Source organism: Pseudophryne corroboree, chromosome 7 (assembly GCF_028390025.1).
Source record: "Pseudophryne corroboree isolate aPseCor3 chromosome 7, aPseCor3.hap2, whole genome shotgun sequence".
Lineage (NCBI taxonomy): Eukaryota > Metazoa > Chordata > Amphibia > Anura > Myobatrachidae > Pseudophryne > Pseudophryne corroboree.
Window position 1 is genome coordinate 380,014,463 of NC_086450.1, and position 288,358 is coordinate 380,302,820.

Below are 288,358 nucleotides of genomic sequence, written 5' to 3' on the forward strand. Positions count from 1 at the left end.
CGAGAAAAAGATTTACCGGTAGGTAATTAAAATCCTATTTTCTCTTACGTCCTAGAGGATGCTGGGGTTTCATTTAGTACCATAGGGATGTACCAAAGCTACCAGTACGGGAGGAAGAGCGCTGAGGCTCCTACAGAACAGATTGACCAAACTTAAGGTCCTCAGAGGCCAAAGTTTCGAACTTGAAGAACTTAGCAAATGTGTTCGACCCAGACCAAGTAGCTGCTCGGCAAAGTTGTAAAGCCGAGACACCCCGGGCAGCTGCCCAGGAAGAACCCACCTTACAAGTAGAGTGGGCTTTAACAGATTTTGGACACGGCAAGTCTGCCGTAGAATAAGCATGCTGAATAGTAACCCTGATCCAGCGAGAAATCGTCTGCTTAGAAGCAGGACACCCAACCTTGTTGGGATCATAAAGGACAAACAGAGCGTCCGACTTTCTGTGACGAGAAGTTCACTTCACATAAATCTTCAAAGCCCTTACAACATCCAAGGACTTTGAGGTAATTGATGAGTCAGTAGCCACTGGCACCACAATAGGTTGGTTGATATTAAAAGCCGACACAACCTTTGGAAGAAATTGCCGACGCGTCCTGAGCTCAGCTCTATCTTCATGGAAAATCAAGTAGGAGCTTTTGCAGGACAATGCCCCCAATTCTGACACACGTCTAGCAGATGCCAATGCCAACAGTGTGACCGCCTTCCAAGTAAGAAACTTGACATCAACCTCCTGTAAAGGCTCAAACCAATCCGATTACAGGAACTGCAGCACCACATTAAGATCCCAAGGTGCCGTAGGAGGCACAAAGAGTGGTTGGATATGCAGAACTCCTTTTAAGAATGTCTGAACCTCAGTGAGAGCAGCCAATTGTTTCTGGAAGAAAATGGACAAGGCCGAAAACTGGACTTTTATGGAGCCCAAGCACAGGCCCACATCCACACCTGCATGCAGAAAGAGGAGAAACCGTCCTAGTTGAAACTCCATCGTAGGAAACTTCTTGGATTCACACCAAGACACATACTTTTTCCAAATCCGATGGTAATGTTTAGATGTAACTCCCTTCCAAGCCTGTATCAGGGTAGGAATGACCTTTTTCAGAATGCCCTTCTGAGCTAAGATCTGGCTTTCAACCTCCATGCTTTCAAATGTAGCTGCGGTAAGTGAATGGCCCCTGTTGAAGAAGGTCCTCGCGAAGAGGAAGAGGCCTCGGATCCTCCAGGAGTAAATCCAGAAGATCCGCGTACCAAGCCCTTCTTGGCCAGTCCGGAGCAATGAGGATCGCCTGAACTCTTGTTCTTTTTATTAGTTTAAGAATCCTTGGGATGAGCGGGAGTGGAGGGAACACACACACTGAGTGCAACACCCACGGAGTCACCAGTGCATCCACCGCCACTGCTTGCAGGTCTCTCGACCTGGAACAGTACCTCCGAAGCTTCTTGTTGAGGCGAGAGGCCATCATATCTACCTCAGGGACACCCCAACGGCTTGTCACCTCTGCGAACACCTCTGGGTGGAGGCCCCATTCTCCTGGATGGAGATCGTGTCTGCTGAGGAAGTCCGCTTCCCAGTTGTCCACTCCCAGAATGAAGATTGCTGACAGTGCCATTGCGTGCTTTTCTGCCCAGAGGATGATTCTTGTTACCTCTGACATTGCCGCTCTGCTCTTTGTTCCGCCCTGTCGGTTTATGTAGGACACTGCCGTTACATTGTCCGACTGAACCTGAATGGCCTGATCCTGTAGAAGATGTGCCACCTGCAGAAGGCCGTTGTACATGGCTCTTAGCTCCAGAATGTTTATCGGAAAGATGGATTCCAGACTTGACCACTTTCCTTGGAAGTTTTCCCCTTGGGTGACTGCACGCCAACCTCTGAGACTTGCATCTGTAGTTAGAAGGATCCAATGCTGAATCCCGAACCTTCGGCCCTCGAGAAGGTGAGAAGTTTGTAGCCACCAGAGGAGCGAAATTCTGGCTTTCGGCGACAGGCGAATCCTCTGGGGCATGTGAAGATGAGAGCCCGACCATTTGTCCAGGAGATCCAGTTGGAAGGACTGTGCATGAAATCTTCCGTACTGTAGAGCCTCGTAGGAGGCAACCATCTTCCCCAGAAGGCGAATGCACTGATGAACCGATACCCGGGCAGGTTTCAGGACCTCCTGAACCATTGATTGTATCACCAACGCTTTCTCCATTGGTAGAAACACCCCCTGCACTTCCGTGTCGAGGATCATCCCCAGAAAGGACAGACGCCTCGTCGGCTCCAAATGTGACTTTGGAAGGTTCAGGATCTGCCCATGATCCTGGAGTAGTTGAATGTAGAGAGCAATGTTCTGTAACAGCTTCTCCCTGGAAGATGCCTTTACCATCAGATCGTCCAGATATGGAATAAAACGAGTTTTATGGTAAGAACTTACCCTTGTTAAAACTCTTTCTGCGAGGTACACTGGGCTCCACAAGTCTAGACAATGGGGTGTAGAGTAGGATCTTGATCCAAGGCACCAACAGGCTCAAAGCTTTGACTGTTCCCAGAATGCACAGCGCCGCCTCCTATATCACCCCGCCTCCCAGCACAGGAGCTCAGTTTAGTTAACCAGCCCAATGCAGTAGCAGGAAAAGAGACGACAACGGTTAGTAGCCACATACACCACACTCTCACGACAAGAGAAATGTCAGCGGCTAATGCCATATCAACCCAAAGAAGCTAAGTGCGTCAGGGTGGGCCCCTTGTGGAGCCCAGTGTACCTCGCAGAAAGAGTTTTAACAAGGGTAAGTTCTTACCATAAAACTCATTTTCTGCTGCGGGGTACACTGGGCTCCACAAGTCTGGACAATGGGGATGTCCTAAAGCAGTTCCTTATGGGAGGGGACGCACTGTAGCGGGCACAAGAACCCGGCGTCCAAAGGAAGCATCCTGGGAAGCGGCAGTATCGAAGGCATAGAACCTTATGAACGTGTTCCCGAAGGACCACGTAGCCGCCTTGCACAATTGATCAAGGGTCGCACCACGTTGGGCCGCCCAAGAAGGTCCAACAGACCGAGTAGAATGGGCCGTAATATGAACAAGAGCTGACAGACCAGCCTTCACATAAGCATGCACAATCACCATTCTAATCCACCTGGCCAGGGTCTGCTTGTGAGCAGGCCAGCCTCGTTTGTTGCTTGAACTTCCGAATTACCCTGGGCAGGAGTGACACCGGAGGGAACACGTACGGCAGCCGATACCTCCACGGCACTGCCAGCGCATCCACGAATGCTGCTTGAGGATCCCTTGTCCTTGCTCCGAAGGCCGGAACCTTGTGATTGTGTTGAGATGCCATCAGATCCACATCTGGAAGACCCCAATTTTCCACGAGGAGTTGAAACACTTCTGGATGGAGGCCCCACTCGCCGGCATGCACGTCCTGATGACTGAGAAAGTCCGCTTCCCAATTCAGGACTCCCGGAATGAATATTGCCGATATTGCCGGTAGATGGCGTTCTGCCCAACGTAGAATCCGTGAGGCTTCCTTCATTGCCAAACGGCTTCGAGTGCCGCCTTGATGATTTACATAAGCCACTGTGGTGGCGTTGTCCGACTGTACTTGAACAGGACGGTTCTGAATCAAATGCTGGGATAGGTTCAACGCATTGAAGACCGCCCGCAATTCCAGAATGTTGATCGAGAGGAGAGATTCCTCCTTGGTCCACCGACCCTGCAAGGAGTGCTGCTCCAGCACCGCGCCCCAACCTCTTAGACTGGCATCTGTCGTCAACAGGACTCAGTTGGATATCCAGAAGGGACGGCCTCTGCGCAATTGTCGGTCCTGGAGCCACCAGAGCAGCAACAGACGGACCTCCGGAGTCAAAGAGATAATTTGAGACCTGATCCGGTGAGGCAGGCCGTCCCACTTGGCTAGAATCAGCTTCTGGAGGGGGCGAGAATGGAATTGAGCATACTTCACCATGTCAAATGCTGATACCATGAGGCCCAGCACCTGCATTGCCGAATGTATCGACACTTGCGGAAGAGAAAGGAAGCAAGGAATCCTGTCCTGAAGTTTCAGGACTTTCTCCTGAGACAAGAACAGGTTGTGAGTGTCCAACAGCGGTCCTAGATGCACCATGCTCTGAGCAGGGACCAGGGAGGATTTCTTCCAGTTGATGAGCCACCCGTGGGTTTGTAGAAACCGGACCGTCTTATCCAGATGACGCAGGAGAAGATCTGGGGAATTTGCCAGGATTAACAAGTCGTCCAGATACGTTAGTATCCTGACCCCTTGACGGCGGAGTACCACCGTCATCACCGCCATAACTTTTGTGAAGACTCTCGGAGCCGTTGTTAAACCAAAAGGTAACGCCCGAAACTGGTAATGGAGGTTGCCACTAGCGAACCTCAGGTATTGTTGATGTGACACTGCTATAGGAATATGCAGGTAAGCATCCTGTATGTCCAGGGAGACCATGTAGTCCCCAGGTTCCAAGGCCAGAACTATAGAGCGAAGGGTTTCCATACGGAACTTGGAAACCTTCACAAACTTGTTCAATGCCTTGAGGTTGAGAATGGGCCGGGAGGACCCATTCGGATTCGGGACTAGAAACAGCGGCGAATAGTACCTCCGGCCCCCTCGTCTGGCAAAATCGATGAGGGGGTCGGTTTTTGAAGGCTATGGCGTAACCTCGAGTGACGACTTCCCGTACCCAGGCATCTAAAGTGGTCTTCAACCATTCCTGGGTATACCCTAGAAGCCGGCCCCCCACCCTGGGATCCCCCAGGGGCAGGCCCGCCCCGTCATGCGGCAGGCTTATCGCTCTTGGCTGCTGGCTGACGGGCTGCCCAGGCTCTTTTGGACTTCGGCTTACCAGGTTTGGAAGTGCGGGCCTGCTTATGGTACGCCTGACCTTTTGCTTTACCTGAAGGACGAAAGGACGTGCCTTTGGCATTCGACACAGAAGGAGCTGTATTAGGCAGACAGGCAGTTTTGGCAGTAGCCAAGTCAGCCACTATCTTATTTAAGTCCTCCCCAAACAGAATATCCCCCTTGAAAGGGAGTACCTCCAGGGTTTTTCTAGAGTTCAGATCCACAGACCAGGATCTCAGCCACAATATCCGGCGAGCCAGGACTAACGTAGTAGAGGCCTTGGCTGCTAGGATACCGGCATCAGAAGCCGCCTCTTTAATATAGCGAGAAGCTGTGACAATATATCACAAGCATTGTCTAGCATGGACAGAGGAGATTTCAGCTTCTAACTCCAAGGCCCATGCTTCAATAGCCTCTGCCGCCCATGTAGCTGCAATAGTGGGCCTTTGTGCAGCACCCGTGAGGGTGTAAATTGCTTTTAGACAACCCTCAACACGTTTATCCGTAGGCTCTTTTAGAGACGTGACGGTAGTGACAGGTAGAGCTGAGGAAACCACCATCCTAGCCACATGTGAGTCTACTATAACTGGTTAGACTCTATTCCATATGGCCAATTGAAAAGGTTGAAAAGAAATTGTTCTAAAATTGAGACCTACCAGGATCAAGCCTATCAGCTGAAAGATTTGAAGCAAGTGGGTATGATACGGCCAAAATTGAGAAAGCTATGGAGGTAGTAGAGAAATTTGATAGGACTGCATTGCTGGCAGAAAAACCACAAAGGGAGCCCAATAAAGGAAGATTTGAATGGGCATTTATAACTGGCTACAATTCCCAGTACAAAACCCTTGAAAAATCAGTAAAACGGAACTGGAAAATCGTGAAAAAAGACCCGGTCCTAGGAGGTGCATTACCAGATCACCCCATATTTATTTACAAAAGGGCTCCCAATCTGAAAACCTCCCTGGTTAACAGTTATATACCGCCCAAGAAGAGAGAGGGTAGGATCATAACGCAGGGTTTTCACCGCTGCGGTATGTGCATCTGTTGCCGGGAGATACAAAGTGATGGGACCAAAAAAATTGAGTCAGTTTGATTTAATGGGAAGACTGTTAAAATTATAGATTTTATCACTTGCAACGTAAAAAATGTTGTTTATTTTATTGAGTGTAGGTGTCATTTGTTTTATATCGGTCGCACTACAAGACCGCTCAAAATCCGTCTAAGCGAACACTGCAGGAACATCAAAAAAAGCTTAGAGTCCCATGCTCTTTCAAACCACTTCAAAATCCATCACAATAGCTCTACAGGGGGGATTGTTAGATTTGGGGCTATTAAAGTGGTCAAATGTGGACCACGACAGCGGGACATTACTACACTTTTAGCTAAAAGCAAAATGCATTTTATCTATGAATTTAATACTTTACACCCTATGGGCCTGAACAATGATTTCGAATTTAAATGGTTCATGTGATTTTATTCCGGTATACTTATATGTTTTATTCTGTACTTTTTAGAATTTATGAGAATATTGCACAACCAACCATCTGAGGACTAGTGGACTTGGTTATTCATTTCCCTGTGTATACATATGTGCAAAGGTGCTATCTCTCATCCGCCAGCGGTGGTTCCGTGTATTCAGTTACCATGGAGATGAAGCGTTAGCCGGAGGCATACTTCCGGTGAGAATGAACCCGTGCGTCCAGTTGCTATGGGGACTCTAGCGAGGACGTCATCTCCGGAGGTAATGTACTGGCGCTTCTGGTTTCCATGGCGACGACTGCGCGGACATGCAGGTGGAAATGATGAGGACACACTTCCGGTTACTATGGAAACCCGGCAATGCGCCGGTGCTGGAGATTGGTAATTATGCAGAAACACCAGTTGTGATTGGTTTAAAGAACATTTAAATATCTGGATAGTGACTTTGGAAATGGTATACAGCCTTGAGAAAGACTCCGGAAAGGAGTTGAAACGCGTTGGCGGCACCCATCCGTGGACAGCACCCATCCGTGGACAGCATCCAGTGGGTATTTTGCAGTACGGAGATCAGAGACATTTCCAGCTTGCGGCCCAGGATGGCTTCTGGACTTTAAAAGAACTTGTCTGAGAGCTTTTTGTGGGTTCTCAGACACTCTGGTAATTGTTTCGCACTTTTCCCCTGTGGCTCCCACTCATGGGATTTTTTACCATTTTTACTATTTGACCATTGTCTTTGTTGTGTTGTTTGTGATTCATGTCCTAATTTTATGTGTGTATATGTTATTAAATTACTGTACAACACATGTGGTTTCCCTCTCTCCTCTATTTACATATGCTGTACTTATATGATACATGCTACGAGGAGGAGTTGTGATTTTTGGAGATTGGACACTTCACTTCAGATAAAGGGTTGTATACGTTTTTTTTATATATCACCATTTACGTATACCTAGACACCATGGGGGTCATTCCGAGTTGTTCGCTCGTTGCCGATTTTCGCTATACTGCGATTAGTCGCTTACTGCGCATGCGCAAGGTTCGCAGAGCACATGCGCTTAGTTATTTTACACAAAAGTTAGGTATTTTACTCACGGCATAACAAAGCTTTTTCATCGCTGTGCTGATCGTAGTGTGATTGACAGGAAGTGGGTGTTTCTGGGCGGAAACTGGCCGTTTTATGGGAGTGTGCGAAAAAACGCAGGCGTTCCGAGTTGCAAAACGCAGGAGTGGCTGGAGAAACGGGGGAGTGGTTGGGCAAACGCTGGGTGTGTGTCAAACCAGGAACGAAAAGGACTGAGCTGGTCGCAATGGCTGAGTAAGTCTGGAGCTACTCAGAAACTGCTAAGAAATTTCTATTCGCAATTCTGCTAATCTTTCGTTCGCAATTCTGCTAAGCTAAGATACACTCCCAGAGGGCGGCGGCTTAGCGTGTGCAATGCTGCTAAAAGCAGCTAGCGAGCGAACAACTCGGAATCACCCCCCATTTTCTATAAGTATTTGATTTAGGCGCCCGGTGGTACCCGTGTTCAAAATTTTTCCGTATTAGAATTTCCTTTGTGGTGTTTTGGAGAGACACCATTTCTGGTTACGGGAACCATAAGGCAGCCTTCTGCAGTATTTGCGCAACACGCGGAGTGTTTGGACATATTATTTATTGTGACCATTTTCATGTCGACCTTTTGACATGAAAATAGATGGTACATAACCGTTATGTAGGTTGTAAACAACAATGCAGGAGCGATGACAAAAGGTGTATGACTGGTTCTCTATAACGATGAGAGAACTATGTATTACAGTGGTGGAAACAGGTCACATGGAGTAATTGGGGCTGTATATGACAATGGAAGAGTAAAAGAAAGGGATGGTATGTAAGAGGTAGGTGGTATATAAAACTGGAGGCGTGATGGAAAAAATAAGATTTTAAACCTACCGGTAAATCTTTTTCTCGTAGTCCGTAGAGGATGCTGGGACTCCGTAAGGACCATGGGGATAGACGGGCTCTGCAGGAGACATGGGCACTTTAAGAAAGACTTTGACTCTGGGTGTGCACTGGCTCCTCCCTCTATGCCCCTCCTCCAGACCTCAGTTAGAGAAACTGTGCCCAGAGGAGATGGACAGTACGAGGAAAGGATTTTTGTTAATCCAAGGGCAAGATTCATACCAGCCACACCAATCACACCGTATAACTTGTGTTAAACTAACCAGTTAACAGTATGAAAAACCAAAACCGATGAAACTATAACATAACCCTTATTTAAGCAATAACTATATACAAGTCTTGCAGAAGTAGTCCGCACTTGGGATGGGCGCCCAGCATCCTCTACGGACTACGAGAAAAAGATTTACCGGTAGGTTTAAAATCTTATTTTCTCTAACGTCCTAGAGGATGCTGGGACTCCGTAAGGACCATGGGGATTATACCAAAGCTCCCAAACGGGCGGGAGAGTGCGGATGACTCTGCAGCACTGATTGAGCAAACAGGAGGTCCTCCTCAGCCAGGGTATCAAACTTATAAAACTTTGCAAAGGTGTTTGACCCCGACCAAGTAGCAGCTCGGCACAGCAATCACACCGTATAACTTGTGATAACATACCCAGTTAACAGTATGAACAACAACAGAGCATCAACAAACGGATGCCAACATAACATAACTCTTAATTAAGCAATAACCATATACAAGTATTGCAGAAGAAGTCCGCACTTGGGATGGGCGCCCAGCATCCACTACGCACTACGAGAAATAGATTTACCGGTGAGTAAAATCTTATTTTCTCTAACGTCCTAGTGGATGCTGGGGACTCCGTAAGGACCATGAGGATTATACCAAAGTAGCTGCTCGGCAAAGCTGTAATGCCGAGACCCCTCGGGCAGCCGCCCAAGACGAGCCCACCTTCCTAGTGGAATGGGCCTTAACCGATTTTGGTAACGGCAATCCTGCCGTAGAATGCGCTTGCTGGATCGTGTTACAGATCCAGCGAGCAATAGTCTGCTTTGAAGCAGGGCCGCCAACCTTGTTGGCTGCATACAGGACAAACAGTGCTTCTGTTTTACTGATCCTAGCCGTTCTGGCCACGTCAATTTTCAAAGCCCTGACCACATCAAGGGACTCGGAATCCTCCAAGTCACGAGTAGCCACAGGCACGACAATAGGTTGGTTCATATGAAAGGATGAGACCACCTTAGGTAGGAATTGAGGACGGGTCCGCAATTCCGCTCTATCCATATGGAAAACCAGATAGGGGCTTTTATGTGATAAAGCCGCCAATTCCGAAACTCGCCTAGCCGAAGCCAAGGCTAACAACATGACCACCTTCCAAGTGAGATATTTTAACTCCACCGTTTTGAGTGGTTCAAACCAATGTGACTTAAGGAAACGTAACACCACGTTAAGGTCCCAAGGCGCCACCGGAGGTACAAAAGGAGGCTGAATATGCAGTACTCCCTTTACAAAAGTCTGTACTTCAGGTAGAGAGGCCAATTCCTTTTGAAAGAAAATGGATAAGGCCGAAATCTGAACTTTTATGGAGCCTAATTTTAGGCCCAAATTCACTCCAGTTTGCAGGAAGTGAAGGAGATGACCCAGATGGAATTCCTCCGTAGGAGCATTCCTGGCCTCACACCAAGAAACATATTTTCTCCATATTCGGTGATAATGTTTTGATGTCACGTCCTTCCTAGCCTTTATTAGCGTAGGAATGACCTCATCCGGAACACCTTTTCCCGCTAGGATCCGGCGTTCAACCGCCATGCCGTCAAACGCAGCCGCGGTAAGTCTTGGAACAGACAGGGCCCCTGCTGCAGCAGGTCCTGTCTTAGTGTTGAGGCCACGGATCTTCTGTGATCAATTCCTGTAGATCCGGATACCAAGTCCTTGGATTGTTCTCACTCTTCTTTGTCTTATTATTCTCAACACCTTGGGTATAAGAGGAAGAGGAGGAAACACATAGACCGACCGAAACACCCATGGTGTCACCAGGGCGTCCTCAGCTATCGCCTGAGGATCTCTTGACCTGGCGCAATATCTTTTTAACTTTGTGTTGAGACTGGACGCCATCATGTCTATCTGGGGCAGTTCCCACCGACCTGCGAGAAGACTTCCTGATGAAGTCCCCACTCTCCCGGATGCAGGTCGTGTCTGCTGAGGAAGTCTGCTTCCCAGTTGTCCACTCCCGGAATGAACACTGCTGACAGTGCGCTTACATAATTTTCCGCCCAGCGAAGAATCCTGGTGGATTCCGCCATTGCTACCCTGCTCCTTGTGCCGCCTTGGCGGTTTACATGAGCTACTGCTGTGACATTGTCCGACTGAATCAGAACTGGTTTGTCGCGAAGTAATGCCTCCGCTTGACGTAGGGCGTTGCATATGGCCCTCAACTCCAGGATGTTGATGTGGAGACAAGTCTCTAGACTTGACCAAAGACCTTGGAAATTTCTTCCCTGTGTGACTGCTCCCCAACCTCGGAGACTTGCGTCTGTGGTCACCGGGATCCAGTCCTGAATGCCGAACCTGCGACCCTCTAGGAGGTGAGCACTCTGCAGCCACCACAGGAGAGACACCCTTGCTCTGGGGGGACAGGGTGATCCTCTGATGCATTTGTAGATGTGACCCGGACCACTTGTCCAGTAGGTCCCATTGGAAGGTCCTCGCATGGAACCTGCCAAAGGGAATGGGTTCGTACGATGCCACCATTTTCCCCAGGACTCGAGTGCAGTGATGCACTGACACCTGTTTTGGCTTCAATAGGTTTCTGACCAGAGTCATGAGTTCCTGAGCTTTTTCCATTGGAAGAAAAACCTTCTTCTGGTCTGTGTCCAGAATCAAGCCCAAGAAGGTCAGACGCGTCGTAGGAACCAACTGTGACTTCGGGATATTGAGAATCCAGCCGTGTTGCTGTAACACCTTCAAAGACAGAGAAACGCTGTCCAGTAACTTCTCCCGAGATCTCGCTTTTATGAGGAGATCGTCCAAGTATGGGATAATTGTGACCCCTCGCTTGCGCAGGAGCACCATCATTTCCGCCATTACCTTGGTGAAAATCCTCGGGCCGTTGAAAGCCCAAACGGCAACGTCTGAAATTGGTAATGACAATCTTGTACAGCAAATATCAGGAACGCCTGATGAGGAGGAAATATTGGAACATGAAGGTATGCATCCTTTATGTCCAGGGAAACCATAAAATCCCCCCCTTCCAGGCTGGCAATAACCGCCCTTAGCGATTCCATCTTGAATTTGAACCTTTTCAAGTATAGGTTCACGGATTTTAAATTCAAAATGGGTCTGACCGAACCGTCCGGTTTCGGAACCACAAACAGGGTTGAGTAATAACCCTTTCCTTGCTGCAGTAGAGGAACCTTGACCACTACCTGTTGAAGATACAATTTTTGTATTGCATTCAACACTAACTCCCTCTCTGAGGGAGCCGCAGGTAGAGCCGATTTGAGAAACCGGCGAGGAGGCACCTCTTCGAATTCCAGCTTGTATCCCTGAGAAACAATTTCTATTGCCCAGAGATCCACCTGTGAATGAACCCAGATGTGGCTGAAAAGTCGAAGACGTGCCCCCACTTGAGCGAACTCCCCCTGGGAAGCCCCAGCGTCATGCGGTGGATTTTGCAGAGGCAGGGGAGGACTTCTGTTCCTGGGAACTAGCTGTGTGCAGCTTTTTTCCTCTGCCCTTACCTCTGGCAAGAAAGGACGATCCTCGTACTCTTTTGCTTTTATTCGAACGAAAGGACTGCATTTGATAATGAGGCGCTTTCTTAGGCTGTGAGGGAACATAAGGCAAAAAATTCGATTTACCTGCCGTAGCTGTGGAGACGAGGTCCGAGAGGCCTTCTCCAAATAACTCCTCACCTTTGTAAGGCAAAGACTCCATATGCCTCTTTGAGTCGGCATCACCCGTCCACTGTCGGGTCCATAAGACTCGCCTAGCAGAAACAGACATAGCGTTTATTCTGGAACTTAGCAAACAAATGTCTCTTTGAGCATCCCTCATATATAACGCAGCATCTTTTATATGCCCTAGGGTCATTAAAATGGTATCCTTATCTAGGGTCTCAATTTCCGTAGATAAGGAGTCTGTCCATGCTGCGACAGCACTACAAACCCAGGCCGACGCCATTGCCGGTCTAAGAATTGTACCTGAATGTGTGTAAATGGACTTCATGGTAACCTCCTGTCTGCGATCAGCAGCATCCTTGAGGGTAGCCGTATCTTGGGATGGCAGCGCTATCTTCTTTGATAAACGTGTTAAAGCCTTGTCCACCTTAAGAGAAGACTCCCATCGTATCCTATCCGTTTGCGGGAAAGGATACACCATAAGAATCCTTTTGGGAATCTGTAGCCTCTTGTCTGGAGATTCCCAAGCCTTTTCGCACAGCTCGCTCAGCTCATACGAGGATGGAAAAGTGACCTCAGGCTTTTTCTCTTTATACATGTGAACCCTCTTGTCAGGGACAGGGGGTTCCTCTGTGATATGCAAAACATCTTTTATTGCAATAATCATATATCGAATGCCCTTAGCCACTTTTGGCTGTAATTTTGCCTCCTCATAGTCGACACTGGAGTCTGAATCCGTGTCGGTATCTGTGTCCATTATTTGGGACAATGTGCGCTTCTGAGACCCGGAAGGTCCCGGTCACACAGGGACAGGCATGGTCTGACTACCTGACTGTTCCCTAGCCTCAGCCTTGTCTAATCTCTTGTGTAATAAATTTACACTAGCACTCAAGACATTCCACATCTCCATCCAGTCCGGTGTCGGCGCTGCCGATGGAGATCTGACATTCATACACTACCCCTCCTCCTTAGGTGAGCCTTCCACCTCATACATGTCGACACATGCGTACCGACACACCCCACACACACAGGGAAGCTCTTATCTGAAGACAGTTCCCCACCAGGCCTTTTGGAGAGACAGAGAGAGAGTATGCCAGCACACACCCCAGCGCTATATAACCCAGGCAAAACACAGAATGTTTCCCCAGTAGCGCTGAAATAATACGTTTTTCGCCAATTATGTGCCCCCCCCCCCCCCCTCTTGAAAAACCCACTGTCACCTCAGTAAGCAGGGGAGAGTCCGGGGAGCTTCCTCTCAGCGCTGTGCTGTGGAGAAAAATGGCGCTGGTGAGTGCTGAGGGAGAAGCCCCGCCCCCTCGGCGGCGGGCTCCTGTCCCGCTCAAATTATTCAAAAACATGGCGGGGGCTCTTTATATACATGTACAGTGCCCAGCTGTACATGTATATATGTGTTTATGCCATAATAGAGGTTTATATTGCTGCCCAGGGCGCCCCCCCTGCGTCCTGCACCCTTACAGTGACCGGAGTGTGTGAGGTGTATGGGAGCAATGGCGCACAGTTGCAGTGCTGTGCGTTACCTCAGTGAAGATCACGAAGTCTTCTGCCGCCTTTGAAGCCTTCTTACTTCTCATTCTCACCCGGCTTCTATCTTCTGGCTCTGCGAGGAGGACGGCGGCGCGGCTCTTGGACGAACTCCAGGGTGAGACCTGTGTTCCGACTCCCTCTGGAGCTAATGGTGTCCAGTAGCCTAAGAAACAGGACCTTGAAACTCAGAGAAGTAGGGCTGTTTCTCTCTCCTCAGTCCCACGATGCAGGGAGTCTGTTGCCAGCAGTGCTCCCTGAAAATAAAAACCTAATTAAAATACTTTCTTAGCAGGAAACTCAGGAGAGCTCCCTGCAGTGCACCCATCTCCTCTGGGCACGGTATCAAACTGAGGTCTGGAGGAGGGGCATAGAGGGAGGAGCCAGTGCACACCCAGAGTCAAAGTCTTTCTTAAAGTGCCCATGTCTCCTGCGGAGCCCATCTAGCCCCATGGTCCTTACGGAGTCCCAGCATCCTCTAGGACGTTAGAGAAAAGTGGATGACCAGTTGTATAAAACAATGAAAGCTATACATAATTGTGGAGGAGTGGTGGAAATAGGTGGCATGGAGTAGTGGGGGGTGTGCATATAGAGCGAAGAAGAGGCAATATGTAACAATGTAGGGGTGTATATACTGAAGAGGAGGTGGTATGGAATGGTGAGGGTATATATAACAGTGGCAGAACGGTGGTATGACATTATGGAGGCTGTATAACAGGGATGGGGAACCTTCGGCCCTCCAGCTGTTGTTGAACTACACATACCAGCATGCCTTGCTACAGATTTGCTATTTGACCATGCTAAAACTGTTGCAGGGCATGCTGGGATGTGTAGTTCAACAACTGCTGGAGGACCGAAGGTTCCCCATCCCTGCTGTATACAGGGGTTCACTACGGCTGGCCGGGCTCCCGGCGACCAGCATCCCGGCGCCGGGAGCCCGACCGCCGGCTTACCGACAGCTTGGCGAGCGCAAATGAGCCCCTTGCGGGCTCGCTGCGCTCGCCACGCTACGGGCACGGTGGCGCGCCACACTATTTTATTCTCCCTCTATGGGGGTCGTGGACCCCCACGAGGGAAAATAAGTGTCGGTATGCCGGCTGTCGGGCTCCCGGCGCCGGTATACTGAGCGCCGGGAGCCCGACCGCCGGCAAACAGAAGACCACCCGTATACAGTGTAGCAATTAAGAAAGTTTGGAAGATAACATGAGGGTGATGTATATACACTGGATAAGTGGTTTGTATGTAACAATGAGGGGTTGCATATACAGTGGGGAAGTAGTGGTATGTAACAATGAGGGGGTTGCATATACAGAGGGGGTGTATATAATACAGTGGGTAAGTAGTGGTATGTAACACTGTGGAGCTGTATACACTATGACTATGCAGTGAAAAAGAGGTGGCATATATACAGTGAATAAGAAGTGGCATTGAATGTTGAGAGAGTACATAAAAGTGGCAGAAGGGTGGTATAAAATAATGGCGGCTGTATACAGTGTAAAAATGAAGGAAGATTGAAAGTAGTGGTATACTGTATATCAGGCTTTTTCAACCAGTGTGCCGTGCCGCGACCAGTTGCAAGGTGTGCCGCGGAGCCAGAGCAGGTTCCTGCACCTTCAGAGCGAACTGTTGGCCCGGGCTCTTCTTAGAGGATTAGTCATGCTCCGGCCATGACCTATGCCTTGAAAACGATGTGATATCATAGGTCACGGCCGCCGCGTCTCACCACCCAGCCAGCCCACCCGCCTGCATACACATCTTCCAGTTCCCACCTGCATACACAGCTTTCCCTGCCCACCCACATCCACACCTGCCCGACCGCTGCTCAGTATTTGCAGAACTCCACTATGAACAACCCCCGCCACTGAGGGACAGGGAGTAGGACAGCTGATAATACTTATTTTATTTCTCCTGTGGGGAACAATAGGCTTTCAAAAGGATTTATGTGGGGAGAATAAGAATTTATAGATTTATGTGGGGAACAATGTGAATAATTAATGTGGGGAGCAATAGGATTTATGTGGGGAGCAATGTAATTGTTTTTCTGTGTAGGCCAATGTACAGTATGTGTGGATTTTTTTTTTATTTTTTTTACTGTAAGGGCCAATGTGTGTGTTTTGTTTTTTTTCTGTGGGGAACTGATGGTGTGCCTTGGCAATTTTAAAATATTGTTCGGTGTGCCGCTAGTAAAAATAGGTTGAAAATCACTGCTTTATATAGTAGTGGATGGGAGTGTACATAACAGTGGAGGAGTGGTAAGAAAGCGTGTGTGTGTGTGTATTGCTGACGGCTGGCTGTATATACACAGTGGAGAGGGCGGTATGTAACGATGGGAGGGGGAGTGACTGTGACGGGGATGTAATGGGTACGGCAGTAAAGGAATGCGCGGTTACGGTAGTGTCTGTTACAGGAAAGGTTGGGGCCGCGGGTAAAGGCGAAGGGTATATATGCGCTACCGGCGGGTACGGGATGGTAACATGACAGGGGGAAGCACGGACAGGTGTGGACTAACTCACTGGCAGAGACACGCACTACCCCGCCCCTCCCACAGTGCCGAGACTGCTGACTGAGCCGCCAGGGCTACAGCCACACACTAACGGGATCGCGTAAGGGCAGAGACTGCGGGCTGAGGGGAGGAGCTAATGCCAGCGCTGTCAGAGGGGTGGGGGAGCACAGCGCAGTCACTCACGGTGCAGAAATGGTTGAGGCTAGATCCAAGTGGCCTAAGAGACCTTTTCCATCAGGGGGAGGAGCCACGACACAAAGGGGAGGAGCTACGCCAGCGGGACAGCTGCTCCAGTATCCACGCCACCAACTATTACCTTTAGTAATTAGATGGCGAGCGAAGCGGAGCGATCCACCGAGCCCGAAGCGTGGCGAGCGAAGCGAGCCCGCGAGGATACTTTTCGGGTACCCTGTTCGGTCGTAGCTCCTCCCCCTGGTGACGTGTCTCCTCCCCTAGGTACGTCAGAAGGTCCCTTCTCCCACTCCGATATAGAATCAACCGTGCAGAAATGTCTGCGGTCAGGCTGGGAGGAGCGGCCACCGAGGGCGGGGTCGGGGCGGGGGCGTGGCATGGGTGCCGCAGCCTCTCAGTGGGGGAGGTGGGAAGGGGGTCGAAGCTGTCAGTCAGGGGGGTGGGCGTGGCTCGGGTTTGCTCGGATTCCCGCGCATGCGTACATGTTTGTTTTGACTGAAAATGCCGTCGGTTTCGAAAACGGCGCTGAGCGGCTGCCCGCAGACCGAGAAGCCGACTCACTACACGTAAGTGACGGGCACGGGGCGGGAAGCGGAACCAGACACCGGCGCGCACCGCTGGGTTACAGTAGGTAGCGCGTTGCATGTGTCTGCAATAATCATCGCGTCGCCGAATCGCTCAGCAGGGTTTCCCGAGCCCCCGTGTGCTGGTCACACCCCTCCGGTGCAGGGGCTCCGGCCGCGCTCTTCGCCCGGCCGGCAGCTCGCCTCCTCCGTCCGCAGCTGTTTGCGGAGACGTTGCGCCTTTTGCGTAGCGCACAGTTACTTCTCCACCACTCATGTTACACGTCAGTATGTCGCAAGTCGCCTCTGAGAATAGCGCTGCGAGCTGCGCCTGCTCATTCCTGGACAGCTTCTCCCTTTAAATAAAACCCGTTCCCTCCTTCCAGATATCTGCAATATTCCCAGCAGCTGCAGTCCTCGGATCCTGCCCGTCCCCTCCGCAGCCCGAGACCCGGCCACCAGCCTCCTGCATCCCCCATCGCTTTCCAAGCCCATGGCTAAATTCCATCGGTTCAAGCGTCAGGGCTCCTGCAAGTCGTCATGGCCATAATATAGGCACTGTGATGCCCAGCAGCCCCTCTTCTGTAGCAGCTGGCATCATGTCCCCCCTGTGTGTACACTGTACATGTTACAACACATTGCAAGAAAATGCTGGCCCTGCTATTCTGTATATGTATGAATAATATATATATATATATATATATATATATATATAAAATTTACTTTCTAATGGATGAAGTGTTACAAAGTGCTAATAAACTCTTTACCCTTATCTGTACCAGCCCGTTGCCAGAAATTCACTCCCCTAGTTCTAGGTTTTGAAATATCTTGCCATATGGACTTACTACTGATGGTGGCAACATGTATATAGTATACTGTACATTGCTGTCTGCGATCTTCATTTTTATGTGGCATACAGTAGCTTGTCGACGTGCTGATGCATGTCACATGCATCATGTTCACACTGACGAAAAGCCGACATGGTGATAGCAGCTTTCAGCCTAATGCTGTGTCGACATTTTAACCATGTTGACATAACATTCCACATTCCCGGTGTCGGCTTTATGAGTGCGGGCAAACCTGGACTGCGCACCCCTTATTGCAGGCAGTCTGATTGTGTGTAGTAATCCATATGCCGAAGCCTACAGTTTGTCCTTTATTTTTTACATTTAAAATGTCATGGCAGGGGAGCTGTAATTGGTACCACTTTTGTTTGGACACTGTGGAGTTAATTTACTGAGCAGCAATTTTCAAAGCTGCTGCAGACACGGGGTTTAAAGGTGCAATAATATTAAATTCAAAACACCCAAAAACTGCATCCAAAATTGCTGAAGATGCAACAGCTTTAATAGGAGACACTTATATCCCGTCTTCTGACCTGTGTTCAGTAATCCAGGTTGGACCCAGGTTTTTGGTGGGGTATTAATACTCAGCCCTAATCCTTCGTTCAGCACATTAGCACTTTCTATATTGTACAAATTCATATATACTTTTTCAACACAGGTATCTTAAAGAATTTCGGACCGAGCAGTGCCCGCTGTTTCTGCAGCACAAATGTACTCAGCATAGACCTTTTACCTGTTTTCACTGGCATTTCTTAAATCAACGTCGTCGCAGACCCATCCGAAGACGAGATGGGACATTTAACTATAGCCCAGATGTTTATTGTACAAAATACGATGAAACCACAGGAATGTGTCCAGATGGAGATGAGTAAGTTTACTCTTTTTACTTGTTTTTCCCTCTTTAATTGCGTGTTGATCTTTCTTTTACTCCTTTTATTGCCAATTTCACTCATTGGGGTATATTTACTAAGGTATGAGTTTTTTTTAGTAGTGGAGATGTTGTCCATAGCAACCAATCAGATTACACTTAACATCTATCTGCTTCTAGAAGATAATAGCTAGAATATGGTTGCTATAAGCAACAGCTCCACTAAAAAAACCTCACACCTTAGTAAATATACCCCATTGTCTTGCTAAGTACCATTTGTGATAGCAAGTTTTATACTTCTAGCAGAATACTACAGGGTGGAGCTCAAAAGCTTCTAAAAGAAAGTGTGTTGCCATAGTAACCATTCAGATTCTATCTTTTGTGTTCTAGAATGCAATAGATCACAGGTTCTCAAACTCTGTATTCAAGACCCCACACGGTTCATGTTTTGCAGGTTACCTGTAGATTTTTTTTAAATGTGACAGCTGGGGATATACAGTGCAGCTGCTGGGTGATATAGAAAACATGAACCGTGTGGGGTCCTGAGGACTGAGGGGCAGATGTATTAACCTGGAGAAGGCATAAGGAAGTGATAAACCAGTGATATGTGCAAGGTGATAAAGGCCCCAGCCAATCAGCTCCAATATGTAAATTAACAGTTAGGATCTGATTGGCTGGGGCCTTTATCACCTTGCACATATCACTGCTTTATCACTTCCTTATGCCTTCTCCAGGTTAATACATCTGCCCCTGAGTTTGAGAACCACTGCAATAGATAAATGATAGCTAAAATCTGATTGGTGGCAATGGAGAATACCTCCACTTTAAATTTTTAGGATTGTTAGTAAATCTACCCCCAGGTGTTTAAACGATGACCCCTGTTCTTTGAAATCTATTTTCTCTTACGTCCTAGAGGATGCTGGGGACTCCGTAAGGACCATGGGGTATAGACGGGCTCCGCGGGAGATAGGGCACCTAAAAAGAACTTTGACTATGGGTGTGCACTGGCTCCTCCCTCTATGCCCCTCCTCCAGACCTCAGTTAGATCTTGTGCCCAGAGGAGAATGGGTGCACTGCAGAGAGCTCTCCAGAGTTTTCTGTGGAAAAAGAATTTTGTTAGGTTTTTTATTTTCAGGGAGTCCTGTTGGCAACAGGCTCCCTGCATCGTGGGACCGAGGAGAGAGAAGCAGAGCTGGCTTGTCAAGTTGGGCACTGCTTCTAAGGCTACTGGACACCATTAGCTCCAGAGGGAGTCGGAACACAGGTCTCACCTGGGGTTCGTCCCGGAGCCACGCCGCCGTCCTCCTCACAGATGCCGAAGATAGAAGCCGGGTGAGTATGAGAAGGCAGAAGACATCATAGGCGGCAGAAGACTTCAGATCTTCATGAGGTAAGGCACGCAGCGGACACGTCTTTTCAGTCAGGCCTGGGTCAGTTCGGACCTGAATCCCTTGGTGGTGGAAATAGTTTCCCAGGGTTACAAATTGGAATTCGAGGAGGTGCCTCCGCTCCGATTTTTCAAATCGGCCCTACCAGCTTCCACATTGGAAAGGGATGTAGTGTTAGCTGCAATTCAAACGCTGTGTATACAGCAAGTGATAATCAAGGTTCCCCTGCACCAGCAGGGAAGAGGTTACTACTCAACCCTATTTGTGGTCCCGAAACTGGACGGTTTGGTCAGACCTATTTTGAATCTGAAATCCATAAACCTGTACATAAAAAGATTCAAATTCAAAATGGAATCTCTCAGAGCGATAATAGCCAACATGGAGGAGGGGGAGTTTATGGTGTCTCCGGACATAAAGGATGCGTACCTTCCTGTCCCCATCTATGCCCCCCCCCCCCCCCCATCAGGAATACCTGAGATCCGCTGTACAGGATTGTCATTACCAATTTCAGACGTTGCCGTTTGGACTCTCCACGGCCCTGAGGATTTTCACCAAGTTAATGGCGGAAATGATGGTGGTCCTGCGCAAGCATGGAGTCACAATTATCCCATACTTGGACGACCTCCTGATAAAAGCGAGATCAAGGGAGAAATTGCTGAACAGTGTGGCGCTCTCTCTGAGAGTGCTCCAGCAACACGGTTGGATTCTAAATCTACCGAAGTCGCAGTTGATTCCGACAACTCGACTACCGTTCCTAGGTATGATACTGGATATGGAACAAATGAAGGTCTTCCTCCCAATAGAGAAAGCCCAAGACATACAGAACATGGTCAGAGACCTGCTAAAACCGAAAAGGGTGTCGGTTCACCAATGCACTCGAGTTCTGGGGAAAATGGTGGCGGCCTACGAGGCCATGCCCTTCGGCAGGTTCCATGCAAGGACTTTTCAATGGGACCTTCTGGACAAGTGGTCCGGGTCCCATCTGCACTTACATCGGAAAATAACTCTGTCCCCAGGGACCAGAGTGTCTCTCCTGTGGTGGTTGCAAAGTGCTCACCTCCTGGAGGGTCGCAGGTTCGGAATTCAGGATTGGATCCTGGTTACCACGGACGCGAGCCTCCGAGGATGGGGAGCGGTCACACAGGGAAAACATTTTCAGGGTCTTTGGTCAGACCAGGAGTCCTGTCTACACATCAGTGTGTTGGAACTCAGGGCCATTTACAACGGCCTTCGACAAGTGGAGAGTTTTCTTCGAAACCTACCGGTTCTGATTCAATCAGACAATGTCACAGCAGTGGCTCATTTGAACCGCCAAGGCGGGACAAAAAGCAGAGTCGCGATGGCGGAAGCCACAAGGATCCTTCGCTGGGCGGAAAATCATGTAAGCGCTCTGTCAGCTGTCTTCATTCCGGGAGTGGACAACTGGGAAGCAGACTTCCTCAGCAGACACAATCTCCATCCAGGAGAGTGGGGACTTCATCAAGAAGTCTTTGCAGAAGTATCACGTCTTTGGGGAGCTCCTCAAATAGACATGATGGTGTCACGCCTCAACAAAAAACTTCAGAGGTACTGCGCCAGGTCTCGGGACCCTCAGGCAATAGCAGTGGACGCTCTGGTAACACCGTGGGTGTTCAAATCGGTCTACGTGTTTCCTCCTCTTCCTCTCATCACAAAAGTGTTGAGGATCATAAGACGAAGAAGAGTACGAACGATACTCGTTGTCCCAGACTGGCCTCGAAGGGCCTGGTACTCAGATCTACAAGAGATGCTCACAGGAGATCCCTGGCCTCTTCTTCTGAGGGAAGACCTGTTGCAGCAGGGGCCCTGTGTATTTCAAGACTTACCACGGTTACGTTTGACGGCATGGCGGTTGAACGCCGAATCCTAGCGAAAAAGGGGATTCCGGAAGAGGTCATCCCTACGTTAATAAAGGCTAGGAAGGAGGTGACGATAAAACATTATCACCGTATCTGGCGAAAGTATGTGTCTTGGTGTGAGACCAAGAATGCACCTACGGAAGATTTTCATCTGGGTCGTCTTCTCCACTTCCTACAGACAGGAGTGGATATGGGCCTGAAATTAGGCTCTGTTAAGGTACAGATTTCGGCCCTCTCGATTTTCTTTCAGAAGGAATTGGCTTCTCTTCCAGAAGTCCAGACGTTTGTAAAGGGAGTGCTGCACATCCAGCCCCCTTTTGTGCCTCCAGTGGCACCATGGGACCTGACCGTGGTGTTGCAGTTCCTAAAATCACATTGGTTTGAACCGCTTAACAAGGTTGAGTTGAAATTTCTTACCTGGAAGGTGGTCATGTTGTTGGCCTTAGCATCAGCAAGGCGAGTGTCAGAATTGGCGGCTTTGTCACACAAGAGCCCCTACTTGATTTTTCATGTGGACCGAGCTGAATTGAGGACACGTCCGCAATTTTTGCATAAAGTGGTTTCTTCGTTCCATATGAATCAATCTATTGTGGTGCCTGTGGCTACAAGTGACCTGGAGGATTCCAGATCCCTGGACGTAGTCAGGGCCTTAAAAATTTATGTAGCCAGGACGGCTAGAATTAGGAAAACAGAGGCTCTGTTTATCCTGTATGCGGCCAATAAGATTGGCGCTCCTGCTTCGAAGCAGATTATTGCTCGCTGGATCTGTAATACGATTCAGCAGGCTCACTCTACGGCTGGATTGCCGGTACCAAATTCGGTTTAGGCCCATTTCACTAGGAAGGTGGGCTCTTCTTGGGCGGCTGCCCGAGGCGTCTCGGCTTTACAACTTTGCCGAGCGGCGACTTGGTCGGGGTCAAACACTTTTGCTAAATTCTACAAGTTTGATACCCTGGCTGATGAGAACCTAGCGTTTGCTCAGTCGGTGCTGCAGAGTCATACGCACTCTCCCGCCCGATTGGATGCTTTGCTATAAACCCCATGGTCCTTACGGAGTCCCCAGCATCCTCTAGGACGTAAGAGAAAATAAGATTTTAAACCTACCGGTAAATCTATTTCTCCTAGTCCGTAGAGGATGCTGGGCGCCCGTCCCAGTGCGGAAACTCTGCAAGACTTGTATATAGTTGTTGCTTACATAAGGGTTATGTTACAGTTCACATCGGTCTTGGACCGTTACTGCAGTTTGTTCATACTGTTAACTGGTTATGTATGTTCCAGGTTACATGGTATGATTGGTGTGGGCTGGTATGAATCTTGCCCTTGGATTGCTAAATCCTGCCTTGTATTGTCCATCTCCTCTGGGCACAGTTCTCTAACTGAGGTCTGGAGGAGGGGCATAGAGGGAGGAGCCAGTGCACACCCATAGTCAAAGTTCTTTTTAGGTGCCCTATCTCCTGCGGAGCCCGTCTATACCCCATGGTCCTTACGGAGTCCCCAGCATCCTCTACGGACTAGGAGAAATAGATTTACCGGTAGGTTTAAAATCTTATTTTAAAGTAGCTTGTTGAAAACATGAAACCGTGAATGATGTGTACTATTACTTTAAATATATATTGGCATGAGACTGAGTAGCGAATATGCATCATTTAGGTTTACCAATTGTCCTAGTCAAAATGTATGCAAATTAAATCAAGGTAACAGCCTTAATTGTGATTGTAATTTTTGTTTTTTTGTTTGTTTTGCAACTGCAACTTTTTATGTAGCATTTTTTTTACCTGTAAATATGAAGTGTTTATCCCAACAAATTTTGTCTCAACATTTTTTACTTTTACCCTCCTTTGCGTTTTCAAAAAGGCTAGCTATCAATTCTGTTAGGAGCCAGTTTGCGAAAGCGAGTTTGTTTCATGACTTTCGCATACATCATGGCAATACACGCACCCCAGAAATGTGAGATTTAATTAAAGGCGACAATTTGCGGTACCCATAGTGAGGTTACATGACTAGTTTACAAAAAGCAAACTATAAAAAAGTACATACAAAAGTAGGGAAACCACCATGGACCACAGAAAAATGACAACCGAGAAAGCCGGACTTTATAGAAGACTGTTAGTGGCCATAAGAAAAGTACTGGAGCTTCTTAAAAAAGTGTGAAATAGCAGTTTTTGCACTTTTTATAGATTGTGGAAGAAGAATAGTAAGCGTTTTTCATTGAACTGAAGTCTTTCCAGCATTTTGGGATAAATGTCTTAATACTGGTTTGAATACCGTTTTGTAAAAGGTTGGAATAAAAACTTCTCATCTGCAAGTTCAAATACCTCTTTCCCATCAATACAGCACCTCCATATACCTGTCCAACATCATTTAACTGATTGAGCGTTTTACTGAAATTCACCTGAAAAACTCGCATCTTTATTGGCCAAATTGTGCTATTTAAACCTTTCCAAGTGCATGATTATTCATTGGGAGGAGTGTATCAGAGGTTCTGCACTGTGGGGGTGATTCAGACCTGATCGTAGCTGTGCTAAATTTAGCACAGCTACGATCTTCCACACTGGCATGTGGGGGGACGCCCAGCACGGGGCTAGTCCGCCCAGCATGTCGGGCCCGGCCCCACCGCACAAGTACAAAAGCATCGCACAGCGGCGATGCTTTTGTACTTGAAGAGTAGCTCCCAGCCAACGCCGCTCCTGCCTGCTGGTCGGGAGTTACTCGTCGTTGTGATGGTTGCAGCAGCTGTGAGTGACGTCACGCAGCCACTGCGGCCCGCACAGTCCGGCCACGCCTGCGTTGACCGTACTGCGTCTTCAAAATGACGGCCAAACGCCGCCGTGCCGCCCCCAACCGCCCAGCGACCGCCTCTGCCCGTCAATCAGGCAGAGTGGATCGCTGGGCTACAACAGCCATCGGCTGTCTGGCATGCGCCGGCGCTTTGCACTTCTGACCTGATCGCTACGATGAACGGCAGCGTGCGATCAGGTCAGAATGACCCCCTGTGTCCCAACATTTTTACCTTAAATATTTTCCCTACCTTTTCACCTCAGGAATTGCACACGAAAAAAAACAAAACTTGAATTTCCGCAAAAAAACAATGCAAGCTTGGAAATGAATTGGGAAATGGAATTTGCGGTGCGTGTTTGCTGTGAAAATACAGTCATTCGCAGTCCCCAACTCGCTCCTAATTGAATTGGACCCTAATAATCAAATTGCAGTCTTATATAGGCTCACATGATACTGTCAGCAAATGAGCCCCCGGTTTTGTATAGATTGCTTTCAGCCCCTGGACAGCTTTACAGTGAAGGAATTGCTAAACTTGGGTCGTTATCGCAGAGTGTAGATTACAATTCTTACGTAGACATTTCCATGGTGACCATGCGCTTAGAGTATATGGCTTTGTAAAATAAATCTTGATAAGTGTTTTGTGTCTGCAATTAAATGAATTGCCACTTGAGTTTTGTGTTGTTGTGCCACAATTAAAGAGAGAAAACATGCGAACATTGTAATCAGGGTCTAAAATTAGGATGTATTTGTTTAACTTTGTAACGGGAAGGAAATACAGAGATTATTTTAGATTTTGACTGTCAGTTATTTTTGGTATAAGCCTAAAAATATTTTGATGTTACAACATTGGGTGGACTATAGTGGTTTACACTTGGTAGCATTCCAGAATGACGCTTTGCCCAAATGTTGGTGTGTGCTACAGTGTTTCTCTGTTCACATGAAAAGATTATTTAATTGGGATGCACTCCTCACATACAGCACGGCTTATGTCTAATGACTTGTGTGATTGCTTGTCATTTTATATACAGAATGGTCTTGGCGGGAGACTGTAATTTTGGGTAACCATAACTGTTTCAGCTAATGAGCATCCTGTAGGGTTTGTTTACATTTGTGTGTTGACTGTGGTGTGTTCGCCATGGACAGACTGCTTGCAAAGGGCAGCTGTCGTATTGATCATCTGTCGCTAATGCCTGTTCACATCTTAATCCATGTAAAAGTCCAACATGTATAAACTGTTGAATGCACAGTAACTAACAGTATAAGCTCTAAAATTAGCAATGTACTGAGTACTGTTATTTGACTTACGTGGCGTGCCTGTAGTGAGCAATGACCAGGGTAACATTGCTATGTATGGTTTGGTAAAAGCCGGCTTTATATTAGTCCCCCCTATGTTTTCTATGTCCTGTCCGGGGCAACACTGCAGTCAAGTAACTAGGTTTTTTATGTTTTGTTTTTCCTTCAAGAAACCTTTTTTTGCTTAAATTAAAGTGAGAGGTTCTTTATCAATCCTGAACATGGTAGTGTATGCTTCAGTAATTGCCTGTTCAAAAATGTGAGTTATCCCTAACAAGTTCCTAAAATATCTTTTAGCAGGTTATTTATACTCTACATGCATCAACTGGCCTGTTTATAATGGGGCACTTCTAAAATGTTTTTCAGTTGGCTTCTGCGTCCTAGATTGGTTCATAGCTTTGGCATGAATTACTGATTTTACCATTTGTGTAAAACGTTCTCAATGAGAGATCACTGCTTTGTTTCCAGTTAAAGGAAATGTACACGCCCACTGTGCACACCCCCTCTTCAGCCATGCTTGTTACGTGTTTGAAAATAAAGTCTTGAGTTACTGTAGGTAGGAAGTGATGCAAGCACACGCCTCCAGTTCACTAAGGCAGCAAAGCCTTCTATGAGCCTGTGTTCTGCCACTTGCCTGCAGGACTGTTTGATATCTACATATGCATCCTCATACATACAGCCTCAATACGCCTAGCATGAGTGAGATGCCAGTTCCTGTGCAACTTTGCTGACGTTGGACGCCTTTTTTTTTTTTTCCCGATACTGGGTATTGTCGCAACCCAATGTGACTGGGAAGCACGAGGAGACTGTGCTGAGTCTGTATACGGAACAGAACTTGTAACACTTTGTATACAGATTCAGAGACTGGGTTACACGGGATCCGGTCTCTAGGTCGACAGTATCTAGGTCGACACTATCTAGGTCGACCTCTATTGGTCAACAGGGTTTCTAAGTCGACACGTTCTAGGTCGACATGTCAAAAGGTCGACATGATTTTTTCACAATTTTTTTTCTTTTTTGGACCTTTTCATACTTAACGATCCACGTGGACTACGATTGGAACAGTAATCTGCCCGAAGCATGGCGAGCAAAGCGGTGCACTAATTGGGGTTCCCGGTCACTCTACGAAGAAAACGACACAAAAAAATATATATAAAAAAACTCATGTCGACCTTTTGAGCTGTCGACCTAGAGACTGTCGACCAATAGTGGTCGACCTAGACACTGTTGACCTAGTTACTATCTACCTTCCATACCACACCCGGGTCACACACAGATATACAAGTGTCTATGACTAAGACACATTTCTAGCAAAAAAGACGTCCAAGAGGGTCTGTTTGGCTTGACTGCAACAATGATGTATGAGGACACATCTGTATATAAAAAAAGAATTCTCTCAGTGGCACAGGATGTTTTGTTACTATAACTTTGTATCGATAGATATGGTTATATCTATATTAATATGTGTATATGTAATTGTGGTAACAGCAGAAGTCACAGAATAGGGGAAAAGCACTCCCAGTCACAAGTAGAGAATGAATTGGGAAATATTTGGGCTGTGTGGGATGCTGAGACCGACTGTGAGTTCCAGGCGGCCAGAATCCTGACACATCCCAAAGGTAAGTAGGGGGGTTAGGCTGCGGTGGTTGGGGTTATTAGGGTTAAACTGTGGGGGTGCAGAAGGTTAGGGTTAGGCTACGGAAGGTCAAGGTTAGGCTGCGGGAGCTATGGGGTAGGTGCAGGGGTAGGATTTGGGGAGAGGGTAGGGTAAAAATTATTTACCACAATCTGTCGGGATTCTATTCGCCGGATCCTGCTGTCTGTCTTCTGACTGTCAGGATCCCTACTGACGGGATTTTGTACCCAACCCGGCTGTGCTTGTTGCCAGTTTTAATTAAACCAAAAGGTGTAATAGTGCAATAACGTAACAAATCAGTGATGCAGTTTATTAATACAATGAGAATTTTACAGAATGTAATATAAACACATGGGGGGAATTCATTGTGGGCGACCTCTCGTTCGCACCCCTCTTCACTTAAGAGAGCTCACTACCCTATGGGGTAGCAAACACTTTTGAACGAGATCTTGCCGCCGTAAAGTGTGGTGGGAGTCGCGCTAATTCGGTCTGGCAAATCGGTTCGCCCCAAATTGAATTCCCCCTATAAACTCAACCAAATGTATAAAAATAGATGCACATAATAAATACTTTGAAAACTTATTGGCAACCAAGCAGAATTTAATTGCTTGAACATACTAAGGTTTCCATAGAATCAAAGAAGTAAACTGGTAACAAAATCATTGATGGATTTGATTTAAGTCCCATTCGTCAATGGAATCACATTCAGAGTGTGTTAATACACACCATATGTCCAAGTTGTAAATGTGGATGTCTGACAGTAGTTTTTGGGCGATAGATGGAAAGTGCCGCTAACAACAGAGTCTGTGCATCTTGTTTTAAATGAAGAAAATCCGCTTGATTTGTGGTGCTGGAGTGTATTCTGCCGGATAATGGAGCAGATGGGGATCCGGTTGATAAATCTACAGTAAAAAGATAGACCGTCAATAGGTCGACCCCAAATGGTCGACAGGTAAAAGGTAGATAGTTCATAAGGTCAACAGGTTCAAAAGGGCGACTGTTTCAAAAGGTTGTCATGACAATGGTCGACAAGGTTTAAAAAAATAAAATAAGTTTCAACTTTTTCATTATTTATCATCCATGTGGACTACGATTGGGAATAGTAACCTGTGCTGAGCGAATCGAGGCACCTTGTCCAAGGCATTGCGAGCGTACACCTTCCACTAATTTTGCTAAAATATGGGGAAACATAAACAAATGACACTCAAAAAGCAAAAAAAAAACAAAAAAAAAAAAACCTTGTGTCAACCTCTTTAAAACCCACTCGAGCAGATGTATGTGCAGTCACTCACAACGATGGCCCTCATTCCGAGTTGATCGCTCGCTAGCTGCTTTTAGCAGCATTGCACACGCTAGGCCGCCGCCCTCTGGGAGTGTATCTTAGCAGACGTGCGAACGAAAGAGTAGCAGAACTGCTACTAAAAAATGTCATGCCGTTTCTGAGCAGCTCCAGACCTACTCCTATCTTGCAGTCACTTCAGTCAGTTTAGTTCCTGCTTTGACGTCACAAACACGCCCTGCGTTCGGCCAGCCACTCCCCCGTTTCCCCAGCCACTCCTGCGTTTTTTAGCACACTCCCAGGAAAACGCTGAGTTGCCGCCCAGAAACACCCACTTCCTGTCAATCATACTACTAAGACTTGGGCGACTGAAAAACGTTGCTCGAGCTGGGGTAAATCTGCAAAGTTTTGTGTGAAAGTACTTAGCGCGTGTGCGCTGCATACCATGCGCATGCGCACAATTGCCGTTTTTTCACTTGATCGCTGCGCTGTGAAAAACGGCAGCGAGCGATCAACTCGGAATGAGGGCCAATGTGTGGTATTACTGGGGAGTCCATTAACATTCACCTTTTCCAGATCTGTTGGACTGTGCTGCAGCTCTGTTGTCTGTTGTATGAAGTGTAACTCCATTTTGCTTTAGTCACACATGCTTAGATTCAGGGCACTTGGACAGTCCTTCAGAGTGGTCAGGATCCATTTGTGGAACCTGTACAGCAATAAGGAGAAGCTCCATATACTGACCATTGCCAAAAACAGTGGGAACGTTACATTGGTTTCATATATACAAACACAGTAGTAAAACAGGGGTCTGTTTACTAAGCCGTGGAGAGAGATAAAGTACCAGCCAATCAGCTCCTAACTGCCATGTTACAAGCTGTGTTTGAAAAAAGAGACAGGAGCTGATTGGCTGCTAGTTTCAGTCTCCACCTTTATCACTTTTTAAGGATGATTACGTTTGGGCCTAGGTCTCTGATTTTTGAGATGTGCCATATCTCGTCAGGGCATTGATCGTTAGATGTGGAGGAGGCAATAGTTTATTGAGTTGTAACGATATGGCCGTTTAACACTAAACAGTGCATGTTGACATCAAGGCTGATAAATTATTATAGTTTGGTGCCTTTAGTGGCGCTTTTAATACATAGCCTTGAGGTTGTCTAGAAGGTTTGATTGCATCACATTCGAAGGACATTTAGTAATTTGCTAAAAATACTTACATTGTCCCAAAGTTTCAGAACATTTCTCCCTTTGCCATTATTTTTCTTGTAGGTTTCTTTACATGTCCCGAATGCATCTAAAAGCCTGTTGTGTCTTCCTATGTATTTATGTATCTATGTATTTTTGTTAAATTAGCAATACTAAAGATGCTTGTGAAACGTTCCTAATGTGTATAGTACGTTGGCTCCATTTGCACAGATACTCATGCAATAAATGCGACAGATTTCCCTATGGGTGGCCTGTCCAGATGTTAACGATAGTCTATTGAGACGCTGCATGAACTGCTGTCACGGAGTTTCACTGCTGCTTATGAGCTTCCCCTGTATTGTCTCATAATATTTCCGGATTCGTTTTCTTTTTCGCCTTTGTTTACATTAGACAAATTCCTTTGTTGTAGTAATGCTGGCAATGCTGCGTTCTATTGGTTGTGCTTCGGTCACATGGTTCTAATCTAGCGCTGTAATAAACTGCCCGCTAGCTCCCAGGCTGTTCTGTCTGCCTTATGTGATTGCTCTAAGCATTTTATTACATAATAACCATCCTGATTGTTTACAGGATACTTAAGGTCCATACACACTTAACGATATAATGACCGACGTCGCTCATTTCCCCCCTCCTTGAGCGACGTCGCTCATTATATCGTTAAGTGTGTATGCCGCCAGCGACGACCAATGCGCGGCCCCGCTGGTCGGCAACTATCGTTGCTGTCGGTAGGGCATGCATGAAGGATGTGGACTGTCGTCCACGACCTTCATGCAGGGCTGGTGGGAGCGTGACGTCACTGAGTGATATGAGCGGTCATATCGCTCAGTGCGTACAGGCGGCCGCCGACCCGGGAGGGGGAGACGTTAGACGATGTCGCGCACAGAGCGACATCGTCTAATGTGTATGGGCCTTAAGATCTGAAGATGCTGCATAAACAATATTTGAGTGCAGTTTTGTGTGTCTGACTGTAGTAGTGTTACAGCTGCACTTTACTGTACTGGCATGAGTGAGTGCCTTGTATTATGAGGTATGAATTACCCCACTTGTTTTTCCCAATGGACTAATTTAAATTCATACTTGGAATTGTCACTGCATGAAGATACTGTGCGGCATATTTACTTTTGAAGTTAATGAAACTAGACTGTAGTGTAAATGGACTGTATAGTAATGCACACGCTCTTGGCACTGTATTGTCTCTTCCAGCTTTCAGTTTCAACATTACATCTTTGGCTTACAATGGCCCCAAGAGTCATTTCAATTGAATTCAATGGATTGCAAGCTGTGTGTTTCTTTTTATGACATTGTGCAAAAAAAGTCATTTTTTTTTTCTTTTCGGCGCGTCTCTAATTCTGGCATATTTTACAGTTTAAAAACAGATTTATAGTCATATGTCCGTTGTATTATGCTATTTGTTTTGAGTCGCTGGCTTTGGTACAGAAATATGTTTACTTCATAAAACCAATGAGGATAAGTTGGCAGTGTATTATGGTATTTGAATAACATGTTGTACTCTCTTAATCATCATCTTTTATTTGTAAAATGGCTAAACCGTACAAAATAGCACATTTAAAACAGTAAGTACATACAGATCGAGTATCCCTTATCCAAAATGCTTGGGGCCAGAATTGTTTTGGATTTCTAATTTTGGACTATTTACATATAAATTTACATAAAGAGGTATCTTGGGGATGGGAACCTAGTCTAAACACAAAATTCTTATATATACACCTTATACACTTAGGGGGGTATCCAATTAACCATCTGCAACGACCGCGGGTAATTGTACAACCGGGTTCTGTCTTATTATCTCCGATGTGGCACACTCCTCCCCCAATGTCGGCACTTATCGCGGTTTATACTTCGGGTGTCTCGAGCACCTGAAGCTTAATCCGCGATAAGCGGGCTGCTGGAGCTGCGATAAGACATGGGATCGGGGACTTAGCCCTGATTCCATGTGTTTTCGTGCGATTGCTGGTCCGTTTTCGACCTGTAATAGGATATCGCAATAATTACCATCGGTCATTAATTGCCATAGGCTGTTTTTATCAGCTGAAAACTGATCTGGGCTTATTAGATACCCCCATAACCTGAAGGTAATTTTCTACAATAATTAAAATTGACCATCAGAAAGAAAAGATGTCACTATCTCAGTCAGCATTCAGAAAGCTTGCAATTTCTGATTTTTGGGTAAGAACACTCAACTTTAGATTGTAGGCTCGCAAGAGCAGGGACTTCTTTCCTCGTGTTCCTTTCCTTTTCTTACTTGCACTATCTTATACTCCATACTCCCTTTGATGGCACCTGACCCCGGGTTTTCTATACCTGTCCTATATTATCTTGAACTGTAAGTGCTGTTTTCTTGTTTGTTCATTTGATTATGTACTGTGTAATGGGCGCTGTGGATCCCTTGTGGCGCCATATAAAGAAAGGATAATAACAATAACCTGTATAACGTTGATGAAGGAGGGGCAGACTTGATAGAGCTGATAAAGTGCAGTGTGAGCTTAATCTAGAGCATAGTTTCCCAAACTGATCTATTACAGTCCAGGTTTTAAGGCTATTCATGCTTGAGTCCACATTTTGTAATCAACTTGACTAAGTCACCTGTGCTCATGCATGGATATCCTTAAAACCTGGACGGTAATGGTTGAGTTTGGGAAAATGTGGTCTAGAGGGACATAGTGTCACTCAAAGTTAAGAGAGCTTATTCTGCCAACGTTTGGAAGTAGCAGCAGTAAGAAGCTGAGGGCAGAGGTGAGGATGACTCTAGGGCAGTGTCACTTGGGTATTTGGGAAGATGGAAAGTTGTCACAAATCGGGGAGACCATAGGGGGCTAGTGACACTAGGAGGGGGAAGAAGTTGACCTGCATTTTGGGCATGTTGACATGTAATAGTGTTTAGTCTAGCAACCTGCTCCTAATGAGTGAGGAAGGCGTATTTTAATTTTGATGAGCCAAATATTAGACGTTACGTATTGCTTACAACTACTGTAGCAATGCATCTTGTGTAACATTTTGCCATTAAACATTTAAAATATGCTTTCCTCACTGATTAGGTGCAGGGTGCTGGAATAAACAATAGTTTCTGTAGCATTTACACAACAAGGTAGAGATGGCAGAGATACAGTGGATGCGCAGAATTATAGACAAGTAGTGAGTTCAGGGTATGAGAGGTAGTTTTGGTGGTAGTAGAGGTTGAAGTAGAAAAGTGGTTCTCAGGACCCCAAACAGCTCACGTTTTCACCCAGCAGCTGCACAGGTGTATTCATTACTCACTGACCCTTTGTAAAAGATCCACATACAGAGCTAATTGTTTCACTTGTGATTCTGTGAGTAGACCTGAAAAACATGCACTGTTTGGGGTTCTGAGGACTGAGTTTGAAAACCTGTGAAGTAGAATGTTGGTTTACTGCGAGAAAAGCAGAGTGCAGATGAGGAACATGTGTTGGAAGAAAGAGGTATGAATGAGTGTTCAGGAAGCTTAGAAGTTGATTTAAGAGAGGAAAGTTCTGCAAAAGCAATGGAAGCAAAGGGAATAAAGGAGAAGAGTGGTATTATTGTATCAAAAGTGGTAGTGGTTCAGTGACAATGAGGCGTTAAGGCCTCTATACATTAACAATCAATTTCTGTAATCCCCAGAGGCGGATTGGACATAGGGTCGGCAGGGAAGATTCCCGGTGGGTCGACGCACCTGTGGGGCCTGTTTTGTTTGAGGACATGTGGTCCTTTTTATAGACATAATGAATAATGCCGCTTTCAGATCGCAAATGCCGGATCCCACCCGGTAAGAGAAACGTGTCCTTACCGGGTGGGATCCGGCATTTGCTCTGCTTTGGTGGCTTTCCGACCCGGCAATATACCGGGTCGGTTGCCATAGCAGCAGCAGCAGGAGTGGGGGTGGAGGTGGCGCTCGGAGATAAGCTCGTCTCCTGCGCACCGCCTCTCCTTATGCTGTGAATGGGAGCCGTGTCGCATCGAAACGGCTCCCATTGACACTGTGCCTGACCCGGTATTCAACCCGGTAATAACCCTTCATTTTTACTGGGTTGAATTACCGGGTCAGGCGACCCGCTAATTCGCCGAAAGTGCTTTCACATCGCACACTGACCCGTTTCGACACGGCAATATGCCGTGCCGATACTGGGTTATTTGTGCGATGTGAAAGGGGTATAAGATGCAAAATAATTTGCATATATGAAAATTACTTTGCCACTTAGCCTGTGATTGCAGATGATCTAGTGCACAGGTTCTCAAACTCGGTCCTCAGGACCCCACACAATGCATGTTTTGCAGATCTCCTCACAGAATTACAAGTAAAATAATTAGCTCCACCTGTGGGCCTTTTAAAATGTGTCAGTGAGTAATTAATACACCTGTGCACCTGCTGGGTTACCTGCAAAACATGTACTGTGTGGGGTCCTGAGGACCGAGTTTGAGAACCTGTGATCTAGTGCAGTGGTTCTCAAACTCGATCCTCAGGACCCCACATGATTCTTCAACTTAAACATGAGTAAATTGTTGATCAGTGTCAGCTGCATCGGGAAAGCACGGGGTGAAGTACGATTCCTGAGTGTTGCTCACAAATGATTGGTGCAGTAGCTGCAGAGAGAAATAACTTAGAGAATGTTTATTGAGCATTAGATAGAGGAATTCATATTTAAAGATTGAAGGGAAAGTGAAAATGGAGAGACTGGTTGAAGAGGAGAGATGTGCAGATAAGCATTAGGTGGAGGAGTGTGGGGGGGATCTGAGATAAGGGGGAAGAGAGGAGTGTGAAGACCTTTGTCCTACGACCTACGCAATAAGAGTGAGGATGTATGTGGGATTTGGGGAGAGGTTGCATGACTGTAAAGCTGCCCATACACCAAAAGATTTCTCTTCCAATCTGGCTGGTTGGAACGAAAAATCTGGTAATGGATGGGAGCAAATGATAGTTGACCATTTGAAATGATCAACTGTCATTTGATCCCATCCATTACCAGGTTTCCGTTCCATCCAGCCAGATTTGAAGATAAATCTTTAGGTGTATGGGCACCTTTAGTTAATATTTGCATTTTAAGTAGGTGTTACATATAAATATCTGTACCAGTGGTTCTTGACCTCAACCCTCAAGTTTTCCCAATAGGTCATGTTTTGAGGATAATTACTGACCTAGAAAAATAGTGTAACTCACCTGTGCATGGCTAAAGAAACTCACAAAGCATGACCTGTTGGTGGTACTTGGGCTCTGGAGTTGAGAACCTCTGATCTTGATCATTGTAAACCATACTTGCCTACCTGACCCTCTCCATGAGGGAGAAAATGTTCTGTTCCTGGTAATGTATGATTGCCATCACCTGTGGTGAGCTAGGTAATTGATAAGAAAGGTGTTTCACCACAGGTGATGGCAATCATACATTACCAGGAAAGTCCAGGAACAGAGCATTTTCTCCCTCATGGAGCGGGTCAGGTACGCAAGTATGTGCTAATGACAAAGCATGTCAACGATGATGATACAAAGCTCAGGTAAAGGATCTGCACATTATAAAAAGAAGAGCAGGAAATTAATTATATACTGTATAACATAAAACACAGGTTTTCAAACTCGGTCCTCAGGACACCACACTATGCATGTTTTGCAGGTCTCCACACAGAGGGGGACATGTACTAAGCAGTGATAAAAGTGGAGAAGTGAGCCAGTGGAGAAGTTGCCCATGGCAACCAATCAGCTGCTTTGTATACTTTTATAGTAAGCAAATAATAGATGTTATGTCAGTGCTGATTGGTTGCCATGGGCAACTTCTCCACTGGCTCACTAAGCAAATTATAGATGTTATGTCAGTGCTGATTGGTTGCCATGGGCAACTTCTCCACTGGCTCACTTCTCCACTTTTATCACTGCTTAGTACATGTTCCCCTATATCCATACTTGCCTACCTGACCCTCTCCATGAGGGAGAAAATACTCTGTTACTGGACTTTCCTGGTAATGTATGATTGCCATTACCTGTGGAGAAACACCTTTCTTATCAATTAACTAGCTCACCGCAGGTGATGGCAATCATACATTACCAGAAAAGTCCAGGAACAGAGCATTTTCTCCCTCATGGAGAGGGTCAGGTAGGCAAGTATGTTGTAAACTGAGGGGGTAACTCCGAGTTGATCGCAGCAGGAACTTTGGGGGTAATTCCAAGTTGATCGCAGCAGGAAATTTTTTAGCAGTTGGGCAAAACCATGTGCACTGCAGAGGAGGCAGATATAACACGTGCAGAGAGAGTTAGATTTGGGTGGGGTGTGTTCAATCTGCAATCTAAATTGCAGTGTAAAAATAAAGCAGCCAGTATTTACCCTGCACAGAAACAAAATATCCCACCCAAATCTAACTCTCTCTGCACATGTTATATCTGCCTGCCCTGCAGTGCACATGGTTTTGCCCAACTGCTAACAAAGTTCCTGCTGCGATCAACTCAGAATTACCCCCTGAATTGTATGCCATCAAGAAACATCTGCCTCTGTGTCATCAGCCTGTCTGTCTGGACAAGGTTACTTCCTGTTGCATCTTTCAAAATAGTTCAGTCTTGTACAAGTTGAGTAAATGTATGAAGCAGTGATAAAAGTGGAGTGGTTGCCATGGGCAACTTATCAGCTGCTCTGTATAATTTTATAACATGCAACTTATAAATGTTACTTCAATGCTGATTGGTTGCCATGAGCAACTTCTCCACTGGCTCACTTCTCCAGTCTTTTCACTGCTTCATACATTTACCCCTATGGGGTATATGCAATTGCGGTCGAATTCCTGAAAATGTCGAAAAACGGGACATTTTCGCCCAAAAGACAATGCAATTCAGTACTTTTCGTCAAAAAAACGGACTTTCCAAATTCGACATTTCTGCAATGGTACAAATGCGGCAATTCGACAAAAGTATATTCAATTGAAGATTGTAAATACGACAACAGTGCTTTTAGACAGTAAATTCGGGGAAAGGGGTCCCATGTGTAAACATGGGACCCCTTTCAGTCCGCCTGGTCCGGGTGTTCGTTTTTTTATTTTGACAAGTACGTGGATTATAAAAAAAGTAAATTCGTCATTTTCAATCCGCCACACTTTGCTGGCGGAATCTAATAAAGAATTTTAAAAACATGTTTTTTTTGTGTGTTTTTTTTTTATTGGTAATAGCATATCTATTTATATTAGAAGGGATTAGGTACTTGGTTTGTCTATTTTGGAGGCACAAGTATTATTTATATATTTTTAAAAATAAAAATTGCGTGGGGTCCCCCCTCCTAAGTATAACCAGCCTCGAGCTCTTCGAGCCGGTCCTGGTTCTAAAAATCCGGGGTAAAAACTGACAGGGGATCCCCCGTATTTTTAAAACTAGCACCGGGCTCTGCGCCTGGTGCTGGTGCAAAAAATACGGGGGACAAAAAGCGTAGGGGTCCCCCGTATTTTTTACACCAGCATCGGGCTCCACTAGCTGGGTAGATAATGCCACAGCCGGGGGACACTTCTATACTAGTCCCTGCGGCCGTGGCATTAAATTTGCAACTAGTCACCCCTGGCCGGGGTACCCTGGAGGAGTGGGGACCCCTTCAATCAAGGGGTCCCCCCCCCCCCAGCCACCCAAGGGCCAGGGGTGAAGCCCGTGGCTGTCGTCCCCCCCCCCCCCCCCCCCCCCCATCCAAGGGCTGCGGATGGGGGGCTGATAGCCTTTTGAAAAATGAAAGAATATTGTTTTTTCCAGCAGTACTACAAGTCCCAGCAAGCCTCCCCCGCAAGCTGGTACTTGGAGAACCACAAGTACCAGCATGCGTGAGAAAAACGGGCCCGCTGGTACCTGTAGTTCTACTGGAAAAAAAATACCCAAATAAAAACAGGACACGCACACCGTGAGAGTAAAACTTTATTTCACACCTGCCGACACACACATACTTACCTATGTTGACACTCCGACACTGGCCACGACCCCCTCGTCAGTGAAGAATCCGGGGTACCTGCAAAAAAAATTATACTCACCAAAAAGCAGAGTCCGGATCTTTTTTTATAATCCACGTACTTGTCAAAATAAAAAAACGAACACCCGGACCAGGCGGACTGAAAGGGGTCCCATGTTTACACATGGGACCCCTTTCCCCGAATGCAGAGACCCCCCCGTGACTCCTGTCACAGAAAGGTCCCTTCAGCCAATCAGGAAGCGCCACTTCGTGGCACTCTCCTGATTGGCTTTGCGCGTCTGAGCTGGCAGACAGCGCATTGCACAGCTCCCTCCATTAGTTTCAATGGTGGGAACTTTGCGGTCAGCGGTGGGGTTACCAGCGGTCAGCCGCTGACCGTGGGTGACCTCACCGCTGACCGCAAAGTTCCCACCATTGAAAGTAATGGAGGGGGCTGTGCAATGCGCCTCTGAGCTCAGACGCGCAGAGCCAATCAGGTGAGTGCCACGAAGTGGCGCTTCCTGATTGGCTGAAGGGACCTTTCTGTGACAGGAGTCACGGGGGGTCTCTGCATTCCGCCTGGTTTGTGTTAATGCGGTTTGTTTTTTTGCCAAGTACGTGGATTATAATAAAAGACCAGGACACTGGATCAGGTGAGTATAATTTTATTCACAGGTACCCCGGTTCGTCGGCGACATTGGAGACGTGGCAGTCGGCGGGTCAACATAGGTGAGTATGTATGTGTCGGCATGTATGAAATAAACTTTTACTTTCACGGTGTGTGTCTCCTGTTTTTATTTGGGTATTTTTTTTCCAGTAGAACTACAGGTACCAGCGGGCCCGTTTTTCCACCCGCATGCTGGTACTTGTGGTTCTCCAAGTACCAGCTTGCGGGGGAGGCTTGCTGGGACTTGTAGGTCTTCTGGAAAAACAATATTCTTTCATTTTACTCAAGGCTATCAGCCCCCCATCCGCAGCCCTTGGATGGGGGGGACAGCCTCGGGCTTCACACCTGGCCCTTGGGTGGCTGGGGGGTGGGACCCCTTGATTGAAGGGGTCCCCACTCCTCCAGGGTACCCCGGCCAGGGGTGACTAGTTGGGTATTTAATGCCACGGCCGCAGGGCGCTGTATAAAAGTGACCCCCGGCTGTGGCATGATCTGTCCAGCTAGTGGAGCCCGGTGCTGGTTTTAAAAATACGGGGGATCCCCTGTCAGTTTTCCCCCCGAATTTTTAGAACCAGGACCGGCTTGAAGAGCCCGAGGCTGGTTATGCTTAGGAGGGGGGACCCAACGCAATTTTTTTTCGGGTTTTTACCCGTTTTTCTCTATCGTCCTAGTGGATGCTGGGGTTCCTGAAAGGACCATGGGGAATAGCGGCTCCGCAGGAGACAGGGCACAAAAGTAAAGCTTTCCGATCAGGTGGTGTGCACTGGCTCCTCCCCCTATGACCCTCCTCCAAGCCAGTTAGATTTTTGTGCCCGGCCGAGAAGGGTGCAATCTAGGTGGCTTTCCTAAAGAGCTGCTTAGAGAAAGTTTAGCTTAGGTTTTTTATTTTACAGTGAGTCCTGCTGGCAACAGGATCACTGCAACGAGGGACTTAGGGGAGAAGAAGTGAACTCACCTGCGTGCAGGATGGATTGGCTTCTTGGCTACTGGACATCAGCTCCAGAGGGACGATCACAGGTACAGCCTGGATGGTCACCGGAGCCTCGCCGCCGGCCCCCTTGCAGATGCTGAAACATGAAGAGGTCCAGAATCGGCGGCAGAAGACTCCTCAGTCTTCTAAAGGTAGCGCACAGCACTGCAGCTGTGCGCCATTTTCCTCTCAGCACACTTCACACGGCAGTCACTGAGGGTGCAGGGCGCTGGGAGGGGAGCGCCCTGGGAGGCAAATGAAAACCTATTTGGCTAAAAAATACCTCACATATAGCCTCCGGGGGCTATATGGAGATATTTAACCCCTGCCAGAATACACTAAAGAGCGGGAGACGAGCCCGCCGGAAAAGGGGCGGGGCCTATCTCCTCAGCACACAGCGCCATTTTCCTTACACAGCTCCGCTGGTCAGGACGGCTCCCAGGTCTCTCCCCTGCACTGCACTACAGAAACAGGGTAAAACAAGAGAGGGGGGGCAAAATAGTGGCAAAAATTATATTATAAAAGCAGCTATACAGGGAGCACTTATTATAAGGCTATCCCTGTCATATATAGCGCTTTTGGTGTGTGCTGGCAAACTCTCCCTCTGTCTCCCCAAAGGGCTAGTGGGGTCCTGTCTTCGTTAAGAGCATTCCCTGTGTGTCTGCTGTGTGTCGGTACGTGTGTGTCGACATGTATGAGGACGATATTGGTGTGGAGGCGGAGCAATTGCCAAATATGGGGATGTCACCTCCTAGGGGGTCGACACCAGAATGGATGCCTTTATTTATGGAATTACGGGATAGTGTCAACACGATAAAGCAGTCGTTTGACGACATGAGACGGCCGGACAATCAGTTAGTGCCTGTCCAGGCGCCTCAAACACCGTCAGGGGCTGTAAAACGCCCTTTGCCTCAGTCGGTCGACACAGACCCAGACACAGGCACTGATTCCAGTGGCGACGGTGAAGAATCAACCGTATTTTCCAGTAGGGCCACACGTTATATGATTTTGGCAATGAAGGAGGCGTTACATTTAGCTGATACTACAGGTACCACTAAACAGGGTATTATGTGGGGTGTGAAAAAACTACCTATAGTTTTTCCTGAATCAGAAGAACTAAATGATGTATGTGATGAAGCGTGGGTTGCCCCCGATAAAAAGATGCTAATTTCAAAGAAGTTATTAGCTTTATACCCTTTCCCGTCTGAGGTTAGGGCGCGCTGGGAAACACCTCCTAGGGTGGACAAGGCGCTCACACGCTTATCTAAACAAGTGGCGTTACCCTCTCCTGAGACGGCCGCACTTAAAGATCCAGCAGATAGGAGGATGGAAAATATCCAAAAAAGTATATACACACATACAGGTGTTATACTACGACCAGCTATAGCGACAGCCTGGATGTGCAGTGCTGGAGTAGCTTGGTCAGAGTCCCTGATTGAAAATATTGATACCCTGGATAGGGACAATGTTTTACTGTCTTTAGAGCAAATAAAGGATGCATTTCTTTATATGCGTGATGCACAGAGGGATATCTGCACACTGGCATCACGGGTAAGTGCTATGTCCATTTCGGCCAGAAGAAGTTTATGGACGCGACAGTGGTCAGGCGATGCGGACTCAAAACGGCATATGGAAGTTTTGCCGTATAAAGGGGAGGAGTTATTTGGAGTCGGTCTATCAGATTTGGTGGCCACGGCTACAGCCGGGAAATCCACCTTTTTACCTCAAGCTACTCCCCAACAGAAAAAGACACCGACTTTTCAACCGCAGCCCTTTCGTTCCTGTAAAAACAAGAGAGCAAAGGGATATTCATATCTGCCACGAGGCAGAGGAAGGGGGAAGAGACACCAACAGGCAGCTCCTTCCCAGGAACAGAAGCCCTCCCCCGCTTCTACAAAAGCCTCAGCATGACGCTGGGGCTTCTCAAGCGGACTCGGGGGCGGTGGTCTCAAGAATTTCAGCGCGCAGTGGGCTCACTCGCAGGTAGATCCCTGGATCCTGCAGATAATATCTCAGGGGTACAGGTTGGAACTAGAGACAGATCCGCCTCGCCGTTTCCTGAAGTCTGCTTTACCAACGTCCCCCTCCGAAAGGGAGACGGTTTTGGAAGCCATTCACAAGCTGTACTCTCAGCAGGTGATAGTCAAGGTACCTCTTCTACAACAGGGAAAGGGGTATTATTCCACTCTATTTGTGGTACCGAAGCCGGACGGCTCGGTAAGACCTATTCTAAATCTGAAGTCCTTGAACCTGTACATAAAGAAGTTCAAGTTCAAAATGGAGTCACTCAGAGCAGTGATAGCGAACCTGGAAGAAGGGGACTTTATGGTGTCCTTGGACATAAAGGATGCGTACCTCCACGTTCCAATTTACCCCTCACACCAGGGGTACCTCAGGTTCGTTGTACAAAACTGTCACTATCAGTTTCAGACGCTGCCGTTCGGATTGTCCACGGCACCTCGGGTCTTTACAAAGGTAATGGCCGAGATGATGATTCTTCTTCGAAGAAAAGGCGTATTAATTATCCCATACTTGGACGATCTCCTAATAAGGGCAAGGTCCAGAGAACAGCTAGAGAGGGGATTAGCACTATCTCAAGAAGTGCTAAAACAGCACGGGTGGATTCTGAATATTCCAAAATCCCAGTTAATGCCGACAACTCATCTGCTGTTCCTAGGGATGATTCTGGACACGGTTCAGAAAAAGGTTTTTCTCCCAGAGGAAAAAGCCAAGGAGTTATCCGAGCTTGTCAGGAACCTCCTAAAACCAGGAAAGGTGTCTGTACATCAATGCACAAGAGTCCTGGGAAAAATGGTGGCTTCTTACGAAGCAATTCCATTCGGCAGATTCCATGCACAAATTTTCCAGAGGGATCTGTTGGACAAATGGTCAGGGTCGCATCTTCAGATGCACCAGCGGATAACCCTGTCTCCAAGGACAAGGGTATCTCTTCTGTGGTGGTTGCAGAGTGCTCATCTATTGGAGGGCCGCAGATTCGGCATACAGGATTGGATCCTGGTGACCACGGACGCCAGCCTGAGAGGCTGGGGAGCAGTCACACAAGGAAGAAACTTCCAGGGAGTGTGGACGAGCCTGGAAACGTCTCTTCACATAAACATTCTGGAACTAAGAGCAATCTACAATGCTCTAAGCCAGGCAGAACCTCTGCTTCAAGGAAAACCGGTGTTGATCCAGTCGGACAACATCACGGCAGTCGCCCATGTAAACAGACAGGGCGGCACAAGAAGCAGGAGTGCAATGGCAGAAGCTGCAAGGATTCTTCGCTGGGCAGAGAATCATGTGATAGCACTGTCAGCAGTGTTCATCCCGGGAGTGGACAACTGGGAAGCAGACTTCCTCAGCAGACACGACCTTCACCCGGGAGAGTGGGGACTTCATCCGGAAGTCTTCCACATGCTGGTAACCCGTTGGGAAAGACCAATGGTGGACATGATGGCGTCTCGCCTCAACAAAAAACTGGACAGGTATTGCGCCAGGTCAAGAGATCCGCAGGCAATAGCTGTGGACGCGCTGGTAACGCCTTGGGTGTACCAGTCGGTGTATGTGTTTCCTCCTCTGCCTCTCATACCAAAAGTATTGAGAATTATACGGCAAAGAGGCGTTAGAACGATACTAGTGGTTCCGGATTGGCCAAGAAGGACTTGGTACCCGGAACTTCAAGAGATGATCACGGAAGATCCGTGGCCTCTACCTCTAAGGAGGGACTTGCTTCAGCAGGGTCCCTGTCTGTTTCAAGACTTACCGCGGCTGCGTTTGACGGCATGGCGGTTGAACGCCGGATCCTAAAGGAAAAAGGCATGCCGGAAGAAGTCATTCCTACTTTGATTAAAGCAAGGAAGGAAGTAACCGTGCAACACTATCACCGCATTTGGCGAAGATATGTTGCGTGGTGCGAGGATCGGAGTGTTCCGACGGAGGAATTTCAACTGGGTCGATTCCTACATTTCCTGCAATAAGGATTGTCTATGGGTCTCAAATTGGGATCTATTAAGGTTCAAATTTCGGCCCTGTCGATTTTCTTTCAAAAAGAATTGGCTTCAGTTCCTGAAGTCCAGACTTTTGTTAAGGGAGTGCTGCATATACAGCCTCCTGTGGTGCCTCCAGTGGCACCGTGGGATCTCAATGTGGTTTTGGAATTTCTAAAATCTCATTGGTTTGAACCACTAAAAAAGGTGGATTTAAAATATCTCACATGGAAAGTGACCATGTTACTAGCCCTGGCTTCGGCCAGGAGAGTGTCAGAACTGGCAGCTTTATCTTACAAAAGCCCATATCTGATTTTCCATTCGGACAGGGCAGAACTGCGGACTCGTCCGCATTTTCTCCCTAAAGTGGTGTCAGCATTTCATCTGAACCAGCCTATTGTAGTGCCTGCGGCTACAAGTGACTTGGAGGACTCCAAGTTACTGGACGTTGTCAGAGCATTAAAAATATATATTGCAAGGACAGCTGGAGTCAGAAAATCTGACTCGTTGTTTATATTGTATGCACCCAACAAGATGGGTGCTCCTGCGTCTAAGCAGACGATTGCTCGTTGGATCTGTAGCACAATCCAACTTGCACATTCTGTGGCAGGTCTGCCACAGCCTAAATCTGTAAAGGCCCACTCCACAAGGAAGGTGGGCTCATCTTGGGCGGCTGCCCGAGGGGTCTCGGCATTACAACTTTGCCGAGCAGCTACGTGGTCAGGGGAGAACACGTTTGTAAAATTTTACAAATTTGATACTCTGGCTAAGGAGGACCTGGAGTTCTCTCATTCGGTGCTGCAGAGTCATCCGCACTCTCCCGCCCGTTTGGGAGCTTTGGTATAATCCCCATGGTCCTTTCAGGAACCCCAGCATCCACTAGGACGATAGAGAAAATAAGAATTTACTTACCGATAATTCTATTTCTCGGAGTCCGTAGTGGATGCTGGGCGCCCATCCCAAGTGCGGATTATCTGCAATAATTGTACATAGTTATTGTTAACTAATTCGGGTTATTGTTTAGGAAGCCATCTTTCAGAGGCTCCTCTGTTATCATACTGTTAACTGGGTTTGATCACAAGTTGTACGGTGTGATTGGTGTGGCTGGTATGAGTCTTACCCGGGATTCAAAATTCCTCCCTTATTGTGTACGCTCGTCCGGGCACAGTACCTAACTGGCTTGGAGGAGGGTCATAGGGGGAGGAGCCAGTGCACACCACCTGATCGGAAAGCTTTACTTTTGTGCCCTGTCTCCTGCGGAGCCGCTATTCCCCATGGTCCTTTCAGGAACCCCAGCATCCACTACGGACTCCGAGAAATAGAATTATCGGTAAGTAAATTCTTATTTTTAAACATTTTTAAAAATCTAATCAAAATCCGTCAAATCGGCCGTTTTTCGACAGTGGGACTATCGAATCCGTTTTTTATTGAATATGTTGAATTCCGGCACCCACTTGCCGGAATTCGACGGTTGAATTGTGTCGAATTAAAAAACGGGCGAAAAATTACCGCGATTCGCCGGCAATTGCATATACCCCTATATGTCAAATGCATGCAAAAACGCAGTGCAGTATATGTGTTTTTGTTGTGTTTTAGCTTCCTTTAAAAAGTAATTGCAAATACAATTGTTTACATAATCGCTAATGTGGTTTTTCCTGGCATTTGGGAAGTTAGTGGGGGGACCCTCCATTGACCTTGGTACAGTTATTTTTCTCTAAGCCTATTTAATCAGGGAAATAAAAAAAAAACAACAACCCTCATTGCTCCCGAACACATGGGGGGGAAAAAAAGAGATTCCGTTGTCAGATCATTTTACAAGCATAATACTAGTGTTATGAGTACGTTGGTAGACACGTGTTTTAGCACCTTGAATCATGAGGCTTTTGCCTTGATAGCCCACAACATTTTCTTGACACTCCAGGAATAAATAATATTCCTGTTTGCTGTAAGTATAGTTCCATCTGGTTTAATTACTAACCTAAGTAGGCCATTCTGTAGTTGTTAATTTTAGCCTTTTGCATTTTCATAAAGCACACAAAAATAGACCGAAGATTGCAAAGCTCATCCAATTGGCTTATCGTATTGTCTGATGCTATGGAGACACAAACAGCGATCTGTAATAAGCTATTGCCAAAGCCTCTAGGAAGCATTCACCTTTATTTTTACTTTCACAGGCTGCTAAGTTATAGGAAGATGCTTGGCGGCCTGCCATCCGCCGGCTGTTCTCTGTTGCTATGACAGCATTGATGTGCTGAGAATGAAATGCCGCGCTGGCTACACACTCACCTGTTTAAAGCCCATGCATTATGCAAACCACTTACACTTCGTCTATCTGCATAATGTTGTGTTTTGTTTTTTTTGTCTTTTTAATGTTTTTAATAAAGCATCTCCGAGAGCCCAGAGGTTCCTGGAAGTGGTTCCCCCCTATAATACAAGCAGTGGAATTAAACATTACATAAAGAAGTGGGTGAACGGGTGCTTCAGGAATTAAGGACAATTGTTAAGCACTTAGCAAGTATTTGAGGGAGACTATGGGGTGTATTCAATAAGTGTCGGAAGCTGCCGTCTTGTCGGAAAGATGTCAGCTTCCGACAGATTTAGGTGGGAAGGGGTTCCAACCTATTCAATGCTGGGCCACGTGGGTTGTCGGATTAGCCGCGGATCCACGTGTTCCACAGCCAAATCCGACAGGTTTTGGCCCCGGTTCCGACAATGTCAATCCGACTTTTTTAAAATTCGGATTGACATTGTCGGAGACGGGGGAGCGGGTACACCTCATGACGGCCACTGGAGCAGGGACAAGTGAGTAGTGGAGCGGCCGGGTGAGGAAACAGCAGCAGCACAACGTGACGGGGGACCGGTGCAGGGACGGGTGAGTAGAGGATCCGCCCGCCGGACGTCTTGCCTCCCTGCCAGAGAGGAAACAGCAGCAGCATGGCATGTGACGGGGACCGGAGCAGGGATGGGTGAGTAGAGGACTCCTGCCTCTCCAGCGTCTGCCTCCCCAGCCTCTAGTTGTGACAGTTGTCGGTGGCGGCCAAATCCGAGAGTCGATGCATACATGCATGGTGTCGATGCCCATATACCACAGCAGGGACAGAGTTGTCCCTGGCTGTGACAGATGCTGGCTCCGGACTGCGCTGGGGATCTTACGTGAGCAACGAGATCCTGCACATGCGCAGAGGAGCCGGCCGGGAAGGAGACACAGCGCACCAGCACTTAGCTGATGCGCAGTGCGCTCAGAGGGACATTGCCGGAGGGGGGAGCGCGTTGGCAGACAAGATGTTAGTACATCTTGTCGATGTCCCTTCCTGATTCGCCTTGGTAATGATTCCTGCCGCTATAATATATTTACCCCTGAGAGTCAAGCTAATTGCGATGTGTTTTGTCTCTCCCCGGCTGGCGCAGTGTGCATGTGTGAGATCTTGCTGTTCTCATAAGATCTCACATGGAGCGTTTTGTCTGTGCTGCTGCTGCTCACTTACTGCTGTAGTGTATGGACAACGACACCCGCAGCTGTCGAAATCGATAGCTGCAGGTGTCAGAATGCTCAGTGCATCTGACCATTCATACATTGGCCACGCATATCTGCGTGCTGTCTTTTAGATAGCAATGCGATATGGATATTCTGCATGCACTGCCAGTGTAATACATGGGGGAGAAGCACATAAAGCGCGCTGATACCACTCCCCCCCCCCCCCCCCCCCCTTTTTTTTTTTTTAAAGCATACATCTCATAACTTATAGGACAGCTAAGAAAAAATCATTGGAGGAATTAAATTCTCTTCATGAGGGTGTAGCTCTCTTTAGTACATGGAGCCGTTCAATTAACTGCATTGAGCGTGGGAGATGCACCTTACTGCAAGTAATGCGTAGTGAACTGCATCTCCCAGGCTTTGGGGGTCATTCCGACCCAATCGCTCGCTGCAGTTTATTGCAGCGCAGCAATCGGGTCGGAACTGCGCCGGCGCCGCAGTGCATGCCAGGTGACCGAAGGCCCTTGTTGCCTAGCGATCGATAGGCGTGGCCAGACCGTTGGGGGGGGGGGGGGGGGGGGGGGCAGGCCGCAGCGGCTGCGTGACGTCACACGCAGCCGCTGCGACCCGGGCAGCAAAGAGGTTCTCCCGGCCAGCTGCAGGAGCTGCGCTGGCCGGGAGTTACTCCTCAAATGCAAAAGCATCGCCACTGTGCGATGCTTTTGCATTTCTGTGGAGGGGACCGGCACTGACATGTCTGAGTGCCTGATCGTAGCTGTGCTAAGTTTAGCACAGCTACAATCAACTCGGAATGACCCCCTAAGTGTGGTCCACGATGGAATTACAGTATGCGGAAACACAAGACTAGCCCCAAGGCACTACTTAGCACGGATTTCTGCTCACACCCTCAGGAGGGTGCCAACAGAATTCTGCTAGTCGATGACTTACAGCGCAGGCTATTGAATAACTCTAGGCAATTAACCCCAGGCTCTCACTGGGGGGAGATGTGTCAAACCTTTGAGAGAGAGGTGGAGAAAATGCCCAGAGCAAACAAATCTGTCATTTTAGAGACTGAACTATATAAATGATAGCTAGATGGTGATTCGTTTCTATGGACAACTTCTCCACTTTATCACTTTCTAAAAAGGTTTGACACATCTCTCCCTGATAAACATAAAAATTGCTTTGTTTATTATCATGCATTTACTGCTTTATTCTCTTATTGTCTTCATAAGGGCCAATTCAGTTATGGCGTGTGCCACCTGCTGGACGTCTAAAGAAATGGGTGTTTATGGGAGCTATTAAATTGATTCGCCGATAGGCGCCCATTAGCTGCGTCTGTCCAATTTTTCTCGCAGCCTCAGGAGGTGCAATAAAAAAATGTTTAAGAAGTCCGTAGCCCAAACCAGTACTTTGGCTGTCTCTGTCACTGTCAGGCACCTTAACTGGTAATGAGCATCTGATTGGAGCAACATTTGAATAGCTCCGATGGACGCCCATTGCTATAGACGCCCATCAGGGGGCGCAGGAAACAATTGAATTGGCCCCATTATTTAATAAGCATTTTTGGACTTTTCATAGTTGGAGAAGCCCCTTTCAGCGTTTACAAAGCACTTTTCAAACGTCTGAGGTCTAGAGCAATTGGTGCTTGTCCTGGCAAGGGATTATTGCCATTCTGTTCCAAACTGATAGAAAACTTCAAGTGGATTACGGCAGAGTAGAGATCTGGTGATCTCTATGCATGCTGTATGTATTGTGGTCCTGACAGCTATACAGGAGAATGATGCAGACATTTTCTTATGTTCCTGTCAGTGCTACTACAGGTTGAGTATCCCATATCCAAATATTCTGAAATACGGAATTATTTGAGTGAGATAGCGAAACCTTTGTGTTCTGATGGCTCAGTGTACTCAAACTACGTTTAATACACAAAGTTATTAAAAATATTGTATTAAATAACCTTCAGGCTGTGTGTATAAGGTGTATATAAAACATAAATTAATTATGTGCTTAGACTTGGGTCCCATCGCCATGATATCTCATTATGGTATGCAATTATTCCAAAATACTTCTGGTCCCAAGCATTTTGGATATGGGATACTCAACGTGTATTTAATTGCTGTAGATCAGTAGCTATACCCTGTCCTGTGTCGCTGACGTCTTTTCTCTGCTATTTCCATGTATATTAATTTTGCAGAAAAGTCACTGCTTGTTTGCATATTTAGCTGTGGGGGGTGGGGTGGGATTTGAGTACTTTCCACAGTATGAGTACTTTCCACAGTGCTTCACAGCTGATGCGGGAGCGAGCATCAGCGCTCATGGCCAGGCCATACACACTGGCTGAGTTTGAGCTCAAGGTAGCTCAAAATGCCAAAAGTGAGCTACTTTGAGCTCAAAATCGGCCAGTGTATATGGGCCTTAACACTTAACATTGCCCCAGCAGAGGCTTCCTTGTATTCTTTACATGGATTGGAATACAATGTGGTGCGAGGTTTGCCGACACTGTACTAGTGCTAGTTAAGGCATTGTAAATTGGCACTATAACTTGGTAAAGCATCATGTTTAAAATGTTTGTGCCAACCCGATTACAATGTTTTTTAACTAACAGTACCATGTTGGCATACCATGCTCTGCATTGTGCTATCGTCAATGACATTGCCCACATTGTTAATGTCGAGCAATTGACCACGTTCCCCCTTTACATGTTGACCAAGGTATGCCATAACCGATCTATGTGGAAGCGGGTGTTCTGTATCTTGTGCTAAACCCATTGGACCTGCTCAGAGGGCTGCCATGTAAATAGACTTGTCTGTATGACACTCTACTTTTTTACCGAACCCTTTATAATTAACTGATGCTCCCAAACAGTAGCGTACACCATATAAAAGCCTTGCACGTCTCTGTAAGTGTGCGTTACAATGAGCCTGACTATCCTGGTGTACTACATACAGTTATAACTCTGTTGTGTTAATTATTAGCAATCTGATGTTGCAATATTTATTTATATCTCTCTTGTGCAAAGCTCAGACAAATGTAGCATTTGCAATCTATAGGGGTGGAAAATAGTATAAATTAAGTGATTTTACATTTTTTTTTTAATCATATAATGTAAATGTGTTTTTGCAAGTTTTTGTGTTATAATTATTATTATTATTATTATTCAACACTTAGGTCTCTTATTTTATCTTCATTTCCATCCAGTTGTCCATACTTGCATAGGACAACAGGCGACACAGAAAGAAAGTATCATCTACGTTATTACAAGACCGGTACTTGTATTCATGAAACAGATGCCCGAGGGCATTGTGTGAAGAATGGACCCCATTGTGCCTTTGCCCATGGTCCACATGACCTTAGACCTCCTGTCTATGATATAAGGTAAGCAAGTTCTCTGTGTCTGATCTATCACAGCCAGGCTATATATGGCAAAAAAACTTTTCTAGCTTTAGTCTATATTTTAGGAATTACAAATAGATTGATCTGTAAGAGCTATATTTATGCTTAATTCATGTCCTAAAACAAATGAATTTAGCTGTGTTTAAGTCTGACATGGAAAGAACCACTTATTATTTTTTATTATTATTATTACATTTTTTCTAATAAGTGGAGTGTTTCTCTTAAAACACAGGGCAAAACCATAGTAAGGGTGGCAAACTGCAGCAGTCATGGAATTAATGCTTATTTATTTTGCAAATGTAGCAATGTATACCAAAGTATATTGATAACCGCAGGACAGACTGCCAAACATGTCCACCACAAGCACTGCACCAAACCTGTATTCGTGACATGGTGTTATCACCGTACACCACGACAAGTTGGCTGTGAATTTCAGCTGCTGATGTACCCTTTAGACGCAGAAATCTAATCACACTACGCACCTTAATGTTTGACCATGTTTCCGCCATCCCCGCCATCTTACAGACAGCTGATGTCGGGACAGTATGACTGATGGGAGGCGCAGTCTAATGGCTGTGAGGGGGAATCGGTAGTCTACCTGCTTTTGCCTGCCGGGGAATTAGAATAAAATAGAGAACATTACACACACAAGAGGTCTTGTTACCTTACTTACTGAACCACCCTCATGTATTTGGTCTGTTCAAGCTGTATTGACTGCAGGATACCATAACTAATGATCTGTAAAGTATGGCACCTGGAGCTGTGGATCAGAGAGGGTGTGTATGACGCAGTCCAGGTGTACAGGAGTCTGATTCTGAGTTGGACACAAAGTGGCTGCGTTTTCATGCGGCCACAGCAGCCTGATTTACTACTACTGTTAATGCGAAATTCCATGCGACTTCAAGTGAGAAGCCGCTCTGCCCATTGTTCTTCCAACAGCTGCAACTGTCATCATTTATCGTTTGTATTAGCACTTGCATCAGACCCATGCTAGGTGCAAGAGATCCCTTTTACGCATGAGTCAGATTAGCGCCTAAATCTAGCTGCACGCCCACGACACTCACATGACGGTCCTACAAGACAGAACAGTTCCGTGCAGTCACGTTGTCGCTGGCCAATTACCAAAATGCCCATTTCAGGCAAAGTGAGATTCAGTAAAGATTCATCTGATTCAGGATTGGAAGGAGATTTGTGTGCTAAATCTCTCTATTTGCATCCGTGCAAGGAGATCTATCCCACCCAGAATCAGCCCCAGTGTGAGCGTGAGCATGCTTTCAGTGCCATTCTTAGTATTGACAGCCATTCTATCTCCTCTTGCGTCAGCTGTCATTAAATATAAAGAGAACGCAAAATGCTGGGAGCTGTGAGGCTTCTGATGTATGTCTTGGAAGAGGATCTGCTTTATACCTGTTAGGGGGAATTCAGTTGTTTTGGGCATCTAATAATCCCATCTAAACTGGACTTTGTAGATGCTAAAACAACTGTTACTGTTCATTTGTAGTATGGGCGTACATGTATGTTGCGACCAAATAGGGTTAGCCACGTAAACTGCTAAACCCTTCTGAAGTCCTGCTTTGGGCATCCAGAACTCCCATTCTGCTGACTTAGCACACATTTCTCCTCGCACCCCAGGAGGATGGGATCAGAAATGTCATCCCCGCAGCAACGGGCGTCTAAGCAGAGCAACAATTGAATTGCTACATTTTGCGTCCCCTAGTGGTAGCCATGAGGTAAAACAATTGAATTCCCACATTTTGTCTGAAGTACTATGCTTTGGTTTATTTGTATAGGGAAATCCAAGCACAGGAAGCCTTACAAAATGGGCAACTTGGGAGTGGTGAAGGGATTCCTGACCTGCAGCCAGGAGTCTTAGCTAGCCAGGCCATGATAGAGAAGATCCTAGGAGAGGATCCTAGATGGCAAGGTAAGCCTGCAAAAACCATTGGCATTTCAGTGTGAACCAGAAGGCGGTATGTATTTGGCTCTACAGTGGTTGTATATGCTCATTTCATATTGTGATCTGCAGCATTACATATACACACCTCTGTTTCTCATTAGTGCTGTTCACCACGTAAAGTCACAATAATGCATGCACTTTTGTTTCATATATAGCAGTGGTTCCCAAACTTTCTTGAATCACGGTGCCCTATAGTATTACCATTTTTTTAATGGCACCCTGGGCCAATAGTTTCTTATTGAGAAATTCAGAAATGAAGAAAATTACCTGTCAACCATAGTCTGTTTTGTTGGGGTGGACAGGGTTGGGCTTCTGTTTGTCCACATGTTTTATGTAGGCAATACCAGTGATAGTGGCTGCCCATCACATAGACCATAAATAATTTAATTTGTTCCTGGACCACCCTATGGCACCCCTGCAATCTTGTATGTCAGGAGCTCCCCACTCTGTGCCCCGTGGCAAGTTTGTGGGCACCCATATTTGAAAGAGGGAGTCTGCTTTTACAAATGATTTGGCCCACTTCTGGCTAATGTCTGGTGATCACCTGTGACCACCAGACCATATTACCCAGTGCTATGTAAAATAGACGTTTTCAAAGTACGGGTGGGAGGCCGCTATGTTTAAATAATTGTTATCCATAGATGCAGGAAGGTTGCATTGTGCTCTGTCTCCCCCATATTGGACTGCACCCACATGGAGGCAAAAGCAAACTGAGAACCTCCGCACAAGATCTACTCCTAAATTCAATGCAATCCGCATATAATACTGTGCAAAGAGTTTTATTAAGGAGAATGCTTATAAGTAGATGTCCAACTATCTAAATTTATTAGAATACGATTATTACAAATGGTAGCTCCTGTACATTTGTTTAAGGTGGGACTAAACACCTTTTCTCTTACGTCCTAGAGGATGCTGGGGACTCCGTAAGGACCATGGGGTATAGACGGGCTCCGCAGGAGACATGGGCACCTAAAAGAACTTTTCCTATGGGTGTGCACTGGCTCCTCCCTCTATGCCCCTCCTCCAGACCTCAGTTAGATCCTGTGCCCAGAGGAGAAGGGTACACTGCAGAGAGCTCTCCTGAGTTTTCTGTGGAAAAAGAATTTTGTTAGGTTTTTTATTTTCAGGGAGTCCTGTTGGCAACAGGCTCCCTGCATCGTGGGACTGAGGGGAGAGAAGCAGACCTACTTAAATGCTAGGCTCTGCTTCTTAGGCTACTGGACACCATTAGCTCCAGAGGGAGTCGGAACACAGGTCTCACCCTGGGGTTCGTCCCGGAGCCGCGCCGCCGTCCTCCTCACAGATGCCGGAAGATAGAAGCCGGGTGAGTATGAGAAACAAGAAGACATCTCAGGCGGCAGAAGACTTCAGATCTTCATGAGGTAAGGCGCGCAGCGGTAAGCTACGCGCCATTGCTCCCATACACAACACACAGACAGCACTGATGGGTGCAGGGCGCGGGGGGGCGCCCTGGGCAGCATTAAACCTCGTTTTTGGGCAATAAGGTGCTATTAGGCAGCGGAGGCAGTAAATAGATGATCCCCCGCCATTTTTGTGAAAATTGAAGAGGGACCAACGCCCGCCGCTGGGTGGGCGGAGCTTGATCCCTCAGCACTAGCCAGCGCCATTTTCTCCACAGAGCTGCATGAGAAACGCTGGCTCCCCGGACTCTCCCCTGCTGAACGCTTCAGAGGTTGGAAAAAAGAAAGGGGGGGCACATTGGCGCGCAGAGAGTGGGAAATTGTGTGTGTGTGTATGTATGTATGTATATATATATATATATATATATATATATAAATATATAAAAGCGCTATCTGGTTTTTCCAGTGTCATTTGGGCGCTGGGTGTGTGCTGGCAACTCTCTCTCTCTGTCTCTCCTAAGGGCCTGGTTGGGGGTTTGTCCCCTTATAGGTATATCCCTGTGTGTGTGTGGGGGGTCGGTACGTGCGTGTCGACATGTCTGAAGCGGAAGGCTTCTCCAAGGAGGAGGTAGAGAAGATGAGTGGTGTGTCCCCGTCGGTAGTGCCGACTCAGGAATGGATGGACATGTGGCATATGTTGAATGCAAGTGTGACATCTTTACATAAGAGGCTAGATAAGGCTGAATTCGGGGAGGCGTCAGGGGGTCAATCCTCGGATTGGACCGACTCACAGGGCCCGTCGGGGTCCCAAAAGCGTCCCTTGGCAAAAATTGTGGACACAACTACTGACACGGACTCTGATTCCAGTGTCGACTATGATGAAGCTAAATTGCACCCTAAGGTGACAAAGAGCATTCAGTGTAGGATTATAGCAATAAGAGATGTGTTGCATATTGCTGATGAACCCTCTGTCCTGACACAAGGGTACACATGTTTAAGGGAAAGAAACAGATAATAAACTTTCTCTATCGTCCTAGTGGATGCTGGGGTTCCTGAAAGGACCATGGGGAATAGCGGCTCCGCAGGAGACAGGGCACAAAAGTAAAGCTTTCCGATCAGGTGGTGTGCACTCGCTCCTCCCCCTATGACCCTCCTCCAAGCCAGTTAGATTTTTGTGCCCGGCCGAGAAGGGTGCAATCTAGGTGGCTCTCCTAAAGAGCTGCTTAGAGAAAGTTTAGCTTAGGTTTTTTATTTTACAGTGAGTCCTGCTGGCAACAGGATCACTGCAACGAGGGACTTAGGGGAGAAGAAGTGAACTCACCTGCGTGCAGGATGGATTGGCTTCTTGGCTACTGGACATCAGCTCCAGAGGGACGATCACAGGTACAGCCTGGATGGTCACCGGAGCCTCGCCGCCGGCCCCCTTGCAGATGCTGAAACATGAAGAGGTCCAGAATCGGCGGCAGAAGACTCCTCAGTCTTCTAAAGGTAGCGCACAGCACTGCAGCTGTGCGCCATTTTCCTCTCAGCACACTTCACACGGCAGTCACTGAGGGTGCAGGGCGCTGGGAGGGGAGCGCCCTGGGAGGCAAATGAAAACCTATTTGGCTAAAAAAATACCTCACATATAGCCTCCGGGGGCTATATGGAGATATTTAACCCCTGCCAGAATACACTAAAGAGCGGGAGACGAGCCCGCCGGAAAAGGGGCGGGGCCTATCTCCTCAGCACACAGCGCCATTTTCCTTACACAGCTCCGCTGGTCAGGACGGCTCCCAGGTCTCTCCCCTGCACTGCACTACAGAAACAGGGTAAAACAAGAGAGGGGGGGCAAAATAGTGGCAAAAATTATATTATAAAAGCAGCTATACAGGGAGCACTTATTATAAGGCTATCCCTGTCATATATAGCGCTTTTGGTGTGTGCTGGCAAACTCTCCCTCTGTCTCCCCAAAGGGCTAGTGGGGTCCTGTCTTCGTTAAGAGCATTCCCTGTGTGTCTGCTGTGTGTCGGTACGTGTGTGTCGACATGTATGAGGACGATATTGGTGTGGAGGCGGAGCAATTGCCAAATATGGGGATGTCACCTCCTAGGGGGTCGACACCAGAATGGATGCCTTTATTTATGGAATTACGGGATAGTGTCAACACGCTAAAGCAGTCGTTTGACGACATGAGACGGCCGGACAATCAGTTAGTGCCTGTCCAGGCGCCTCAAACACCGTCAGGGGCTGTAAAACGCCCTTTGCCTCAGTCGGTCGACACAGACCCAGACACAGGCACTGATTCCAGTGGCGACGGTGACGAATCAACCGTATTTTCCAGTAGGGCCACACGTTATATGATTTTGGCAATGAAGGAGGCGTTACATTTAGCTGATACTACAGGTACCACTAAACAGGGTATTATGTGGGGTGTGAAAAAACTACCTATAGTTTTTCCTGAATCAGAAGAACTAAATGATGTATGTGATGAAGCGTGGGTTGCCCCCGATAAAAAGATGCTAATTTCAAAGAAGTTATTAGCTTTATACCCTTTCCCGTCAGAGATGGAAAATATCCAAAAAAGTATATACACACATACAGGTGTTATACTACGACCAGCTATAGCGACAGCCTGGATGTGCAGTGCTGGAGTAGCTTGGTCAGAGTCCCTGATTGAAAATATTGATACCCTGGATAGGGACAATGTTTTACTGTCTTTAGAGCAAATAAAGGATGCATTTCTTTATATGCGTGATGCACAGAGGGATATCTGCACACTGGCATCACGGGTAAGTGCTATGTCCATTTCGGCCAGAAGAAGTTTATGGACGCGACAGTGGTCAGGCGATGCGGACTCAAAACGGCATATGGAAGTTTTGCCGTATAAAGGGGAGGAGTTATTTGGAGTCGGTCTATCAGATTTGGTGGCCACAGAAAAAGACACCGACTTTTCAACCGCAGCCCTTTCGTTCCTTTAAAAACAAGAGAGCAAAGGGATATTCATATCTGCCACGAGGCAGAGGAAGGGGGAAGAGACACCAACAGGCAGCTCCTTCCCAGGAACAGAAGCCCTCCCCCGCTTCTACAAAAGCCTCAGCATGACGCTGGGGCTTCTCAAGCGGACTCGGGGGCGGTCGTCTCAAGAATTTCAGCGCGCAGTGGGCTCACTCGCAGGTAGATCCCTGGATCCTGCAGATAATATCTCAGGGGTACAGGTTGGAACTAGAGACAGATCCGCCTCGCCGTTTCCTGAAGTCTGCTTTACCAACGTCCCCCTCCGAAAGGGAGACGGTTTTGGAAGCCATTCACAAGCTGTACTCTCAGCAGGTGATAGTCAAGGTACCTCTTCTACAACAGGGAAAGGGGTATTATTCCACTCTATTTGTGGTACCGAAGCCGGACGGCTCGGTAAGACCTATTCTAAATCTGAAGTCCTTGAACCTGTACATAAAGAAGTTCAAGTTCAAAATGGAGTCACTCAGAGCAGTGATAGCGAACCTGGAAGAAGGGGACTTTATGGTGTCCTTGGACATCAAGGATGCGTACCTCCACGTTCCAATTTACCCCTCACACCAGGGGTACCTCAGGTTCGTTGTACAAAACTGTCACTATCCGTTTCAGACGCTGCCGTTCGGATTGTCCACGGCACCTCGGGTCTTTACAAAGGTAATGGCCGAGATGATGATTCTTCTTCGAAGAAAAGGCGTATTAATTATCCCATACTTGGACGATCTCCTAATAAGGGCAAGGTCCAGAGAACAGCTAGAGAGGGGATTAGCACTGTCTCAAGAAGTGCTAAAACAGCACGGCTGGATTCTGAATATTCCAAAATCCCAGTTAATGCCGACAACTCGTCTGCTGTTCCTAGGGATGATTCTGGACACGGTTCAGAAAAAGGTTTTTCTCCCGGAGGAAAAAGCCAAGGAGTTATCCGAGCTTGTCAGGAACCTCCTAAAACCAGGAAAGGTGTCTGTACATCAATGCACAAGAGTCCTGGGAAAAATGGTGGCTTCTTACGAAGCAATTCCATTCGGCAGATTCCATGCACGAATTTTCCAGAGGGATCTGTTGGACAAATGGTCAGGGTCGCATCTTCAGATGCACCAGCGGATAACCCTGTCTCCAAGGACAAGGGTATCTCTTCTGTGGTGGTTGCAGAGTGCTCATCTATTGGAGGGCCGCAGATTCGGCATACAGGATTGGATCCTGGTGACCACGGACGCCAGCCTGAGAGGCTGGGGAGCAGTCACACAAGGAAGAAACTTCCAGGGAGTGTGGACGAGCCTGGAAACGTCTCTTCACATAAACATTCTGGAACTAAGAGCAATCTACAATGCTCTAAGCCAGGCAGAACCTCTGCTTCAAGGAAAACCGGTGTTGATCCAGTCGGACAACATCACGGCAGTCGCCCATGTAAACAGACAGGGCGGCACAAGAAGCAGGAGTGCAATGGCAGAAGCTGCAAGGATTCTTCGCTGGGCAGAGAATCATGTGATAGCACTGTCAGCAGTGTTCATCCCGGGAGTGGACAACTGGGAAGCAGACTTCCTCAGCAGACACGACCTTCACCCGGGAGAGTGGGGACTTCATCCGGAAGTCTTCCACATGCTGGTAACCCGTTGGGAAAGACCAATGGTGGACATGATGGCGTCTCGCCTCAACAAAAAACTGGACAGGTATTGCGCCAGGTCAAGAGATCCGCAGGCAATAGCTGTGGACGCGCTGGTAACGCCTTGGGTGTACCAGTCGGTGTATGTGTTTCCTCCTCTGCCTCTCATACCAAAAGTATTGAGAATTATACGGCAAAGAGGCGTAAGAACGATAGTAGTGGTTCCGGATTGGCCAAGAAGGACTTGGTACCCGGAACTTCAAGAGATGATCACGGAAGATCCGTGGCCTCTACCTCTAAGGAGGGACTTGCTTCAGCAGGGTCCCTGTCTGTTTCAAGACTTACCGCGGCTGCGTTTGACGGCATGGCGGTTGAACGCCGGATCCTAAAGGAAAAAGGCATGCCGGAAGAAGTCATTCCTACTTTGATTAAAGCAAGGAAGGAAGTAACCGTGCAACACTATCACCGCATTTGGCGAAGATATGTTGCGTGGTGCGAGGATCGGAGTGCTCCGACGGAGGAATTTCAACTGGGTCGATTCCTACATTTCCTGCAATCGGGATTGTCTATGGGTCTCAAATTGGGATCTATTAAGGTTCAAATTTCGGCCCTGTCGATTTTCTTTCAAAAAGAATTGGCTTCAGTTCCTGAAGTCCAGACTTTTGTTAAGGGAGTGCTGCATATACAGCCTCCTGTGGTGCCTCCAGTGGCACCGTGGGATCTCAATGTGGTTTTGGAATTTCTAAAATCTCATTGGTTTGAACCACTAAAAAAGGTGGATTTAAAATATCTCACATGGAAAGTGACCATGTTACTAGCCCTGGCTTCGGCCAGGAGAGTGTCAGAACTGGCAGCTTTATCTTACAAAAGCCCATATCTGATTTTCCATTCGGACAGGGCAGAACTGCGGACTCGTCCGCATTTTCTCCCTAAGGTGGTGTCAGCATTTCATCTGAACCAGCCTATTGTAGTGCCTGCGGCTACAAGTGACTTGGAGGACTCCAAGTTACTGGACGTTGTCAGAGCATTAAAAATATATATTGCAAGGACAGCTGGAGTCAGAAAATCTGACTCGTTGTTTATATTGTATGCACCCAACAAGACGGGTGCTCCTGCGTCTAAGCAGACGATTGCTCGTTGGATCTGTAGCACAATCCAACTTGCACATTCTGTGGCAGGCCTGCCACAGCCTAAATCTGTAAAGGCCCACTCCACAAGGAAGGTGGGCTCATCTTGGGCGGCTGCCCGAGGGGTCTCGGCATTACAACTTTGCCGAGCAGCTACGTGGTCAGGGGAGAACACGTTTGTAAAATTTTACAAATTTGATACTCTGGCTAAGGAGGACCTGGAGTTCTCTCATTCGGTGCTGCAGAGTCATCCGCACTCTCCCGCCCGTTTGGGAGCTTTGGTATAATCCCCATGGTCCTTTCAGGAACCCCAGCATCCACTAGGACGATAGAGAAAATAAGAATTTACTTACCGATAATTCTATTTCTCGGAGTCCGTAGTGGATGCTGGGCGCCCATCCCAAGTGCGGATTATCTGCAATAATTGTACATAGTTATTGTTAACTAATTCGGGTTATTGTTTAGGAAGCCATCTTTCAGAGGCTCCTCTGTTATCATACTGTTAACTGGGTTTGATCACAAGTTGTACGGTGTGATTGGTGTGGCTGGTATGAGTCTTACCCGGGATTCAAAATTCCTCCCTTATTGTGTACGCTCGTCCGGGCACGGTACCTAACTGGCTTGGAGGAGGGTCATAGGGGGAGGAGCCAGTGCACACCACCTGATCGGAAAGCTTTACTTTTGTGCCCTGTCTCCTGCGGAGCCGCTATTCCCCATGGTCCTTTCAGGAACCCCAGCATCCACTACGGACTCCGAGAAATAGAATTATCGGTAAGTAAATTCTTATTTTCCCCCATCTCATGAACTTAATGAGTTTTTTTTAAAAAGCTTGGGAGACTCCGGATAAGAGACTGCAGATTCCCAAAAAAATTAATATGGCATACCCCTTCCCTACACAGGACAGGGTACGTTGGGAATCCTCTCCCACTGTGGACAAGGCTTTAACGTGCCTGTCAAAGAAAGTGGCGCTACCGTCTCCAGACACAGCGGCCCTCAAGGATCCTGCGGATCGCAGGCAAGAGACTACTTTAAAGTCTATTTATTCACATACTGGAGCTTTGCTAAGACCGACAATTGCGTCGGCATGGGTATGTAGCGCAATTTCAACCTGGACAGATAACCTGTCGGCTGACCTGGATACCATGGATAGAGATACTGTTTTGTTAATTCTAGCCCATATCAAAGACGCAGTCTTGTATATGAGAGACGCTCAAAGGGACATTGGATTACTGGCTTCCAGAGCCAGTGCCATGGCTATTTCAGCGAGAAGATCCTTATGGACCCGCCAGTGGACGGGTGATGCGGATTTGAAAAAGCATATGGAGGTTCTACCCTATAGGGGAGACGTGTTGTTTGGGGATGGGCTGGCGGACCTGGTTTCCACAGCTACCGCAGGTAAATCTAACTTTTTACCGTTTATTCCCCAACAGCAGAAGAAAACTCCAACATATCAGATGCAGTCCTTTCGGTCACAAAAGTCCAGAAGAGGTCGGGGATCCTCCTTCCTTGCCAGAGGTAAGGGTAGAGGGAAAAGAACACCTGCTTCGGCTGTTGCCCAGGAACAGAAGTCCTCCCCGGCTTCTACAAAACCCACTGCATGATGCTGGCGCTCCCCTGCGGGAGTCCGCACCGGTGGGGGCTCGTCTTCGACTCTTCAGCCAGGTCTGGGTCAGCTCAGACCTGAATCCTTGGGCGTTGGAAATAGTTTCCCAAAGCTACAAACTGGAATTCGAAGAGGTGCCCGCACGCCGATTTTTCAAGTCGGCCTTACCAGCTTCTACCCCAGACAGGGATGTAGTGTTAGCTGCAATTTAAACGCTGTGTCAACAGCAAATAATTATCAGGGTTCCCTTGAACGAACAGGGAAGAGGGTACTATTCAACCCTCTTTGTGGTCCCGAAACCGGATGGTTCGGTCAGACCTATTTTGAATCTAAAATCCCTAAACCTGTACATGAAAAAATTCAAATTCAAGATGGAATCGCTCAGGGCGATAATTGCCAGCATGGAGGAGGGGGAGTTTATGGTGTCACTGGACATAAAGGATGCTTACCTTCATGTCCCCATATATCCTTCCCATCAGGAGTACCTGAGATTCGCTGTACAGGATTGTCATTACCAATTTCAGACGTTGTCGTTTGGGCTTTCCACGGCCCAAAGGATTTTCACCAAGATAATGGCGGAAATGATGATGGTCCTGCGCAAGCATGGAGTCACAATTATCCCATACTTGGACGATCTCCTGATAAAGGCGAGATCAAGAGAGCAATTGCTGAGCAATGTGACACTCTCTCTGAGAGTGCTCCAGCAACACGGTTGGATTCTAAATCTACCGAAGTCACAGTTGATTCTGACAACTCGACTAACGTTCCTAGGTATGATACTGGATACGGAACAAAAGAAGGTTTCTCTATCGTCCTAAGTGGATGCTGGGGTTCCTGAAAGGACCATGGGGAATAGCGGCTCCGCAGGAGACAGGGCACAAAAAAGTAAAGCTTTACTAGGTCAGGTGGTGTGCACTGGCTCCTCCCCCTATGACCCTCCTCCAGACTCCAGTTAGATTTTGTGCCCGAACGAGAAGGGTGCAATCTAGGTGGCTCTCCTAAAGAGCTGCTTAGAGAAAGTTTAGTTTAGGTTTTTTTTCTTTACAGTGAGTCCTGCTGGCAACAGGATCACTGCAACGTGGGACTTAGGGGGAAAGTAGTAAACTCACCTGCATGCAGAGTGGATTTGCTGCTTGGCTACTGGACACCATTAGCTCCAGAGGGATCGAACACAGGCCCAGCCGTGGAGTCCGGTCCCGGAGCCGCGCCGCCGACCCCCTTGCAGATGCTGAAGCGTGAAGAGGTCCGGAAACCGGCGGCTGAAGACTCCTCAGTCTTCATAAGGTAGCGCACAGCACTGCAGCTGTGCGCCATTTTCCTCTCAGCACACTTCACTGGGCAGTCACTGAGGGTGCAGAGCGCTGGGGGGGGGCGCTCTGAGAGGCAAATATAAACCTTATACAAGGCTAAAAATACCTCACATATAGCCCATAGGGGCTATATGGAGATATTTAACCCCTGCCTGACTGGAAAAATAGCGGGAGAAGAACCCGCCGAAAAAGGGGCGGGGCCTATCTCCTCAGCACACGGCGCCATTTTCTGTCACAGCTCCGCTGGTCAGAACGGCTCCCAGGTCTCTCCCCTGCACTGCACTACAGAAACAGGGTAAAACAGAGAGGGGGGGCACATTAATGGCTATATATATATATATTAAAGCAGCTATAAGGGAGCACTTAATATAAGGATATCCCTTGTATATATAGCGCTTTGTGGTGTGTGCTGGCAGACTCTCCCTCTGTCTCCCCAAAAGGGCTAGTGGGTCCTGTCTTCATTAGAGCATTCCCTGTGAGTTTGCGGTGTGTGTCGGTACGTGGTGTCGACATGTATGAGGACGATATTGGTGTGGAGGCGGAGCAATTGCCAAATATGCAGATGTCACCCCCCAGGGGGTCGACACCAGAATGGATGCCTTTATTTGTGGAATTACGTGATGGTTTATCTTCCCTTAAACAGTCAGTTGAGGACATGAGGCGGCCGGACAATCAATTAATGCCTGTCCAGGCGCCTCAAACACCGTCAGGGGCTGTAAAACGCCCTTTGCCTCAGTCGGTCGACACAGACCCAGACACGGGCACTGATTCCAGTGACGACGGTAGAAATTCAAACGTATTTTCCAGTAGGGCCACACGTTATATGATTTTGGCAATGAAGGAGACGTTACATTTAGCTGATACTACAGATACCGTAAAACAGGGTATTATGTATGGTGTGAAAAAACTACAAACAGTTTTTCCTGAATCAGAAGAATTAAATGACGTGTGTGATGAAGCGTGGGTTGCTCCTGATAAAAAGTTGATAATTTCAAAAAAGTTATTGGCATTATACCCTTTCCCGCCAGAGGTTAGGGCGCGCTGGGAAACACCCCCTAAGGTGGACAAGGCGCTCACACGCTTATCCAAACAAGTGGCGTTACCCTCTCCTGAGACGGCCGCACTTAAGGATCCATCAGATAGAAAGATGGAAGTTATTCAAAAGAATATATACACACATGCAGGTGTTATACTACGACCAGCTATAGCAACTGCCTGGATGTGCAGTGCTGGAGTAGTTTGGTCAGAATCCCTGATTGAAAATATTGATACCCTAGATAGGGACAATGTTTTACTGTCGTTAGAACAAATAAAGGATGCATTTATCTATATGCGTGATGCACAGAGGGATATTTGCACACTGGCATCTCGGGTGAGTGCTATGTCCATTTCAGCCAGAAGAGCCTTATGGACACGACAGTGGACAGGCGATGCGGATTCAAAACGTCACATGGAGGTTTTGCCGTATAAAGGGGAGGAGTTATTTGGAGTTGGTCTATCAGACTTGGTGGCCACGGCTACTGCCGGGAAATCCACTTTTTTACCTCAAGTCACTCCCCAACAGAGAAAGGCACCGACCTTTCAACCGCAGCCTTTTCGCTCCTACAAAAATAAGAGAGCAAAGGGCTTGTCGTACCTGCCACGAGGCAGAGGAAGAGGGAAGAGACACCAACAGGCAGCTCCTTCCCAGGAACAGAAGCCCTCCCCGGCTCCTGCAAAAACCTCAGCATGACGCTGGGGCCTCTCAAGCGGACTCGGGGACAGTGGGGGGCCGTCTCAAAAATTACAGCGCGCAGTGGGCTCACTCGCAGGTAGACCCCTGGATCCTGCAGATAATATCTCAGGGGTACAGGTTGGAATTAGAGACGGATCCTCCTCATCGTTTCCTGAAGTCTGCCTTACCAACCGTCTCTTCCGAAAGGGAGAGGGTGTTGGAAGCCATTCACAAGCTGTACGCTCAGCAGGTGATAGTCAAAGTACCCCTATTACAACAAGGAAAGGGGTATTATTCCACTCTATTTGTGGTACCGAAGCCGGATGGCTCGGTAAGGCCTATTCTAAATCTGAAGTCCTTGAACCTCTACATAAAAAAGTTCAAGTTCAAGATGGAGTCACTCAGAGCAGTGATAGCGAACCTGGAAGAAGGGGACTTTATGGTATCCTTGGACATCAAGGATGCGTATCTACACGTTCCGATTTACCCCGCACACCAGGGGTACCTCAGGTTCATTGTTCAAAACTGTCACTATCAGTTTCAGACGCTGCCGTTCGGATTGTCCACGGCGCCTCGGGTCTTTACCAAGGTAATGGCCGAGATGATGATTCTTCTTCGAAGAAAAGGCGTATTAGTTATCCCATACTTGGACGATCTCCTAATAAGGGCAAGGTCCAGAGAACAGCTGGAGACAGCTTTAGCACTATCTCAAGAGGTGCTAAGACAACACGGGTGGATTCTGAATATTCCAAAATCCCATTTAATCCCGACAACTCGTCTGCTGTTCCTAGGAATGATTCTGGACACGGTTCAGAAAAAGGTTTTCCTTCCAGAGGAAAAAGCCAAGGAGTTATCCGATCTGGTCAGGAACCTCCTAAAACCAGGAAAAGTGTCAGTACATCAATGCACAAGAGTCCTGGGAAAAATGGTGGCTTCTTACGAAGCAATTCCATTCGGCAGATTCCATGCAAGAATATTCCAAAGGGATCTGTTGGACAAATGGTCAGGGTCGCATCTGCAGATGCACCTGCGAATAACCCTGTCACCAAAGACAAGGGTGTCACTTCTGTGGTGGTTGCAGAAGGCTCACCTATTAGAAGGCCGCAGATTCGGCATTCAGGATTGGATCCTGGTGACCACGGACGCCAGCCTGAGAGGCTGGGGAGCAGTCACACAAGGAAGAAACTTCCAGGGAGTATGGACGAGTCTGGAAAAGTCTCTTCACATAAACATTCTGGAACTAAGAGCAATCTACAATGCTCTAAGCCAGGCGGAACTTCTCCTGCAAGGAAAGCCGGTGTTGATTCAGTCGGACAACATCACGGCGGTCGCCCATGTAAACAGGCAGGGCGGCACAAGAAGCAGGAGTGCAATGGCAGAAGCTGCCAAGATTCTTCGCTGGGCGGAGAATCACGTGATAGCACTGTCAGCAGTGTTCATCCCGGGCGTGGACAACTGGGAAGCAGACTTCCTCAGCAGACACGATCTTCATCCGGGAGAGTGGGGTCTACATCCAGAAGTCTTCAACATGTTAATAGACCGTTGGGAAAGACCAATTGTAGACATGATGGCGTCTCGCCTCAACAAGAAACTGGACAAATATTGCGCCAGGTCAAGAGATCCACAGGCAATAGCTGTGGACGCACTGGTAACTCCTTGGGTGTACCAGTCAGTGTATGTGTTTCCTCCTCTGCCGCTCATACCAAAGGTATTGAAGATCATACGGCAAAGAAGAGTAAGAACAATACTAGTGGTTCCGGATTGGCCGAGAAGGACTTGGTATCCGGAACTTCAAGAGATGCTCACGGACGAACCGTGGCCTCTACCTCTGAGAAGGGACCTGCTACAGCAGGGTCCCTGTCTTTTTCAAGACTTACCGCGGCTGCGTTTGACGGCATGGCGGTTGAACGCCAGATCCTAAAAGGGAAAGGCATTCCAGAAGAAGTCATTCCTACCTTGATTAAGGCACGGAAGGAAGTCACCGTGAAACATTATCACCGCATTTGGCGAAAATATGTAGCGTGGTGCGAGGATCGGAGGGTTCCGACGGAGGAATTCCAACTGGGTCGTTTCCTACATTTCCTGCAATCAGGATTATCTATGGGTCTCAAATTGGGATCCATTAAGGTTCAAATTTCGGCCCTGTCAATATTCTTCCAAAAAGAATTGGCCTCTGTCCCTGAGGTCCAGACTTTTGTCAAGGGAGTACTGCATATACAGCCTCCTGTGGTGCCTCCGGTGGCACCGTGGGATCTAAATGTAGTTTTAGATTTCCTCAAATCCCATTGGTTTGAACCATTGAAAAAGGTGGATTTGAAATATCTCACATTGAAAGTGACTATGTTACTAGCCCTGGCCTCTGCCAGGAGAGTATCTGAATTGGCGGCTTTATCTTATAAAAGTCCTTATCTAATCTTCCATTCGGATAGGGCAGAACTGCGGACTCGTCCGCATTTTCTCCCTAAAGTGGTATCAGCATTTCATCTGAACCAACCTATTGTGGTGCCTGCGGCCACTAGCGACTTGGAGGACTCCAAGTTGTTGGACGTTGTCAGAGCCTTAAAAATATACATTGCAAGGACGGCTGGAGTCAGAAAATCTGACTCGCTGTTTATATTGTATGCACCCAACAAGTTGGGCGCACCTGCTTCTAAGCAGTCGATTGCTCGTTGGATTTGTAACACAATTCAACTTGCACATTCTGTGGCAGGCCTGCCACAGCCTAAAACTGTAAAAGCCCACTCCACAAGGAAGGTGGGCTCATCTTGGGCGGCTGCCCGAGGGGTCTCGGCATTACAACTCTGCCGAGCAGCTACGTGGTCGGGGGAGAACACGTTTGTAAAATTTTACAAATTTGATACCCTGGCAAAGGAGGACCTGGAGTTCTCTCATTCGGTGCTGCAGAGTCATCCGCACTCTCCCGCCCGTTTGGGAGCTTTGGTATAATCCCCATGGTCCTTTCAGGAACCCCAGCATCCACTTAGGACGATAGAGAAAATAAGAATTTACTTACCGATAATTCTATTTCTCGGAGTCCGTAGTGGATGCTGGGCGCCCATCCCAAGTGCGGATTATCTGCAATACTTGTACATAGTTATTGTTAACTAATTCGGGTTATTGTTAAGGAGCCATCTTTAAGAGGCCCTTTCTGTTGTCATACTGTTAACTGGGTTTAGATCACAAGTTGTACGGTGTGATTGGTGTGGCTGGTATGAGTCTTACCCGGGATTCAAAATGCCTCCCTTATTGTGTATGCTCGTCCGGGCACAGTACCTAACTGGAGTCTGGAGGAGGGTCATAGGGGGAGGAGCCAGTGCACACCACCTGACCTAGTAAAGCTTTACTTTTTTGTGCCCTGTCTCCTGCGGAGCCGCTATTCCCCATGGTCCTTTCAGGAACCCCAGCATCCACTACGGACTCCGAGAAATAGAATTATCGGTAAGTAAATTCTTATTTTTTCTCCCGTTGGAAAAAGCCCAGGACATCCAGACCATGGTCAGAGACCTGCTAAAGCCAAAAAGAGTGTCAGTTCATCAATGCACTCGTGTTCTGGGGAAAATGGTGGCAGCCTACGAGGCCATCCCCTTCGGCAGGTTCCATGCAAGGACGTTTCAATGGGACCTTCTGGACAAATGGTCCGGGTCCCATCTACATTTACATCGGAAAATAACACTGTCCCCCGGGACCATGGTGTCTCTTCTATGGTGGCTGCAAAGTGCTCACCTTCTGGAAGGTCGCAGGTTCGGAATTCAGGACTGGATCCTGGTAACCACGAACGCGAGCCTCCGAGGATGGGGAGCAGTCACCCAAGGAAGAAATTTTCAGGGACTGTGGTCAGACCAGGAGTCCTGTCTACACATCAAAGTGTTGGAGCTAAGAGCCATATACAATGGCCTTCGACAAGCGGAGAGTCTTCTTCGCAACCTACCGGTTCTGATTCAATCAGACAATGTTACAGCAGTGGCTCATGTGAACCGCCAAGGCGGGACAAGAAGCAGAGCCGCGATGGCGGAAGCAACCAGGATTCTTCGCTGGGCGGAAAATCACGTAAGCGCTCTGTCAGCTGTCTTCATTCCGGGAGTGGACAACTGGGAAGCAGACTTCCTCAGCAGACACGATCTCCATCCAGGAGAGTGGGGACTTCATCAAGAAGTCTTTGCAGTGATAACGGGTCTTTGGGGAGTTCCTCAAATAGACATGATGGCGTCACGCCTCAACAAGAAGCTTCGGAGGTATTGTGCCAGGTACCGGGACCCTCAGACAGTAGCAGTAGACGCCCTGGTAACTCCATGGGTGTTCCAATCGGTCTACGTGTTTCCTACTCTTCCTCTCATCACAAAGGTGTTGAGGATCATACGGCGAAAAAGAGTACAGACAATACTCATTGTTCCAGACTGGCCTCGAAGGACCTGGTACTCAGATCTTCAGGAGATGCTCACAGGAGATCCCTGGCCTCTTCCTCTAAGGGAGGACCTGTTGCAGCAGGGTCCTTACGTGTTCCAAGACTTACCACGGTTACGTTTGACGGCATGGCGGTTGAACGCCGGATCCTAGCTGAGAAGGGGATTCCGGAGGAGGTCATCCCTACTCTAATAAAGGCTAGAAAGGAGGTGACGGTTAAACATTATCAACGTATCTGGCGAAAATATGTGTCTTGGTGTGAAACCAAGAACGCCCCTACCGAAGATTTTCATTTGGGTCGTTTTCTCCACTTCCTACAGACAGGAGTGGATATGGGCCTGAAATTAGGCTCTGTTAAGGTACAGATTTCGGCCCTCTCAATATTTTTTCAGAAGGAATTGGCTTCTCTTCCAGAAGTCCAGACTTTTGTAAAGGGAGTGCTACACATCCAGCCTCCTTTTATGCCTCTAGTGGCACCATGGGACCTGAACGTGGTGTTGCAGTTCCTAAAATCACACTGGTTTGAACCACTTAACAAGGTTGAGTTGAAATTTCTTACCTGGAAGGTGGTCATGTTGTTGGCCTTAGCATCTGCAAGGCGAGTGTCAGAATTGGCGGCCTTGTCTCACAAGAGCCCCTACTTGATTTTTCATGTTGATAGAGCGGAATTGAGGACACGCCCTCAATTTTTGCCTAAGGTGGTTTCTTCATTCCATTTGAACCAACCCATTGTGGTGCCTGTGGCTACGAGTGACTTGGAGGATTCCAGGTCCCTGGATGTAGTCAGGGCCTTGAGGATTTATGTAGCCAGGACGGCTAGAATTAGGAAAACAGAGGCTCTGTTTGTCCTGTATGCTGCCAACAAGATTGGCGCGCCTGCTTCGAAGTAGACTATTGCTCGCTGGATCTGTAACGCGATTCAGCAGGCTCATTCTACGGCTAGATTGCCGTTACCGCATTCGGTTAAGGCCCATTCCACTAGGAAGGTGGGCTCTTCTTTGGTGGCTGCCCGGGGCGTCTCGGCATTACAGCTTTGCCGAGCAGCAACTTGGTCGGGGTCAAACACTTTTGCTAAATTCTACAAGTTTGATACCCTGGCTGATGAGGACCTAGCATTTGCTCAGTCTGTGCTGCAGAGTCATACGCACTCTCCCACCCGATTTGGGAGCTTTGGTATAAACCCCATGGTCCTTACGGAGTCCCCAGCATCCTCTAGGACGTAAGAGAAAATAAGATTTTAAACCTTCCGGTAAATCTATTTCTCCTAGTCTGTAGAGGATGCTGGGCGCCCGTCCCCAGTGCGGAAACTCTGCAAGACTTGTATATAGTTGTTGTTTACATAAGGGTTATGTTACAGTTGGAATCGGTCTTGGACCGCTACTGTTGATTGTTCATACTGTTAACTGGTTATGTATGTTCCGGGTTACATGGTATGATTGGTGTGGGCTGGTAGAAATTTTGCCCTTGGATTTATAAAATCCTGCCCTCGTATTGTCCATCTCCTCTGGGCACAGTTCTCTAACTGAGGTCTGGAGGAGGGACATAGAGGGAGGAGCCAGTGCACACCCATAGGAAAAGTTCTTTTAGGTGCCCATGTCTCCTGCGGAGCCCAACTATACCCCAGCGGAGTCCCCAGCATCCTCTACGGACTAGGAGAAATAGATTTACCGGTAGGTTTAAAATCTTATTCTTGACGTTTTAGAATAAGTAAAAGAAAAAATAATAGTATTTCAGCAGCAGGTTACATTGGTTTCCACAGGGAAACATTGGGGTGTAGAGTGGAACTTGAACCAGAGGCACCAACAGACTAAAGCTTTAGGCTGTCCCAGGATGCATTGGGGCCTCCTCTATAACCCCGCCTCCAGGCACTGTAAGCTCAGTTTCAGTTGGTGTCTGCAGCAGTAGGTCACTTAACAGGTGAGCTTGACTGGGCAGCCCTGAAAAAGCTTTTTCTGACAGAAAATGTCTTAAAAAATGGGCTGTCAGCGCGGTATGTCATGGTGGCACTTCAGCGCTGCAGCTCCATCACCTCCCAAGCGGCGTCGCATACTCCCGCCGCTTGTTCCTGGGTACTTGTGGCGGAGACGCTCCGGCTTTAGGCACTCGGTCGCAGTCGCTCTCCTGGTTCGCGTGGCTGATACGGGGAGGAGTTAAGAGGGTCCCCCAGGCGTGACCCACCATTAAATAGCATTCCGTCTGTGACATAGGGAGACGAGTCGCGGCACTAGCGTGGACACGTTCACCGAGCAGGGATCCCACTAGACCACCAGGGCAATAGAGCACAGGTCGGGTGTACTAACGCCCCATTTAATAAGGCTCGCTAGTACCTGGTGTGGAAGTCCAGCATAGGGGAGCTGGCGCTTGATCTATAGCCTCTCCCCAGCCCAGGGCGACCTCTTCTGCAGATTTTCCACCCCTGGAGCTGCCTCACACTCTCCCTTGGGTGTGGTTCATTAGTTTGACATGCATTAGGTCGACATACATTGGATCGACCACTTAAGGTTGACGTGGTCATTAGGTTGACATGGATAAAGGTCGGCATTAGTTTTTTGACTGTTTTTGGTGTTGTTTCCTTTGAAAAGTGACGTGGAACCCCAATTAGTGCACCGCGTCCCCTCCCATGGTTCTCTTCGCTCGCCATGCTTCGGTCAAGATTACCGTTCCCAATTCTAGTCCACGTGGGTCGTTAAGTATGAAAAAGGTCCAAAAATGAAAGAAATTGTTAAAAACTCATGTTGACCTTTTTGCATGTCGACCTAATGCATTTTGACCTTCAGTGGTCGACCCAATGTATGTCGACCTAATGCTTCTGGGCCTAAGGTTATCCTGATGAAGGGGCTACGTGCCCTGAAACGTTGATGCTGTAACCTGCAGTTTTTGCACTAAAAGTTTGTTTTGCACAAGTCAAGTCTGTGAGTGCCGCCTTTTATATCTGAGAGATATATATATATATCTGTACATATACTAGTCCAGTGCAGTTTATTGTCATAATAATTATTTATTAATTACCAGTTATTTATATAGTGCACACATATTCTGCAGCGCTTTACAGAGAGACTATTTGGCCATTCACATCAGTCCCTGCCCCAATGGAGCTTACACTCTATATTCCCTACCACATGTACACGCACACACATTCACACTAGGGTTAATTTCTTTTTTGTTGGGATCCAATTAACCTACCAGTATATTTTTAGATTGTGGGAGGAAACCGGAGTACCCGGAGGAAACCCACGCAAGTGCGGGGAGAATATACAAACTCCACACAGAGCCATGGTGGGAATCAAACCCATGACCTTAGTGCTGTGAGGCAGTAATGCTAACCATTACACCATCCGTAATTGTCTGCATTGCCTGTGACTGTGTGTGCCTGTATCTGCTGCGTGGTTTCACTTTCAGTGTTTCCCAGATATATCTATCACTATATTCTGTACCCTAAGGGACTAGGTGAGTCAGGGTTTTATATATATATATATATATATATATATATATATATATATATATATATATATATATATATATATATATATATATATATATATATATATTCTACTGTGTACTACATAATACCGGATTTATTCGCTCACATACTAACGGATTTATTTGCAGGTATTGTACTCTGTCTGGCTTTATAGTACTAATTTGTGCTGTTGTTGCATTTGTGTACAATGTCTAACAAGAAGGGAAGGAAGTCTGTGGATGCTCCTGCATCATGCAGAGTATGTGCCAAAGATTTACCGGAGGGGGAAGCTGTGTATGATGGTCTGTGTACTATGTATCCTACAACTCCCAGTCAGTCCGCAGCTACTGTAACCAATCAGAAGCCACCCTGGGCTGTGTTCACAAACCTACTTACTACTCTGTTGGGATGCCTTACGCCCTCTATGGGTCCACCTGTGCCATTACAGCCACAAATTGTCCCTATGGTCAATCCGCCTTGGGTGGAAAATTTGTCTAACCAGTTGCAGCAATTAAAGCATTCCTTGGTCAGACAAAATCTACTCTAGGTCACTCTAGTGTCTCTGGATCATCTAAGCGCGCTGTTTCTGCTCCACAATCCACAAATCTCTCAGATGTTTCATCTGAAGAGGAGCGGAGCATACTGTCCTGTCAGAAACTGAACCAGGTGTTTCTGATGAAGATTCTCCATTGTAAACTGATGTCCCTGCCCTAGTGGTATCTATTAAGCAAATCCTAGAAATCACTGATGATGAGGATTCCACTACTGTGGCTAAGAAAACAGATATGTTTAAACGGAAGAAGGTGGTTAAATATCTGTTACTCAATTCTGACCATTTGGTGGACATCAGGCAGGAGCCCTGGTCTAATCCAGGGAAGAAATTCCCTATGTCTAAATGGGCCTTTGCTCGCTATCCTGTCCCTGCTGAGTTATGTAGAAAGTGGAAAAAATCACCGCCAGTGTATTCTCATGTCACTTGCCAAGTGGTGTCGTCCACTCTGCTTGTCATCACTGTCGCTTCACTGAAGGAACTGACAGATAAGTGTGTGGTGGGATGCCTGAAATCTATTTACTCGCTTACAGGTGCTGTACAGTGAACCACTATTGCGGCCTTTTGGGCTGCAAAAGGATTTGAAGCATGCGTTCAGGCATTAGAGGAAGAGCTGCCCGAGGATATATCTGACAATGCCAGATATCTCACATTACCGCCGCCGCCTATTACATTCAGGAGGCGTTCTCTGAGGTGGGTTTGTTTGCAACCAAGACTGCTCTGGTTTGCCGTATTCTGTGGTTGAGGTCATGGAAGGTTGACCTAGACTCCAAAATGACCTTGGAGATACTCCCCTTTAAGGGGGACATTTTGTTTGGGGAGGATAAAATTGTCTCTGATTTGGCTGCTGTTAAGACTGCCTTTGTCCCAAATACTAATCCTTCTGCACAGAAGGCTAAAGGTACCACTTTTTGTTCCTTTTGGCCTCAAAAGAAAGCAAAAGGTCAGACATACCCGAGACAATCTTGTGCTCCCGAAACGGCTAAGCCCAAGGCAAAGCAGTCCTGGGCGGCCCGTCAGCCTGCTTTTAAACAAGACAAGCCTGCTGCATGATGGAGCAGGCCTCCCACTGGGGGACCCCAGGGTGGGAGGCCAACTTCTGCGATTCACCCAGGTCTGGTTAATGACCACTTCAGACGTATGGGTGCGAGAAGTTGTCTCTCACGGGTACGCAGTCTCCTTCAAGAGACGTCCCCCTTGCCAGTTTTGGACCACTGTTATCCCTTCGGATCCGTTAAAGTTGCAAGCTTTGCAAAAGGTTGTGAGTTCTCTCCTGAATACAGGAGTGGTAGTGCCAGTTCTTCTGGCTCAGAGAGGTAGAGGTTACTACTCAACCCTGTTTCTAGTTCAGAAACCTAATGGGTCTTTCCGGCCTATACTCAACCTCAAATCACTAAACAAGTTTGTGAAAGTGTCCAAGTTCCGTATGGAAACGCTGTGCTCCATTATTCTGGCTAAGAAACCCGGAGACTATGTGGTATCCCTGCATATACTTATTGCCATGTCGCATCAGCAGTATCTGCGGTTTGCTATTGGCAACCTCCACTATCAGTTCCAGGCTCTGCCATTTGGACTGGCTACGACTCCTCGGATCTTCACCAAGGTCATGGCCGTGATGACGGCCCATCTCCGTCACCAGGGAGTCAGGATCCTGCCGTATTTGGACGACTTGCTTATTCTGGTAAACTCCCACAATGTCCTCCTCAAGCATCTACAACTGACGGTAAGCTTCCTACAAGCCTACGGGTGGCTCATCAATTGGAAGAAATTCTCACTGGTCCCAGCTCAGGGCATGGTACACCTGGGGGCACTCCTGGACACACAGTCAATGACTGTTTCTGTCTCCAGAAAAAGTTCTGCGACTTCAGGACAGGATCAGATGCTTCTTTTGTCGCCCCAGAGTGTCGATACACTCGGCGATACAAGTACTTGGCCTGATGGTGTCGGCATTCGACGTGGTACGCTCAATTTCATTCTTGCCCTCTGCAGAGGTTAATTCTTTCCAAATGGGACAGCCTACTTCATCGGATCAGATCTCGCATGATCAGTTTGACTCCGGAGGTTCGTCTGTCGCTGACCTGGTGGCTACAGGACCAGCAATTAAGCAGGGGCCATCCCTTCTGGATCCCCGACTGGGTCAACGGACGCCAGTCTCTGAGGGGATGGGGTGCGGTGTTTGAGTAACACTCTAAACAGGGTCGCTGGACCAAGGAGGAGTCTTTCCTCCCAACAAAACTTTCTGGAGTTGCGGGCGGTGTTCAATGCATTGACTCTCGCCCTGCCTCTGGTACAGAACAAGCCGGTTCAAGTATGGTCAGACAACGTCACTATGGTGGCATACATAAACCATCAAGGCGGCACTCGAAGCCACATGGCCATGATGGGAGTGTCAAAAATCCTTTGTTGGGCAGAACGCCATCTGCCAGCAATATCGGCAGTGTTCATTCCGGGCATCCTAAACTGGGAAGCGGACTTCCTCAGTCGCCATGACGCGCACGCCAGAGAGTGGAGTCTTCAGCTAGAAGTCTTTCAACTCCTAGTGGTCAAGTGGGGCCTCCAAATGTAGACCTAATGGCGTTCCGACACAATCACAAGGTTTCGGTCTTCGGATCAAGGACCAGGGATCCTCAAGCAGCGTTCGTGGATGCACTGGCAATTCCATGTAACTTTCGGCTGCCCTACGTGTTCCCTCCAGTGTCATTCCTGCCCAGGGTCCTGCAGAATTTCAAACGAGGAGGATTTCTTCTAGTCGCTTCAGTGTTGCCCAGATGCATTGGTTGTCAGACCTGCAGGGTCTATCGACAAAGCGTCTCTCTTCTACTTCCTCAGCGCCCAGACCTCCTCGTACAGGGCCCTTGTCTTTATCCAGACCTGGTCAGGCTGGCTTTGATGGCGTGGCTCTTGAGGCATCCCTCCTGAGGGCCAAAGGATTCTCTGAGGCGGTCATCCAAACTGTTAAAAGCCCGCAAACCGTCATCTACTCGGATTCATTACAGTGTCTGGAATTCATACTTCACCTGGTGTGCTGATTAGAGTTATGATGCATACAGATTCCGAACTTCCAGAATTCTGGCTTTTCTGCAAAGAGGCCTGGATTTAGGCCATCGCCTGGCCTTCCTCAAGGTTCACATATCTGCCGTGTCTGTATGGTTTCAGAGAAAAAATGCGTCTATACCTGATCATACTTTCCATCAGGGTGTCTTACGGATTCAGCCTCCCTGTGTCCCTCCTGTAGCTCTATGGAATCTGTCTGTCTGTTGTCCTGAATGCCCTGCAAGCGTCTCCATTTGAACCTTTTGAGACAGTGGAACTTAAATGGCTTATGGCCAAGGTCTTGTTTTTACTGGCTATTGCCTCTGCAAGAAGGGTGTCGGACTTAGGCGCATTGTCCTGTCGTCCACCCTTTCTAATAATTCTATGTGACCGGGCAGTTCTTAGAACTCTCACAGGTTATTTACCTAAGGTGGTGTCATCTTTTCACCTTAACCAAGAGATTGGGGTTCCGGACTTTATCTCTTCTGATTTGTCCTAAAAAAAACGGTCTTTGGATGTGGTACGGGCTCTCCGTATATGTGGAGAGGACTGCCTCTATCAGGAGGGCAGATTCCGTTTTTGTTTGGTTTTCACAAACGTGGCTGGTATGTGAACAAGCAAATCTTGTCCAGATGCATTAGAATGGTGATTGCACAAGCTTATGCGCTGGCTGGTCTCCCAGCTCCTGCTGCTGCTATTAATGCCCATTCTACTCGGTCTGTTGGACCTTCTTGGGCGGCCCGTCGTGGCGCGTCCGCAGAACAATTGTGCAAGGCGGCTACGTGGTTCTCTCTGAACACGTTCATTAGGTTCTATGCCTTTGATACTTCCGCCTCCCAGGCTGCTTCCTTTGGATGCTGGATTCTCATACCCGCTAAGGCGCGTCCCCTCCCTTGAGGAACTTCTTTAGGACATCCCTGATGTTTCCCTATGGAAACCAATGTAACCTGCTGCAGAAAAGGAGAGTTATGGTAGACTTACCGTTGTTAACTCTTTCTGCGAGGTATATTGGGTTCCACAGGGCACCCACCCTGACACACCTAGCTTCTATGGTTTTGTATGGCATTAGCCGCTGGTCCCTTCTCCTTTTGTGAGAATGCGGTTCTATGTTACTAACATCTACCCTCTCTCTTACTTGCTCCTGCATTGGACTGGTTAACGGAACTGAGCTTACACTGCCTGGAGGCGGGGTTATAGAGGAGGCTCCAATGCATCCTGGGACAGTCTAAAGCTTTAGCCTGTTGGTGCTTCTGGATGAAGATCCACTCTGCACCTCAATGTTTCACTGTGGAACCCAATGTACCTCGCAGAAAGAGCGTTAACAATGGTAAGTCTACCGTAACTCTCCTTTTTCTGAAACTAAAAAGTCTTCTGAAACTCCCTCCTCCCCTCCCCCCCCCCCCCCCCAAAAAAAAAAAAAAAAAACAATGTTAAAATTTGTGTGGTTATTGCGTAAAAAAAAAAAATACAATAAAATCAAGTGATATTGATGTTGGAATATGACGAGCGCTAACATCAGAGAATGGCAGCAAAGGGGTAAGTGAAACGAAGGTAACGATCAGCACAGGTATTTATCAACACAGGCAATTCTGCAACAACAGTTTGATTTTAAGAAGTTGCGTGAGCTGTGATGAGAAGAACCAAGCCATTGCTGTATGCAGGGGAGAAGGTGCATGAGGGAACAGCTGGAAGTGGAACTTTATACTGCCTGTGCTGCTTTCTTGTATATGCATAGTGCAGCAGCAGCAGAGGAGGGCTGCTTACAGTATGTGATGCAAATGGTTCTTCTTCGCACTGCAGGTCCCTTTAACAATGGAAAGCTCAAACCAATCCTCAATTTAAGAAGTGTTGTTTCATTTATGAAGACATGTTTCAACAAACCTTTCCTTTATGTCTGTGCAAAAAAATGGAAACATTGTAAATGACTAGCTTAGAGTTTATAGTACGCCATTCCTCTTTCATGAAGCTGACATTTTAGTGGATGCTGGCCAGGGTTTTACTCTGCCACCTGGTGGATTAACACTGTATAACTTTTTTTATTCAGTGGGAGCTGCACTACTCCTACCTCACTATAGTGTCTTTATGAGCTGAATCTCTAGTAAAACTGGGCTAGTGTCTGAAGTAAATTACAAGTACTTCTGACCACAAGTTCTCCTATCATTCTTTAACCATGTTGATGAGTTGAAAAAACACTCTCCAGCAATGACTTTATTTATTTTTTAAACATCCAGTTTGTGCAAGTTGCTTAAATGAAGTAATGATTGTGTTATTTATTTCCTCCCCCAGATACAAATTTTGTACTAGCCAGCTACAAAACCGAGCAGTGCACTAAACCACCCAGACTTTGTCGCCAGGGATATGCCTGCCCACATTACCATAATAGCAGAGACCGGAGGCGCAATCCGAGGAAATTCAAATACAGGTGCTCAGATTATTACAGAGCATAGTGCTATATTTGCGTGCCTGGTGTCTATTTTGTTACAGATGTTTTGTGGGGCATGTGATAGTCCGGATCAAAGGAGATGGCGATATGTTGGGGAACCTGCAAATTACAGCATGTTAAAAATCCCAGACTCTCCTATTCCGATCATTTTCGAGTCTGAATCTTTGAATCAAGGATTACCAACATGTTGGATATTGCTTATGACCAGTGGCAGCTGCAGCGCCGACTACCTAGTGCAGCGGGGGAGCCGCTAAACACATATAAACATACATGTGATGATGTATGTAATAATATGTGCTGGCAGTGTATCGGTGTATCCAGATCGGCAGCGGTGTTGTATACCACAGCCGCCATGCAGAACCCGGGACTCAGCATTAGGCTTCCCTCTCCAGACTCTCATTGGCTAGTTTCACAGGAGTCTGAGGGCGGGTTTAGGAGAGTGAAGCCTAATGCAGAGTCCTGGGTTCTGCACAGCGGCTGTGGTATACAGTGCCGCTGCTTATCCAAATACAATGCCTGCACATATATCACACACATCTTCACATGTATGTTTATATGTGCTTAACTCCCCACCCACCTACCCTGCCCTAGGTAGTTGCGCCATTGATGGTATGAAACTATTCTTACACCATCGATGGTTCCTGACAGACAAGTATCTCTGCAGTGCAATATTTGGTGACAAAAAAAAAAAAAGTGACTGCTGCTTCCATTGCTGATGGGAAACGATCTGTATCTCCGCTATCGATGGAAAGCCATCTGCAATTGGTGGGCAACTGTCAATGTATCCTTGCTATCGATGGTCGATGGCCATCCCTATCCCCATTTTATTGTATTTGTATGGGGCCATGTCACGCGACCTATTATCTGGAATGTTTGAGATTTCATCTTATATGGATAAGGGGTTTTTGTTTAAACTTTACCCTTGTATGGTACCACAGTGCACACGTAGAAAAGGGGCTTACATGGTAGACAAAATAAATGCAGGTGTGAAAACAAAGGGAAGGGAGGGCCCTGCTCGTTAGCGCTTACCATCTAGTGGGAAAAAGGCATAGCTGAAACAAGAAGAAAGAGTGTGACTGGTTATGAAGATGTAATCTGACAATAGTATTAGTACATTAACATTCCTTATAACGTAACCTTACCCTTTGGATGCTGACAATGGCACTTCTGAAGGGGCAGTGTACCCTGAGGCAGTTTGGTTGTTTGTAAATTATTTTTGTGTGTTATCCTGTGTAATATTGCTGACCTATCTGATTCTGTTCTCAGATCCACACCATGCCCAAGTGTAAAACATGGAGATGAGTGGGGAGAGCCTTCAAAGTGTGACAGTGGGGACAGCTGCCAGTACTGCCATTCCCGCACTGAGCAACAGTTCCATCCAGAGGTGAGCTGCCTTCCCTTTGCCCTGTCACTGCCATCAGCTAATGTTATGGCTTTATCATCCCAAAACCTATACAATCGGTGGCTTGGATTTTGTCATATGTCACGATATAAACTTTTGTTAGTGTGCATTGCATATACTAATTTTCTCTGACGTCCTAGTGGATGCTGGGAACTCCGTAAGGACCATGGGGAATAGCGGCTCCGCAGGAGACTGGGCACAAAAGTAAAAGATTTAGGACTACCTGGTGTGCACTGGCTCCTCCCCCTATGACCCTCCTCCAAGCCTCAGTTAGATTTTTGTGCCCGGCCGAGAAGGGTGCACACTAGGGGCTCTCCTGAGCTTCTTAGTGAAAAGTTTAGTTTTAGGTTTTTTATTTTCAGTGAGACCTGCTGGCAACAGGCTCACTGCATCGAGGGACTAAGGGGAGAAGAAGCGAACTCACCTGCGTGCAGAGTGGATTGGGCTTCTTAGGCTACTGGACACCATTAGCTCCAGAGGGACCGAACACAGGCCCAGCCTCGGAGCTCGGTCCCGGAGCCGCGCCGCCGGCCCCCTTACAGAGTCAGAAGCAAGAAAAGGTCCGGAAAAATCGGCGGCAGAAGACATCAGTCTTCAACAAGGTAGCGCACAGCACTGCAGCTGTGCGCCATTGTTACTCAGGCACACTTCACACTCCGGTCACTGAGGGTGCAGGGCGCTAGGGGGGAGCGCCCTGAGCAGCAATGTAAAACACCTTGGCTGGCATAAATACACCACATATAACCCCCAGGGCTATATGGGTGTATTTTAACCCCTGCCAGAACTCACCTAAAAAGCGGGAGAAAAGGCCGCCTAGAAGGGGGCGGAGCCTATCTCCTCAGCACACGGGCGCCATTTTCCATCACAGCTCCGCTGGAAGGACGTCTCCCTGACTCTCCCCTGCAGTCCTGCACTACAGAAAAGGGTAAAAAAGAGAGGGGGGCACTAAATTGGCGCAGTAGTTTATACTAACAGCAGCTATAAAGGGAAAAACACTTTTTATAGTGGTATTCCTGTATGTGTGTATGTATATATATATATATATATATATATATATATATATATAGCGCTCTGGTGTGTGCTGGCATACTCTCCCTCTGTCTCCCCAAAGGGCTAGTGGGGTCCTGTCCTCTATCAGAGCATTCCCTGTGTGTGTGCGGTGTGTCGGTACGATTGTGTCGACATGTTTGAGGAGGAAAATGAGATGGAGGCGGAGCAATTGCCTATTATACAGTTGTCACCCCCTGGGGAGTCGACACCTGAGTGGATGAGCTTGTGGAAGGAATTGCGTGACAGTGTCAGCTCCTTACGACAGACCGTTGACGACATGAGACAGCCGGCTACTCAGCTTGTGCCTGTCCAGGGGTCTCAAACGCCATCAGGGGCTTTAAAACGCCCGTTACCTCAAATGGCAGACACAGACACGGATACTGACTCCAGTGTCGATGATGAGGAGACAAACGTGACTTCCACTAGGGCCACACGTTACATGATTGAAGCAATGAAAAATGTATTGCATATATCTGATAATACAAGTACCACTAAGAAGGGTATTATGTTTGGTGAGAAAAAACTGCCTGTAGTTTTTCCTGTATCCGAGGAATTAAATGAAGTGTGTGATGAGGCGTGGGTTTCCCCCGATAAAAAACTGATAATTCCTAAAAGGTTATTGGCATCGTACCCTTTCCCGCCAGAGGATAGGGCACGTTGGGAAACACCCCCTAGGGTGGATAAAGCGCTCACACGCTTGTCTAAACAGGTAGCACTACCCTCTCCTGACAATCGCCTCAGCCTGGATGTGCAGTGCGGGCCTGGCGTGGTCGGATTCCCTGACTGAAAATATTGATACCCTAGATAGGGACAGTATATTATTGACTATAGAGCATTTGAAGGATGCATTTATATATATATATGCGTGATGCACAGAGGGATATTTGCCGACTGGCATCAAGAGTTAGCGCGCTGTCCATTTCTGCAAGAAGAGGTTTATGGACGCGGCAGTGGTCAGGTGATGCGGATTCTAAAAGGCACATGGAAGTATTGCCTTATAAGGGGGAGGAGTTATTTGGGGTAGGTCTATCAGACCTGGTAGCCACGGCAACGGCTGGAAAATCCACATTTTTACCCTAGGTAGCTTCTCAACCTAAGAAGACGCCATATTATCAGGCGCAGTCCTTTCGGCCCCATAAGGGCAAGCGGGCAAAAGGCGCCTCATTTCTGCCCCGTGGCAGAGGGAGAGGAAAAAGGCTGCAACAAACAGCCAGTTCCCAGGAACAAAAGCCCTCTCCCGCCTCCGCAAAGTCCTCAGCATGACGCTGGGGCTTTACAAGCGGACTCAGGCACGGTGGGGGCCCGTCTCCAGAAGTTCAGTGCGCAGTGGGCCCACTCGCAAGTGGACCCCTGGATCCTTCAGGTGGTGTCCCAGGGGTACAAATTGGAATTCGAGACGTCTCCCCCTCGCCGTTTTCTAAAGTCTGCTTTACCGACGTCTCCCTCAGACAGGGAAGCAGTATTGGAAGCCATTCACAAGCTGTATTCCCAGCAGGTGATAATCAAGGTACCCCTCCTACAACAGGGAAAGGGGTACTATTCCACGCTATTTGTGGTACCGAAGCCGGACGGCTCGGTGAGACCAATTTTAAACCTAAAATCCTTGAACACTTACATACAAAGGTTCAAATTCAAGATGGAGTCACTCAGAGCAGTGATTGCAAACCTGGAAGAAGGGGACTATATGGTGTCTCTGGACATCAAAGATGCTTACCTACATGTCCCAATTTACCCTTCTCACCAAGGGTACCTCAGGTTTGTGGTACAGAACTGTCACTATCAGTTTCAGACGCTGCCGTTTGGATTGTCCACGGCACCCCGGGTCTTTACCAAGGTAATGGCCGAAATGATGATACTCCTTCGAAGGAAGGGAGTTTTAGTTATCCCTTACTTGGACGATCTCCTGATAAGGGCAAGATCCAGGGAACAGTTGGAAGTCGGAGTAGCACTATCTCAGATAGTGCTGCGCCAGCACGGTTGGATTCTCAATATTCCAAAATCGCAGCTGATCCCGACGACACGACTTCTATTCCTAGGGATGATCCTGGACACAGTCCAGAAAAAGGTGTTTCTCCCGGAGGAGAAAGCCAGGGAGTTATCCGAACTAGTCAGAAATCTCCTAAAACCAGGCCAAGTCTCAGTGCATCAATGCACAAGGGTCCTGGGAAAGATGGTGGCTTCTTACGAAGCAATCCCATTCGGCAGATTCCACGCAAGAACCTTCCAGTGGGATCTGCTAGACAAATGGTCCGGGTCGCATCTTCAGATGCATCAGCGGATAATCTTGGCACCAAGGACAAGGGTGTCTCTCCTGTGGTGGTTGCAGAGTGCTCATCTTCTAGAGGGCCGCAGATTCTGCATTCAGGACTGGGTCCTGGTGACAACGGGTGCCAGCCTGAGAGGCTGGGGAGCAGTCACACAGGGAAAAAATTTCCAGGGCTTGTGGTCAAGCCTGGAGACATCACTTCACATAAATATCCTGGAGCTAAGGGCCATCTACAATGCTCTAAGCCTAGCAAGACCTCTGCTTCAAGGTCAGCCGGTGCTGATCCAGTCGGACAACATCACGGCAGTCGCCCACGTAAACAGACAGGGCGGCACAAGAAGCAGGAGGGCAATGACAGAAGTTGCAAGGATTCTTCGCTGGGCGGAAAATCATGTGATAGCACTGTCAGCAGTGTTCATTCCGGGAGTGGACAACTGGGAAGCAGACTTCCTCAGCAGACACGACCTCCACCCGGGGGAGTGGGGACTTCACCCAGAAGTCTTCCACATGATTGTGAACCGTTGGGAAAAACCAAAGGTGGACATGATGGCGTCCCGCCTCAACAAAAAACTAGACAGATATTGCGCCAGGTCAAGGGACCCTCAGGCAATAGCTGTGGACGCTCTGGTAACACCGTGGGTGTACCAGTCAGTATATGTGTTCCCTCCTCTGCCTCTCATACCCAAGGTACTGGGAATCATAAGAAGGAGAGGAGTAAGGACTATTCTCGTGGCTCCGAATTGGCCAAGAAGGACTAGGTACCCGGAACTTCAAGAGATGCTCACGGAGGACCCGTGGCCTCTACCGCTAAGAAAGGACCTGCTCCAGCAGGGACCCTGTCTGTTCCAAGACTTACCGCGGCTGCGTTTGACGGCATGGCGGTTGAACGCCGGATCCTGAAGGAAAAAGGCATTCCGGATGAAGTCATCCCTACCCTGATCAAAGCCAGGAAGGATGTAACCGTACAACATTATCACCGTATTTGGCGTAAATATGTTGCGTGGTGCGAGGCAAGAAGGCCCCTACAGAGGAATTTCAACTGGGTCGTTTCCTGCATTTCCTGCAAACAGGACTGTCTATGGGCCTAAAATTAGGGTCCATTAAGGTTCAAATTTCGGCCCTGTCGATTTTCTTCCAGAAAGAACTGGCTTCAGTTCCTGAAGTTCAGACGTTTGTCAAGGGGGTACTGCATATACAGCCTCCTTTTGTGCCTCCAGTGGCACCTTGGGATCTCAATGTAGTTTTGGGGTTCCTAAAATCACATTGGTTTGAACCACTCTCCACTGTGGACTTAAAATATCTCACATGGAAAGTGGTAATGCTGTTAGCCCTGGCTTCAGCCAGGCGTGTCTCAGAATTGGCGGCTTTATCCTATAAAAGCCCTTACCTAATTTTTCATACGGACAGGGCAGAATTGAGGACTCGTCCTCAATTTCTCCCTAAGGTGGTTTCAGCGTTTCACTTGAACCAGCCTATTGTGGTACCTGCGGCTACTAGGGACTTGGAGGACTCCAAGTTGCTGGACGTAGTCAGGGCCCTGAAAATATATGTTTCCAGGACGGCTGGAGTCAGAAAATCTGACTCGCTGTTTATCCTGTATGCACCCAACAAGCTGGGTGCTCCTGCTTCTAAGCAGACTATTGCTCGTTGGATTTGTAGTACAATCCAGCTTGCACATTCTGTGGCAGGCCTGCCACAGCCAAAATCTGTAAAAGCCCATTCCACAAGGAAGGTGGGCTCATCTTGGGCGGCTGCCCGAGGGGTCTCGGCTTTACAACTTTGCCGAGCAGCTACTTGGTCAGGGGCAAACACGTTTGCTAAATTCTACAAATTTGATACCCTGGCTGAGGAGGACCTGGAGTTCTCTCATTCGGTGCTGCAGAGTCATCCGCACTCTCCCGCCCGTTTGGGAGCTTTGGTATAATCCCCATGGTCCTTACGGAGTTCCCAGCATCCACTAGGACGTCAGAGAAAATAAGAATTTACTTACCGATAATTCTATTTCTCGTAGTCCGTAGTGGATGCTGGGCGCCCATCCCAAGTGCGGATTGTCTGCAATACTTGTACATAGTTATTGTTACAAAAATCGGGTTATTATTGTTGTGAGCCATCTTTTCAGAGGCTCCTCTGTTATCATGCTGTTAACTGGGTTCAGATCACAGGTTGTACGGTGTGATTGGTGTGGCTGGTATGAGTCTTACCCGGGATTCAAAATCCTTCCTTATTGTGTACGCTCGTCCGGGCACAGTATCCTAACTGAGGCTTGGAGGAGGGTCATAGGGGGAGGAGCCAGTGCACACCAGGTAGTCCTAAAGCTTTTACTTTTGTGCCCAGTCTCCTGCGGAGCCGCTATTCCCCATGATCCTTACGGAGTTCCCAGCATCCACTACGGACTACGAGAAATAGAATTATCGGTAAGTAAATTCTTATTTTAATTTATATACTTTGTTCTATAGCCTTCCACACATGTATATCTACAGTTGTGCTGCAAAGATAGGGTCTTTGAATATCCTGTCTTCTGATTTTCTGAAATATATTTTGCTTGCAAATTAACCCTACCACATGCTATGTCTTTTTTTTTTTTTTCTTTCTGTATTCTCTATAGATTTACAAGTCTACAAAGTGTAATGATGTGAGACAAACTGGCTATTGTCCAAGAGGACCTTTTTGTGCTTTTGCACATGTTGAACGTAAGTAATAAAATTACACTATACATACACATTGGCAGGATGAATCCTTCATCAGTCCTTATATTCACATGTGTAAATCAGTGTTTCCCAACTCCAGTCCTCCAGCAGCCCTAACAGTGCATGTTTTATAGCTCTCCTCCGGGGTGGCTGTCGATATACCGACTGTCGGGATCCCGGCGCTCAGCATACCGACGCAGGTATACAGACAACTATTCTCTCTATTGGGGTGTCCACGACACCCCTGGAGGGAGAATAGAAAGCGTAGCGTGCCACCGTGTCCGCAGCGAGCCCGCAGGGGTCTCTTTTGCGCTCACCCCGCTGCCGGCATTCCGGCTGTCGGGATCCCGTCAGCCGGCCATTCGTAGTGCACCCCTCCTCAGTATCACCACTGAAACACATACTGTAGCACCACATGTGGATCTTTTAAAATGACAGCCAGTATTGAATGGTCTTATGCACCAACTAGAAGATCTGGCAAACATGCACTGTTAGGGGTCCATGAGGATGGAATTGGGAAACACTGGTGTAAATGAAGGATGAATAGGTTAATGTGTGTTCCTCCTTTTTTATATGGTTTCATAATGGCACTGGGTCTGTACAGTTTTAGGGGGACTCGGGGTGTTGGTCAGTGAAAAAGTAATGTATGGTAAAAATGTTTAGTCTCTCATCTTTCTAGCTATAACCAATACACATTCTGTGGCTGATGCAGGAGGTATATTGTAGTAGGTGTTGCTTATCATGTATAAATTGTAGATGCATGGAATGCAAATTCATGACTGTTAAGTGCACATATGTAGCATGTACAAATTTGAAGACATAACGGGTGTACAGGCATGTACACGCGCAAGACACACGTGTCTAACCAAGCAGTATAGTTTGCTGGTGGCCAGGGACTTTAAAACACTTGATAGTGATAATGTCGCTGGCACTAGTGAACAGACACTGATTGGCTGCTGCAGCCGCTCCCCTGACACTGATTGGTGCTTTCTTTGTTGTCCTAGTACAGAATTTGCTTTTGTGAGTTTTTTTCCTTCTGTTCCTGTGGGCATATGCCAGACAAAGAGCTGCTTCTGCTGTATTAGAGATGTTTTATTGGTACAAGATTGCAAATGTGTTTGCTGCACCTAAAGTGTATGGTTTACTGCATGGATGCAAGTGACACATAAGTGTCTGTGAAGTGTGTCTTGTGTAATGCAGAATCATATGCTGCTGTTGCAGACCGGAACACATTGAGACAATTATACAGGGATGGAAAGCAGCATTTTAGTACTATTTCATACCCTCATCAATTTCCTACCTAAATTGGTATTTTATTGTTTTATTTGGCTTTCAATGCTCTTTGGGCAGTTAAACACAGTATCTTGTAATCTTAGTACCAGTAGGGGATATATGTAATCTAGCACGTAAGAATTTGTATGTGATGCTGTTAAAAGTATGACCTTAGGAAGTGGTGATTGGAGTCTGGCAAAACTACAAAGAGGAGTTTTATGTTTGTAATCTCCAAAAGTAATCGGCGTTTAGTTGGATTTCTAAATATAATTGGATTTTTAGTAATCTTTTGTGATAACTAATGTAGGTGTTTTGTACATGAGCACTTTGTCCCTTTTTTCCATTCTCTTACCAAATAATGGAGTGGAGAGACAGAGTGATAATTAATAACTACAGAAGATTATGGTGGAGCAGGTAAGGGGAGGGTAAAGCATACCTATATGCGCAGCCCTTGTGTCTCCATAGCGACCAGCCGTCTCCTTTAGTCTCTCGTTGGAACACAAAACAGAGTCCGATGGGAAAACAGCTGGCTGATTTTAGCCTTAGCAACCTGAACTCAAATGTTCCTGGCGGTGGTCGTCTTTTTTTTTTTTGTGTGTGTGTATTTATGTTTGAACTGTGTATAAATGTTTCCACTGCATCTCATTATTGTTTATAACCAGACGTGGGAAGTTTATGCATATTTTGTTAGGAGGGTCATCTATTGGAGAACGTGGAACTGTCTGTTTTCAGGTCAAATCAAATTGATATACTGTAGGTGTAGTTCAGTTTGCATATGTCAGTTTTTTAATGTTTGCTTCTTTTTTGCATAATTTCCCACATTTGCTGATAACACTGTAAAGTTCTAAGGTTCTACAATGCTCTGTAAATGATTGCCTTTCCATTATGAGCGATGAGAGAATTGACCCTTGTAATTTGTTCTCTAGGGATTCCATGTGCCGAGGAGACCATGAATGTGATGATGCAGTCGGGTTGTCACTTAAAGCCAGCCCCCTCCCTCTATTCATCAGACAGCATAGGCCTTTCCTGCGACTGGAACACTAATATGAGTTGTACAAATAGCATCTTAAACCACAACGAACAAACCGCAAATGTAAGTATTACTGGAAATTGTCTTTATCATTGTTTGAGCGCTGTAGCTTTATATGAACAGAGTTGAGCATTTCTATGGTGTACTTGTGGCCATTTGCAGAATTACCGTATATACTCGAGTATAAGCCGACTTTTTCAGCACTTTTTTGTGTGCTGAAAAAGCCCCCTCTGCTTATACTCGAGTCAGTGCAGTGTGAAGGAGGGACACGGAGGGCACAGCGCACACCTTTCCTGTGTCCCTCATGCTTCTCCGGCGGCAGCGGCGGGTCTATTAAAGGAAGTACCCGTTCGTGAGCTCTGATTGGCTCACGAACCGGCACTTCAATTAACCGACCCGCCGAGGGAGACGCAGGAGGGACACAGGAGAGGCGCGCGCTGTGCCCTCCGTGTCCCTCCTTCACAAGACAGCGCGGTAGCGGCGGAAGGTAAATAACTGGCACTGGGGGAGCATATTTGGCACTGGGGGGGGGCGCATATCTGGCACAATGAGGGCATATCTGGCACTATGAGGGGGCATATCTGGCACTGAGGGGGCATATCTGGCACTGAGGGGGCATATCTGGCACTGAGGGGGAGCATATCTGGCACTATGAGGGGGCATATCTGGCACTGTGGGGGCATATCTGGCACTATGAGGGGGCATATCTGGCACTGTGGGGGCATATCTGGCACTGTGGGGGCATATCTGGCAGTGTGAGGGCATATCTGGCAGTATGAGGGCTGTGTACGGCTAGAGCTGCATTTCCCACCCTAGGCTTATACTCGAGTCAATAAGTTTTCCCAGGTTTTTGTGGTAAAATTAGGTGCCTCGGCTTATATTCGGATCGACTTATACTCGAGTATATACGGGGGTATGTATTTTGTATTCTGTAAGTTATTGTTAAGAAAAAAGAAATATTGGTGGCGTCTTCTCAGGTATACTGATGCCATTGCGCTGGTCTAAAACTTTGAAAAGTTGGGAGATAACTCCAGTCAAACAAAAAAATCCAACATTTCCTCTCAGCTAGTGAACTGCTGGTGTCCTATTCCCGGGAGCTTTTGCCGTTTAGCATATGATACACACTCAGGTTTTTTTTAGCAATGAACGGAGGGTGCTGAGGAAACAAGCGGCAGCATGCCATATTACACCCAGATGTCCTACTTGTTTTAAAAGCCGTATGTGAGCTTCTGTACATTCAACTTGTAGATACTGGTGTCTTTACACTTAAACAATAATATCTAGATGTAATTTAAACGTACATCTAAAGACTGTAGGCAGCGATATACAAGCATTTGTTTAAAGTTTCATGGACTTTTAAAAGCTACATTTGCAAGGTTTGTGAGTTCATCACAGATACTGATGAGTTATTGTTAAAGATAAATATGTACATAGAGCCTGCCTCGGGACGTAGTTAATATCCTGGCGCTCAGTATCCTGGCAGTCAGAATGCAGATAGTGGCATAACGATGGTCAGAATGCTTTTAGAGGTTTAGGGTTAGGCACTGGGGGGAAGGGGGTGTTAGGGTTAGTCTGCGGGGGGCAGGGTCAGTTAGGATTAGGCTGCGAGAAGGGTGGGTTAGGCTGCAGGAGGGGGGGGGTGGGGGGTTAGGGGTAGGAATCCCGGTAATTAGGGTTGGGGTTTAAATACACACCAGGATCAGTTGGGATTTTGAACGTCCGGATCCTGTGCACCAGGATATTGATACCAACCACCTGATTCAGAGATGGACACACTTAGCACAGCCGCTGTGTCTTTGTACGCAGTGTAAGCGCTGCCATCATCTGAGATCTTCTGCTGCGTTACTCAGGATGGCCGGTGTTTTAACGAAGCTGGGACCAGTGAAGCTGTATCCAAGTACGCCACCACTGGCCTTGGCACATACAGTAAGTGGGGACAACATGCCCACATTTGTTGAAATGCTGCCTGTGCCTGATCCTTTCCCGCCCCAAGGTGCCACAGCGCCTGTAAATCATGCTGCAGCATGGGGGGGCACCACAAGTGATGTCGCAGACGAAGATCTGCACATACACAATAAAGATTCTGTGCATGTCTATATCTCAAAACCATTGGGATTGCGTACATCTCTGAATCTGGCCCATTGTCACTGACATTGTATTAAGTAAGGGGGTGGTAATCAAATCATTCAGTTAATGGCTTGGTTAGAGTCACAGGACAACATTTACATTAAATTCAAGGCTGTTTTTAAGATACAGTTAATGTGAAAGTCGTATTTCATGTCTGGAAGTAAGTGGATGACCACTCTCTATTATATGTCTGTTTTAACGACTTCTACACTACCCACTGTGTATGGTTTATTGTAAGTTGTTCTAATGTGAAATTAGGTATTTCCATTTGTAAAATACATTTTATACAGGTTGCTGCCATGTTGGGATATCCTACCCGCTTTCTCTTTCATCCATCTGGGGGACGCTGCGCCGTTACTTGTGGGTCAGAGGTGTGTGGTTGTGGAGTTTGGCACAGAACTATTAAAACCTGACTCATCCCCCCTCTAACCCCTCCCATCTCCTTCCTGCCTAGCCAGCACTTCAGTTTTAGTTTTGTGCCTGTGGAGTACAGACACAGATTTTTTTTCACTAAAGATTTTAGTAAGGTATTTTATTATTTTATTGCTTGGAGTGCCTAGTCCCTAGTTATACAGGTGACAGATACCACTAGAGTGGGGTTAGCTAGGTGGTTCCCACTCTATTCTGCCACTGGAGGCCACCACACTTCGGTCACTGGGGCTTGATTCCTGTCTCTAAGAAGTCGGCAGTGAGGAGGTACAGGATAGACACAATCTGTCTCTGACAGTATTGGTCTATCCTTCCTATATCCTTCCTATATTTATATGTCTGTATTTTTATATTTAATTTATTGGTTGGCCACGCCGGCAGTGGTACACTCTTCTGCGCGGCATGGTCGTCAGGGAACCATTCCGTCTCTCTCTGCGTCCAGATCTTCTGCTTCAAGGTCCATGTCACCACCCAGATTTAAGTTGGCTGGCTTTGACGGCTTGGTCCTTGAATCTAACATTTTAAGGGCAAAAGGATTTTCTCGTCCTGTTGTACAAACGATGATTCAGGCTAGAAAGCCGGTGACTTCTGGAATTTACCACAGGGTGTGGCGTATTTACATTGCTTGCTGTGAAAAGCGTGGGTTAACACCGGATTTGTTTAGAGTTCCTCGTCTATTATCTTTCCTTCAGGAGGGTCTCAATAAGGGTCTGAGACTTTCTTCACTAAAGGGTCAAGTTTCTGCCTTGTCGGTTCTTTTTCAAAGGAGACTAGCTATCATTCCAGAAGTTCAGACATTCCTTCAGGGAGTCCTTCGGATTCAGCCACCGTTTGTTCCTCCGGTTCCTCCCTAGGATTTAAACTTAGTTCTTACGGCTCTTCAGAAATCTCCATTTGAACCCTTGGAATCTGTAGAATTGCGGTATCTAACGCTCAAAGTTGTCTTCCTATTGGCAATTGCCTCCGCCAGACGAGTATCTGAGTTGGCGGCTCTTTCTTGCAGACCACCCTTGTTGGTGTTTCATGATGACCGGGTGGTTCTGCGGACAAAGCCTTCCTTCCTTCCGAAGGTTGTGTCAGCGTTTCATCTAAATCGGGACATTGTCCTTCCAGAGTTTGCTCCTTCTCCTTCCTAGGGCCATGCGGATTTATTTATCTCGTACGGAATCTATCCGTCGTACGGATACGTTGTTGGTTTTAATTGATGCGCTCAAATGAGGTTGGTCGGCTTCCAAGAACACAGTGACTCGTTGGGTAACTTCAGCCATCAGACAGACATACATGTCTTCGGATGTTTCGGTTCCTGACTCAATTCGAGCTCATTCTACTGGAGCTGTTGGAGCTTCTTTGGCTGTTCGCGGTGGTGCATCTATTGAGCAGCTGTGCAGGGCGGCGACTTGGTCGTCTGTGCAAACGTTTACAAAGTTTTACCATTTTCATACTTTCGGTTTGGAGACTGCCTCTGTTGGGCGTCAAATTTTACGGACGGCTATACCGTCTACATCTCCCTCCTCTCATTAGCTTGCTTTGGGGAATCCCACAAGTAACTGCGCAGCGTCCCCCAGATCGATGAAAGAGAAATAGGGATTTTTGTTTACTTACCGTAAAATCTTTCTCTGATTCCATCTGGGGGACACTGTGATCCCTCCCGTATGTTTGTCCGGTTTAAACAGTGTTTTTTTTCTGTCTATCTCCTTTGGCTTGGCTAAATGTTAGCGAAGTGCTAGCTAGGCAGGAAGGAGATGGGAGGGGTTAGAGAGGGGAGGAGTCAGGTTTTGATAGTTCTGTGCCAAACTCCACAACCACACACCTCTAACCCACAAGTAACGGCGCAGCGTCCCCCAAATGTAATCAGAGAAAGAGATTTTACGGTAAGTAAACAAAAATCCCTATTTCCCCCCAGGGGAGTATTCGTGTGATTATCTAATGAATATAAATGTATATCTCATTACTGATCCGTTATATACCGTGTGTCCAGATGCTCATGTTGGTAGAAACAGTACGGTCTCAGCTAGGTTGGAGCACGATTTATAATTCCATTTATTCCAGAATTAGATGTTATGCGAAGTGATTTATGTTTGTTGAGTTAATGAAGATAGGCCGCTAGAATCTCCATTTCACATTTCTAAAATGTTTGCAAAGTTTTCCATGTAAACCTTTTTGTTGACACTTTTTGAGCATACCTGGGTTTAATGATTTCAATTAAATAAAATACATGGCCATGTATGGTGGTCTGTTCTTAAGATCAGCAAGTCTCAGTGTGTGTTTTATTGCATGATTATTATTCTTTTCCCAGCTTATTTTGTAAAAGAGAACCAGTTATATTTGGTTTTATTAGCAGCTCACATAGTATCTAGTCTATCATGTGCCATATTGGCTCATGAGAGCATTAAGAAGCTAGCATGCTGCATGCAAACACAGGGAATCGCTGTCTATATTCTGTTACCTTATGAGTGCTGCCTTCATCCAGTCCCTGTCTTGTGCGCACGGGCAAGGTTAAGGAGAATCTCAAGGCACAGCTCCCCTAAGCCTTGCCTGTGCTCAAGTTGAGATTTATGCCGCTATCCAATTGCCGTAGAAAATATACTGCACAGCAAAAACGTTTTTTAGCACTATAGTATTATCGGGCTATCCCAAGTACAGCCCGATTTTTACGGTTCGATAATTTACCTGTTTTTGTCCGATAACCCATGGAATCCGGGATAATTTTCCGGAATCATGTGTTATGGCGCAAAAATGAGGCTCAGAGTGCCTCTTATTGGGTATTCTGCTTCACGTGCCTGAGGCACCCAAAGCCTAATCCCTTATAAGTGCCGGCAGTCAGGGGCTAATTGGATAGCCCCAGGGAAATCCATTTAATTTACCGCAGTTAATTGGATATCCCCAACCGTCTTGTGGCAGCAAGTGTAATACGGGACCAGTCACTGCATTTAGGTATAACATGCTGGATTTTCTTTGTGTTCCTCCCCTAATTAAAGGCATCATTGTTTGTTGTACTTAATTTTCTTTTTACATCTTACCAAATGCTCTAAACACTTTGTAAACTATGTAAACATAATTGTATAATATACAAAATTAAGATTATACCTATAATTAGAAATCTCCAGCATTGTGTTGTAGAGTATAGGGATCTCTGACCGTCTTACAGGTTCTCATTACCAACTCTATTAGGTATAATCTAGCTCCATAAATGCATTCATAATATGATATTCTATTTCGCTATCATTTTCTAATCTGTAACTTGTAGGATGTTGGTAGTGTAAAGCAGTGGTTCCTAAACTATTTTGAATCACGGCGCCCTAGAGAATCAGATTTCTCTTTTCACGGCACCTCTGGGCCAAAAGTTTTTCTTATTGAGAAATGTAAATAGAAATACAAAATTGAAGTAAATTGTGTTTATACGTCATCCTTAGGTTCAGTTATGTGGTATACGTACACTGGTTTTGCCTATTACAGTGACCATAAATAATTTGAATTGGTCCTGGACTACCAGTCCGAGGCACCCCTGCAAGTGTCCTGAGACACCCCAGGGTGCCACAGCACACATTTTGAAACCAATGCCGTAGAGTATAAGTAGCTATACTTTCTTTCTCTGACGTCCTAAGTGGATGCTGGGGACTCCGTCAGGACCATGGGGAATAGCGGCTCCGCAGGAGACAGGGCACAAAAGTAAAAGCTTTAGGATCAGGTGGTGTGCACTGGCTCCTCCCCCTATGACCCTCCTCCAAGCCTCAGTTAGGTTTTTGTGCCCGGCCGAGAAGGGTGCAATCTAGGTGGCTCTCCTAAAGAGCTGCTTAGAGTAAAAGTTTTATTAGGTTTTTATTTTCAGTGAGTCCTGCTGGCAACAGGCTCACTGCAACGAGGGACTTAGGGGAGAAGAAGTGAACTCACCTGCGTGCAGGATGGATTGGCTTCTTAGGCTACTGGACACTAGCTCCATAGGGACGATCACAGGTACAGCCTGGATGGGTCACCGGAGCCGCGCCGCCGACCCCCTTGCAGATGCTGAAGAGAGAAGAGGTCCAGAAATCGGCGGCTGAAGACTTCTCAGTCTTCATGAGGTAGCGCACAGCACTGCAGCTGTGCGCCATTGCTCTCAGCACACTTCACACCAACGGTCACTGAGGGTGCAGGGCGCTGGGGGGGGCGCCCTGGGCAGCAATGAAAGTACCTATACTGGCTAAAAATACATCACATATAGCCTCTGGGGCTATATGGATGTATTTAACCCCTGCCAGGTTGTCAGAAAAACGGGAGAAGAAGCCCGCCGAAAAGGGGGCGGGGCCTATTCTCCTCAGCACACAGCGCCATTTTCCCTCACAGAACTGCTGGTGGGAAGGCTCCCAGGCTCTCCCCTGCACTGCACTACAGAAACAGGGTTAAAACAGAGAGGGGGGGCACTTATTTGGCGATATGCTTATATATTAAGATGCTATAAGGGAAAACACTTATATAAAGGTTGTCCCTGTATAATTATAGCGTTTTGGTGTGTGCTGGCAAACTCTCCCTCTGTCTCCCCAAAGGGCTAGTGGGGTCCTGTCCTCTATCAGAGCATTCCCTGTGTGTGTGCTGTGTGTCGGTACGTGTGTGTCGACATGTATGAGGACGATGTTGGTGAGGAGGCGGAGCAATTGCCTGTAATGGTGATGTCACTCTCTAGGGAGTCGACACCGGAATGGATGGCGTATTTAGGGAATTACGTGATAATGTCAACACGCTGCAAGGTCGGTTGACGACATGAGACGGCCGGCAAACAAATTAGTACCTGTCCAGGCGTCTCAAACACCGTCAGGGGCTTTAAAACGCCCATTTACCTCAGTCGGTCGACACAGACACGGACACTGACTCCAGTGTCGACGGTGAAGAAACAAACGTATTTTCCTTTAGGGCCACACGTTACATGTTAAGGGCAATGAAGGAGGTGTTACATATTTCTGATACTACAAGTACCACAAAAAAGGGTATTATGTGGGGTGTGAAAAAACTACCTGTAGTTTTTCCTGAATCAGATAAATTAAATGAAGTGTGTGATGATGCGTGGGTTTCCCCCGATAGAAAATTATTGGCGGTATACCCTTTCCCGCCAGAAGTTAGGGCGCGTTGGGAAACACCCCTTAGGGTGGATAAGACGCTCACACGCTTATCAAGTGGCGTTACCGTCTCCAGATACGGCCGCCCTCAAGGAGCCAACTGATAGGAGGCTGGAAAATATCCTAAAAAGTATATACACACATACTGGTGTTATACTGCGACCAGCGATCGCCTCAGCCTGGATGTGCAGCGCTGGGGTGGCTTGGTCGGATTCCCTGACTGAAAATATTGATACCCTTGACAGGGACAGTATTTTATTGACTATAGAGCATTTAAAGGATGCATTTCTATATATGCGAGATGCACAGAGGGATATTTGCACTCTGGCATCAAGAGTAAGTGCGATGTCCATATCTGCCAGAAGATGTTTATGGACACGACAGTGGTCAGGTGATGCAGATTCCAAACGGCACATGGAAGTATTGCCGTATAAAGGGGAGGAGTTATTTGGGGTCGGTCCATCGGACCTGGTGGCCACGGCAACAGCTGGAAAATCCACCTTTTTTACCCCAAGTCACATCTCAGCAGAAAAAGACACCGTCTTTTCAGCCTCAGTCCTTTCGTCCCCATAAGGGCAAGCGGGCAAAAGGCCAGTCATATCTGCCCAGGGATAGAGGAAAGGGAAGAAGACTGCAGCAGGCAGCCCATTCCCAGGAACAGAAGCCCTCCACCGCTTCTGCCAAGTCCTCCGCATGACGCTGGGGCCGTACAAGCGGACTCAGGTGCGGTGGGGGGTCGTCTCAAGAGTTTCAGCACGCAGTGGCCTCACTCGCAAGTGGACCCCTGGATCCTACAAGTAGTATCCCAGGGATACAGATTGGAAATTCGAGACGTCTCCCCCTCGCAGGTTCCTGAAGTCTGCTTTACCAACGTCTCCCTCCGACAGGGAGGCAGTATTGGAAACAATTCACAAGCTGTATTCCCAGCAGGTGATAATCAAAGTACCCCTCCTACAACAAGGAAAGGGGTATTATTCCACACTATATTGTGGTACTGAAGCCAGACGGCTCGGTGAGACCTATTCTAAATCTGAAATATTTGAACACTTACATACAAAGGTTCAAATCAAGATGGAGTCACTCAGAGCAGTGATAGCGAACCAGGAAGAAGGGGACTATATGGTGTCCCTGGACATCAGGGATGCTTACCTCCATGTCCCAATTTGCCCTTCTCACCAAGGGTACCTCAGGTTCGTGGTACAGAACTGTCACTATCAGTTTCAGACGCTGCCGTTTGGATTGTCCACGGCACCCCGGGTCTTTACCAAGGTAATGGCCGAAATGATGATTCTTCTTCAAAGAAAATGGACGATCTCCCGATAAGGGCAAGGTCCAGAGAACAGTTGGAGGTCGGAGTAGCACTATCTCAAGTAGTTCTACGACAGCACGGGTGGATTCTAAATATTCCAAAATCGCAGCTGTTTCCATTCGGCAGATTTCACGCAAGAACTTTTCAGTGGGATCTGCTGGAAAAATGGTCCGGATCGCATCTTCAGATGCATCAGCGGATAACCCTGTCTCCAAGGACAAGGGTGTTTCTTCTGCGGTGGCTGCAGAGTGCTCATCTACTAAAGGGCCGCAGATTCGGCATTCAGGACTGGGTCCTGGTAACCACGGATGCCAGCCTGAGAGGCTGGGGAGCAGTCACACAGGGAAAAATTTTCCAGGGAGTGTGATCAAGTCTGGAGACTTCTCTCCACATAAATATACTGGAGCTAAGGACAATTTACAATGCTCTAAGCTTAGCAAGACCTCTGCTTCAAGGTCAGCCGGTATTGATCCAGTGGGACAACATCACGGCAGTCGCCCACGTAAACAGACAGGGCGGCACAAGAAGCAGGAGGGCAATGGCAGAAACTGCAAGGATTCTTCGCTGGGCGGAAAATCATGTGATAGCACTGTCAGCAGTGTTCATTCCGGGAGTGGACAACTGGGAAGCAGACTTCCTCAGCAGGCACGACCTCCACCCGGGAGAGTGGGGACTTCATCGGGAAGTCTTCCACATGATTGTGAACCGTTGGGAAAGACCAAAGGTGGACATGATGGCGTCCCGCCTGAACAAAAAACTGGACAGGTATTGCGCCAGGTCAAGAGACCCTCAGGCAATAGCTGTGGACGTTCTGGTAACACTGTGGGTGTACCAGTCGGTGTATGTGTTCCCTCCTCTGCTTCTCATACCCAAGGTACTGAGAATTATAAGACGTAGAGGAGTAAGAACTATACTCGTGGCTCCGGATTGGCCAAGAAGGACTTGGTACCCGGAACTTCAAGAAATGCTCACAGAGGACTCATGGCCTCTGCCGCTAAGAAGGGACTTGCTTCAGCAAGTACCATGTCTGTTCCAAGACTTACCGCGGCTGCGTTTGACGGCATGGCGGTGGAACGCCGGATCCTAAGGGAAAAAGGCATTCCGGAAGAGGTCATTCCTACCCTGGTCAAAGCCAGGAAGGAGGTGACCGCACAACATTATCACCACATGTGGCGAAAATATGTTGCGTGGTGTGAGGCCAGGAAGGCCCCACGAAGAAATTTCAACTCGGTCGATTCCTGCATTTCCTGCAAACAGGAGTGTCTATGGGCCTCAAATTGGGGTCCAGTAAGGTTCAAATTTCGGCCCTGTCAATTTTCTTCCAGAAAGAATTGGCTTCAGTTCCTGAAGTCCAGAAGTTTCTCAAGGGAGTACTGCATATACAACCCCCTTTTGTGCCTCCAGTGGCACTGTGGGATCTCAACGTAGTTCTGGGATTCCTCAAATCACATTGGTTTAAACCGCTCAAATCTGTGGATTTGAAATATCTCACATGAAAAGTGACCATGCTGTTGGCCCTGGCCTCGGCCAGGCGAGTGTCAGAATTGGCGGCCTTGTCTCACAAAGCCCATATCTGATTGTCCATTCGGACAGGGCAGAGCTGCGGACTCGTCCCCAGTTTCTCCCTAAGGTGGTGTCAGCGTTTCACCTGCACCAGCTTATTGTGGTACCTGCGGCTACTAGGGACTTGGAGGACTCCAAGTTGCTAGATGTTGTCAGGGCCCTGAAAATATAGGTTTCCAGGACGGCTGGAGTCAGGAAAACTGACTTGCTGTTATCCTGTAGGCACCCAAAAAACTGGGTGCTCTTGCTTCTAAGCAGACGATTGCTAGTTGGATGTGTAGTACAATTCAGCTTGCACATTCTGTGGCAGGCCTGCCACAGCCAAAATATGTAAATGCCCATTCCACAAGGAAGGTGGGCTCATCTTGGGCGGCTGCCCGAGGGGTCTCGGCTTTACAACTTTGCCGAGCTGCTACTTGGTCAGGGGCACACCCTGGCTGAGGAGGACCTGGAGTTCTCTCATTCGGTGCTGCAGAGTCATCCGCACTCTCCCGCCCGTTTGGGAGCTTTGGTATAATCCCCATGGTCCTGACGGAGTCCCCAGCATCCACTTAGGACGTCAGAGAAAATAAGAATTTACTTACCGATAATTCTATTTCTCGTAGTCCGTAGTGGATGCTGGGCGCCCATCCCAAGTGCGGATTGTCTGCAATACTTGTACATAGTTATTGTTACAAAAATCGGGTTATTATTGTTGTGAGCCATCTTTTCAGAGGCTCCGCTGTTATCATGCTGTTGACTGGGTTCAGATCACAGGTTGTACAGTGTGATTGGTGTGGCTGGTATGAGTCTTACCCGGGATTCAAAATCCTTCCTTATTGTGTACGCTCGTCCGGGCACAGTATCCTAACTGAGGCTTGGAGGAGGGTCATAGGGGGAGGAGCCAGTGCACACCACCTGATCCTAAAGCTTTTACTTTTGTGCCCTGTCTCCTGCGGAGCCGCTATTCCCCATGGTCCTGACGGAGTCCCCAGCATCCACTACGGACTACGAGAAATAGAATTATCGGTAAGTAAATTCTTATTTTATTCCCTTTTGTGTGATTGAAATATATAAAAAAACATTAAACCATTTTTTAAGTGTAATTCTGTGAGGTTATTTTTTGGCAGTCAGAGTTAATAAAGGTTCTGATTTTACTTGTTAACAGTAAAATTGTGGCAAAATGTAATCCTAAAGCTGAAATGTGTGTTTCCCTGAGTGTGGTTTCACAGCCAGTCATTTTAAAAGCATTTTTAATTTAGTTTAATATGTATGGGTAGTAACGGATTCCAAAATAAAATTGGATTTGGAACAGTGGGCAATAGTTACTGAAGAAGGAAAGTAAGTAAAATAAAGTTTCAAATAATGATTAGTTTATATTCATAAACGGTATAGGAGGACTTCCCCTGCATTGCCATCTAATGGGTAAGTATATATTGGTTATAAGTCTTTACACTATGATGGCAGCAATAGGTAGCTTCGCTGGTGTACGGCTTTTCAGAATATACCCTCACTAGAAATAAAAAAATAGGGATCCTGGACTATAAAATGATGTGTATGAGGTGTCGCTGTGTCACAGTTGGAAGAATTCAGCTGTTTTACGTACCATGCTAATTAATTGGCGCCCATTAATTATCACGCCCAAATAAGACCTGGTAAAGCCGCATAAAGTGGCTAAAACCGTCTACAGTTAGCCCGCATTTCTTGTCTCCCTCACCGAAGGCAGTGAGTAGAAATGTGTGCGCCCTTGGCATTCACTCACGATCGGAGCAGCAATAGAATTGCTCCATTGGTACACCCATTAATTAACGCATTGCATAAAACTACTGAAATCTCCACAATGCATGTAAAAGGATTTTTTTTTTTTTTTTGAAATAATGTTTTATTGATTATATAAGGATATAAACATACAGATGCAACGTTGTAACAATAGATGGCATATAAGGAACGAATGACATATTATGATCAGGAGGGAGGGGGACTCAATAGATCTATCAATAAATAGTTGTCTCGCTTGCCTCCATGAAGACAGATTACCAAAATGCTACAATTATCCATTAAAGTTAAGAGAAAGGGGGGGAAAAACAAAGAATATGAAGAAAAGGGGGGGGGGGGAGGGGGGAGGGAGGGAAAGGTCGGCCAGTCCGAGCCACCGATAGATACAGCTTTTCGATGTAGGTAAGGTCCCGACAACATCTCAAATAATCAGCATCAAATATATAGAATGTAGCACTAGGTATTAGTTGCTAAATGGTTGTCAATGGAGGTTCAGCGTTGAAATGCAAAGTCCATGGTGTCCATGTCTCGGCGAAAGAGAGTGGGGAGTCTCGAAGAGAAGCCGTGATTCGCTCTAACTTATATGTGAACCAAATTGCATTAATAGTAGCGACCATAGTAGGAGGGGCCACAGATTTCCACTTGGATGCTATTAGACATTTGGCTGTGTTTAGAATATGTTTAATTAGGGCTCGTTGATGGCGCGAGGTGTTAGGGATGGGACGGGAAAGTAGCGAATAAAAGGGTGAGTCCGGCACGGTTAAGTGCGTAACTTCTAGGACCAATTTATGAATTTGTCCCCAATATTGACGAATTGTTGGACAAGACCACCAAACATGCAGCAAGCTCCCCCTGCAACCACATAATCTCCAGCACTCGTCCGAGCACGTTGGATAAATAGAGTGTAATCTAGTAGGTACCAGGTACCAGCGATAGTACAATTTATATGAGTTTTCGGCTATACGAACCGAGATAGAGCTCTTAGTAATTTCCTGTCCAATATCCTCCCATTCCTCTACGGTTAAGGACTCCCCCACCTCCCTCTCCCACGCCAACTCGTGACTCTCCTTGGGGGGGACATTGTGTGACAGTAACACTCGATATATGCGTGAAAGGAGACCCTTCGTTAAGCGAGAGCCGCAGCACCATATTTCCAGGGGGGTAGCTATGAAGGGATTGGTGGGTTTAGGGAGTGAACCGTAGAAGTGTCTAATTTGCAAGAATTGGCAAAATACCGAGTGAGGGAGCAGGTAGCGGGATTGTAAATTTTCAAAGGATGGGAATGAGGAAAGAGGGGCAATGTCCTGAAGGAAGAGAATATTGTGTGTTGTCCAGTGTTGAAATGCAGCGTGGTTATTACCCGGTGGGAACAGTGGGTTGTTCCATAGAGGAGTTAGGTAGGGATTGTGGGATCGGAGTTGATAGAAGCGAGTGCAAAAATCCCACACTGTCAGGGAAAAGCGCACTGTTGGCAAGAGTAAAGTAGAGGCGGGTCGGGAGCGGGGTGGGGACCACAGCAGGGTTGCAAGTGAGAAGATATGGAGAGATTGTGCCTCAATGCATGTCCACGTTCTCTGGGCTGGAGGTGAGTGCCAGAGGACACATGAAGCTAGGTGTGCGGCTCGATAGTATCGAGTAAGGTCTGGTACGCCAAGACCGCCTTCCGAGCGGTGTTGTTGTAATAGCCGTATCTTAACCCTGGGTTTCTTCCCAGCCCATATAAAGCTAGATATATCCCGCTGTAGATTCTTTAATATTTTGACTGGAATGTGGATAGGCAGGGTTTGCCATAGGTACAATATCCGTGGTAATAAATTCATTTTGACTGCTGCTATACGGCCAAACCAGGAAATAAATAATTTATTCCAGGCCGCAAGATCTGTTTTAATCTGAGATATCAATCGTGGGAAGTTAGCAGCATATAGCGATGAATAAGATTTGGTTAGATAAATACCTAAATATTTAAGTTTAGTATTTTGCCATTTACAGGCAAAAGAAGAGCGTAAAGTAGTGATATCCTGCGGGGGGATATGTAAATCTAGGATCTCTGTTTTGTCTGCATTGAGTTTATAGTTTGAAATGGAGCTATATGTATGGATCTCCTGAAAAAGCTGTTGTAAGGACGTGTATGGGTTAGTCAAAGTCAGGATGACATCATCTGCATATAGAGCGATTTTATATTCATGGTTGTCCACCAGGACACCCGAGATATTGGGATTCAGACGGATTTTCGCCGCCAGTGGTTCCATAACTAGGGCAAAAAGTAAAGGGGAAAGTGGGCATCCTTGACGGGTGCCATTTTTGATAGACAGGGGCGAGGAAGTGAGGCCATTAACTAGAATTGACGCTGAGGGGTTATCATAAAGCGAGGTGATGGCATTATAAAATGAGCCTTGGATACCGATTGCTTGAAGAGTATGCTGTATGAAGGGCCAGGCTACCCTATCAAAGGCTTTTTCCGCGTCAAGAGCCACCACCAATGTTGGGGTGGCGTCCCGATGGGAGAGATGAATGAGATCTATAAGGCGTCTAGTATTATCCGCAGCCTGTCGATTGGGGATAAAGCCTACTTGATCTGGGTGTATCAGTGTGGGAAGGTGAGGGGCAAGTCGATTAGCCAGGATTTTGGCGAATAACTTTAAATCTGTATTCAATAACGATATGGGTCTATAGTTCTTTAGTTCCATAGGATCTCGATCAGGTTTGGCAATAACTACAATATTGGCTCTGGTAGTCGCTGCATCGAGGGAGTTCCCCTCCATCAGCGAGTTAAATAGTGAATGTAACATGGGGAGAAGGGCTTGGGAGAATTTCTTATAGTATATGGCAGTATATCCGTCTGGACCCGGTGCGGAGGAGCGGCGGAGCTGCCCGATTGTGAGGAGAATTTCTTCACGTGTAATAGGATCATTGAGCAATTCAATGTCCGTTGTGGATAATTTCGGTAATTGACAAGAAGAAAGATAGTGTTGGATATTTGTTATATAGTGTGGGTCAGTAGCAGCCTCAGAGGGGAGGTTATAGAGGGAAGCATAATAATCCTGAAAGAGGGAAGCCATCACCTTAGGGTCAGTCGTTGCGGATCCGTCGGGACATCTTAATGCCAGGATTCGATTGAGCGTGCGTTTCTCACGCAGTCGCCGAGCCAAAAGTGTATCCGCCTTATCCGACTTTTCATAGAATTTTTGGCGGATCCATAATAACGATTTGATCGTTTTCTTTGTGAGTATTTGGGTTAGTTGCCCTTTCAGGGCAAGTATCTTTAAATATAGTTTACGTTTGGGGAAACGCTGATGACGGAGTGTCATAGATGCTAATTCGGTCTCCAGATCTGCGATCCGTTTAGACTCAACCTTCCTCTGAGTTGATGTAAGGCTAATAAGGAGCCCCCGCAACGTTGCTTTGTGAGCTTCCCATAATATTGTGGGCGATATTTCAGGGGAGACGTTATCATTTAGGAAGTGGTGAATCGCTTCCTCTATTCGAGTCACATTATCAGACTTAAGAAATAAGGACTCATTAAGGCGCCACTTGCGGGAAGTCAGAGGTCTATGGGGACAAGCAAGATCAAGCAGAATCGCATAGTGGTCAGACCAGGTGGTCGGAATCACTTGGGCTCCCAATAGGGATTGGGTGGAGTCCCTATCTACAAATACATAATCAATACGCGTGTATATATCGTGTTGTGGGGAATAGTGTGTATAACCCTTAGCAGAAGGATAAAGTGTTTTCCAAGCATCATATAAATTATGTGCGGTGACACAGGTCTGAAGGAGTTTAGATAATTTGGCGTGAGGAGAGGGCCCTACACCTGGGCGGGATCTGTCAACATGGGGATCCATTGTAGCATTGCAGTCACCGGCCATAATGACCCAGGAATTCGAGAATTTAGAGAGGTGGTCAGAGAGCGTTCTAAAAAAGGAGCCTTGCTGCATGTTTGGAGCATAAACTGACGCCAGAGTAATGGGAGTTTGATTAAGGGATCCGGAAAGAATCACAAATCTGCCGTGGGCGTCACAAATTGTGTCTTGGACGACTAAGGGTAGGTCTCGATGAACCAGGATGGCAGTGCCTCTACGTTTAGTTGACATTGTGGAGTAGAAGGCATGAGGATAGCGTTTAGAGCTTAAGGAGGGGTGAGGGGTCTTAAAATGGGTTTCCTGTAGGAATATGATATCCGCCTTTTGTCTGGCGAAGAACTGAAATGCCATGGATCGCTTGGTCGGGGAATTAAGGCCATTGACGTTAATGGATAAGACTTTCAAAGTCATGGGGGTCGAAGGTCTGAGCAGCTCAGTAGAAAGGGTAGCTCTGGACATGGACGACCTTGGGGTATGGAAGAGGGGGGGTAGAGAGAGTGGTAACAGGTAAAAGAGATCGTGTAAACGACCTGTAGAATTAGACCTTTTCCTAAAGGCGTGTTAGGTCTAGGAGTGAGGGGGCGGGCACCAGGCGGGCGGCCCCTTCGGGGTGTGGAATCATATCTATAGTAACACATAACTAGGAAACGAGGAACATAGAAGAGGGTATAAGGAGGGGGGAGGTACATTCCGCGAACCAGGACAGGAGGGGAACGGAAAGTTCAGATCAGGCAGTAAATAGAGATAAGTAGGAAAAGAAAAAGGACAGTTCTATCATTATACATATTGACGATTACTGTGCAAATTTACATAGATTAAACCAAGGCATCTCAAGGCCTAACATTAAGGTGGTTCACCATATTGTACGGATAAATCAATGTCGGTGCTCGACCACAATAATGTCTATAATCGTCATCTCCAGGGTCGGTGTCCGAGTAGCCCCCTCGGCTCTAGCAGTAGATTAGCCTTCCCAATTCAAGGCACGCAACCAGCAAAGGAGAGAGGGACCACTCTGAACCGAAACACAGGAGGCTCAAACTGCGCACAACTGATCTAGCTAATAGACCCAGATGGGGCCAATAATATTGTATAAACTAAGGTGTAAGAAACTAATGTAACATATAGATTATATCAAGAAAAGAATCAGTTGCAAAACAGCCCATCTCTCTATAGTGAGAGTCAAGGTGGGCAACATGTAAGGAGCTATATCCCCGAAGTAGGCAAACCGAGCCCGGAGGGGGAGACCGTCCCCCGGGGCAGAGCAGGCGGTAAGACCGTCTATCCCCAAGGGCGCGGCCAGCCCCCCCCCAGGTCAGAGTCGCCCAGCAGCGCCATGTAGGGACGAAATAAAACATCTTAGAATACTGAAATAGGCAGACCTTAGAGATCTAACATGTAAACTAATATATCAGTATGTCATTATAACAGTAAACATGGGAAGGGTTCAGAGAACATTGTCCAGTACGATCACTGATCCGAAGAGGGGATTCCGCTCGTTCATTTAGTAGACCATTCAGGAGTAGGAGCCTCAGGTCTCCCAGGGGGGGCGACAGGAAGTTGCTTTCGGATCTCGTCAGGAAGAGACTCAAATAAGCCCAAGGTTTTGAGAAAATTATATCCCTGGGAGGGCGTTTTTATCGAGTGATGAGAGCCATCTTTCGTGACATGAAGCTGGAACGGGAAACCCCATTTATATTTGATGGAATTATCTCGAAGGACTCTAGTGATAGCGGTCAGGTCCTTGCGCTTTCGGAGTGTGGAGGGGGCTAAGTCCTGGAAGATCTGCAGTTGGGTTCCAGAATAGAGAACCGTTTGTTGATCCCGTGCTACCATCATAAATTTCTCTTTCGTCTTGTAATAATGAAACCGCAGGATGACATCTCTTGGGGGTTGGGACGGTGGTGGACGTGGGCGTAGAGCTCGGTGTGCTCTATCGAGAAGGAGGAGGTCCTTTGAGACCTCGGGGATCATGGTTTGCAATAGGCCCTCTAGAAAGGTCGGGAGGGTCTCCATAGTAACGCTCTCCGGAATGTTGCGGATTCGGACATTGTTCCGGCGATTCCGGTTGTCCATATCTTCTAGGTGTTCTTCTTGCTGGGCCATGTCCGCCCGGATCTCCGCTAGTTCCTGTTCGACCACCACCTGGTATTGGCAGACTTCATCCACTTTACGTTCCAGGGTATCCGTGCGGGTGCCGAGATCAGCTAGTTCAGTTCTAAATTCAGTCAGGATCGACCTCATTTCCGTTTGAATGGTCTTAGTGACGATTGCCACTACATCTTGGGTCGTAAGACCTGACTTTGGTGTAAGATCGTCATCGGCATCCGACTGGGGGTCCACAGAGGGGGAGCCTCGTGATGTAGCACCTGCTTTTTCCCATGCTCGGAGGATACTAGGCTTAGCTTGGGCAGGTGTTTTGCGGTTCTTTTGCGACATGGCGGAATGATAGAGGTTGATAGCTGTCCGGTGGTAATACCGGGCCAGTAGAGTTGTTGACACGGTCACGGGATGGGCTGGGAGCAACTTCCAGAGATTTGATAGATGTTATGAAATGTGAGGTCCTAATCACATCCTGGTCGCAGAATGATTTAGTGTAGAGCTGGCATCATATGAACCTCATTTGGTAGTGGGCATAATAAGTAGTAATTAAGTGTGGAGCACAGGCGGCATCGTCGGATGAGGTAGGTAGTCCCCACTAGTGCCGATCCCGGTAGTCAGGTGGGAGAAGAGAAAAAAAGTAAACAGGGGGGGGGGGGGCACGCCCACCAGGTCACGGACCAGCCAGTGACCGGTCGTCGTGCAGCAGAATCTTATCGCTGAACGTGTGCCCACTTCAGCTGTTGGCACAGCACATCGATGGGTCGAGCCTGTTGCCCCACCACACGTCTCCCGCTTCTCTCCCGTCTCTCAGGGTCCCGTCTCGCTTCTTGATCCGTGCTCCGGGGCCTCAGTGCTGCATGCAGAGTGTTGGAGGCTGGACGGCCGGAGGTCGTGGGAGTTAGAGCAGACCTACTATGCTGCCCAGTGAGCCACCCACAGCCGTGAATGGACTCGCAGCGGGGCAGGGGGCCTCTCGCGATCTCTTTATGCTCAGCGGAAGCCTGCAGGGGAGGGGGGGGAAGAGCCCGCTGCACGGGGTAGCCCTCACCCTAGTGTGCTTATAGGTGATGCGGCACGAGGGTAGTCGCAGAGCGGACTATGATGCCTCTGACAGACCGGGGGGGGGGGGGGGACGCCGTCTGGCTGGTGTCCGGATCGAGGCAGCAATGAGCGGGTGGTTGATTAGTGCTCGCGGGGGGGGGAGGGGGCCTCTGTTACCTCAGTGTCGCCGGGTGTTTAAGCCGGAGGCCTTGGCACAGCATCCTCCGGTCACCGCCGATTCTCTCCTCTCCTTTCGTCCCCCAAGATGGCCGCCGCACGAACCCTGCAGTGCCGTGGGGCCGGCGTCTGGATCGTGGCAGTGGTGAGCGGGCGGCTGAGGAGTGGTCGCGGGAGGGGAGGGAGCCGCTACCGCTTCAGCGTCGCCGGGTGTGTAAGCCGGAGGCCTCCGCAGAGTATTCTCCGGTCACCGCCGAGTCTCTTCTCTCCCTCCGTCCTCCAAGATGGCCGCCGCACGGACCTTGCAGCGCGTCGCTCAGCTCCAGCTCGGCAGCAGACGGGTCCCGCTGGACAGGGATCAGCACTGGGCCATCTGTAGGGGTGTCCGCTCAGGGGACCAGGACCAGGCTGGGCCCATCGGCGCTCCAGGAAGGTAAAGCACGCTGCGGGGGGATGCTGGGAAATCGAGGCCCCGGTCTCTGTGCAGCGAGTGGGCCGCAATCCGCAGGAGCCAGAAAACCGGCTCCCCGATTCGGCGGTACCGACTCACTGTCTGCTCCAGCAATGTAGGGTGCTGATCCAAGGAGTTTGGGTGCTCATATATGGGTGAGGAGGTTTATTACTAAAGATATATTCCCAGGTCCCTGGGAGCTCAGGAGCAGCACAACCTCCACGTTCAGCATCCAGGCCACACCAAAAGGATTTTTTGTTTAATAAAAACTACACAGTAAACTTTATTTTGTGAGATTTATGTTTGATATCCTTCAGAAACTCCTTTATTTGAGAGATGCATCTTTCTGACATTGTAGTGGGCAGTTCAACAATACAAATGTCCTTCAGGGCAGATAACAGAACATAGGGGGAGATTTATCAGTGATTGGCAAAGACAAAGCTCCAAACAGCTTCTGTAATTTCTCTAACGTCCTAGAGGATGCTGGGGACTCCGTAAGGACCATGGGGATAGACGGGCTCCGCAGGAGACATGGGCACTTTAAGAAAGACTTTAGGTCTGGGTGTGCACTGGCTCCTCCCTCTTTGCCCCTCCTCTAGACCTCAGTTTGATACTGTGCCCAGAGGAGATGGGTGCACTACAGGGAGCTCTCCTGAGCTTCCTGTCAGAAAGTATATTTGTTAGGTTTTTTATTTTCAGGGAGCCTGCTGGCAACAGACTCCCTGCATCGAGGGACTGAGGGGAGAGAAGCAGACCTACTTCTGTGAGTTTCAAGGCTCTGCTTCTTAGGCTACTGGACACCATTAGCTCCAGAGGGATTGGTACGCAGGTCTCACCCTCGCCGTCCGTCCCAGAGCCGCGCCGCCGTCCTCCTCGCAGAGCCGGAAGATGGAAGCCGGGTGAGTATGAGAAGAAAAGAAGACTTCAGAGGCGACAGCAGACTTCATGATCTTCACTGAGGTAACGCACAGCAGTAAAGCTGTGCGCCATTGCTCCCATACACCTCACACACCGCAGTCACTGTAAGGGTGCAGGGCGCAGGGGGGGCGCCCTGGGCAGCAATAAAACCTCTCCATTTACAGAGAAATTACTGTACAAATGCGCTGCCTCTGATGCAAATGCAGCCCACTAATAAACAGAGGAACCTTCACACAAAATTCCAAAAATAGAAATGGCATAAACAGAAAAGTTTAAAGTAGGCGCAAACACCGTAAATGAATCCTTACATAAGTGTCCTTGTGAAAAGACAGGAGTGAAATCTTAATTTTGTATCTTCAGTGTTCTGAAATCCATTGTCCACACAATCTCAATGATGTAGAATACTTCTTTCTCTCAATAAAGAAGAAGAGGTCATAGTGCAGATCAATTTCACAGGGACAGCAAATTTATTTAACACAGAACACTCACAATATTCATAAAAAAAACAAGCATGTAACCACTACAAGTGGATAGAAAGGGGTGCTGATATCGGATATCTTCTAGTTACCCTCCCAAGCAGGAGCAGGGCAAAGCAGGTGGTGCTAGCCTCTTTCTGGACTGTGGGTGGACTGACCTGGGTGCTTCGACTTCCCTTGTACTGCTGTGGTGTCCGGGACCTCCGGTGCTTCCCCTTGTGCCATCTTGGGAGGGTAACTAGAAGATATACGATATCAGCACCCCTTTCTATCCACTTGTAGTGGTTACATGCTTGTTTTTTTTATGAATATTGTGAGTGTTCTGTGTTAAATAAATTCGCTGTCCCTGTGAAATTGATCTGCACTATGAACTCCTCTTCTTTATTGAGAAAAAGAAGTATTCTACATCATTGAGTTTGTGTGGACAAGGGATTTCAGAACACTGAAGATACAAAATTAAGATTTCACTCCTGTCTTTTCATAAGGACACTTATGTAAGGATTCATTTACGGTGTTTGCGCCTACTTTAAACTTTTCTGTTTATGCCAAAACCTCTCCATTGGAAAACTAAGTATATACTTGTACAGATGGGCACTGTACATGTATATAACAGAGCCCCCGCCAGTTTTCAGGAATTTTGAGCGGGACAGAAGCCCGCAGCCGAGGGGGCGGGGCTTCTCCCTCAGCACTCACCAGCGCCATTTTTCTCCACAGCACAGCGAGGAAGCTTCCCGGACTCTCCCCCGCTAATACACGGTGATAGAGGGGTTTTAAGATGGGCGGAGGGCACAAATTTGGCGGATATAAAGTATAAACAGCGCTACTGGATAAACATTTTGTGTTTTTTTTCCAGGGTCATATAGCGCTGGGGTGTGTGCTGACATACTCTCTTTCTGTCTCTCCAAAGGGCCTGGTGGGGAAACTATCTTCAGATAAGAGGTTCCCTGTGTGTGTGGTGTGTCGGTACGCGTGTGTCAACATGTCTGAGGTAGAAGGCTCACCTAGGGAGGAGGGGGAGCGTATGAATGTGAGGTCTCCGTCGGCGGTGCCGACACCGGACTGGATGGATATGTGGAATGTTTTAAGTGCTAGTGTGAACTTATTGCACAAAAGATTAGACAAAGCTGAAGCTAAGGAACAGTCAGGGAGTGAACCCATGTCTGTCCCTATGACGCCGGGACCTTCAGGGTCTCAGAAGCGCCCACTTTCCCAGATAGGAGAAACAGATACCGACACGGATTCGGACTCCAGTGTCGACTACGATGATGCAAAGTTACAGCCAAAAGTGGCTAAATGTATTCGATATATGATTATTGCAATAAAAGAAGTGTTGCATATCACAGAGGAACCCCCTCCCCTGTCCCTTACACGAGGGTACACATGTATAAGGGAAAGAAGCCTGAGGTAACTTTTCCCTCCTCACATGAGTTGAACGAATTATGTGAAAAAGCATGGGAATCTCCAGACAAAAAACTGCAGATTCCCAAAAGGATTCTTATGGCGTATCCTTTCCCGCCAACGGACAGGATACGGTGGGAATCCTCCCCTAAGGTGGACAAAGCGTTGACACGCTTGTCAAAAACGATAGCGCTGACATCCCAAGATACGGCTACCCTCAAGGATCCTGCTGACCGCAAGCAGGAGGTTACCTTGAAATCCATTTACACACATTCGGGTACATTACTCAGACCGGCAATTGCGTCGGCCTGGGTTTGTAGCGCTGTAGCAGCATGCACAGATTCCTTATCAGCGGAAATTGAGACCCTAGATAAGGATACCATTTTATTGACCCTAGGCCATATAAAGGATGCTGTCTTATATATGAGAGATGCTCAAAGAGACATTAGTTTACTGGGTTCCAGAATAAACGCTATGTCAATTTCGGCTAGACGAGTCCTCTGGACCCGGCAGTGTACAGGTGATGCAGACTCAAAAAGACATATGGAGGTCTTACCTTACAAGGGTGAGGAATTGTTTGGGGAAGGGCTCTCGGACCTGTTCTCCACAGCTACGGCAGGTAAATCGAATTTTTTGCCTTATGTTCCCTCACAACCTAAGAAAGCGCCACATTATCAAATGCAGTCCTTTCGTTCAAATAAAAGCAAAAGAGTACGTGGATCGTCCTTTCTTGCCAGAGGTAAGGGCAGAGGTGAAAAGCTGCACAGCACAGCTAGTTCCCAGGAACAGAAGTCCTCCCCGGCCTCTGCAAAATCCACCGTATGACGCTGGGGCTCCGCTGAGGGAGTCCGCCCCAGTGGGGGCACGTCTTCGACTTTTCAGCCACATCTAGGTTCACTCACAGCTGGATCCCTGGGCAATAGAAATTGTTTCTCAGGGATACAAGCTGGAATTCGAAGAGGTGCCTCCTCGCCGGTTTTTCAAATCGGCTCTACCGACTTCTCCCCTAGAAATGGAGATAGTGTTGAATGCTATTCACAAATTGTGTCTTCAACAAGTGGTGGTTGAAGTTCCCCTGCTTCAGAGAGGGAAGGGATACTACTCAACCCTGTTTGTAGTTCCGAAACCAGACGGTTCGGTCAGACCCATTTTGAATTTAAAATCCCTGAACCTATACTTAAAACGGTTCAAGTTCAAGATGGAATCGCTCAGAGCGGTCATCGCCAGCCTGGAAGGGGGGGATTTTATGGTATCTCTGGACATAAAGGATGCATACCTTCATGTCCCCATTTATCCACCTCACCAGGCGTACCTGAGATTTGCGGTACAGGATTGTCATTACCAATTTCAGACGTTGCCGTTTGGGCTTTCCATGGCCCCGAGGATTTTCACCAAGGTAATGGCGGAAATTATGGTGCTCCTGCGCAAGCAGGGTAACACAATTATCCCATACTTGGACGATCTCCTCATAAAAGCGAGATCACGAGAGAAGTTACTGAACAGCGTGTCACTTTCATTGAAGGTGTTACAGCAACACAGCTGGATTCTCAATATCCCGAAGTCACAGCTGGTTCCTACGACTCGTCTGACCTTCTTGGGCATGATTCTGGACACAGACCAGAAAAGGGTTTTTCTTCCGAAAGAAAAAGCTCAGGAACTCATGACTCTAGTCAAGAACCTATTGAAGCTAAAACAAGTGTCTGTGCATCATTGCACTCAAGTCCTGGGCAAAATGGTGGCAACATACGAAGCCATTCCCTTCGGCAGGTTCCATGCAAGGACTTTCCAATGGGACCTATTGGACAAGTGGTCCGGGTCACATCTACAAATTCATCAGCTGATCACCCTGTCCCCCAGGGCCAGGGTATCTCTCCTGTGGTGGCTGCAGAGTGCTCACCTTTTGGGTGGCCGCAGGTTCGGCATTCAGGATTGGATCCTGGTGACCACGGACGCGAGCCTCAGAGGGTGGGGAGCAGTTACACAGGGAACAAACTTCCAAGGACTTTGGACAAGTCAAGAGACTTGTCTTCACATCAGCATACTGGAGCTAAGGGCCATATACAACGCCCTACGTCAAGCGGAGACCTTACTTCGCGACCAACCAGTTCTGATCCAGTCAGACAACATCACCGCAGTAGCTCATGTAAACCGCCAAGGCGGCACAAGGAGCAGAGTGGCAATGGCGGAAGCCACCAGAATTCTTCGCTGGGCGGAGAATCATGTAAGCGCACTGTCAGCAGTGTTCATTCCGGGAGTGGACAACTGGGAAGCAGACTTCCTCAGCAGACATGACCTACACCCGGGAGAGTGGGGACTTCATCCAGAAGTTTTCGCACAGATTGTGAGTCGGTGGGAACTGCCACAGATAGACATGATGGCGTCCCGCCTCAACAAAAGCTACAGAGGTATTGCGCCAGGTCAAGAGACCCTCAGGCAGTAGCGGTAGACGCCCTAGTGACACCGTGGGTGTTCCGGTCAGTCTATGTATTTCCTCCTCTTCCTCTCATACCAAAGGTGTTGAGGATAATAAGAAGAAAAGGAGTGAGAACAATCATCATTGTTCCAGATTGGCCAAGACGGACCTGGTATCCAGATCTGCAGGAACTGCTCACAGAAGATCCGTGGCCTCTTCCTCTAAGACAGGACCTGTTGCAACAGGGACCCTTTCTGTTCCAAGACTTACCGCGGCTGCGTTTGACGGCATGGCGGTTGAACGCCGGATCCTAGCAGAAAAGGGCATTCCGGTTGAGGTTATCCCTACGCTGATAAAGGCTAGGAAGGAAGTAACAGCAAAACATTATCACCGTATATGGCGAAAATATGTTTCTTGGTGTGAGACCAAGAATGCTCCTACAGAAGAATTCTATCTGGGCTGTTTCCTTCACTTCCTACAAACTGGAGTGATTTTGGGCCTTAAATTAGGTTCCATTAAGGTCCAGATTTCGGCCCTATCCATTTTCTTTCAAAAAGAATTGGCTTCTCTCCCAGAAGTACAGACTTTTGTAAAGGGAGTGCTGCATATTCAGCCTCCTTTTGTGCCTCCGGTGGCACCTTGGGATCTTAACGTGGTGTTAAGTTTCCTAAAGTCACACTGGTTTGAACCACTTAAAACGGTGGAGTTGAAATATCTCACGTGGAAGGTGGTCATGTTATTAGCCTTGGCTTCGGCTAGGCGAGTGTCTGAATTAGCGGCTTTGTCACATAAAAGCCCCTATTTGGTTTTCCATTTGGATAGAGCAGAATTGCGGACCCGTTCGCAATTTCTGCCAAAAGTGGTTTCATCTTTACATATGAACCAACCTATTGTGGTGCCTATGGCTACACGTGACTTGGAGGATTCCGAGTTACTTGATGTGGTCAGGGCTTTGAAAATTTACGTAGCCAGAACGGCTAGAGTCGGGAAAACTGAAGTGCTGTTTGTCCTGTATGCATCCAACAAGATTGGTGCCCCTGCTTCAAAGCAAACTATTGCTCGCTGGATTTGTAACACGATTCAGCAAGCGCATTCTACGGCTGGTTTGCTGTTACCAAAATCGGTCAAGGCCCATTCCACTAGGAAGGTGGGCTCTTCTTGAGCTGCTGCCCGGGGGGTCTCGGCACTACAGCTGTGTCGAGCTGCTACTTGGTCGGGTTCAAACACTTTTGCAAAATTCTACAAGTTTGATACCCTGGCTGAGGAGGACCTCATGTTTGCTCAATCGGTGCTGCAGAGTCAACCACACTCTCCCGCCCGTTTGGGAGCTTTGGTATAATCCCCATGGTCCTTACGGAGTCCCCAGCATCCTCTAGGACGTTAGAGAAAATAGGATTTTACTTACCGGTAAATCTTGTTCTCGTAGTCCGTAGAGGATGCTGGGCGCTCGTCCCAAGTGCGGACTTCTTCTGCAATACTTGTATATAGTTATTGCTTCAATAAGGGTTATGTTATAGTAGCATCGGTCTTGAACTGATGATATGTTGTTTTCATACTGTTGACTGGGTAGTTATCACAAGTTATACGGTGTGATTGGTGTGGCTGGTATGAATCTTGCCCTTGGATTAACAAAATCCTTTCCTCGTACTGTCCATCTCCTCTGGGCACAGTTTCTCTAACTGAGGTCTGGAGGAGGGGCATAGAGGGAGGAGCCAGTGCACACCAGGAACTAAATTCTTAAAGTGCCCATGTCTCCTGCGGAGCCCGTCTATCCCCATGGTCCTTACGGAGTCCCCAGCATCCTCTACGGACTATGAGAAATAGATTTACCGGTAAGTAAAATCTTATTTTCTATCTAAAAAAATTCAAATTCAAGATGGAATCTCTCCGAGCAGTGATCACCAGTCTGGAGGAGGAGGATTTTATGGTGTCAGTCGACATAAAGGATGCCTACTTACACGTCCCCATATATCCTCCGCATCAGGCTTACCTAAGGTTTATTGTTCAGGATTGTCATTACCAATTTCAGACGTTGCCGTTTGGTCTGTCCAAGGCTCCGAGGATTTTCACCAAAGTAATGGCGGAAGTAATGATTCTCCTGCGCAAGCAAGGAATCACAATTATCCCATACTTGGACGATCTCCTGATAAAAGCGAGATCCAAGGAGCAATTACTGAAGAACGTTACGCTCTCCCTGGCAATGGCGGAGGCCACAAAAGTTCTTCGCTGGGCGGAAACACATGCTAACGCTCTGTCAGCAGTCTTCATTCCAGGCGTGGACAACTGGGAAGCAGACTTCCTCAGCAGACACGATCTCTATCCAGGAGAGTGGGATCTTCATCAAGAGGTGTTTGCAAAAGTGACAAGTGTTGGGGAATTCCTCAAATAGACATGATGTCATCTCGCCTCAACAAGAAACTTCAGAGATATTGTTCCAGGTCGAGGGACCCTCAAGCAATAGCGGTGGACGCCCTGGTGACACCTTTGGTGTTTCAGTTGGTCTTTGTGTTCCCTCCACTTCCACTCATTCCAAAGGTGATAAAGATCATAAGAAGAACAAGGGTTCAGGCGATACTCATTGTTCCAGACTGGCCAAGGAGGGCCTGGTATCCGGATCTTCAGGAATTACTCATAGGAGATCCCTGGCCTCTTCCTCTACGAGAGGACCTGTTACAGCAAGGACCGTGCGTGTATCAAGACTTACCGCGGCTGTGTTTGACGGCGTGGCGGTTGAACGCCAAATCCTAGCCCAAAAGGGTATTCCCAGTGAAGTCATTCCCACACTATTTCAGGCTAGAAAAGAAGTAACGGCGAGGCATTACCACCGTATTTGGAGAAAATATGTGTCTTGGTGTGAATCCAAGAAGTCTCCTACGGAAGAATTTCAGCTGGGGCGTTTTCTCCATTTTTTGCAAGCAGGTGTGAATGCGGGCCTAAAGTTAGGCTCCATTAAAGTAAAAATTTCGGCCTTCTCAATTTTCTTTCAGAAAGAATTGGCCTCCCTTCCAGAAGTTCAGACCTTCGTGAAAGGAGTGCTGCGCATTCAACCTCCCTTTGTGCCCCCAGTGGCACTGTGGGATCTTGACGTGGTGTTGCGGTTCCTGCAATCTCATTGGTTTGAAACTTTGCATAATGTTGAGCTCAAATTCCTCACTTGGAAAGTGGCCATGCTGTTGGCCTTGGCGTCCGCAAGGCGGGTGACTGAATTAGCGGCTTTGTCTCATAAGAGCCCCTATTTGATCTTCCATGTAGATAGAGCAGAGTTGAGAACTCGTCAGCAATTTCTACCAAAGGTGGTTTCATCGTTTCACATGAACCAGCCTATTGTGGTGCCAGTGGCTACTGAAGCCTTGGCGGAATCGAAGTCTCTCGATGCGGTCAGAGCTTTAAAAATCTATGTCGACAGAACGGCTCAGATTAGGAAAACGGAGGCTCTGTTTGTCCTCTATGCTCCCAACAAGATTGGGGCTCCTGCTTCCAAGCAGACTATTGCACGCTGGATCTGTAATACGATTCAGCATGCTCATTCTACGGCGGGATTGCCGTTACCGAAATCGGTGAAGGCCCATTCTACGAGAATGGTGGGCTCATCTTGGGCGGCTGCCCGAGGGGTCTCGGCGTTACAGCTTTGCCGAGCAGCTACTTGGGTTCAAACACTTTTGCTAAGTTCTACAAGTTTGATACCCTTGCTGAGGAGGACCTCATGTTTGGTCAATCGGTGCTGCAGAGTCATCCGCACTCTCTCCCGCCCATTCTGGAGCTTTGGTATAAACTCCATGGTTCTTGAAGCATCCCCAGCATCCTCTAGGACAGGGGTGGGCAATTATTTCAGCTGAGGGGCCACTTGACACTTTCCTGTCAGTATTCGAGGGCCGCACACAAAATAGCAGCCCCCCCCCCCCTCCATGCGCCAAAAATATAGGGACGTGGCTTGTGTGGTAGAGGCGTGGCCAAAAAATCATACAGATTCATATTAGGCTGCACAATAGTCTCCATTATTTAAATGATGCCACACAGTAGCGTCACTTACACACATTACAGCAGGTAGAGCTCTCTTTTACACACTGTGGGTGGGGGTGGGGGGAGGGTTTGGGTTAGGCTGCGAGGAGTGGAGGTTAGGGTTGGGCACTGCCCTCGGAGGGTTAGGGTTAGGCTACTGGGGGAAGGGCCCTAGGTTTAGGCAGCCATGGGGGGTGGTTAGGGTTAGGCACCAAGGGAGGAGGTTAGGGTTAGGTTGCGGGGAGGGAGGGTTAGGGCGTTGGGAAGAAGGGAGAACACCCCTTACTCACCCCTGTCAGTTTCGAGATATCGGGATCCCAGCGTCGGTATTTTGAACGACGGGATCCCAAGTGGCGGTGAATCATACTGATCCAACACATACACAGAGCTACATATACAGAGTTACATATACAGAGTTACACAGACACATATACAGAGTTACACAGACACATATACAGAGTTACACAGACACATATACAGAGTTACACAGACACATATACAGAGTTACACAGACACATATACAGAGTTACACAGACACATATACAGAGTTACACAGACACATATACAGAGTTACACAGACACATATACAGAGTTACACAGACACATATACAGAGTTACACAGACACATATACAGAGTTACAGACATACAGTATACATAGAGTTACACAGACACATATAGAGCTACAGACACATATACAGAGCTACAGACACATATACAGAGCTATAGACACATATACAGAGCTATAGACACACATAGAGTTACACAGAGACATATACATATACAGACACATACACAGAGTTACAGGCACATTATCATTTACAGTTACACAGACATAATATAATTTATGGTCCCTCATACCTTAAATTAAAGACTGTCACTGCATGAAAACTTTGACTTCTTTGGAAGCCCATCATCCTACCTGCCATTCATAATAAAGTGCAGGAGCATCAGGGCTGTGCTCCGTGCTGGATAGCCCCGCCCCCTGCAGGGACACTACTTCCTCCTTTCTTCTTTCTGATAATCAGGGATTTCCCATTAAAGGAGGGGGGCCCAGGACACATGCCCCGAGAGACCCCTGCTACTGAGAGCCCACCATTCTCAGCACGGCAAAGCAGTCCTTCCCCCTGTCTCAGAGGCGGAGCTTCGCCTGGCTGGCTGGGTGAGTGAGAATAGCAGGGGGAGGAGGAGCTGCGCTGACGGAGAAGGGGGAGAGATCACATAGTGCCGGCTGCGGCAACAGAGCTGCGCTGCCGCAGGCATCAGCTCGCAGCCGCTGCTGGTGACCTGGGCTGGAAGCTGGCCGGGACAATGACAAGCGGCCCTGTCGGGCCGCTTGTCATTGCATGCAGGTGGGAGGCAGCGGGCCGGGCAGGATCGGTTCACGGGCCGCATCCGGCCCGCGGGCCGTATTTTGCCCACCCCTACTCTAGGACGTATGAGAAAATAGGATTTTAATACCTACCGGTAAAACCTTTTCTCCTAGTCCGTAGAGGATGCTGGGCGCCCGTCCCAGTGCGGACTCTATCTGCAGTGCTTGTTTCATAGTTATTGCTTGTGTTATACAAAGGTTGTGTTTTGGTTATGGTCAGCCTGTTGCTGATTTTGTTCATGCCGTTAACTGAAATTCTGTTTAATGCCAGGTTGTACGGCGTGTTTGTGGTGTGAGCTGGTATGTATCTCACCCTTAGTTTAACAATAAATCCTTTTCCTTGAGACAACAAAAAGGAGAAAAAAGAGACTCTCTTGTGGGCGCACTCTTAACTTAGAATAATGTATGAAATATTAAAGATTAGTGTAAAATTGAACTTTTATTAATAACACAAAGATAAAAAGTGGTCAATGAAAATAAGATGATCAAAAAAATTATAATGAAATAGATAGCAATCAATTGCTGATACTAGATAGAACAATGAAATACTAAAATACAATTAGTAACAATCAAATGCTAATATTAGCATGATAAATTCCGGCTGCCGAAGTCCAGTCAGAGTGTCATAAGGGATTAACCCGGATAAGTTAAGAGACAGATGAGACAACAAAATATACTAGCCCTGCGTTAATATGCGATTAGAATACCTGATAGAGATTTGGGTATATACAGGCAAACGAACGTGATGTAACCAGCTGTCATGAGAAAAAAGAACAGTAGGAAATAAGATGGCAGAGTGAATCTGCTGTCAGTGTTAGACTCTGAGCGTAATGGGCCAGTCTAAGCTCTACTAAACGGAGTCTTCCTCAAGAGTCGCCCACTTGAGTACTGACCCAGCCCAACACCGATTAGCTTCCAAGATCGGACGGCTTTGGGCGTTACCAGTGTGGTATGATAGTAGAGAAGAAATAAACGATAATCGGATGCTGTAGAATCACTGATGAGAGTTCACGAATTTTACAGCATCAACGGAAAAGACAACGGAGATGAGATGGATCTGCTGCCAATGTTAGACAGGGGTGATCCCTGAATCAATGGTGAGAGTCCATGAAAGATAGATAAAGGCTGAAAAAAGTGAAAGAAGCATATGACCAATAATACTGTAGCAATAAAGTATCAAATCTTGTTAATAGTAACAGTTATCAACTACTGTAATAAAGCCAAATGTTGTAACGTTCTTAAATCAGCTGGATGGATTGATATTGGATACCTGATAATTTCTAGAGCAGTATTGTTCTAATGCCAGATATAAGAGTCTAACAAGTATCTAAAATAGAAGGTATAAGCCCAAAAAGGAAGAATAACAATGTAACGAATGCACAGATAATAACTGTGAGCCTATGATATTATGTACTTTGAGGTTTCCCTTCTACCGACGGGGACAGTACACTGCCTTTGGCTATAGGACTTTCCATCTGACATTCGCTGCCAAAGACCGATTGCAGCACGGGACGTCCATACCCATCTGCGCCCTGTACTTTTCCAGCACGGCCGCCACGTTCATTTCCCTCACTGACGGTGATACAATGCAATAGGATTCAGGACATTCCATCTGACAATCGCTACTGGTAATATCAGTATTTCTATATTATTCGTTGTCTACATTTCAAGTTTGTCCTATCTTTAATGGTAGAATTATCTAATTATCATCTGCGCGGACTGGTTTCTCCATATTTATCAGCTCCCCCAGCAACTATCAGTCCATCAAAATATTATTGTTTATGCACATATGCCTATGTGCTAACCAGCACTTAATTATCAATACGTGTCATGTTTGGAGTTATCTATCTAATTTGACTATACCTATCTTTGCAGACGTTCATTTGTATTGTTTATATGCACTCACAGCTTCATAGATACTGTCTGTGCATTCGCTACATTGTTATTCTTTCCCTTGGCTTATATCTTCAACTATAGATACTTTCTATCCGATACGAGAATATCACTGTTGTGGAAACCTCAAAGTACATAATATCATAGGCTCATATTTATTATCTGTGCATTCGTTACATTGTTTCTCTGACGTCCTAGTGGATGCTGGGAACTCCGTAAGGACCATGGGGAATAGCGGCTCCGCGGGAGACTGGGCACAAAAAGTAAAAGCTTTAGACTAGCTGGTGTGCACTGGCTCCTCCCCCTATGACCCTCCTCCAAGCCCCAGTTAGATTTTTGTGCCCGAACGAGAAGGATGCAAGCTAGGTGGCTCTCCTGAGCTGCTTAGAAGTAAAAGTTTAAATAGGTTTTTTATTTTCAGTGAGTCCTGCTGGCAACAGGCTCACTGCATCGTGGGACTAAGGGGAGAAGAAGCGAACTCACCTGACTGCAGAGTGGATTGGGCTTCTTGGCTACTGGACATTAGCTCCAGAGGGACGATCACAGGTTCAGCCTGGATGGGTCCCGGAGCCGCGCCGCCGGCCCCCTTACAGAGCCAGAAGAGCGAAGAGGTCCGGAGAAAGCGGCGGCAGAAGACGTTCCTGTCATCAAATAAGGTAGCGCACAGCACTGCAGCTGTGCGCCATTGCTCTCAGCACACTTCACACTCCGGTCACTGAGGGTGCAGGGCGCTGGGGGGGAGCGCCCTGAGACGCAATAAAAATGATATAAAAACCTTATATGGCTAAATAAAATGCATCACATATAGCTCCTGGGCTATATGGATGCATTTATCCCCTGCCAGTTTCCTGAAAAAAGCGGGAGAAAAGGCCGCCGTGAAGGGGGCGGAGCCTTTCTCCTCAGCACACAAGCGCCATTTTCTTTCACAGCTCCGCTGGAAGGACGGCTCCCTGACTCTCCCCTGCAGTCCTGCACTACAGAAACAGGGTAAAACAGAGAGGGGGGCACTATTGGCAGCTAATATATAAATACAGCAGCTATAACAGGGAGTAACACTTATATAAGGTTATCCCTGTATATATATAGCGCTCTGGTGTGTGCTGGCAAACTCTCCCTCTGTCTCCCCAAAGGGCTAGTGGGGTCCTGTCCTCTATCAGAGCATTCCCTGTGTGTGTGCTGGGTGTCGGTACGATTGTGTCGACATGTATGAGGAGGAAAATGATGTGGAAGCAGAGCAATTGCCTGTGTTAGTGATGTCACCCCCTAGGGAGTCGACACCTGACTGGATGGTAGTAATTAAAGAATTACGTGACAATGTCAGCACTTTGCAAAAAACTGTTGACGACGTGAGACAGCCGACAAATCAATTAGTGCCTGTTCAGGCGTCTCAGACACCGTCAGGGGCGCTAAAACGCCCGTTACCTCAGATGGTCGACACAGACCCTGACACGGATACTGAATCCAGTGTCGACGGTGACGAGACAAACGTAATGTCCAGTAGGGCCACACGTTACATGATCACGGCAATGAAGGAGGCATTGCACATTTCTGACACTACAAGTACCACAAAAAAGGGTATTATGTGGGGTGTGAAAAAACTACCAGTGGTTTTTCCTGAGTCAGATGAATTAAATGAGGTGTGTGATAAAGCGTGGGTTTCCCCCGATAAAAAACTGCTGATTTCTAATAAATTATTGGCACTATACCCTTTCCCGCCAGAGGTTAGGGCACGTTGGGAAACACCCCCTAGGGTAGATAAGGCGCTCACACGCTTATCAAAACAAGTGGCGTTACCGTCTCCTGACACGGCCGCTCTCAAGGAACCAGCTGATAGAAGGCTGGAAAATATCTTAAAAGGTATATACACACATACCGGTGTTATACTGCGACCAGCGATCGCCTCAGCCTGGATGTGCAGCGCTGGAGTGGCTTGGTCGGATTCCCTGACTGAAAATATTGATACCCTGGATAGGGACAGTATATTGTTAACTATAGAGCATTTAAAGGATGCATTACTATATATGCGAGATGCACAGAGGGATATTTGCACCCTGGCATCTAGAGTAAGTGCGATGTCCATTTCTGCCAGAAGAACGTTATGGACGCGACAGTGGTCAGGTGATGCAGATTCCAAACGACATATGGAAGTATTGCCGTATAAAGGGGAGGAGTTATTTGGGGTCGGTCTATCGGACCTGGTGGCCACAGCAACGGCTGGAAAATCCACCTTTTTACCCCAGGTCACCTCTCAGCAGAAAAAGACACCGTCTTTTCAAACCCAGTCCTTTCGTCCCTATAAGGGCAAGAGGGAAAAAGGCCGCTCGTTCCTGCCCCGGGGCAGAGGAAGGGGAAAAAGACTGCAGCATGCAGCCTCTTCCCAGGAGCAGAAGCCCTCCCCCGCTTCTGCCAAGTCCTCAGCATGACGCTGGGGCTCTGCAAGCAGACTCGGGCACGGTGGGGGGCCGTCTCAAGAATTTCAGCGCGCAGTGGGCTCACTCGCAAGTGGACCCCTGGATCCTGCAGGTAGTATCACAGGGGTACAAATTGGAATTCGAGACGTCTCCCCCTCGCCGGTTCCTGAAGTCTGCTCTACCAACGTCTCCCTCCGACAGGGAGGCAGTATTGGAAGCTATTCACAAGCTGTATTCCCAGCAGGTGATAATCAAGGTACGAGGGGTACAACAGGGAAAGGGGTATTATTCCACGCTGTTTGTGGTACCGAAGCCGGACGGCTCGGTGAGACCAATTTTAAATCTAAAATCTTTGAACACTTACATAAAAAGGTTCAAATTCAAGATGGAGTCACTCAGAGCAGTGATAGCGAACCTGGAAGAAGGGGACTATATGGTATCTCTAGACATCAAGGATGCTTATCTCCATGTCACAATCTACCCTTCTCACCAAGGGTACCTCAGGTTTGTGATACAAAACTGTCATTATCAGTTTCAGACGCTGCCGTTTGGATTGTCCACGGCACCACGGGTCTTTACCAAGGTAATGGCCGAAATGATGATTCTTCTTCGAAGAAAAGGCGTATTAATTATCCCTTACTTGGACGATCTCCTGATAAGGGCAAGGTCCAGGGAACAGTTAGAGGTCGGAGTAGCACTATCTCAGGTAGTGCTACGTCAGCACGGGTGGATTCTAAATATCCCAAAATCACAGCTGATTCCAACAACACGTCTACTGTTCCTAGGGATGATTCTGGACACAGTCCAGAAGAAGGTGTTTCTCCCGGAGGAGAAGGCCAGGGAGTTATCCGAGCTAGTCAGGAACCTCCTAAAACCAGGACAAGTGTCAGTGCATCAGTGCACGAGAGTCCTGGGAAAAATGGTGGCTTCTTACGAAGCGATTCCATTCGGAAGATTCCATGCAAGAACTTTTCAGTGGGATCTGCTGGACAAATGGTCCGGATCGCATCTTCAGATGCATCAGCGGATAACCCTATCTCCAAGGACAAGGGTATCTCTCCTGTGGTGGTTACAGAAGGCTCATCTTCTAGAGGGCCGCAGATTCGGCATTCAGGATTGGATGCTGGTAACCACGGATGCCAGCCTGAGAGGCTGGGGAGCAGTCACACAGGGAAGAAATTTCCAGGGCTTGTGGTCAAGCATGGAAACGTCTCTTCACATAAATATCCTAGAGCTAAGGGCCATTTACAATGCCCTAAGTCAAGCAAGGCCTCTGCTTCAGGGTCAACCGGTATTGATCCAGTCGGACAACATCACGGCTGTCGCCCACGTAAACAGACAGGGCGGCACAAGAAGCAGGAGGGCAATGGCAGAAGCTGCAAGGATTCTCCGCTGGGCGGAAAATCATGTGATAGCACTGTCAGCAGTGTTCATTCCGGGAGTGGACAACTGGGAAGCAGACTTCCTCAGCAGACACTACCTCCACCCGGGGGAGTGGGGACTTCATCCAGAAGTCTTCCAAGTGATTGTAAACCGTTGGGAAAAACCAAAGGTGGACATGATGGCGTCCCGTCTCAACAAGAAACTGGACAGATATTGCGCCAGGTCAAGGGACCCTCAGGCAATAGCGGTGGACGCTCTGGTAACTCCGTGGGTGTTCCAGTCGGTATATGTGTTCCCTCCTCTTCCTCTCATACCAAAAGTACTGAGAATCATAAGAAGGAGAGGAGTAAGAACGATACTCGTGGCTCCGGATTGGCCAAGAAGAACTTGGTACCCGGAGCTGCAAGAGATGCTCACGGAGGACCCGTGGCCTCTACCTCTAAGGAAGGACCTGCTCCAGCAGGGACCTTGTCTGTTCCAAGACTTACCGCGGCTGCGTTTGACGGCATGGCGGTTGAACGCCGGATCCTGAAGGAAAAAGGCATTCCAGATGAAGTCATCCCTACCCTGATCAAGGCCAGGAAGGATGTAACTGCAAAACATTATCATCGCATTTGGCGAAAATATGTTGCGTGGTGTGAGGCCAAGAAGGCCCCTACGGAGGAATTTCAACTGGGTCGTTTCCTACATTTCCTGCAAGCAGGATTGTCTATGGGCCTAAAATTAGGATCCATTAAGGTTCAAATTTCGGCCCTGTCGATCTTCTTCCAGAAAGAACTGGCTTCAGTGCCTGAAGTTCAGACGTTTGTCAAAGGGGTACTGCATATACAGCCTCCTTTTGTGCCTCCAGTGGCACCTTGGGATCTCAATGTAGTTTTGGGGTTCCTAAAATCACATTGGTTTGAACCACTTGCCACAGTGGATTTGAAATATCTCACATGGAAAGTGGTAATGCTGTTGGCCCTGGCTTCAGCCAGGCGCGTATCAGAATTGGCGGCTTTATCTTATAAAAGCCCTTACCTGATATTTCATTCTGATAGGGCGGAATTGAGGACTCGTCCTCAATTTCTCCCTAAGGTGGTTTCAGCGTTTCACATGAATCAACCTATTGTGGTACCTGTGGCTACTAGGGACTTGGAGGACTCCAAGTTGCTGGACGTAGTCAGGGCCCTGAAAATATATGTTTCCAGGACGGCTGGAGTCAGAAAATCTGACTCGCTGTTTATACTGTATGCACCCAACAAGCTGGGTGCTCCTGCTTCTAAGCAGACGATTGCTCGTTGGATTTGTAGTACAATTCAACTTGCACATTCTGTGGCAGGCCTGCCACAGCCAAAATCTGTAAAAGCCCATTCCACACGGAAGGTGGGCTCATCTTGGGCGGCTGCCCGAGGGGTCTCGGCTTTACAACTTTGCCGAGCAGCTACTTGGTCAGGGACAAACACGTTTGCTAAATTCTACAAATGTGATACCCTGGCTGAGGAGGACCTGGAGTTCTCTCATTCGGTGCTGCAGAGTCATCCGCACTCTCCCGCCCGTTTGGGAGCTTTGGTATAATCCCCATGGTCCTTACGGAGTTCCCAGCATCCACTAGGACGTCAGAGAAAATAAGAATTTACTTACCGATAATTCTATTTCTCATAGTCCGTAGTGGATGCTGGGCGCCCATCCCAAGTGCGGATTGTCTGCAATACTTGTATATAGTTATTGTTACAAACAAATCGGGTTGTTTATTGTTGGAAGCCATCTTTTCAGAGGCTCCTACGGTTATCATACTGTTAACTGGGTTCAGATCACAAGTTGTACGGTGTGATTGGTGTGGCTGGTATGAGTCTTACCCGGGATTCAAGATCCTTCCTTATTATGTACTCTCGTCCGGGCACAGTATCTTAACTGAGGCTTGGAGGAGGGTCATAGGGGGAGGAGCCAGTGCACACCAGCTAGTCTAAAGCTTTTACTTTTTGTGCCCAGTCTCCTGCGGAGCCGCTATTCCCCATGGTCCTTACGGAGTTCCCAGCATCCACTACGGACTATGAGAAATAGAATTATCGTTAAGTAAATTCTTATTTATTCTTCCTTTTTGGGCTTACACCTTCTATTTTAGATACTTGTTAGACTCTTATATCTGGCATTAGAACAATACTGCTCTAGAAATTATCAGGTATCCAATATCAATCCATCCAGCTGATTTAAGAACGTTACACCATTTGGCTTTATTACAGTAGTTGATAACTGTTACTATTAACAAGATTTGATACTTTATTGCTACAGTATTATTGGTCATATGCTTCTTTCACTTTTTTCAGCCTTTATCTATCTTTCATGGACACTCACCATTGATTCAGGGATCGCTCCTGTCTAACATTGGCAGCAGATCCATCTCATCTCTGTTGTCTTTTCCTTTGATGCTGTAAAATTCGTGAACTCTCATCAGTGATTCTACAGCATCCGATTATCGTTTATTTCTTCTCTACAATCATACCACACTGGTAACGCCCAAAGCTGTCCGATCTTGGAAGCTAATCTGTGTTGGGCTGGGTCAGTACTCAAGTGGGCGACTCTTGAGGAAGACTCAGTTTAGTAGAGCTTAGACTGGCCCATTACGCTCAGAGTCTAACACTGACAGCAGATTCACTCTGCAATCTTATTTCCTACTGTTCTTTCTCTAACGTCCTAGTGGATGCTGGGAACTCCGTAAGGACCATGGGGAATAGCGGGCTCCGAAGGAGGCTGGGCACTCTAGAAAGATCTTAGACTACCTGGTGTGCACTGGCTCCTCCCACTATGACCCTCCTCCAAGCCTCAGTTAGATTTCGTGCCCGGCCGAGGTTGGATGCACACTAGGGGTCTCCTGAGCTCTTAGAAAGTTATAGTCTTAGAATTTGTTTTTTTCAGTGACACCTGCTGGCAACAGGCTCACTGCAGCGAGGGACTAAGGGGAGAAGAAGCGAACTCGCCTGCTTGCAGCCGGATTGGGCTTCTTAGGCTACTGGACACCATTAGCTCCAGAGGGATCGACCGCAGGCCCAGCCTTGATGTTCGGTCCCGGAGCCGCGCCGCCGTCCCCCTTACAGAGCCAGAAGCAGGAAGATGGTCCGGAAAATCGGCGGCATGAAGACATCCTGTCTTCACCAAGGTAGCGCACAGCACTGCAGCTGTGCGCCATTGCTCCTCATACACACTTCACACTCCGGTCACTGAGGGTGCAGGGCGCTGGGGGGGGGCGCCCTGAGGCAGCAATAAAAACACCTTGGCTGGCTAAAATACCTCAATATATAGCCCCTGGGGCTATATATGAGGTAAATACCCCTGCCAGAATCCCAAAAAAAGCGGGAGAATAGGCCGCGAAAAAGGGGCGGAGCCTATCTCCTCAGCACACTGGCGCCATTTTTCCCTCACAGCTCGGCTGGAAGGAAGCTCCCTGGCTCTTCCCTGCATTTCTACAGTACAGTAAGAGGGAAAAGAGAGGGGGGCACTAAATTGGCACTGTATACAGTATAAGCAGCTATTAGGGACATAACTCAGTTAGTCCCTGTATATATATATATATATATATAGCGCTCTGGTGTGTGCTGGCATACTCTTACTCTGTCCCCCCAAAGGGCTTTTGTGGGTCCTGTCCTCTATTTGAGCATTCCCTGTGTGTGTGGAGTGTGTCGGTACGGCTGTGTCGACATGTTTGAGGAGGATAATGATGTGGAGGGGGAGCAGATGCCTTTAGCAGAGATGTCACCCCCTGCGGGGCAGACACCTGAGTGGATGGTATTATGGCAAGAAATGAGTGCACGTATAGACTCCTTACATAAAAAATTTGACGACATGCCGACTGTGGGACAGCCGAGTCTTCAGCTCGTGCCTGTCCAAGGGTCTCAAAAGTCATCAGGGGCTCTAAAACGCCCGTTATCTCAGGTGGCACAAGTAGATGTCGACACGGATACTGACGCCAGTGTCGACGACGATGAGTCAAATTTAATGCCCGTTAAGGCCATTCGCTGCATGATTGAGGCAATGAAAGAGGTGTTAAATATTTCTGATTTACATCCAGGTACCACAAAAAAGGGTATTATGTTTGGGGAGAAAAAACTACCTGTAGTTTTTCCCCCGTCAGATGAATTAAATGAAGTATGTGAAGAAGCGTGGGCTTCCCCTGATAAGAAATTGGTGATTCCTAAGAAATTACTAATGGCGTTCCCTTTCCCGCCAGAGGATAGGTTACGTTGGGAAACACCCCCGAGGGTGGATAAAGCGCTCACACGTTTGTCAAAAAAGGTGGCACTACCGTCCCAGGATACGGCCGCCCTTAAGGAACCTGCTGATAGAAGGCAGGAGGCGATCCTGAAGTCTGTATATACACACTCAGGCATTATACTCAGACCAGCAATTGCGTCAGCTTGGATGTGCAGTGCTGCCGCTGCATGGTCAGATAACCTGTCAGAAAATATTGACACACTAGACAGAGACACGATCCTGTTAACAATTGACCATATAAAAGACTCAGTCTTATACATGAGAGATGCACAGAGGGAAATCTGCCGGCTGGCATCTAAAGTAAGTGCACTATCTATCTCTGCTAGGAGATGCTTATGGACTCGCCAGTGGACTGGAGATGCAGATTCCAAAAGGCACATGGAAGTTTTGCCTTATAAAGGGGAGGAATTATTTGGGGATGGTCTCTCCGACCTAGTTTCCACAGCAACGTCTGGGAAGTCAGCATTTTTACCCCATGTCCCCTCGCAGCCTAAGAAGGCGCCATTTTATCAGGTTCAGTCCTTTCGATCCCAGAAAAATAAGCGGGGAAAAGGAGGGTCTTTTCTGTCAAGAGGCAGAGGCAGGGGAAAAAGGCTGCAGCAAACAGCAGGTTCCCAGGAACAAAAGTCCTCCCCCGCTTCCTCTTCCAAGTCCGCCGCATGACGGTGGGGCTTCACAAGCGGAGCCGGGTACGGTGGGGGCCCGCCTCAGGAATTTCAGCGATCAGTGGGTTCGCTCACAGGTGGATCCCTGGATCCTTCAAATAGTATCTCAGGGATACAGGCTGGAATTCGAGGCGATTCCACCCCGCCGTTTCCTAAAATCCGCCTTGCCGATTGCTCCCTCAGACAGGGAGGCAGTGCTAGCGGCAATTCACAAGCTGTATTCCCAGCAGGTGATAATCAAGGTACCCCTACTTCAACAAGGCCGGGGTTACTATTCCACACTATTTGTGGTACCGAAACCGGACGGTTCGGTGAGACCCATTCTAAATTTGAAGTCCTTGAACACATACATAAAAAAATTCAAGTTCAAGATGGAATCGCTCAGGGCGGTTATTGCAAGCCTGGACGAGGGGGATTACATGGTATCCCTGGACATCAAGGATGCTTACCTACATGTCCCCATTTACAATTCTCACCAGGAGTACTTCAGATTTGTGGTACAGGATTGCCATTACCAATTCCAGACGCTGCCGTTTGGACTCTCCACGGCACCGAGGGTATTTACCAAGGTTATGGCGGAAATGATGATACTCCTTCGAAAAAAGGGAGTTTTAATTATCCCATACTTGGACGATCTCCTAATAAAGGCACGATCCAAGGAACAGTTGTTAGTGGGAGTAGCACTATCTCAGGAAGTGCTGAGCCAGCACGGTTGGATTCTGAATATCCCAAAGTCACAGCTGGTCCCCACGACACGTCTGATGTTCCTGGGAATGATTCTGGACACGGCCCAGAAAAAAGTGTTTCTCCCGGAGGAGAAAGCCAGGGAGTTGTCTTCTCTAGTCAGAGACCTCCTAAAACCAAAACAGGTATCGGTGCATCACTGCACGCGAGTCCTGGGAAAGATGGTAGCTTCTTACGAAGCAATTCCATTCGGCAGGTTCCATGCCAGAATCTTTCAGTGGAACCTGTTGGACAAGTGGTCCGGATCGCATCTTCAGATGCATCGTTTAATAACCCTGTCTCCACGAACCAGGGTGTCTCTTCTGTGGTGGCTGAACAGTGCTCATCTTCTGGAGGGCCGCAGATTCGGCATACAGGACTGGGTCCTGGTGACCACGGATGCCAGCCTACGAGGCTGGGGGGCAGTCACAAAGGGAAGAAATTTCCAGGGACTATGGTCAAGTCAGGAGACTGCCCTTCACATAAATATTCTGGAACTAAGGGCCATTTACAATGCCCTAAGTCAAGCAAAATCCCTGCTCCTACACCAGCCGGTGCTGATCCAGTCAGACAACATCACGGCAGTCGCCCATGTGAATCGACAGGGCGGCACAAGAAGCAGGACGGCGATGGCAGAAGCCACAAAAATTCTCCGATGGGTGAAGAATCATGTACTAGCACTGTCAGCAGTGTTCATCCCGGGAGTGGACAACTGGGAAGCAGACTTTCTCAGCAGGCACGACCTCCACCCGGGAGAGTGGGGACTTCATCCAGAAGTCTTCCAAATGATTGTAAATCAATGGGGTCGTCCACAGGTGGACATGATGGCGTCCCGCATAAACAAAAAACTAGAGAAGTATTGCGCCAGGTCAAGAGACCCTCAGGCGATAGCGGTGGACGCCCTAGTGACACCGTGGGTGTACCGGTCAGTGTATGTGTTCCCTCCTCTACCTCTCATACCAAAGGTACTGAGAATAATAAGAAAGCGAGGAGTAAACACAATTCTCGTGGTTCCGGATTGGCCAAGAAGAGCGTGGTACCCGGAACTTCAAGAGATGATCTCAGAGGACCCTTGGTCCCTGCCGCTCAGACAGGACCTGCTACAGCAGGGCCCCTGTCTGTTCCAAGACTTACCGCGGCTGCGTTTGACGGCATGGCGGTTGAACGCCGGATCCTGAAGGAAAAGGGCATTCCGGAGGAAGTCATTCCTACGCTTATTAAAGCCAGGAAAGATGTTACGGCAAAACATTATCACCGCATATGGCGGAAATATGTTGCATGGTGCGAGGCCAAAAAGGCCCCAACAGAGGAATTTCAACTGGGTCGATTTCTGCATTTCCTGCAAGCAGGAGTGAATATGGGCCTAAAACTAGGCTCCATTAAAGTACAGATCTCGGCTCTGTCGATTTTCTTTCAAAAGGAACTAGCTTCAGTACCTGAAGTTCAGACATTTGTGAAAGGAGTGCTGCATATTCAGCCCCCATTTGTGCCTCCTGTGGCACCGTGGGATCTCAACGTGATGTTGAATTTCTTAAAATCACATTGGTTTGAGCCACTAAAAACCGTGGATCTGAAATATCTCACGTGGAAAGTGGTCATGTTATTGGCCCTGGCATCAGCCAGGCGAGTGTCAGAATTGGCGGCTTTATCATGTAAAAGCCCTTATCTGATTTTTCATATGGATAGGGCAGAATTGAGGACTCGTCCCCAGTTTCTCCCTAAGGTGGTGTCAGCGTTTCACCTGAACCAGCCTATTGTGGTGCCTGCGGCTACTAAGGATTTGGAGGACTCCAAGTTGCTAGACGTTGTCAGGGCCCTGAAAATATATGTTTCCAGGACGGCTGGAGTCAGAAAATCTGACTCGCTGTTTATCCTATATGCACCCAACAAGCTGGGTGCTCCTGCTTCTAAGCAGACTATTGCTCGTTGGATTTGTAGTACAATTCAGCTTGCACATACTGTGGCAGGCCTGCCACAGCCTAAATCTGTCAATGCCCATTCCACAAGGAAGGTGGGCTCATCTTGGGCGGCTGCCCGAGGGGTCTCGGCTTTACAACTTTGCCGAGCAGCTACTTGGTCAGGGGCAAACACGTTTGCAAAATTCTATAAATTTGATACCCTGGCTGAGGAGGACCTGGAGTTCTCTCATTCGGTGCTGCAGAGTCATCCGCACTCTCCCGCCCGTTTGGGAGCTTTGGTATAATCCCCATGGTCCTTACGGAGTTCCCAGCATCCACTAGGACGTTAGAGAAATTAAGAATTTACTTACCGGTAATTCTGTTTCTCGTAGTCCGTAGTGGATGCTGGGCGCCCATCCCAAGTGCGGTCTATCTGCAATACTTGTACATAGTTATTGTTAACTAAATCGGGTTATTGTTGAGCCATCTGTTGAGAGGCTCTATCGTTTCATACTGTTAACTGTGTTTCATATCACGAGTTGTTCGGTGTGATTGGTGTGGCTGGTATGAGTCTTACCCGGGATTCAAAATCCTTCCTTATTGTGTACGCTCGTCCGGGCACAGTACCTAACTGAGGCTTGGAGGAGGGTCATAGTGGGAGGAGCCAGTGCACACCAGGTAGTCTAAGATCTTTCTAGAGTGCCCAGCCTCCTTCGGAGCCCGCTATTCCCCATGGTCCTTACGGAGTTCCCAGCATCCACTACGGACTACGAGAAACAGAATTACCGGTAAGTAAATTCTTAATTTTTTCTCATGACAGCTGGTTACATCACGTTCGTTTGCCTGTATATACCCAAATCTCTGTCAGGTATTCTAATCGCATATTAACGCAGGGCTAGTATATTTTGGTGTCTCATCTGTCTCTTAACTTATCCGGGTTAATCCCTTATGACACTCTGACTGGACTTCGGCAGCCGGAATTTATCATGCTAATATTAGCATTTGATTGTTACTAATTGTATTTTAGTATTTCATTGTTCTATCTAGTATCAGCAATTGATTGCTACCTATTTCATTATAATCTTTTTTGTTTATCTTATTTTCATTGACCACTGACTACTTTTTATCTTTGTGTTATTAATAAAAGTTACATTTTACACTAATCTTTAATATTTCATACATTATTCTAAGTTAAGAGTGCGCCCACAAAAGAGTCTCTTTTTTCTCCTTTTTGCTGTCTCAAGTTGCTATATTGACTCGGTGCACCACCAAATAAAAATTAGAAAACTGGGTTTTCTCTCTATCTTTCTATTTTGGTTATTACATTGATACTTAATACCTACTATATACCGGTGCGGTATTCCCCCAAATATATGAAATCCTTTTCCTCGAAATGTCCGTCTCACTGGGCACAGTTCCTATAACTGGAGTCTGGAGGAGGGGCATAGAGGGAGGAGCCAGTTCACACCCATTCAAAGTCTTAAAGTGCCCATGTCTCCTGCGGATCCCGTCTATACCCCATGGTTCTTGAAGCGTCCCCAGCATCCTGTACGGACTAGGAGAAAAGGATTTACCGGTACGTATTAAAATCCTATTTTACACCCTCGCAGGAGCTGTGCATAGGCCCACTATTGCAGCGACATGGGATGCAGAGGCTATTGAAGCGTGGGCTCAGAAGGTGGAAGCGGAGCTGCCTTCCAACTTTTCTGATAATGCTAGACAGTGTCTCTCGTATATTGTCACTGCATCTCATTACATTAAGGAGGCGGCTTCAGATGCTGGTGTTCTGGTGTCCAAGGCTTCTACTACGTCCATTTTGGCTCGTCGGATCCTATGGCTACGGTCCTGGTCTGTAGACCTGGACTCTAAGAAAACCCTGGAGGTGCTCCCTTTTAAGGGAGACATTCTTTTTGGAGAGGACCTCAACAAGATAGTGGCTGACTTAGCTTCTGCTAAAACAGCGTGTCTACCTAGTACTGCTCCTTCTGTGCCGAAGGTTAAGAGTCCTTCCTTTCGCTCCTTTCATCCTTCGGGTAAAGCCAAAGGTCAGGCGTACCCGAAACAGGCTTGCAAAACCGCTAAGCCCAAGCCTAATCGTGCCTGGGCTGCCCGTCAGCCTGCTGCATGACGGGGTGGGCCTCCCTCTGGGGGATCCCAGAGTGGGAGGCCGACTTCTAGGGTTTACCCAGGAATGGTTGAAGACCACTTCCGACTCCTGGGTACGGGAAGTCGTCACTCGTGGATACGCCATATCCTTCAAGAATTGTCCCCCTCATCGATTTTGCCTGACAGATGTCCCTTTGGATCAGGTGAAGGCAAAAACTCTTCATTCGGTGGTACAGTCCCTCCTGGACACAGGAATGGTAGTACAGGTGCCTCTAGCTCAGAGAGGCAAGGGTTACTATTCACCGCTGTTCTTAGTCCAGAAACCGAATGGGTCCTCTTGGCCCATTCTCAACTTCAAGTCCTTGAACAGATTTGTGAGAGTCTCCAAGTTTCGTGTAGAAACTCTTCGCGCTATTGTTCTGGCCTTGGAGCCTGGGCATTATATGGTCTTCCTTGACATACAGGATGCTTACCTGCATATTCCTATTGCAATGTCGCATCAGCAGTACCTGAGTACCGTTTGGTATGACCACGGCCCTGCGTGTCTTCACGAAGGTCATAGCGGTAATGACGGCTGTACTTTGCCGTCAAAGGGTCAGGATTCTTCCGTATCTGGACGACTTGTTGATCCTGCCAAATTCCACAGAAATTCTCCTACGTCATCTGGATCTGACGCTCCAGTTTCTGCAAGCCCACGGGTGGCTCATCAACTGGAAGAAGTCTTCCCTGGTCCCTGCTAAGAGCATGGTCCACCTAGGAGCATTGTTGGACATTCATAACCAGAGGTTGTTCTTGTCTGAGGAGAAGGTCCTGAAACTTCAGGACAGGATTCGATGCTTCCTATCTTGTCCACAAGTGTCGCTACACTTGGCGATTTCAAGTTCTAGGTCTCATGGTGTCGGCTTTCGACGTGGTTGAGTACGCTCAATTCCATTCCCACCCTCTACAGAAACTGATTCTAGCCAGGTGGGACGGCCTGCCTCACCGGATCAGGTCTCACATGATCTCCTTGTCTCCGGAGGTCCGTCTGTCACTGAGCTGGTGGCTGCAGGACCATTGATTGAGCAGGGGTCGACCCTTCTGGATCTCCAGCTGGGTCCTCCTGACAACGGATGCCAGTCTGAGAGGTTGGGGCGCGGTGTTGGATCAACACTCCCTTCAGGGTCGGTGGACCAAGGAGGAGTCTCTCCTCCCGATAAACATTCTGGAACTGCGGGCGGTGTTCAATGCTCTGAACCTGGCTCAGCATTTAATACAGAACAGGCCTGTTCAGGTACAGTCAGACAACGCCACCACGGTGGCGAACCTTGGGGGGAAAACTGTGTCTGACATTTCCTGTGTGTGTGTGTGTGGGGGTGTATGTTCTCTCACATAGCCATGTCCAGGGACTCTGTGTCTTATGCTGCAGAGGAGGTTTCTTCTCCAGAGCAATCCATTCCATGTATCCAGGAATGTAATGTCTTGTCTTAGGCTTCTATATCTGAGCCAGAATGGCTGACTTCAATTAAGGGAAAAATCTCTCAGATTTCTACTAGGATGGCTCATACTGAGACTGAAACTCAGGTTTTAAAGAATTCTATTGCAGTTTGGTCAGGTTCTTTTCCTTTTCCTTCTAAATCCCCTAGCATATTCCCAAAGAAACGCGCACTTGCACAGATTATGCAAGCCGACACGGATACCGACTCTGACATAGACGGTGATGGGGGATGTGCTGAGGGGGGTGGCATCCCTTGCAAAGGGGGTGCAGCTTATGATTGAGGCCATTAGGGATGTGTTAAACATTACTGACACACCACCTGAGCAGGTTGAGGTGGCTTACTTCACAGACAATAAGAAAGCCTCGCTAACCTTCCCTGCATCTAAAGAATTAAACGCTCTATTTGAAAAATCCTGGGAAAACCTGGAGAAAAAATTCCAGATCCCAAAAAGGATTCTGGTTGCTTTTCCCTTCCCTGAGGAGGATAGAAAAATATGGGAAAACCCACCCATAGTTGACGCATCAGTCTCCAGACTGTCAAAAAAGGTTGTTTTACCTGTCCCTGGATCTACCGCGTTAAAAGAACCGGCTGATCGTAAAATTGACACTACGCTCAAATCCATATACACTGCTTCAGGAGTGGCGTTAAGGCCCACTATTGCCTGTGCATGGATTTCTAAAGCTATAGTAAAGTGGTCAGGCACGTTACTAGAAGACTTAGATACAATGGATAGAAGTGACATTGAATTGTTTTTACGTAACATACAGGATTCTGCAGGTTTCATGGTGGAGTCCATGAAGGACCTGGGTACGCTGAACACAAGGATGTATTCCATTGCTGTCTCAGCTCGTAGAGGACTCTGGCTACGCCAATGGTCTGCAGACGCGGAATCCGTGTGGAGAACTTACCCTTCACAGGTCAGGCTCTGTTTGGGGAAGCGTTGGATGCGAGGATTTCCACGGCAACCGCGGGTAAGTCACCCTTTCTTCGCTCAGCTACGCCTTCTGCGAAGAAACCCTTTTTTTAGCCTACATCGTAGTCATTTCGGACCGCTAAGACGAAAAAGTCCAAGCCTCCTACCACCTTCTTTAGAGGTGGTCGGGCAAAATCCAAGAAGCCTGCACCGGCAGGTTCACAGGACCAGAAGCCTGCTTCTGGTTCCTCTAAATCCTCAACATGATGATGGTCCGCACAGCCTGGAGAACGGGCTGGTGGGGGCGAGACTCGGACGGTTCAGCCACGTCTGGTGGTCGTCCGGCCTGGATCCCTGGATACAGGATATTGTGTCCCATGGATACAGACTGGAGTTTCAAAAACTCCCGCCTCACCGATTCTTCCAATCAGGCATGCCAGCTTTACTGACAGAAAGGACTATCGTACAGGAAGCCATCCAAAAATTGGAAAGCTCAGCGGTCATTGTTCCAGTTCCACCTCATATGCAACACAAGAGTTACTATTCAAACCTTTTCGTGGTACCTAAACCGGATGGTTCGGTCAGACCAATTTTGAACTTGAAATCGTTAAATCCTTGTCTAAGGGAGTTCAAATTCAAAATGGAGTTTCTGAGAGCGGTGATCTCAGTTCTGGAGGAGGTAGAGTTTCTGGTATCCCTAGATGTCAAGGATGCGTACCTCCACATTCCGGTTTGACCGCTGCATCAGGCTTATTGCACTGTTAGACCATCACTGTCAGTTCCAGGCACTGCCATTCGGTCTTTCCACGGCACCAAGGGTGTTCACCAAGGTGATGGCAGAGATGATGGGTCTCGTCCGCAGACAGGGAGTGAACATAATTCCATATCTGGACGATTTGCTGATAAAGGCATCATCCAGGGAGAAGTTGTTGCAGTCCATTGCTCTCACGACTCATCTGCTCAGAGAACATGGATGGATCCTGAACCTTCCAAAGTCACATTTGGAGCCGACAAGAAGATTGTCTTTCCTGGGGATAATCCTCGACACAGAAGTACAGAGGGTGTTTCTACCGGTGGAAAAAGCGTTGGTGATACAATCAATGGTCCGGGATGTTTTGAAGCCTATCCGGGTATCTGTTCAGCAGTGCATTTTCCTTCTGGGGAAGATGGTTGCCTCCTACGAGGCTCTACAGTTCGGAAGATTTCATGCTCGGCCTTTCCAACTGGATCTCCTAGACAAGTGGTCGGTATCTCACCTACACATGCACCAGCGGATACGTCTGTCGCCGAAAGCAAGGATTTCACTCCTCTGGTGGCTGCAAATGCCTCACCTTCTGGAGGGCCGCAGGTGCGGGGTTCAGAACTGGATCCTTCTAACCACGGATGCAAGTCTCAGGGGTTGGGGCACAGTCACTCAAGGGGAAACCTTCCAAGGAAGGTGGTCAAGTCTGGAATCCATTCTTCCAATAAACATTCTGGAACTGAGAGACTTATACAACGGTCTTCTGCAAGCGGCACATCTTCTGCAAAATCAGGCCATTCAAGTACAGCCGGACAATGTGACGACGGTGGCCTACATAAAACCGTCAGGGAGGAACAAAGAGCAGAGCTGCTATGTCAGAAGTAACAAGAATCCTCCTCTGGGCCAAAAGCATGCAGTGGCGCTGTCAGCAATCTTCCTTCCAGGAGTGGACAACTGGGAAGCAGACTTCCTCAGCTGGCACGATCTCCATCCGGAGATTTTCATAGAGGTGACCAGCCTTTGGGGTGTGCCTCAAATAGACATGATGGCACCACGTCTCAACAAGAAACTTCGGAGGTACTGTTTCAGGCCAAAAGACCCACAAGCAGTGGCGATGGGTGCCCTGGTAACACCGTGGGTGTTAAAGTCAGTGTATGTGTTCCCTCCACTTCCTATCGTTCAAAGAGTTCTAAAACTCTTAAAGAGAACAAGGGTTCAGGCAATTCTCATTGCTCCAGACTGGCCAAGGAGAGCTTGGTACGTGGATCTTCTGGACTTACTGCTGGAAGAGCCAAGGCCTCTTCCTCTTCGCGAGGATCTTCTGCAACAGGGGCCGTTCGCTTATCAAGACTTACCACGGCTACGTTTGACGGCGTGGAGGTTGACCGCCAGATCTTAGCCCGGAAGGATATTCTGAGCAAGGTTATTCCTACCCTGATACAGGCTAGTAAAGGAGTAACATCTAAACATTACCATCGCATTTGAAAAAAATGTGTCTTGGTGTGAATCCAAGAGGTTTCCTAAGGTGGAGTTTCAACTGGGACGGTTTCTCCTCTTCCTGCAAGCAGGTGTGGATATGGGCCTGCGTTTGGGATCCATAGAGGTCCAGATTTCGGCTTTATCCATTTTCTTCCAGAAAATTGGGTGCCCTCCCTGAGGTTCAGACTTTCTTGAAAGGGGTTCTGCACATCCAGCCTCCCTTTGTGGCGCCGATGGCACCCTGGGATCTTACGTGGTGTTGCATTTCCTGCAATCGGATTGGTTTGAGCCTTTACAGGAGGCTGAGGTCAAGTTTCTCACGTGGAAGGCTGTCACTTTGTTGGCCTTAGCTTCTGCTCGACGTGTGTCGGAATTGGGGGCTTTGTCGTGTAAAAGCCCCTACTTAATCTTCCATGACGATAGAGCTGAGCTCAGGACACGTCAGCAGTTCCTTCCAAAGGTTGTGTCGGCTTTTCATTTCAACCAACCTATTGTAGTGCCAGTAGCTACTGACTCCTCAATTTCATCAAAGTCTTTGGATGTTGTGAGGGCTTTGAAGATCTATGTGAAGAGGACTGCTCGTCACAGAAAATCAGACTCTTTTTGTCCTGTATGATCCCAAGAAACTTGGGTGTCCTGCTTCTAAGCAGTCGATTTCTCGCTGGATCAGGTTCACTATTCAGCACGAATATTCTACAGCAGGATTGCCGTGCTCAAAATCTGTTAAGGCCCACTTTACTCGTAAGGTGGTTTCTTCCTGGGCAGCTGCCCAGGGGGGTCTCGACTTTACAACTTTGCCAAGCGGCTACTTGGTCAGGGTCGAACACGTTTGCTAAGTTCTACAAGTTCAATTATTTGACCACTGAGAACCTGAAGTTTGGTCAATCAGTTCTGCAGGAGCCTCCGCGCTCTCCCTCCCGTTCTGGGAGCTTTGGTACATCTTCATGGTACTAATGTGGACCCCAGCATCCTCTAGGACGTAAGAAAAAATATGATTTTAATTACCTGTTGGTAAATCCTTTTCTCGTAATCTGTAGAGGATGCTGGGCACCTGCCCAGCGCTTCGTGATCCTGCAGTGGTTACTTAGTTTAGTACTGCTTTGTTCTTGGTAAGTACTGTTTTTCTTACTTGGTTAATCTATTGTTCAGCCATTGCTGAGTTTTCAAGCTGGTTAGCTTGGTTTGCCTTTGTATGTGTGAGCTGGTGTGAATCTCTCCACTATCTGTGTAAAATTCTTCTCTCAAAGTTGTCCGTCTCCTCTGGGCACATTTTCTAAACTGAGTCTGGTAGGAGGGGCATAGAGGGAGGCGCCACCCCACACTATTAAACTCTTAAAGTGCCAGTGGCTCCTAGTTAACCCGTCTATACCCCATGGTACTAATGTGGACCCCAGCATCCTCTACGGACTACGAGAAAAGGATTTACCGGTAGGTAATTAAAATCATGTTTTTATCATTAAAGTGGTTGTCTACCTTCAGATTACCCTTTCGTTTGTTAGTTCGCAAGTTCCCTCTTGCAATTTTTTTTATTTCTATCTACCTATTCCGTTGCCCAGTGTTGGAAACACATGACAGAGGAGGTTTGCGCTGTCCTATACTGCCCTCTGCTGTTCTTTCTGTACTCAGGGGTAGATTTACTATCCTTCTTTAAGAGATAATGCGCTATATGCACACGTTATGTGCCGCAAATAGCGCATCCCCTAATGTATTATCCCGTCGAAGTGATATTGTAAGCAGGGGCGGTATGCGCAGAGGCAGAGCACTCTGTTAGGCAGAGCACCGATAAGCTTGCTTACTTATAAACGTTCGGTGTGCCCGCACGTTGGTCTCTCCTACCCTGTTCCTCTTCGCCTCACAGAATCGGCGCTGCAGGTCTCCAAGCAGTTCCTCTTTTTTTTTCCGTGTCTTTCAATAAACTTTATTGTTAAACATACAAAGGCTCCAGCATCCAGCAAAGCAAACCGCGCATGCGCCAGCATTACTCCCGCAAGGTATGCTGGGAGTAAATGTACGGCGCAGGCGCATAAGTAACAACTGCGGCCAAGGGAGACGGACGTTATGGGAGGACGCGTATCACTAGCAGGGTGAGATAACGCACTCCCATAACGAAGACAGCAGCCTTAGTAAATGCATTGGAAAAGAGGACCCACTTCACCACGATAATGTGGTGAAGCGGGTCCCAGCATATAAGGAACGAAAACGGCATTTTAATAAATCTACCCCTCAGTACTGTAATATGCAGAGACCAGATTTGTGTCTTGTCCTGTTGAAAATAAACATTTCTGCTAGTTGAAAAGACAGCAACAGTGTGTGTAGCAAGTTTCATGGGGACATTTTTAAGCTGAGACCGTAAAGAATTCTGAAACTACAGAATCTGTATTACTCTCCTGAGCTTCTGGCCTAGCCATGCACTTTGTGACTTACTTAGTGTGTTATATTGAGTTCAAATATAAATGTATCCATCGGAGGTAACGTGCTATATCTTGTTACAGTGTTTATTTTAGAGATGTGTTTTACAGTGTTTATTTTAGAGATGTGCGGGTTCGGATTTACCCAGATTTACCTAGATCTCAAAACAACATCTTATTGGCTCTCAGCTGTCACATGTTTTTGATAAATTGAGGGAAAAGAAAGAGATATAAACTTAAAGCGCTCCCATAAAAACCCAAGTTTACAAACAAACACCCAGTGGGTAATTAAAATCAATAGATCACATACACTGGTGTCTCTGGAGGTAGACAGGGATCCAACGCTGATTAAAGACAAATATGTCTAAACCTCATAAAAGAATATGAAACAAAGAAAAAGTGCAATAGTGCGATTATCCTTTTTAAAACCACATGGATTTATTTTAATACTGCACTTACACCAAACAGATGGAATCAGTAGCATGTAAATAAGTCCTCTTTGGCAATACAGCAGCAAGGAACAGGATAATGGTATTCTTTAAGGTAGACAAGAATCCAGCGCTGGTTTTCCTATATGCTTATATCAAACAGATACAGCTATACCTCATAAAAGATATAAAGCAAAAGAAAGTGCAATTAGCCTTTTTTTTTTTTTAAAACAAGGGTTTACACTTACACCAAATAGACGAAATAAATAGCATGTAGACAAATCCCCAATGGTAAATACAGCAACAAGAAGCAGAGTCTGGAAGATAGATAGATAAAGCACCCAGGGATGACGGCTCCGGAAACCGGGATTCCACACAGTCACTCAGCGTCCAGTGGAGATGGCAAACTCAATGGGGTTACAATAAAACGGGAGAGTACACGCTTAAGCAAAATGTTTAAAATAAACCCTTGTTTTTAAAAAAAAAAGGATAATTGCACTATTGCACTTTCTTTTGCTTTATATCTTTTATGAGGTATAGCTGTATCAGGCGCATTTAATTGGCGCAGTAAGTGTATTATATATCTATAAAAGCGCTGTACAGACTGGGACTTTGTTCCAGTGTCCAGTGGCGCTGGGTGTGTGCTGGCATACTCCTGTCTGTCTTTTCAAAGGGCCTTATTGGGGGGCTGTCCCCATATTTGTATATCCCAGTGTGTGTGGGGTGTCAGTACGTGTGTGTCGGCATGTCTGAAGCGGAAGGCTCGTCTAGGGAGGAGGCAGAGCAGATGATTGTGGTGTCTCCGTCGGCACCGCCGACACCTGATTGGTTGGATATGTGGAATGTTTTAAATGCAAATGTGACTTTATTACAAAAAGATTGGACAAAGCAGAGTCCAGGGAAAAAGCTGGGAGTCAATCCATGGCTTTGACTGTGTCACAAGGCCCTTCGGGGTCTCATAAACGTCCCCTTTCCCAGATAGCAGACACTGATACCGACACGGATTCTGACTCCAGTGTCGACTATGATGATGCGAGGTTACACCCAAGGGTGGCCAAGAGCATCCATTATATGATTATTGCAATAAAAGATGTTTTGCATATCACAGAGGACCCCTCTGTCCCTGACACGAGGGTCTGCATGTTTAAGGAAAAGAAACCTGAGGTAACGTTTCCCCCATCTCAAGAGCTTAACGCCTTATTTGAAAAAGCTTGGGAAACTCCAGACAAGAAACTGCAGATTCCCAAGAGAATTATTATGGCGTATCCTTTCCCCTCACAGGACAGGTTACGGTGGGAATCCTCGCCCACGGTGACAAGGCTTTAACGCGCTTGTCCAAAAAGGTGGCCTACCATCTCCAGACACGGCAGCCCTCAAGGATCCTGCTGATCGCAGACAGGAAACTACCTTAAAATCAATTTATATGCATACGGGTGCCTTGCTCAGACCGGCAGTAGCGTTGGCATGGGTGGGTAGCGCAATTGCTGCATGGGCAGATAACTTGTCATCTGACATTGACACCCTAGATAAGGATAGCATTTTGTTGACCTTGGGTCACATTAAAGACGCAGCGTTACATATGAGAGAGGCTGCGAGAGACATTGGACTGTTGGGTTCAAGAGCCAATGCCATGGCAATTTCTGCTAGACGGTCCCTGTGGACCCGCCAATGGACGGGTGATGCCGATTCAAAAAGACATATGGAAACTTTACCTTACAAGGGTGAGGTTTTATTTGGGGAGGGCCTCGCGGACCTGGTTTCCACGGCTACCGTGGGTAAGTCTTCTTTTTTGCCTTATGTTCCCCCACAGCAAAAGAAAACACCTCAATATCAGATGCAGTCCTTTCGGTCGCATAAGTTCAGAAAGGGCCGGGGCTCTTCCTTCATCGCCAGAGGTAAAGGTAGAGGGAAAAGAACGCCTGCTACTGCAAGTTTCCAGGAACAAAAGTACTCCCCGGCCTCTACAAAATCCACTGCATGACGCTGGGGCTCCGCTGAGGGAGTCCGCACCGGTGGGGGCACGTCTTCGACTCTTCAGCCAGGTCTGGGTTCAGTCGGATTTGGATCCTTGGGCGATCGAAATTGTGTCCCAAGGCTCAAACTGGAGTTCGAAGAAGTGCGTCCTCGCTGATTTTTCAAATCGGCTTTGCCAGCTTCTCCCCCAGAGAGGGAAATAGTTTCAGCTACCATTCAAAAGCTGTGTCAACAGCAAGTGATTATCAAAGTTCCCCTAATGCAACAGGGAACAGGGAACTATTCAACCCTGTTTGTGGTCCCGAAGCCCTGAACCTGTATTTGAAAAGGTTCAAATTCAAGATGGAATCTCTCCGGGCAGTGATCTCCAGCCTGGAAGGGGGGGATTTTATGGTATCACTAGACATAAAGGATGCATACCTTCATGTCCCCATTTATCCCTCTCATCAGGCGTACCTGAGATTCGCTGTACAGGATTGTCATTACCAGTTTCAGACGTTGCCGTTTGGGCTTTCCACGGCCCCAAGGATTTTCACCAAGGTAATGGCGGAAATGATGGTGCTCCTGCGCAGGCAAGGAGTCACAATTATCCCATACTTGGACGATCTCCTGATAAAAGCGAGATCGAGAGATCAATTACTGAAAAGCGTGTCGCTCTCCCTGAGAGTGCTGCAGCAACACGGCTGGATCCTAAATCTACCAAAGTCGCAGTTGATTCCGACAACTCGGCTATCATTTATGGGTATGATTCTGGACACGTAAAAGAAGAGGGTTTCTCTGACGTCCTAGTGGATGCTGGGTACTCGTAAGGACCATAGGGAATAGACGGGCTCCGCAGGAGACTGGTCACTCTTAAAATAAAGATTAGGTACTATATCTGGTGTGCACTGGCTCCTCCCTCTATGCCCCTCCTCCAGACCTCAGTTAGAATCTGTGCCCGGCCAGAGCTGGATGCACCCTAGGGGCTCTCCTGAGCTTCCTAGAAAAGAAAGTATTTATTAGGTTTTTTATTTTCAGTGAGATCTGCTGGCAACAGACTCACTGCTACGTGGGACTGAGGGGAGAGAAGCGAACCTACCTGCTTGCAGCTAGCTTGGGCTTCTAAGGCTACTGGACACCATTAGCACCAGAGGGATCGAACACAGGCCCAGTCCTCGGTCGTCCGGTCCCGGAGCCGCGCCGCCGTCCCCCTTGCAGAGCCAGAAGAACCGAAGAGAAGTTGAAAATCGGTGGCTGAAGACTCCGGTCTTCATTAAGGTAGCGCACAGCACTGCAGCTGTGCGCCATTGCTCCCTTAGCACACCACACACTCCGGTCACTGATGGGTGCAGGGCGCTGGGGGGTGGCGCCCTGGGCAGCAATTAGATTACCTTTTGGCAATAAAAACACACATAATACAGTCTAGTACTGTATATGTGTAAAAACCCCCGCCATTAAAGTACATAAAAGGACAGAAGCCCGCCGCTGAGGGGGCCGGGCCTTCTTCCTCAGCACACCGGCGCCATTTTCTCTTCACAGCTCAGCTGGAAGGAAGCTCCCCAGGCTCTCCCCTGCAGTATCCTGGTACACAAAGGGTAAAAAAGAGAGGGGGGGCACATAAATTTAGGCGCAAAAACTGTGTATATAAGCTGCTATAGGGGAAAAATCACTCAGTATAGTGTACATCCCTGTATTATATAGCGCTGTGGTGTGTGCTGGCATACTCTCTCTCTCTGTCTCTCCAAAGGGCCTGGTGGGGGAACTGTCTTCAAATAGAGCATCCCCTGTGTGTGTGGTGTGTCGGTACACGTGTGTCGACGTATCTGAGGTAAAAGGCTCCTCTAAGGAGGTGATAGAGCGGATATGTGTGTGGGAGGGTGTCTCCGTCGACAACGCCGACACCTGTTTGGATATGTGTAAGTGCTGAGGTAAAATTATTGCACAAAAGGTTAGGGAACAGAAAGGAAATCTACCCTGGTCTGTCCCTATGTCACAGAGTCCTTCAGAGTCTCTCTATGCTCACTATCCAAAATAACAAACGACACGGAGTTTAACTCCACTGTCGACTACGATAATGCAAAGTTACAGCCAAGAGGGCTAAAAGATATTCAATATATGATTATTGGAATAAAAGATGATTTGCATATCACTGATGACTCATCTGTCCCTGACACGAGAGTACACATGTTAAGGGGAAGAATGCTGAGGTAAATTTCCCTCCTCTCATGAGGAAAAAGAGCGGGAATCTCCAGACAAGAGACGGCAGCTTCCCGCAAGAGAATTCTCAGGCTGTATCCTTTCCCCACTAGGGCCAGGATGTGTTGAGAATCTTCCCCTTGGGTGTCCTGTTTGCACTAGCTATTCTCAGGGATCCTGCAGATAGTGTGCACATTCTAGTATACTACCCAGACCGGCGATTGTGTCGGCATGGGTTTATAGCGCTGTGGCAGCGTGGACAGGTACCTTATCAGCAGAGATTGAGACCCTAGTATGCATATAAATAATTTAAGATGCTGTCTTAAGTGATAGATATATAATTATAAAGCATGCCCAAAGGGACATGAGTATACTGGGTCCTAAAGTCAAAAGCTATGTCGATTTCTGCTTGACGTGTCCTGTAGAATATACATTGGACAGATGATGCCGACTTAAGAGGCATATGGAAGGCTGAGGATTGTGTGGAGAAAGGTTCTCGGGCCTGGTCTCCACAGCTATAGTTGGTAATTCTGCTAGTTTGCCCTATATTCCTGCACAGCCTAGGAAAGCACGACATTATTAAATGCAGCTTTTCGAATAAAGAAACAAGAAAGTCTGAGGTGCGTCCTTTCTTGTCAGAGCCGGGGGCAGAGGAAAGAAGCTGTACAACACAGCTAGTCCCCAGGAACAGAAGTCCTCCCCGGCCTCTACAAAAATCCACCGCATGTCGCTGGGGCTCCACAGGCGGAGCTAGGCCCGGTGGGGACACGCCTTCGTAAGTTCAGCCACAAGTGGGTTCACTCCCTGTTAGATCCCTGGGCAATAGAAATTGTGTCGCAGGGATACAGGCTGGACTGTGAGAAGATGCCCCCTCACGAGGACCCGGCGGGCTTTCCCCCAAGAGAGGGAGCCAGTGTTAACTGCAATTCGTAAATTGTATCTTCAACAGGTGGTGGTCAAGGGTCCCCTCCTTCAACAAGAGGGTGTTATTATTCGACCATGTTATAATCCCGAAACCAGACGGTTCGGTTAGACCCATATTGAATTAAAATCCCTGAACATATACCTGAAAAGGTTCAAGTTCAAGATGGAATCGCTAAGAGCGGTCATTGCAAGCCTGAAAAGGGGGAGACTTTATCGTGAATCGGGATATAAGGGATGCATACCTTCATGTCCACATTTATCCACCTCATCAGGCGTACCTCAGAATTGCGGTACGGGATTGTCATTACCAATTTCACCAAGGTAATGGCGGATATGATGGTGCTCCTGCGGAAGCAAGGTGTCACTATTATCACGTACTTGGATGATCTCCTCATAAAAGCGAGATCAAGAGAGCAGTTGCTGGACAGCGTATTACCTTCTGTGGAAGTGAAACGGCAACACGACTGGATTCTATATATTCCGAAGTCGCAGTTGGTTCCTACAGCTCATCTGCCTCGCCTAGGCATGATCCTAGTCACAGACCAGAAAATGGTTTATCTCCCGATAGAGAGAGCTCAGGAGCTCATGACACTGGTCAGGAATCTATTGAAAACCAAAACAGTTGTCAGTGCATCACTGCACTCAAGTCCTGGGAAGGATGGTAGCATCATACGAGGCCATCCCCTTCGGCTGGTTTCATGCAAGGACAATGGAACTTACTGGACAAGTGGTCCGGATCACATCTTCAGATGCATCGGTTAATCACCCTATCCCCGAGGGCCAGGGTGTCTCTCCTGTGGTGGCTGCGGAGTGCTCACCTTCTCGAAGGCCGCAGATTCGGCATTCAGGACTGGGTCCTGGTGACCACGGATGCAAGCCTCCGAGGGTGGGGGGCAGTTACACAGGGAAGAAAATTCCAAGGTTTGTGGTCAAGCCAACAGACTTGCCTTCACATCAATATCCTGGAACTAAGGGCCATATACAACGCCCTAAGTCAAGCGGAGTTCCTGCTTCGCGACCAACCGGTTCTGATCCAGTCAGACCGCAGGGGCTCATGTAAACCGCCAAGGCGGCACAAGGAGCAGGGTGGCGAGGGTAATTCTTCGCTGGGCGGAGAATCAAGTAAGCGCACTGTCAGCAGTGTTCATTCCGGGAGTGGACAACTGGGAAGCAGACTTCCTCAGCAGGCACGACCTCCACCCGGGAAAGTGGTGACTTCATCAGGAAGTCTTCACGCAGTTTTGCAAATTGATGGGAACTGCCTCAGGTGGACTAGATGGCGTCCCACCTCAATAAAAAGATAAAAAAAGGTTTTACGCTGTGTCAAGGGACTCTCGGGCGATAGCTGTGGTCGCACTAGTAACACCGTGGGTGTTCCAGTCGGTCTATGTATTCCCTCCTCTTCCTCTCAGACCCATGGGCTGAGAATTGTAATAAAAGGAGGAGTGTGAACAATATTCTTTGCTCTGGATTGGCCAAGAAGGACTCGGTACCTGTAACTGCAAGAAATGCTCTCAGAGGACCCATGGCCTCTGCCTCTCAGACAGGACATGTTGCAACAGGGGCCCTGTCTGTTCCAAGACTTACCGCGGCTGCGTTGGACGGCATGGCGGTTGAACGCCGGATCCTAGCGGAAAAGGGCATTTCGGATGCAGTTATTCCTACGCTGATAAAGGCTAGGAAAGACGTGACAGCAAGACTTTTTCACTGTATATGGCGAAAATAGGTTGCTTGGTGTGTGGCCGGGATGGCCCTACAGAGGAATTCCAGCGGGGTCGATTCCTGCACTTCCTACAGTCAGGAGTGACTATGGGCCTAAAATTAGGATCCATAAAGGCCAAGATTTCGGCCCTATCCCTTTTTCTCTCAAAAAGAACTAGCTTCACTGCCTGAAGATCGGACGTTGTTACAGGGGTGCTGCATATTCAGCCCCCTTTTGTGTCTCCAGTGGCACCTTGGGATCTTAACGTTGTGTTGGATTCCTAAAATCCCACTGGTTTGAGGCACTTAAGACCGTGGAGCTAAAATATCTCACGTGGAAAGTGGTCATGCTTTTGGCCTTAGCTTCGACTAGGCGTGTGTCAGAATTGGCGGCTTTGTCATGTAAAAGCCCATATCTGATCTTCCATATGGAAAGGGCAGAATTGAGGACTCGTCCCCAATTTCTTCCTAAGGTGGTATCATCGTTTCATTTGAACCAACGTATTGTGGTGCCTGCGGCTACTAGGGACTTGGAGGATTCCAAGTTGCTGGACGTAGTCCGGGCCCTGAAAATATCCTGCATGCACCCAACAAGCTGGGTGCTCCTGCTTCAAAGCAGACTATTGCTCGCTGGATCTGTTGCACGATTCAACTTGCACATTCTGCGGCTGGACTGCCGCATCCTAAATCAGTCAAAGCCCATTCCACGAGGAAAGTAGGCTCTTCTTGGGCGGCTGCCCGAGAGGTTTCGGCTTTACAACTTTGCCGAGCTGCTACCTGGTCGGGATCAAATACGTTTGCAAAATTCTACAAGTTTGATACCCTGGCTGAGGAGGACCTTGAGTTTGCTCATTCGGTGCTGCAGAGTCATCCGCACTCTCCCGCCCGTTTGGGAGCTTTGGTATAATCCCCATGGTCCTTACGGAGTACCCAGCATCCACTAGGACGTCAGAGAAAATAAGAATTTACTCACCGGTAATTCTATTTCTCGTAGTCCGTAGTGGATGCTGGGAGCCCGTCCCAAGTGCGGACTTTCTGCAATACGTGTATATAGTTATTGCTTAACTAAAGGGTTATTGTTATGAGCCATCTATTACATGAGGCTCAGTTGTTATTCATACTGTTAACTGGGTATAGTTATCACAAGTTGTACGGTGTGATTGGTGTGGCTGGTATGAGTCTTACCCTGGATTCCAAATCCTTTCCTAGTAATGTCAGCTCTTCCGGGCACAGTTTCCTTAACTGAGGTCTGGAGGAGGGGCATAGAGGGAGAAACCAGTGCACACCAGATATAGTACCTAATCTTTCTTTTAAGAGTGCCCAGTCTCCTGCGGAGCCCGTCTATTCCCCATGGTCCTTACGGAGTACCCAGCATCCACTACGGACTACGAGAAATAGAATTACCGGTGAGTAAATTCTTATTTTTTCTCCCAACGGAAAAAGCCAAGGAACTCCAGAACATGGTCAGGGACCTGCTAAAACCAAAAAGAGTGTCAGTTCATCAATGCACTCGAGTATTGGGAAAAATGGTGGCGGCCTACGAGGCCATCCCCTTCGGCAGGTTCCATGCAAGGACGTTTCAGTGGGACCTTCTGGACAAGTGGTCGGGGTCCCATCTACAAATACATCACAAAATAAGCCTGTCCCCCAGGGCCAGGGTGTCTCTCCTGTGGTGGCTTCAGAGTGCTCACCTGCTAGAGGGTCGCAGGTTCGGCATTCAAGACTGGGTTCTAGTGACCACGGACGCGAGCCTCCGAGGATGGGGAGCAGTCACACAAGGAAGAAATTTTCAGGGACTGTGGTCAAGACTGGAGGCTTGTCTACACATCAACGTGCTGGAATTAAGGGCCATATACAACGGCCTACGACAAGCGGAGAATATTCTTTGCGACCTACTCGTTCTGATTCAGTCAGACAATGTCACAGCCGTGGCGCATGTAAGCCGCCAAGGCGGGACAAGGAGCAGAGTGGCAATGGCGGAAGCCCCCAGAATTCTTCGCTGGGCAGAAAATCACGTAAGCGCTCTGTCAGCAGTCTTCATTCCGGGAGTGGACAACTGGGAGGCGGACTTCCTCAGCAGACACGATCTCCATCCAGGAGAGTGGGGTCTTCATCAAGAAGTTTTCGCAGAGATAACAAGTCGTTGGGGACTTCCTCAAATAGACATGATGGCGTCACGCCTCAACAAGAAACTTCGGATGTATTGTTCCAGGTCGAGGGACCCTCAGGCAGTAGCGGTGGACGCCCTGGTGACACCATGGATTTTTCAGTCTGTATATGTGTTCCCTCCTCTTCCGCTCATCTCAAAAATATTGAGAATCATAAGACGAAAAAGAGTGCAGACAATACTCATTGTTCCGGATTGGCCTCGAAGAGCCTGGTATTCAGATCTTCAGGAAATGCTCACAGAAGATCCGTGGCCTCTTCCTCCCAGGGAGGATCTGTTGCAACAGGGGCCCTGCGTGTTCCAAGATTTACAGCGGTTACGTTTGACGGCATGGCGGTTGAACACCAAATCCTAGCTAGGAAAGGTATTCCGGGGGAAGTCATCCCTACTCTGATAAAAGCTAGGAAGGAGGTGACGGCGAAACATTATCACCGTATCTGGAGGAAATGTGTATCTTGGTGTGAAGCCAAGAATGCTCCTACGGAAGATTTTCAGCTGGTTAATTTTCTCCATTTTCTACAGACAGGAGTGGATATGGGCCTAAAGTTAGGCTCCATTAAGGTGCAGATTTTGGCCTTATCTATATTCTTTCAGAAGGAATTGGCTTCTCTCCCAGAAGTCAAGACTTTTGTAAAGGGAGTGCTGCACATCCAACCTCCTTTTGTGCCCCCAGTGGCACCGTGGGACCTTAACGTGGTGTTACAGTTCCTTAAGTCACACTGGTTTGAACCTCTTAAAACGGTTGAATTAAAATTTCTCACTTGGAAAGTGGTCATGTTGTTGGCCTTGGCATCTGCGAGGCGGGTGTCCGAATTGGCGGCCTTGTCTCACAAGAGCCCCTATCTGAGTTTCCATGTGGATCGAGCAGAGTTGAGAACTCTTCCTCAATTTCTACCTAAGGTGGTTTCGTCGTTTCATATGAACCAACCTATTGTGGTGCCTGTGGCTACAGGTGACTTGGAGGATTCCAAGTCCCTTGATGTAGTCAGGGCCTTAACAATGTATGTAGCCAGGACGGCTCGAGTTAGGAAAACAGAGCCTGTATGCGGCCAACAAGGTTGGCGCTCCTGCTTCTAAGCAGACTATTGCTCGCTGGATCTGTAACACGATTCAGCAGGCTCATTCTACGGCTGGATTGCCGTTACCTAATTCGGTAAAGGCCCATTCCACTAGGAAGGTGGGCTTTTCTTGGGCGGCTGCCCGAGGCGTCTCGGCATTACAGCTTTGCCGGGCAGCTACTTGGTCGGGTTCAAACACTTTTGTAAAATTCTACAAGTTTGATACCCTGGCTAATGAGGACCTCATGTTTGCTCAATCGGTGCTGCAGAGTCATCCGCACTCTCCCGCCCGGTGTGGAGCTTTGGTATAATCCCCATGGTCCTTACGGAGTCCCCAGCATCCTCTAGGACGTAAGAGAAAATAAGATTTTAAACCTACCGGTAAATCTTTTTCTCCTAGTCCGTAGAGGATGCTGGGCGCCCGTTCCAGTGCGGACTATTTCTGCAAGGCTTGTATATAGTTGTTGCTTACATAAGGGTTATGTTACAGTTGAGCTCAGTCTCTGGCTGATGCTGTTTTGTTCATGCTGTTAACTGGTTTAGTGTATGCCAGGTTGTACGGTATGTATGGTGTGGGCTGGTATGTATCTCGCCCTTAGATTAACAAAAATCCTTTCCTCGTACTGTCCGTCTCCTCTGGGCACAGTTCTTTAACTGAGGTCTGGAGGAGGGGCATAGAGGGAGGAGCCAGTTCACACCCATCTTAAGTCTTAGAGTGCCCATGTCTCCTGCGGAGCCCGTCTATACCCCATGGTCCTTACGGAGTCCCCCGCATCCTCTACGGACTAGGAGAAAAAGATTTACCGGTAGGTTTAAAATCTTATTTTAGCTGCACCCGTGAATTAATCTGTGCATGTTTTTAAACTATCTTTTAATTCTACATGTTTTTGATAGCAAATAAGAAAAATCCGGATAAATCCGAACTTCCGTTAATTCTGGTGTTAAGAACCGAGTAAATCTGAACCCGCACATCTCTAGTTTATTTTACTTACGCAGTTGTGTCTCATCACAGCTAATATTTGCTGCCTTGGAATCTTAGAGGCGATCTGCTGATCGCTTACCCTAATAAATGCATACACCTGTGATGCATTCCATGTACATGAATGGAAGTGTGCACTCCTTTTCAGTACAGTACTACAGACATGCTTTGTATGTTTATATGATCTGTGAGACTGTGTTGACAACTATAAATCCTGCATACTGTAAATTATCTGAAATTATTTTTCTCTGACGTCCTAGTGGATGCTGGGTACTCCGTAAGGACCATGGGGAATAGACAGGCTCCGCAGGAGACTGGGCACTCTAAAAGAAAGATTAGGTACTATCTGGTGTGCACTGGCTCCTCCCTCTATGCCCCTCCTCCAGACCTCAGTTAGAATCTGTGCCCGGCCCGAGCTGGTTGCACACTAGGGGCTCTCCTGAACTTCTAGTAAAGAAAGTATTTGTTAGGTTTTTTATTTTCAGTGAGATCTGCTGGCAACAGACTCCCTGCTACGAGGGACTAAGGGGAGAGAAGCGAACCGACCTGCTTGCAGCTAGCTTGGGCTTCTAAGGCTACTGGACACCATTAGCTCCAGAGGGATAAAACACAGGACCCGTCCTCGATCGTCCGGTCCCGGAGCCGCGCCGCCGTCCCCCTTGCAGAGCCAGAAGCAAGAAGGGTATGGGGGGGGCGCCCTGGGCTGCAATTAGAGTACCTTACATTGGCAAACAGCACATAATATGGTCTAAAAAACTATATATGTGCAAAAATCCACCGCCATAATATAAATATAAGAGCGGGAGAAGTCCGCCGAGAAGGGGGCGGGGCTATCTCCCTCAGCACACTGGCGCCATTTCCTCTTCACAGCTCCGCTGGAAGACAGCTCCCCAGGCTCTCCCCTGCAGTTTCCAGGCTCAAAGGGTAAAATAGAGAGGGGGGGCACTAAATTTAGGCGCAAACTGTATATGTAAAGCAGCTATAGGGAAAAATCACTTTGTGTTAGTGTAAATCCCTGATTATATAGCGCTGTGGTGTGTGCTGGCATACTCTCTCTGTCTCCCCAAAGGACTTTGTGGGGTCCTGTCCTCAGTCAGAGCATTCCCTGTGTGTGTGCGGTGTGTCGGTACGGCTGTGTCGACATGTTTGATGAGGAGGCTTATGTGGAGGCGGAGCAGGTGCCGATAAGTGTGATGTCACCCCCTGCGGGGTCGACACCTGAGTGGATGGATATGTGGAAGGTATTAACCGACAGTGTCAACTCCTTACATAAAAGGTTCGATGACGCAGCTTTGGGACAGCCGGCATCTCTGCCCGCGCCTGCCCAGGCATCTCAGAGGCCGTCAGGGGCTCAAAAACGCCCGCTACCTCAGATGGCTGACACAGATGTCGACACGGAGTCTGACTCCAGTGTCGACGAGGATGAGACAAATATACAATCCACTAGGGCCATCCGATTTATGATTACGGCAATGAAAAATGTGTTGCACATTTCTGACATTAATCCGGTTACCACAAAAAAGGGTATTATGTTTGGGGAGAAAAAGCAGCCAGTGACTTTTCCCCCATCTGATGAGTTAAACGAATTGTGTGAAGAAGCGTGGGATTCCCCAGATAAGAAACTAGTAATTTCTAAGCGGTTACTAATGGCGTACCCTTTCCCGCCAACGGATAGGTTACGCTGGGAGACATCCCCTAAGGTGGACCAAGCGCTCACACGCTTATCAAAAAAGGTGGCACTGCCGTCTCAGGATACGGCCGCCTTAAAGGAACCTGCAGATAGAAAGCAGGAGGCTATCCTGAAGTCTGTGTATACACACTCAGGTACTATACTGAGACCTGCTATTGCTTCAGCATGGATGTGTAGTGCTGCAGTAGCATGGTCTGATTCCCTGTCAGATAACATTGATTCCCTTGACAGGGACACTATTTTGCTAACTATAGAGCATATTAAAGACGTAGTTTTATATATGAGAGATGCACAGAGGGACATTTGCCGGCTGGCATCTAGAATTAATGCAGTGTCCATTTCTCTGACGTCCTAGTGGATGCTGGGAACTCCGTAAGGACCATGGGGAATAGCGGCTCCGCAGGAGACTGGGCACAAAAGTAAAGCTTTAGGACTACCTGGTGTGCACTGGCTCCTCCCCCTATGACCCTCCTCCAAGCCTCAGTTAGATTTTTGTGCCCGGCCGAGAAGGGTGCACACTAGGGGCTCTCCTGAGCTGCTTAGTGAAAAGTTTAGTTTTAGGTTTTTTATTTTCAGTGAGACCTGCTGGCAACAGGCTCACTGCATCGAGGGACTAAGGGGAGAATAAGCGAACTCACCTGCGTGCAGAGTGGATTGGGCTTCTTAGGCTACTGGACACCATTAGCTCCAGAGGGACCGAACACAGGCCCAGCCTCGGAGCTCGGTCCCAGAGCCGCGCCGCCGGCCCCCTTACAGAGCCAGAAGCAAGAAGAGGTCCGGAAAAATCGGCGGCAGAAGACATCCTGTCTTCACCAAGGTAGCGCACAGCACTGCAGCTGTGCGCCATTGCTCCTCAGCACACTTCACACTTCGGTCACTGAGGGTGCAGGGCGCTAGGGGGGGGCGCCCTGAGCAGCAATAAAAACACCTTGGCTGGCGAAAATACATCACATATAGCCCCCAGGGCTATATGGATGAATTTTAACCCCTGCCAGATTCCACAGAAAAACGGGAGAAAAGGCCGCCGAGAAGGGGGCGGAGCCTATCTCCTCAGCACACTGGCGCCATTTTCTCTCACAGCTCCGTTGGAGGGAAGCTCCCTGGCTCTCCCCTGCAGTTACTACACTACAGAAAGGGGTTAAAAAAGAGAGGGGGGCACTAATTAGGCACAGTATAACAATACAGCAGCTATAAGGGGAAAAACACTTATATAAGGTTATCCCTGTGTATATATATATATATATATATATATATATATATATATATATATATAGCGCTCTGGTGTGTGCTGGCATACTCTCCCTCTGTCTCCCCAAAGGGCTAGTGGGGTCCTGTCCTCTATCAGAGCATTCCCTGTGTGTGTGCTGTGTGTCGGTACGTGGTGTCGACATGTATGAGGAGGAAAATGAGGTGGAGGCGGAGCAATTGCCGGTAACAGAGATGTCACCCCCTAGGGAGTCGACACCTGAGTGGATGAGCTTTATGGAAGGAATTATGTGACAGTGTCAGCTCTTTACAAAAGATTGATGACATGAGACAGCCGGCGACTCAGCCTGTGCCTGTCCAGGTGTCTCAAAAGCCATCTGGGGCTCTAAAACGCCCGTTACCGCAGATGGCAGATACAGACGCCGACACGGATACTGACTCCAGTGTCGACTATTAAGAGACGAATGTGACTTCCAGTAGGGCCACACGTTACATGATTGAGGCTATGGAAAATGTTTTTACACATTTCTGATAATACCAGTACCACTAAAAAGGGTATTATGTTGGGTGAGAAAAAACTGCCTGTAGTTTTTCCTGCATCTGAGGAATTAAATGAAGTGTGTGATGATGCGTGGGTTTCCCCCGATAAAAACTGTTAATTCCTAAAAAGTTATTAGCATCATACCCCTTCCCGCCAGAGGATAGGACACGTTGGGAAACACCCCTTAGGGTGAATAAAGCGCTCACACGCTTGTCTAAACAGGTGGCACTACCGTCTCCTGATAGGGCCGCCCTTAAGGAACCTGCTGACAGAAAGCAGGAGAGTATCCTAAAATGTATATACACTCACACGGGTGTTATACTGCGACCAGCAATCGCCTCAGCCTGGATGTGCAGTGCTGGGGTGGCTTGGTCGGATTCCCTGACTGACAATATTGATACCCTAGATAGGGACAGTATATTACTAACTATAGAGCATTTAAAAGATGCATTTCTATATATGCGTGATGCACAGAGGGATATTTGCCAACTGGCATCAAGAGTAAGTGCGCTGTCCATTTCTGCCAGAAGAGGGTTATGGACAAGACAGTGGTCAGGTGATGCTGATTCCAAAAGGCATATGGAAGTATCGCCTTATAAAAGGGAGGAGTTATTTGGGGTAGGTCTAACAGACCTGGTGGCCACGGCAACGGCTGGAAAATCCACATTTTTACCCCAGGTAGCTTCTCAACCTAAGAAGACGCCGTATTATCAGGCGCAGTCCTTTCGGCCCCATAAGGGCAAGCGGGCAAAAGGCGCCTCATTTCTGCCCCGTGGCAGAGGGAGAGGAAAAAGGCTGCAGCAAACAGCCAATTCCCAGGAACAAAAGCCCTCTCCCGCCTCCGCAAAGTCCTCAGCATGACGCTGGGGCTTTACAAGCGGTCTCAGGCACGGTGGGGGCCCGTCTCAAGAAATTCGAGACGTCTCCCCCTCGCCGTTTCATAAAGTCTGCTTTACCGACGTCTCCCTCAGACAGGGAGACAGTATTGCAAGCCATTCACAGGCTGTATTCCCAGCAGGTGATAATCAAGGTACCCCTCCTGCAACAGGGAAAGGGGTACTATTCCACACTATTTGTGGTACCGAAGCCGGACGGCTCGGTGAGACCAATTTTAAATCTAAAATCCTTGAACACTTACATACAAAGGTTCAAATTCAAGATGGAGTCACTCAGAGCAGTGATTGCAAACCTGGAAGAAGGGGACTATATGGTCTCTCTGGACATTAAAGATGCTTACCTACATGTCCCAATTTACCCTTCTCCAAGGGTACCTCAGGTTTGTGGTACAGAACTGTCACTATCCGTTTCAGACGCTGCCGTTTGGCTTGTCCACGGCACCCCGGGTCTTTACCAAGGTAATGGCCGAAATGATGATACTCCTTCGAAAGAAGGGAGTTTTAGTTATCCCTTACTTGGACGATCTCCTGATAAGGGCAAGATCCAGGGAACAGTTGGAAGTCGGGGTAGCACTATCTCAGATAGTGCTGCGGCAGCACGGTTGGATTCTCAATATTCCAAAATCGCAGCTGATCCCGACGACACGCCTTCTATTCCTAGGGATGATCCTGGACACAGTCCAGAAAAAGGTGTTTTCTCCCGGAGGAGAAAGCCAGGGAGTTATCCGAACTAGTCAGAAACCTCCTAAAACCAGGCCAAGTGTCAGTGCATCAGTGCACAAGGGTCCTGGGAAAAATGGTGGCTTCCTACGAAGCAATTCCATTCGGCAGATTCCACGCAAGAACTTTCCAGTGGGACCTGCTGGACAAATGGTCCGGATCGCATCTTCAGATGCATCAGCGGATAACCCTGTCACCAAAGACAAGGGTGTCTCTCCTGTGGTGGTTGCAGAGTGCTCATCTTCTAGAGCGCCGCAGATTCGGCATTCAGGACTGGGTCCTGGTGACCACGGATGCCAGCCTGCGAGGCTGGGGAGCAGTCACACAGGGAAGAATTTCCAGGCTTGTGGTCAAGCCTGGAGACATCACTTCACATAAATATTTTGGAGCTAAGGGCCATTTACAATGCCCTAAGCCAAGCAAGACCTCTGCTTCAAGGTCAGCCGGTGCTGATCCAGTCGGACAACATCACGGCAGTCGCCCACGTAAACAGACAGGGCGGCACAAGAAGCAGGAGGGCAATGGCAGAAACTGCAAGGATTTTTCGCTGGGCGCAAAATCATGTGATAGCACTGTCAGCAGTGTTCATTCCGGGAGTGGACAACTGGGAAGCAGACTTCCTCAGCAGGCACGACCTCCACCCGGGAGTGTGGGGACTTCACCCAGAAGTCTTCCACATGATTGTAAACCATTGGGAAAAACCAAAGGTGGACATGATGGCGTCCCGCCTAAACAAAAAATTGGACAGGTATTGCGCCAGGTCAAGGGACCCTCAGGCAATAGCTGTGGACGCTCTGGTAACACCGTGGGTGTACCAGTCAGTGTATGTGTTCCCTCCTCTTCCTCTCATACCAAAAGTACTGAGAATTATAAGACGGAGGGGAGTAAGAACTATACTCGTGGCTCCGGATTGGCCAAGAAGGACTTGGTACCCGGAACTTCAAGAGATGCTCACGGAGGACCCGTGGCCTCTACCTCTAAGAAGGGACCTGCTCCAGCAAGGACCTTGTCTATTCCAAGACTTACCGCGGCTGCGTTTGACGGCAGGGCGGTTGAACGCCGGATCCTGAAGGAAAAAGGCATTCCGGATGAAGTCATCCCTACCCTGGTCAAGCCAGGAAGGATGTAACCGCAAAGCATTATCACCGCATTTGGCGAAAATATGTTGCGTGGTGCGAGGCCAGTAAGGCCCCGATGGAGGAATTTCAACTAGGTCGATTCCTACATTTCCTGTAAACAGGAGTGTCTATGGGCCTAAAATTGGGGTCCATTAAGGTTCAAATTTCGGCCCTGTCAATTTTCTTCCAGAAAGAACTAGCTTCACTACCTGAAGTTCAGACGTCTGTAAAAGGGGTACTGCATATACAGCCTCCTTTTGTGCCTCCAGTGGCACCTTGGGATCTCAATGTAGTTTTGGGGTTCCTAAAGTCACATTGGTTTGAACCACTTGAATCTGTGGAGTTAAAATATCTCACATGGAAAGTGGTCATGTTGTTGGCCCTGGCCTCGGCCAGGCACGTGTCAGAATTGGCGGGCTTTATCCTGTAAAAGCCCTTATCTGATCTTCCATTCAGACAGGGCGGAATTGAGGACTCATCCTCATTTTCTCCCTAAGGTGGTTTCAGTGTTTCATCTGAACCAACCTATTGTGGTACCTGCGGCTACTAGTGACTTGGAGGAATCCAAGTTGTTGGACGTAGTCAGGGCCTTGAAAATATATGTTTCCAGGACGGCTGGAGTCAGGAAATCTGACTCGCTGTTTATCCTGTATGCACCCAACAAGCTGGGTGCTCCTGCTTCTAAGCAGACTATTGCTCGTTGGATTTGTAGTACAATTCAGCTTGCACATTCTGTGGCAGGCCTGCCACAGCCAAAATCTGTAAAAGCCCATTCCACAAGGAAGGTGGGCTCATCTTGGGCGGCTGCCCGAGGGGTCTCGGCGTTACAACTTTGCCGAGCAGCTACTTGGTCAGGGGCAAACACGTTTGCTAAATTCTACAAATTTGATACCCTGGCTGAGGAGGACCTGGAGTTCTCTCATTCGGTGCTGCAGAGTCATCTGCACTCTCCCGCCCGTTTGGGAGCTTTGGTATAATCCCCATGGTCCTTACGGAGTACCCAGCATCCACTAGGACGTCAGAGAAAATAAGAATTTACTCACCGGTAATTCTATTTCTCGTAGTCCGTAGTGGATGCTTGGAGCCCGTCCCAAGTGCGGATTTTCGGCAATACTTGTATATAGTTATTGCTTAACTAAAGGGTTATTGTTATGAGCCATCTGTTCAGTGAGGCTCAGTTGTTATTCATACTGTTAACTGGGTATAGTTATCACGAGTTGTACGGTGTGATTGGTGTGGCTGGTATGAGTCTTACCCTGGATTCCAAATCCTTTCCTTGTAGTGTCAGCTCTTCCGGGCACAGTTTCCCTAACTGAGGTCTGGAGGAGGGGCATAGAGGGAGGAGCCAGTGCACACCAGATAGTACCTAATCTTTCTTTTAGAGTGCCCAGTCTCCTGCGGAGCCCGTCTATTCCCCATGGTCCTTACGGAGTACCCAGCATCCACTACGGACTACGAGAAATAGAATTACCGGTGAGTAAATTCTTATTTACCATTTGTTTGGTTTAAGAATAATATATTAACATGTTACAACTCAAGAGATTAAGGGGTAGATTTACTAAAGCTTCTAAAAATGAAAAGTGGAGGTGTTGCTCATAGCTAGCAACTAGTCTATCCTAGTAGAACAGGCCTGTCCAACCTGTGGCGAAACTACACATCCCAGCATGCCCTGCGACAGTTTCAGCATTCCTTAATAGCAAAACTGTGGCAGGCATACTGGGACCTGTAGTTTTTCAACAGCTGTTGAGCTACTGTTGGCCAGGCTTGCATAAAAAAAAAATCCTAATATATTAACCTTAAATTATGATCTCAATTGTGAATATGTATGTGAAAATCACACCTCCTGTGCTGTAATTTGTCTCGCCTGTGTCCATATTTTCATGTTGGCAAGTTCATATTGAAGATGTACTTCTGTGGTGGCTTACAATATGTTTTTTGTTCCTTAAGGGCTGTAACACACTGGCCGGTTTCTCCCGGATGGCAAAAAGCCGGACAAACTTTGCCCGGCTTTTTGCCATCCGGTAGAAACCGGCAGAGTCTGTCACACAGGACGGCTTTGAGCCGTGTGTGATGCTGTGCGCATGCGCAGCATTAGACACGGCTTGGGAAAAAACAGTTGTGTGTGTGTGAAAGCTCCCCTTCACACACACGGTTTACTGGCTGCAAAGACGGCCAGGCGCCCGCCCGGCAGCTGGACCTTCCAGTGGTGAGACCCGGCAGCCGGGCCGGGGCCGTGCAGTGTGTATGGACACTAGTCCTCACACTGTTCATTATAATGCCGGCACGGGAAAAGCTGTCCGGCTTTTTCCCGGCCGGCAAAAGCCGGGTAGTGTGTTTTAGCCCAGACAAACCGTTATTATGAATGTGTTTTTTATTGTCTTGTAATTATAATTGTGCGTTAATCTCACAACTGTCCCAAAACCTATGCATGCCTGTGCTACTTGCTGGGGTACCTTTTTGTAAATGAAAATAAAAACAAACCGTTATATAGTTTTCATTTCAATTAGTGTTATGTTATTATCGACAATTATACTTTTGGGATCAGGTTAACATACTGTTTGGGATGCTGGCAGTCGGAATACCGACACCGGTCAGAATTCCGATGCTGGGATTCCCACATCGATCACAATGCCGGCGCCGGAATCCAGACTGTTGGCATCCTGAACGTAAGTATTCCAGTGCTGGGAAGGGTTAGGCTGCAGGGAGGGGGAATTAGGTTTAGGCACCACCCGGGGAGGGTCAGGGTTAGACTGCAGGGAGGGTAAGGGTTAGGCATCGGTGGTGAGAGGGTTAGGGTTAGGTTAAGGCACCACGCGGGGATGTTAGGGTCAGGCTGCGGGGAGAGTGGTTTTGGGAGGGTAGGGGATTAGGATGTTTACCTACGAGGTGTTAGGATTCTGTGTGTCGGGACACTGCTGTCTGTATTCTTACTGCCGGGATCCTGATACCAACCCGTACTTTTATCTCCTCTACAGTGCCGGGCATGGCTTGGGGTAGGTGCAGGTTTAATACGTGTCATGCGGAGGTGGTGATGCTGGTAGGGTAGGCATGTAATACTATAACATTTGGAACTAAACTATAAGTAACTTTTGCAACAGTTGCACAGAATTTAACCAGATTTCCCATTATGCGGAATGTACTTATCGTATAGTTATATACACCTTTTACATTAGCACTCGGTGAGTGGAGTCAGCCTAGGAGTAGTTTACAGAAGAGGCAGTCTCCAAGGCAGTAGAGGACAGCACATAGTTGATACGTGGGTGCTACTTGTGACTGTTCCACCTTCTGTTTCACAATCATTCCTTGCTGGCCCATCGCGGGAATGGAACGCTCCCCATTTAAATATTCTTTTTAGCCAATTGCTGTCAGAAGCGTTTGGCTATAAGAATAACTCTGGGGATTTGCAGCCACTAAAAACGTTTGTGACCGTAAGATACTAGCCATGTCATTTAAGCAGAAATATTCTATTACGTATACATATATTTAATGTCACTTCTGTAGGCGAAATGGATAATGCAGATATAACCAAGTCAGATTTTTTGAGCACACTTCTGTGAGTAACCCTCAAATTACACACATTTCCATTGCTTTGTAGGCAAAACACAAGTGCCTGTCTTTGGAGAGTAATCATAAAATGAATGACCAAGAAAACAAACAGGTATGATGAATGTATCTTTTATGGTATACCTATAACTTACAGCCTGCAAACCTTGCCAGGCCCAGTGTGTGTATTCCACACGTGCCGACATTACCCAGTACAGCCAAGTGGGTCATAGTCTACTTCAATTTACCTACAAAATAACATGTTTAATTAATTGTAGAATAATAGTGCTCTCAACATCAATTAAAATATTGATAGAAAATCCAAAGGCTATCCAGGAAAATTTGTAATATTTTCTGGGGTTTTTAAAAAAAAAAAAAAAAATTTCTTCTTTAAATCTGCTAGCTGAAATGGGCAATGTTGGCATGTATGGTTTATGTTGCTGTTCTAACACTTTAATGAGGAAAAACTTCAGCACTTTTATAAGGGTTATTTTGTAGCCCTCACTACTGCGGTAGGTTGCTTTTAAAAACCTATATCTGGCGCATATTCGCATATAGAGAGGGGGTTATTAAAGCTTGGGGGCAGATGTACTAAGCCTTGGAGAGTGATAAAGAGTTGCGAGAAAAGATACCAACCAACTAGCTCCCGTCACTTTTCAAACCCAGCCTACAACATGGTAGTTGGGAGCCGATAGGTTGGTAGTTTATGTCTCTCCACTTTATCATTCTCCAAAGCTTAGTACATTTCCCTTTGGAGAGAGATAAAGTAGAAAGATATTAAGTACAGGTTGAGTATCCCTTATCCAAAATGCTTGGGACCAGAGGAATTTTGGATATGGGATTTTTCCGTATTTTGGAATAATTGCATACCATAATGAGATATCATGGTGATGGGACCTAAATCTAAGCACAGAAGGCATTTATGTTACATATACACCTTATACACACAGCCTGAAGGTCATTTTAGCCAATATTTTTTATAACTTTGTGCATTAAACAATGTGTGTCTACATTCACACAATTCATTTATGTTTCATATACACCTTATACACACAGCCTGAAGGTCATTTACTACAATATTTTAATAACTTTGTGTATTAAACAAAGTTTCTGTACATTGAGCCATCAAAAAATAAAGATTTCTCTATCTCACTCAAAAAAGTCCGTATTTCGGAATATTCCGTATTTCGGAATATTTGGATATGGGATACTCAACCTGTACTAACAAATCAGTCATTTTATGTTTGAAAAGTGACAGAAGCTGTTGTCCTTTATCTCTCCAAGCATTGGTATAACTTCCCCAAAATGATTGTAATACAGCTTATCAATTCTCCAGGAAACAAGTCGCTGCAAAGCATTTGTGCCTAATGATGTAACTACATCCTAGTGAACTGATAGGCCGATTGCTGGTACAGTCTACAAAATGCTCGATACACCCTAATGTTGTGGGTGCTATCCAGTCTTTCTGAACTTGTGCTTACACTTGTTTCCTGAAGTTGGTTAAAATTGTCACATAGTGTTTAAAAATGTAATAAAGTGCATAAATGTTTCTCCCTAATGACAATGTGTTCTAATTTTAAATATTGTAGCATGCTTTAATGTAGTTTTATATCATTTAGCTGATTTTAGTTCTGCTTTCTGTACCAGCAATTCGTTAATGGGGTGATGTATCAAACCTTCTAAAGAGTGAAGTTGCCCATTGCAATAGCCTATCATCCCCTACCTATCATTTTATAAATAGGTTTTACTTGATAAATAAATAGCTAAAAGCTGATTAGTTGCTATGGGAAATACCACCTTTTGTCCAGTTCGCCACCCTTTAGAAGGTTTGTTACAGATGTCCCTAAATGTCTTGGTGAGTTGGAACTTCTAAGGTCACTGAACCTTTCTGCTTATTTATCCACATTTTGGTACTTTGTGCACTCATTTTAGTTGGATTCATTATAGTGGCAAGTTTCTAAATCTCTTCAGAGACCCCATTGTAGTGTAATGTAGCTTTATATTAAATATTTATTTAAAACTTTTATTTTTGGACATAATGTTTTATAAGGATAGAAGTCCCCAATGAGTTAACTCTATAGAAGCATTTATTTCTTAAACAACTTTGCTGAAACTGGAGTCCGCTTTTGATCTAGCCTCCTTACCTCCTACTTTTACAGTTGCCACATTAGAAGAATAAAGAGCTCTGTTTAACCACAAATGAGCTGTAGAGGTGGCACCTCAGATAAGATTTATATGCCTGTCTAAGGTGTATGTGCTGAAATTGGCATCTCTTGGAATATTTACATTTTTAAATTCTCCCAGTTTGGCTTCCAATTGAATGTTCTTTATTTGGCATAATATCTTGATCTAATAGTCACAATATTATTAAAGCAGATTGTACGTATGAAATTTGTCATATACCAATGTTTTCTTAGTCCACAATCTTCCTTATATAGGAACCTCACATCACTGCTCTGCTTTTGAAGGACACTGCTCCTTCTGCTATCAATCTCTCTGGCTTCCGGCCTACCTCCATTACTCCTGGCCTCCTCACGTTTCAACAGCAGACATACACAAATGGGCTGGTCACTGCGTACCATCAGCACAGTAATCTCTGATTAGCTACAGGTTGTTCTCTCCTGGCTCACTTCAAAACGGACATCAGGCATACTGTATACGAGATGGAGATGCACTGTGAAATGGTTCTCAGACCTTAGTCAAACAGTCCTTCAAATAAAAAAAAAATGTATATGTATCATTTGCCTACAACAAAGTAAAGGCAGCCATTTTGTTGTCTGCTCCAATACAAATGAGATTCCAGCCATCAATTCAGTAGGAGTTGGCTGCTCTGTATGTAATTTCACCGTTATTTAGCTCAGCCCACATGACTGTAATGGTGCCCATACACTTGTGAGATGTCTGGTACAATCCTACGATTTTGACCGCTTCTGTGCGATAAATCGCAGGATTGTATGCACATCTTATGTACCATGCGACGCGATGCGCGGGCACGCCGGTCGAATCTCGCGTCTCAAGATTTTATGTGCTGCACTTAATATTTATCGGATCGGACGTGCGATCGCATGCTGTTTTTACCGCTTTCGATTTATCGCACTGCGACGTGCAATCTGTAAGGTATTTAGCTCACTTCCTGGACACTCCCCTCCACCCTGGTGGCAAGGGGCATGCGATAAATCGCATGTATCAAATGCACAAAAAAAGCACTTTTGATGCAATTTATCGCAATGTGAGCTTCAAGGAAAATCGGGCCTGATATTATGTCGCATGCAATTGTACAAGTGTATGGCCAGCATAACTCTGCGTAGAAGATGGGTTCACTGTAACATTTGAACTTCCAACTCATTCCAGTTGTTGTACTTCCATCCTTTTTTATTACCGCTGAAGTACTGGTTTTTTTTTCTTCTTCATTGTAACCTTCACTTCTCTTCAGCTACTGAAGTATTAGTTTGCATAAACTAGTCATTGTAATGTACTTTTCTCTAGCATCCATAAGGGGTATTGGGGACAGATTAGTACGATGGGGTATAGACGGGTCCAAAGAAGCCAGTGCACTTTTTACATTTTTTCAACTAGGTGTGCTGGCTCCTCCCCTCTATGCCTCCTCCTACAGGTCAGTTTAGAAAAAAGTGCCCTCAGGAGAGGATGCACACTCTGCAAGCTCTAGAGTTTTTCTTCAAATTCTTTTAAACTTTTATCTCTTTCGATATGCTGTTTGTCCAACAGCATTCCTGCGCCGTGGGAGTTGGGGGAGGGGGGCCACTTCCCCGCTGGAGTACCACCTTACTGAGGGGCTGTTTGTTCAGCGGGGCATGGTGCCTTGGCTGTCGCATGCCGGCTGCGGCGTACGGGTCCCTCCTGGGGGGGATCCGCTGTAGCCCCTGCTTGTGACTGGCTAATATACCTTGTACCAAGCATTTATGTGAGGCTACAACTACTTAGGAGACATGGTCAGTGTAAAGATTACACAGTAGCTCCGGCGCCAGGGCGGGGGGCGAAGCTACATCAGAGTGGGCTCAGCTGCATTTTGGCGCCTTCTTCTGCATAAGCAGCAGCAGCCTCACACAGCTCTTCCATAACGGTCACACGCTGGATCACTGGTACCGGGTGTAGAGGGGGAGAGCCGCTATATTGTGCACTAATATCATCCCTCTGTGGGAATTTCAAAGACAGTCTCACTGTTTATATGTTTAAATGAAACGCTGACAGCCTCACTGGGACTGTGCAGCGTTGGGTGCGCTGGTGTCCTCTTTCCTGTGTCTCTTCTCACGTGCAATAGGGCAGGCTGGTATTGTATTTCAGGCTGTGTTGTATGTGTATTATACCTGTTTTTCTTTTTCACAGTGGTAAAACAGAAGTTATGCGGTGTGTGTAATGCTAGATTTTCCCCTAGCTCATCTGATTCAATTTCACGTGAGCAGTGTAGTAAGTCATCACAAAATGCTGATAACAATGTGGGGGAGAGTCAAGTGCCCTCCTGGCTGCGGGCTATTAAAACTATGATGTTTGATATGTCAACTCAACGCACTGTAAATGCCAATAATACTCAGGAACTGCAACAAGCAGTGGCAAATATAGCTGCTAAACATCCCCCCCGTCCACTATAGGTGCACAAAAATGTGCTTTACCTGCACTTCTATCAGATACTGATGATGATATACAGTATGATGGGGATGATGTGGACCACATAAGCGGGGATTCCACCCCTACACAGGGTATTGAACCCCTCATAGTGGCTATTTGGGATGTGTTAAAGCTCCCCCTGGAGGATGCTAATAATCAGCAGTCATTTTTCCTCCCACAAGACAAGCTGACAGTCACATTTCCTGACTCCAAGGAATTGGATGATTTATTTAAAATAGCTTGGAAGAATCCAGATAAAAAGTTATCAGGTGTCCAAACGGTTTTTGCATACATTTCCCTTTGCCCCTGAAGGCAGGAAATTCTGGGAAGAGTCTCCAGCAGTAGACGTCTCAGTCTCTTGCCTTTCTGAAAAGGTACTACCTGCTCCGGGTTCCTTTACGGTAAAGAAGCCGGCAGATTGGAAAATTGAGACCACTCTGAAATCTATCTATACTGGTGCAGGTCTGTAGCTCAAAGACCGGTCATTGCAGGTTGCTGGACGATACATGCAATTCATTCCTGGGCTACTCCATTTCAGGAAGGTCTTTCGGGTGATATGCCCTTAGTCACTATTGTAACTTTCCTAAAACACATTCAGGACACGGCTAGAGTCCTCTGTGACTCCCTTAAAGAGATTAGCAATATTAATGCTAGGACCACGGCTATGGCTGTGTCTGCGTGCAGAGCCATATGGTTGCGTCAGTGGATTGCTGATGCTGACTCCAAACGTAATGTGGAATCTCTTCCCTTCACAGGTGAATGGCTTTTTGGAGGTGAATTGAACGCATGGATTTCCAAAGCTACTGCTGGGAAATCCACGTTTCTCCCTTCGGGGGCTCTGCCTGCCACGCGTACCTCCCCGGGACAGTCTACTCAGTCCTTTCGGTCCTCCAGATTTTGATCTAGGGCCAGGGGGGCCTCCAATGCAGCTATAGGCTCCAGAAGCAAACCTAAGAATCCAGCCGTTGCCGGAACTCAGGACCAGAGCACCAGTTCTGCTTCCGCAAAGACTTCAGCATGACGGTGCCCACCCACCCCGAGAGGATCTCGTGGTGGGAGCTCGGTTACGTCACTACAGTCACATCTGGGACGGTTCTGCCAAGATGCTTGGTTAAGGGACCTTATTTCTCAGGGTTACAAGCTGGAGTTCGACGGTGCTCCTCCCCAACAATTTTTCAAATCAGGCTTACCAGCTTTGAAAAATATGCGTGGTACGCTACTACTTGGCCATAAACAAGCTGGTCCAGTCCCGGGTCATTGTTCCAGTACCCCTACAACAACGAGGACAGGGTTACTATTCCAGTCTATTCGTAGTACCAAAACCAGACGGGTCTGTGAGACCCATTTTGAATCTGAAGTCCTTGAATCCTTGGAATGGGGATGTATCTGCACACGCGCAGTTAACTAAATAAGAATTTGGAACAAAGGTTCCTTGAAAGACCCCTATAAATTATTGGTGATTACCATTTATTATGGGGGTGCTACCAACTACAGCTAAAGTGAATGTCAGCAAGAGAAGAAAAAAGGGCTGTGTTATCGGTGCACAAAAAGAGAGGTGGTCTGGTTATCACTTCTCCATAAAATGTAACTTTTATTATTATTCTCATAAAAGTAGTATAGAATGTCTTTATTTAGACTGCAAGTTAAGGCGAAACATAGAGGTTAAAATCATTGACATAGACAAAACATATAGAGGTGCAATGAAAGTTAATGAATGTGAATAAAGATTAACAATGTGTGTCAGCATTTCTAATGTCCAAAAAATATAATATTTATCCTACGCTAAGCCAGTACTCAATTACTCTTTCGTTTGTCCACATTATATTTGTGGATACTAATCTCACTGTATACTTAATGTAAGATTTCTGTAATATAGGGGTATGTTAGAGAGTGTAGGTCCTGTTAGTGTTGTAATAATAATTCAAAATTCCATAATAGGTCTTAGATTGAAACCGATGAATCAATTATTGCTATTTCTAGTTGCACCTTAGTCGTTATCCAGCAGGTAGTGATAACACTAATTGCACTGGTGGAATATAATGCTAATAAATATAGTGAGCATTATTTAGTATATAGTCTACTATGAATGTATAATACACCGTCTAAAGAATGTATGTATATCTCCTCAGTGAAGGCAATGCACTAGGTCTGATTGCAATAGGTGATACACCTTAGAGGATATATACCTTCATTAATTAACTATGTGATAGTTATGATGATCTGGTGCGCACACGATTATTGTCCTCAGAGGAAAAGCACCCTCATTATTTAGGACTGGCGGCACCCTCTCAACTGATCACATTTAAATCAGTACATATAGAAATGATAGGTACCGTATTTTTCGGACCATAAGACGCACTTTTTCTCCCCAAAAATGTGGGGGAAAAGTATGTGCGTCTTATGGAGCGAATAAGACATTTGCGGGTAGCGGGTAGTGGCGGCGGCCGGCGGGTAGCGGAGGCTGGCGGGTAGCGGCGGGTCCTGGATGCTACTGCTGCGCCGTCATCAGCAGAGCGTCATGTAACTCCCCCGCTCCCTCATACCTCCTCCCTCCTGTCGGGTAGCTGCGGCCGGCGGGTAGCGGCGGGTCCTGGATGATGCTGCTGCTGTGCCGTCATCAGCAGAGCGGCCACATCTCAGCAGCAGAGCCGGCGTCATGTGACTCCCCCGCTCCCCCCCACCTCCTCCCTACCTCCTCCCTTCTCAGGAGATGCAGGGAACCACTGGTACTGTCAGTGTGTGTGTGTGTGTGTGTGTCTGTGTATTCTGGCTCTGACAGAAGGCTGCACTGTATTCTTGAGTCTGAGAAATCCCAGAAATATCTCTTAGAGGTCAGAATATTTTTTTTCCAGTTTTCCTACTCTAAAAACTAGGTGCGTCTTATGGTCCGGTGCGTCTTATGGTCCGAAAAATACGGTATATTTCAACTTATATACGGTAATACCTCATAATGTTTCAACCTTAATCTCCAGCACCATCTAAATGAATGTACAGACACCATAATTGCTAACAGATGGCAACAATGTCAGCCTGATATTCAGACACTGTGTATACATAGGAGAAATTGATGCAGGCTATGTGATATCTGAGATAGAATCCATCAGACAAGCACAATAAATGTCTTAAAACTAACATTTATAACTACTCAATGAGCACCCAGCTGTGGTGTGCGATTAGTGAGTAATAAGAATTACTATCTGAATTAATGTTCTCTATGAATGTACAGAATAAATGAAATAAAATTTCTCCTACAATAGTATACTTTGGATATTTAAAAGGTGTGCATGATTTATTGGTCTAGTGATACACCTCATAATGAGGTATTACCATATATAAGTTGAAATATACCTATCATTTCTATATGTACTGATTTAAATGTGATCAGTTGAGAGGGTGCCGCCAGTCCTAAATAATGAGGGTGCTTTTCCTCTAAGGACAATAATCGCGTGCGCACCAGATCATCATAACTATCACATAGTTAATTAATGAAGGTATATATCCTCTAAGGTGTATCACCTATTGCAATCAGACCTAGTGCATTGCCTTCACTGAGGAGATATACATACATTCTTTAGACGGTGTATTATACATTCATAGTAGACTATATACTAAATAATGCTCACTATATTTATTAGCATTATATTCCACCAGTGCAATTAGTATTATCACTACCTGCTGGATAACGACTAAGGTGTCGGACTAAGGTGCAACTAGAAATAGCAATAATTGATTCATCTGTTTCAATCTAAGACCTATTATGGAATTTTGAATTATTATTACAACCCTAACAGGACCTACACTCTCTAACATACCCCTATATTACAGAAATCTTACATTAAGTATACAGTGAGAATTAGTATCCACAAATATAATGTGGACAAACTAAAGAGTAATTGAGTACTGGCTTAGCGTAGGATAAATATTATATTTTTTGGACATTAGAAATGCTGACACACATTTTTAATCTTTATTCACATTAATTAACTTTCATTGCACCTGTATATGTTTTGTCTATGTCAATTATTTTAACCTCTATGTTTCGCCTTAACTTGCAGTCTAAATAAAGACATTCTATACTACTTTTATGAGAATAATAATAAAAGTTAAATTTTATGGAGAAGTGATAACCAGACCACCTCTCTTTTTGTGCACCGATAATACAGCCCTTTTTTCTTCTCTTGCTGTCCTTGAATCCTTACCTGAAGGTTTCAAATTCAAGATGGAATCTTTGAGAGCAGTGATCGCAGGCCTGGAACACTTCCAGTTTCAGGCGTTACCCTTCAGCCTGTCTACAGCTCAGCTCCGAGGGTGTTCACGAAGGTGATACCTGGATGATCTCCTGATAAAAGCGAGTTCCAGGGAGCTTCTATTGCTCCATATAGATCGCACTGTCCAACTTCTGTCTCACCACGGGTCGATCCTCAATCTGCAGAAGTCCCACCTGGAACCGTCTCAGTGGCTCCTGTTTTTGGGGGTGCTCCTGGATACTGTAGAAAGTGTTCCTCCCAGAGGAAAAAGTGAGAACACTTCAAGAAATGGTTCGCATGGTGCTCCGACCTGCTCGAGTATCCATTCATCTCTGCATAAAATTGCTGGGAAAGACGGTGGCCTCGTACGAGGCGATACAGTTCGGAAAGGTTTCATGCCAGACCGTTCCAATTGGATAACCTGAATAAGTGGTCCGGTTCCCATCTTCAGATGCACTGGACGATTCGGCTGTCACCCCAGGCCAGGATTTCACTCCTGTGGTGGCTACAGTCTTCCAACCTGCTGGAAGGTCGACGCTTTGGGATTCAGGATTGGATCCTCTTCACGACGGATGCAAGTCTGAGAGGATGGGGAGCTGTCACCCAGGGGGCGCAGCTCCAGGGCAGGTGGTCTGCCCAAGCAGCTCCTCCTTCCAATTAACACCCTGGAACTTCGGGCCATCTACAATTCTCTGATTCAGGTTTCCCCTCTACTCCGGGATCGGGTGATCGAGGTTCAGTCGGACAACGCCACGACTGTGGCGTACATCAATCGACAAGGAGGGACAAAAAGCAGAGCCTGCATGCGAGAAGTTTCAAGAATACTCTTCTGGGCAGGAAGAAATGCAAGAGCACTGTCCGCAATCTTCTTTCCGGGGGTGGACAACTGGGAAGCGGACTTCCTCAGTCGCCACTCCCTCAGGTGTTTCAACAGATCTTCGACAGTTGGGGCTGCCCACAGATCGACATGATGGCCTCTCGCCTCAACAAGAAGCTTCGTTGCTATTGCTCACGAACCAGAGACCCTCAGGCGAGTGCAATGGATGCGCTGACAGCGACTTGGCCTTGCCAGGTGGTCTACCTAATTCCTCCGATTCCGTTGATCCCCAGAGTACTCAAGAGGGTCAGGCATCAAGGAGTGCAGGCAATCTTGATTGCCCCGGATTGGCCCTGAAGAGTGCGTAGGGGACCCTTGGCTTCTGCCGCTAAGAAGAGATCTTTCCGCAAGGACCGTTCGTCTACCCGGACTTACGGCGGCTTCCTTTGACGGCTTGGAAGTTGAGCGGAACATCCTAGCTCCCAAAGGGCTTTCCAAAAAGGTCATTGCTACTATGGTGCAAGTCAGAAAACCTGTGACGTCAAAACACCATCATCATATCTGGTGGAGATGTGTCTCTTGGTGCGAGGAATGCACATATCCATCTGCGGAATTCCACTTGGGGAGATTCCTCCTTTTCCTGCAGGCTGGAGTGGATAAAGGCTTACGTTTTGGACCCATTAAGGTCCATATTTCAGCTCTTTCCATCTTCTTCCAGAAGAAGTTGGCTCTCCTACCAGAAGTTCAGACCTTCTTGCAAGTGGTGCTTAACATACAACCTCTGTTTGTGCCACCTATTGCACCTTGGAATTTGGATGTGGTGTTATGCTTTCTACAGTCCTCCTGGTTTGAACCTCTGATGACGGTAGAAAACAAATACCTCACGTGGAAGACGGTGATGTTACTGGCCCTGGCTTCTGCTAGACGTGTCTCAAAATTAGGGGCCTTATCATGTAAAAGTCCCTCCCTATTTGTCCTCGTAAGAGAACAGAGCGGAGCTCAGGACAAGACAGCAGTTCCTGCCGAAGGTGTTCTCCGCGTTTCACTTGAATTAGCCTATTGTGATTCCGTCCAATTCTGGCACTTCTGCCCCTCCGGAGGCATTGGATGCAGTGTGAGCCTTGAAAATCTATGTCAAGAGGACGGCTCAGATCAGAAAGACGGATTCCTTGTTTGTGCTGTATGATGCGCAGATAAAGGGTTGCCCTGCTTCAAACCAGTCTTATTGCTCGTTGGATTTGGCTTACTATCCAACAGCCTATGTGTCAGCAGCCTTACCTGTTCCACAGTCTCTAAAGACCCACTCTACGAGATCGGTGGGGTCTTCCTGGGCGGCTGCCTGTGGATTCTTGGCCCTCCAACTGTGCCGAGCTGCTACCTGGTCGGGGAAGAACACCTTTGTGAAGTTCTACAAATTTGGTACCCTGGCCAAAGAGGATACCCAGTTTGGACAGGCGGTGCTGCAGTTGTCTCTGCACGTTCCTGCACTTTCTGGAAGCTTTGGGACATCCCCATCATACTAATCTGTCCCCAATATCCCTCATGGATGCTAGAGAAAATAGGATTTTAAATACCTACCGGTAAATCCTTTTCTCGTAGTCCATAAGGGATATTGGGCGCCCGCCTCTGTGCAGTGATTTTCTGCAGGTTCTCTGTTAGACCTGTTCAGCTGTTGCTGTTAATATTGCCAGCAGTTGCTGGCCCGGTTATGTTTTGGTGTGCTGGTGTGTAAATCTCACCACACTTATTGTTATGTTCCTTCTCTCAAGTATGTCATTCTCCTTCGGACACTGTTTTACCTATAACTGACCTGTAGGAGGAGGCATAGAGGGGAGGAGCCAGCACACCCAGTTGAAGAAATTTATTGCGCACTGGCTCCTTTGGACCCGTCTATAGCCCATCGTACTAATCTGTCCCCAATATCCTTTATGGACTACGAGAAAAGGATTTACCGGTAGGTATTTAAAATCCTATTTTAACTCATTTTGAGTTTGTGACACCATTTCCATATGTGACACAAACATATGATACAGACTGGGAACAGAGATGGCAATATGCTGCTCTATTGCGCAAGTCACAGTTCTGGTAAATGGGCAACTATTTATGTGGACCTTGAAAACAGGTTGCATATATCTCTGGCATGAGCCTCAGCAGTTGGTGGGCACAGTGGCATCTCATTTCACCCGTTTGTATCGCATGTTTTCCCTGAAGTTGGAGCTTTACCCTAAAGTTGCTCCATGTTGACCGTTTAACTATAAATAAATTTGTGTGCATCGATCATGTGTGCTTGACAAGGTGACGTCTCAAATTAGAAGTGTCCTTGCCAACACTCAATGGTGGCAGCCATTTTGTAGCCTCCAACAACCTTTCAGTGGAATGCAGCCTGTTAATTCACTAGGAACTAGTGATTGGTTTGGCTAACAAAATGCCTGCCACTAGCGTGTTGGCAATGAATCCCTTTGCTACGTATTTCTTCTAATAAGTAGATTTTATTTTTTTGGTTTTAGTTACAATTTATTTTGTATGCAAAAAAAATAAAAATGCACCTCTGCTTATTTCATGTATATATTTTTTGAACAGAGCCATCTCAGTGTTTTTTCAATGGTAAACCCACTGGCGTCCAGTATTACGTCCAGTATAACTTCTAGTCTGGCATCCAGTATTGGCTCAGATAGTTCATCCCCTACTGCGCTATCAAGTGTAAATGCCAAAGCACTCCCATTCTACCCTGCTAGTAATACTGTTGAATCAGTAATAGGTAAGCCTACATGTTTCGTCTTTACTGTTCAGTATGGCCAACTTTGTAATGAGTTTTATTTTATTTGCATCCCTGTGACTTTTGGTTTTCTTTATTTTTTTTTCTTTATTTTTTTTATTATCATTTATTTTTGTAATAAATACTGCTAGACATTACGTTATGAAATGGCATCTTATGGGCCCTACACACTTGCCAATGTTTCCGATTTGGATGATGGTTGATTTAATTGGTTAACGGCCATCGTCCAAATTGGCTTGCTATGCAGAACCAGGGAAAACCAACGATGAACGACCGCAGGGACACGCATCGGTCATCGTTGGTGCATACACACTGAGCGATATGAATGATTTCTCATTCATTACTGAACTAAATTGTTCATATCGGCCGCGCACATCGGTAAGTGTGTAGGGCCCATTATAATGACTCTGATGGAAGAAGTTCTAGGATATATAGTCTAAAATTATTCTATCAAACAAAGCGGTTTTAATCTATTGACATTTGTATCCGACTACAAAAGAGCGGAATTATGCCTACATGTGCATTGCACTTCCTCTGCTCGTGGAAATGTCTGCCACGTGATTTAGGTTTCCTTCTATAGAGTTGTTTGGATCATTCGAGTAAGGTTAATCGGGCAGTGTAATATTATGTTTAAAAATTATGTTGAAGTCATTGTTAATTCTTTTCGATGACCTCCATTTTATGTTTGGTTTAACAGAGCAAAATAGTAAAAAGTTAAAAAAAAAATATTATTGATCATATTCACTCCCATTTTTTAGCTGTATTGGGAGGTGGCGTGTGTATGCACCTAAAATAGTGTCCTTCAATTAGTAAATCTAAGATCAGTGGGGGTAATTCCAAGTTGATCGCAGCAGGAATTTTGTTTGCAGTTGGGCAAAACCATGTGCACTGCAGGGGAGGCAGATATAACATGTGCAGAGAGAGTTATATTTGGGTGTGGTGTGTTCAATCTGCAATTTAAAATAAAGCAGCCAGTATTTACCTTGCACAGAAATAAAATAACCCACCCAAATCTAACTCTTTCTGCACATGTTATATCTGCCTCCCCTGCAGTGCACATGGTTTTGCCCAACTGCTAACAAAATTCCTGCTGCGATCAACTTGGAATTACCCCCAATGATTCAAAGGTCTTTGCTGCACTGTGGCTTCCTCAGTTTCAGCGTTTCGGAAGCCGGAATCTGGCAGCAAAATGTGCTGTAATCAAATTCTATACAAGCTGCTCACTCCAGATACATTGCCACCTTCACAACTACACTCCTCTAACATGTAAGAACAGCATGGGCCCTTGGATCTTGTGCAGCATTGCTCCATACGTCCACCTACTGGACATAACCGCTATGCTTTCTGATTACTGCAAACACACACTATTGTCTGTTGTGCCATTTCATAGCATTATTTTCTCTAAATTCAGCTTAAATGTAAGACACCCGATTGTATAAGAAACGTACTATATGTTGATAGACCTATTTTTGCTCTTAAATAGAAGTAAAGCAGTCTTTGTGGAGTGTCTGTAAATGTGTGTTACGGTGCAGGTTTTTATAGTAGTGTGTGATTGCTAGCATTTTGTTTCTGTTGTCTTAAGTAGAATATATGTTTCACATTGTCTGAAAGTTTGAAGGACATAAAGGGGGAATTAAATTAGCTGCGAGACTTACCGCTCTGCTGCAGTTGCCGGGTTTACCATCCGGCAATATGTAATTAGTGGTAATCCATAGATTCCGGGTTAAGTGTCTGGAGTTTATGGGTTACCACTCATGGGCTGATTTCTAGTCTCACACACTTTTTCAGCAAGCCCTGCTCCAAAACTCCCATCTATTTTCACGTTACAGAAATGAGATTGCCACTGCTGGACCCATAGTGCCGGCTTTATGTGCCGAGCTGACATCTCGCACAGACGTGTCAATGTCACAAATAAACGTGCACAATTTGTTACAACTATGGAGTTGCAAATCACACGTCTCACCCCACTCACTCTTAAAAACTCATCGTAATGAATTGATCGATAGCCAATCACTCTTGTAAATGCACATATTTTTGTAGTCCCTACATTTGTTAGTGACATTAAATACAGATTATTTTTAAGCAAATTTGTGCAAGTCTTTATTTAGTGTTGCTTTAACAGTGGGATTTTTCTTTGTATAGCTATTCCTTATAGCTTCATCTGTAAATCTGTCTAAGGACAAGCCATAGCACTGAGCAGCTAATATAATCCTGAGCTTTCCAGGCGGTGTACAAGGTATGGGAATGAGCAGCAGTAGTTTGTGAGTCCTCCTTTGTCCCTGGGAACCTGTGACGGGCTCCTGATGTGACTGTGGTCACATGACCGTGGAGCTGCTGCGATTAGCTGCCTGGGTACCGTGTGTGTATGAGCAGAGCAGGGCATTGCAGGCAGTGAGTCAGCACTTACACAGCTGGTAAGCATAACTACGGCTTCATTCCTTCTGCTTCTCACTGCAAAACACAACACCATGGCTTTCCTTCTTCCACAGTTGTGGTCACACATGCATTATTCATCATGGGACTCCTTTATTTATTAATCTTATAAAGAGACATATGCTGTATATTGCTTAGCAATGCATCAAACTTTGAACGATCACTACACTTGTACAACTTGCATCATATGACATAAGGGAACATAGCGTACAAAGGTTTCAAATGACAGTCGTGCCGTTTATTTGCAGGGCTATGTCTGGCCTCTCTTCTTCGGTATTCTGTCATTTGCATTAATGAGCTGTTCAGTTGAAACACACCTGTACATTGGGTTGAGACCAGATGCATAAATGATATGTGCCTGTACAATGATATGCCATTTATTTGCTCTTCAGATGCATACACTTTAATGGCATGTCTAATCGTTTGGCTTCATGTGAGAACTGTAACAGAATTGGAAGCCAGGCATATGACCGGTGTATTTACCCTGTGAATAGAATGCATTATGGCTGGCATAGAGAGTACACTCACTGTACATAAAGGTGGTTGCATCGGATAAAAGAAAGTAGCAAATGAAAGATGCCGTTTGTGTGAAAGCATGCTCCCAGGCTGCAGTGACTCGTGTATACGACAACATTATATGTCTTTACTGCTAACGCTTCTTGTTTTGTGTCTTGTGCTATTTGTCCCCACTGTTAGTCTTGTCAGACTTTTCACAGTGGGACACTATTAAACAACTTGAGGCCAAATAGCATTTCAATCTGCTTTCTGATTTACATGATGATGGTGGCAGGTGCAACTAAGAGAAATGTCTACCCCGATCACCAGCAAAAACTTAATTTAAAAACAAATAGTCATAAGGTTAGACTTGTCTTGGTGTAATATCGTTTTTAGGTCACATATTTCTGCTGTCAGACACGAACTCCCAAATCCCACAGACTTGGTGGTCATGGGATTTTTTATTGTAATGAATGTTATTTATTTTTTTACTATTAAGAATGAATAGTATTTAAAGATAATGACATAGTATTCAGTTAGAGACTTGTATTGGGGAGTTACACACTATCAGCCATAGACCTTTTATGGAACTGATAAGTTTGAAATCTCTGCTAACATAATATTTTATTTAACAGGTTCTGCCCTAGATCTTCATTTTAGCAATATAAATGTTGCATCTTTTGACAAAGACTTAGACGACACTGAGAACAGTGACCTGGGGTTATCAAGTAAGGTTTTTTTTTTTTCTGACATACACCTACTTTCACAGTAGTAGTCACTGATTATTCACTTTCTCCTTTCCATTTCTTGGGGTTCTATTTGTAGCCAATTGGTATTTCTTCTAGATCCTTCAGATGCCAGTGTAACCAATGAGAGCTTTGGCCATTAAGCGGATGTGTTCAGGCACAGTGGCTTTCCTGATAGTCTGTAAGACCACCCTGCTTCTCAATCTATAGCAGTTGTTTAACTCGTATAACAGAGGAGATGTGGATATCTTTTCTAACTTATACCCCTTTCACACGTAAAACCTGGCCCCAACCCAAGACACTGAACATGAGTTTGGTGGCGGGCTTTAGGTTGTTTACCCCATTCAGACCGGACCTGGGTTTTCCATTCAACGTTGGTTGCTTGTCATCTCCATGTGCTACTGAACCCGCCAATCAGCTCCTTTAAGGCTTGACGCGGGTCATCATATCCCGGGTCATGCCTTTCATACTGAGGCAGGAAATTGCTCTACCTGGCAGTACCCCAGGTTTTTCAGTCAGTGTGATAGGGGGTATTGGTGTTGTCTTGGTAAGCCAGTATTTTACATGTGATGCATATAATAGAGTTCATCACATGGTAAACCCAGCTGGAATGCCCATTATTTTGGAGTTCATACATTTGGTAAATGCATATTCCATACATGTGTAGTGGATGAGCATTCCTTCTGATTTCACTCGCTGGTGGTCAGTGATCTGAAGTGCAGGTAAAACTTGTTTTAGCTAGTGTATTGGAGAGTCTTTTTAGGTCATTTATAAACCTATTTATTACAGCATATTTGTGGACTATCCCCCCAAAACACATTTTTGTGGTTACCCACAAATGTTAAGAATCCCCTGGATCTACTATGAGGTTTCTAAAGATGCTGCTGTGCAGTCTGATTTACATTTGGCCCCTGCCACTAACACCATCTGAAAATGGTGTTGGCCTATAGTACTACACCGCCTATGGGTTACGCTCTGCAAAATTTTTCGGAGAGAGATCCTTGGCAGCAAATCTCTGGCATTTTGTATTGTGTATGTGGTACTACCTTAACGGGGTCATGACACCACAAGAGATAAGCATTCCCACTAGGAGATCTGCAGTGATGGAATAGCAGCCGAGCACTTTTGTTGTTGTTCTGTAGGATTAACATGGGGGCGGGTGTCACACAGATCAAACCCCATTGGTCATGGTGTTGGTGGTGAGGCAGTCTCTAGCAGGGCTTCTGGGCTTTTTAAGTCTTGTTTGACTAAAGCAATACACATGTTCTTTCTCCCCTTTATGACTGGAAACTACACTTTCATTGACTATACTGGCAACTAGGGACTAGGAGAAAAGTAATATTTGGTTGTGTATAATTCTAGTATATTTGGAGCCTTATTTGTAGAGCTTGATTAATCAGTGTATTGTGCTATAGATGCATTGGGTTGTTATAGTTTCTTTTCAGTTTCTCCTTTACAATCTCTGCACGTTAACCTCCTATTTTGGTGTCTATGTACTAAGCTTTGAAGAGAGATTAAGTGGAGAGAGCTAAAATATTGGCCAATCCTAACTGCCATGTTACAGGCTGTTTGAAAGTTTCTTTCTCTGACGTCCTAGTGGATGCTGGGAACTCCGTAAGGACCATGGGGAATAGACGGGCTCCGCAGGAGACTGGGCACTCTAAAAGAAAGATTAGGTACTATATCTGGTGTGCACTGGCTCCTCCCTCTATGCCCCTCCTCCAGACCTCAGTTAGAATCTGTGCCCGGCCAGAGCTGGATGCACCTAGTGGGCTCTCCTGAGCTTGCTAGAAAGAAAGTATTTGTTAGGTTTTTTTATTTTCAGTGAGATCTGCTGGCAACAGACTCACTGCTACGTGGGACTGAGGGGAGAGAAGCAAACCTACCTGCGTGCAGCTAGCTTGTGCTTCTTAGGCTACTGGACACCATTAGCTCCAGAGGGTTCGAACACAGGGCCTGACCTCGATCGTCCGTTCCCGGAGCCGCGCCGCCGTCCCCCTTGCAGAGCCAGAAGACAGAAGAAGGAGATAAAATCGGCGGCAGAAGACTCCGGTCTTCATTAAGGTAGCGCACAGCACTGCAGCTGTGCGCCATTGCTCCCACTGCACACCACACACTCCGGTCACTGTAGGGTGCAGGGCGCTGGGGAGGGGGGGCGCCCTGGGCAGCAATAAGTATACCTTTTGGCAATATATGCACACAATACAGTCTGGAAAACTGTATATGTGTAAAACCCCCACCATTTTTAGTCAGAAACAGGACAGAAGCCCGCCGCTGAGGGGGCCGGGCCTTCTTCCTCAGCACACCAGCGCCATTTTCTCTTCACAGCTCCGCTGGAAGGAAGCTCCCCAGGCTCTCCCCGGCAGTATCCTGGTACACAAAGGGTGAACAGAGAGGGGGGGCACATAAATTTAGGCGCAAAATTTGTATGTACAGCAGCTACTGGGTAAACACTGAGTTGTAGTGTAATCCCTGGGTTATATAGCGCTGGGGTGTGTGCTGGCATACTCTCTCTCTGTCTCTCCAAAGGGCCTTGTGGGGGAACTGTCCTCAAATAGAGCATCCCCTGTGTGTGTGGTGTGTCGGTATACGTGTGTCGACATGTCTGAGGTAAAAGGCTCCTCTAAGGAGGTGATAGAGCGGATATGTGTGTGAGAGGGTGTCTCCGTCGACAACGCCGACACCTGTTTGGATATGTGTAAGTGCTAAGGTGAATTTATTGCACAAAAGGTTAGGGAACAGACAGGAAATCTACCCATGTCTGTCCCTATGTCACAGAGACCTTCAGAGTCTCTCAATGCTCACTATCCATAATAACAAACACTGGTATCGACATGGAGTTTAACTCCACTGTCGACTACGATAATGCAAAGTTACAGCCAAGATGGCTATAAGGTATTCAATATATGATTATTGAAATAATAGATGATTTGCATATCACTGATGACTCATCTGTCCCTGACACGAGAGTACACATGTTTAAGGGGAAGAATGCTGAGGTAAATTTCCCTCCTCTCATGAGGAAAAAGAGCGGGAATCTCCAGACAAGAGACGGCAGCTTCCCACAAGAGAATTCTCAGGCTGTATCTTTTCCCCACTAGGGCCAGGATATGTTGAGAATCTTACCCTGGGGTGTCCTGTTTGCACAGACGGTAGCACTTGCTATTCTCAGGGATCCTGCAGATAGCGTGCACATTCTAGTATACTACCCAGACCGGCGATTGTGTCGGCATGGGTTTATAGCGCTGTGGCAGCGTGGACAGGTACCTTATCAGCAGAGATGAGACCCTAGTATACAATATAAATATATTAAAGATGCTGTCTTAAGTGATAGATATATAGTTATAAAGCATGCCCAAAGAGACATGAGTATACTGGGTCCTAGAGTCAAAGCTATGTCGATCTCTGCTTGACGTGTCCTGTAGAATATGCATTGGACAGATGATGCCGACTTAAGAGGCATATGGAAGGCTGAGGATTGTGTGGAGAAGGGTTCTCTGGCCTGGTCTCCACAGCTATAGCTGGTAATTCTGCTAGTTTGCCTTATATTCCTGCACAGCCTAAGAAAGCACGACATTATTAAATGCAGCCTTTCGTATAAAGAAACAAGAAAGTCTGAGGGGCGTCCTTTCTTGTCAGAGCCGGGCAGCTAGTTCCCAGGAACAGAAGTCCTCCCCGGCCCCTACAAAAATCCACCAATGTCGCTGGGGCTCCACAGGCGGAGCTAGGCCCGGTGGGGACACGCCTTCGTAAGTTCAGCCACAAGTGGGTTCACTCCCTGTTCGATCCCTGGGCAATAGATATTGTGTCTCAGGGATACAAGCTGGACTGTGAGAAGATGCCCCCTCACCGACGGCCCTGCAGGCTTCCCCCCAAGAGAGGGAGCCAGTGTTATCTGCAATTCACAAATTGTATCTTTAACAGGTGGTGGTCAAGGGTCCCCTCCTTCAACAAGAGGGTGTTATTATTAGACCATGTTGTAATCCCGAAACCAGATGGTTCGGTCAGACCCATATTGAATTAAAAATCCCTGAACATATACCTGAGAAGGTTCAAGTTCAAGATGGAATCGCTAAGAGCGGTCAGTGCAAGCCTAAAAAGGGGGAGACTTTATTGTGAATCGGGACATAAGGGATGCATACCTTCAGGTCCCCATTTATCCACCTCATTAGGCGTACCTCAGAATTGCGGTACGGGATCGTCATTACCAATTTCAGATGTTGCCGTTTGGTCTCTCCACGGCCCCGAGAATATTCACCATGGTAATGGCGGATATGTTTGTGCTCCTGCGGTAGCAAGGTGTCACTATTATCACGTACTTGGACGATCTCCTCATAAAAGCGAGATCAAGAGAGCAGTTGCTAAGCAGCGTATCACTTTCTCTGGAAGTGTAACGGCAACACGGCTGGATTCTATATATTCCAAAGTCGCAGTTGTTTCCTACAGCTCATCTGCCTCTCCTAGGCACGATCCTAGACACAGACCAGAAAAGGGTTATCTCCCGATAGAGAGAGCTCAGGAGCTCATGACACTGGTCAGGAATCTATTAAAACCAAAACAGGTGTCAGTGCATCACTGCACTCGAGTCCTGGGAAGGATGGTGGCATCATACGAGGCCATCCCCTTAGACAGGTTCCATGCGAGGACCTTCCAATGGGACTTACTGGACAAGTGGTCCGGATCACCTCTTCAGATGCATCGGTTAATCACCCTATCCCCCAGGGCCAGGGTGTCTCTCCTGTGGTGGCTGCAGAGTGCTCACCTTCTCGAGGGCCGCAGATTCGGCATTCAGGACTGGATCCTGGTGACCACGGATGCAAGCCTCCGAGGGTGGGGGGCAGTTACACAGGGAAGAAATTTCCAAGGTCTGTGGTCAAGTCAACTGACTTGCCTTCACATCAATATCCTGGAACTAAGGGCCATATACAAAGGAGGAGTGAAAACCATATTCTTTGCTCCGAATTGGCCAAGAAGGACTCTGTACCCGGAGCTGCAGGAAATGCTCTCAGAGGACTCAGGGCTTCTGCCTCTCAGACAGGACATGTTGCAACAGGGGCCCTGTCTGTTCCAAAATTTACCGCGGCTGCATTTGACGGCATGGCGGTTGAACGCCGGATCCTTGCGGAAAAGGGCATTCCGGATGAAGTTATTCCTATGCTGATAAAGGCTAGGAAAGACGTGACAGCAAGACTTTTTCACTGTATATGGCGAAAATAGGTTGCTTGGTGTGAGGCCGGTAAGGCCCTACAGAGGAATTCCAGCGGGGTCGATTCCTGCACTTCCTACAGTCAGGAGTGACTATGGGCCTAAAATTAGGATCCATAAAGGTCAAGTTTTCGGCCCTATACATTTTCTCTAAAAATGAACTGGCTTCACTGCCTGAAGTTCAGACGTTGTTCCGGGGGTGCTGCATATTCAGCCTCCTTTTGTGCCACCGGTGGCACCTTGGGATCTTAACGTTGTGTTGGATTTCCTGAAATCCCACTGGTTTGAGCCACTCAAAACGGTGGAGTTGAAATATCTCACGTGGAAGGTGGTCATGCTATTGGCCTTAGCTTCGGCTAGGCGTGTGTCAGTATTGGCGGTTTTGTCATGTAAAAACCCTTATCTGATCTTCCATATGGACAGGGCAGAATTGAGGACTTGTCTCCAATTTCTTCCTAGGGTGGTATCATCGTTTCATTTGAACCAGCCTATTGTGGTGCCTGCGGCTACAAGGGACTTGGAGGATTCCAAGTTGCTGGACGTAGTCCGGGCTTTGAAAATTTATGTTTCCAGAAAGGCGGGAGTCAGAAAGTCTGACTCGCTGTTTATTCTGTATGCAGCCAACAAGGTTGGCGCTCCTGCTTCGAAGCAGACTATTGTTCGCTGGATCTATAGCACGATTCAGCTGGTTCACTCTGCGGCTGGATTGCCGCATCCAAAATGGTGAAAGCCCATTCCACAAGGAAGGTGGGCTCTTCTTGGGCGGCTGCCCGAGGGGTCTCGGCTTTACAGCTTTGTCGAGCTGCTACTTGGTCGGGGTCAAACAAGTTTGCTAAGTTCTACAAGTTTGATACCCTGGCTGAGGAGGACCTTGAGTTTGCTCATGCGGTGCTGCAGAGTCATCCGCACTCTCCCGCCCGTTTGGGAGCTTTGGTATAATCCCCATGGTCCTTACGGAGTACCCAGCATCCACTAGGACGTCAGAGAAAATAAGAATTTACTCACCGGTAATTCTATTTCTCGTAATCCGTAGTGGATACTGGGCGCCCCTCCCAAGTGCGGACTTTCTGCAATACGTGTATATAGTTATTGCTTAACTAAAGGGTTATTGTTATGAGCCATCCGTTACTGAGGCTCAGTTGTTGTTCATACTGTTAACTGGGTATGGTTATCACAAGTTGTACGGTGTGGCTGGTATGAGTCTTACCCTGGATTCCAAATCCTTTCCTTGTTGTGTCAGCTCTTCCGGGCACAGTTTCCTTAACTGAGGTCTGGAGGAGGGGCATAGAGGGAGGAGCCAGTGCACACCAGATAGTACCTAATCTTTCTTTTAGAGTGCCCAGTCTCCTGCGGAGCCCGTCTATTCCCCATGGTCCTTACGGAGTTCCCAGCATCCACTACGGACTACGAGAAATAGAATTACCGGTGAGTAAATTCTTATTTTTTCTCCAAGGCTTTGTAAATAGACTCCTATGACACTAATCTATGCAGCATTTTTAGATATTACTGTAATGATGTGAAATTACATAGTTGTAAGTACTTTCTATTATTTAACTTACAATTCTTAAGTTCTCTTATTATTAATTATTATTATTATTTTCTTTTTCCTTCCTTTAGATCAGAGGTTACTGGGAAGTTCAGCACCAGTAAATATTCCAGGCTCTCTTGCCCGCTCCTCATCTCTCCATTCGTCATCTTCTCTCTCAACCTCTCCTCTAAGTTCCCTTTCTCAGTCTTTGTCGCAGTCGTACCTTGCCTCCAGTATGGCTCCACGCCAGCAACAGGCACAGACACTGAAGTCAGAGCACAACACCTTAGGCACTTCAACGTCTTCACACAACTCTTTAGGTATGATCTATTATAAATAAATACAGGATCTATGGAAACCATTTGGTAAACATGATGACGTATTTTACCCCCCAAGGCTACAAAAAGTTTTGATTTACATCATGACTAATAAAATGTTTGTTGTAATGTAGAACAGAGAATCGCAGATACAAGATTGTCGGACGTCTTCCATCACTATTTTGTGGTTGCTTCTTAGAGCATCACTGACATGATGGCAGCATTGTGCCTATTTATATCTAGTTTCCAGTTCCCCAGACAGTAAAGGCTAGTGGCCAGCAGAAGGGAACTCTCTACTGCAAGCGTCTGGCACATTTGGCACTTGGATTGCCCTAAGGAGCTCCAGACACCACAGGAAATGAGCAACCCCATTAGTTTGCTAATATGTGCCAGGCATTGTGGGTATGATCTGGGCACTGGTGGGTAAATGAGTTACTCCCTGCTGGTGATGGTTAGTGTGTGTTAGGTGCGGTTTTCCCCAGTTAAGTTTGCACCCATTCAGTTCTGTGTTTCTAGTTACCTTGAACTTTGTGAGAAATGTTTTTATTTATTACCAGTTCTAGAGCGCACACATATTCAGTAGCGCTTTACAGAGAATATTTGAACATTCACATCAGTCCTGGCCTTAGTGGCACATGTACAAGCCCATGCAAAAACACTAGAGTTAATTTTTGTCAGGAGCCAATTAACCTAAGAGTGTGGACGAGAACAGGAGTACCTGGAGAATACCCCAGTAAGCACGGTTAGAAGATACAAATGCCATACAGTAAAGGCCATGGTGGGAATCGAACCCAGGACCTTAGTGCTGTGAGGCAGTAATGCTAACCATTACACCAACTGTGCAATGTACTACAGGATAATTGTGGGAAATTATCCAGCCTTGTAGCACCAGCTTTATCCGTATTTTCAATTACCCGCAAATAAAAATACAGATTTAAAGATTAAAACGTGCTGTAGATTAATGTAATTTTATACATAAGCAACACATAGAAATGCCCACCTTTTATTGCACTATAGACCTCCCTTATTGGTATTGCAGCTAAGGCGTCTAAAGGGAATCCTAGGGCTCAGCAAATATTTTCATGTTGAGACTGAGGGCGGTATGCAATTAACTCAGGTAATCTCGGAGCTATTGAATTTGCCCCCCTGCCTATTCAATTGAGGCCTGTTTTCACCCGTTTTTTTTTTAGGGAAATTTTCACCAATGCCTTTTCAAACTTTTTTTTTTTTAGTAAAAAGGCATTGGCGAAAAATGCCTTTAAATCAGCCAAAATTGCCCACAGTTTCGCCAGCGCAGGTGAGAAAGCATGTGGATTTTTTGCCTAGACGAAAAAATGGCCCTGCTGTTGAATTGGAGATTCGCCCTTTCACCCTAAAAATAGCGAAAAGTCCTGTTGTTTTTTTTTGCCTAGGCGAAAAAAACTGACCTAATTTAGTACCCCCCCTTAAATGTTTTGAAAACACTTTTTTGTAATCTACAGCGAATGTAAGTGTAACAAAGGTGTTTGTACCGGTTTGGTTTTAATATGCTACTACAAATTGGCAATTAGATAAGATTTTACTTGAATGAATACTGTATAGACTGTGTAATAATACTCATCCGGCATTGTCTATAAGCTCAACCAGGTGACATTTATTATGCATGCTATGTTGCAATCTGCGATTGTAAGCTCTATGGTCCTAACAATTTCTTTTTTTCTTGTAGGTTTGAATGGGGTGACTGGCAGTATTTGGGACTTTGTTAGTGGAAGTTTCTCTCCCAGTCCGTCTCCAGTGTTTAGCAGTGGTACAATCAGTTCCACTAGTACAAGCTCAAATGGAAACGAACTGCCCCGCATTAGGAGAGAACTCGATGATGCCAAGCGAAAAATAAAAAAATGGGAAGACTCCTGGCAGCAAGTAAAACAGGCAAGATATTTCATGTGACCATAATTGATTGCTTGATTGATAAGCTGGGTGCACATTATGTGATACATTGGCGATATATCATTCTGATGCAGTTCAGAATGATATATTGTACACATCATATAGCGTGTATTGAATACATTGGGTGTGCTGCACGTCCAGCGGGGCAATTCCACTGCCATTGCATTATAGTTACATGCAACATGAAACTATACATTGCACCATCATACTGCGTATTGTAGTGTGTACGGCGGATGTCATGTAGTATTATATTGCGTCTCTGCGTGCCATCAGAAGGTGTGTACCCAACTTTAGTCCAATGCGTTAAAGGATACATTCTAATAAGGAGTTAGTCTGTTTTGCAAATCTAACACCTATCCTGTAGAATACATGTGAAAAGTATGCCATGAACCTGACTCTTCATCTGTTGTGTGCATGCAGATCTCAGTGTATAGCCTCTCCGGTGTGAGACAAGACTGAAGTCATCTGGTGTATGCAGATTAGGTGGTGCTTTGTTAACTAATCAAGTTGAATCCGTGTTCTCCCTAGAACATTTTGCCAGCCTGGTGGCATTAAGCAGTAGCCAGGTGGGGGCAGTGAAATCTTTCTGGACACAAATATAATGTTTAAAGTCCCGGGCAGATATTGAATGAATCACAGAAAAGTCGTCCACAAGCGCTGCTAGCTACAGTCAGGTCCATAAATATTGGGACATCAACACAATTCTCATATTTTGGGCTCTATGTACCACCACAATGGATTTAAAATGAAACAAACAAGATGTGCTTTAACTGCAGACTTTCCGCTTTAATTTGAGGGTATTTACATCCAAATCAGGTGAACGGTGTAGGAATTACAACGGTTTCTATATGTGCCTCCCACTTTTTAAGGGAGCAAAAGTAATGGGACAAACTAAACAATCCTAAATCAAACTTTCACTTTTTAATACTTTGTTGCAAATCCTTTGCAGTCAATTACAGCCTGAAGTCTGGAACGCATAGACATCACCAGACGCTGGGTTTCATCCCTGGTGATGCTCTGCCAGGCCTCTACTGCAAATGTCTTCAGTTCCTGCTTGTTCTTGGGGCATTTTCCCTTCAGTTTTGTCTTCATCAAGTGAAATGCATGCTCAATCGGATTCAGGTCAGGTGGTTGACTTGGCCATTGCATAACATTCCACTTATTTGCCTTAAAAAAAACTCTTTGGTTGCTTTCGCAGTATGCTTCGGGTCATTGTCCATCTGCACTGTGAAGCGCCGTCCAATGAGTTCTGAAGCATTTGACTGAATATGAGCAGATAATATTACCCGAAACACTTCAGAATTCATCCTGCTGCTTTTGTCAGCAGTTGCATTATCAATAAATACAAGGGAACCAGTTCCATTGGCAGCCATACATGTCCACGGTATGTTTTGGATCATAAGCAGTTCCTTTCCTTCTCCATACTCTTTTCTCTTCCCATCACTCTGGTACAAGTTGATCTTTGTCTCATCTGTCCATAGGATGTTGTTCCAGAACTGTAAAGGCTTTTTTAGATGTTGTTTGTCAAACTCTAATCTGGACTTCCTGTTTTTGTGGCTCACCAATGGTTTACATCTTGTGGTGAACCCTCTATATTCACTCTTGTGAAGTCTTCTCTTGATTGTTAATTTTGACACATATACACCTACCTCCTGTAGAGTGTTCTTAATCTGGGCAACTGTTGTGAAGGGGTTTTTCTTCACCAGGGAAATAATTCTTCTGTCATCCACCACAGTTGTTTTCTGTGGTCTTCCGGGTCTTTTGGTGTTTCTGAGCTCTCCGGTGCGTTCTTTCTTTTTAAGAATGTTCCAGACAGTTGATTTGGCCACACCTAATGTTTTTGCTATCTCTCTGATGGGTTTGTTTTGATTTTTCAGCCTAATGATGGCTTGCTTCACTGATAGTGGCAGCTCTTTGGATCTCATATTGAGAGTCGACAGCAACAGATTCCAAATGGAAATGTCACACCTGGAATCTACTCCAGACCTTTTACCTGCTTAATTGATGATGAAATAACGAGGGAATAGCCCACTCCTGTCCATGAAATAGCTTTTGAGTCGATTGTCCCATTACTTTTGGTTCCTTAAAAAGTGGGAGGCACATATAGAAACCGTTGTAATTCCTACACCGTTCCCCTGAATTGGATGTAAATACCCTCAAATTAAAGCGGAAACTCTGCAGTTAAAGCACATCTTGTTTGTTTAATTTCAAATCCATTGTGGTGGTGTCCCAATATTTATGGACCTGACTGTATATAGAATATTTCTCACACGTCCTAGAGGCTGCTGGGGACGCTTCAAGAACCATGGGGTATAGACGGGATCTGCAGGAGACATGGGCACTTTAAGACTTTGAAAGGGGTGTGAACTGGCTCCTCCCTCTGTGCCCTTCCTCCAGACTCCAGTTTAGAATCTGTGCCCAGGCAGACTGGATGCACAACTGAGGAGCTCTACTGAGTTTCTCGGAAAAGACTTTGTTAGGTTTTTTTATTTTCAGGGAGGCTGCTGGCAACGGTCTCTCTGCATCGTGGGACTTAGGGGAGAGAAGTCAGACCTACTTCTAGGGAGTTAAAGGCTCTGCTTCTTGGCTACAGGACACCATTAGCTCCTGAGGGTTTGGAACACTAGGTATGCCTAGGGGTTCACTCCCAGAGCCCGCCGTCACCCCCCTTGCAGAGCCAGAAGTCAGAAGACAGGTGAGTAGAAGAAGATAGAAGACTTCAGTGACTGCTTTCTGAGGTACTGCACAGCGATCGCGCTGCGCGCCATGTTCCCATACACAGTGGCACTGCAGGGCGCGGGGGGGTGGGGGATGCACTGGGCAGCATTAAAACATTTCTTTAAAGGCTGGCAGAGTGATATTGAAGTGCCTTGGCACTAAATTCATACCCCCGCCGGCATTATTTGTTTGTAAAAGAGCGGGCTGAAGCGCGCCATGTAGGGGGTGGGACTTAGCCCTTACAGCTCTCATCAGCGCCATTTTCTCTCCAGGAGCCGCAGAGACGCTGGTCCTTCCTCACCACTGCTATCACAAGTAACAGGGTGCAAAACGGGGAGGGGGGACTACACAGCAAATTTGGTGCAAAAATAGATGATTGTAAAGCGCTGCAGGGTCTGCGGCATTCTCTATATAAAGTTTCAGAACCGGGACAGGTGCTGGGTTGTGAGCTGGCAAACTCCCTCTGTGTTTCTCTGACAGGCTTTATTGTGGGTCTGACCCCCTTTTGGCCCAGTGTCTGTGGGTGTCGGTACTGGTGTGTCGCCATGTCTGAGGCGGAGTGCTCTTCCCAGGAGGAGACTGTGTTGGGGCAGAAACGGCTGTGGGAGTGACCCTGTCGGCATCGCCGACTCCTGACTGGGTAAATGTGTTGAATGCTAATGTGGCTCTTATTAATAAGAGACTAGATAAATCTGAATCTCAGAAACAGGTATGGAAGAAATCGGTGGAGGATGTGTTAACACAAGTACAGACCCCCTCGGAGTCGCATAAACGTTCGTTTGCACAGTTAGCAGACACAGGTATCGACACGGACACTGACTCCAGTGTCGACTAGAGTGATACCAGATTAGACCCAAAATTGTCAAAAAGCATTCAGTACATGATTGTGGCAATAAAAGACGTGTTGCATATCACCGAGGACCCTGCGGTTCCTGATACTAGGGTCTGTATGTTTAAGGGAAAGAAACCTGAGGTAACGTTTACGCCCTCTCATGAACTGAATGCCCTTTTTGGAAAGATGTGGGAAAATCTTGACAGAAAGTTTTTGATTCCCAAAAGTATTCAAATGGCGTATCCGTTCCCCCCTGCGGATAGAGAAAAGTGGGAGTCACCTCCCATTGTAGGCAAGGCGCTGTCACGGTTGTCTAAAAAGGTGGCTTTACCGTCTCTTGACACGGCAGCCCTTAAGGATCCTGCAGATTGTAGACAGGAAAATACGCTAAAATCCATTTACGTCACCACAGGTACACCTCTCAGACCAGCTATTGCATCTGCGTGGGTGAGTAGTGCTGTAGAAAAGTGGGCAGATAACTTGTCATCTGATATAGATACCCTGGATAGGGAGGCCATCCTTTTAACGCTAGGTTATATCAAGGACGCTGCAGCCTACTTTAAAGGAAGCGGCGAGAGATATTGGCCTCTTGGGGTCAAGGGCAAATGCCATGGCAGTCTCAGCTAGGAGAGCATTGTGGATTCATCAATGGAATGCTAATGCTGACTCTAAGAAAGCTATGGAGTCTCTACCGTATAAAGGTGGTGTATTGTTTGGTGAAGGTCTCGCTGAGTTGGTGTCTACGGCTACCGCGGGTAAGTCGTCTTTTTTGCCTTATGTTCCTCCACAACAAAAGAAAGCTCACCACTTGCAGATGCAGTCCTTTCGGCCAAATAAATACAAAAAAGGCGGAGGTTATTCCTTCCTTGCTAATAGAGGAAAAAGAAAAGGTAAAAGATCTCCGGCCGTGGCAGGTTCTCAGGAGCAGAAGTCCTCCCCGGCTTCTGCCAAATCCACCGCATGACGCTGGGGCTCCTCTGCGGGAGTCCGCACCGGTGGGGGCACGTCTCAAACTTTTCAGTCATTTTTGGGCTCGTTCGGCCCTAGACCCGTGGATTCTAGAAATAGTGTCCCAGGGGTACAAACTGGAGTTTCAAGACGTACCCCCTCAACGTTTTTTTCTTCAAATCAGCCTTGCCAGCTTCTCTTCCGAACAGGGAGGTAGTCTGCGATGCAAAAGTGAAGTTATTCCCACAATTCTTCAGGCTAGAAAAGGAGTAACGTCTAAACATTATCACCGTATTTGGAGAAAATATGTGTCTTGGTGTGAATCCAGGAAGGCTCCTACGGAAGAATTTTAGCTAGGGCGGTTTCTCCATTTCCTGCAAGCAGGTGTGAATGCGGGTATAAAGTTAAAGTACAAATTTTGGCCTTATCGATTTTCTTTCAGAAACCATTGGCCTCCTTTCCAGAAGTTCAGACTTTCGTGAAAGGAGTTTTGCACATCCAACCTCCATTTGTGCCCCCAGTGGTACCATGGGATCTTAACGTGGTGTTGCATTTTCTTCAATCACATTGGTTTGAACCTTTACAGAAGGTTGAGTTGAAATTTCTCACTTGGAAAGTGGTCATGCTATTGGCCTTAGCATCCGCAAGGCGGGTGTCTGAGTTAGCGGCTTTGTCTCACAAGAGTCCTTATTTAATCTTCCATGAAGATAGAGCGGAGTTGAGGACTCGTCAACAATTTCTGCCGAATGTGGTTTCATCGTTCCACATGAACCAGCCTATTGTGGTACCAGTGGCTACTGACGCCTTCGAGGAGTCAAAATCTTTCGATGTTGTCAGGGCGTTGAAGATTTATGCTGCCAGAACGGCTCAACTTAGGAAAACGGAAGCTCTGTTTGTCCTGTATGCTGCCAACAAGATTGGAACGCCTGCTTCAAAGCAAACTATTGTGCGCTGGATCCTGCAATATGATTCAGCATGCTCATTCTACAGCTAGATTGCCCTTACCGAAATCAGTAAAGGACCACTCTACCAGGCAAGTGGGCTCATCCTGGGCGGCTGCCCGAGAAGTCTCGGCATTACAACTCTGCCGAGCAGCTACTTGGTCGGGTTCAAACACTTTTGCAAAATTTTACAAGTTTGATACCTTGGCTGATGAGGACCTCATGTTTGGTCAATCGGTGCTGCAGAGTCATCCGCACTCTCCCGCCCATTCTAGAGCTTTGGTATAAACCCCATGGTTCTTGAAGCGTCCCCAGCATCCTCTAGGACGTATGAGAAAATAGGATCTTAATACCTATTGGTAAATCCTTTTCTCTTAGTCCGTAGAGGATGCTGGGCGCCCGTCCCAGTGCGGACTCTATCTGCAGTTATTAGTTATGTTTACACACAAGGTGTGTTATGTTGTAGTCAGCCTGTTGCTGATTTGTTCATGCCGTTGACTGGGTTTCTGTTAAATGCCATGTTGTACGGCGTGCTTGAGGTGTGAGCTGGTATGTATCTCACCTTGGTTAACAAAAAATCCTTTCCTCAAAATGTCCGTCTCCCTGGGCACAGTTCCTATAACTGGAGTCTGGAGGAGGGGCATAGAGGGAGGAACCAGTTCACACCCCTTTCAAAGTCTTAAAGTGCCCATATCTCCTGCGGATTCCATCTATACCCCATGGTTCTTGAAGCGTTCCCAGCATCCTCTACGGACTAAGAGAAAAGGATTTACCGGTAGGTATTAAAATCCTATTATTCCTCTTATCAATCCCCAATCGATTCTATGAAGACATCTTATATTCTCCAAGGGATTCAAGGAAGAAAAACAGGCAGGTGGAAACAATGAAAAGAAAAAAATACAGACGGCGCTAGCAGATTTCTTATTAAAATATTTCTATTTTTATTTTAATAATTTTTTATAAAATGTAAAGAATCTCCTTTTCTTACCCCCAATAGAGATATTAATATCTAAAAAACATGGCAATGTTATATAAAATAACAGTAATAACACACATAACTATATGCTCTATTGTGTGGAGTAACTTCTTTCCACAAACACCCACAGCAGTCAGCTGGATACAATTAGCTCACACTTGTATGCTTCAATGTTACAAAAGTGTCCAAATCTTCATTCAGATACTTAATTGCTCTTTCAGCTTCAAAAAGCCAGAAAAGATGAAAATTTGTCAAACTTCTATAGCAGAGCAATTGTTGCAAAGTCTCTTGTTGAAGTATAGACTAATATTTAAATGTCCACATTTTAAAACACACTGATCCTTATTTCCAGACAAGTTAAATTGAGAGGCAAAGTCTCTGTAATTTTTTCTCTCCCCTTGAGAGTATTGATATTTTTAATACACAGCAGCAATCATTTAGTTGTCATTCAGCTGATATTGGTGTGCAGAGATATAGTGCTTTTCTCACAGTAGCACAATCATTCATGAGTCTCAGCAATTTAATTTAAACATGGCCATGTTCTACGTAAAATATTACCACAGTCCCTCATGGGTTCCGTCGCTGTACACTCCCGGCGCTGGTGCTCGGATACCTTTCATGAAAGCCTTATCAAGAGATCTTCAGCGTTTTGTCCCAGCGTAGTGAAGCAGACTCGTGGCGTGCTAATTAGCGGGTAAGTAGGATCAAATGAGACGCGTTTCTCCGCCTATGGATGTCAGCGGCTTCCTCAGTCTGACTGAGGAAGCCGCTGACATCCATAGGCGGAGAAACGCGTCTCATTTGATCCTACTTACCCGCTAATTAGCACGCCACGAGTCTGCTTCACTACGCTGGGACAAAACGCTGAAGATCTCTTGATAAGGCTTTCATGAAAGGTATCTGAGCACCAGCGCCGGGAGTGTACAGCGACGGAACCCATGAGGGACTGTGGTAATATTTTACGTAGAACATGGCCATGTTTAAATTAAATTGCTGAGACTCATGAATGATTGTGCTACTGTGAGAAAAGCACTATATCTCTGCACACCAATATCAGCTGAATGACAACTAAATGATTGCTGCTGTGCATTAAAAATATCAATACTCTCAAGGGGAGAGAAAAAATTACAGAGACTTTGCCTCTCAATTTAACTTGTCTGGAAATAAGGATCAGTGTGTTTTAAAATGTGGACATTTAAATATTAGTCTATACTTCAACAAGAGACTTTGCAACAATTGCTCTGCTATAGGAGTTTGACAAATTATCATCTTTTCTGGCTTTTTGAAGCTGAAAGAGCAATTAAGTATCTGAATGAAGATTTGGACACTTTTGTAACATTGAAGCATACAAGTGTGAGCTAATTGTATCCAGCTGACTGCTGTGGGTGTTTGTGGAAAGAAGTTACTCCACACAATAGAGCATATAGTTATGTGTGTTATTACTGTTATTTTATATAACATTGCCATGTTTTTTAGATATTAATAGCTCTATTGGGGGTAAGAAAAGGAGATTCTTTACATTTTATAAAAAATTCTTAAACTAAAAATAGAAATATTTTAATAAGAAATCTGCTAGCGCCGTCTGTATTTTTTTCTTTTTCTTTCTAGATATACTTGAGGGGCAGAGAGGGTCCCTTTTTATAGTGAGCTGCAGGCGGATTTAAAGTTAAGATTTTGAAAATCTATGCAATATATACACTAATTGAATTATCTAAGCAGCGCCAGGGGGTTACTTTGTTGTGTTTGTGTGTTTTTTCTGGAAACAATAAAAGTTGACAGTTGTTCTTCCGTATAGTGCTTTAAAGCACTTTACTGACCTCCCATTAATTACGATGCATACACCAAAAGGTTTCTTTAAATCTTCACTTATGCATAATACCCTCAAGGATCTGGATATGCTGACATCTCATATGAAAGGCACTTGCCTATTGTGTATGACCTATGTTCATCAAAAGGTATCTTTAACCTGAACAGTCTGTAGTTGTATTGTAGTATGGTATACCTTGCAGATATTGCCCACTTGCTGGCTGGACACAGATTGAATTATTTCCAGGAATGCATGCTGCGTCACCTTGCATGTCTGCCCTCTCCCATCTACCCGTTCTGCTATAATCCCACTGTCCAAACCTCGCCCTCTGAATACCGGCAGCGATTCCTATCACCACACATTGGGCCCAGTGGCGAGCTTTGCTCACTACAGGTTCTATTACCACTCGGTTGGTGGCGTGGATCCACCACCCGAGTAGGAGTTACGGGCTGGTGGTGGTGTTCCAACTGTCGGTAAAATGACGGCTGTTGGAATTCCGGCGTCGTTATCCTCACCACTGAGATCCCAACAGCTGGCATTTTGACTGCATCCCGGCTCTCCAATGAGGTCTGTAGAAAGAGCAAAGTATATGTCTGATGTTCCAAAGTCGAAGGATTTGATTTATCATGTAATTTTCTCTAACGTCCTAGAGAATGCTGGGGTCCACATTAGTACCATGGGGTATAGACGGGTCTCCCTTGGGAGCCATGGGCACTTTAAGAGTTTAATAGTGTGGGCTGGCTCCTCCATCTATGCCCCTCCTACCAGACTCTGTTTAGAAAATGTGCCCGGAGAAGCCGGTCACAGCTAGGGGAGCTCCTAGGAGTTTTTCTAGTTTTATTGTTTTTCTAGGAGTGTTAGGTACAGGGAGGCTGCTGGCAACAGCCTCCCTGCTTCGTGGGACTTAGGAGGGGGGGGGGGGGGGGGGGAGTAGGAACCAACTCTAGAAGTTAATGGTTCTCGATCTCCACTGACAGGACACTGAGCTCCTGAGGGTGCTGATCGCAAGCCCACGAGGTGACTGCTCACTCCCGCAGTACGGCCGTCACACCCTAACAGAGCCAGAAGATAGAAGAGTGGTGAGTATGCCACCGGCGGGAATGTCGGCATAAGGGTGGGAGCGCAGCTCTGACAGGCTGTGCTCTGGAAGGCTCAGCGACACTTGGTGTATGGCGCTGTGAGGGGCGTCCTGGGCCACCACAACATACCCTACACTGGTCACATATGCTAATAGGGGCTAATCCAACTGTTAGCAGAGTAAAACCTCAGGCCAGTATAATCTCTAAAGTGCGGGAAGACGTGCCCTTACAGAGGGCGGGGCGTCTCCCTGGAGCGGATCCAGCACTCGCCAGCACCATTTTCTCCCTGCAGATCACACTGAAGAGACGCTGACATGGAGCGCTGCCCTCCACATAACTCCAACATACCTCTGCGGTACCAGGGTGTTATAGACCGGGGGGGGGGGGGGAGTTATAATCACTGTTTAATCCTATTAAGGTTATTCAGTCAGCGCCGGCCATTTAGTCTATTGACTGCCTACTGGGGCGCTGTGTGGCTGGATCCATATACTCTGTGACTCTCTGAAGGTACTCTGGGGGAATCTTTGTCTGCATTTTCGTGTGTGTGTGTGTGTGTGTGTGTGTGTGTGTGTGTTTATATATCTCACATAAGCATGTTTAGGAACTCTGTATCTTGTGCTGCAGAGTGTGTATCTTCTCCAGAAGACTCCATTCCATGTACTCAGGACTGCATTATACTGTCTCGGCCTTCTGAATCCGAACCCCCATGGGTGGATTCTCTTAGGGGAATGATATCCCAGATTTCATCTCGGATGGCTCAAAATGAGACTGAAACACAGGTTTTAAGAAAGTCTGTTGAGGTTTTGTCGTATTCAGCTCCCACTACCTCATCAAAAACCTCAATTATATACCCACAGAAGCGTGCTCTTGTCCAGGTAATGCAAGCTGACACGGATACCGACTCTGATACAGGGGACGGTGATGGGGATATGCAAGGGGGGAGATGCATCCCTTGCTAAGGGGGTGCAATTCATGATTAAGGCTATTAGGGACATTTTACACATTACTGATAAGGTACCTGAGCAGGTAGAGGAGGCTTACTTTACAGACAATAAGAAAACCTCCCTTACTTTCCCTGCGTCTATGGTATTAAACGCATTGTTTCAAAAATCCTGTGAAAACCCGGAGAAAAAGTTCCAGATCCCAAAAAGTGTTCTCATTGCTTTTCCTTTCCCTGAGGAGGATAGGAAAAAGTGGGAAACTCCGCCTGTAGTAGACTCTTCTGTATCTAGGTTGTCTAGAAAGGTGGTTTTACCTGTCCCTGGGTCCACTGCTTTAAAAGAGCAGGCGGACCGCAAGATTGAGACTACGCTCAAATCACTATACACAGCTACTGGCGTAGCTTTAAGACCCACTATTGCTTGTGAGTGGATTTCTAAAGCCATAGTAAAGTGGGTCAGGCACATTACTAGAGATATTAGATACTATGGATAGAAGTGACATTGAATTGTTTTTACGTCACATACAGGATTTTGCAGGTTTCATGGTGGAGGCTATGAAGGACCTTGGCCATCTTAATGCGAGGGCTTCTTCCATGGCTGTCTCGGCACGCAGGGGACTCTGGCTGCGCCAATGGTTTGCGGATGCAGAATCCAAGAAAAGTGTGGAGAACCTACCCTTCACAGGTCAGGCTCTGTTTGGAAAGCATTAGATGCGTGGATCTCCATGGCAACTGCAGGCAAGTCAACCATTCTTCCCTCAGCAAAACCGCAGACTAGGAAATCTTATCCTACGTCTACAGTGCAGTCCTTTCGGACCACGAAAGTTAAAAAGTCCAAACCCCCTTCCATTTTCTTTAGAGGAGGTCGGAGGAAATCCAGGAACAGAAACCTGGTTCTGCTTCCTCAAAATCCTCGGCATGACGGTGGACCTCCCAGCCTGGAGATCGGGCAGGTGGGAGCAAGACCAAGAAATTTCAGTAACTTCTGGGCGTCATCATACTTGGACCCCTGGGTACAAGATATTGTTACCCAGGGGTACAGACTGGAGTTTCAAGAACTCCCCCCTCACAGATTCTTTAAATCGGGCTCACCAGCTGCACTGACAGAAAGTGCTATCCTACAGGAGGCCATTCAAAAATTGCTAAAGTCAAATGTCATTGTTCCAGTTCCACCTCAACTAACAAACAAGGGTTATTACTCAAACCTGTTTGTGGTACCGAAACCGGATGGTTCGGTCAGGCCGATATTAACCTAAAGTCATTGAACCCTTATTTGAGGGAATTCAAATTCAAGATGGAGTCTCTGAGAGCGGTGATCTCAGGTCTGGAGGAGGGAGAATTTCTGGTATCCCTAGATATCATGGATGCTTACCTTCACATTCCGATCTGGCCGCCTCACCAGGCATATCTAAGATTTGCGCTGCTGGTCTGTCACTATCAATTCCAGGCACTGCCGTTTGGCCTCTCCACAGCACCGAGGGTGTTTACAAAGGTCATGGCGGAGATGATACAACTCCTCCGCAAGCAGGGTGTGAACATAATTCCTTATCTGGACGATCTGCTGATAAAAGCGTCTTCCAGGGAGAAGCTGTTACAGAGCATTGCTCTCTCAACTCAACTACTCCCGGAACATGGATGGATCCTGAATCTTCCAAAGTCACATTTGGAGCTGACAAGGAGACTGTCATTCCTGGGGATGATCTTCGACATAGAAGTACAGAGGGTGTTTCTGTCGGCGGAGAAAGCGTAGGTGATACAAGCAATGGTCCGGGATGTCCTGAAGCCAGCCCGGGTATCGGTTCATCAGTGTATTCGCCTTCTTGGGAAGATGGTTGCCTGCTACAAGGCTCTACAGTACGTAAGATTTCATGCACGGTCTTTCCAACTGGATCTCCTAGACAAATGGTCGGGATCTCATCTTCACATGCACCAAAGGATACGTCTGTCACCGAAAGCCAGAATTTCGCTCCTCTGGTGGCTGCAAACTTCTCACCTACTAGAGGTCCGTAGGTTCAGGATTCAGAATTGGATCCTTCTAACCACGGATGTAAGTCTCAGAGGTTGGGGAGCAGTCACCCAGGGGGAAAACTTCCAAGGAAGGTGTTCAAGTCTGGAATCCATCCTTCTGATAAACATTCTGGTACTAAGGGCTGTGTACAACGGTCTTCTACAAGCGGCACATCTTCTAAAAGATCAGTCCATTCAGATTCAGTCGGATAATGTAACAACGGTGGCCTACATAAACTGACAGGGCGGAACGAAGAGCAGAGCGGCAATGTCAGAGGTAACAAGAATCCTCCTCTGGGCAGAAAAGCACGCAGTGGCGCTTCATTCCGGGTGTGGACAACTGGGAAGCGGACTTCCTCAGCAGACACGATCGCCATCCAGGAGAGTGGGGCCTCCACCCGGAGTTGTTCGCAGAGGTGACAGGTCTGTGGGGCGTACTTCACATAGACAGGATGGCCTCCCACCTCAACAAGAAGCTTTGCAGGTACTGTTCCAGGTCGAGAGACCCACAGGCAGTGGCGGTGGACGCCCTGGTGACTCCGTGGGTATTCAAGTCTGTGTATGTGTTCCCTCCACTTCCACTCATCCCAAGGATTCTCAAACTAATAAAAAGAGCAAGAGTTCAGGCGATCCTCATTGCTCCGGACTGGCCAAGAAGGGCTTGGTACGCGGATCTTCTGGAGTTACTTCTGGAAGATCTGAGGCCTCTTCGCGAAGACCTTCTGCAACAGGGGCCTTTTGCTTATCAGGACTTACCACGGCTATGTTTGACAGCATGGAGGTTGAATGCCAGATCTTAGCTCGAAAGGGCATTCCTACCCTGATACAGGCTAGGAAAGGAGTAACGGCTAAACACTACCATCGTATTTGGAAAAAGTACGTGTCTTGGTCTGAATCCAAGAAGTTTCCTGCGGTGGAGTTTCAACTAGGACGATTTCTCTATCTGCATGCAGGTGTGGATGTGGGCCTGCGTTTGGGCTCCATAAAATTCCAAATTTCGGCCTTGTCCATTTTCTTCCAGAAACAATTGGCTGAGGCTCAGACTTTCTTGAAAGGGGTTCTGCACATTCAGCCTCCCTTTGTGCCTCCTATGGCACCTTGGGATCTTAATGTGGTGCTGCAGTTCCTGCAGTCTGATTGGTTTGAGCCTTTACAGAAGGTTGATGTCAAGTTTCTTGCTTGGAAAGCGGTCACACTATTGACATTAGTATCTGCTAGACATGTGTCAGAATTGGGGGCATTGTCCTGCAAGAGCCCTTACTTGATTTTCCATGAGATAGAGCTGAGCTCAGGACGCGTCAGCAATTTCTTCCGAAGGTTGTGTCGGCTTTTCATATCAACCAACCTATTGTGGTGCCAGTGGCTACTGACTCCTCAATCACCTCAAAGTCCTTTTCGTCACAGAAAGTCGGATGCTCTGTTTGTCCTTTATGATCTCAATAAGATTGGGTGTCCTGCTTCTAAGCAGACAATTTCTCGCTGGATCAGGTTCACTTTCCAGCATGCTTATTCTATGGCAGGATTGCCGTGTCCAAGATCTGTTAAGGCCAACTCTACTCGTAAAGTGGGTTCTTCCTGGGCTTTTGCCAGGTGTGTCTTGGCTTTACAACTTTGCCGAGCGGCTACTTGGTCAGGGTTGAACACGTTTGCTAAGTTCTACAAGTTCGATACTTTGGCCTCTGAGGACCTTAAGTTTGGACAATCGGTGCTGCAGAAGCCTCCGCGCTCTCCCTCCCATACTGGGAGCTTTGGTACATCCCCATGGTACTAATGTGGACCCCAGCATCCTCTAGGACGTAAGAGAAAATGGGATTTTAATTACCTACCGGTAAATCCTTTTCTTGTAGTCCGTAGAGGATGCTGGGCGCCCAGCGCTTCGTTTTCCTGCATTTGTTACTTGGTTAAGTACTACATTGTTACTTGGTTGAGTACTGTTGTTTAGCCGTTGCAGAATTGGTTCAAGCTGGTTAGCTTGGCTTTCTGTTATGTGTGAGCTGGTGTGAATCTCACCACTATCTGTGTATGTCCTTCTCTCTAAGTATTTGCAAAGAAGTTATTGTACAAATGCGCTGCCTATTATGTGAATGCAGCCCACTAATAAACAAGGAACCTTCACACAAAATTCCAAGAATAAACCACAAAGAAAAACAAACGTTAAAAGTAGGCGCAAACACTAAAAATAAGTCCTTAGATAAGTATCCTTATGAACGGACAGGAATAAGATCTTGGATTGATGTATACTTCGTGTTCTTTGGTCCCTTGTCCACACAGCCTCAATAATCTGGAAAACTTAAAAATCATAAAACAACAAGCATATAACCACTGCTAGTGGGAAGAACTGATATGGGGTATCTTCTAGTTACCCTCCCAAGATGGCACAAGGGAAAGCACCGGAGGTTCCGGACACTACAGCGGTACCAGGGAAGTCGAAGTACCAGGATCAGTCCACCCACGGTCCAGAGATCAGCTTATAAGCAGGTGGTGCTAGCTGATCTCTGGACCGTGGGTGATACCCCATATCAGTTCTTCCCACTAGCAGTGGTTATATGCTTGTTGTTTTATGATTTTTAAGTTTTCCATATTATTGAGGCTGTGTGGACAAGGGACCAAAGAACACTAAGTATACATCAATCCAAGATCTTATTCCTGTCCGTTCATAAGGATACTTATGTAAGGACTTATTTTTAGTGTTTGCGCCTACTTTTAACGTTTGTTTTTCTTTGTGGTTTCTTCTCTCTAAGTATGTCCGTCTCCTCTGACACAGTTTCTAGACTGAGTCTGGTAGGAGGGGCATAGAGGGAGGAGCCAGCTCACACTATTAAACTCTTAAAGTGTCTATGGCTCCCAAGGGACCCGTCTATACCCCATGGTACTAATGTGGACCCCAGCATCCTCTACGGACTACGAGAAGAGGATTTACCGGTAGGTAATTAAAATCCTATTATTAGATTTACTACTATTATCGTGACCTTTTTAGATCTATAGTGCACATTTAGCTTCTAGTAATGCTGGAAATCTTGATACGTATACATTTTCAACCTATTTGATTACATTGCATTACAAAAGCCGAAAAATGTGTTTTGTCACCATGCAGCAAAAATCGATCTATCTGCGAATGCAGTTTATATACCTGATGCATTAAAGTTTCTGTGTCACTCTCCTGTAAGTTCTGTCACATGTTTTTGGCCGTACATTGACTGTATACCTCTTCTATTTTATTCCCAAGGCATGTGACGCATGGCAGTCAGAAGCTCTGGAGGCCAAGGAGCGTGCCAAGGCAGCCGACACAGACAGACAGCTAGCACTTTTACAGAAAGAAGCGGTGGAAAGCAAACTGAAGAAGCTCCAAGAAGAATACGATAACCTACGAGTCTCTTCGCCGTTATCCCTGTTGAGAAAATATGGTGACATAGAAAAGCTTCCTTTACCAAAGCTACATTCTTTAAAAAGCCAGCTTTGTTCTGACTTGGAAACAATCGACAGGGTAAGAGTTTGACGGTGTTCATTGATGAACTTTACTTCTATCTCTGCTTCGGGAACAAACTGTTTCCAGTGCACGTTGTTGCAGCTGAAGTCTGTGTGCAGTTTACCCTGCATATAAATGTAATTTACGGCCAGTCAATTCAGTGACATTCTTCATAATAAACTAAAGTGAGTCTGCAGAGTAAGATTTCCCTGTAGATGCACTCACTTTATCCCTCATCACCTGTTTCAGCAGACAGCTTTACTTATGGTGGTGCTGATTTGCTGTAGAGATGCTTATTTTCTGGCTAACACTGAAGCTAACCAAAACACTTTTTATTTTAAGATAGTCATTTTTGTTAGAGATTTAATTACATGCTTAAAATGAAAATAAATAAACAAAGCAATAATATGATTTTACAATAAAATCAGAGATGCTCATGAAACCAATTCCCAATAAACAGTAATTAGTAGAGATGAGCGGGTTCGGTTCTCAGGGAACCGAACCCCCCCGAATTTCACCACCCGAGCCCGCATCCGAGTCCGGCTCGGGTTTTCCCGCCTGACTCGGAAACCAAGACGACGAAAAAAATCATCATCCCGCTGTCGGATTCTCGCCGGGTTTGGATTCCGTATAAGTCGCCGCCATTTTCACTACGGCATTTGAGAGTGTAGAGAGAGGACGTGTCTCCGTCCTCAGTGTCCTGCATCAGTCCAGTGGTAGTGTTTTTTGTGCTGCATCAGTCCAGTCACAGTGGTGGTGTCCTCTTCTGCCATGTGTCCAGTGCTGTTGTATAAGTCCAGTCCAGTGGTGCTGTGTTGTGCTGCATCAGTCCAGTGGTGGTATCTTGTGCTGCATCAGTCCAGTCACAGTGGTGGTGTCCTCTGCTGCCATAAGTCCAGTGCTGCTGTATAAGTCCAGTCCGTTGCAGTGGTGCTGTGTTGTCCTGCATCAGTCCAGTGGTGCTGTCACTGTGCTGCTGTATATGTCCAGTGGTACTGCCATATATGTCCAGTGATACTGCCGTGTATGTCCAGCGGTACTGCCGTATAAATCCAGTGATCCTGCCGTATAATTCCACTGATCCTTTTGTATAATTCCAGTGATCCGATCCTGCCGTATAATTCCAGTGGTACTGGCGTATAAGTCCAGTCCAGCGGTACTGCCGTATAAGTCCAGCGGTACTGCCGTATAAGTCCATATAATTCTGTATAAGTCCAGTCCAGTGGTGCTGCCATATAAGTACAGTGGTGCGGTCCTGTGCTGTATATTATTTACTCCAAATAAAGGGGTTATTAATATTTAATCCAAATAATTTTCATAGGGTTTGCCCTGTGTGGTGTAGAGGTACGTTCTCCTGTACCGCATATTGTTATATAACTAGAAAAATAATGGAGAACAAAAATGTGGAGGATAAAATAGGGAAAGATCAAGAACCACTTCATCCTAGTGCTGAAGCTGCTGCCACTAGTCATGACATAGACCATGAAATCCCATCAACGTCGTCTGCCAAGGACGATGCCAAATTTGATAGTAGAGGGCATGTAAAATCCAAAAAGCCAAAGTTCAGTAAAAAGACCCAAAAAAAGAAATTTAAATGGTCTGATGAGAAACGTAAACTTGCCAATATGCCATTTACGACACAGAGTGGCAAGGAATGGCTAAGGCCCTGGCCTATGTTCATGACTAGTGGTTCAGCTTCACATGACGATGGAAGCCCTCATCCTCCCACTAGAAAAATTATAAGAGTTAAGCTGGAAAAAGCACAGCAAAGAACTGTGCGTTCTAAGATGGTATCACAAATCCCCAAGGAGAGTCCAAGTGTGTCGGCGGTTGCGATGCCTGACCTTCCCAACACTGGATGGGAAGAGTTGGCTCCTTCCACCATTTGCACGCCCTCTGCAAGTACTGGAAGTAGCACCCACAGTCCAGTTCCTGATATTCAAATTGAAGATGTCACTGTTGAAGTACACCAGGATGAGGATATGGGTGTTGCTGGCGCTGAGGAGGAAGTTGATGATGAGGATTCTGATGGTGATGTGGTTTGTTTAAATCAGGCACCGAGGGAGACACCTGTTGTCCGTGGGATGAGTAAATATATTGTAAAATACCAAAAAAGTCACCTCTTCGGTGTGGAATTATTTCTCCACAAATCCGGACAACAGGTGTCAAGCCGTGTGTTACCTCTGTCAATCTGTAATAAGTAGGGGTAAGTACGTTAACCACCTAGGAACATCCTCCCTTATACGTCACCTGCAGCGCATTCATCAGAAGTCAGTGTCAGGTTGTGAAACTTTGGGTAAGAGCGTAAGCAGTCCACTGACACCTAAATCCCTTCTTCCTCTTGAACCCAAGCTCCTGCAAGCCACACCACCAACTCCCTCAACGTCAACTTCCTCCTCAGTCAGGAATTTCAGTAGTCCTGCAGGCCATGTCACTGGCAAGACTGAGGAGTCCTCTACTAACCGGGATTCCTCCGGAGGATCCTTGAGTGGTATGCCTGCTGTTGTTGCTGCTGGGAGTTGATCGTCATCCCAGAAGGGAAGCCGGAAGACCATTTGTACTACTTCAACTAAGCAATTGACTGTCCAACAGTCCTTTGTGAGGAAGATGAAATATGACAGCAGTCATCCTTTTGCAATGCGGATAGCTGAGGCCTTGACAGCTATGTTGGTGTTAGACGTGCGTCCGGTATCAACCATTAGTTCAGTGGGACTTAGAGAATTGTTTGAGGTACTGTGTCCCCGGTATCAAATCCCATCTAGGTTCCACTTCACTAGGCAGGCGATACCGAGAAAGTACAGAGACATCAGAAAAAATGTCCTCAGTGTCCTACAAAATGCAGTTGTACCCACTGTCCACTTAACCACGGACATGTGGACAAGTGGAACAGGGCAGACTAAGGACTATATGACTGTGACAGCCCACTGAGTAGATGTATGGCCTCCCGCAGCAACAACAGCAGCGGCACCAGTAGTAGCATCTCGCAAACGCCAACTCTTTCCTTGGCAGGCTACGCTATGTATCATCGCTTTCCGTAAGAGGCACACCGCTGACAACCACTTATGGAAACTGAGGGACATCATTACACAATGGCTTACCCCAATTAGACTCTCCTGGGTATTTGTGATATCGGACAATGCCACCAATATGTGCGTGCATTAAATCTGGGCAATTTCCAGCACGTCCCATGTTTTGCACATACAATTAATTTGGCGGTGTAGATTTTTTTGAAAAATTACAGGGGCATGCAGTAGATGCTGTCGGTGGCCCGAAAAATTGTGGGCCACTTTCGGCATTCAGCCACCGTGTGCCGAAGATTGGAGCACCAGCAAACAGTCCTGAAGCTGCACTGCCACCACCTGAAGCAAGAGGTGGTAACAAGGTGGAATTCAACACTCTATATGCTTCAGAGGATGGAGGAGCAGCAAAAGGCTATTCAAGCCTATACATCCACCTACGATATAGGCAAAGGAGGGGGAATGCACCTGACTCAAGCGCAGTGGAGAATGATTTTTGTCTTGTGCAAGGTTCTCCAACCCTTCGAACTTGCCACACATTAAGTCAGTTCAGACACTGCCAGCTTGAGTCAGGTAATTCCCCGCATGAGGCTTTTGCAGAAGCAGCTGGAGAAATTGAAGGAGGAGCTAAGACGGAGCAATTCCGCAAAGTATGTGGGACTTGTGGATGGAGCCCTTCATTCACCTTTGCCAGGATTCAAGGGTGGTTAATCTGTTGAAATCAGAGCACTACATTTTGGCCACCGTGCTCGATCCTAGGTTTAAAGCCTATGTTGTATCTCTCTTTCCGGCACACACAAGTGTGCAGAGGTTCAAAGACCTGCTGGTGAGGAAATTGTCAACTCAAGTGGAACGTGACCCGTCAATAGCTCCTCCTTCACTTTCTTCCGCAACTGGGGCTGTGAGGAAAAGGATAAGATGTCCTAACCCACTCGCTGGCGGTGATGCAGGGCAGTCAGGAGCGAGTGCTGGCATCTGTTCCGGACTGAAGTACCTGCCAACGATTACTGACATGTCTACTGTCACTGCATATGATTCTGTCACCATTGAAAGAATGGTGGAGAATTATATGAGTGACAGCATCCAAGTAGGCATGTCAGACAGTCCGTACATATACTTGCAGGAAAAAGAGGCAATTCGGATGCCCTTACACAAACTGGCTTTATTTTACCCATGTTGCCCCCCCCCCCCCCCCCCCCCCACCTCCAATGTGTACTCCGAAAGAGTGTTTAGTGTAGCCGGTAACCTTGTCAGCGATCGGCGTAGGAGGTTACTGCCACAAAATTGTGAGAAGATTATGTTCATCAAAATGAGTTAGCAAATCCTCCGGGAAGACCTTTACCAGCAATTGCCTCCAGAAAGTACACAGGGACCTGTGATGGTGGATTCCAGTGGGGACGAATTAATACTCTTTGACGAGGAGGATGTACACACTGAAAGGGGTGAGGAATCGGAGGATGAGGTGGACATCTTGCCTCTGTAGAGCCAGTTTGTGCAATGAGAGATTGATTGCTTCCTTTTTGATGGGGGCCCAAACAAACCAGTCATTTCAGCCACAGTCGTGTGGCAGACCCTGTTGCTGAAATGATTGGTTTGTGAAAGTGTGCATGTCCTGTTTATACAATATAAGGGTGGGTGGGAGGGCCCAAGGACAATTCCATCTTGCACCTCTTACTACTTTGCATGATGTCCTGTTTGGGGCCTAGTTTTTAAATCTGCCATCCTGTCTGCCACTGCAGTGCCACTCCTAGATGGGCTAGGTGTTTGTGCCGCACACCTGTGTCGCTTAGCTTAGTCATACAGCCACCTTGGTGCAACCTTTTGGCCTAAAAACAATATTGTGAGGTGTTCAGAATAGACTGGAAATGAGTGGAAATTAATGTTATTGAGGTTAATAATACGTAGGAGCAAAATTACCCCCAAATTCTTTGATTTTAGCTGTTTTTTTGGGGGGGGTTTCAAAAATCCTCCAGATCCAAAACACGAAAGGGTGGTTTTGGCAAAACCAATCCAAAACACGAGCGGGGAATTTGAACCAAAACACAACACGAAAAATGCCCGCCCCGCATCTCTAGTAATTAGTAAGTGGTAAGGCATCTTAAAAAAAAAAAAAAGTTCTAAATTCAACTAGTCAATGGAAGAATCCTAATTGAATGTGCTTTGATGGGGGGGAGGGAGAAAGTGAGAGAAGGAAACAATGAAAGGAGTGAAGGGAAGAGGTGTCGTTGTGTCATGATTTAGTGCAGAGGTTCTCAAACTCGGTCCTCGGGGGCACACACAGTGCATGTTTTGCAGGTCACCTCACAGAATCACAAGTGAAATAATTAGCTCCACCTGTGGACCTTTTAAAATGTGTCAGTGAGTAATTAATACACCTGTGCACCTGCTGGGTTACCTGCAAAACATGCACTGTGTGTGCCCCCGAGGACCGAGTTTGAGAACCTCTGATTTAGTGTCTCAAAATTAAGCGAGTGTTAGATGGTTTGTAGCAATGGTTTGGCCTCCTGTGTGCAGTCCATGTTATTCAATTCTTAACAAAACGGTCAAGGGTGGCGTGGAGAGTAGCTGTGAAGCACTACATGCGATAAACTGCCCAAATAGCGTTAATGGTGACTGCTACCAAAACACTTTTTATTATTACGTATAAGCAAACTTGCCCGATAGGATATACCCATCCTCAAAAAAGTAGACAAGTACGTTTGCATGGCGATGCAGTTCGATTAATCTTTCCCACGCCATGGTGATGTCACTGCTTTGCACACACACTGAGCGATATGAACGATTTCTTATTCATTACTGAACGAGATCGTTCATATCGCCCACACACATCGAAAAGTGTGCAGAGCGCATAAGTCCACTTGTGACATCTTAAATACATAAAATAGGATTTTAATACCTACCGGTAAATCCTTTTCTCCTAGTCCGTAGAGTATGCTGGGGACTCCAAAAGGACCATGGGGTATAGACGGGATCCGCTGGAGCTTGGGCACACTAAAAAGACTTTGACTGGGTGTGAACTGGCTCTTCCCTCTATGCCTCTCCCCCAGACCTTAGTTATAGGAACTGTACCCAGGAGAGACGGACATTTCGAGGAAAGGATTTTTGTTAAACTAAGGGCGAGAAACATACCAGCCCACACCATAAACACACCGTACAACTGGGTCAGCAGGAAACCAGATAACAGTATGAACAAACAACAGCAACAAGCTGAATACAACTGATACACAACCCACGTGTAACCGAAAATAACCAGTAACAATACAACTGCAAGTAACAGTCCGCACTGGGATGGGCGCCCAGCATCCTCTACGGACTAGGAGAAAAGGATTTACCGGTAGGTATTAAAATCCTATTTTCTCTTACGTCCTAGAGGATGCTGGGGACTCCAAAAGGACCATGGGGTCTATACCAAAGCTCCAGAGCGAGCGGGAGAGTGCGGACGACTCTTCAGCACCGACTGAGCAAACATGAGGTCCTCATCAGCCAGGGTATCAAACTTGTAGAACTTGGCAAAAGTGTTTGAACCCGACCACGTAGCTGCTCGGCAAAGTTGAAGTGCCGAGACCCCTCGGGCAGCCGCCCAAGATGAGCCCACCTTCCTGGTAGAATGGGCCTTTACTGACTTCGGCAACGGTAGCTCAGCCGAAGAATGAGCTTGCTGAATCGTATTACAAATCCAGTGTGCAATAGTTTGCTTATAAGCAGGATTTCCAATCTTGTTGGAAGCGTACAGGACAAACAGAGCCTCTGTCTTCCTAGTAAGAGCCGTTCTGGCGACATAAATCTTCAAAGCTCTTACAACATCAAGAGATTTTGGGACCGGCCAGCATCCGTAGCCACAGGTACCACAATAGGTTGGTTTATGTGAAACGAAGAAACCACCTTCGGCAGAAATTGTTGACGAGTCCTCAATTCCGCTCTATCAGAATAAAAGATCAAATATAGGCTCTTGTGAGACAAAGCCGCCAACTCAGACACTCGTCTGGCAGACGCCAAAGCCAAAAGCATGACCACTTTCCAAGTGAGAAACTTTAACTCAACCTTACGCAAAGGTTCAAACCAGTGAGACATAAGAAATTGTAACACCACTTCAAGATCCCACGGTGCCACGGGTGGCACAAACCGGAGGATGGATATTCAGCACTCCCTTCACGAAAGTCTGAACCTCAGGAAGGACAGCCAATTCTTTTTGAAAGAAAATAGATAAAGCCGAAATCTGCACTTTGATGGAACCCAATTTCAGGCCTGCATCTACGCCTGCCTGCAAAAAATGGAGGAAACGACCCAAATAAAACTCCTCCGCAGGAGCTGCATTGGTTTCACACCACGACACATACTTCCTCCAAATACGGTGATAATGTTTTGCCGTAACCTCCTTCCTAGCTTTAAGGAGAGTGGGGATTACCTCCCCAGGAATATCCTTCCGAGCTAGGATTTGGCGTTCAACCTCCACGCCGTCAAACGCAGCCGCGGTAAGTCCGGAAACACGCAGGGCCCCTGGAGTAACAGGTCCTCTCTTAGACGAAGCGGCCAAGGATCTTCTACAAGCAATTCCTGAAGATCCGGATACCAGGCCCTCCGTGGCCAATCTGGAACGACGAGTATTGCCTGACCCTTTGTCGTCTTACGATCCTCAGCACCTTTGGAATGAGAGGAAGCGGAGGGAACACATACACCGACTGAAACACCCACGGAGTTAGCAGGGCGTCCACTGCACTGGCTTGGGGGTCCCTTGACCTGGAACAATACCTCGGAAGCTTCTTGTTGAGGCGCGACGCCATCATGTCTATCAGAGGAACTCCCCAACGCCTTGTCACTTCTGAAAATACCTCTTGATGAAGAGCCCACTCTCCCGGATGGAGATCGTGTCTGCTGAGGAAGTCTGCTTCCCAGTTGTCCACGCCCGGGAGGAAGACTGCTGACAGAGCGCTCATGTGCTGTTCCGCCCAGTGAAGGATTCTTGTGGCCTCCGCCATTGCCGCCCTGCTCCTTGTTCCGCCTTTACGGTTTACGTACACCACCGCAGTTATGTTGTCCGACTGGATCAGGACAGGGAGACCCTGAAGAAGGTTCTTCGCTTGCAGGAGGCCGTTGTAAATGGCTCTTAACTCGAGAACATTTATGTGGAGAGAAAATTCCTGGCTTGACCATTTTCCCTGGAATCTTCTTCCCTGTGCGACTGCGCCCCAGCCTCGGAGACTTGCATCTGTGGTCAGCAGGAACCAATCTTGGATTCCGAAACGGCGTCCCTCTAGAAGATGAGAGCCTTGCAGCCACCACAGGAGAGAGATCCTGGCCCTGGAATATAGACTTATTTTTCGGTGCATGTGCAGGTGAGACCCAGACCATTTGTCCAGTAGGTCCCACTGAAACACCCTGGCATGAAACCTGCCAAACGGAATGGCTACGTAAGCCGCAACCATCTTCCCTAGTACCCGAGTGCATTGATGAATCGACACACTTGTCGGACTCAGAAGCTCCCTGACCATGGTCTGTATTTCCAGAGCTTCGTCCTCCGGAAGAAATACTCTCTGTAGTTCCGTGTCTAGGATCATACCCAAGAAGGACAGCCGAGTGGCCGGGATCAACTGAGACTTTGGCAAATTTAGAATCCAACCGTGATGTTGCAGAACCGACAGGGAGAGATCCACATTTCTCAACAACTGTTCCTTGGACCTCGCCTTTATCAGGAGATCGTCCAAGTACGGGATAATTGTGACCCCTTGCTTGCGAAGGAGAACCATCATTTCCGCCATTACCTTGGTGAAAACCCTCGGGGCCGTGGAAAGCCCAAACAGCAACGCCTGAAATTGGTAATCACCATCCTGTACCGCAAACCTCAGGAAGGCTTGATGAGGAGGGTATCTCGGGACGTGCAAGTAAGCATCCTTTATGTCGACTGACGCCATAAAATCCCCTCCTTTGAGCCTGGAGATCAGAGCTCGAAGAGACTCCATCTTGAACTTGAAAATTTTCAAGTATGGATTGAGGGATTTTAGGTTCAGAATCGGTCTGACCGAGCCGTCCGGCTTCGGCACGACAAAGAGGCTTGAATAGAACCCTTCCCCCTGTTGGGACGGGGGAACCGGCACAACGACCCTCTGTTGACACAACTTTTGTATCGCAGCCTTTACCACTTCTCTTTCGGGAAGAGAAACTGGCAAGGGCGACACGAAAAAGCGTCAGGGGGGCATCTCCTGAAACTCCAGTCTGTACCCTTGGGACACTATGTCTAAGACCCAAGGATCCGGGGCCGATTGAAACCAGACCTGACTGAAGAATCGGAGACGTCCCCCCACCGGCACGGACTCCCGCAGGGGAGCCCCAGCTTCATGCGGTGGACTTAGTAGAGGCTGGGGAGGATTTTTGTTCCTGGGTGCCTGACACTGCAGGTGACTTCTTTCCCCTTCCTCTACCCTTTGAGGCGAGGAAGGACGAGCCCTTACCTCTTTTGTATTTATTAGGCCGAAAGGACTGCATCTGCTGATGGGGCGCCTTTTTCTGTTGTGTGGGAACATAATGAGGAAAAGATGACTTACCCTGCAGTAGCGGTAGACACCAGGTCAGCCAGGCCGTCACCAAACAAGACACTACTTTTAAAAGGGAGAGCTTCCATATTCTTCTTGGAGTCGGCATCAGCATTCCATTGATGAATCCACAGCGCCCTCCTGGCCGAGACCGCCATGGCATTGGCTCTTGATCCCAAGAGGCCAACATCCCTCGCCGCATCCTTTAGGTAATCTGCAGCGTCCTTGATATAACCAAGAGTCAAAAGAATGTTATCCTTAACAAGGGTATTCATATCGGAAGCCAAATTATCAGCCCACTTAGCAATAGCACTACTAACCCATACCGACGCCACAGCAGGTCTGAGCAATGCACCAGTATTAACGAAAATGGACTTCAATGTCGTCTCCAGTTTGCGATCCGCTGGGTCCTTGAGAGCAGCTGTGTCTGGAGACGGAAGCGCCACCTTCTTAGACAATCGGGATAGAGCCTTGTCCACATTGGGAGATGACTCCCATTTGTCCCTGTCGTCAGAGGGGAAAGGATATGCCATCAAAATTCTCTTGGGAACCTGCCACCTTTTGTCAGGCGACTCCCAAGCCCTTTCACAAAGCGCATTCATTTCATGAGAGGGGGGGAATTTTTCCTCAGGCCTTTTCCCTTTAAATAAACAAACTCTTGTGTCAGGAACGGCAGGTTCCTCAGATATATGTAAAATATCTTTGATGGCTACAATCATGTACTGAATATTCTTAACAACCCTTGGGTGTAAAGAAGCCTCATTGAAATCGACATCGGAATCAGAGTCCGTGTCGGTACCTGTATCTGCCATCTGGGTAAAAGAACGCTTTTGTGACCCTGAGGTGGTCTGTACCTGAGAAAAGCCTCCTCCATGGATTTTCTCCATGTTTGTGTCTGCGAATCAGATTTATCCAGTCTGTTAGATAATAAAGCCACATTTGCATTCAGTGTACTCAGCACAGTCACCCAATCAGCAGTCGGCTGCGCCGACAGAGTCAACCCAAATCCCTCTCTGCGCTCCCAGTAACTTCCCCCGGGGAGGAACACCCAGCATCAGACATGTTGACACGGAGTACCGACACACCCACACTCACACTGGCCAAAAACAAGGGGACAGACCCACAGGAAAGCCTGTAGAGAGAAACAGAGGGTGTATGCCAGCTCACACCCCAGCGCCCATATACTAAGAGAAATAATATATGTGACCAGCGCTGTCTACAATATGATAAAAGCACCGAATTTTATGTCCCCAAGCAGCCCCCCCCCCCCCCCCCCCCCTTCCCGTTTTTGCCCCCTTGTTACTTGCGGGAGCTTGGAGGTCCGGGCCAGCGTCTCTTCAGCACTGTAGAGAGAGAGAAAATGCCGCTGGTGAGCAATGTGCGACTAAGCCCCGGCCCGCTGTAGCCCGCTCAATTTCAATTTTTATACTGGCGGAGGTAATCTATACGGTGCCGTATAATCGGTTCTTCCTGTCCATTGACCCCAGTAACTGCTGCCCAGGGCGCTCCCCCCTAGCGCCCTGCAAGTGCCGTTGGTGATGTGTGTGGGAGCATGGAGCGCAGCGCTACCGCTGCGCTGTACCTCGTTACTGAAGTCTTCTGCTGTCACTGAAGTCTTCGGTTCTTCTAATACTCACCCGGCTTCTTTCTCCTCTGGCTTCTGTGAGGGGGTTGACGGCGCGGCTTCGAGAACAAGCAGCTAGGCGAACCAAGTGATCAAACCCTCGAGCTAATGGTGTCCAGTAGCCTAAGAAGCAGAGCCCTTGAACTAAGAAGAAGTAGGTCTGCTTCTCTTCCCTCACTCCCACAATGCAGGGCGCCTGTAGCCAGCAGGTCTCCCTGAAAATAAAAAACCTAGCAAAAGTCTTTCTAGAGAAACTCAGTAGAGCTCCCCTAGTGAGTGTCCAGTCACTCCTGGGCACAAAGTCTAACTGAGGTCTGGGGGAGGGGCATAGAGAGAGGAGCCAGTTCACACCCAGTCAAAGTCTTTTTAGTGTGCCCAAGCTCCTGCGGATCCCGTCTATACCCCATGGTCCTTTTGGAGTCCCCAGCATCCTCTAGGACGTAAGAAAAAATAGGTTAAGGGTGTTACTGTATACAAAGGACACGTAAAGATGCTGCATGTAGCAGTTTAATGTTTTCTCTTCTGCGCTTGATCTGCAAATATCCTTACTGTGTGTAAACGCAATTCTGTATATTACTATGTGGTTCCAGGTTCATCTGCGTGCCATGATTTAATTGAATTTAGCAATATTTATCAACACCACCCAATACGTTTCTCAGCGATTTTGTCAGGGGTTTATAATATAATCTTATATATCCAGGTCAAGGAATCGAATGCTTTATTGCTTGCCATCCTGTCACAAAAACAGTACTGGGTGCCAACTTTTCGGGTATAGAGGTTTAGCTTCCAGGTCCGTGGGCCTTCCCAGAAGTCAGGTCCTTCGGTCTACTTTTCTTTCATATCAGTATTATTATTATTTTCTCTATCGTCCTAGTGGATGCTGGGGTTCCTGAAAGGACCATGGGGGAATAGCGGCTCCGCAGGAGACAGGGCACAAAAAGTAAAGCTTTCCGATCAGGTGGTGTGCACTGGCTCCTCCCCCTATGACCCTCCTCCAAGCCTCAGTTAGATTTTTGTGCCCGGCCGAGAAGGGTGCAATCTAGGTGGCTCTCCTAAAGAGCTGCTTAGAGAAAGTTTAGCTTAGGTTTTTTATTTTACAGTGAGTCCTGCTGGCAACAGGATCACTGCAACGAGGGACTTAGGGGAGAAGAAGTGAACTCACCTGCGTGCAGGATGGATTGGCTTCTTGGCTACTGGACATCAGCTCCAGAGGGACGATCACAGGTACAGCCTGGATGGTCACCGGAGCCTCGCCGCCGGCCCCCTTGCAGATGCTGAAACATGAAGAGGTCCAGAATCGGCGGCAGAAGACTCCTCAGTCTTCTAAAGGTAGCGCACAGCACTGCAGCTGTGCGCCATTTTCCTCTCAGCACACTTCACACGGCAGTCACTGAGGGTGCAGGGCGCTGGGAGGGGAGCGCCCTGGGAGGCAAATGAAAACCTATTTGGCTAAAAAATACCTCACATATAGCCTCCGGGGGCTATATGGAGATATTTAACCCCTGCCAGAATACACTAAAGAGCGGGAGACGAGCCCGCCGGAAAAGGGGCGGGGCCTATCTCCTCAGCACACAGCGCCATTTTCCTTACACAGCTCCGCTGGTCAGGACGGCTCCCAGGTCTCTCCCCTGCACTGCACTACAGAAACAGGGTAAAACAAGAGAGGGGGGGCAAAATAGTGGCAAAAATTATATTATAAAAGCAGCTATACAGGGAGCACTTATTATAAGGCTATCCCTGTCATATATAGCGCTTTTGGTGTGTGCTGGCAAACTCTCCCTCTGTCTCCCCAAAGGGCTAGTGGGGTCCTGTCTTCGTTAAGAGCATTCCCTGTGTGTCTGCTGTGTGTCGGTACGTGTGTGTCGACATGTATGAGGACGATATTGGTGTGGAGGCGGAGCAATTGCCAAATTTGGGGATGTCACCTCCTAGGGGGTCGACACCAGAATGGATGCCTTTATTTATGGAATTACGGGATAGTGTCAACACGCTAAAGCAGTCGTTTGACGACATGAGACGGCCGGACAATCAGTTAGTGCCTGTCCAGGCGCCTCAAACACCGTCAGGGGCTGTAAAAGCGCCCTTTGCCTCAGTCGGTCGACACAGACCCAGACACAGGCACTGATTCCAGTGGCGACGGTGACGAATCAACCGTATTTTCCAGTAGGGCCACACGTTATATGATTTTGGCAATGAAGGAGGCGTTACATTTAGCTGATACTACAGGTACCACTAAACAGGGTATTATGTGGGGTGTGAAAAAACTACCTATAGTTTCTCTATCGTCCTAGTGGATGCTGGGGTTCCTGAAAGGACCATGGGGAATAGCGGCTCCGCAGGAGACAGGGCACAAAAAGTAAAGCTTTTTCCGATCAGGTGGTGTGCACTGGCTCCTCCCCCTATGACCCTCCTCCAGACTCCTGTTAGATTTTTGTGCCCGGCCGAGAAGGGTGCAATCTAGGTGGCTCTCCTAAAGAGCTGCTTAGAAAAAGTTTAGCTAGGTTTTTTATTTTACAGTGATTCCTGCTGGCAACAGGATCACTGCAGCGAGGGACTGAGGGGAGAAGGAGTCAACTCACCTGCGTGCAGGATGGATTGGTTTCTTGGCTACTGGACATCAAGCTCCAGAGGGACGATCACAGGTACAGCCTGGATGGTCACCGGAGCCACGCCGCCGGCCCCCTTGCAGATGCTGAAGACAGAAGAGGTCCAGAATCGGCGGCTGAAGACTCCTGCAGTCTTCAAAAGGTAGCGCACAGCACTGCAGCTGTGCGCCATTTTCCTCTCAGCACACTTCACACGGCAGTCACTGAGGGTGCAGGGCGCTGGGAGGGGGGCGCCCTGGGAGGCAAAATGATTACCTATAAAGGCTAAAAATACCTCACATATAGCCCTAGAGGCTATATGGAGATATTTAACCCCTGCCTAATTTTTCTAAATAGCGGGAGACGAGCCCGCCAGAAAAGGGGCGGGGCCTATCTCCTCAGCACACGGCGCCATTTCCTCTCACAGCTCCGCTGGTCAGGACGGCTCCCAAGTCTCTCCCCTGCACTGCACTACAGAAACAGGGTAAAACAGAGAGGGGGGGGCACATTTATGGCGATATTTTGATATAACAAAGCAGCTATAAGGGAGCACTTATTATAAGGCTATCCCTGATATATATATAGCGCTTTTGGTGTGTGCTGGCAAACTCTCCCTCTGTCTCCCCAAAGGGCTAGTGGGTCCTGTCTTCGTTAGGAGCATTCCCTGTGTGTCTGCTGTGTGTCGGTACGTGTGTGTCGACATGTATGAGGACGATATTGGTGTGGAGGCGGAGCAATTGCCAAATATGAGGATGTCACCCCCTAGGGAGTCGACACCGGAATGGATGCCTTTATTTATGGAACTACGGGATAGTGTCAACACGCTAAAGCAGTCGTTTGACGACATGAGGCGGCCGGACAATCAATTAGTGCCTGTCCAGGCGACTCAAACACCGTCAGGGGCTGTGAAACGCCCTTTGCCTCAGTCGGTCGACACAGACCCAGACACAGGCGATGACTCCAGTGGTGACGGTGACGAATCAACCGTATTTTCCAGTAGGGCCACACGTTATATGATTTTGGCAATGAAGGAGGCGTTACATTTAGCTGATACTACAGGTACCACTAAACAGGGTATTATGTGGGGTATGAAAAAACTACCTATAGTTTTTCCTGAATCAGAAGAATTAAATGACGTGTGTAATGAAGCGTGGGTTGCCCCTGATAAAAAGCTGATAATTTCAAAGAAATTATTGGCATTATACCCTTTCCCGCCAGAGGTTAGGGAGCGCTGGGAAACACCTCCTAGGGTGGACAAGGCGCTAACACGCTTATCTAAACAAGTGGCGTTACCCTCTCCTGAGACGGCCGCACTTAAAGATCCATCAGATAGGAGGATGGAAAATATCCAAAAAAGTATATACACGCATGCAGGTGTTATACTACGACCAGCTGTAGCGACTGCCTGGATGGGCAGTGCTGGGGTAGTTTGGTCAGAGTCCCTGATTGAAAATATTGATACCCTGGACAGGGACAATATTTTACTGTCGTTAGAACAAATAAAGGATGCATTTCTTTATATGCGTGATGCACAGAGGGATATCTGCACACTGGCATCACGGGTAAGTGCTATGTCCATTTCGGCCAGAAGAGCTTTATGGACGCGACAGTGGACAGGCGATGCGGATTCAAAACGGCATATGGAAGTTTTGCCGTATAAAGGGGAGGAGTTATTTGGAGTCGGTCTATCAGATTTGGTGGCCACGGCTACAGCCGGGAAATCCACCTTTCTACCTCAAGTCACTCCCCCACAGAAAAAGGCACCGACTTTTCAACCGCAGCCCTTTCGTTCCTTTAAAAATAAGAGAGCAAAGGGCTATTCATATCTGCCACGAGGCAAAGGTCGAGGGAAGAGACAGCAACACGCAGCTCCTTCCCAGGAACAGAAGCCCTCCCCGGCTTCTACAAAAGCCTCAGCATGACGCTGGGGCTTCTCAAGCGGACTCGGGGACGGTGGGCGGTCGTCTCAAAAATTACAGCGCGCAGTGGGCTCACTCGCAGGTAGATCCCTGGATCCTGCAGATAATATCTCAAGGGTACAGGTTGGAATTAGAGACAGATCCACCTCGCCGTTTCCTGAAGTCTGCTTTACCAACGTCCCCCTCCGAAAGGGAGACGGTTTTGGAAGCCATTCACAAGCTGTACTCTCAGCAGGTGATAGTCAAGGTACCTCTTCTACAACAAGGGAAGGGGTATTATTCCACTCTTTTTGTGGTACCGAAGCCGGATGGCTCGGTAAGGCCTATTCTAAATCTGAAGTCCTTGAACCTGTACATAAAGAAGTTCAAGTTCAAGATGGAGTCACTCAGAGCAGTGATAGCGAACCTGGAAGAGGGGGACTTTATGGTATCCTTGGACATCAAGGATGCGTATCTCCACGTTCCAATTTACCCCTCACACCAGGGGTACCTCAGGTTCGTTGTACAAAACTGTCACTATCAGTTTCAGACGCTGCCGTTCGGATTGTCCACGGCACCTCGGATCTTTACAAAGGTAATGGCCGAGATGATGATTCTTCTTCGAAGAAAAGGCGTATTAATTATCCCATACTTGGACGATCTCCTAATAAGGGCGAGGTCCAGAGAACAGCTAGAGATGGGATTAGCACTGTCTCAAGAAGTGCTAAAACAGCACGGGTGGATTCTGAATATTCCAAAATCCCAGCTAATGCCGACAACTCGTCTGCTGTTCCTAGGGATGATTCTGGACACGGTTCAGAAAAAGGTTTTTCTCCCGGAGGAAAAAGCCAAGGAGTTATCCGAACTTGTCAGGAACCTCCTAAAACCAGGAAAGGTGTCTGTACATCAATGCACAAGAGTCCTGGGAAAAATGGTGGCTTCTTACGAAGCAATTCCATTCGGCAGATTCCACGCAAGAATTTTCCAAAGGGATCTGTTGGACAAATGGTCAGGGTCGCATCTTCAGATGCACCTACGGATAACCCTGTCTCCAAGGACAAGGGTGTCTCTTCTGTGGTGGTTGCAGAGTCCTCATCTATTGGAGGGCCGCAGATTCGGCATACAGGATTGGATCCTGGTGACCACGGACGCCAGCCTGAGAGGCTGGGGAGCAGTCACACAAGGAAGAAACTTCCAGGGAGTATGGACGAGCCTGGAAACGTCTCTTCACATAAACATTCTGGAACTAAGAGCAATATACAATGCTCTAAGCCAGGCAGAACCTCTGCTTCAGGGAAAACCGGTGTTGATCCAGTCGGACAACATCACGGCAGTCGCCCATGTGAACAGACAGGGCGGCACAAGAAGCAGGAGTGCAATGGCAGAAGCTGCAAGGATTCTTCGCTGGGCAGAGAATCATGTGATAGCACTGTCAGCAGTGTTCATCCCGGGAGTGGACAACTGGGAAGCAGACTTCCTCAGCAGACACGATCTTCACCCGGGAGAGTGGGGACTTCATCCAGAAGTTTTCCACATGCTGGTAACCCGTTGGGAAAGACCAATGGTGGACATGATGGCGTCTCGCCTCAACAAAAAACTGGACAGGTATTGCGCCAGGTCAAGAGATCCGCAGGCAATAGCTGTGGACGCGCTGGTAACGCCTTGGGTGTACCAGTCGGTGTATGTGTTTCCTCCTCTGCCTCTCATACCAAAAGTATTGAGAATTATACGGCAAAGAGGCGTAAGAACGATACTAGTGGTTCCGGATTGGCCAAGAAGGACTTGGTACCCGGAACTTCAAGAGATGATCACGGAAGATCCGTGGCCTCTACCTCTAAGGAGGGACTTGCTTCAGCAGGGTCCCTGTCTGTTTCAAGACTTACCGCGGCTGCGTTTGACGGCATGGCGGTTGAACGCCGTATCCTAATGGAAAAAGGCATGCCGGAAGAAGTCATTCCTACTTTGATTAAAGCAAGGAAAGAAGTAACCGTGCAACATTATCACCGAATTTGGCGAAAATATGTTGCGTGGTGCGAAGATCGGAGTGCTCCGACGGAGGAATTTCAACTGGGTCGATTCCTACATTTCCTGCAATCAGGATTGTCTATGGGTCTCAAATTGGGATCTATTAAGGTTCAAATTTCGGCCCTGTCGATTTTCTTTCAAAAAGAATTGGCTTCAGTCCCTGAAGTCCAGACCTTTGTTAAGGGAGTGCTGCATATACAGCCCCCTGTGGTGCCTCCAGTGGCACCGTGGGATCTCAATGTAGTTTTGGATTTTCTAAAATCTCATTGGTTTGAACCACTAAATAAGGTGGATTTGAAATATCTCACTTGGAAAGTGACCATGCTTCTAGCCCTGGCTTCGGCCAGGAGAGTGTCAGAACTGGCAGCTTTATCTTACAAAAGCCCATATCTGATTTTCCATTCGGACAGGGCAGAACTGCGGACTCGTCCGCATTTTCTCCCTAAGGTGGTGTCAGCATTTCATCTGAACCAGCCTATTGTAGTGCCTGCGGCTACAAGTGACTTGGAGGACTCCAAGTTACTGGACGTTGTCAGAGCATTAAAAATATATATTGCAAGGACAGCTGGAGTCAGAAAATCTGACTCGTTGTTTATATTGTATGCACCCAACAAGATGGGTGCTCCTGCGTCTAAGCAGACGATTGCTCGTTGGATCTGTAGCACAATCCAACTTGCACATTCTGTGGCAGGCCTGCCACAGCCTAAATCTGTAAAGGCCCACTCCACAAGGAAGGTGGGCTCATCTTGGGCGGCTGCCCGAGGGGTCTCGGCATTACAACTTTGCCGAGCAGCTACGTGGTCAGGGGAGAACACGTTTGTAAAATTTTACAAATTTGATACTCTGGCTAAGGAGGACCTGGAGTTCTCTCATTCGGTGCTACAGAGTCATCCGCACTCTCCCGCCCGTTTGGGAGCTTTGGTATAATCCCCATGGTCCTTTCAGGAACCCCAGCATCCACTAGGACGATAGAGAAAATAAGAATTTACTTACCGATAATTCTATTTCTCGGAGTCCGTAGTGGATGCTGGGCGCCCATCCCAAGTGCGGATTATCTGCAATAATTGTACATAGTTATTGTTAACTAATTCGGGTTATTGTTTAGGAAGCCATCTTTCAGAGGCTCCTCTGTTATCATACTGTTAACTGGGTTTGATCACAAGTTGTACGGTGTGATTGGTGTGGCTGGTATGAGTCTTACCCGGGATTCAAAATTCCTCCCTTATTGTGTACGCTCGTCCGGGCACAGTACCTAACTGAGGCTTGGAGGAGGGTCATAGGGGGAGGAGCCAGTGCACACCACCTGATCGGAAAGCTTTACTTTTTGTGCCCTGTCTCCTGCGGAGCCGCTATTCCCCCATGGTCCTTTCAGGAACCCCAGCATCCACTGCGGACTCCGAGAAATAGAATTATCGGTAAGTAAATTCTTATTATCCTTTATTTATATGGCGCCACAAGGGTTCCGTAACGCCCAATTACAGAGTACATATGCACATAATCAAAACAGGAAAACAGTGACTTACAGTTGAAGACAATATAGGACGAGTACAGGGTAACTAAGCATAACTACACCAGTAAATGACAGAGATAAGTTCCAGGTGGCCAAAAAACTGCGGGATCTGGGCAGTTGAGGATTATTAGAGTAAGAAAAGTATAAGCACATGAGGGAAGAGGGCCCTACTCGTGAGAGCTTACATTCTAAGGGGAGGGGTAGACAGACAGGGGTGACACAGATGGGGTACATAGAGAGCATGGAACAGAGGTTTAGGTTGAGATTTGGCTAGATTTGGTAAAGAAATGGGTCTTAAGAGCCCGTTTGAAGTTTTGTAGAGAGGTGGAGAGTCTGAGGAGGAGAGGTAAAGAATTCCAGAGAAAGGGAGCAGCACGTGAAAAATCTTGGAGATAGGAGTGGGAGGAAGTAATCAGAAGACTGGAGAGTCGGCGTGCATTAGCAGAGCGAAGAGGACGGGTGGGAGAGTAAAGGGAGATAAGGTCAGAGATGTAAATGGGAGAGGAGTGGGTGAGTGCTTTGTAAGTGAGTGTGAGAAGTTTGAATTGGATTCTGAAAGGGAAGAGAAGCCAGTGTAGGGCCTGTAGGAGAGGGGAGGTAGACGTAGTGCGTTTGGTGAGGAAGATGAGCCGGGCAGCAGCATTGAGGATAGATTGGAGTGGAGAGAGGTAATTGTCAGGGAGGCCAGTTAGGAGGAGATTACAGTAGTCCAGTCTGGAAATAATCAGTGAGTGAATAATGATCTTAGTGGCATCCTGGGTGAGAAAAGGTCTGATCCTGGAAATGTTTTTGAGATGAAAATGACAGGTTTGTGAGAGGTGCTGAATGTGTGGTTTGAAGGAGAGGGAGGAGTCAAGGATTACGCCAAGACAGCGTAAATATGGCATACGCCATGAGTATATTTTTATTTCATTTTTTCCGTAAAGTATATTTGAGGGTTTTGGAATAAAGTACATATAGAAAATGGGAAGACAATTTACAACATTATTGATACAATGAATATGCACATTGAGAACAACAGACAGACAAAGTAACAAAAAAACATAATGATCAAAAACAATTAGCAATAAACGCAAAACAGTGAGCAAAAAGTATATTAAATAGGTAGCCTATATAGAGCACCAACCAGAAAGAAATGCAGTGAGGCGATAGGGACACCCAGAAGTACAGGCAGAGGAGATGTTTGAGTCCAAGGTCTAATTGTAGACTGCCATAGGAACCAAATTCTGTCAAACTTTAATGAACACTTTCTTTTCATATAGACTTTCTCTTTGCTGATGGAAAAAAAATGTAGGTAACAAGACTCTCCAGGGAAAAAAGTGAAGGGGCATGTGGAGCCATCCACTGTCTATCGATGCATACTTTAGGTAATCTAAAAAGGATAATGACCTAAGTTTGTAAATAACATTTTAATACATCTGCATGGCCCAGATCAAACAGACACGTTTTCGGGTCACACAGTCTAGAAGTAGCCATACAGCCCAGGATCTGAGATAAAAAATCAGCAGTCAAGGGACAGGACCAAAGCAGATGCCAGAAGCCTGCAACTCACACTTAGGACAGTAGGTAGAAGCCGAACCTCCAAGCCATCTTATAATGGACTAGTGTCCATTATCCTCTGTGGAGTATACTGTTTATAGTAGGTTGGATACAAAATCTCGCCAGTTGGGATCCTGACCCCTAATCCTAACCGACTCCTCCTGCAGCCTAGCCCTAACCCCCATGCTTACTTCCGAGATCTGTCAGGATTGCGCTGACTGTCTCCTTACTGCATCCCTATATTACTGTATCTGCTGAAATATGGCATACGCCATGAGAGGGCTATCCAAGAAAAAAACTCCAGTCGTAATCTTAGAGGGGGTGGTATGTCTCCCATTTATATATCAAGACCTGCAATCCCGCAGACTCTTAACTGATATTAATTAGGAATAGGCACAGAAAACTAAATTTTCTCTAATGTCCTAGTTGATACTGGGGAACAGTAGTTACACATGGGGTATAGATCGGGTACATAGGAGCTTGGCACTTTAAGAAATCAACAGTGTGTGCTGGCTCCTCCCCTCTATGCCCCTCCTGCAGACTCAGTAGAAAAATGTGCCTAAGGAGCCGGGTGCATTCCTCTGGAGTTTTCTTCAGAAATTTTATTTAGTTTGTTATTTTCAGGTAGTACTGGTTGGCAACCAGTCTGCCTGCGTCGTGGGACTTTGGGAGGAGGGGAACCGGACCAACCTCTTGAGGGTTAATGGCTCTGTAATCCCCGCTGACAGGACATTAAGCTCCTGGGGCTCTGTTTCACATACCATACTGTGTGTGCCGAGGCCGGCAGCGCGCCGCAACCCCCTAACAGATGCTGAAAAAGATGACCGGTGCGGTGAGTGTTTACACTGGCTTCCCGGTTAGCGGGTCCCTGGTGTCATTTGGCGGCTAAAGGGCGCGGCGGTCATGGGCTGCGAGCTGTAGTGCCCGCCACGGACCCAAACACTGGCGATATGAAGGGGGTGAAAACTTCCATTATTATTACACTGTTGTTGGTGTAAAACGTGTAGCCAGTATAAAAATAACTGTAGGGACATGCGCCATTGAAGGGGCGAGGCTTCCCGGAGAGTGGGACCAGCGGTAAAAAAGCGCCATTCCAGCTGCTGCTGAATGAAAGGCTGCATAACAGCTCCTCCACAGACCCTGCTGATCACCAATAATACTGGTACCAGGGGTTATACCGAAGGGGTAGCATATCAGAGGTGATTCACTGCTGCATCTACTGTTATCTATATTTATTATTTCCAGCTTGTCTCGATATTGTGTGCTGGTCCAATTCCTCTCTATGGGGCTGTCTGGGGTGCGGGTGCTGTCTCACTGTTGTGTTGTCACTGCACTGTATTTCTCTTAACTCTGTTTCTGCAATAACATGTCTGGGAAGGAGGCTGTGTGTCCTTCATGTAGTACTAGGTGTGCCTCACCAGGCAAGTCTCTTATGTGTGATCAATGCTCCATACCTTCTCAGGATAATAGTTTGCAGGAACCAGAATGGTTAGAATCTGTAAAATAAACATGATTCATAACATAATTACAGAGTTGTCCATAGAGCGACAGTCCCCCTATACAGTCGGTGAATAATATGTTTATTAAGACTGCTGACCTCAGACTGGCTCTTCAGCCCCCTCTGTTGGTCTCGCATATACGCTCACTTCCACAGATTCTCCAATATGAATCTGTTTCTGAATTACAGAGCTGGATGAGGGGGATATTGACATGGAATATGACAATGCTCTGTCCCCGGGTGTTGAGGCCCTGAGTTATTCCATTAAGGATATATTCAACATACCGGATAAGGAATCAGGCCCAGAAGAGGAATTATATTTTAATATAAACAAAAAACCTTGGCTACCTTCCTTGTCTATAAGGAGTTAAACTCACTCTACAGGGAGGCTAGAGTCAATCCTGACAAAATATTCATTATTGCATTCCTTCCCTTTTCCGTCTGAGGACAAAATCCTTTGAGTAACTCCCCTTGCGGTGGATACGTTAGTGTCCAGACTGTCACGTAAATTGGTTTTACCTGTGCCTGGGGCTATCTCCCTCAAGGACCCTTCTGCTCTCGCAAATTGAGACCCACTATTGCATGCGGCTGGATTTCAAGGGCCATGGTTAAATGGTCTGCTAATATTATACATGACCTTGACTCTCTCCCTCAGGAGAACATCATGACACTACTGCATCATATCCAAGATGCTGCTAACTTTGAGTGAGACTATTAAAAAAATTGTGTCTCATCAATGGCTGTGCCACGGCTATGGAGGTCTCGGCCCGCAGGACCTTGGGGCTGCAGCAGTGGCCAGTGGATGTTGATTCCAAAAGGCGTAGAGATTCTTCCTTTTACAGGCGAGGTCTTATTTGGGGATGAACTGAGCAATTGGGTTCCACAGGCAACGGCAGGGACGTCCACCTATCTGCCATCTGCTGCACCTCTTGCTAGATGTCCCTATCCCGGGCCTTCTCTGCAGTCCTTTCGGGTGGTCAGAGTCAGGAGCGGAACCAGAGGTGCCTCAAATGCTTCTAGAGACTACAGAGGTAAGTCCCGTAAGCTTGCAGCTACTGCGTCCCTGGACCAGACCTCTGGATCATACTCCAGTGAGCCCTCCTCATGTCGGATGGCCCCAACTGCAAGGGGACTTTCTGGTAGGTGCTCGCCTTCAACACTTCGCCCATGGGGCGTAATCCTGCCAGGACCCTTGGGTGAGGGACCTCCTATCACAAGGGTACCGGTTGGAATTTCACAAGCTTACCAGCTTCACCTGTAGCAAGGATTACCTTGCAAGATGCCATACAAATGCTGCTGCTAACAGGGGTTATCGTTCCAGTGCCTCCCCTGTCTCTTAACAGGGGTGTTTATTCAACTCTGTTTGTTGTACCGACACTGGACAGTTAGGTACACCCAATAATGAACCTTGGTTCTCTGAACCCGTACCTGCGTGTGTTCAAGTTCAAGATGGAACCACTACGGGTGGTGAACTACGGCTTGGAGGAAGGGGAGTTCCTGGTATCCTTGGATAACAAGGATGCGTATCTACACATCACCATATGGCCTCCTTGTCAGGTTTGCTATACTGGACCGCCACTAACAATTTCAGGCATTACCCTTTGGTTTTTCCACATCTCCAAGGGTGTTTACAAATGTCATGGCAGAGATGGTGCTGCAATTGCGTACGATGGGAGTTAACATTATTCCCTATTTGGACGATCTTCTGATGAAAGCTGCGTCCAGAGAATGTCCGCTACACGCCATAGATTTGACTACATGTCTACTTACGGACAACGGGTGGATCCTAAATCTCCTGAAGTCTCACCTAGAACTGTCACAGAGAATTCAGTTCCTAGGACTGATACTGGACACAGTATCTCAGAAGGTATACCTTCCCATGGACAAGGCCTTGGCGATCCAAGCTATGTTTTGCTCGGTCCTCAAACCTCCCAGGATATCGGTCCACCTTTGCATTCATCAACTGGGCAAGATGGTGGCCTCATACAAGGCAATTCAGTACAACAGGTTCCATGCCCACCCTTCCAACTGGATTTACTGTACAAGTGGTCGGGGTCTCACCTACACATGCACCAGCTGGTGTATCTGTCGCCAACAGCACGGATTTCCCTGTTATGGTGGCTACAAGTCCCTTACCTTGTGGAGGGTCGGAGTTTCTGTCCCCAGTCATGGATTCTGCTAACAACGGATGCCAGCCTCCGAGGTTGGGGGGCAGTGACCCAAAGGGCCCAATTCCAGGGGAAGTGGTCAACTCAGGAATCTGCACTTGCGATAAATGTACTGGAACTCAGGGCGATTTACAATGCCCTTCTGCTGGATTCCTCTCTTCTCAGGCATCAGCAATGCAAGAGGTGTCAAGGATACTCCTATGGGCAGAGGCCAACGCAAGGGTCATCTCAGCCATATTCATTCCAGGAGTGGACATCTCGGAAACGCACTTCCTCAGCAGGCACCTCCTCCATCCGGGGGAATGGGGCCTTCATCCTCAGGTGTTTCAACAGCTGGTTCACCGGTGGGGCTGTCTGCAGATCGGCCTGTTGGTTTCTCATCTCAACAAGAAGCTCCGTCGTTACTGTTCCAGACCAAGGGATCCGCTGGCTGCATCGGATCGGTGGACGCTCTGCGGCACCGTGGACTTTCCAGTTTGTGTTCCTGTTTCCTCTAATCCCTCTCATTCCAAGAGTTCTGAAAAGACTCAAAAGGGAATGCGTTCAGGCAATTCTGATTGCCCCGGATTGGCCTCGAAGGGCCTGGGATGCGGACCTCCTGACCATATCTCTGGAGGAACCCTGGCATCTGCCGCTACTCAGAGACCTCCTTTAACAAGGATCATTCGTCTATCAAGACTTACAGCGGCTTTGTTTGACGGCTTGGAGGTTGAAAGGGTTATACTAGCCAGAAAAGCTCCCCTCCAAGGTGATTCCACGAGGATCCAGGCTCGGAGGGTGGTCACGTCAAAACTCTACCATCGTCTCTGTCAGAAATATGTCTCCTGGTGTGAAGGTAGAAGATATGCTCCTGCGGATTTTCGACTTGGTCATTTTTTTCCCCTACTCTTCCTGCCAGCATGAGTGGTTAAGGGCCTAAGGTTGGGCTCCATCATAGTCCAGATTTCGGCTCTCTCCATGCTGTTTTGCCGAAAGTTCCGACTTTTCTGAAGGGGGTTCTTCACATTTAACCGCCCTTCGCCCCTCCCACGGCTCCGTGGGATCTAAATGTAGTCTTGAATTTTCTCCAGTCAGATTGGTTTGAACCCTTTCTAAGGGTGGAATTGAACTATCTAACGTGGAAGACTGTCATGTTGCTGGCGTTGGCCTCGGCAGGATGTATTTCAGTATTGGGGGCCTTATCTTGTAAGAGCCCGTTTTTGATACTTCACGAGGATGGGGTGGAGCTCAGCACTCGCCCGCAGGTTTTTGCCGAAAGTGGTATCTGCCTTTCACATTAACCAATTTATTGTGGTTCCGATGTTGTCTGACACATCGGTTGCTACAAAGTCCTTGGAAGTTGTGTGCCTCCATCACAGGTGGTCTGACTCGCTTTTTGTCCTTTATGAGGCTAACGAGATTGGATGTCCTGTTTCTAAGCAGTCCATTGATCGGTGGCTTGGGTTGACCATTCAACATGCCTATTCTTAAGCAGCATTGCTGCTGCCGAGTTCTCTTCAAGCCCACTACACTGGGTCAGTGGGTTCTTCCTGGGCCCACACAAAAGTAACATATCTAGAAATCTTTGTGAATAGACAAGGGGGTGGATAAACCAGTTAGTGGTTACAATCTCCTTTCCTGTTGCCATATGCTGGCCCCTGCCGACTTCCCTGGCATCACTGTGCTGCTTCCCCTAAAGGGTGGGAGCACAGGCTCATGGTAAATTTAAATATACAGTCATGAGTGTCTATGACATTGCTCTGGTGCCAAATTTGAAGATACCGGTCTATTAAAGGCCACTCATGAGTGCCAGACTATTACAGGTGAAAGTCAGAGAATTAGAATATTGTGCGAAAGTTCATTTATTTTAGTAATTCAACATAAAAGGTGAAACTAATATATAGGGGTATATGCAATTGCGGTCGAATTCCCGAAATTGTCGAAAAACGGGACTTTTTCGCCGGAAAAAAAATTTCAACAATGCAATTCAGTACTTTCCGTCAAAAAAACGGACTTTCCAAATTCGACTTTTTGAAATTCGACATTTGTCAAATTCGACATTTCTGCAATGATACAAATGTGGCAATTCGCCAAAAGTATATTCAATTGAAGTTTGGAAATTCGACAACAGTGCTTTTAGACAGTAAATTCGTCATTTTCAATCCGCCACACTTTGGTGGCGGAATCTAATAAAAAAAAAATTAAAACATGTTTTTTTTTTGGTGTTTTTTTTATTGGTAATAGCATATCTATTTATATTAGAAGGGATTAGGTACTTGGTTTGTCTATTTTGGAGGCACGAGTATTATTTATATATTTTTAAAAATATTATTATTATTATTATTATTATTTTTTTTTTATTTTATTAAATGGAATGGTAAAATCCCGAAAAAAAATGGCGTGGGGTCCCCCCTCCTAAGCATAACCAGCCTCGGGCTCTTCGAGCCGGTCCTGGTTCTAAAAATCCGGGGGGGGGAAATGACGGGATCCCCTGTATTTTTAAAACCAGCACCGGGCTCTGCGCCTGGTGCTGGTGCAAAAAATACGGGGGACAAAAAGAGTAGGGGTCCCCCGTATTTTTTACACCAGCATTGGGCTCCACTAGCTGGACAGATAATGCCACAGCCGGGGGTCACTTTTATACAGCGCCCTGCGGCCGTGGCATTAAATATCCAACTAGTCACCCCTGGCCGGGGTACCCTGGGGGAGTGGGGACCCCTTCAATCAAGGGGTCCCCCCCCAGCCACCCAAGTGCCAGGGGTGAAGCCCGAGGCTGTCCCCCCCATCCAAGGGCTGCGGATGGGGGGCTGATAGCCTTGAGAAAATTGTAAGAATATTGTTTTTTTCCAGTAGTACTACAAGTCCCAGCAAGCCTCCCCCGCAAGCTGGTACTTGGAGAACCACAAGTACCAGCATGCGGGAGAAAAACGGGCCCGCTGGTACCTGTAGTTCTACTGGGGGGAAAAATACCCAAATAAAAACAGGACACGCACACCTTGAAAGTACAACTTTATTACACACATGTCGACACACACATACTTACCTATGTTCACACGCCGACCTCTGTCCACTTGTCCATGTAGAATCCACGTGTACCTGTGAATAAAATTATACTCACCTGATCCAGTGTCCAGATTATAATCCACGTACTTGGCAAAAAAAAAAAACGAACACCCGGACCAAACGGACTGAAAGGGGTCCCATGTTTACACATGGGAACCCTTTCCACGAATGCCGGGATCCCACTTGACTGCTGTCACAGAAGGTCCCTTCAGCCAATCAGGAAGCGCTACTTCGTGGCACTCACCTGATTGGCTGTATGCGCGTCTGCTGTCAGACAGCGCATCGCACAGCTCCCTCCATTAGTTTCAATGGTGGGAACTTTGCCGTCAGCGGTGTGGTTACCCGCGGTCAGCCGCTGACCGCGGGTGACCTCACCGCTGACCGCAAAATTCCCACCATTGAATATAATGGAGAGGCTTTGCGATGCGCTGTCTGACAGCTCAGACGCGCATAGCCAATCAGCAGAGTGCCAGGACGTTGCGCTCGCTGATTGGCTGAAGAGACCTTTCTGTGACAGCAGTCACGGGGGGGGGGGGGGGGGGGGGGGGGGGGGTCTCTGCATTCGGGGAAAGGGGTCCCATGTGTAAACCCCTTTCAGTTCGTTTGGACCCCTTTCAGTTCGTTTGGTCCGGGTGTTCGTTTTTTTTTTTTTTGCCAAGTACGTGGATTATAATCTAGACACTGGATTGAGGTGAGTATAATTTTATTCACAGGTACACGTGGATTCTACATGGACAAGTGGACAGAGGTCGGCGTGTGAACATAGGTAAGTATGTGTGTGTCGACGTGTGTAATAAAGTTGTACTTTCAAGGTGTGCGTGTCCTGTTTTTATTTGGGTATTTTTTCCCCAGTAGAACTACAGGTACCAGCGGGCCCGTTTTTCTCCCGCATGCTGGTACTTGTGGTTCTCCAAGTACCAGCTTGCGGTGGAGGCTTGCTGGGACTTGTAGTACTACTGGAAAAAACAATATTCTTACAATTTTCTCAAGGCTATCAGCCCCCCATCCGCAGCCCTTGGATGGGGGGGACAGCCTCGGGCTTCACCCCCGGCCCTTGGGTGGCTGGGGGGGACCCCTTGATTGAAGGGGTCCCCACTCCCCCAGGGTAACCCGGCCAGGGGTGACTAGTTGGATATTTAATGCCACGACCGCAGGGCGCTGTATAAAAGTGACCCCCGGCTGTGGCATTATCTGTCCAGCTAGTGGAGCCCGATGCTGGTGTAAAAAATACGGGGGACCCCTACTCTTTTTGTCCCCCGTATTTTTTGCACCAGCACCAGGCGCAGAGCCCGGTGCTGGTTTTAAAAATACGGGGGATCCCCTGTCATTTCCCCCCCCGGATTTTTAGAACCAGGACCGGCTCGAAGAGCCCGAGGTTGGGTATGCTTAGAAGGGGGGAACCCCACGCCATTTTATTTCGGGGTTTTTACCGTTTTTTCCGGTTTTTTAAATATCGGATCAAAATCCGTCAAATCGGCCGTTTTTCGACAGCGGGACTGACGAATCCGTTTTTTATGGAATATGTTGAATTCCGCCACCCACTTGCCGGAATTCGACGGTCGAATTGTGTCGAATTAAAAAACGGCCGAAAAATTGCCGCGATTCACCGCTAATTGCATATACCCCATAGACTCATTACATGCAAAGTGAGATCTTTCAAGCCTTTATTCGTTACAATTTTGATGATTGTGGTTTACAACTTAAGACAAGCCCAAATTCAAAATCTCATAAAATTAGAATATTACATAAAAGAAATAAAAAAAAGTATTTTAAATACAGAAATGTCGTCCCTCTGAAAAGTATAATCATGCATATGTACTCAGTACTTTAAAGGCTCTTTAAACCCTTTGCAGGTGGTTTGGATTAATTAGCTGATTAGGGTGTGACACTTTGAGCCTACAATATTGAACCTTTTCTCAATATTCAGATTTTCTGAGATTTTGGATTTGGGTTTTCTTAAACTGTAAGCCACAATCATCAAAATTATAACAAAGGCTTGAAATATCTCACTTTGCATGTAATGGGGGGGATTCAAATGTCTGAAAAGTCAGTTGGGTGTCTGTTTTTTCCTATCTAATAGACAGGAAAAAACAGACACCCAACCGACTTTTCAAACATTTGACTCTCCCCCATTGAGTCTATATAATATATTAGTTTCACCTTTTAAGTTGAACTATTGAAATAAATGAACTTTTGCTTGATATTCTAATTTTCTGAGTTTCACCTGTAAGTCTGTTTAGCTTGCTCCAGCTTTTTGATTCCTCTTGGTAAATTTCAGTGTATCAGATCCATATTCCGCCTGAGCACTTGACCTCAGCCTGTTTTGTTTGCACATTTTGCCAGTGACCTGGAGACTGACTGGTGATACTGCTTCTGAATTTGTGTTAGTGACCCTGACCTTGGCTACGTTTGACCATTCTCTTGTTTAGAGATTATGTAATTCAACTGTCTGGGCCGCAAACTCAGGCAAGGGGTGGATTAACGATTGTGGAGACCCAATGGCAACTCACTTGTGGGGCCCCTACCAACTAAATTACATTATGCCACACATGGCCCCAAGTACAAACATGCCGTACAGTGCTTCCATTGTGCCTATTAGTAGTACTCACCTCTGAGTCCTAGTGGGCTGCTGATGCCTCGCGGTACTCAAGTGTTCAGCTGGGGCTACTGCTGTATGCAAATAGAGCAGCTCTCGGCGCCTTTAAATATCAAGGACAATAAGTAATGCTGAAGGGACTCTGGTGTTGCTGGCTCAGCCCCACAGCATGCCACAGTGTTCGGGAACAGGTGCCACTGGGCATCTGTTCTTTCATTCTATTTGACCCTGTTTGGCAGTTCCCAGGGCACCTGGGATAACACATCGACCTGCTTCCCTGTTAATCTGACCCTGCCTCTGGACTCCCAGCAGCGATGTCCATTGCACCTTGAGAAGGTTCTTGGTGAAGATCGGGGAGACCATCGCAAGCGCAATCCTTGGATTGACTGCATCCAATCTGCCTGATGTCATCTGACGCAACCAAACACTCAATACATAGTAACATAGTTGTTGAGGTTGAAAAAAGACAATTTGTCCAGCGAGTTCAACATATATTTTATTTAATTATTAAAGTTTGTATCCTTGGATTTGTTTTTCTGCTAAAAATATGGATCGACTGCATCCAATCTGCCTGATGTCATCTGATGCAACCAAACACTCTAACATAGTTATTGAGGTTGAAAAAAGACAATTTGTCCAGCGAGTTCAATATATATTTTATTTAATAATTAAAGTTTGTATCCTTGGATTTCTTTTTCTGCTAAAAATTTGTCTAACCCTTTCTTAAAGGCCATACACACTTGATGACATTGATGATAGATATGAACGATATTGCTAAAAAATAAATGATAAATCGTTCATATCCTTAAGCGTGTATGCATCAATGATAAACTCTTCCTTCACTGGGTATGAGAAGTCCTCTCCTTTAACCTTGGGGGGTGTCCACGCGTTCCGTGTACAGATCTCTCGATAAACAAATCGCCTGATAATTCCTTATATTGCCCCTTAAGGTATTTGTACATATTAATCATATCTGCTCTTAGTCGCATCTTTTGTAATATCTAACCTAGTTAGCCTATCGTTATAATCTAACGACTTTAAGCCCTTAATCAATTTTGTAGCTCGTCTCTGAACTTTTTCAAGTTCCAATATATCTTCTTTATAGTGTGGTGCCCAGAACTGTACACTGTATTCCAGATGTGGCTGTACCAGTGATTTATACAGTGGTAGGATTACACTGTCTTCCCTTGTCTCTATCCCCGGTTTTAGGCATGCTAATACGTTGCCTTTGCTACTGCACCCTAACACTGGTCATTGCTGCTAAGTCTATTGTCAATGAGCACACCCAAATCTTTCTCCATTACCGATTCTCCTACATTTTCCCCATTTCATTTTATAGGTTGCGTGTTTGTTCTTAGTCCCAAAATGCATAACTTTCCATTTTTCTATATTAAACATCATTCTCCACTTTGCTGCCCAAACTTCCAGTTTGATTAAGTCATTCTGTAGACAGTCAACATCTCTGTCTGATTTTATTATTTTACACAGTTGTTTAGTTTCATCTGCGAATATGGACACTGTGCTCTCAAGACCATCTCCCAGGTCATCTATACATATGTTAAAAAAAAATGGCCCTAGTACAGACCCTTGAGGTACACCACTTAATAATTTAGCCCAGTTTGAATACTTACGATTGACCACAACTCTCTGTTCCCTATATGCCAACCAATTTTTGACCCAAGTACAAATTTGGCTTCCTAGATCAAGCTCTCTTAGTTTGTATATCAACCTCATGTGCGGCACAGTGTCACAGACTATTTAAATCTTAATAGACCACATCCACTGCGTTTTCCAGGTCTAAGTTCACACTCCCTTCCTTATAGAAACTAATTAAGTTTATTTGACATGACCTGTCCTTCACAAACCCATGCTGGTCCTACTAATAATCCTGCAGGACCCCAAGTACTCCTGAATGCTATTCCTTAATATACCTTCTAATATTTCCCCACTATAGATGTCAGACTTACCAGTCTATAGTTTCCAAGATTTGTTTTGCTGCCCTTTTTAAATAATGGCACTACATCTGCTATTCGCCAGTCCCTCGGTACCAATCCAGATGTAATTGAATCAGTGAAGATTAAGTATAAAGGCCTTGCTATTTCTGAGCATACCTCCATGAAAGTCCCTCCGGGCCAAGAGATTTATTAGTCTTAATTTTGCTTAGTCGCACACGGACTTCTTCCTCACTCGGGGCATTATCATTTCTATTATTATATAAAATTCCCACCATTTGGTCCTCTCTAGTAAAAACAGACATAAAAAATTAATTTAATTTCTCTGCCTTTTCCTTGTCCTATATTGTCTTTTTTTAACCTTTTACCGTTAATATACTTAAATAACTTTTTGGGGGTTGTTTTGCTTTCCTTTGCAGTTTGCTTTTCATCATCTATTTTAGCAATTCTGATTTTCTTTTTTGCATTTTTATTACATTCCTGTATGTCTTCACTATGGCAATGAAAGATACTGAATTAGCCAAACTGTGATAACTACGTCATTAGTCTTGTGACCAGAACAACAAACCATCCCTTGGCAACCTCACAGCTGATTCAGGCCAATAACTTGATCGGCACAGCCCTAGCAACACACGAGGGCTGTATGTAATTGTTTTGTTTTGCCTGTGTGGCACCATGATTGGCACTGATCATGTGACTAATGAGGTGGTGGTAATATTACAGGATCATTGCCGTTGTGATGATGTACAGAGTTACGGAAGGTTGTGTTGCCTAGCAATGATGCGTGTGATTTCATGACCTGCTCTTATTATATTTCAGCATATTTGGTTGCTATACTCTTAAGTGGTTTGATTATGAAATGTTAATGCTTATGTTAGGCCTCATGGGGTCTTACTTACATCCCAGGCACTGCATAACCCTCAGTTGTCATACGCTGCTAGTTTACAGGGGAGTGTAGGTACAAGGTACCTTATGGAAAGTAGCTCTCTAAAGGAGCAATCTTATGATGGGTAAACATTAGACGATATACAGTAGTGGACGATTTGTCGTTTTGAGCTGACAACAAATCATCCACATTGTCTAGTGCAGTGGTTCTCAAACTGTGTGCCGTGGCACCCGGGGGTGCCTCAGGACATTTGCAGGGGTGCCCTGGTTTGGTGGCCCAGGACCAATGAAAATTATTTATGGTCCATGTAATAGGCAAAACCAGTGCTGCTGGCTGTCAATCATAATATATGTGGACAAACAGAAGTGAATCCTGCCCCTCACCACATAACTGAACCTAAAGATGACATATAAACAAAATTCACTCAATTTAATATTTCTTTATAAATTTCTCAATAAGAAACTTTTATCCTAGGGGTGCCATGAAAACAATTCTGATACTCTAGGGCGCCGTGATTCAAAAAAGTTTGAGAACCACTGGTCTAGTGTGTACAAACTATTGCGTGTTCCTGTGCGTCGTTCATCACATATCTTTAACGACAGCATGTTCCTGGATGTGGCCACTGAATGATATATTGTGCAGTTGCGCAATATATCGTTGAGTGTGTATAGGCGACAGACATCTTTGCACTAATTGTGCCGTTGGCCACAGTCTAGGACCGTATAGGGTGTTCTCAGTTTTACAACTTGGGCAACAACACTGTTCCAACATCATTATTGCATTACCCTCGCCATTGTCTTACAGTTGTGCTATACTGCTAGTGTACAGGGGAACATAGGTATAAAGTACTTTACGGAAAGAAGCTTTCTAAAGGAGTAATCTTACCACCCAGACAACACATTTACCACCTTTTACACCTTCATTTATTTCACCCAAACACGTTATTATTATTTTTGCCAGTATCGCATGGTTTTTACTACAATAGAACCCACATTGCATAAACACCTCCACACCCAGATCACTCATTACACACCAACACTAGCACAACCCAGGTAGATTACCCCCCCCCCCCCCCCCCAACACACACACACCTTCAACTACCTTTTACACCATACTCGTATATACAGAGTAGCGCTTGGTGCAACTTTTGTTATTTGAACTAGTTTGCAGCCCTTGATAAAGTTGGTTTGGAGGCACCAACATGATCATCAGGCAGTTTAGAAGTAATCTTCAATTTCTGCTGTTAAGTATGCGACTAGAGTGCTTTGGGGGTGAGAGTGTGGTGGTGGGCTACAAGTCATGAAATAAATGTGGTCGGTCTTTTTTCCCCAAATTTTTTTTTATATTTTTATACTTGCTGGCTCTCTGCTTTATGGTTTGCTTTATTTATTACTGTGCTATAGGCAGATGTGTTTATTTATATTTGTGTATTTTCTTTTTCTTTCCACAGTTGATATTCCAGCCACATTCCCAGAAATAATGTGTTGCCACAAAAATGACAGAAGTATAGTCCTGCAGCCCTGCCAGCATTATGTACTATGTAAACAGTCTGGTCCTAGCAAACCCGAATGTCCTTACTGCAAGACCAAAATAATCAAAGTGTGATAAGCCTTTAAAAGCAGCGCTTTACCAACCCACTGAGAAATACATCTGTATTCTGTAATGAAGCTAAATATTTAATTGTGTTTTTTGCATTTGTTCTATGAATTAGAAACTGTAGGTAAAAATTGTATCTTTCACAGTGATAGACTGATCTCTACCCTCAGAGGGCACCAATGGTTATTAGATAAATTGCTTATGTTGATCTGCTGGGCATTTATCAAGAAAAACTAGGTTTCCTTGTTGCTTCTTAACATGCATTTTGACTTTCTGCAAACTTAATCAGCTTCTTTCATATTAACACACATGCAAGTATTGCTAACTCACTGTAGTGGATACTCTGTACAGGAATTAATGGGCCTAGGATCAATAAGGCTAGTCAACCAGTATTAATGTGAAAGAATTGCAAAGTTCCGTGTTAGGTTGCCCGTTATGAAATCCTGCTCTCAAGAATCATTTTAGGACATTTTTCTTATTTTTTTTTAAAGTATCTTCACAGGCAGCTGACTAGACACCTCTGTAAATGTATTGTCTGCAAAGACACTACTTGAGATAACTGTAATGCTAGTTGTTTGAGGATCAAGCAAATCCTCCTAAAAAAACATGCAGAATTAGGCTAAAGTGGTCCGTTTTCAATTGTGATCATATGTAAGAATAGTATGGTATGGATTTCACCTACAGTACACCCATCCTTGAGCTTATCTCACTTTTGCATGAATGTGGTAGAAATGATTAATTAGCTTGAGTATGCTGACGTGTACTGCAATATTATATATATTTTTTTTTTAACTTTTAAACACAATCTGTTCTGTAAAGCGTACAATTAAGGAAAAGAAATGCAATTATTAAATTTGGTTATTAGCTATTATCAAATTTTAGTTTATTTTTTTCTCCCTAAGTCGGGGAATACTCGGTGGTGATGTAGGGCTTACATCCTCTTGAGAATATGAATTTCAAACATACCTTGTGAGCTTGGAATCAGTCTAGCACTATTTTTTAATAGGTTATTTCAAAGAAGTTTAATTCTTATAAAAGCACTTTGTTAACCAGGGATTCTGTTTAGAGTTTATTATAAATTGCTTTAAGCTGCTTTGTAGATTATTTTTTTGTTTTGTTTTATATATTATACGATAATATTAAGCTTGTTTGTGTGTACTGTGAACGGAAAAGAAATATTTCATGTCAGTTTATTACTGTTAAAATAATTAGTGTGGTAAATTTTGTTAGTTTTCATATGCTGAATTTTAGTACTTTATTAAATAAACAATACCAAGTAGTTGACAATGTAGCCTAGGATTTTTACAGTTTTCAGGTAAGTGCAAACAAATAGTATTTATAATTAATACCAGCAGATGGATAAGGCACATATATACAGTACTTAAAACATTTTAAAATATTCTCTCGAAGGAACCATTTTTAATTTTAGTTTTTTTTCTTTGTTTTTTCATTTTATTGCATAAAGAAACAAATCACATTTTTATGGCTTTGTATTTTGATTTATTTTCTGTATTTTAATAGCTTTTTCATAAATACCTTTATATCTTAACCTCATGATATCATACATTTATAAGCTTTTTGGAGATGTGAAATGAGGTCACATGGCCACTTTAATTAAGTGCCTATACTGTACCTTACAGCAGCTAAAGTTAAGTTCTTTAAAAAACAATGTTTTGCTAACTTTTTTTTCCTACACGTTATTCTGGGCATGCTTGAATATTGGAAATGTAAAATAAATTTTAGGCTATAGTTAAAAATCATTGTTCAAATAGAATTAAAATTGAATCCGGCAATGGTGCTTTTTTTTTTTTTTTTTTTTTGTGTAATTTATTTTTTCCATTTTTGCAGTTTCTTCTGCTGTTTAAAAAAAATAAATAAATAAAAAATCTTTTTGTTATTAAGTACCATGTTTGAACTTAAAGGGGAACTATCATGAAACTTTACATTTTTAGTGTCCGTGATCACTTTTTTTTACTTTAAATCTTATTAATTATATCTTTTAATTGCCAAATAGTCAAAAGTTCAAGGCTGTTTTGAGTTTGTTTTTCTTAATCCTTTTTCAAATTTAGATGGTTAGGCAGATGCACTTCAGGACTATAGAAAATATTGTATTTTACACTGTATCTAGTTACATTTTACTAATTGAACGGTTTTATATGTAGACAGAAAAAGCAGTGTTGCTTTTTTAGTATTATTATTTCTGTTTTAAATACAGTGATACACATCTAGAAATGTAAATGACCAACTACTGTGTTGCATTATGTATGTATGTCAGAGAAGTTCATTCATAGGATCAGCAAAGTTGTGACCCAACTACAGCTATATTTAAGTCATTACTGCTAATTGTCTCTGCCAAGCGCCACAATGGCTGTCTGTTAAATTTGCAGAAAAACAAAACATGAGCCTATATTAACAAATGTTATACATGGGAAACTTCCTGACCAGGCAACATTTTCTATAAAAAAAAAATAATAATTTAATTTTCAAAAAGTTTTTATTAATACAGGCTTATACATAATAGCTGCATTAACCCCACAATTTGCTATGAGTATCAGTGGACTTCTGCTGTTTATTTTTGTGAAGATAGTATATGTTTTTTTGTGTAGTCTTTTGCCAAAGACTTTTGAACATTAGCAGTTTGATAGGCAAAACGTGCAAAGTGACTTGGTAATTTTTTTATGTTAATGGTGACCAAATTAGAGAAGTATTGTAGTATGATCAGCTTTTTTATTTTTAGAATCTTTGATACTTGCTGTTGGTTTTAGACACTAGGTAATGAGGATTTCAAATGTGGAATGACATGCGCTAACTGTCTAGTTTTAAGTGATAACCAATATACGTGGCATTTGTTATAGTTTTTTTATTTCTACTATTTAAACACTTAGATGAGAATACTAGATTGAAAAGTGATCATGCATTTTCTAGTATAGTCAATATATTTAGGACATATTTTATTTAGTACTTTTATGCTTATTATGCACTTGAGAATCATCAACCAGATTTATGGTGCTTTTCTTTGGTCTTAACACTTTCTTTTGTATTTAATTGTTTACATTTTAGCTTTTAAATACTATTAAAATTGAATGCATGATTGGTCCTTCTGAGAGGACACACTCCTACTTTCCACATTTTTCTGGAAATTGGGAATAGAGCGGGGACGGGCTATGTTTTACTTAAAACATCAGTGTAGTTATTGGTCTTATGGAGGATTTACAAAAAATGGTTTTATTAGATCTAATATTGACAACAAGGCCTCTGCTTAATTAATGAAAGTGAAATAGGATATACTACATGTTAAACTAGACAGTTTTTAAAATGCATGTACACCTGTGAAGTGATGTACTGTGCCTATCAGAAAAAAAGATTACATTATTATAAAATGAATATTAATTCTTTTTTTAATGAAATCCAGTTAAAGTAATCGTAAAAAAATAAAATAAACTTGGGTCTTAATCTAATTGGAAGTAAGGCTCTAACTGAGGGAATCGTGCTTGATAAATGTATAATTTGCATGCTAAACTCTCTTCACTGAAGCATTGTTTACATTTAACCTTATTGCAGATTTACATGACATTATAGAATAGGTCAAATTATTAATTCATTTTGAGAATTTCGCAAAAAAAATTATCTTTTTTTATGGTAGAATGTCATTGCTAGCAACAGCTATACAATAAATTGTTATAACTTGCCTCAGTAATGATAAACATAATGATATACATATAGCCATGTTTTTTTGTAGGGAAATATCTGTAACAGATATTAAGATGTAAAATCTCTGTTCCAGTTTTGATATATAAACCCTTTAAACTAGCTTAAATTGTTGCGTTGGTCTGGTTACATGCAACAGATTGCATCCATTTACTGCACATGAACGGGAGTTGTGTATTGCATGTGATAAATAATTCTGAAACAACATAATGTCTATGAATATAATGTCTGTCGGCAATACAGCACAGCACAGACCAGGAGGTATATTTACTAAAGTGCTGGTTTGTAAAGGAGGAGACGTTGCCCATAGCAACAAGTCAGATTTAGCTATTATCCTCTAGAAGGTTCTAGATAAATGTATGTAGAATCTGATTGGTTGCTGTTGGCAACACCTCCTCTTTTAAAAAAACCCACTTTAGTAAATTAGGGTAATTTCTACATTGATGTGACCTTTTACTTGACATACCAGTTCCATTTACTCGGTAAACATAGGGAATCCCAGTCCCTAATACTACATCCCTAAGACACGTGTTAACTGCTGAAACATACTCTGGGAGAATATACAGGTTAGGAGAACATGAGCAGAATGGCTGTCCTAGTTCTATCATTCACCATGTGAGGACAGTTAACTGTCACTTGAGATTTGCAATACATGTCGTGGCTGAGCCAGGGAACCTAGGAGTTTTTGTGGTCTGTTACAATAGTGTCTATGTATAAGTGTATGCTTTACGAACTCATTACGATTTCTGTAAAAGTGTACTCCTTGGGGCTTATTTACTAACACAGCACTTAGATGCAGTGAATTAGCGCAACCAGTCACCAGCTAATTACAGATGAAAAGGAGGTATCTGGTTTGGTGATCAGGTAACATCTAAATGCAGTATTAATAATCGAGCCTTAGTGTATTCCAGGTCAGTTCACACCTTTAAAATCATGACTTTGTAGATAAGTATGTAGAATAGACATGGTAAACTTACAGTTTCTGGAATATGGTCACGACACTATTTTGGATTTTCTCTGTTTTCATGATCCCCTTTTTACCTGATGCATTTCAATTGGCTGAATTAAAGCCACAGTCTATTTGTAACATGTATAAAAACATTATATAGTTTTTTCCTTGAATTTGGGGCCATAACATATCCCTGCACTGTAGGTTACAAAGATATCATCAGTGACCCAGTAGGTTCTGTGCTTTAACTTCTATTACATTTTAAAGTAGACATTGACTATATATAAAAGGACTATTTTTTTACATCTGAATGGATAATCTAAAACAATGCTACGATGGTTCCCCGCTGAATCATGGCCTGTGTGTGGCATTTGCGGACAAATTTGACATAAATTGTTACTGGTATCTCTTTCTACAGGCGGCTGCGATTTGGGGAGCGTGGGTGCCCCCTATATTTCATCCATGTTGGGCACGTTGTATGGAATATGTATGTAAATGCTAGTTTATGGTTATCCTAGACTTAATTTGCCCTTAACCTCTTTAAATTTGGCCTGTAAGAGTGTGAGAATTTATCTGTAACAATTTATTGTGAAACCTCCATATACTGTGGCATTTGCAGTGCTGCGGGCTAGTGGGTCACCATACTCTGTTTACATTGTTTAGTCTTATGATCGGAAATTCTGTGTTCACCAGCCTGTAACACATTGGGCCTAATTCAGATCCCGTTAGATCTGCGGCACCTAGCTCAAAGCATAGATGTTTGTTACTTTGCACAATCCCCTGCACATGTGCAGTATGGGTTCCGCACCAAAGGATACATTACGGCTGCAGACTTTTGGTGATTGACAGTCTGCTGCCGGTTGGGGGAGGGGAGGCCGTTTCCAAAACGGAGGCGTGTCGCCTCCGTTTTGGGGAGTGCCAAGGCCACGATCTCCATCAGAAGACAGATTTCCTGGCCTCTTTGTAGGAACTACATCAGCTGGCTTGCGCAAACCCATGGTGTTGCAGGTGATCCGATTCTGCATCCTAAACCGCAGCATGGTTCACTAATGTCCTTATATCAGACACCTTCTACGGCATTACCATACTGCTGCCGCTTCCTGCCCATTATACCTTCCAATCTGTTTATATTGGAAGCTAATTAGCAGATGCCCTATGGTACTGAAAATTGGAAAGGTCACAATATAAAAATGTACATCCTTTCTTCAATTAAAACAGATTATACAAAAACAAAATGTACATTGACAAAGTTACATTAGTCAATCTGTGTCCTGTTAGTTTGCTGTGCTCTGGGTAAAGCTGGATCGGGCCGACATTGTGCACATCGTCCAGTGTGTACGGACTATTGCACACTCCGCGGGTTGTTCATCGCGTCTTCTGAGGCAGATCAGAAGATAACTTGAACAACAGCATGCTCCTGGATGTGACCACGGAACGATAGGTCATGCAATATACACTTGTGCAGTGTGTATGGCTGACCGACATACCTTTCTGTCGGCCAGGATCATCTAGTGTGTACCCAGCTTTTGACTAAGGATACATAATGTGAACAAAGCACCAGCCAAAACTCATTATTAGATATACATATACATATACAGTATAGTGCTGCAAATGGAGGCCAATATCCAGACCACACAATAAGAAAAAAACTAAGTATTTGAGGATAGAAATTAATTTTATGTTTCCTTGAAATAAATTTAATTTACTTAAAATATGTCTCATGCTGTGAGTAGTTGTAGGTGGCTTTCAGTGTGCATGTGGGCAATTTGTATAAGCAGTGGCTGTGTTAATTGGTTAAGATGCTGTTAGGCCCAGGGCTCTGAAGCCAGTGCTACTTGATTCAGGGGGTAATTCAGAGTTGATCGTAGCAGCAAATTTGTTAGTAGATGGGCAAAACCATGTGCACTGCAGGTGGGGCAGATATAACATTTGCAGAGAGAGTTAGATTTGGGTGGGTTATTTTGTTTCTGTGCATGTTAAATACTGGCTGCTTTATTTTAACACTGCAATTTAGATTTCAGTTTTTACACACCCCGCACAAATCTAACTCTCTGCACATGTTATATCTGCCCCCCCTGCAGTGCACATAGGAGGTAATTCCGACCTGATCGCAAGCTAGCTATTTTTTGCAGCGCTGCGATCAGGTCAAAACTCTGCAAAACTGCGCTTGCATATGCACCACAATGCGCAGGCGCGTCGTACCGGTACAGAGCGGATCATTGCTGTGCGATGGATGTAACGAAGAATCCATTCGCACAGCCGCTCACAAGTAGATTGACAGGAAGAAGGCATTTATGAGCGTTTTCAGGGAGTGGTTGGAAAAATGCAGGCGTGTCCAAGCGTTTGCAGGGCGGGTGTCTGACGTAAATTCCGGGACCGGACAGGCTGAAGTGATCGCAGCGACTGAGTAAGTTCAGACCTACTCAGAAACTGCACAAAACTTTTTGTACCACTCGGCTGCACAAGCGTTCGCATACTTGCAAAGCGAAAATACACTACCCTATAGGCGGCGACTATCTGATAGCAGCGCTGCAAAAAATAGCTAACGTGCGATCAGGTCGGAATGACTCCCATGGTTTTGCCCATCTGCTAACAAATTTGCTGCTATGATCAGGTCTGAATTAGGCCCTCAGTCACTAGAAGAATGAATGCACCAGGCAAGTAACAAGTCTCACTGTCACAGAGTAACCTAGCCTGCACTGCTTATTCATACTGAGTGGGCTGTTAATAAAGAACAACCTATCGGTTATGGATGAGTTGCTCCATAGCTAGGTATATTATTACTTTATTAATGTGCATCTGTGTTCCTTTTGGTGCTGCTGGTATTAGTAGAGGAATCGTATCATTTTTTTAGCCTTGTCCCAGCTGAACAAAAATATTATTGGTTATACATTTTTATAGAAAGGTAATAGACCAAAGAAATGTACCAAGGTGTAAAACTATCTGAAGGAGCAGCTCATTTGTGGGTAATTTTTAGTTTTTTTTTTCATTACAGCAGAAGCACTGGGTTAATATTAGTACCATCTGTTCATTTGCATAAAATGTCATTGTTCCTCCTATGAGTCTCTTATGATTCGGGTACCCAGGCAGGATATGGTGAATTGTTTTAAATTATTTATTTTATTTTAAATATATGCAGTCCCATCCATATTTTGAAGGTCCTTGCTCAGTTTGATTCCAAATTTGGAGAAATCTGTATTATGTGGTGGTATTTTATGCAAAAAAATAAAATAAAATTTTTAACATGCAAGAGATTTTATGATCTTAATAAATATACTTAATAATTTATGCAAATATTACAAATTGAAGCTATAAAATTAAATGAATAAATACATAGATGCACTGTTAGCAATTAAATATATAAAAAGCGTTGTTTTTCTTAACCATAAAATGTCTATGACCAGTGTGACTTTAAAGGAACTTGACCAAATAATACGAGAACCTGTTACTCGGTAATGAACTATGGCACAGTTGTACATTAAATCACACATTATTTGTGTGACAAAGGCCTCCTGCTGTACAACCTATAAATCGTGTCTGTCATAGATGAAAATGCATACATGTTGCAGATTTTTTAGTTTTATTACTTTAAAGTGTTTTGCATTCAGAAGAAAATCTTATCTTGCAAGCTAAGCCCTGGCTTGCATAGTGCTTTCATTTAATGCACTCTTGTGCTAGAATATAGCATGTTTGACAGGTTCTCAAAGTGCTTGTAGCACTCACGTTTTATGTGTTACCATATAACTGTGTCTGGGGATAAAGAAAATGTACAGTTTTGGGGGGTTTCTCAGGGTTTTGCAGAGTTTGGAAGGTATATGATGGAGATCAAGCTGCATATTGTAGAGCTTTTTTCAATTTAGTGTTTTTTATTTAAATTAATTTCTGATACATATCCTTTTGGTTATCTGTTGACAATAAAATAACATTTTAACTAGTGTTTAAATATTAGTAATATTGTTACAGTATATTTGTGTAACTGTGGTCAGCATAAGCCCCTAAATATTATAGATTTTACATGTTTTAATTTATGGAAGCTAATCTGGTTTGCTTGTATCAAAAAGAATGGTCTTGTGAATGGGATATTCTTGTGTTTTTCTGATAAAGAAGGTATTATTTATAATTACATAATCATTTACTTATAGTGAATCGTTTTAAATTGTTAACACTTGTTTTTAAGAAAAATAAAACTTTTACACTATAGCATTTATGCAATGGTTTACAAAATTCATGGAATTATTTTTATCAATATTGGAATTAAAATTTTTGATCTTTGTTTTGTGGTTGTTTTTTTTTTTTTTTGAAAAAAAAATAAAAAATGTGGGTTTTCTTTGTAACTTCCTTCCCTCCAGCATACTTTAATAGTATATACACAAACACAATTGAGCAATAAATCGCTTGCTTTACGGAAATCTCTCTTGTATTCCCAAAATGTCAACTCTGTTCTCAGACACTGTAGTTGTCTTTGCATTGGTCACCATAATCAAGGTTTACTGCATCTTGGCAGAGAAATATCCATGTGGCCTATAAATGACAATTGGAAAGACCAAATAAATCTAAATGAAGGCACTTATACATACAGCAAGTGCAGAGTCTCCCAGTGGAAATTAGCTATAAGTAGGTGTAAGCTGTGCATAGAAATAAGACATTGTTATAATCTAGCTACGTGGTCAGACCTATATCTTGAGCACACAGAGATATCAGGAACCACGTAGAGGATGTCCTTTCATTGGTAGGGACATGCATATAAATGGTTGTTTGTTAGGGCAGCTGTAGTCAAAATGGGTTCAGTATGATTTCCCGATGGACGGGATGCCGGTGGTCAGAATACAGACAGCAGAATCCCGACAGCCCCCATTAAGCCTCTTAACCCTCACCTGGTCCCTACTGTAACCCTTCCTTCCCCACTGCCTAACCCTCCCCGGTACCTAACCCTAACCCAATTTGCATCCCCAAGAATTGGTTAGCCAGGAATCAGAGTAAAGAATGTAGTTGTATTTCAGAACGAAAGGCTTTTATCTGCTTTCACTCCATGGATAAACTCCTCAGTTAGCTGCCTAGAGACAGGAGAAAATAAACACCCCTAGAAAGTGTATAATATCACTCCTTCCCTTTTGTCTTTCCCCCTCCCCCACTGTGTAAGGTTAGGGTGTGTGTACTGCTGTGATGTTTTTCCTTGGAATACAGAAGACGAGGGTTGTTCCTAGAATGAGTAAACGCGTAAGCTGTAGCATAGTTCTTCCCAGGGCCTTTTTTATGGTTGCTCTGCCTGGTGCTTTTCTCACACCTACTGACACCGAGGACTGGCTTGACTTACAGAATACGCTGGCGCCAGCCAGCAAAGAGCACCATGAGCAACAAATGCAGACTACACAGGACCACTCCCACCTTAAAAAGGAACCTGACCATTCCTCCACACTGGCCCACCCTGCACTGGAGACGAGCCTACCAAACAGTAAATGAGATGTCAGTGTGAGGCAATTGTCTAAGGTGCATGATGGGATTCTGCTTACCTCTTGTGATAGGGTTCTGTCCTCTTATGGGTGTGTTACTTCTCTCGGGTGAAGGTACAGATAATACAGAAGGAAGCCACCCACATAATGGAGGTACAGACCTACTACATTAAAGAGCATGTCCAATAATTATTGTTTAAGCCAGAATAGATCAAATGGTTGGTAGAAATAGAGTGAATCTATAACGGGTAGGCAGTGTGTGGCACTACACATTCCAGCATATCCTGCCATAGTTTTGCTGTTAGGTCATGCTAGGATTAAATACTTGTCGTGTATAGGAATAATATGGTAGCCCAACAAGGCTACCATTGACCAACTAGAAAAAAGAGATTTATGGTAAGAATTTACCTTTGTTAAATCTCTGCGAGGTACACACAGGGATAACATTGGGGTATAGAGTTGGATCTTGATCCGAGGCACAAACAGGCTAAAAGCTTTGACTGTTCCCAAGATGCACAGCGCCGCCGCCTCTATAACCCCGCCTCCGTGCACAGGAGCTCAGTTTTGTTAACCAATGCAGTAGCAGGTAAAAGAGACGACAACCGTTAGTAGCCATCTATACCACATTCTCGCTACAGGAGAAGGTACCAGCGGCTAATGCCATACAAACCAAAAGAAGCGAAGTGCGTCAGGGTGGGCGCCCTGTGGAACCCGGTGTACCTCGCAGGAAGAGATTTAACAAAGGTAAGTTTTTCCCATAAATCTCCTTTTCTGCAGCGGGGTACACAGGGATAACATCGGGGATGTCCTAAAGCAGTTCCTCATGGGAGGGGACACATTGTAGTGGGCACAAGAACCCGGCGTCCAAAGAAGGCATCCTGGGAGGCGGAAGTATCAACGGTATAGAACCTTATGATCGTGTTCACTGAGGACCACGTAGCCGCCTTGCACAATTGTTCAAGGGTCGTACCACAGTGGGCCACCCAAGAAGATCCAACAGACCGAGTAGAATGGGCTTTGATGGTAGCAGGAGCTGGACGACCAGCCTGTACATAAGCATGTGCAATTACCATTCTAATCCATCTGGCCAAGGTCTGCTTATTAGCAGGCCAGCCACGTTTGTGAAAACCAAAAAGGACAAAGGGAATCAGATCTCCTAAGAGATGTTCTCTTCACATAAATACGGAGAGCCTGTACCACATCCAAAGACTGCTCTTTGGAGGATAAACCTGGAGAGCTAAATGCCGGAACCACAATTTCCTGGTTAAGGCAGAAAGACGACCCCACCTTTGGCAAATAACCAGTTCGAGTTCTAAGAACCGGCCAGTCACGGTGAAAATCAGAAAGGGTGACTGACAGGACAAGGCACCCAAGTCTGAGATCCGTCTAGCAGAGGCAATAGCCAGCAAGAACAAGACCTTAAGAGTAAGCCACTTAAGATCCACAGACTCAAGAGGTTCAAATGGAGACTCTTGTAAAGCGTCCAGAACAACCGTCAAATCCCAAGGAGCCACAGGTGGGACATAGGGAGGTTGAATCCGTAAAACACCCTGAGTGAATGCATGAACATCAGGCAGAGTCACAATTTTTCTTGGAAACCATATCGACAAGGCAGTAATATGAACCTTGAGGGAGGCCCAGACGAAGGCCTAAATCCAGTCCCTGTTGCAGGAAAGCCAAAAGCTTGGCAGTACTGAACTTATGAGTCATAATGGTTAGTCGCACACCAGGCGAAGAATTCCAGACTCTATAATAAATCCGAGCAGACGCCGGTTTTACGGGCCTTCAACATAGTTTGAACGACCGCCTCAGAAAATCCTTTGGCCCTCAGTACGGAAGCTTCAAGAGCCACGCCGTCAAAGCCAGTCGGGCCAAATCCTGGTAGACACAAGGGCCCCGAACGAGGAGGTCTGGGCGCTGTGGAAGTAGACGAGGACACTCTATGGAGACACCCTGCAGGTCTGAGAACCAATGCCATCTGGGCCACGCTGGAGCGAGTAGAATTAGTCTTCCTCCTTCTTGCTTGAATTTCCTTATCACCCGGGGCAGAAGTGACACCGGAGGGAACACGTATGGCAGCCGAAAGTTCCATGGAATTGCCAGTGCGTCTACGAACGCTGCTTGAGGATCCCTTGTCCTTGCTCCGAAGTCCGTATCTTTGTGATTGTGTCGAGACGCCATCAGGTCTACATCTGGTAGACCCCACTTGTCCACTAGGAGTTGAAAGACTTCTGGATGAAGGCTCCACTCTCCGGTGTGTATATCTTGACGACTGAGGAAGTCCGCTTCCCAGTTGAGGATTCCCGGAATGAACACTGCCGATATGGCTGGCAGATGGCGTTCCGCCCAACGAAGGATTTTTGACAATTCCATCATTGCCATGCGGCTTAGAGTGTCACCTTAATGATTTATGTACACCTCCGTGGTGGCGCTGTCTGACAGTACTTGAACAGGCCTGTTCTGTACTGGAGGCAGGGATAGTGTCAATGCACTGAACACTGCCCGCAATTCCAGAATGTTTATCGGAAGGAGAGATTCCTCCCTGGTCCACCAACCCTGAAGAGAGAGTTGCTCCAACACCACGCCCCAGCCCCGCAGACTGGCATCCGTCGTCAGAAGGATCCAGTTGGAGATCCAGAAGGGATGACCCCTGCTCAGTTGCTGGTCCTGTAGCCACCAGCTCAGTGACAAGCGGACCTCTGGAGTCAAGGAGATCATGTGAGTCCTGATCCGGTGAGGCAGGCCGTCCCACCTGGAGAGTATCAACCGCTGCAAAGGGCGGGAATGAAATTGAGCGTACTTTACCATGTCAGAAGCCGACACCATGAGCCCTAGTACTTGCATCGCCGAGAGGAAGCATCTTATCTCGTCATGAAGTTTCAGGACCTTATCCGGAGACAAAAACAACCGCTGGTTGTGGGTGTCCAATAGCGCTCCCAGGTGCACAATGCTCTGAGCAGGGATCTTCCAGTTGATGAGGCACTTGTGGGCTTGCAGGAATTGAACCGTCAGTTCTAGATGACACAGGAGAACCTCTGGAGAGTTCGCCAGGATCAACAAGTCGTCCAGATATGGCAGGATCCTGATACCCTGACGGCGGAGTAGAGCCGTCATGATCGCTATGACCTTGGTGAAAATTCTTGGAGCGGTGGTAAGACCGAAAGGTAAGGCCTGGAATTGAAAATGTAGGTTGCCAATAGCAAAGCACAGGTATTGCTGATGTAACACTGCAATAGGAATATGCAGGTAAGCATCCTGTATGTCCAGGGATACCATATAGTCCTTGGGCTCCAAAGCCAGAACAATAGAGCGAAGCGTTTCCATACGGAATTTGGAAACTTTAACATATTTGTTCAAAGACTTGAGGTTGAGAATGGGCCGAGAGGACCCATTCGGTTTCGGGACTAGGAACAGCGTGGAATAGTACCCCTGCCTCTCTGAGCCAGAGCCACCGGCACTATCACTCCTGTAGCCAGGAGAGTTTGTACCACCAAATGGAGAGTTTTTGCTTTTACCTGATCCGAAGGTATGTTTGTTGAGCAAAAGTGTCGAGGGGGACATTTCTTGAAAGAGATGGCGTATCTGTGAGTGACAACTTCCCTTACCCAGGCGTCCGAAGTGGTCTGTAACCACGCCTGAGCAAACCGTAGAAGTCAGCCTCCCACCCTGGGATCCCCCAGGGGGAGGCTCGCCCCGTCATTCAGCAGGCTTGTCTATCTTGTAAGCTGGCTGACTGGCAGCCCAAGCACATTTAGGTTTGGGCTTAGAGGTTTTGGAAGTACGAGCCGGTTTTGGATATACCTGACCCTATGCTTTACCTGGAGGTCAAAAGGAAGTACTCTTACACTTCGGAGCCCATGGAGAAGTACTCGGCAGACATGCAGTCTTAGCTGATTCCAAGTCAGCAACAATCTTGTTGAGATCTTCCCCAAAAAGAATGTTTCCCTTAAAAGGGATCACCTCCAAGGTCTTTGTAGAGTCCAGATCTACGGACCAAGACCGCAACCAGAGAATCCGGCGAGCCAGAATGGACGTAGTAGACGCCTTGGCCGCCAGAATACCTGGATCAGATGCCGCCTCCTGAATATAATGAGAGGCTGTAATAATATATGAAAGACATTGTCTAGCATTATTAGGAAAATCTGACGGTAGTTCCGCTTCAGGCTTCAGTAACTTTTGCCGTCCAAGAAGCCGCACTAGTGGGCCTATGCACAGCTCCAGCAAGAGTGTAAATGGACTTCAAGCAACCCTCCACACGCTTATCAGTCGGTTCCTTCAGTGAGGTGACGGTAGTGACAGGCAGAGCAGAGGACACCACCAGACGCACGACTTGTGAATCCACCGGCGGAGGTGTTTCCCAATTTTTACTTAACTCAGCAGCGAGGGGGTAACGAGCCGGCATCTTTTTAGACGGGGAAAATTTCTATCCTGGATTTTCCCAGGATTCTTGACCAATGTCAACCAACTGGTCAGAATGAGGTAAAACTAATTTAGTAACCTTCTGACGTTTAAACTTATCTGGTTTCTTAGAGGTAGCCTGAGGCTCTTCGTCATCATCGATTTGAAGAATCAGCCTAATAGCCTCCAAGAGGTCAGGAACATCCACTAGAGATTCCCCATCAGAAGCATCTGCATCAGTGTCTGAAGGGTCAGTGTAAGCGCCAACTTTATCGGATGAGGCATCCGATACATGTGGATTGTGAGGAAGTAATGGCCCGTTTAGATTACCCGTTGGTCTTAGGCTGGCGAGAGTCAGGGTTTTGCTTAGCCAGAGACTGAGAGGACAGTGTATCTACCAATGGCGGATTAACTGCAGGGACAATATGTGGCTGTAATGGCACAGGAGCATACCTCCCAACTGTCCCGAATTTCGCGGGACAGTCCCATTTTTTGGGGACTGTCCCGCTGTCCCACCCGTGGTCCGCAGTGGGGGGGGGGGGGGGCAGTTAGGAGGCTTTCTTTCGCTGCCCTGCTTATTCATTAGAGGGAGAGGAGGCGTGCCAGCGGCTCTCAGAGCGCTGGGCATACTCCTCAGTGATGAAAACGGGGCTCGCGATTGCGGGTCCTCTGCAAAGCCACGCCCCTTTTCTTAAACCAAGCCCCTTTTTTGCCGCGCGTGTGTCCCTCTTTTAACACATAAAAAGTTGGGAGGTATGCAGGAGGTTCCATAGGGGGTGCAAGTCTAGTTACTAGCATAGTCAGTAAATTAGAGAAAGCAGCCCAAGGTGGGACTTGATTTGCCCCCGTTGCTGCAGACTGACCACGGGGTATAAAACCCCCAGTACCTGAACCCTCAGCTGCTATGTTTTCCTCAGAGTAATCAGTGGCGTCAGCACTGCATGGTGCAGGATCAGCCATGGGTCTACCACCCTGTTTAGCAGACATTGGGGTATATTTACTAAGGTCCCGATTTTGACCGAGATGCCGTTTTTTCTTCAAAGTGTTTATTTCGGTAATTTACTAAGCAAAAATCTCGGCAGTGATGAGGGCATTCGTAATAATTTGGAAGTCCTAGGAAAAAATCACGAATCAATACACCATCGGTCAAATACGCCTGCAATTTGCTAGAAATCGGTAATTTACTAAAAAGTGAAAATCACAAACACTGCCGATAATAGCCAAACACTGCCGTGCAGAAATACAATTCGTGAAAAAGTGCTAAAAAAAACACAGACCTGCTTTTTTATCCCGTGTTTGGATAGGCATGCAGGGATCCATGAGATCTGTGCATGTTTTTCTGTGGGAAGGGGATGGGAAAGTGTTTATTTTTTGAAAAAAAAATAGCGTGGGGTCCCCCCTCCTAAGCAAAACCAGCCTCGGGCTCTTTGAGCCGGTCCTGGTTGCAAAAATATGGGGGGGGGGAAAATGATAGAGGTTCCCCCATATTTAAACAACCAGCACCGGGCTCTGCGCCTGGTCCTGGTTCCAAAAATACGGGGGACAAAAAGCGTAGGGGTCCCCCGTATTTCTGAAACCAGCACCGGGCTCCACTAGCCAGATACATAATGCCACAGCCGGGGGACACTTTTATATAGCTCCCGGCGGCCCTGGCATTACATAAACAACTAGTCACCCCTGGCCGGGGTACCCTGGAGGAGTGGGGACCCCTTCAATCAAGGGGTCCCCCCCCTCCAGCCACCCAAGGGCCAGGGGTGAAGCCGAGGCTGTGTCCCCCCCCCCCCCATCCAAGGGCTGCGGATGGGAGGCTGATAGCCGTTTTGTAAAAAAATTAATATTGTTTTTAGTAGTAGTACTACAAGTCCCAGCAAGCCTCCCCCGCAAGCTGGTACTTGGAGAACCACAAGTACCAGCATGCGGAGGAAAACCGGGCCCGCTGGTACCTGTAGTACTACTACTAAAAAAATACCCCAATAAAAACATAAGACACACACCTTGAAAGTATAACTTTAATGCAGACATACACACTTCCATATACACATTGGCCCTCATTCCGAGTTGTTCGCTCGGTATTTTTCATCGCATCGCAATGAAAATCCGCTTAGTACGCATGCGCAATGTTCGCACTGCGACTGCGCCAAGTAACTTTGCTATGTAGAAAGTAATTTTACTCACGGCTTTTTCATCGCTCCGGCGAACGTAATGTGATTGACAGGAAATGGGTGTTACTGGGCGGAAACATGGCGTTTCAGGGGCGTGTGGCTGAAAACGCTACCGTTTCCGGAAAAAACGCAGGAGTGGCCGGAGAAACGGTGGGAGTGCCTGGGCGAACGCTGGGTGTGTTTGTGACGTCAACCAGGAACGACAAGCACTGAACTGATCGCACAGGCAGAGTAAGTCTGAAGCTACTCTGAAACTGCTAAGTAGTTAGTAATCGCAATATTGCGAATACATCGGTCGCAATTTTAAGAAGCTAAGATTCACTCCCAGTAGGCGGCGGCTTAGCGTGTGTAACTCTGCTAAATTCGCCTTGCGACCAATCAACTCGGAATGAGGGCCATACTTACCTATGTTCACACGAGGGTCGGTCCTCTTCTCCATGTAGAGGGTTCCATCAGCCAATCAGGGAACGCCACGTTGTGGCATCCTCCTGATCGGCTGTGTGCTCCTGTACTGTATGACAGGCGGCACACGGCAGTGTTACAATGTAGCGCCTATGCGCTCCATTGTAACCAATGGTGGGAACTTTGTGGCCAGCGGTGAGGTTACTTTCGGTCACCCGCTGACCACAAAGTTCCCACCATGTAATGCCAGGGCCGCCGGGAGCTATATAAAAGTGTCCCCTGGCTGTGGCATTATGTATCTGGCTAGTGGAGCCCGGTGCTGGTTTCAGAAATACGGGGGACCCCTACGCTTTTTGTCCCCCGTATTTTTGGAACCAGGACCAGGCGCAGAGCCCGGTGCTGGTTGTTTAAATATGGGGGAACCTCTATAATTTTTTTCCCCATATTTTTGCAACCAGGACCGGCTCAAAGAGCCCGAGGCTGGTTTGGCTTAGGAGGGGGGACCCTACGCAATTTTTTTTTTACATTTTAACCATGTTTTTTTTACAAGGTGCACAATGAAGCCCAGCACGGATCTCTCAGATCCGGCCGAGATTCATTGTATTAAAGTCGGCAGTGTTTTACAAGTCACTCACGTAAAACACTGCCTAAAAAAACGAATGACATCGACATCGGTAAAACCGAAAATGCAGAATACGGCAGCTTAGTAAATTAGTCGTACTAATTTCAAAAAGTTGCATATTTACACTTTCGATGTCATTCGTGATTGAACTTTGACCTCAAACGGGAAAATACGATTTTTAGTAAATATACCCCATTGTATGTAAGCGTAACCTTAGGGTGTAATAGTACAACATAAGCAGACAAATTACCTGACAAAAAAATCCCCTGTATAGTGTGACTGCAAAGCAGAGCATAAACAGGATTTAAGAGGTATGTGGTGACTGTAAAACAGAAAAATACCAAAGTAGTATATCCTGTGAAACAATATATTATATGAGAACCCTGATGCACTTAGCCCCCCTCAGAGTACAGAATATAGGGATAGCAATATGTGCGAGATACATGAAATAGAGATCACACAGCAGCTATTGGCACACAGTCACATATACAATGCAGAAATTATTACAAACAATAAAACTGCACTGGACTAGCAATACTAAGTACAAACTGTACCACTAAGTAAAGCTATATATGTATATAGATATAACAATGCACAGTAAAGACTGGCTGTATATCACAGGGTACTTGTACTAAATATGCCTGTAGCAATGCACTTGTTCTTAACTAACACTGTCTAAATGAAATGTAGAATACTTAAGTGTCCTGTAAATACACAGCGCTGATGATGCAGGCCTCTTTCTAGGTTAGACATTGCCCAGCAGTCCCAGAATCAGCTCAGCATGTGTGTGTAATGGCACCCAAACGCTGTCAGGGAGTGAGGGAGAGACAGAGGGATGCAGCTCCAGGGTGGGAACATTTGCAGTAAATGGCGGCTGGGGGAGGGGCTACAGGTCAGAGCCTTATTCCCTTGCTGGACTTCATCACTGGGTACTGCGGGGCATATTAAAGTGGATTATGAGGTAATTGACCGGTGCCCCTTTCCCTGGTGGTCTAGTGGGGTACCTGTATGGCAACAGTGTCCACGCCAGCGCGCGCGGCCCGTCTCCTAGAGACCGCGGCGTATTGTGGTTTTCAGCGGGTCGCACCTGGGTCACCCTCTTACCTCCTCCCTGTAATGTGGCCACGTGATCCTGGAGAGCAGCAGCAAGTGTGTATTCCTGAAGAGAAACCAGTGCCCTCCGCTGTAAGTTCCCAGCAACCAAGGTGCGGGAGTATACAGCGCCGCTGGGAGAGGTGAGGGAGCCGCAGCACGATATGTGCTGCGGCCCTTGAAGTCTTCTGTCTTCTAAAAAAGCTCTTTTCAGGGCAGACTGCAGGCACCAACTTACAAACTGAGTTCCTGTGCACGGAGGCGGGGTTATAGAGGAAGCGGCGCTGTGCATCTTGGGAACAGTCAAAGCTTTTAGCCTGTTGGTGCCTTGGATCAAGATCCAACTCTACACCCCAATGTTATCCCTGTGGAACCCAGTGTACCCCGCTGCAGAAACCTGCAATACATGAGGAGACCACTCTTTTTATTTGCCACATGATGGGGGGGGGAGTTTAGAACTTTAGATGCCCCTTCAGGCTCCAGCTCTGGAAAATTTGTTTGTAATGGATTGTAATTGTCTGGTTTGCTCACCAGGCAATGACAATCACTGTTACTGCTACTAAGGGGACACAGCATTTAAAAGAGGAGATTCCCCTCGAACAAGGGTGCTCCCAACATGTGCATGGGGGAGATGGGGCTCTCCCTATCTCTGAAAAACATTTTTCTGTAGCAGTGGTTGAAATTTGTGATCATTAGACTCCTCAGTTTAATATGTGGGTGCAATTAAGGGCATGATGGGGCACTCTTACTGCTTACCTTGGCCAATAGAATAAAAGGCACCCCAGCGCAAGTCTCTGTAATGCACAGTGCTGCCTAGTGTGTATTATCCAGTAATAATTACAGACTAGGAAGTACCCAAACTATCAAAATCCCCTCCCAGAGCCGGCCTTAGCTATAGGCAGGCTAGGCATTTGCCTAGGGCATCCAAGCATGTCTAGGGGCATCCAAGCATGTCCCTGCAGTATCTCATGCTGGGAGGGACAGTCCGCAAACTAACTGTTACTTTCCAAATGTATTCAATCAGTACTTGTATACACTGCTGTTTACATTTGTAAAAAAAAATGCACACTGTGCCTTAAACTTCCTCTGACATACTTGAATGCCCCTGACTTGTGAGACCTCAGACAGACAGCAGAAGCCAAGTAAATGCAATTCCTGGACCTGTGACATTTTCACTGACTATATAAGGTTATTACTGGATGGCTTCTATAACACATGTGTATTTTGGAAGAATGCTTCACAGAAACCTGACATCACCTATACTGCTTGTGCACATAGGGGAGGGGGACCCTGTTATCCTGTGTCCCTTATCCCTGTGCAATTCCCAGGTGTCTGCAGGGACATAACATGGGCAATGTTCTCCCCACACTTTATTTCCTAGTCAGTCCATGCCGTAAAATTCCCCTGCCACCCAGCACTGTAACGTGGTCAGTAAGTTGCGTTGTGATTTTCTATATGAAACATCAGTGCAGCATGACTTTCGGACACATCAGACTGGAGGGCAGAGCATATCACTCCCACAGTATAAAGTAAAGGGCATGCAGTAACAGACACCAGCAAACACACTGAATAGTGAAGAGAATGGACAGTTTCTACATGTTTGATACTGGTCTTTTTGTATAACCAGCAAGTGTGGCAATATCTGTGGCAGTATATGTGTATTATGGGCATTACTAATGTGGGGCATATGTGTAAGGTGCATTACTGTGTGGCATTATGTGTATTATGGGCATTACTAATGTGGGGCATATGTGTAAGGTGCATTACTGTGTGGCATTATGTGTATTATGGGCATTACTAATGTGGGGCATATGTGTAAGGTTCCTTTACTGTGTGGAATTATATGTATTATGGTCATTACTGTGTGGCATTGTGCAGAGTTGAACTGGCCCACAGGGTAACCCCCCGGTGGGCCCCACTACCTGAGCGTTGCAGGTACAGATGCAGAACTAGCGGCGGAGCTAGGGGGCACCAGACAAAATTTTGCCTAGGGCATCAAATTGGCTAGGGCCGGCTCTGTCCCCTCCATACACCCTGCTAGTGCCACACTGCTACCAAACCTGAAAAATCCACCACTTATTTCTCTAACGTCCTAGTGGATGCTGGGGACTCCATAAGGACCATGGGGGATAGACGGGCTCCGCAGGAGACATGGGCACTTTAAGAAAGAATTTAGATTCTGGTGTGCTCTGGCTCCTCCCTCTATGTCCCTCCTCCAGTTTGAATCTGTGCCCGGATGAGCTGGGTGCTGTTCAGTGAGCTCTCCTGAGCTTGCTGTAAGAAAGTATTTTGTTAGGTTTTTTATTTTCAGGGAGCTCTGCAGGCAACAGACTCCCTGCATCGTGGGAGAGAAGCAGCCCTACTCTCTGAAGCTAAGTCCTGCTTCTTAGGCTACTGGACACCATTAGCTCCAGAGGGATCGTACAAAGGATCTCACCCTCGTTGTCCGATCCCAGAGCCGCGCCGCCGTCCCCCTCGCAGAGCCGGAAGACAGAAGCCGGGTGAGTATGAGAAGCAAGAAGACTTCGAAGTCGGCGGCAGAAGACTCCGTTCTTCACATGAGGTAACGCACAGCACTGCAGCTGTGCGCCATTGCTCCCACACACCTCACATACTCCGGTCACTGTAAGGGTGCAGGGCGCAGGGGGGGGCGCCCTGGGCAGCATATGGACCTCATATGTATATATGTATGAGCCCCCGCCAAGAAAATTTATATTTAAGCGGGACAGAAGCCCGCCGTCGAGGGGGTGGGGCTTCTTCCTTAGTACTCGCCTGCGCCATTTTTTCTCCACAACTCCGCTGAGAGGAAGCTCCCCAGGCTCTCCCCTGCAGATACACGGTAGAAGAGGGTAAAAAGAGAGGGGGGGGCACATAATTAGGCGCAAAAATCTATATAAACAGCAGCTACTGGGTTAACATTAAGTTACTGTGTTATTCCTGGGTTATATAGCGCTGGGGTGTGTGCTGGCATACTCTCTCTCTGTCTCTCCAAAGGGCCTTGTGGGGGAATTGTCTTCAGATGAGCATTCCCTGAGTGTGTGGTGTGTCGGTACGTGTGTGTCGACATGTCTGAGGTAAAAGGCTCCCCTAGGAGGAGATGGAGCAAATGTGTGTGTGAGTGGTGTCTCCGTCGACAACGCCGACACCTGTTTGGATATGTGAAATTAAGTGCTAAGGTAAAATTATTGCACAAAAGATTAGAGAACAGACAGGAAACTACCCATGTCTGTTCCTATGTCGCAGAGACCTTCAGAGTCTCTCAATGCTCACTATCCAAAATAAGACACTGATATCGACACGGAGTCTGACTCCAGTGTCAACTACGATAATGCAAAGTTACAGCCAAAATGGCAGAAAAGTATTCAATATATGATTATTGTAATAAAAAAATGTTTTGCATATCACTGATGACTCATCTGTCCCTGACACAAGGGTACACATCAGTGACGTGCGGTGAGGTTAGTGACTGGTGAGGCACTGCAGCCATAATGTCCGTCGAGTCCCACCAATGACTCCTACAACTGCCGAGCCAATGTCCGCTACTGCCGCTGCCCCCGCCAATGGCCTACAAAATCGCCGCCATCAACCGCCCAGCCTCCATCTGCTAATCCACATCTCAGTCCGATTCCACTGCCAATGCCGCAGCCTGCCTGCTCATCAAACTTGTAAAGAGCAGGCAGCTAATACAGATGGAGACGCACTCATCCAGTGCGGCTCCATCACAGGCGCGCACTCCCGGTGTGACTAGGCGATACGTCCGCCTAACCCTGCCGGGAGTGCACAGAGACGATCTCCCATTCTAGCGAATGGAGCGCATCTCCGTCACAGACAGGCCGATAGGCACGCCCAGGCACAGGCGGAGCCACGATTAGCGTGGCTCCATCTGTATATTGTTAATTTTTTTTTAATTTATTGGAAAGGAAGGGAGATGGGAGAAAGAGCAGGGGCTAGGATGGGAGTAGTCATGATGGAGAGCAGGGGGCAAGCTGAGAGTTGTAGTAGTGAGGAGCCTGGGGGACAGACTGGGAGTAGTAATGGTGGAGAGCAGAGAGCAGGCTGGGAATAGTAGTGGGGACAGGATGGGAGTAATAGTAGTTCAGAATAGGGGGGCAGGCAGTGAGTAATAGTATTGCAGAGGGGTTTAGTATGATTGCCGACAGCCCCCTGTAAAGTACTCTAACCCTCCCTTGCGGGTGCCTAAACCTAACCCTTCCCGCTTGGTGCCTAGCCCTAACCTCCCCTTCTACGTGCCTATACCTAACCCTCCCTCCCCGGTACCTTCCCGGCCCTGCACCCTAATCCTAACCCCCATTCACATGCCTAAACCTGACCCAGCACGTCCCGCTGGTAGGACGTTTGGGAATCCGACTGTTGGTATTCTGACACCGGTATCCCGAGCAGCGTCGGTATTTAGACGCCGGGCTTTTGTCATCCTTCGGGATTCTGTGGTCAATATAGCAAACGCTGGGATCCCATCCCTCAGGAACTTAACTGCATCCTGTGTAGAGGGGGGGGGGGGGGAGGAGGAGCAGGCAGGGAGTAATAAAAAGGTGGCAGGATGGGAGTAGTGGTGTGGAGTGGGTAGGATGGGAGTAGTGGTGTGAAATGGGCGGGATGGGAGTAATGGTGTGAAATGGGCAGGATGGGAGTAGTGTGGTGACGTGGGCAGGATGGGAGTAGTGGTGTGACGTGGGCAGGATGGGAGTAGTAGCGTGGAGTGGGCAGGATTTGAGTAGTAGCGTGGAGTGGTCAGGATGGGAGTAGTGGTGTGACGTGGGCAGGATGGGAGTAGTAGTGTGGAGTGGGCAGGATGGGAGTAATGGTGTGAAATGGGCAGGATGGGAGTAGTGGTGTGGAGTGGGTAGGATGGGAATATTGATGTGAAGTGGGCAGGATGGGAGTAGTGGTGTGAAATGGGCAGGATGGGAGTAATGGTGTGAAATGGGCAGGATGGGAGTAGTGGTGTGAAGTGGGCAGGATGGGAGTAGTGGTGTGAAGTGGGCAGGATGGGAGTAGTGGTGTGAAGTGGGCAGGATGGGAGTAGTGGTGTGAAGTGGGCAGGATGGGAGTAGTGGTGTGAAGTGGGCAGGATGGGAGTGGAAGGGACCCGTTGAGCATAAGTTAAACCTCACCTCTTTACAGCAGGCTCACACAGGATGTACACTGGGACAGTGATGGGTCCTGCTTCTCAGGCAGCTCACATCCATCTTTTTCCTGCACGGACCCGTGGGTTGCGGGGAGGGGCGCACCTCAGCTCTTCAGTGCCTCCAACAGTGTCCGCCTCACTACTGGTGCCGGCCAATGCAGACATTCCCCTGAGTGCGGTTGGCGGCCAGGACCTCCGCTGCAGGCCTGCATATGAAGCGGCAAAAGGAGCGGTAAAGCCGCTGCTGTATGCTTCTGTGTGTGGATTGGCACGATCGGCGCCATTGCTGTAAGCTCGCGTCAGCCACAGCTACAAACTCCTGCAGGGAACAGGGGAAGGGGAGGGGACAGCGTGCGCTTGCGGTAGCCGGCCCCAGAATGATGGTGGTTTGGGGGACGGGTAGCTAGTCGGACCCTGCCCACTGTCCACTCAGATCAACCTAGGTGACAGGGGCGTGCTTTCATATGGGCTGAAAGCACGCCCCTGTAATAGAGGCACTTATAGTAGGTGCCGCTTACTAGGCTTTTTTTAATGGGCTTTTACTGCCCGTTGTTTGGCCCCGCCCCCCGCCTCCAGCCCTTTCACAGTCACAGCAGGAGGCACCGACAGCGGTGCCTCCTAAACATATTTAAAACTTTGTAGACTTTATAGAAATGATGATTAAAATAATATAAAGACTAAAGAAGATACTTATGGCACTGAACATGTCATAAGTATCTTAGTATTATTTTAATAATTATGACAGGGGAGGCACTGCCTCCCCTGACTGCACGTCCCTGGTACACATGTTTAAGGGGAAGAAAGCTGAGGTAAATTTCCCTCCTCTCATGAAGAAAAAGAGCGGGAATCTCCAGACAAGAGACTGCAGTTTCCCACAAAGAATTCTCAGGGAGTATCCTTTCCCTACTAGGGCCAGGATACGATAGGAATCTTCCACTAGGGTATCAAGTTTGCCCAAAAGGTAGCGCTGACTTAACAGCTATCCTCAGGGATCCTGCAGATAGCATGCAGTAAAAGTACTTTGAAGTCCATTTACACACATTCTGGTACTCTACTCAGACCGGCGATTGTGTCGGCATGGGTTTATAGCGCTGTAGCAGCGTGGACAGATACCTTATCAGCAGAGATTGAGACCCTAGTATGTGTATATATATATATATATATATATATATATATATATAAAAGATGCTGTCTTAGTTATATATATAAAACATGCCCAAAGAGACATTAGTCTACTGGGTTCTAGAGTCAACGCTATGTCGATTTCTGCTTGACGTGTCCTGTGGAACATGCAATGGACAGGTGATGCCAACTTAAGAGGCATATGGAAGGTTTACCTTACAAGGCTGAGGATTGTGTGGAGAAGGGATCTCGGACCTGGTCTCCCCAGCTATAGCTGGTAATTCTGATCTTTTGCCTTATATTCCAGCACAGCCTAGGAAAGCACGACATTATCAAATGCAGTCCTTTCGATCACAAAGAAACAAGAAAGTCCAAGGTGCGTCCTTTCTTGACAGAGGCAGGGGCAGAGGAAAGAAGCTGCACAACACAGCTAGTTCCCAGGGACAGAAGTCTTCCCCGGCCTCTACAAAATCCACCGCATGTCGCTGGGGCTCCACAGGCCGAGCTAGGCCCGGTGGGGGCACGTCTTCGAAATTTCAGCCACAAGTGGGTTCACTCCCTGTTGGATCCCTGGGCAATAGATATTGTGTCTCAGGGATACAAGCTGGACTTCGAGGAGATGTCCCCTCACCGACGGCCCTGCCGGCTTCCCCCCACGAGAGGGATATAGTGTTAACTGCAATTCACAAATTGTATCTTCAACAGGTGGTGGTCAAGGTTCCCCTCCTTCAACAAGGAAGGGGTTATTATTCGACCATGTTTGTAGTCCCGAAACCGGATGGTTCGGTCAGACCCATATTGAATTTAAAATTCCTGAACATATACCTGAAAAGGTTCAAGTTCAAGATGGAATCGCTGAGAGCGGTCATCGCAAGCCTGGAAGGGGGGGATTTTATGGACATAAAGGATGCATACCTTCATGTCCCCATTTATCCACCTCATCAGGCGTACCTCAGATTTGTGGTACAGGATTGTCATTACCAATTTCAGATGTTGCCGTTTGGTCTCTCCACGGCACCGAGAATAATTACCAAGGTAATGGCGGAAATGATGGTACTCCTGCGGAAGCAAGGAGTCACAATTATCCGATACTTGGACGATCTCCTCATAAAAGCGAGATCAAGAGAGCAGTTGCTGATCAGCGTAGCACTTTCTCTGGAAGTGTAACGGCAACACGGCTGGATTATAAATATTCCAAAGTCGCAGTTGGTTCCTAGGGCTCATCTGCCTTTCCTAGGCATGATTCTAGACACAGACCAGAAAAGGGTTTATCTCCCGATAGAGAGAGCTCAGGAGCTCATGACACTGGTCAGGAACCTATTAAAACCAGAACAGGTGTCAGTGCATCACTGCACTCGAGTCCTGGGAAGGATGGTGGCATCTTACGAGGCCATTCCCTTTGGCAGGTTCTATGCGAGGACCTTTCAATGGGACTTACCTGACAGGTGGTCCGGATCACATCTTCAGATGCATCGGTTAATCACCCTATCCCCCAGGGCCAGGGTGTCTCTCCTGTGGTGGCTGCAGAGTGCTCACCTTCTCGAGGGCCGCAGATTCGGCATTCAGGACTGGGTCCTGGAGACCACGGATGCAAGCCTCCAAGGGTGGGGAGCAGTCACACAGGGTAGAAATTTATAAGGTCTGTGGTCAAGTCAGGAGACTTGCCTTCACATCAACATCCTGGAACTAAGGGCCGTATACAACGCCCTACGTCAAGCGGAGACCCTGCTTCGCGACCAACCGGTTCTGATTCAGTCAGACACCATCACCGCAGTGGCTCATATAAACCGACAAGGCGGCGCAAGGAGCAGGGCAGCGAGCCGCCAGAATTCTTCGCTGGGCGGAATATCACGTAAGCGCACTGTCAGCAGTGTTCATCCCGGCAGTGGACAACTGGGAAGCAGACTTCCTCAGCAGACACGACCTCCACCCGGGAGAGTGGGGACTTCATCAGGAAGTCTTCGCACAGACTGCAAGTCGGTGGGTACTGCCACAGGTGGACATGATGGCATCCCGCCTCAACAAAAAACTACAGAGGTATTGCGCCAGGTCAAGAGACCCTCAGGCGATAGCTGTAGACGCCTGGTGACACCGTGGGTGTTCCAGTCGGTCTATGTATTTCCTCCTCTTCTTCTCATACCAAGGTGCTGAGAATAATAAGAAAAGAGGAGTGAGAACGATACTCATTGTTCCAGATTGGCCACGAAGGACTTGGTATCCAGATCTGCAAGAAATGCTCACAGAGGACCCGTGGCCTCTTCATCTAAGACAGGACTTGTTGCAACAGGGGCCCTGTCTGTTCCAAGACTTACCACGGCTGCGTTTGACGGCATGGCGGTTGAACGCCGAATCCTAGCGGAAAAAGGCATTCCGGAGGAGGTCATTCCTACGCTGATAAAGGCTAGGAAGGACGTGACAACTCAACATTATCACCGTATATGGCGAAAATATGTTGTTTGGTGTGAGGCCAGGAATGCCCCTACGGAGGAATTCCAGCTGGGCCGTTTCCTTCACTTCCTACAGTCAGGCGTGAATTTGGGCCTAAAATTGGGGTCCATTAAGGTCCAGATTTCGGCCCTATCCATTTTCTTTCAAAAGGAGTTGACTTCTCTACCTGAAGTTCAGACGTTGTAAAGGGAGTGCTGCATATTCAGCCCCCTTTTGTGCCTCCAGTGGCACCTTGGGATCTTAACGTGGTGTTGAGTTACTTGAAATCCCACTGGTTTGAACCACTCAAAATGGTGGAATTGAAATATCTCACGTGGAAGGTGGTCATGCTGCTAGCCTTGGCTTCGGCTAGGCGTGTGTCAGAATTAGCGGCTTTGTCACATAAAAGCCCCTATCTGGTTTTCCATGCGGATAGAGCAGAGTTGCGGACCCGTCCACAATTCCTGCCAAAAGTGGTTTCATCTTTCCATATAAACCAACCTATTGTGGTGCCTGTGGCTACTACTGACTTGGAGGATTCCGAGTTGCTTGATGTGGTCAGGGCTTTGAAGGTTTATGTAGCCAGAATGGCTAGAGTCAGGAAAACAGACTCTTTGTTTATCCTGTATGTTTCCAACAAGCTTGGTGCGCCTGCTTCAAAGCAAACTATTGATCGCTGGATCTGTAACACGATTCAGCAGGCTCATTCTGCGGCTGAATTGCCGCTGCCAAAATCAGTTAAGGCCCATTCCACTAGGAAGGTGGGCTCTTCTTGGGCGGCTGCCCGAGGGGTCTCGCATTACAGCTGTGCCGAGCGGCTACTTGGTCAGGTTCAAACACTTTTGCAAAGTTCTACAAGTTTGATACCCTGGCTGAGGAGGACCTTGTGTTTGCTCATTCGGTGCTGCAGAGTCATCCGCACTCTCTCGCCCGTTTGGGAGCTTTGGTATAATCCCCATGGTCCTTACGGAGTTCCCAGCATCCACTAGGACGTTAGAGAAAATAAGATTTTACTTACCGGTAAATCTATTTCTCGTAGTCCGTAGTGGATGCTGGGCGCCCGTCCCAAGTGCGGACTTCTTCTGCAATACTTGTATATAGTTATTGCTGCAATAAGGGCTATGTTATGGTTGCATCAGGGTTAAACTGATGCTCTGTTGTTGTTCATACTGTTGACTGGGTAAGTTTATCACAAGTTATACGGTGTGATTGGTGTGGCTGGTATGAATCTTCAACCCTCTGAGGAAACGACCAGCGTTGTCGGTCGAGAAACGCGTCAGGGCTCAAAGAATCCAGGCACTCGTCAGTCCTACGAGTTTATTTATTCTATACCCTCAATCTCTGCCGGAATTGATTGACCAGCTCCGTAGCCACCTGCATTGGTCCCGCTTGCTATACGAGGACCGTGGCTTTCATTTGATTCATTCGGAATCTACAGTGCTCAAATTCATCTGGAGCACCAGCGATCCATTTTTGGAGGCGGCAGTGAAAGAGATATCCTGCCATACTGGTCCGGCAGGAGAACGGGAGGTCGAGCCGCTAGAAAGAGCGGCGCCCGGTTCATGGTCAGTACCGCTGGGACATCTGTGGAAGCGGTAAGCAATTCAGCTCCGGATACTAGTCACAGTGAGAGAGTGACAGACGGAGCTCATGCACTTTACTTCACTTAATTCCAGTATGATACCTTTACCAAACCGGTTTATCCAATAGCAAAAATACCACTACTATATAGAATAAAGGAAAACATTCATTTTGGAACTGTTTCTACAGTGCTATATTTTAAACAAAATTTTGCATATCAAATTATCAGCCACTATTAATCACATCAGACTGATGGATCATTGGTTCTAACAAAGAACGTATACCGATTATTGCATCATTTACTAGTGCACTAGTACTGTGGGACTATATATATCATATGCCGAGTGTGGATTCTTTGTTGAATTGAATATATTATTAGCTCTAACTAATGTCACTTTTTAACTGATTGTGAATTAACATATTTTATGAATAAATTTGTTCAAATGTTTATGTAGTCTGCTTGCGCTCTCTCTTTTTCTTTTTTCTTCCAATTGTTTAGGGTGTGCTAATACCCTTTTCCCTTGAGAGCAGCAGGCAGCATTTTCAACTTAGGCTCAGTAGGGCGTTTTTTCTCTGTTTTTTCTTCCTGGTATGAATCTTGCCCTGGATTACCAAAATCCTTTCCTTGTACTGTCAGCTCTTCCGGGCACAGTTTCTCTAACTGAGGTCTGGAGGAGGGACATAGAGGGAGGAGCCAGAGCACACCAGAATCTAAATTCTTTCTTAAAGTGCCCATGGCTCCTGCGGAGCCCATCTATCCCCCATGGTCCTTACGGAGTCCCCAGCATCCACTACAGACTACGAGAAATAGATTTACCGGTAAGTAAAATCTTATTTTCTCTTTAGCAACACTCTCGTTGCTCAGATCAGTTACAGCTGAGTGGGGAGAACACAACATGAAGCAGCATCACTCCAGGCTGATTTACAGATCTGGGCTTAAGCCAGAGAGCCATACTAGCAAAATGGTTGGCCACGTGCTTTCCCCCCTTTCTGAGCTGCATCAGGCAAGTGTATGGGCTCTTTATGAATCCGTGTGTCGAACTTGGTGTCTATAAAACCTAATAACTTGCCCAGAGCAGGTGCATAATATTCCTATTGGTACATGAGCTCTCCTGTGGAAGGGAGTCGGCTTTCCACTACTCATTGGCCAGGAAATGGAGTGAGTAATATGTGCGTGCACAAAGGCTGCCGCACTAGTATTATGCTGCAGGAAACTATTCACTCAAGACAGATGGGAAATGTTGGAAGGCTGTCTGCCATGCACTAGAAACTTGCATTCTGACATTTTCAAAGTTCAAGGTTGGACCTTTTATGGCTTGGAACTGGGGGATGACAAGATGAAGTACATCTACAAAAAAACAAAAACAAAACAGATCTTCTGCATTTATGTGGATTTTGCATTTTTTTTTTTTAATCGCCACCTTCTATTGAGCCCCTGCAGTGTTTCAGAGGATAGGATACAATACAAACATTTTACAAATAAGAAATTCATATGAAATATTGCATTATATTCAATAGGAATGAAAATCTATTCTATCGGTTAATGCAAAGTAAAAAAAAAATAGAAAAAGGTAGAGGCCAGATAAATGCTTTAATTAACATGTTAAAGTGACAAACAGTACTGTACTAACAATAGCGCAGTGACTTATACAGTCTACCACGATTTATCAAATATGGTAACATGAGGCTTTTATGCAATAAACTGGAAAATGTGTTAACATTGGAGGTAGTGAATTAATCCTAATGGTAACGAGCTCTCTTTACAGCTTATTCTGATACAATCTACAGCATAAATCTGTGTCACACAAAGTGCGGGTATTCATTAAGTGAAATAACGGCACTAATTCGTCATAGGGTATTCGATTGCGGACATTTTTGCTCCTTTTGTAATTGATTTTCACTTATGCCATTCCACTTTTTTTTATTTTGTTGAATCGGCATGGGCGAAAACTGCGCCAAAAACGGGCCAAAACGCATGCATCAGCGGCAATATTCTGCCGATACACGTGGTTTTCACCAGTGCCGTTTTTTTTTGACCAGTTGAAAAAACGTTGCGAGCATTGAATAGGTCAAATTTACTGGTCGAAAAAACGGCACTAATTGAATACCCACAAAGTCTCTCTTCCAAGGTGCTCCGTGGGAAGAGCTAGGGATGGCCATCAGTGGCTACCATTGATGGTTTTTCTCACAGATGGACGCCTCTACTCTGTGACGGCTGGGTTGCCGGCAAATCAGAACCGGGGGCAGGGCCTCACGGTTGCACCAGGAGCAGAGCTACAGGTAGGTTCTGTGTCCTGGGATGAAGTTAACTTCTGGGTCTGGGGGGTGGCTCTGTACCATCTATGGCAAAACTGATAGCGGCTGTCAACCATCTATGATTTACAAACATCGATGGCCATCCCTAGGAAAAACTGTGCTCTCTGACTGCAGAGGATATATAAATTGAGACGGCAAGCTTATGTAGCACTGGTTTACTGCACCTGAGGAGAGGTGGTCTTCTCCTACCAGCCTTCAGCATAAACCTTTTTACCAGCAAAGCCCAACATTAATCCTTGCTGGAGTAATGTTGTGAAAATAGGATTCTGGTACTTACCACATAAATCCTATTCTTTGAATCCACAGGGGGCACTGGAGTACTCTTGGGATATGGACGGGGTGTTAGCAAGGATAGGCACATTTAAATATTTAAATTAGTAACCCTCCACCCCCTCAATCCCTCATTGTTTTTTTTACTGAGCCGAACAGGAGCAAAAAAGAGGATGAACAATGTAGAATTGCGTATAACATTATAACGTAACGGACAACTAGAAAGTTGACACGACAATAGAGAACAATCACCGTAACATGTCAACAAGTCGGTGAGAATGTGTTACCATAAGATATACTGAACTTACCACTAGCCAGGTGCCACTGCTCTGGGCGGGCGTCCAGTGCCCCCTGTGGATTCAAAGAAAGGGATTTATCTGGTAAGTACCAAAATCCTATTTTCTTTTTCATCCACTAGGGGTCACTGGAGTACTCTTGGGACATACCAAAGTTTCTCCCTTGGGCGGGAGAGCTGTTTGGCACCTGTAACACTAGACTGCCAAAGCTAGATGCTGATGCCGCAAACTTATCAAACTTGCAAAAAGTGTACAAACGTGTGCACCGATGACCATGTAGCTGCACGGCAAAGCTGCGTCATAGAAGCTCCATGACCTGCTGCCCATGATGTTTCCACAGAACACGTGGAATATGCTGAAATGGATGCAGTTAGTTGTAGCCTAGTATGAAAGTACGCTTGACGAATGGTCAGCTTAATCCATCTAGCCAACTTTGGTTTGGAAGCTGGCCAATGTATCTTGACTGCATCATTAAGAACAAACAATGTATCGTTTCACGTATTGTTGTTTGGATACATAAACGCAAAGTGCGCGTACCACATTCAAAGTGGCTGGAGTTCCTGAACCTTCTGAAAAAAACAGGAATGACGATTGGTTGATTTATATGAAAAGAGGATACTACCTTCGGTAGAAAAGCGGGATTCGTTCGAAGTTTCTCTCTGTCATCATGAAATACCAGATACGGTGGCTTGCGTGACAAAGCACCCAATTCTGAAACATGCCTTGCCGAAGCGAAGGCTAGGAGAAACACTGTTTTCCAAGTTAGAAACTTTACATCCACTTGTTATAAAGGTTCAAAAATTGTAGACTGCACAAAATTTAAAACTAGATTCAAGTCCCATGGAGTTGTAGGTGGTATAAACGGAGGTTGAACTCTAAGGACACCGTGCAGGAACGTGTGAACTGTTGGCAAAAGAGCCAAACGCGTTTGAGAGACAATTGACAAGGCAGAGACATGAACCTTCAGTGTTACTAAACGTAGTCCTCCATCTAACCTCGCCTGTAAAAATAGCAAAAGACGGGATAACTTGAAAGATGATGTCGGAAAGTTCTAAGCTTCACACCAACCTATATAAGATTGCCAAATCCTGTGGTAATGAGCTGCTGTAACTGGCTTCCTAGCACGTAACATGGTTGGTATAACCGACTCTGGAATGCCCTCTCGTCTTGAGATCAGTTTCAACAGCCACCCCATCAAACGCAGCCGCACTAAATCGCTGACAGCCTTCCAGGCATTGCGGTCCACCGTCATGCTTAAGTCTTTGAGAAAGCAGAGCCTGAGCTCTGTTCCTGAGCACCTGCAGTTGCTGGTTTGCGTGGTTTACCTCTTGCGCCACTGGAAGAAGTAGGAGCACCTCTGGATTTGCCCTTGAACTTCCGAAAGGACTGTAACTTAGAAGCTGAATAAGTCTTCTTGGTCAGGGGGGCTGCGGAAGGAAGATACATAGACTTATCCGCAGTAGTTGTGGAGATCCATTTGTTTAGTTCATCTCCAACCAAGGCCTCTCCTGTGAATGGTAGGTCTTCCACGCCTTTCCTGGAGTTCGCGTCAGCAGTCCGCTGTCGTAGCCACAAGCCCCTGCGTGCCGACACTGCCATAGCGGTGGTGCGTGCGTTAAGCACGCCTATTTCCTTTATTGCTTCCACCATAAAGTTCGCAGAGTCCTATATATGCTGCAGGAGTAAGACAACATCCCCCCTTAGATAAGGAATCTAACCCCTCAATTAAGTTACCTGGCCATTTCGCAATGGCTTCAGTGATCCACGCACATGCAATAGTGGGTCTTTGGGCCACCCCAGCAGCTGTGTACAATGATTTGAGTGAAGTCTCAATTTTTTGATCAGCCATGTCTTTTAGGGAGGCTGCACCAGGAACTGGCAATACAATTTTATGTGACAGCCTAGAGACTGATGCGTCCAGTATCTGTGAATTTTCCCATTTTTCCCAATTCTCCAAAGAAAAATGAAAAGATGAGATCAACCTTTTAGGGATCTGAAACTTATCAGGATTAACCCATGGTTCTTCAAACAGGGTATTCAATTCCTTTGACACAGGAAAAGTCACTGAGGACTTGTTTACATTAAAATAAGATTCCTCACTCTCCTCTGATACCTTATTAGGAATATGCAGAACATCTCTAACAGCCTCTATTCCCTGTGACAGAGCCACCCCCCCCCCCCCCCACCACTTCAAGTCTACCTCACCCTCCTCCAAGTCTGACCCATCAGCGTCAGAGTCAGATTGCAGGATATGGGCCAGAGATTGCTTCTGCGGACAAATGGGAGGGGATTAAGATGCTGTTTTGGGGACTGAGTCTCTGTTCGTAAACTCATCCACAGTATGTTTTAAGTATTGCGTCTCTTTCTCATTGTGGGACAGTTTTGTAGAAAGAGTGGAAATCATTCCTTTGAGAGAATTAACCCACTCCGGTTCAGCCCCGCTTGCTTGTGAACCCTGAGTACACAGTAATGAGCCCACTGGGGAAGAGAAACACTCCGCTGTACAAGAAACACACTCTTTGCCTGACACAGTAAATGTAACAGCACACACACAAACGAAAAGGTTAAGCACTATTAACCTACAAAGAGCCTTTCAGGGAGACAAAGAGTTGTTTGGAGCCAGCCCTCATCCTGCCCTTATAGCTAATGTCAAGCTTAGCAGGGTCGCAGACTAAGTACCCTGATAGGGGACTTAGTACACTAATAGTCACTCCCCCTGCTATGACCCCCTGGTACCGCTGAGGTAATCTGGAGTCACACCGAAGCTGCACGTCCCTATCCTGTCAACGTCTGTGTCCACTGCAGAGGGAAAATGGCACTGGTGAGCTGCTGGATCCTCTCATAGTGAAGCCCCGCCCTTCAATGGCGAGTGGTCTTCCCACTTTTTTTTATACTGGCTGAGGAATCTGGTGCTTAAAATGGAGAGAAACCGTTTTAAGGCTGTGTTGCTAGTCTGGGTACTGTGTACAGCAGTGGTGGCCAACGTGTGGCTCTTGAGCCACATGCGGCTCTTTCTTTATTCAAATGTGGCTCCCAACACTCAAAGTCACGTGACCACAAGAGATATGTAAACCATTGCACTCCAGCCAGACATGCAGCAGCACTACGTAGACTGAGAACTGAGGGAGCCAAATACACATGGGGGAGCTGTCTGGAGTGACACAAGAGGCTGCTGGCTGGAATGACACAGGCGGGTTCTAGCTGGAGTGACACATGGGGGAACTGAATTGTATTATGTGAATCTGAATTTTCAATATTTATTATGCGGATCTGGCTGATCAATTATTTGATATAGAAGTGGCTTTTTCATTGTATTTTATGTTGGAGCTGGCTTTTTCCATGTATTTTATACCAGGGGCGTGGCACAAGGTCACACCCCATTTTTGCAAGTGCGTCTTCGGCTCGAAGTCGGCTCTTTGATGTACCTAACAAGATTTCTTGGCTCTTTGTCTCTGACTGGTTGGCCAGCCCTGATATACAGTGTACTTAGACGCAGTTGTGTACTGTGTCTGGAGATGCATTCCGCCCCGTGTAGAAGCCGTGCGTCTCTGTACGCTCGTGCCGTCATAATGGCCGACACCTTGCTAACTGGGACGCCGGCTCAGTACTCACCATTCTTCATTCTTCTGGCTCTGTTAGTGGGGGCGGCATGCTGTGGGAATGTACGCTCGCCATGGTGGGGTTTGCAAATAGTTCCCTCAGGAGCTGAGTGTCCTGTCAGTGGGGAACGGGACCATTAACCCTCCAAGAGGTTGGGCCATTCCCCCCTCGTTGGAACGGACAACTCTGACAGCAATGCAGCCATTACATATGCCATCATCAGCCAAGGAGGATCAGGACAGGGGTCCTTATTGGACACATATTGACACAGATTTCCAAAACCCACGGTCACATAAAAACATTAGAGTAATCACAGACAAGCTGCTGTATGCACCAGCTGTTCATTACAGTACACCTCTGTCAGTTAAAATAAATAACCAAAGTGTGTATAAGCTAGAAATATACCTCACACTGGTACACACTACTGTATATGTGCTGCACTGAAATTACTACTAACACCCCTGTCCACTCCAGTGGGCGTGTGTAGTAGGACCGAACCCAAATTTCTGAAGAAACAGGAAGTCATTGATCAAATGGCGTCTCACCATGTGCCAATTTTTTTTAAATAAATATATGACTATATTTCTCATACGTCCTAGAGGATGCTGGGGTCACATCAAGAACCATGGGGTATAGACGGGATCCGCAGGAGACATGGGCATTTTAAGACTTTGAATGGGTGTGAACTGGCTCTTCCCTCTATGCCCCTCCTCCAGACCCCAGTTTATAATTGTGCCCAGGGAGACTGGATGCACACTGAGGAGCTCTACTGAGTTTCTCTGAATAGACTTATGTTAGGTTTTTTATTTTCAGGGAGAACTGCTGGCAAAAGTCTCCCTGCTTCGTGGGACTTAGGGGAGAGAAGTCAGACCTACTTCTGTGAGTTTAAAGGCTCTGCTTCTTTGGCTACAGGACACCATTAGCTCCTGAGGGTTTGATCACTAGGTACGCCTAGGGGCTCATTCCCAGAGCCGGCCGTCACGCCCCTTGCATAGGTGCCTAGGCACTGTCCTAACCCCCGCCAGTATAAAGATTTAGTTGAAAATAATGGGACTGAAGCGCGCCATTAAGGGGGCGGGGCTTAGTCCTCTCAGCTCACACAGCTCAGTGCCATTTTCTATGCAGACACGCTGGTCCTTCCTCACACTTCTGAATAAAGATCAGGGTGCAAAACGGGGGGCCGCAGAAAGTGAGTAGAAGAAGAAAAGAAGACTTCAGTGACGGCTTCTGAGGTACCGCACAGCGATCGCACGCTGCGCGCCATGCTCCCACTACAGACAGTTCTTCAACAACATGGTTGGCTCCTGAACTTGCCGGAATCACTGTTAGTCCCAACGACACGGTTGTCGGTTTTGGGTATAATACTAGACAAAGAACTACAGAGAGTTTTTTATTCCACGGGAAAAGGCTCTGGAGATCCAGAGTCTGGTCAAAGAAATTCTGAGTCCAGCAAGAGTGTCAATTCATCAATACATTCGGTTGCGGCCTACGAGGCCACTCAGTTTGGCAGGTTCCATGCCAGGGTGTTCCAGTGCGACCTGTTGGACAAGTGGTCCGGTTCCCACCTACACATACACCGGAGGATAATCCTGCCTTCCAAGACCAGAATCTCACTCCTGTGGTGGCTGCGCAGTACTCACCTCCTAGAGGGCCGCAGGTTCAGGATCCAGGACTGGATCCTAGCAACCACGGATGCAAGCCTCCGAGGCGGGAGGGCAGTCAGACAGGGGGGAAAGCTTCCAAGGAGGACTTGTCACCACATAAACGGTCTAGAGTTAAGGGCCGTTTACAATGTTTTCTACAAACGAAGAGCAGAACAGCAATGGCAGAAACCACAAGGATTTTCCGCTGTGCGCAAAAACTTACATACGATCTGTCGGCGATGTTCGTTCCAAGAGTGGACAACTGAGAAGCAGACTTCCTCAGCAGGCATGATCTCCATCCAGGAGAGTAGTCTTCGAAGAGGTGATATGTCGTTGGGATTTCCTCAAGTAGGAATGATGGCATCTCGTCTCAACAAGAAGCTTCAGAGTTCCAGGTCAAGGGACCCTAAAACAATGAATACACTGGTGACACCGTGGGTGTTTCAGTCGGTATATGTATTCCCTACGTTTTCTCTCGTTCCAAAAGTTCTGGGAGCATAAAAAGGAAATTTGTGCGAGCCTCTTGGTCCCAGACTGGCCAAAGGGAGCTTGGTATCCAGATCTCAGGAATTACTCATAGGAGATCCCTGTTTTTTTCCCCTTTGCGCGAGGACCTGTTGCAACAGGGGCCGTGCGTGTATTAGAACGTACCGCGGCTACGTTTGACGACATGGCGGTTGACCGCCAAATCCTAGTCCGTAAGGGTATTCCCACGGAATTAGTTCTCCACACTTATTCGAGCTAAAAAAGGGGTAACGTATAAACATTACTGCCGTATTTGTAGAAAATAAGTTTCTTGGTGTGAATCCAAGAAGACTCCTACGGCTGAGTTTTTTCAAATAGGACGTTTTCTCCGTTTTCTACAAGCAGGTGTGGATGCGGGCCTAAACATGGGCTCAATTAAAATCAGCCTTAGCGGGTTTCTTTCAGAATAAATTGGACTCCCTTCCAGAAATTCAGACTGTCGTGAAGGGCTTGTTGCACATCCAATCTCCATTTGTGCCCCAGTGGCACCATGAGCTCTTAATGGGGTGTTGCAGTTCCTTCAATCGCTTTGGTTTGAACCTTTAAGGAGGAGTGAGTTTCCTCACTTGGAAAGTGGTCGTCAGGTTGGCCTTGGCATACGCAAGGCGAGTGTCTTAGTTAGCGGTCTGGTCTCACAACAGACCATATTTGATCTTCCATGAAGATAGAGCAGAGTTGGAAACTCATCTACAATTTCTACCGAAGGTGGTTTCTTTTTTCCACACGTACCAACCTTTGTGGTGCCTGTGACTACCGACGCCTTTGCTGAGTCGATGTCTCTGCATGTGGTCAGAGTTTTGAAAATTGATGTCGCCAGGACGGCTCCGTGTAGGAACACAGGCTCTGTTTGTCCTGTTTGCTCCCAACTAGATTGGGTGTCCTGCTTCCAAGCAGACAGTTGCACGCTGGATCTGTGGTACGATTCAGCATGCTCATTTCACGGCAGGATTGCAGTTACCGAAATAGGTGAGGGCCCATTCTACTAGAAAGGTGGGCTCGTCTGAGGCGGTTGACCGGGGAGTCTCGGCATTGCAACTTTGCCGAGCAGCTTTAGAAAACAATTTGGCTAAGTAATACAGTTTAATACCTTGGCCGAGGTTGACCTCACGTTTGGTCATTCGGTACTGCAGAGTCGTCCGCACTCTCCCGCCCATTCTAGAGCTTTGGTATAACCCCATGGTTCTTGATGTGACCCCTGCATCCTCTAGGACGTATGAGAAAATAGGATTTTAATACCTACCGGTAAATCCTTTTCTCTTAGTCCGTAGAGGATGCTGGGTGCCCGTCCCAGTGCATACTATATCTGCAGTGATAATTTGTGGTTACACACATGTTGTGTTACATTTATTGTCAGCCAGGTGCTGCAATTGTTCATGCCGTTGGCTTGTATTCTGCGGAATACCACGTTCAGCGGCGTGCTTGAGTTGTGAGCTAGTAAGATGCTCACTGTGGTTTAACAATAATTCCTGTATCGAATACATTAAATATAGGAATATTCTTGTTTTAAGGTACCTCTGGTTTATATATATATATATATATATATATATATATATTTTTTTTTTTTATATATATATATATATTTTTTTCATTTTTTATTATAATTATTTTTATTATTATTTTTATTATGTTATTTTATTCTTGATTAGTTGTACTTCACATCTAAGTCAGGACTTTGAATTTTTAAATTAGCCAACTAATCTCTATAGACATAAATATATATGGGATTTATATTTGGATTAATATTTAATAAGATATAAGATATATCTATATCTTCTGTATATATTGGTTATCTATTAATTCATTATGCCTCTCTTATATTTTATTATTATCATTATTATGTCACTATCTTATTAGATCATATGTATTGATATATCATAGAAAATTATTTATCTCTTTAAATATCTGTGTTCCTTCCAATTAAATATTAAAGACTGATCCATCAAGCTTATCATTATGAACGATAGCCGCGGGTTGCCCTGGAGACACTCGGTACTGGGTGTCACCATGGCAACATATTATGTTTGACGTGCACCGTTGAGTAACTTCCTGGGAACAAGGAGATGACGCGGCACTTGGATACTTGTCATAACGTCGCGCCCCCGGGCACAGAGAAATGACGCATTAGCAGCACGGGATTCACAAGGGTGCTGGGGACGCGGATGAATGACGCGGCGGGAGTGGCGCCCTGTCCGCGTCATTCTCTATATACGTTCGGGCAGTTTATTGGACAAAACCCGAACTACAATTAAAACCAGCTGCTACTGGATGTCAGGGGAGGGGGGATGTCCTTTAACCTATTGTGACTGTTCCAATATATTTCCTACTTATATTAATAGTGCACCAATCATGGAATAGCAGCCCAGATTTTTCCAAGCACTTGAACTAGAATAATTGTAACAATGGTCATGTGACCAGATTTCATTAAAGTTTATATTTTAGATCTTATTAAAAATGATTTACACAATAGATGTTTATGTATATATTTCTATATTATTAATTATCCTAACCCCTATGTCTGTCATTATTTGGTCATTTAATGCTAATAGGCGGTCACAACCAATCACATATGCTAATGAGCAACCATATTGGTAGAGTATATAAACCATCACCAGCAGGACTGTTAGCACCTTGAAAAAGCTGCTTGTATGCAACGAAACGCGTTGGTGAGACCTGCCTGACAGTGTTTACCTCTCAGTCTTTGGAATTATTGGACCTGGACCAAGCCCCCGTTGACTTTCTACCATTTGGACCCTACAAAGACTTTCCTCACTTCACCGTGCAAAATTACTACTTATCACTCGCCGAGGAACAGCTACTTTGCGGACGCAGATTGGCCTAATTACCTCGAGAGATGTTGGTGGTAACTATAACCCACGGATAGGACGTTGGGCCATAAAAATCAAGGGGATTTTTATAGGAACAGGTTCATTGCATCATCAATTTTCCATTAAGAACATTTATCACTGGGAGTAACACTATTCTCGACTGTTCATTGATTTTATGTGGCAGTTGCCACTTATGTGCACTTTATCTAATTTTTATTATGCTTAAAGTATTTTTATAATAAATTGTGATTTTTTTTGGAACCTACCTTGCATTTGTGACCAATAGGCCCTGTATCTTTATATTTGCTAATATTGTCTAGGGGTCTGACCAACCCTTGTTTTCATCTAGCTGCTGTGGTGAACCACTCATCTAGCGCCTGGGAGTAGTAATACCCTAGGGTATTTCTTTTTCTTTGCATTACACTTAGTCTCACTCCAGGCTGCAAGGATAAGGAGTTTCTCCACATTTAATGACAGACATACTAGGAGGATGGGTTTTTAAAAAAAATGCGATAATCCCTCAGAAACTGAATGTATGACTTTGACTGATCATTTGAAAGATGAATTTTACAAATTAGAGGACCTTATGAAATCAGAAACCAAGCATTGGCTGGATGGTATTAATCTACAGAAATATTTGGATGGAAATATGATACCTAGAGGCCTCAGGCTTTTTAAACCCTCCATTTTTAATGGTAATAGGGAATTTGAGGCACTCTGGGAGAAGGCATTTGACAAGTGCTCCTTTAACCTTATGGAACTCGTGATTACTTATAGAGACCAAAAGACTAAGGAAGTAGAGACAGAGCTAGAAACTATTAAAACCAAATTAGAGCCCCAAAGCAATACCAAAGAATATATAGAGAGAGACCAGTTGGTCATGGAAAGAATGACCAAATTTGAACAAATGGTGGTGGACAACAAATGTAAAAAATTCCAGAGGAATCTAGAAGATTACCGCACGGGACACGTTAGAAGTTAAAGAACTCTAAATCGAGAAAGAAATAGGGAACGTGTCCCCAGTGTCAGAGAAGGGAGATCCCGAGGGGCACTCAGACCCCAATATACTAAACACCAGGGAGTAAGAAAAGATAGTTTTGACGAACGACCCCACAGAGTAACTAAAGAAAGGTATGGCCCTGAGGTCCGACCTGACCCTAATTTAGATCTAGGAGCTAGGCCCCGGGAGTCAAAATCAGACCAAATTGGTAAAAGTTCTGAATTTTTTTTAGAACAGAGGTACGAAAAGAGACGAGGGCTATTCCTCAAAGCCAATTGGGGAATACAAACACCAAAAAGAAGAAGGTCAAGAAGCACCAAGGGTGCAGAGGGGGGAAAAAGGAGACAGCCAAGAGGGTGGGAATAGCCAATAGAAACAAGAATTCCACCAATATTTCCAATTTGTCCACAAGAAAACTAACTGAGACTGAAAAGACACTCCTAGCTAAAGGTTTAAGCTATGCACCCACTAGTACTCCCAATATGTTCAATTTGTTTGTAGAACTTAATCGATTTGTTCGCACTCTGTGCAGGAAGCGCTATTTTATTCAGCGCAATCTGCATAGACACGATGAGGAGGGTTTGGCCATCACCTTAGATTCAGGAGATGACCCAGCCCTAAACATCCTACAACAATTACTGGATGAAAGTCCCAGCTTAGTGAGTGATCTCCCCAGTAAGGTGTTCGATATAAATAGGAGTGTCTTTAGACGGAAGTCTGAGTTTTACCCCATAACATATAAAAGCAACATGGTAGAATGTTTCTACAAAACTACACTCGGTGACTTGAATAATTTGTGCCAACGAGGGAAGTAAAAAAATAAGAAATTTAAGATGAATCTTAGCAAGTGGGAGCATAAAGCTCTGCGAGAACTCACCAACTCACCAGAGACACCTCTTTGGTTTTCAGGGAGGCTGATAAAGGGGTGGTCTGGTGGTGCAGGATAGGAGGGATTACATCCTTGAGGCGAACAGACAATTCAGTAATAAGGAGTTTTACAGGCAACTAGCAAGTGACACCACACCAGATTTTTTGAAAGAATTACAACACATATTGGATGAGGCCCTGGCAGATGGAGTTATATCCAGGGACGAATTAATTTTTTTGTTAATTAAACACCCCACAGTTCCCATATATTACCACCTCCCTAAAATACACAAGTCACTAGATTCACCTCCCGGACGTCCTATCATTTCCGGTATTGGTTCCTTATCTTCTAATTTATAATTTTATGTTGATTCTTTTCTCCAACCCCGTGTCTCGACTTTGAGGTCACACATCAAGGACACCACTCACTTTCTACAATTGCTACAAGGCTTTGTTTGGAAAGAGACATATGCCTTTATGACTCTTGATGTACAAAGTTTGTACACTAACATCCCACATGACCTTGGTCGCGATGCAATAGCAACGAGATTGCAGGCCGATGGTGACCTCACAGCGAGACACAGGGAATTTTTGTTGGATGCCATTTCTTTCATTCTTCAGCACAATTATTTTTTATTCCTTAACACATTTAACTTACAGGTGATGGGAACGGCCATGGGGACCATATTTGCGCCAAGCTACGTCAACCTATTTATGGGTGTATTCGAAGACATCCATGTGTGGGGCGGGGGCTTTAGTTCGAGTCTGGTTCTCTATGGCCGCTATATAGATTATCTGTTTATTATTTGGGATGGGGACCTCACATCAGCACAACATTTTGTTTCCAGTCTTAATTCTAATCACTTTAATCTTAAATTCACTCACTCTGATCACCCCTTCACTATCAACTTCCTGGATATAACTCTAGAAGCCAGGGAAGCATTCACACCTCCAATTATAATAAGGAGGTTGCCACGAACTCCTACCTGCACTACCAGAGCGCCCATTACCCTCCGTGGAAAAGAAACATTCCCAGAGGACAGTTCTTGCGTTTGAGGCGCAATTGTACGGACAGGATGAAGTACATTGAGCAAGCAGAATCCATGACAGAAGCGTTCATCTTGAGAGGTTACCCACGGTCCCCTCTAAGGAGAACCATGAGAGATGTGGCCGATTTAGATAGGGATACCTTATTCCGGCCAAGAGAATTAGTTAGTACAGACACAGTTGGTACTAGTCTCGTCAATGATCAACAGGAGAACATAGTTTTTATATCGACACATAATAGGGATAGTATGCAAATTAAGAAAATTATTTGCAAAAACTGTGGTATATTAAATCAGGATCCTATACTTAGGGGAAATATACCATCTAGACCCAAGTTTATTTTTGAGAAAAACCGTTTATTTAAGAGCATCCTTGCCCCCAGTTTCCTAAGAGAAGCACCCACAATTATACAGGGAGACGCCATACAAGACACATGGCTACCATCTAGACCAAAAGGCTTTTATCGCTGTGGGGCTACAAGATGTACCACATGTAAATATATCGCTAGAAGAACCTTACATATTTCTTTTAACAAAGAAGAAAAATATACATTAGCCAGATTTATGAACTGCAACACAAGCTATATAATCTACCTCCTTACATGCGGTTGTAACCAAAGATATGTAGGACGTACAACCAGAAGCATTAAGGTTCGGTTCATGGAGCACCGTCGAAACATTATAAATAAGTTTCCCACACATAGTGTCTCTAGACACTTTAGAGATAAACCTGGTGGTGATCCGAGCTCTCTTGGTCTAATAGCGATTGAACATATTGCAATGACCAAAAGGGGTGGGGATCGATATAAAACTCTCTGCAAACAGGAACTTGACTCGATGTATAGACTAGACACCATCTATCCATCCGGATTAAATGAGATGGTTGAACTTAATCCAGTATTGTGGTCTCATAATTCCCCTCTTGGTTGCCTCCTTCCCTTCCTGTATCGAATACATTAAATATAGGAATATTCTTGTTTTACGGTACCTCTGGTTTATATATATATATATATATATATCTACAGGGGAAGTCCCACACTCTCACCCAACACAGGTAGCGGCTGGGGTGCCAAATCAATGCCTGACCCAATCATGGAGTCGGACTCATAGTACGATACAGTGTTTCTCCACATGCAGTGGAAGAAAGATAGCACTCTCCAGACTTGCGTAATCAGTATAAACACCAAAGTGGTTTATTCAAAGAATCGGTTCCATATAACTTCATGTCACAAAAAAATGGAAAGGGCTCATCAACGTTTCGGTCCCATGTTAGGACCTTTCTCAAGGTAGTTGCCAGTCAATATAAAGTACAATACAACAGTGACATCATCAGCAGCACATAATAGGAACCAGATACCTGTAAACAGCCTCCCAGGTCCCCTTAATATACCTCAATGTGATTCAATCAGGGGATGCATGACAGCTGTGGCCGGGTGCGTCACTTCCGGTCTAGACCGGTAGTCACAGCACGCCCGGACCCACGGTGTCTGTACCAAGAAAATGCGCATAGTGGGCGCATAGATGTAGATTACATAAGTCACCAAAGTCTAACTGTGCCCCAAAAGCATGACGATCGCAGCGTACTGGCTACGGAGGCGGCGATATGTAGGTTGCTACGGCAACGCCCTGTTGCCGCTACCTCACCTCCGGTCTAGACCGGAAGTCATGAGGTTGCCATGGCAGCATTGCTGCTTGTGTTAGTGGAGCTAAACTTGATAAGTGGGCGGCACCCTTGCAAATCAGGGACATACAGCATACTAACCATAGTGTGGCCAATATACTGGTTAAATAGTAAATGGTATACCGGGAACCCGGGAGTTGCACATAGCAATCAAATTAGAACACTATATTAGTGGTACATAGAGAGTGAATAAATAAATAAATAGATATACAGTGATGAACGCCCGTTAGGTCCCACTGCGGCCGAGTTCTTCATATAGACATATTATAAATGTATAACCACCTAGATAATAATGACACAGACATAAACAAGTGTAGTACAGGTTGAGTATCCCATATCCAAATATTTCGAAATACGGAATATTCCGAAATACGGACTTTTTTGAGTGAGAGTGAGATAGTGAAACCTTTGTTTTTTGATGGCTCAATGTACACAAACTTTGTTTAATACACAAAGTTATTAAAAATATTGTATTAAATGACCTTTAGGCTGTGTGTATAAGGTGTATATAAAACATAAATGAATTGTGTGAATGTACACACACTTTGTTTAATGCACAAAGTTATAAAAAATATTGGCTAAAATGACCTTCAGGCTGTGTGTATAAAACATAAATGCATTCTGCGCTTAGATTTAGGTCCCATCACCATGATATCTCATTATGGTATGCAATTATTCCAAAATACGGAAAAATCCCATATCCAAAATACCTCTGGTCCCAAGCATTTTGGATAAGGGATACTCAACCTGTATAAAGTCCTGTCATATAGGCAAAAAGAGGCACACAAAGCGATATGTCCACCCACAGGCGATACAGTCAGTCCATGTCCAGTGATGCTGGTGAATAGTGAGCACAGGGTGGTTAGTGTGCATGCATGCTTGACCTTAAACCGGGACGGCCGAGTGCCTGCACCCGTATCACCAGCTCTTATACCTCTTCAGAACACAATGGAAGACACGGAATGCTAGATGTCGCTAACAGTTAACCCCCCTCTATTTGAGAAATATAGAAAGAGGGTTATTCTCGTTCATTCCTCTGGGGGAGATAGTGTCAAGCCGGTGGATCCAATAGCTCTCCTTTCTTTTCAGTGCTAGGGTACGATCACCTCCTCGGACTAGCGGGGGTACCCAATCAATCAGTTTACACCTAAGGTTAGATACTTGGTGTTGATGTGTCAGAAAATGTCTCGGTACGGGTTGCTCTGCCGTTTTAGACTCAATGGCCTGATGGATAGTAGTTCTGTGGTTTGCCATCCTATCCCGGAATCGTCTCGAGGTCATCCCAACGTAATACAGTCCGCACGGACAAGTGAGGATAAAGATGACATAGTCCATAACACAATGTAGTTTATATTTGATCTTAATTAGACGACCAGAGTGTGTATGGGGAAAGGTTGGGCAAGTGAGCATACTCCGACAAGTGGTGCAGCCTGTGCACTTAAAGCATCCAGGTTTCTGCTCCTGCAGCCATGTTGTCCTGATGGGTACAGTGGGACTTACTGTTGGTCTCAGTAGTAATTGTTTGAGATTGAGCGCTTTCCGGTACGCCATCATGGGGGGTCGTGTATTTTTTAACTTGAGTTGGGTGTCGGATGTGATGATAGGCCATCTCTTTCGGAGGGCACTGATTTTACCGGAGTGGTCATCAAAGGTCGTTGTAAATACCATTCGGTCAGGGGTGGAGCTAGTGTTTGATGCTGCACTTGACGGTAAAAATTTCACTCGGGCTTTGTGTAGGCATCGTTGCACACATCTATCGGTATACCCACGTTCCCGAAATCTCAGCGACATTTCCTGTAGTTGTTGTTCCATCGTGGTGACATCTGTGTTGTTCCACATGACCCTCAGGAATTGTGAGATGGGCAGGTGTTCTTTGAGTGCTGGGGGATGTTGGCTGGTTGACAGAAGAAGGGTATTCCTGTCGGTAGGTTTCCGGTACAGTGAGGTACTGATCACATGATCTTCAATAGTAACCGTGATGTCCAGAAAATTAATCCGGTGGTCGTCAATCTGATGTGTAAACCTTACCGGATTTTCCAGCTCATTTAGCGTATGGACCATCTGGTTAAACATCTCTGTAGTCCCTGTCCAAAGGATGAAGATATCGTCGATGAAACGCTTGTACATCAGGATATGGGCTCCAAAGGTTGACAGAATATGCGTCGTCTCGTATGCTGCCATATATATATTAGCATAAGCTGGGGCCAGATTTGAACCCATAGCGGTCCCTGACTGTTGTATATAGTATTTGTCCAGATACGCAAAATGATTATATTTCAAAACTACTTCAGCCAGTTGGATAATTAAGTTAATCGGGGGATTTGCTGGAGGATGGGCAGTGAGTGCATTCCTCAATGCTTGTAAGCCGTCTTCATGTGGAATAATAGTATAAAGCGAGCACACGTCCATAGTTGCCAGTCGGATGTCTCTACTTGTCTGTGGTAAATTGGAGAGTTTGGTGAGAAAGTCCCTGGTGTCCCTTATGTAGCTATCATTCTGTTGTACTATTTGTTGCAAAAATGAATCCACATAGACCGCCAGTTGTTGCAACAATGAATTTCATGCCGATATGATCGGCCTACCCGGTGGGTGAGAGAGTGTCTTGTGGACTTTGGGTAAGGTTTATATCAGGCCTGGCCAACCTGTGGCTCTCCAGATGTTGTGAAACTACACATCCCAGCATGGCCTGCCACGATTTTAGCATTCCTTAATAGCAAAACTGTGGCAAAGCATGATGGGACTTGTAGTTTTACAACAGCTGGAGAGCCACAGGTTGGCCAGGCCTGGTTTATATACTTGGACACACAGGATGGGTGACTGTAAGGTATTCAAAAGTGTGTTTATCAATCCATTTAGATTGAAGGCTCTGTTGTAGTATGGAATCTACTTGGCTCTTGAAATTAGATATGGGGTTGATCTCACAGCATAAGTAGGTGGAAGTATCTGACAGTTGTCTACATATCTCTTGATGATAGTCTCCACAATCTTGTACAACGATAGCTCCCCCTTTGTCAGCGGGTCTGATAACGATAGAGGTGTCATTTCTAAGTGTTTTGAGTGTCTGCCTTTCCATCCTAGACAAGTTATCAAAAGACCTCCTAGGTGTACCTAAGTTGATGTCTTGTTCTACTAGGCGAATGTACGTCCTCATGCTCGGGTTGGAGGAGGGGGGTCATACGAAGATGGTGGGCGGAAAGGGGATCTGCTGTTCGCGAACACTTTGGGGACACAGGCGATAACAGCAGATCCCTTCATTTTTGCAACAAATAGTACAACAGAATGATAGCTACATAAGGGACACCAGGGACTTTCTCACCAAACTCTCCAATTTACCACAGACAAGTAGAGACATCCGACTGGCAACTATGGACGTGTGCTCGCTTTATACTATTATTCCACATGAAGACGGCTTACAAGCATTGAGGAATGCACTCACTGCCCATCCTCCAGCAAATCCCCCGATTAACTTAATTATCCAACTGGCTGAAGTAGTTTTGAAATATAATCATTTTGCGTATCTGGACAAATACTATATACAACAGTCAGGGACCGCTATGGGTTCAAATCTGGCCCCAGCTTATGCTAATATATATATGGCAGCATACGAGACGACGCATATTCTGCCAACCTTTGGAGCCCATATCCTGATGTACAAGCGTTTCATCGTCGATATCTTCATCCTTTGGACAGGGACTACGGAGATGTTTAACCAGATGGTCCATACGCTAAATGAGCTGGAAAATCCGGTAAGGTTTACACATCAGATTGACGACCACCGGATTAATTTTCTGGACATCACGGTTACTATTGAAGATCATGTGATCAGTTCCTCACTGTACCGGAAACCTACCGACAGGAATACCCTTCTTCTGTCAACCAGCCAACATCCCCCAGCACTTAAAGAAAACCTGCCCATCTCACAATTCCTGAGGGTCATGAGGAACAACACAGATGTCACCACGATGGAACAACAACTACAGGAAATGTCGCTGAGATTTCGGGAACGTGGGTATACCGATAGATGTGTGCAACGATGCCTACACAAAGCCCAAGTGAAATTTTTACCGTCAAGTGCAGCATCAAACACTAGCTCCACCCCTGACCAAATGGTATTCACAACGACCTTTGATGACCACTCCGGTAAAATCAGTGGTGCCCTCCGAAAGAGATGGCCTATAATCACATCTGACACCCAACTCAAGTTAAAAAATACACGACCCCCCATGATGGCGTACCGGAAAGCGCCCAATCTCAAACAATTACTACTGAGACCAACAGTAAGTCCCACTGTACCCATCAGGAAAACATGGCTGCAGGAACAGAAACCTGGGTGCTTTAAGTGCACAGGCTGCACCACTTGTCGGAGTATGCTCACTGGCCCAACCTTTCCCCACCCACACTCTGGTCGTCCCATTAAGATCAAATATAAACTGTGTTATGGACTATGTCATCTTTATCCTCACTCGTCCGTGCGGACTGTATTACGTCGGGATGACCTCGAGACGATTCCGGGATAGGATGGCAAACCACAGAACTACTATCCATCAGGCCATTGAGTCTAAAACGGCAGAGCAACCCGTACAGAGACATTTTTTGACACATCAACACCAAGGGGTATATGCAATTGTGGTCGAATTCCCGAAAATGTCGAAAAACGGGACATTTTCGACAAAAAAAAATGTCGAATTGGATTCGTCAATGCAATACAGTACTTTTCGACAAAATATCTTCTGTTTCAGACTCGACTTTTTGCAAATCGACATTTTCAAAATTCGACATGTCTGCAATGGTCAAAATGCGGCTTTTCGACAAAAGTATATTCAATTGAAGAATGACGATTCGACAACAGTGCTTTTCGACAGCAAATTCGTCATTTTCAGTCTGCCTCACTTTGCGGGCGGGTTCAAATAAAATTAAAAAAAAAAAATGATTATTTTTTTTGCTTTTTGGATTGCTAATAGCATATCTATTTATATTTGAAGGGATTATCTACTTGGTTTGTCTTTTTTTGACTCACAAGTATTATTTAATTGATTTTTGAAAAGAATATTTTTTTCTTCACTCTGCTGAGGGAAATGTACCCATGATTCCACAGTTTTACCCAGGATACACTTCTGCAAAGCCCCTCCTATCTCCTCACTCCCGGTTTTTTGAGACTTCTAGGGAGAAGGAGCCATTACAGTCAGCTCTCTTGTGGAATCGTTTTTTTAGGACAATCCCTGCGTTTTAACTCATTTATATCCTATTTTTGTACTGACTACAATAATGGAGCATTTTTCTGACCAGATTGTGATGTTCATGCTGGCTGCAAGCATGGAGGAAGAAAGGGTTGGTGGACATCAGGATCAAGGTCAGCAAATGTCTGCATTGGGTGAGCCAGTATTGCGGGTTTCATTTCCACTTCCACGCCAGTATCGCACTAGGCGTGAACTGGAGGATCTCAGCGAGTTCGAGGTGATTCAAAATGATCGCTTATCGACTCGCGACATATATTCGCTGTACGCTCTGTTGGAGGCCGACCTGGAACCTCGGGCACAGACCAATCGCGCAGTCAGCGGTTTCCAGAAACTGCTGGCTACATTACATTTTTTGGCGTCAGGCACATTCCAGCCTACACTGTCTCAAACATGCGGTTTTTCACAGTCGACACTGTCGCGCTGTATAACCCAGGTCATGAGGGCTTTCCGCAAATTGACGATCCAGTTCATCACATTTCCAGAGACGGACAGCGAATGTCGTGAGATCAAATTAGGCTTTTTTACCAAATACAAATTTCCCAATGTTCTGGGCGCGATTGACTGTACCCACGTGCAGATCAGACCGCCACGGAATTCGGAAGAATGTTTTCGGAACCGAAAACATTTCCATTCCATGAATGTACAGGCGGTCTGTGATGTCAACATGAAATTTTTGTATATTTTTGTGGGATTTCCTGGATTGTCTTACGACTCCTTCATCCTAAGTCAGTCATCGCTGTTTGAGAAGTTCGAAACAGGAAACATGCAGGGTGGCTGGCTGTTAGGTATTTATTTTAATTGTTTTTATTTTTAAATTTTTTTTTTTTTTATATTTCCCACCATTTTTTTTTATTTTCTATAGGCAATGTTGATTATCCCAACAAATCGTGGCTCTTGACCCCATTGTCTAATCCTGTTGGTAGAGCAGAAAAACGTTACCAAGAGACACACAAAGCATCGAGGCAAATAATTATAAT

The 288,358-nt window shown here is 46.5% G+C and overlaps 1 protein-coding gene and 1 long non-coding RNA gene across 2 annotated transcripts; one reads left to right on the plus strand and one right to left on the minus strand.

The window, feature by feature from the left end:
• Positions 1 to 16,834: 16,834 nt before the first annotated feature.
• UNKL (unk like zinc finger) lies at positions 16,835 to 238,831 on the plus strand. Its single transcript, XM_063934556.1, is given in 16 exon segments — positions 16,835 to 16,958; positions 18,459 to 18,668; positions 50,332 to 50,508; positions 52,317 to 52,450; positions 77,920 to 78,055; positions 79,343 to 79,460; positions 85,400 to 85,484; positions 87,680 to 87,846; positions 161,779 to 161,841; positions 173,994 to 174,171; positions 177,753 to 177,845; positions 184,686 to 184,916; positions 186,619 to 186,821; positions 202,314 to 202,571; positions 236,871 to 236,895; positions 236,898 to 238,831. Coding segments are annotated over 16 exon segments (2,271 nt in total). The 5' UTR covers positions 16,835 to 16,893; the 3' UTR covers positions 237,026 to 238,831.
• On the minus strand, positions 27,935 to 35,428 carry LOC134943742 (uncharacterized). Its single transcript, XR_010181717.1, has 3 exons — positions 35,293 to 35,428; positions 29,487 to 29,625; positions 27,935 to 28,542 (listed from the first exon to the last, which is right to left on the minus strand). It is a non-coding gene; the product is annotated as an uncharacterized LOC134943742 (long non-coding RNA).
• Positions 238,832 to 288,358: the final 49,527 nt, after the last annotated feature.